Below are 288,358 nucleotides of genomic sequence, written 5' to 3'. Positions count from 1 at the left end.
TGTTGCTTTAGAATTACATTTTTTAAATAATGTGTGCGCTGCCACTCACTGAGCCAAACAACCCTCAAACATCTCGGGTGATTTGTTTCTGCAGTATGTTGAGATGAAGGAGCCGTGGCTGCGGGCTTTCATACCAGATGATTTTAAGGCGATGTCATAGCCGATCAGCGCTGCAGTGAGTGAAGACACGCTAATAATATCCAAGTCATTTCCATCATCTCGTGTGTTCAGCAGCCTCTACAGTATGTGTGATTGTACACACGGGGCTGGCGGAAAGGTCAGCTTGTAGGAAATTCTGATCTTTGACCTCATTACACAAAGAGAGGAAAAAATAAAGCCATCCGCTAAATAAACAGCATGCTTTAACAATGCAAAACAAGTACTCATGCAGAGTATTTTCTTGTATTATAATTAGTGAGTCATGTGTTCATCTCTCGTAATGTTGCAGCTGGTAAAGCGGGAGCTAATTTTTTTGTATTACTTTATAAACTTTATCTGCTGGGCAGTTTATTGTTACCCCCAGGGATCAATAAAGTTTTATCTTATAAATAATAATACATCCTAATTTATTTGTTGATTATGTTTTGTATAAATCTGAATTTGCAAAATACCTAAAGTCATCAAATAAATGCAGTGCAGTTCAAAAGTACAATACTTTCATCTGAGATGTAGTGGAGTAGAAGTATAAAGTAACAGAAAATGGAAATTCTCAAGTAAAGTACAAGTACCTCAAAATCGTACCTAAGTGCAGTATTTGAATAAATGTACTTAGTTACTATCTACCACTGTCTGTCGCTAAAAAAAACCTTGCCTTTGTGAGTAACAAAATTAAACGTATTCTTAGAGCTAAAAACAAAGGGAATGTTGGGCTCAGTGGCAGAAACGCGACTCCAAATGAAAGCTGATGTTGCTCCATTTTTAAATAAGCAACTCTTTGCTTACATGTTCACCATATCAACTTCATAAGGATAATATGTCAGTGTTGTGTTCACCGCTTGTTTCTGCTGCACCCCAAGTGGCCAAAAAGAGCAGTTAAAAAGGATTCAGATAAAACATGGAGGGGTGAAAAACTGTCTTTGGTTAAACTGGTCAGACTTTGTAGACATCGCTTAATTTTAAAGGGAACCACTCGTATCGAAGACTGACAGAGATGAAGAAATCAATTTAAACCGTTAATTCCTTTTAAACAAAGGCAAACTATAAAGCTACAGACTCAATGTTGCATTAGTTCATATTTACAGAGGCAATAAATGTTTGATAGGAAAAATATTAATGCCAGCAGGTGTGTGTGACCAGAAGGTTACTGGTATATATATCTGGTCACGCTGCGAGAGAAAATCATGACCATAAACTGTCAGTTAGATGATGCTGAGCATGAAAACCTCATCTGCCCTCTAAAGTGGGCAAAAGACAATAAAAGGGCTTCATATGTAACATTTTTTAACTGATAGGGCTCAATAAGTCGTAGTTTTTGGACAAAATGATGATTGATGATTTAAGAAGTAATTTGTCAACGTTAATTACATACAGCTCTGGGTTATTCCTACGGGACATTTTGAAACTGGTATTAATGTACAGTATGAAGCAGCTGAGCCACAATCATGCTTAAATATTTATATCAATCACATTAGTCCAGATTTTCTCCGTATGGCTAAGACGCTACTAAAGCATAAATGTGATGAATATTTTTGCTGGCAGCAGCGGACCAGCTGGTCGACCGTCCGAACATTTGTTTTTGTGTTGAATCTGTTCAGTGACAACATTATTTCTAGAACAATAGTTTAAACAGATTGTGCAACATTTTCTCCACTCACAACCACTAAAACAGAAACAGCTGCTTCACTCACCTCAATCTTTTGACTTAAGTAAAAGTACTGTATTACCAACATGTACTAAAAGTATCAAAAATAAAGGTAATCATAATGCAGAGTGGCTCTTGTCAGTGTTATACTTTTAGATCATTCTTATTGCTGTATTAATATGTAAGCGGTACTTTAATGTTGGTTTAATGTTGAAGGTGGAGCTAATTTAAACTACTCCATATGCTTTTGGTAGTTCAATCTGTAACAACGGATCATATTCTATAAACTTGTCTGTAAAACTTCATCAGACAGCTAACGTTTACATGGGGGAAACTGTCATCTTTGCTAGAGTACGAGATTAAAAGTAATAATTTTCATAAGCAGAATCAAAAATGGCTGCTTTAAACGGGCAGACACCACTTCAGTCTTATTGGGAACTGAAGGTGGTGTGAGTGTTGGTAAAATGAAAGCCCAGCGGTAATTACACACCAGAAATAGGTCCTCGATTAAAGTTAGCTCCATTAGCTCCGCTAATTAATTAATCATTTAATAGTTAATTAAAAAGAACAGTTGCTCACTGGTTAGCACAGTTACCTCACAGCCAGCAGGCCTTATAACGCTCCTTTCGGAGTGAAAGTTACGTTTTCTCCCTCAGTCCAAAAATTAAAGGTGATTTATAGATTTTAAAATTGCCTGCAGGTGTAAATCACTTTTTGTGCGCTATTGTACATCTAATTATAAGTCAGAAGATGTCATTTTATACTCACTGCTTAGGAAACTACAATAAAATTGCACCTTCCAAATAGAGCTGGGCAATATATTGATATTATATCGATATCGTGATATGAGACTAGATATCGTCTTAGATTTTGGATAGCGTAATATGGCATAAGTTTTTGTCTTTTCCTGGTTTTAAAGGCTGCATTACAGTAAAGTGATGTCATTTTCTGAACTTCCCAGACTGTTGTAACTGTTCTATTATTTGCCTTTACCCACTTAGTCATTATATCCACATTACTGATGATTATTTATCAAAGATCTGATTGTGTAAATATTTTTATGAAAGCACCAATAGTCAACACTACAATATCGTTGCGGTATCGATATCGAGGTCTTTGGTCAAAAATATCGTGATATTTTATTTCCACCATATTGCCCAGCCCTACTTCCAAATCAGGAGCCTGGCATTTTAGTTAAGAATATGACTCCCATGAACATGCATTTCCACAAAGGAAAAACACAAATAACTTTTACAACATGCCTGCGTTTGGTCGTCAGGATGAGGTGCTTTTGAATGAATTAACAACACTGTAGTAACAGTAACAGTCATTCTTTGAACTTTACATAAAAACACACACAGGGTAAATAATAAAATATAAAAAAAACTGGGTTTGCAACTAATTATTTTTTTCTAGAGCTGTAACTGTCGTCTTCAAATAGTTTGTCGTCTGATCAACAGTCTAAAAGAACAAATGAATATATTCGATGTACAATGATATAAAACCAAGGAAAGCAGCAAACCCTCCCGTTTGAGAAGCTGGAACCAGACGATGTTTGGATGGCAGTCTTGCACTGTTGCTTGATAAATGACTCAACTATCAAAATAGTTAGTGATTCATTGTTTCATTCAGTGTTTCATTTCAGCATTAAAAACAACATTTTATAACTATAGATATTTAGTCTGTAATGGTCCGTTAATGGTCTGTAAGCAGCATGAATACCAAATCAGCTGGTATCATACTTTAGGACATAAACACTGTAATCTACAAGGCCTCTGGTGTGTTTAATATGATCGATCTAAAGGATGTCATGGAAAATGTACGTTTTACTGTAAAAATATACTCTAATGAATTAAATGAATAATTTAACAATCATTTTGGTGTATAAATGAAGGCTGCTGGGAAAGTTATTCTGCATGCTCAGCTTTACATAAGCAATCTATACGATCATGTTGACATATTATTGAAGACTTAAGTGGGATAACATCTCTTCATGCTACAGTGTGTGTGTCTGTGTGTGTCCTGCCAACACTCAAAGCATTCAAGTGACCTTAAACAACATGTTTACATGTGAAATGATTTCCATTTTGCTTCCCATGTGGATCCAGGAGTTGTCAATAAAATAAATTTGCCATTCTGATTTGAATTCTTTCCTCCTGTTTGTCATGAGCTTAAGTCAAGTAGTTGATCCCCAGTATTTTTCTTCGCAAAAGACTAGTGTTTGGACTGAAATGTCCGGTACTCATAATCACGACTTTAACATTAAAACATAATAAAAATATTTTGACTTTATTATCAAAATCAGTCAAACCGTGGCCCTATAACTGTCGTACAGAACAACATAAGAGCAAATAAAAAAATAAAAAAAACGATTCTGTAAATTTGACTGTTAGCTAAACCTCACCCCCGAACAGCGATTTTCCAATCATAACCGTCATATATATATATATATATATATATATATATATATACATACACAAGCATATACAAGCAACCGTAATGGTATATACAGTTCTTTTGTTAGAACGATAACCTTTCTATTAAGAGTTTGGATGGTGGTTTATTTGTTCATTTATTTATTCCTTAGAATCAAAAATACAAGAGCTAAAGTATAAGGACTGGAGTTAAGATTGTGCTTGTCTGCTTTGACGTTAGCATATCCGGCTAACTAGCTAGCTCACTACCTACTTGCCTACAATGGGCAAGCAGAAAAAATGGTGGTTTTAGTAGTACTGAGTTATTTAGAAATTAGTCTCGCATTGTCAGACCTTCCTCCACAGCACTGCGGAGGAAGGTCTGGCTAGTCCACACAACATTCTACGATGGGAGAAAAACGTGCTCTGGTTTATTGGCATTTCTTTAAACCAATCACAATCGTCATGGGCGCCGGATGGAGCACCGGTGCCTCTGCCAAATAGCCTCGGGAAGGAACTTGTTTTGATGGAACGTGTACGTTCTAAGGTTGTTTTAGTCATGCAACAGAAAACTCCGATTGGACAGATAGTCTAGCTGGAGTTTAAAATTCCAACACAAAGAAAGCGGAAGGTGACGGACCTCCGGCCAAAATGAGGGACCTCTGGTTGAATTTCAGGCGGCACCTGAACAATACCGGAAATTAAACATCGTGCATATAATTATAATTAATATAATTTTGGATTAATACGTGACTTAAAAAACCCTCGGTTGCTGCTGTTATTTAATAATTAGCATATTCTACATTTAAGATCAGTGGTTGATTTAATAGATGTGAGGACTTCTTACTTTCTCATCACATGGGGTACGAAATGTGACTGCTATCAGTGGCTCTATCAGATTAAAATACACTGCTGTGTCTTTTCGCTCAGCCCTCTCATCTCCGTCTGGCTTTTTTCCTCTTTTCCTTCTTCTTCTTCTCAGCTGCTTCAGACTCACTGTGCCAATCCAGTTTTATTTTCATTGTTATGCAGATGAAGCCCAGTTAACTCGCCTCTGTAAATCCGAGCAGGATGAAAGCTATTTGAGAAGAATCTGCCTCGCTGACAGAAAATGTCGGAGCCACTCTTAAATGAAACTCCACTGCTGGATCACCTGCAGAGACACGCTGCTGCCATAACAAGGTCCATCACTCCAACATGAAGCAGTAGGTGACTGTATCAGTGATGCAAACAACTGCAGGGCGTTGGGGAAAAGTGTGAGCATCAAATGTTTGTGTCAAACATCACTGAGCATATGAAAGAGAGTCTGCTGGCAGAACTGGGACAGTTTGAAAATAAAAATATACTGTATATATTTTTATCGCAGCATTAATTGTTTATAATACTTTTTTTATGCTAATCAGGCTAGATCATAGCAGCTCTCTGATGCTCTCTAGTGGGCAGGCTGGCTGTCAGTTCCTGCTAGATTTTTTTTTTATGTATAGTACACAATAGTGGAGAAAGACGGATTATTGATAAAGAGATGTGACAAAAGCAGGGATGTTGTGTTTACATTATACACGTCTTATAGTGCAAAGTCGTCAGGATGAGTCCTCACTGCCTTGTATACTTTAATCCCCTTTAATACTGAAAATAATAACCAGTAGTGGTGGTAGAAGTATTCAGATCTACTGTATATACAAACTAATAGAAGATGGATAATGGTAAATATGGAGCTAATTTCAGCCACTTTATATAGGCTACTGCTGGGTATCTTAATCATAACAATACATCATACTTAAGGAGTTTATTTATATTTTGGATTCATAATCTGAACCTGCAAAGCCAAACAAACGTAGTGGAGTAAAAAGTACAATATTTGCCTCCAAAATGTTGTGAAATAGAAGAAGTATAAAATTAAAAGTACAAGTACCCGGAAGTTGTACTTCACTACAGTACTGGATACTGACTCCTTTACAAGTAAAAGTCCTGCATTCAAACTCCTACTCAAGTAAAAAAACAAAAGTATTATCAGCGAAATGTACAAAGTACTTAAAGTATTGAAAGTAAAAGTACTTGTTATGCAGCGGTTAGATTAGATTACAAAGAATAGTTTTGTTGTTGGTCAAGGTTGATCTTATTTTAACTACTGTACTTTATATTAAAACTGCAACAGACGATCATTTTCATAATCGATTATTCTGTACATTGCTTTCTCGGTTAATTCATTATTTGTTTGGTATATAAAATGTCCGAAATCAGGATCTTTTCAAGCCCAAAGTGACCCAAAAATATTCAGTTTACAATATAAATAAAACTTTAAAGGAAACCAGAAAACATTCTAATTTTCATTTTAATGTAGTGAAGTGGCAATGTTGAATAGCATAAAATGGAAATACCGTACTGAAGTAAAGTAGGAGTACCTCAAATTTGCACGTAAGTACAGAACTTGAGCAAATATACTTTCATATTCCACCACTGTCAATCATAATTCTGGTGTTGTTGCAAATGTTGACATATACAATGTAAAGAATACCAAAAAATCAATGAATTGTAGAAAGAAAGGTTTATTCCTACTAAGGATGTTATTTCCCCTGAGAAGAAGTTTCAGTGTTACACAGTATTATTTTTTAAATTGTAGACTGCTCACAAATAAAATCAACTCATTTAGCTGCTATGTCCACAGTTTCCTAATTATCAACACATTGTCAACATGACAAAAAATAGCATGCAATTAGTGTTTTAGTAGAAATAATGAGAAAACTCAAAAGGCCTGCCCTACTTTTTATTTCTTTTCACAGCCTGATATAGCACACAGCTTTTCATTATAACAGGCTCAGGCCCTAATCTCCTCTAGAAGTACCCACTGTGCCATCCAGTATTTTACCCCTTTCATTTTCTATGCGTCAAAACTTCAATCCCACTTTTTTCCCCTCTTCCACACATTACCTAGACAAAGTCACAAGTCCCAAAGGTGCTTTGATTGTAATGAGCTGCTGAGCAAAGTGCTTAACTCAGGCTCATGTCTGAGTGTTAATCCACACGTTTAATGTTTCAGCCTAGAGCAGGGCTGGACTGGGACAAAAAATCGGCCCTGGCATTTTTGGGCCAGGCGGCCCACACCCACCATGATTGGTCAGACAAATTCCCTGCAGACAGTCCTCTTAAAATATGCGTGCGTTCTATTAAATGAGTTGCCTAGTGTTCAGCGTTCATGTGATCATTTTGGATCCTTCAAGAGGGGACTCAAGACTTATCTGTTGATCTTACACTTAAATCATTCATTCTTAGAGTTATGATTTGTATATTTATGGTATTTTTATAATTTTTTATTATTGATATTTGATATTGTATTGTCATTATTTTTATTATTACTATTTTGCTTAATATTGGCTTAGCAACTTTAAAAACAGTTTACTGTTAATTTTAACTATTGTAAGATTCATATTTTGTCAATTTGGACACAAGTGTCTGCTAAATACAATAACCATAACTATAACCCTTCCTAAAAGCTACAATAAAGCTGAGGAGTATGTACCGGGAAAAGAGCACCAATTCAAGAGAAGCTAATTAAGCTATTCAAGGAACACTGATGCTTGTATCATCACTGATTTTATAGATCCACAGACTTTTCAGCTACCCAACAGGCTAACCGCTAGCATTTTCAATGTAAGCCACTAACTTTAATGTTACAGCCAAACTGCTTGTTGTCGTTATGACGTGACACACTTTCAGCGTGTGGCGTGGCAGCGCCACGACCACACACACACACACACACACACACACACACACACACACACACACACACACACACACACACACACACACACACACAAACAAAAAACACAACACACAGCCTCCCCCCCTCCCTGAGAGTCTGTGTTAATTTGCCTACTCCTTACCACATCGTCATCTACTCTCTCTTCCATCTTTTCCTCACTTCGCCTCCTCCCATAGACAGTATATGCCTCCTCCTGCCCATCTTCCCTGACATCGTTGTTTCTGCTTCTATAGCCAGCCACCTCTCCTCCTCTACTTCAGGTAATGCTGATGTTGAAGAAGCTACTACAGACCCAAACGTCCGAAATTTTTGAGGAATCCGCCTGTAGATTCTTAATCTTTTTCTCCTCTAATTTCTCTGCACCTCCCTTGCACTTGGTGGTCGTTTGTCCATTTTAACGTGAATGCTAAACTTCCAGCATAACTATTACAGCTCACGTCTCAGGGCCGGGAGGCGTGGCCATAGTGGGATTCGTAAATTTGCGGCCCGGAGTGGGGAAGGGGGTTCCTGGATTTCATTGGGTCAGGCCAGTGCCAATAAAGAAAATTAACCAATGGGCCGCTGTGACTTCTTTATGGGCCGGACCGGCCAAAAAAATAAAAAAAGGCCTATTTATATCTAGGCGGCTGCATATATGAAAAAAAAACACCTAACCCTAAAAAAATTCTAACAAAAGGTTTCTCAGCTGTTTTTTGTAGTATTAAGTGTCCTTAATAACATACTAAAAGTTTACCAAAGTTTGACCACTATAAAAGTGTAATTTTCAAGATGGCGTCCAAGATGGGCAGGAAGCCCTCAAAATATCCTAACTCCTTCATTATTTGAAGTAATCTTGGTGTCTAACCCCATGTTTTCTGGGTCTATGAATCCATTGGACTTGTCTAAATTGCACTGACATGATGACATACTTATGGAATACATTTTGTGAGATAACTGTAAGGTTTTATCTTTTTTGGGGTGAATCAGAGATGTAAACGATTTTACCTATGTCATGTAACTCCTATTCAGTATGCGTTTTTGGACACATACCCTTTTTTTTGCTAAAACACAGACTTGACATTCAATGTAAAAGTTATTCCACCCAAAAGTAACTTAAATTACTTTTACCCCCACCACCACACCCCTCCGCCGGGTGGGTAAAAAAAAAATGTACACTACGGTCAAAAGTTTTAGAACACCCCAGTTTTTCCAGGTTTTAATTGAAATTCATGCAGTTCAATGTCTCATTGTACTCTCAAATGAAAGAATAGAACAAATTTAAGTTAAAAAAGAAATCATGGAATCAATTTATAAACCAAAATGTATTCTAAATTTTTGACTCATCAAAGTAGCCCCCTTTGGCAGATATAACAGCTGAACACACTTGTGGCATTCTTTCTACAATGGAAATCAAATATTCTTCGGAAAGTTCTTCCCAACTCTGTTGCAGAAGTTCCCATAAATATGTGGCACTTGTAGGTTGCTTTGCTTTCACTTTTCTGTCCAGTTCATCCCAAACCAGCTCAATGGGGTTTAAGTTTGGTGACTATGCTGGCCACTCCATGTTTTTAAGCTTACCATCTTGTTCTTTTTTGCTAAGGTAGTTCTGGCATAGCTTGGACTTATGTTTTGGGTCATTATCTTGCTGCTGAACCCCTGACCAACTAGGCGCATACCAGAGGGTACTGCATGGCGCTGCAAAATGCTGTGGTAGCCATTTTGGTTCAGGGTGCCTTTCACTCTGTACAAATCACCGACCCTGGATCCAGCAAAAGGGCCCCAGACCATCACGCTCCCTCCTCCATGTTTGACAGTTGATGTCACACACTGAGGAACCATCCTTTCACCTACTCGACAGCTTACAAAAATCCTGCGTGATGAACCGAAAATTTCAAATTTTGATTCATCAGTCCATAGCACCTTCTTCCAGTCTTCAGTAGTCCATTGACGATGTTTCTTGGCCCAGTCAAGCCTCTTTTTCTTATTCTGACGTCTTAGCAATGGCTTTCTTGCTGCAACTCGACCTATCAAACCTGCAGCTCCAAGTCTTCTCTTTACAGATGAAACTGAGACTTGCTTATTACGACCACTATTAAGCTGTGCTTGAAGCTGTTGTCCTGTGAGCTGCCTATCACTCAAGCTGTTGACTCTCAGAAACTTGTCTTCAGATTCTGTTGTGGCTTTGGGTCTGCCAGACCTCTTCCTGTCAGAGTTTCCCCAGTTTCTAAGTGCCTTTTGATGGTGAAGAATACTGTACTCACTGACACCTTGACTTTCTTCGCAATTTCTCTGTAGGAAAGACCAACATTCTTAAGTGTTATGATGGTCGTCCATTGTTAATTTTCTTTTTCCCAACATTTTTATAGCAACATACTACTTTCTGCAGTACAATACTGTTCATACAATGCTCACGAGGGTACGGTACCACAGTGTGTTCCAACAATACTTTTATACAAACAGAGGGGGTTGTAAGTAATCCAGACAAGTTGGAACACCTGTGGGAATCAGTTTTGAGTAACCTTACTTATTTTTTTAACCTCAAGCAGTTAACTACTTACCGTTGGACCATTTCAAGCTATTCATTGGACTTGAACTGCTCAAATTTCAATAAAAAAACTAAAAAGATTGGGTGTTCTAAAACCTTTGACCGGTAGTGTATATTACAGCACAAATGTCTTATTCTCAGACACATGCTCAGTGTCATTTTATGGGGGTGTCAAAAGAACATTAGAAAGATTTCTAACACATGACAAAGGCCAACAATGTGAGTGTATTAAGAGAGGATGACATTGTTGGATTAGCTTGAGGAAAAAGTACACTCCAACTTTGGACATGAGTCATATTGTTGTAAACCAAGAAACTTGCCACATTTGCTGTAAAAACTTAAGAGATGGCTCTGATGTGGTAGAGGTTCATCAGAAGGGAGCTGATGGGCAGAAACCACCAACACTAGGCAAAATGATATGAGAAATATGCAATTACTTAAGGGAAATTTTATAATTACAATTTTATATATATATATATATATATATATATTAAAAATAGTGCTTATTTATCATACAAATATGCTAATTAGAATATTAAATGGCCAAAACATGTATAAGGTACCAGTGTTCATGGTGTAGTAGGAATACAAAGGAGTAATGGTCTTTTTAAGGACCCGCGGCCGCCTTTTTGAAAATGGGGCCTTTCTTGAAGTCAAACTTTGGTAAACTTTTAGTATGTTTTTAGGTACATCTGATACTACTGTAAACCACTGAAAAATCTTTTGTTAGAATTTTTTTGGGGTCAAGCCATATTTGCAGCTGACTAATCGGCGATTCGGCCCAAAAGTCCGTCGGCCCACCGGGAAAATGCCCGGTATGCCAGATGGCCAGTCCAGCCCTGGCCTAGAGGCCAAAAAAGATTCGACAATTAATTCAACTCTTCACTGGAGGAAGCACATATTTCTTTACCAGTTTACTCCTCGTCAAGGAAGTCTGAGTTAAAGTGAAAGTTTGCGTCAAAGGAAGTGACTTTTTACACTTTACAACCCACATCCTGAAACTCCTCTCCGAACCGCTCACATTTTGGTGATGTACACAGAGTCGTGAATGTCGATCACTTGATACCCCAAGTTGTCGATCCCCGACTTCTGCTGGTTGTCGTGATTTTCTCGGTTGTGGTTTTTATGGTCTGCGTCTGTCTCGAAGCATTGGACGCAGTGTGGCGTGGTGACCCGGACGCTTTTGGAAAAGTTTGAGAAGTCCACGCAGTACTTTCCCGTCGTGGTGCGGGAGATGATGGGCAGGAAACTGTATCCCCACTGGATCTCCTGAGGGATGTAGGAGGTTCGGACGTGACAGGAGGAGCTGGTGGACTCGGCTGTCCCGTCTAAAAAGACCACCAACTCAAAGTCCTGGTGGGGAAGAGAGTCGGCCGACAGCTCGTAGAATGGGCTTGATCTGTTGATCACGTGGTAAAGGGTCATAGGGCAAACAAAAAACAAGTTGTCCTTGCCAGAATCGACCATAAAGTCAATGTCCACCTGGTCCAAAATGATGGTGTCTCCATCTGATGTGGTTGTTGTTTTAAGCAGCTTTCCATAGATCTGGCTGCTGATTAATAAGGTCTTTCGAAGGTTTGCCACTCTGATCAGGAGACAAAGACTTCCTTTCTTCAAGCAGATAACAGCTGTGTCGCTGAAGGTGACAGTCTTTGCCCTTTTTTTGGGTAAGGAGATTTTTGCCAAGATGATGCCACAAATGAAACAATTGATGAAGACGCCAACTAGAGATTGGATGATAATTAGAGCCACAGTGCCGGCGCAGTGCCCAGTTAGCGCCCTGCCTCCGTACCCAATGGTCGTCTGGGTCTCCAGGGAGTAGAGGAACGCTGCTGTCAGGTCATTGACATTGTCTATACATTGGATGTGTCCATCTGTGCGGTTCTGCCCCATCAGATCCCCGTTGCTGCTTGCGATCCAGTACCACAACAGGCTGAAAATGAACCAGCTGCCTGTGAACGAGGCCACAAACAGAAGGAGAACGAAACGCCAGCGGATCTCAATAAACGTGGTCCAGAAGTCCACCAGGAAAGCAAAGTGGTTACTGTATTCAATGTTGCCGAACTCAATGTTGCAGTGCCCGTCTTTGGTAACCAGGCGAGATTTGCGGCTTCTGTGTCCAGCTGGCTGGATGTGACCCTGGAGCACCTGGAGCATCCTTGAGCTGGAGAGGGAAGGATTAATACACATATTTCAGAGCAGGAACGCACCAAATAAAGTCAGGTCAATGTTGAAGGGCTTCATCTGTACATCTTACGACACCCATTATCCTGAAACTAAGACTTAGGTAAATGTAGGTTTCAATAAGGAAAAACTAGGGATGCATCGATCCGACTTTTTCAGTCCTGATACCAAAACCTGTGCTTTTGGTATCGTCCAATAACAAGTACCGATCCGGTACCAATGTTTAATTAATAAGCTGTGTGCCTCACTGTGTGGAAGTGACTGGGATCACTTTTTTTAACATCAGGCCTGACTAAAACTTTCCTAACTTTGTAAAACAAAATGTAACAAATAAATACATGATATAAATTTACTGATTTGTTATTTACTATTAAAATAATAAATTGTGCACCAGCAATCTTCAAAATTAACAGGAATTGCAATTCAGGTGTAAACCTTTTTTAAAGGCAGCAACAAATTGGTCAAAACTTCAACAGGAATTAAAATTCAAGTATAACATGTATATAATCTAATAGAATCGAATAGATCGGCCTGATTGTCCACGATACCCATTCCAGCTATTAGAGTCAGTAATGGCCGGATATCCGATATCAGTATTGGATCGGTGCATCCCTAGGAAAAATCCTTTGACTGGGAAAAAAGGAAGAAACCAACAGCACAGCTGGTTGAGCCTTAAACAGGCTATGTCAAAAAACATGTTGAATATTTCCACATATTCTATTATTCAATACACTTTAACAACCACAGAGTGAAGCGGTACAAATTTGTTTGTTTGGACGATTTGTGTTTCCGCTTACTGTGAAGCATAAATCTGTGATATTCTATATTTTTCTTACTGTCAACACAATGAGAATAACAAAACCAACAATTAAATGATCCTACTATTTTTATATATATTTGTTAGCAGCTGTCTAACAGTTTGTGATTACACAAAAGTATTATAATTAACTTAAGCTCATTAACTTCTCATTACATACATATTTCATTATTGTTACATCATGTTGGTGTTGCACAAACTAGGAAAACAGCTTGAGCTATTGTTGTTGTCATTAAGTCTTAAACCTTAAACCCTAAGTAAAGTACCGTTAGCATCGGATTCCTTTAGTTCTTTGTTTTACAAAATTGGCAAAGCCACTATTGTATATTCTGCTACAGAACACAGTGGGAAAAGTTTACACTCGTATACAATCTCTATTTTATAAAAATGTTAAAGTATCTCTCCTCTTAATCCTTAAGTAAAAACAACACTGCATGTTTTGGCTATACACTCATTCGGCTTGTTAGAGAAATGAAAAGCAATTGAAAGATGTCTTAAAACTCCTGACACTAGTCTAATACGTAAATAATTCATTCAACCTCAATTGTGTAAAAAGAGTTTCAAAAGTTTAGTTTCAACGTACCTGCTAAGTGAGACCATGAGCCCAGAGTGCTCACTGGATCTCCGCTGGAACTTCAGACTCCTTTCTTTTAGCGAGTGGCCATGGAGGCGTTAGAAAGATTTTAATCCACAGTGAAATTTCCTAATCCCAGCCACATGCCACCGTATACACTGGCTTCATACGGACAGAGGAGCCAGCCAGAGAGCTCTCACGGGGCGTCACTTCAGGGTGACTCCCTTCATCACTCAAATAGTCACCAAAAAGTCTAATAATACAACCAGTGGCTTCATCAGCACTGAAATTATGATGGCTGAAGTTGTTGTCAGTGTAACTTCTCAGCAACATGAGGAGAGAAATATTCAGCCCTCAGTGCTGTGGCAGAAGGTGCTTCTATTGAAGGGGCCTATGTGTCCAGTGCAGTGCCCATGCTGTTTTTGTTTTTAGCCCTGAGAACAGTTGGGATTTGCGTAGGGCCTCACAAAGAAATCCCTCAATTGCATTTCCAGTGGTCCCCCTTCCCCCCTTATTCGAACCTGCAAGGCTGCATCACATTTGCATAAAAATAAAGAGCCGCAGGGACAAAATGTCTTTTGCCTGGCTGCAGAAGGACCATTTTCATATTTGTGGAGCACATTTCCATGATGTTATGATATAAGGGAGGGCTTGAATTAATAATATGCCCCTCAGCGATGGATACAGATGCCATTAACTGCATGTAAATGAAGGGAGCAGGAGATGAATGAAGATGCAGACAGTGTTACCCCTGTATTGATTCAACTGCAGAGACCCTGCAAGACTTTTACAGCCTACTGTACTAACTTTCTGCCACCACACAGTTTAGTGAGTAAGTGTTTTAAGCACTAGCTGTACATTTTCAATACAACAGCCAGTATAGAGCTGTGCATAAACATATTGCGGGCTCATTAAAGGAGAAGTTAAATATGATGGGATATAAGCTCATTTGCTTTCCCACAGAGAGTTAAATAGGCATGTCTGTACACTCAATATGGAGCTACTGCCAGCACCCAGCTAACTTAAGGGATAGTTTGGATCTTTTCTAGTGGGATTGTATAAGGTACATACAGTAGATCGTGGTCGGCACACCCCTAGTTTGGAGAAGCAGACAGGAGTAAAACGTATAGCCACCGAAAAAGTTTAAATGTATGCTATATTTAGAATATTTCCACTGCTTTACCTTGCTTTCAAACAGCCCTTTACAACGGGGAACCGGCAGCACAGAATTCTGGGCCCTGTAGAAAGGCATTCTCTATAGGTCCCTCCCCGCATCCACAGCTATTCATTCTAGCATCTTTCTGGGCCCTCCTTACATGAGGGCCCTGGGTACTCAGTCCTGCTGGTGGCTTTGAAGAGAGCATAGATGGATAGAACAGCTTCAGTTGCCCGTTTAAAAGAGCTGTTTGACGGCAAGTTGAACTGGTGAAAATATTCTAAATATAGTGTTTACTTAAACTGATATTCTCAGCCGGTCTGGCGCCATATACTGTAGCTAATGCACTTACTATGGATAAGTACCTCGTACAACCTCACTTCAAAAGATCCAAACTATCCCTTTAACTTCACACAAAATTGGAAATGAGGGAAAACGGCTAGCTTAGCCTTGTCCAAAGGTCACAAAACCTGCCTACAGCGCCTCTAAAGCACACTGATTACCTTGTTATATTTTGTTTGTTTAATCCTTACAAAACTGTAGTGTAAAAAGCTGTTGTTGTTGTTGTTGTTGATGTGGGGGTTTTTGTGGTGAATTTCTTGGTTTGGACCAGTTGACGGCAGCGACAACACGAAGGTTCTGGTCAAAATCAACTTTACATGTGTTGATTTCCCCATAAGCTCTCAGTGGATTCCCTTTGTTTTATCACCCTCCACGTGCACAATGGCGTTGCTTGCTTGTAATTTGTGACTTGTAACCCTCTTGTGCCGATGCTCAGTAGTTCTATGGTTGGATATTTTAATTTCACGTTGCAATACTTTACCCACTGCTGTTAAATTTAAAGTGACAGTTTATAATAGAAGCTTTGATAGCAATGATCAGAAATCTAAAGGATCCGTTCAGGAAATTATTTGTTGTTGCAGCGTATGAGTGGATTTTGAATTTCTTATTGTGTCTGTAATAGTCTCGCTTTGCCAGACCTTCCTCCACATCAAAAACATCATCCACTTTAGACCCACACTCTGTAGTTTAAAGTCTTGCTTTCAATGTATGATTTGAATATTTTGTGGTATGTTTTTTTTTTGCAGTTCTACTTTCACATTTACCTCAAACATAAAGAAGGGATCTCTACTCTTCAAGTAAAAGTCTTGGTGTGGTTTTAACAATGACTGTATGTTTTTACTCTTACATCTTTCTTTTTTGCAGGTGTGTTTTGCATTTTGCAGCAGGAAGTTAACATGTGGAGGATGTGGCCGTCGCCTAATGTTAGGAGGGAAGGAAGTGGGTGCTCAGAAACCAACTCTTGTTGCAAGATACAAAAGGGTCTCAAATAAGCAGTATTTCATTCCCTGCTTGAAAGTAACTCATTACATTTACTCAGGTAAAGTAGTATTTATGTTGATCGCGAGGGCTGTAGTAAGCTTAGTCTGCTACATGAGACATAAGTAACATGTGAGGCATAAAAGTATTAAACAATACAGCTTGTCAAAGGTAATATTGGGTAAAAAACCTTATAGCTAAGACCAACAGACACCACAATTTAATATGCGTGCCTCTCATTGATCCAGTGTACATCCTGCACAGAGCATTCATATTTTATAGTATATTGTATTAGGGTCTTGAATTAGGTGCTTTTATTGCTCATGTTCTACAAGAACGTCATATTTCCCCTTGGCTTAGAGTATTACTAATGACCTTGTAGTTATAACATGATCATCTTGGCTATTTTCATTCTTATGTGACATGTTCATAGTACAATTTTTATAGCAAAGGTATTAAATAGATTTAGAATAAACTAATTCTTGGCATTTTCTTTAATTTAGGTGCTGATCTGTTCTCTTTCTTCTTGTTACTGACTTAAAAAAAATAATCACTCTGCCTTTGACTTCCAAGATAAAATGTTGCTAACAGTTTGCCTTAAATGTGATCTAAAAGTGGGAGGATGCTCCGCTGGTTACTTGATATCAAAATCACATAGAGAATTGGCTCCATCTGCTGCACAATGTCTATACAACACCTTAACACCCGAAATACCTCTTATGTTGTGTATTGCTCCATTTGCAGTAGCCGGGTGTAGAAAAGACTGTAAAAATGTACGTGTATATATATATATATAAGCAACTGAATACCTAATTGCAAAACTTTATGTTGAAATTTAAATACCACTGAATTTCCAGCAGTGAAATATTTTTACTTTAAAAAATATTTATCTTCTCTTTGTTTCCTCCTTGGTCAATGTTTCCGGGTCTTCTACATCTGCCTCTCAGTCTCTGCACCGTCATTGCAGTCGGGGTTATGACCATAGCTGTACTTTCTGCCTATATATAGGATAGTTGTGACATCACAAGAATACGAAAGTCCCGACGGCTTGTTTAAAGAACAGTTTCTGAATACTGACTGTATGCATTTCTCTGATTGAGCGTTTTGATACTGTCACAGTATTTATATAGCACCTTGGCCTGCCTTTTAATAAAAAAAAGACATTGAAATCTCCCTTTACAAATATGGGATCTTTAAGAAAACAAAAAACATTGTTTCTACTGCCGTCAGTGGAAAACCGTATTTAATCCCAGCATGTACAAAAATCCAGTTTGACTTGGTTGTGTAAATATATAAACCAAAGTTGTTTTCTTGCACAGACCCTAATTTCAAGCTGTGCAGTTAAGAAGACAAGATGTTCATTCAAGTTTTTCTGTTTTCACAAATGTACAAAGTCAGATATTCAGAAAACTATATTCAAGTAGCTCGAACACAATTATTAATTTTTGGATCTATAATATGCACTGTGGAGACGTGCAATGACACAACTCGAGCCCTTTTTCAATAAACATGTTTATTGTAAAATGACATTGCATTGATCAATATCAAACTTTGATATTAACCTATATTGAGAGGGTAACAGTAAATCAGAAAAAGGCTGTTTCATGATACAATAATAAACACATAATTAAGAAATAGAACAAACTGGGCGCCCAGATCGCTCAGTTGGTAGAGCGTGCGCCCACATATAGAGGTTAACTCCTCGACGCAGAGGGCTGGGGTTCGACTCCGACCTGCGGTCCTTTTGCTGCATGTTGTTCCCCCCTCTCTCTTCCCTTTCATCTCTACAGCTGTCCTGTCAATAAAGGCCTAAAAATGCCCAAAAAATAATCTTAAAAGAAATGAACAAATTAAAATGTAAAGGGATTTAATGTGACTCAACATTATATTGTACACACTAGTAGTATCGCAATATTTTCCATGGCAATACTGTATCGATACACAGACGCCAAGTATCGATCTTTTATGATATATGTGTTGGTCAGTCCGTCTGCTTGACAATCCCATTTTGCAGCAATAAAAGTGAAGTGAGATGAACAAACAGAGAAATATATCTTTTTAGATAAAACAGATGTCAACAAAGTTTTCTTTTGGGGACATCATTTGAAATTGGGAAAAATTTGAAGTTGGAAAAAAGGTAATAAATTGCAATATATCACAGAATATTGCAATATCTTTAAAATCGCAATAATATTGTATCGTGATGATATCGTATCGTGAGGCCTCTGGTGATTCCCACCCCTACTAACAGTGTACATTATGTACAACAAGTACATACATAAACTGATCAGTCAAGAGTCCATTCCTATGACTTTGGAGATGGTAAATAATAAGTAAAGGCTGAAATCTGGGAACATTACTAAAAATAAGTCAGAGCCTGCTGCTGGTTGAGCCCTCAGTGTGAAAGGGGTATTAGAAAGTGAACATTTGTATTATTTAGCTACTTTCTGAAATAGCTTTCCCATATCGACGTAATTAATCTGGTGAGATCAATGTCAATGATAAGAATAATGTTCAAAACTACAAAAATACCAAACTTTGATGAGCAAAGTTGTAATAATTTAGCATTTGCAGGAGAGTGAAGGTTACAAGTCCAGGTGCCAGCTCCTCTATACGATGTTCCTCTCCAGCATGGGTTCCTTGGCCAGAATGCGCCTGAAGCCCAGGCCGCTCAAGTCCAGCGTTGTAAAGTTTCCATCCAGAATCAGTTCGGCCACAGATCGCCCCAGCGGGGGAGTGCTGCAGGCCGTGGCCGCTGAAACCCGTGGCAAAGTACATGTTGTTGATGAGAGGGTGCATACCGATGATGCCGTTCTGGTCGAAGGTGTTGTAGTCGTAGAAACCTGCCCACGCACTCTTCACCTGAGGGAGGGAAAAAAAGAGAAGAAGGTTTTACCTTTTTTTCTTGTTTCGGTTGATAAAATGTGCACAGACCCTAATTTTAAGCCGTGCAATTAATAAGAATGTGAAGAAGAATGTTCTTTTCAAGTTTTTTTCTGTTTTCACAAATATACAAAGTCAGATATTCAGAAAACTATATTCAAGTAGCTCAAAAACAATTATTCATTTTTTTGATCTAAATATACACGATGGAGACGTGCAATGACAGAACTCGAGCCCTTTTTTTCCTCAACAAACGTGTTGATTATTATAAAATGACATTGCATTGATCAATATAAATCTTGTATATTGTCCTTTATTGAGTGAGTAAGAGTAAATCACAAAAAGACTGTCATGAGACCGTAATTAACACATAATTAAGAAATAGAACAACCGAAAATGTCAAGGGATCCAATGCGATTCAACAACATCATATTGTACACACTTATAGAGAGGGAAAAAAAAGCCAACTTAGTGAGGACGGAGTGCTGAAACTGACAGAATTTTTATTTTTTTATTTAACTGCTTAATGTAAACATATGCATAATTTGATCTGCAAGGGCAAGCTTCAACAAAAAAAAATATCAGTATTGGCTTTAAAAGAACCCATAAAATAACTAAAAGACACAAATAAATGATGATATATGATATATCAACATATCCCAACCCTACCTTCAGCTTCTCGAAGACTGGAACACGAGAGGCCAAGCTGGGCCAAACCCTGTCCTCAAAAAACTGGTGGTCCACCTCCAGGTTACTGGTATCTGGCTCCTCTGCCTGAGGAAGGAAAAGCACTTTCATTTAAACCTTTTTCATACTTTCATTTAAACCTTTTTCAAAACAGCGTAGAACTATAAACAGACCTCCTCTGGTGATCTCCCAACGATGTAGTTTCCTCCTAACCCCTCTCTTCTGAAGTAAACTCCAGAGTAATCAATCAGGAAGGGGCTGTCTAGACCTGGACCATCAGGACAGTGGACCACATACACATACCTGAAAAAGAGTTCAGGTAGTACAATATTACCTTCAGCATATTCTTACGGTCCTGTGGAAACTGTTCATTCTTTTCCTTAAAGCATGATGTGATATTTCATGCCGACATTCAGTTAGTTGAATTTTTGACAGGGAGTTTTTTGCCATGAAAAGGGTCAAAATGTTAGCCTAGATATCTAGACCCACCCTAGCACTTTCCCAGACCCAACATCTTGATGTGGGTCTGGCTTGTCAGGCTATCAAAATGGAAGTGCTTTGAGTAAAAAAGCATTTGGATCGAGAGGCAGCTCCTTGAGGCAGCTTGAAGAAGGATTTAGTGAAGATTTTACAGAGAACCTGAAGCTGGTTTAGTGCAAAAACAAAAACTTAACTAGAGGGGATCGATCATTCCAAGCAGTGGCTCCTAGGCTGTGGAATGTCTTGCCTCCCTCTCTACGTTTTGTGAATTCTGTCGAATCTTTTAAAAAGCAATTGAAGACTCTGCTATTCAAGCAGGCTTTTAGTTAGTCAAGTTTTTTTTAAATGGCTGTTTGTTATGTTTTCTATTTGTATTTAAAATGTTCTTGTATTTTAATTTGTTGTATAGTATTACATTTTATTGTGAAGCACTTTGTGATTTTTATCTGTGAAAGGTGCTATACAAATAAACTTGACTTACTAACTCCACCGCGTGTTAATTTTTGCAAAGTATTTCTGTCACTTTGTTGGTAGTTATGCCCATATTTAAACAATATCACTTCTTCCCCCTCTCTGTGACGGCTGCCTTTTCACTCTGCCTTCGAGTGTGGTCGTTCAGAAAAGCTATAAGCACTTTTGATTGCCGACATAAAGCTTTTCTTTTCTAGTATAACCCGGGCTGAAGTGTGTGTTCTGCTCTGGGTGAGCAGTAAAAGACTCACAGCCCTATTTCACCGCTCCGTTTAGAAAGGGCTACAATCGTTACACAGTTCCTCGGATTTGGAAGTGAGCACCCTCAAATTAAAGCTGAGAGTCGGCACTATAAAGTTAGCTGGAGTCCAAATCAAACTGTCAGAATACTAAAGAACTGCACTGTTTGAGGCACTGCCAATCCCTTTCAGAGTAAACTAGAGATTTTGACAGTGATTAGGCTGCTTTAAAAAATAAAATAAAAAGAAGGAAAATATGCCACTTAAGTCAATGACCGACCTTTTGCGAGGCTCAACAGGCAGTGGGATTCCAGCGATGGAGTCTTTGGGGCCAAAGCCGATTCCCAGCATCGCTGTCAGTTTGGCAGAAAAGGCTCCTGCTGCATTCACCACAATGGCACATTCCACCGGCTGGTACTCCAGGCTGTTGGGCATCTGCACCTGATCAACACGCGCCATTATCCCAACATGTACAACACTAGGATGTTCCTGTGGTGCTGGGTCAGTAAACAAAGGACTATCCAAATAACGCATTATCCCAACCAATACTACCTAGAATTTGACAAGATGCTACATTTTCAAGATGAGGCAGCACTTTTTTCAGCTTACGATATTAATCTGCAAAATTCAGAAAGCCATTTCTTGGGTTTCTAAAGACCGTTTTTAATGTTTTCTGGATTTTTTTTTTTTTTAACCAAAACACAGAAATACGGCTGAACAAATGTGCCTTTTCCCCCAAACATTTTTTTTCTTAAAAGACCCAATCTGTATTTTATTTGACCCTATAAATTGCCAGTTCATTTCATGTTGGAACCTTGGCACTCAGAATTAAACTTTAAGTGTGTCCCAGGGAGCCCATCTCTCATAAATGCATAATTACCAACCATAATGTCGACAGTAACCTACAATCAATAAACGTTAAAACAATAAAGCAAATAAATCAAATTTATAGAAGTTCAATAAATCGTCTCACATGGCACTAAGCAGGTACCAGTGAGTGTAAGATCCACTAAGGTCACTGTCCCACTTACTTTGACAGATCTGATCCTCCTGAGATCCACGTCATCGCCATCAGCGGTACTCATCACGTTGGTTGTGTATTTAAAATCTGTGAAAGAAATAGAAACATTAATACCAGCCAGCAGTTGGCCAGCTGTTCAAAGTAAATCAATACGCGCATTCTGCATTAACACAGGCATAAAGGAAACCCTGCGTAATTAATCAATCAATCTTCAATGTAAAACTATAAGACTTATAACTTTATTAGATTACATTACATTTCATTTAGCTGACACTTTTATCCAAAGTGACTTAATAATAATAATAATAATAATAATAATAATAATAATAATAAGTGCGTTCAACCATGAAGGTACAAACTCCAAACAGCAAGAATCAAGCAAAAGTACATTAGCTACAAACAGAAATGCAACATGTAAGTGCAAATGGTTATTTTTGTAGCATCATCTTCTTAATTCTTATTAAATAATCTATACTGGGATCTCATTATGAAACAACCTGCCGCTGTATATTAAACAAAGGGCAATTTTTACATTTGTGTGTTGATGGCTCACTTTTAAAGGGAGGGAGTTTGAACAATGGCTGCTGATTGCAAGGGGGACTCGTAGGTATTTATGGTAATTTGTTCCCATCAATTTGTATGTTTCCATGTATTGTGTTTGTATGTTTCCGAGGACCACTTTGGAAATAAGTGTTTTACTAATGCTACCCTTTGGGATTTTGTGTCATGATATTTATTCGAAGTGCGTCATATCATAGAAAAGTGTCGCTAACAGGATATCAGATTGGAACATAAACTAAGGGGTCAGGTTGACCTGAACTAGCTAAAACCATTGGATCATTTCCAAGAACTGTCCTCCAAAGAAGACATGCGATTTCTACTATTGAGAGGGGACAACTTCAGCAGGGAGGGGTGTTTATAGTAACATGTATTGGCATATTTTTGGGGCAGTTGCTCTGCAGAACTAACTCAGGTCTTTGTTATGGAAATAAAGATATTCATATCTTAAGATACTCTTTGGTGTTGTTGTGCTTTCAAATTCCTAATACAAATCATAAATTCAAATAAATGAATCATTCAAATGCTTCCAGTGCTGCATACAGTCCTGGATCAAACTGCTAAAAGTAGAATTTTAAGTGAAAGAAAATTGAAAAATTATACACTTTGAAATTGTGTTGAAATATCTTGGAGAGTGTTTGGGATTTGACCTTCCATTTTCATCAAGGATTTGCCTTTTAGGAGATAAATCTGAGATTCCCCAGATAAAAAATAATGAGTTTTCACTTGTTACTGTGGGAGTAATTACGGCAGTTCGATTGATATTCCGATTTTGGAAAATATTCAATGTCCTTCTTTTAAAATGTGGATTGAATTTATGGTTGAGAATGTATCATATGAAAGAATGTTAGCTAAAATGAACAGAAAACAGAGATGTTGACATGTGTGACAATTTTATTCAGTTGGGTACTTTGAAGGATGACTACATGCTTGAATTGTAAACTGCCTAAACTGTTGTGCATAAAGTAGAATTTCTGTAATTAGTATTATTATTCATTTATTATTACCGGTATTATCAAGATTGATGTTTTTTATGTTGGTTTTGGTATGTTTTGTTATGTATAAAGAAAACCAATAAAAACTTAATTTATAAAAAAAAAAACATTCTACACTTTTAGTAGTTTATCCAATTATTAGGACTTAAAAATGCTCTTAAATCTAAGAGAGTCACAGAGAAGTAGATCCCAGATGGTTAGAGTGATTGTTCAAACTAGTATTTCTCATGATGAAAAATACATTAGCTGAAACACTACGTATAATCCAGAATAGGGTAGTTTAAGCCTGTTATTTGCATTTTTAATTTGAACATTTATCAGGATGTAACACACATTTTTCTCTTCTTTATCCATTTTTTGCATGTATGAGGACTGTAAACAAAGAATAAAGCTGGCATTTATTCTTTGCAATAACTTTACATGAATTTTGACAACATTCTCCTTATGATGTGATTTCTCAGATTCTTCTGCTCCAGCTTAGTTTTTCTTTTTGTTTCCATTTCAGTTCCTATTATTTCACCGCTATGTTTATATTTTAAATATATACGCACGTTGTTCATTTGACATGTTAATGCTGCTGGAGAATAATAAGGATTTCACACAAATGAACATTTTTGAAAATATAAATGATGCGTTTATAATGTTTTTGCAGAATAACATCAGAGATTTAAAAGAATGAACTATGGAACATGTGTAGGTACAGACTTTGTTCTGATTGGCTGTATGAATGGGAGATTAACATTACATTTTACTCGTCAGCTATCTGCTTTTACACAAAACTCAATCGGAGTACTTGAAAAGTCTGTGAGCAACAGCTGTACAATAGTTAAAATACAACAAGTTGTAACACGACGGCCCCGTGTGTCTAGAAGATAATAATAATAATAATAATAATAATAGATGATTATTTAACACGATACAGTTACAGCAGGAGGTTTTGGTTTTAAGAGGCCACGATAACAAACCTGTGACTTCTCCGCAGCACTGGATGACTCCCATGGAGATGGCCTTCCTCCTGAAGGCGTTCAGCAGAGTCCAGGGGTCGAACCAGCCCTCGTTCTCCAAACCTGGAAGTCAGGATGAATGGTAATAGTTCATGTCGTTTATATAAAATGATGCCCTCACATACATATCAGACTTACTGGTGTCAAATGAATTCACAAAAAAAAAGAAAATATTGAATTTAAGATTAATGCTGAACAGAAAGATTTGAATTTCACACAGGAAAACATCTGATATAGTAATTAGAAAAAGATACTCTAACGAGCTGTGATTAAGGGCAAACCTCTATCTTATCAGAGGTGGACTACACTTAGGACCAGATTTACCAAAGCTTTTGAGCCCGTTTTTTTCACATTCGACCATTTTAACGCCAAACTTTTAATTCCTTATCATTTGTTTATTTAGTACTATTTACTGTTTGCAAGGTGCAACACTCTCATTGTTGTACATGCATTTTAAAAAGGGATAGTTCAACAAGCTCCCAGTTTGGAGAAGCAGGCAGAAGTAACGACACAGAAGCTAAGCAATGTACGGTTGTGGACGGAGGCAGCAGCTAAACGTAACTTAGCCACCTAAAAGAAGGCCCACCTAAGGGCCCCCCGATCGATTCAGGGGCTGGTGTGGCTTCTCCCCGGCTTTAACGAAGGCAATGTTCTGTCTTGCTGGTTGCTGGTGTCTACTGGAAGCGATCCCAGTGCTGACAACCTCTGCGATGACCCTCAGCACTTGGTCGTGGCGCCAACGGTAGCGCGGTAGTCCCTGATTATTGCTTAAACTCTTATATCAGCCCAATATATCATCTTGACCCTATTTGACCATATTATATAAAATGATATTCCCCTTGTACGGTACTCTTACAACCATATGGAGTGATGAAATATTAACCGGTGTATTATCTGCACTCACCATATGAAGCGAGCACGACACCGTCTGTGTTTATCCACGGAAATTTCTCCTTTACTTGTGTCGGGGAAAGAAGTGAAACTTTGGCTCCAGCGTACCTACAATTACAAAGTAAGATTGTTTATTGATACATAATTGTAATAATCCCCTTAGAGCTACTAGAATCTCTGAATGGAGAGAGTCTCTGTGTTAGAGTTTAGATTCTCTGCCCAAGCCCAAGCTTGACCTGGCCCGACCCACGGGCCGGGTCGGGCTGATATTTACCGCCACTATCCTCGGGCCGGGCCCTTGATCAAGCATTTGTGTTTTTTTTTAATCATTACTTTACTAGCCTAATTAGGTGGGGAGAAAGCTATGCCTCTCCAGCTTCTCCCGTAGCTCTGGGTAGATGTCCTACACTGACTTGAGTGGGAGGTAAACTGTGCTAAATCGTGTCCCCCCCATCTGCAGCACTGTCTTCCATAATTGCGCAACCAGGCCAGATTGTTTCAGATATCTCACGAGTCCTTTAGCAGCAGATATGGTCTCTCTGATATCTGCCACATTGTCGGCCAGTGCGTCGGCATGCAGACCGTGGCGAAGGACAGTATTAATTAGGTGATCGAGACAAGAAAGTCTCCTATATGGTTGCAGGGCTTTGATTATGTTGCTGCCTTGATCTGTTACCCACACCATTCGGCTGAGGGAGCTATAGGTCGAAGTTTTTTTTTTGTTTTTTTTAACGTTTCTTCATTCGGATCCATACCATTCTGAATAAACAAACAACACAGTTTACATGCTTCGTCCTTGTTGTGTTATTCAAAAGATAATTCTATACAGATTTCTGCAGTTCAAACAACTTTGAATTGCAGCTGAGAACGTCACTTATAATGGCCCGCGTATTAAAAAATTGTCGGGTTTAAATCGGGCTCGGGCTCATAATTCCAGTTAATGTGTCGGGCCTGGCCGGGCTCGGACACAACGTGCACGGGCTCGGGTAGGGTCGGGCTTGATTTCTTTTGGGCCCGATCTAAGCTTTACTCTGTGTACACTTTAACAAGGGGGAAAGTGATTTCTAGCTTTCTGCTATCCCACAGTTGTACTGCATGAAAGACAAGCGACACCTCTGAGTGCTGTAGTTCTCCTCCATGATGTGAGCCACCTCCTCACTGGCCAGGAAGAGGTATCCTGATTGGTTGAACTGGAGGTCTATTGGGTCTTCGTTTATCACACCGAGGTGTTCCTGAGAGACAGACCCAGATAAATCATTTCCACACTAACAAAGTGTAACGAAAGAAATAATTCAGCATTTGATGAGAAGATCAATGTTTAACTTAACTAGCTAGCCTAACTATTTCTTGGCTGGGACCAGTTGCAAGGCAACCAACAGATACTACAAGAAATCAAGACCGCTCTTGATTACATATTAACATAACACACGTCACTGTAACATGAAATGATTTAAAAGCCTGTCATTCATTGCCAGTGTGCTGTGAAGCTGAGCGAGGCTGCACACAAACGGCAACGCCACCTTCAAACGTGACCTACATTGATGTTCCTCATGAAGTCTGCGGAGGCCAGGGAGAGGTGGATGTTCTCAGGCAGAGAGAACTGCTGTCGGATCCCCCCAGCAGAGAGCACGGTGGAGGCCTGGGAGTACTAGGGGAGAACCACATGCAGGAGGAAGCAGTTAATAAGGAATTGTGTCGAAGCAGTGGCCTGCAGTATAACACTATCACACTTTTAAAACACTATGGGAGAACAACTTACATCTTGAAATAGCGTATGGGTTTTGGGGTGAATGTTGGCCTGTTAGACTTTCTGTAATACATGGGCATTGATCCTGTCTGTGATCGATATAATCAATCGTCTGCTACTTATATTTGGACTTGCCCCTCTTTGCACAGTTTTGGTTGGAGGGATTTTAATTTTTTTGCAAAACCTTCTGCAGTCACCCTCACACCCGTGAAACCAAATCATATGAGAGACTTAAAGGTCCCATGTAGGGCTGGATGATTAATCGAAAAATAATCGAAACCGAAATTCAGAGCCTATAACCGACGTAATTTTACCAAGTCGATTATTTCGGTCTTTTAATCCTATTAATATTTCCGTGCCGCCCACTGTGTGTTAATGTACTTTCCCCTTAAAACATATTATGGCCGCCGCGTGTGTAGTCACGTGACTCCGCCTGTTTACATTAAAACTTAATTTACTTTTTTATTTTTATTTCATTGTAAAATCTACAGTTGTAGATTTAAGTTCAGTTGTTACAGTACTCAGTAATTTCAGTTAAAGTTCAGTTGTAAATATTTAATAAATAAGCATTAATTGCTATCTGTGTGTGGTTTCCTTATTTTAGAATCACAAAGATAGGATTATGCACTCTTTCATTAGAAAAAATAACCGTGAACATATTTACAGTAGCCTATAAGAATTTTTTTTTATTAATGTTTGGTCAATGCATTGGCATTTTTTTTTCAGCCTCCCTGGTGCCCATGTGCCTCATCACAATATCTGAGAGAGAAAGTTGTGGAAAAAAGGGGAACAAAAAGAGGGGGGGGGGTGGCAACAAAAGCAGTAGCATAACAACACAGGTGACACAGATGAAGTTCAGGATGCAAGTTACCCTATATGATGTTTGAAAATAAAGTGTACATAAAGTGTTTTTAACCAATTATTCCTGTTTGGCCCCTGATGAAGGTGTAAACCGAAACTATGGGATTCGATTCAGCAAAATGCATGAACAATTTTCCATACTGGGGCCTCACCTTTGGGTCCTTCTCCACCACAACAACTTTCACCCCTCCTCGCACCCTCTCCTTCTGCTTGAGCCAGTAGGCAATGGACCAGCCCATCACACCGCCTCCTACGATCACAATGTCGGCCCTCTCCGGCGGAAGGTTGGGTGTTATCTCCAGGGGACTCCAGCTGCTCCCTGGCAGGGCGTCCGACGCCTTCTTCCTCATTGCCGCCAGCTGGGCTTCCAAGTCTGAGGCCCAAAAGCAGAAACTTTATCTTAATTCATAATCATTGGCAGATGTTGACTTGCACCATTACAACTTATGATATTTCGGAAACTTTAGCTACCACTCTACAGTTCGGCATATATAGTAATTCACATATTAGAAAATAAGAGGAGTAACATTAAAATTACTGTAACGTTAAGTGTAAGGAGCAGTGGGGAAACACTGTAAAAGTTTACATTTTGAAAAAAACAAGTGTTGCTTGGAAGATTATATGCATGCCGAAATGTAAAGAGATCGCTAACAGTTCAACAGAGTGTCAGATGTGTGACCTACAAGATGCATACATTTGTGGATTAACAAATAATTAAATTAATTTGAGGATTTTTGAATGCGAAGTGGGCTCGCGTTGGCGTTTACTTCCTTCCATGTCCCCCACCTTTAAAGAAGTCATTCCGGAGAGGTCTGCCTGTACTCAGGTTTTGACATAACGCTAAATGTCCATACTGCCACGTGTGTCTTTGTGTCTCCCATCTGGAGGTAAGTAATCCATGAGCCGTCCGCACCTTCACATGCAGCCGGCGCCACGTTGACATTGCTGCGAGCTAACTAGCTAGTTAGCCAGTCGGCTAACTGAACTGTGGTTACACCGTGCAGACCAAAACAACAGCAGTGTGAACAAACGTGCATGTCTTTTCTTGAAAAACATGCACTCAAACCTGTAACCTGATCGCAAGGTCGGCTAAACATAAAATAATCAAAAATGAGGATGAAGAGTAATACCGGTTGGACGGTGTTTCCCTTCAAAATAAAAGCCCATGCCCAATGCCATCAGTTCTGGGAACAAGCTAGTCCCAGACCCATCTACAAAGCGCTGTGTAGGAAACCCTACAATTACCTAACTTATAATCAAAATAGTTGCAGATTACGTTCTGTCAGTCAACTAACTGATTAACTGCTGATATGTTGTATTTTTGATAAATTTGAATGTCAACAATAAACCAAACCAGAAACACACCTGTTCAAAATTTGAAAAGAATTGCCAAGCTTACTTTTTTATAATCTTTTGCATATTCAAGTTACTATTGCAAAAGCATTTTTACAGCCACTCTATACTAACAGTATGTTGCAACTTTACGGAAGAGGATTAGGGCCACTGTTGAAAAATGTATTTGAGTTCTGACTTTATTCTCAGAATTCTGACTTTAAACTCAGAATTCTGACTTCTGACTTTAAACTCAGAATTCTGACTTTATTCTCAGAATTCTGACTTTAAACTCAGAATTCTGACTTTAAACCTCAATTTGACTTTATTCCGCAATTCTGACTTTAAACTTAGAATTCTGACTTTAATCTCAGAATTTTGACTTTATTCTCACAATTCTGACTTTATCTCTCAGAATTCTGACTTTAAACTCAGAAATTCTTAAACATTAGAATTCTGACTTTAATCTCAAAATTCTGACTTATTCTCAGAATTCTGACTTTAGAATTCTGACTTTCAATCTCAGAATTCTGACTTTAAACTCAGAATTCTGACTCTATTCTCAGAATTCTGACTTTAAACTTAGAATTCTGACTTTAAACTTCAGAATTCTGACTTTAATCTCAGAATTCTGTTTTTCAGAATTCTGACTTTAGAATTCTGACTTTAATCTCAGAATTTCGACTTGTGAATTTTGACTTTATTCTCAGAATTCTGACTTTATTCTCAGAATTCTGAGTTTAAAGTCAGAATTCTGAGTTTAAAGTCAGAATTCTGAGAATAAAGTCAGAATTCTGAACTCAAATACATTTTTCACCAGTGGCCCTAATCCTCTTTCGTACAACTTACGCTGATATCTGACTGCAAATAAGAGTGATGGGAGTAAGCTGAACCTAAACAGGATATGAGTCAAATTAAGTAAATGGTGCCATGTCTTTGTGCAAATTAGTTTTATTTTGAAAACTGCTCATGGAACCTTAATTATATTTCTCCACACTTGATGCTGGTTCATGATTGAGGCAGGCCGAAGCATAGGGCCGAAGGAGTGACAGCAGAGAGCCAATCAGATGTGGGACAACCTATTAGGGGGTGCATTTTTTTCCACTCAATATCTCCAGTTAACTGCTCCATATCATTAACCGCAAACTAAGAGAGGAACAGTTTTATTACAAAAAGTCAAGTATGAACATTTTTATATTTTGCTTTAACTACAGTTTGTCAGGTATTAAAATGTGATTGGGTAATAACATTGATACCTGTAATATACCCTGTAATAAATGGCTTTCAGTAAAACTAAATAGATGAAGAATTAGAGCTGGGCAATACATCGATATTACAGTATATCGATATCGTTATATGAGACTAGTCTTAGAGTTTTGGATATCGTAATATCGTAATATGGCATAAGTGTTGTCTATTCCTGGTTTTAAATGCTGCATTACAGTAAAGTTATGTCATTTTCTTACTTAACTGTTGTAACCAGACTGTTGTAACTGTTCTATTATTTGCACTTAGTCATTATATCCACATTACTAATGATTATTTATCAAAAATCTCATTGTGTAAATATTTTGTGAAAGAACCAGTAGTCAACACTACAATATCGTTGCGATATCGATATCGAGATATTTGGTAAAAAATATCGTGATATTTGATTTTCTCCATATCGCCCAGCCCTATGAAGAATCGATATATATAAAGTTATATGCTGTTAAAAATTTAGTCAGTCACATACTGACAACATACAATCTTTCTCCTGCATTCCCACTTTCTACAGTTTGTTCAGATGATCAAATGTCCTTGTCTAGTAATTGTATTTCAAGCAGCACTTACAGCCAACATTGTCTTTCTTCTTTGATTTGCCTTTTTGATTTGCGGGGTTGCATTCAAATGTGTTATCCTCCACCACAGTTGCACATGCCCTCTTGCAGAAATACATCCACTCTTAAAAGATAGTATAATAATATTTATTTATTTTCAAGGATAACTCCTTGAGATCTCATTTCCAAGGGGGTCCTTTAAGATACAAAAGAAACCAACATCAAGATGGAGAATCATAATTAAAGTAAATACAGCACAATAACAACATTTAAATACAACAACATTCACATTCATATACACGCACTCACTAACAATGCTCCCACAAACCTAATCCCTTCCCTTTAGCCCATACCCTAATCAAAGTCAATCAGTGAGCCATCTGCGAAAATGCAAATACAGACTCAAGGTATAAATATGTTTATGCACTTCACTATCGCATGCAGGTACAACTGCAAACATGTACAGTATATGAGAAAGAAGAAGAAAAAAAAAAAGGATCAGAAACAGGAACAAGATGTTTGAGAATAAGTAAAAAGAGATGATTTGAAAACATAAAAGGAAGTTATAGATCTGAGCGAGCGAGAGAGATTGTTCCAGTCTGATGGTGCTTTAAATTTAAATGCATGACGACCTATTTCTTTGTTAATTCTAGGTACATAAAAGAAGAGCTGATCCGTATGCCTTAAATTGTACTGTGTATTAAAAGAAATTAGAAGACATTTCAAATATGGAAGGAAATGAAAATAAATACACTTAAAAATAAGTAATAACCAGTGGAATTGCCTTCTTGACTTGGGAGCCAGCCAGTTCAAAGACTCATACATTTGGCAATGGTGAGTTCTATAACGACATATAAGCACAAATCTGCAAAGACTATTATAAAGTACAGAAATAGGACGAAGATTTGAATCTGTAGTATTCCCGTATATAGTATCGGCATAATCAATTATTGGAAGTATCAAATGAGTTATAATTCTTTTTCGAACCTGTTGTGAAAAGCAATCTACAGAGCGATAAAGTGACTTCAATTGACCATATATTTTCTTGCAGATTGAAGTAATATGAGGTTTGAAGGAAAGCTGGGTATCAAGCCAAAGACCAAGATATTTATACTCTTCAACTATTGTTAAAGCAGTTTTATCAAGAAAACTAATTGACCAGCATTTAGATATAGGCAAAGAATTAGGTATAGTGCAAAACAACATAGTATGATTTTTCTCTGTTCAATAGGAGTTTGTTAGAATAAAACCATTTTTGAACTAGGTTAAAGTCCGATTGAAGAGATAATTTTAAAAGTAAAATACTTAAAGCTGAAAAATCAACCAGAGGTAATTTCTGTTGTAGTACATAATTGAATAATATGCCTTGCTTTAAACAACTTCTACAACTTGGAATTTAGATTATCTGCATGCAGCTACCTGTCCTGTATTGGACCCTTGTTCATTTCTGATCTTTCTTTGAGAAAAAAACAGTCCAGGATGCCAACACAGTGACAGGCAGGGTGGCAGGAAGTTGGGCATAATTAAAGGAAGATATACAATGAAATGAAATGGTAGATTACTAGATTTATAAACTGAAATTTAAAACAAGTTTTACATATTGTTTTAAAAGGGCAACAGAGGGAAATCAGATCCTTTTGTGATTTGGTTGAAACGGTTTGAGACACATTAGTTTAAGATGGCCGACAAATGACACTGACAAGCTGACAGCTGTGTGCTGTGCAAAATGGAATATATAAACCTCTGTAAATGACCACAGTGTATCAAATAATCAGTTGGAAAGTGTCACTGCTGTGATGAGAACATTGAGCTATCAGTTTGTGCACAGTAGATCTGGCCTCTGGTACTAACAGTTGAGCATGTTATGTTCAGTGATGGGCCTATCATATCAGCCTTTTGACTAAACACATCATTTCAGAACATACTGTATTAGCACATAGAGAAAATCATAAATGTCTTGATGCTAGATTTTCATACCAGGATGTTTTTCAAGACAAGACCTCAGACAAAGCATAACGCATGACCCTACTGTAAAAATAAGAACATGGCCTACCTTAAAGTAGTAATTTGACATTTTTAAAAACTGATTTACACGTTGTGTTTTGTTGTTTAATCTCAAAATATGTGCTGGGATCAATATAGCATCTTATTACCATTGATCCAAGTTTGTAGAGCGGACATGGCCACTAGAGGGGTCACTGACAAAGATGATTTATGGTGAAAAAAATACATAAAATTGTAGGCTGGGGAGTTATTGTTTAAAAAACTATTAAATAAATAAAAAGTTATTAAATGTCATACTTTTCGAGATTTGTGAATGGTCCGCTTTTATTTTGAAGATTTTATACGGAAGTAGCATTTTATATTCAGGCGGGTTTGGGGGATTGTATTTTGAAAATATGGCAGGAAGTGTCTTGCTTTATTGTGGCTAGCTTGACCACGAGCTTGACGCTTGTGTTTTCTGTTCCCTGGGGCCACAGTGTTTTCAACGGGACTCAACTTACCGGACTCGCCATGGCCGCTTGACCCAGGCTAAAATACCCTTCTTCCGTTATTATTTGTTCGAAACATTTGTACAAACTTTTCCCAGAAAAAACTTTCGTCTTTTGTATAGTTTTTTATGTCAACGAATAAGGATGCAACCCCCACCGAGAAAGGTGAGTTTTCCTGTTTTAGCCGCTGAAGCTAACGTTAGTTGTCTGGAAACGTTCTCGACGAAGTGGTGCATATTTAATGGTTGAAAATGTACGCTTTGTTGCTGGTCGGCTGGCTTAAACGATAAACGCACCTTTTTATTCTGCAAATGTTCACTAGTTTGTTTTCTTGCAAGTTCAATTTGCGTATGCTGTTTCTTTAAATAGCAACGAAGGAAGAAAAACTTGTTAAAAAGGTCCCATGTGCCTCAATTTAGGGAGAATAACGTTAGCCCCGTTAACGTGCCCCGTTCCCTCTCAAATCGAGAGAGACGGTCAAAATACATTCAAAATGTGACAGTATACAAGGTTTTCCAATATTGACTTAGAAAACAACTTTACATATTTTAAGTAATAACGCTACTGAGGGGTTGTCTTACATCGGCGCACAAGTGATTCGCCAAGCACCTCTAAAGTTCAAGTAAATATCAAGTTTGGCTCACACTGTTGAGCAAGATTATGGCAATAGCATGCGAACCAAAAGGTAAGAATGTATTCAAATGAAATGTAGTTTGCGTTTTTGGTCTATGCCGATTTTAATAGTGGATCCGGATTTATGAAAAAATTCATCAAGATAAGTCATGCTTTGTCATTTAAGTGCGTTTGGAGCTATGGAACTGTAAATTGACAGATATTTGTAAGTAGTTTGGTGCATTTTTTCTTGTCCAAGAGAAGGTTGGTAGAAAAGAAGAACAATGTTGCCGTCACGTATGTATTGCTTAACTTAAAATAGCCTACCTAGCATAAGAGTGAACTAGTGTTTTGCGTTTTAATTCGAGAAATAAACGTAAAAACACAAATCTCAGCAAAGTCTGGTTCTCTGCGAAAAACATTTCATGTAGGATCAAATTTCAATAACATGGCTCAGCAGCACAGAACGTTGACCATTACCCCAGGACGTTTTGCAACTAGAATGCTATTAATTGGAGTAAAATAAATGCAGGTTTATTTGTGTTTGTTTAACGGCAAAAATATGTAGACTGACTTATGATTTTTATGAATCATAATTTTTTTTTTGTCTTTGTAAATTTGGATTGCCCACCATGAAGTGTGAGGTTATACTCACTGTTCTGAATTATTTAAAACAAATATATGTATAGTTTCTTGAGAATATCATGAAGTTAAAGCTCTCTGACTTGGCTGACATATTGATAGATGATGATTGATTATAACAGCCACAATTTTTTATATTCGCATTTTCATTTGTGATTTTAGTCGGTCCTGTAATTGAAATAAGGAAGAAGAAACCTGTTTTCTTGTTGACAACCCTCTCAGTTATCAGGAATGCGATCTGGTCACTGCACTTCTTAATTCATCTCATGGCCAATCACAAGCCCAGAGAGAGACTCCCACTTTGATAATGAATGGAGCTCACTTTCACTACCTAGATTTGAAATGTAGAGCCTCGGTCACACATCCTACTGTATAGCCACTGAAGAAGTAAAATATTCCACACAAAAAAAAAGTTGAAAAAAAGGAACTGAACTTTTAACTTGTGAGAATGTGTGAAGTCCCAGTTTCATTAAGCTGTTTAATATTGTGTTAAGAAGAAAAACATTAAGGTAGGAGCTCGTTTTACATTCTGCTAGATCATAATGTTTAAGTTATAGTTAAGCACTTGCACTAGGCTATATTTTAGGGCTGCAACTAACAATTATTTTCCATGAATCCATTATTCTGCTATTATTTTTTTCAATTAATTAAAGATAAAAGATGACGTTTTTAGATTGCTTGTTTTGTTCAAAACTCGAAGATGTCCACCAAAAAATGCACCAAATCCTGAGCCGAAACAAGGGAATATTTGCCTTTTTGGCTTTAATAAATGGCTTGATGACTTGATTCACTGATCAGCAAAATAGTTGTCAGTTATTTTCCTTTCAACCAACTAATTCATTAATTAACAACTTCAGCGCTTTCATATTTTACACTGAGGGGTGTTCAATTTCAGTTGTCATTGGGTCTCTGGGGAGAGTAATACTGTACTGCTGCACTGGTTGTCCAGTAATAACATACTCAGCTGTCTGGTTCTGCCTTGTGTTATTGGCTATTGTTATTCACTGAAAAGTGTAGTCAGTCACTTAATTATGTCTGCAACTAACGATTATTTATTAAACTGATGATTGTTTTCTTAATGAATCGATTAGTTAGTTAGTTTGGTCTATTATTCATCAAAAAGCAGATTTCATCAAATTGCTTGTTTGATCCAACCAACAGTCCAAAACCTAAAAATGTTAGATTTACTATCACACAAGACAAAACAGCAGCAGCTCAACACTACTAATTAATGTAATAGTTCTGATTAATAACCAATTTAATAGTTTAATTCTCAATGTAATGAACATGTTTCCCTTTGACTGAAAAATAAAAAAAGACTCTTAGACCACACCGTTGCACTGAATGACACATTCCTTCATTGCCTTGAACAAACACACTGTAGTCTATTTTGACTCAATCCCTCATACACCGGCCTGCTGCCCCAAATACTCACTAGAGCACCAAGTGTGTATCAATTTGTGGCTGAAAATAGTTCCCAAAAATGCACTATTTCCTCCAGTTTTAGTAATGTTTGATAAAAACTGCTGTGCCTAGCTGGTTGAGCAAATTAAATTAGGGCTGCACAATTAATCGAATTTTAATCACGATCACGATTTTGGCTTCCCACGATCAAATTTGCGTGATCGAGCGATATTTAAAATGCGTCATTCCCTTCATAGAACAGTTTTTGCAAAGCCAATCTAGCGCTCCATAAACCACTGTCTGATCACATGTCTCCATGAGCCAATCAGAGCTGTTCCCTGCCTGCACCGCGCAGCTTAGTTTCTAGATGTAGACAGTCACAGAGGACAGAGTAACGTGAGGAAAATTCCACAACGGGTATCAGTCGGTCATCATAAGCCGGTCACAATGTTTACCAGTTTACCAGTACACGCAACGTTTTGTCCCAACAGCAGTGACCAGTGCTAGTTTGTGTCTTTTAGCTCATAGCTTTAGCAGCAGACTGTTGGACGTCCCGCTGTTGGAATCCTACAGTGAAATACAGACACACTACACTGTTTAGCAGTCAGCATTTTAGCCGTGTTTAATCCAGTTACTACTGTGGCTAACGGTAGGCTAACGTTACCTGCAGTGTAACGTGTTATTAGTGTTTACTAGCGTGACATTCAGCGATGTTTATGTTGCCTCTAACGTGGGTTTCGGAGCATCAGATCGCAACGCAGACATGTAAGAGGCCGTGTAATGAGCCACAGAAATCCGTGTAGCTATTTCGTCTGGTAGATACCAGGCACCACATGCGCCGTTAACGTGAACAGAAAATTGCGTTGCCTGTATCTTTCACGGCAAACATGCATGTGTGGAAAGCGGTCGCACAACAGCTGAAATGGCATACTCCTTCACAGTATCCTTCAATAAAGGAGGAATGTAGCACAATATGGATGTATTAGTAGGAATGTAGCACAATATGGACGTAAAAGCAGTTATAATTATATAATTATGTGACAATAAAATTTGTTTTGGCTAAAATCAACAAATAATCGTGATAATTAATCGTGATCTCAATATTGATCAAAATAATCGTGATTATCATTTTGGCCATAATCGTGCAGCCCTAAATTAAACTATGTTTTTCACCATTTTTTTAAAGATTTGTGTCTTCAGTAGGAGCAAATGGGCTTGCGGCTGAGTTCCACTGACAGAGTCGGGAAGTATCGAGGCATGGAGTAGCACATTTGTTGAATGAGAATAAAATAGCATAACACCAGCCTTTAGGCTAGATGAGCAATTATAACAAAGCCATTATCAATTAATTTGCCCGTTATTCTCTCAATAATGAACCCATTGTTTTGGTTATAAAAAATCCAAGAGTCAAAGGTGACATATTTAAATTGCTTGTTTTATATAACCAAAAGTCCAAAACTCAGAGATATTGAGTTTACTATCATATGTGACAAAGAAATTCATTAAATCCTCAAATTGGTTGATTGATAAATGTTTATATCTTCATTTTAATTGCAATTATTGAACTTTAACCTGGCTCATAATTGAAAATAAGGACAGAAAAACTCTCAGTTATCAGTAATGAGACCTGGCCACTGCACTTCATAATTTATCTAACGGACAATTAGAAACCCAGAGAGACCAACTCTCACCTGTCCAGAGCTACTGCGTGGTAATGAGCTCATTTTCACTAACACCAGTTAAGCTGAATCAACACCGGCTTCTTGAGTCGTTGATATACATATGGGAAATATTTTGTCAAGCACAAAGTGGAGAAATCCTCTTTGTTTGTTTTTGTCCGAGCTGAAGAAAAGAGTTATAACTCACGAGATTCTCCCTCACAAACCATTGCTCGTGTAGTATTCAATTATTATTTAATGTATATTGTTTCCTTTTATTTAATCCCCTGCAGGTCCGGGTCACCCAGGAGCTGAAACACACTCACGCAGAGCAGATGAGCCGATTACACATCAAACACCAGACAGAGTGTGACCTCCTAGAAGACCTGAGGTGAGCAGTCTGAGGTCTTACAGTAGACACCATGGACTGCAGAGTACCTTTTTATATTTACATGATTATAAGATGACCCTGACTATAAGGCCCTGTCTACACGCATACAGATATTTTTGAGAGCAGATAATTTTACCCGCTGTTAAAAAAAAAAAAAAAAAAATAGCAGGCACACGATCTTCGTTTTCCACGCGAGAACGCAAAACGTTTTTCAAACGCTCAAACAAACATGTCAGGCCAGTAGGTGACGATAGAGTCAACGTCAACGAGACATCAAATACAAGAGAAGAACTTTGGCATTTTGGCTGTTGTAACCTAAAAACACAAATAGTAGCTATTTATTTATCTATAGTTATTTGACACCTATTTCTTCACCTTTTCTTTTTTTAACACCTTTTTGGCACACGGCCCAAGGTGATGTGGCGAAAACGACAGCAAAATGTGATTGAGGTTGTTGTTAAAGCAGAACAGAAAGTACGAGAAATGCTTTTTCACTCATTGTAACTTAATTTCCTTCAGTGTCAGCAAAACCCATTACACGGGCCATCAGGAGCTCCAGTGGGTCAATGTGAGCGAACTAAACACTTTCAGCGCCGACTAACGTGACTTGGAGAAACTCACTAGCCTAGCAGCATCAAGGCTGCAAACATCCCGTAATGCATCACTCTCTGCCAGAGCCAGTGTTACACTGGTACTCGCTCCATTCAAAAAACATCTGCCGTTGTGGATATGTATATGTAGTCCTTGAATATAATCCTTTTTCATACGTTATTTCCAGAAAAAAGTATTCTTACTTATATTTAAGCCGATGGTAATTTCGGCCTGTATGTTGAAACATCCTATTACAGTTAATTAAAGGGTTAGACCTGTTTATCCATATGTTCAATTAAAAGCCACACAGTTAGTATTACCCTCCTACAATATGATGCAGTGCAACACGTTTTATTAAAGTGTAAGTAAATATGTAGTCTTGGTCTATTTTCTAGTTTCCTGAGATTGTTTGACAGGGTTTTTTATTAGAAACAGCAACTTGCATTCCAAAGATTAAAGTGTAATAGTGTTAAAGATTCGTGGATCGGGCCAAGTAAACACTGCTCTTAGAGACACAAAGACATCTTTAGCACTGCGCTCAGATGCGTAGGCATTTTAAAGGTTGAAAAGCCAAAGGTTGTGGTTGTGTTTTCCGCCTTAGTGTTGGGTTGAGTTGACAGCCCACTGGCTCCCCACTTCCTGTCTGTGGTCGGTGGCAGAGCTCTGAACCTCCAAACAGCTGGAACTTAAGGTCATAGAGAGCTGCCAGATGTTCTGACTGCCCTGGATTGTTCGCTGTGGGAGGCTCAGTAACATTAGTCTGTACAGAAACAATGTGAAACTGGACTGGTAAAGAATTCACAGGGGTCACTCCCTGATCTCTGACGAGAAATGATTCAGCAAACTGGAAATTGCATCTGCTTGTCAACAAAAGCTCTGTTTGGGGAAAATGACAGGAAGTGAGCGTGGGGAGGGTGGGGAGTGGAAGAGAGGGAGCCTTGGAAATGCAGGGAAAAGAGGAAGGGAGCAGGCTGAAGGAATAAGGGGAAGCTCCCAGAAAGTAAGTCAGATTGTTTAGAGTCTAGGACGAGCGTCGCAGTCGAGTCTCGACACGCTTAATGACTTAATGATGATTCTGCAGCAGTCGCGTTTTTTTCCCAGGGCACTGACCTCTCCTCTTTTCTTAGACTTTTAACTTAAGTTATTGTCAACTTTGTTCCTGTTATTGAAAAGCAAGCCTGAAACAGTCAAACACCAGTATAAAAACAATATTTACTTTGCCCATTCTATTTTTTTGTATACTACCTAGCCAAACATTTTCAGCTATTTCAAACATGAGCAGCAGTTTTTGTTGGCCTGTAAGAATTGATAAAGTGCTATTGCATGAACTTCATATGACCATGCAGAGGGAAATCATTGAAAAGGCAATGAAAGCAAGTGCCTCAGCTGCAGTATCCTCAGTAAATCTGACTGAAAACTACAAAATTGCTCCACAAATGACCTCTTTAAATCCTTTTAACAACAGCGTGCGTGCTGAAATGTCCATGTTAAGCATCACAGGAAGAGGGAGGCAGCAGAGGAGAAGATGGAGGGGGCGGGGGGGGGGGCAGGAAAAATCAAAACAATCCGTGTAGACAGACAGTTGGACTTTCTTTGCTGACAGATAGAAATGTGGAAGTTTGGTTTTAGGCACTGGCTTGAGGTGAAAGAGAGTGAACTGTAATAAATACCCATGGTAATATGATTGTTCCATTGTTATCATGCAAACTCTTAACACATTAACACGAAAGGTGCTTTCACCACCTAACTTGTGTGGTTCTTTTAAAACTAATTCTGGTGCGTTTTCCTGTTTAGTTTGGGCTGGCGTGAAAGCTGTTAATGGAACTCTGGTGCCGCTTCAAATGGAGGCTCTTTGTTTGTGGTCTGAAGACAAATGGACCAGCCACAGCTAGTTAGAAGCTTAACTACTGTTAATTCAATCTGCTGATTGTGAGCTGTTCACTTATCTTATCTTGACCGTGTATGTGTATATATATATATATGCTGTCAAAACATTTTGTTATCAGATTTTTTGGCTACATGGCAAGATTGGGAATTAATTCACTTTGATATACTAGCCCAGTCTATACTGTATCATTACCTACTGTATGCAATAGTTATTACATAGATGAAACAAACCAATACAATTTAAGTAGCTATTATAATATAATATGGTTGACCTGCAAAAGGTTTATAGGTGGCTAAAATGGGCGGTCTATGTTGCAGAGTTTAAAGCCTCTGTATTTTATAAGCATTTCATGGATTTGGTACAGAGAAGTGGAAATCCAACACACAGAAATGGCTGCAGGAAAAACCCACCTCAGTCAAGGACGATTTGACTGAAATGATCAATTAAATAAGTTTTATGGAGAAACTAACCTTTACCTTAAGTCCTTGATTGATGACAGTATGTGAACTACTGGAAAAATATTTGACCTGTACTATATACAGTATGTGACTGTATTTAACGGTTTGACATTTTTTTCATTAGAAATATTGGTTATTGTCTTATGCATCATTGCAATTCAGTACTCACCTTCACTCGTTTTCTTCTCTTTAGGACTTTTAGCCAAAAGAGGGCAGCTGTAGAGAGGGACTACGCCCAGGTGAGTAAATCTTAACTTTTTGTCGTCTCTCACGGTGCTATTGGTGCTCGTTAACATCACCGCTACCCTGCCTTGTCATTTGTGTTGCTAAAATTACAGTTAGTTTTTACGAGACTGTCCTCCAGAAAGCTCTCTGTTCTCTTGTGGCTAGATAGCTCATGAATGGTAACCAGCCACAGAAAAAAAACACCACAACAGAAAGAGATAAACAACCTCCAGTAGTGATCCACTGGCTCGGTTCCTCTTCACTGTGTTGTTTTTGCCCGCAGCTTCCTGTAGACACAATCTGAAAAATCCCTTATTGCCTCTTTGGCTCTGTTCAGGGTTTTGCAGCCCTGTGAGGAATCTCCACCACCACTGTGAAGAGAAGGGGGCATGTCTGTAGTTAGTAGTAGTACCAACCAGCCACCTTACAACTTACATGTCTGTTTACCCATGTGCATCTGGTAAAGATGGGGGAACCCCCCTCGGTTCATAAAGGTGGCTTTGAAAAGCAGGGCTTGTTGTGAAAGTCCTGTCTTAAATGAGCCAAACGGACTGATCCAGGTTTCATAAAGCTAACACGGAGCTAATGTGATCAGACGGATTCAAGTCTAGTTTATTTCATGACTTTGAAAAAGGCCAGAGACATCAAGCACTTGGGCTGGGTTTAGAAAATCGATTTTCATTTGAATTATCTGACACCCGAGCATGTGAGCAGGGTGGAGCGGTGAGAATTTACACTCCTTGCTTACGGAGCTGTTCCTTCCCTCCGCTCAAAGCCGCTCCAGGCCGCTTTGCTTAATGTCGCTCCGCCCTCAACTCAGATTTGTGTGGGCAGTGGTGGCCTAAGTGGGGAAAGTGAAAGAACAGCGCTTGTCCCTCCACACCACTGAGGTGCCCTTGAGCAAGGCCCTAACCCAAACGGCTCCAGCGGAGCTGCTCAGTGGCCAGCAGATCAGACTGTGGTTGTACTGGGCAGATTCCAGGTATGAATGTGCAACTATGTGAATGTGATCAGGACGTTCCTGCAAAAGAGAGCCTTCCCTGAATAAATATTTCCCCCTGCTTCACTCAAATCGCTCATCGCTTGCTCCACAAAAACAGAAAAAAGCAGTGTTGTATTTATCAAATCAGCTGCTCCCTTTACACTATACAGATTAAGCCCAATTTTAGCCCTGAATTGGTCTAATTTTTGAATTTGCCAAATTTCTGCGAGATCGGTTGCTGTTTGACGATCAGTTTGAGGTCACGCGGCTGATTAACTGCCTTAACAGTCAACAATAAGGCTTTCAGATGATCGGTTCCATTTCTGGCATGTCAGAGATTTTGTCTTGCAGTTTCGCGGTCCGATTTCCTTCATGTCTTCTGTCCAAAGATCTGTCATGAACTGCAGCGAGCTTGTTTTTACATTATTATTATTATTATTATTATTATTATTATTATTATTATTAGTAGTAGTAGTAGTAGTAGTAGTAGTAGTAGTAGTATTTTACATGTTTTTGCTAAAAATTGTAGTCTTGGCTGAAACTGAACGTTACTGCAGAACAGAACATATTTTCTGCATTTTCCAGCCATCTGCAGCTTCAAATTTGTCTTTTTTTCTTCTTAATGTCTGTTTATAATAGAGCAATAGCAATAATAGAACTGCACAAGGTAATGTTGCATTTCTCTCTTTTTGTCAACATTGTTGGGGACACAGTCATCTTGTTTGAATAAACTTTATCGGAACTATCGACTAGCGCCTCTGTGCTAACGTTCAGTGTGAGCTCCATGTCGTCGCCGCTCAATTGATCCGTACAGTGTGAGCATAAAAGACGCTGGTTCTGGAAGTGCAGAAAGGCTCAATAAAATGTTATGTGTGAGTTAACGCCGTGGTGAAGATACACCTTAAGTTGATTACGATAGTCAAACTTTAAAATGTACGTAGATTGCAAAGCACTTGTTCTCCATTCAAGAAAAGCTAAAAGGGGAAAAAATGTGTCTTACTCCTGCGGTTAAAAATCGCTGATACCTTGTTTAATTGTACATTATTTATATTGCTTGACTAGGATGAGGCCATGTTATCATGTCCCCTTACGTAAAAGATTGATATTGTTTCTATAGGAGAGAGAACTCGAAGACTAGAAGAGAACCTCAAAAATGTACTGTAAAAACGATTATTCCATAGATCCAGCAGAATAATATATGTGTAACTATTACCATCAGTTGAACCGGAGCAGCAACAAGAGCTTCGGGCAAATTTTTTTTTGTGGCACACTTCCTCCTGGACTAATTCCTGATTGGCTAAATAGTCCATTGGAAACTGTGAGCATGTGTCTGGCAGACAATACATCAATGTAGTTATCAGCTGCAGGCCCATGCTGTGCTGTAACATTTTTAGGGGCAGGAAAACGTGCATTACACAATGGGTATTTAACTATGTTGAGATTATTTTATTTACTTGTATTCAAATGTTATATAAATGCAGTAAGAATGTCAAAAAGAATAGTCAAACTGAGACATGTTTGTATCCAGCCGGTCAAGATCAGCCTGCAGGCGAGTTTTTGTAACCCTTTACATGTGTGTTTTATTGGATATGCATGCCCAAGTTATACCATTGCTTTGAAAGATTTCGTCAGAACTGAGCAATGCAACACAGTTCTGCCTTCCCATGCTAGTGATTATCAAAGCTGGATGTATTTGTATTATTTATTTTAGTGTATTTAACTATAGTTTCATCAGACTAATTTCATCAAATCTAAAACCCCTTAGACTGTGGTAAATGCCGGTCAAAGGTAGTTCAACAGAAAATGTTTTTATATCATTGTAAATTGAATATGTTTGGTTTTAACGCTGTTTATCGAACAAAACAAGTAATCTGAAGATGTCACCTTGAGCTCTGGGACCCTTTTATGGGCATTTTCTTACATTTTAGACAAAACAATGATTTGGATAATTGGATTAAGTGGTTACTTCCAGCACTAAAATGAAGAAAATGTCTTTATTGTGTGTCTCAGTTTGAAAGATGTTCTGTGTGTCTGGGTTGTGCTGCCTGCTAGTTATGTGATCAATTGGACACCCGCTGCCAATGGTTGAATCAAAGTGGGTCAGAGGGTCTCAGAAACACTTCGTCCCCTTTGGTTTTTTTTATTTTTTTTAAATCTCTTCTCTTTACGCGCCTATTCTGGGTCTCTTACACCTGCAAGCTGCTTAAGCCATTAGCCAATTGCTATTCAAACCACACAGTTGTGATAAAATGTCCTCCTCTGTGTGGCTCTTCCTCTGCCTCGTCCTCACATCCCCTCCTCCTTCTCCTCCTCCTCTTCCCTTGTTCCCATCACACTATTCAGGCGTGTCTGCTAGGCTAGCTCAGTGTCTATCTGGATCCCACAATGGCCGGGTTTGTAGCGGCTTTTGAAGCTTTGGCACCAAGATCACCAAGACCAACGAGTTCAGAGCCGAGTCTAGCCTGTCTCAGGACTGCATGACAGGGCTGGTCCTTTCACAGTGGACAGTGGAGGGAAAGATAAAGCAGAAATCACTTGAGTGAGCAAAAGCAAAGCCACAAGTGTGTGTGTGTGTGTGTGTGTGTGTGTGTGTGTGTGTGTGTGTGTGTGTGTGTGTGTGTGTGTGTGTGTGTGTGTGTGTGTGTGTGTGTGTGTGTGTGTGTGTGTGTGTGTTGTGTGTTTGTGTGTTTGTGTGTGTTTGTGTGTGTTTACTCTGTCCTACTATTTTGGTTCTTCAAAGGTTAACCTCACTGTTGGCCGAGGTGGAGGAACCTAATATATCTCCAGGGGTGAATGTGGTGGTAATAAATTAAAATTATCTTCCAAAAATTGAGCCCACATCAGCCTAGAAATCAGCAAGTGAGGCCAACCTCAAAACTCCTGGCTAACAGTTGAAGGAGTCCATGCAGTGTTGAATCACATTGAAATCTGAAAGTACTTTTTAATGAGCATGGATTTTAAAATAGCATAGCGTATCTCAGAAAAGTTGTTATATTTTACTGACTTTTTATGTTTGGAGGGAATAGGTCTCTTCATACTTCTTCTGCATTCTCTGGCTGCTTGGTGGTATATAGGACAAGATCAGGGGTGGACACGACACACAGTCTTCAGACCATGTCCTATGTGAAGATGAGATGCAGGAAATGTGTATTGGTGTCAAATGTGAAAGGTCATCCCTGCTTTTGTTTCTTCTCTTCCAGGCCCTCCAGAAGTTGGCAAATCAGTATCTAAAGAGGGAATGGCCGGACAGTCTGACAGAAGAACAAACCGACCACAGGTAACGACTTTTTCCACTGTAGGTACATGATTTTGATCAGGCGTGTCCTCTTTGAAATGTAATCTTTTCTTGTACATACAGTACAGAGCATCTCTGTCAAATCAAATGCTTATTGTGCTCTATAGCTCTAATTAAATTGTGGTTTAAAAAAAAAAAAAAATCCATCCAGAATTGAGATCACGATTTTCTTCCACAATTCTTAGGGATTGAAAATGTTGTATTGCAGTCCACATTGTCTTCATGCAGACAGTATAAACAGCATTATGGTAAATAACACACCGCTCACATGTAGCCAGATGTTGCCTCTTCTGAAAACATTGAGGCCAGTTATTAACAGAGACTGTGTTCACAATGTTTGATCCATTTATATATTTATATGCAAACCATTTTTCCACCTTCAAACTCCAGAATGTAAGAGCCTGCTTCAGACCTGCGTGAACCTTAAGGATCCTCAGTCTGTGAGCTCAGACTGTTCATGATGAAGTAATTAATGTTCAAAACGATTAATGATCACGTTTGATTCCAGAGTTCAGCTCGACCACACATCATCTTCACCATCACTGGGTTTTTTTGCGTCTCTGACACTTTTTTATTTTTCCTAAGAAGCTTCTTCTTTCACCGCATTTTACTCCGCTGTCTCTCACACACATTGGTAGAGCTGCAACAATGTGTTGCTTTATCGATAAGTTGCATCTATTCTCTCTAGCAACTATTTTTAAAATTGCATAATTGTTTTATTCATTTTTTTTAACAAAATATTTGCTGTTTCTTAAATGAAAGTGTGAAGATTTTATGTTTTTTCTTTGATATACATTATATTAAACTGAAAATCATTGGTTTGAACAAAACAAGACATCTGAAGACGTCACCTTGGGCTGTAGGAAATTAAAACATGATTCACTATTTTTAGACACAATGAATAATGGATTAATCGAGAAAATAATTGGCAGATGTAAATAATGTTTAGTAGCATTCCTACATGTAAGATTTATTTACAGTGATGTGCTGCCCCCCACTTCATGTGCATGGTTTGTCACAAGTAATGCAAACTTGAAAGAAATTAGAAGTATTTGTTTTGATGCAGTGGACCTCCCTGCTAATATAAACACAGCCTGAATGGAGATTGTGATCTTATTTCGATTAATTGTGCAGCCCAACTCCAAAAATATTATCATTTGGTTACAATAAATTACAGCAAAAAAAAAAAAAAAAGATTATTGAGGTTGTGAAGTAACCCATCTGTATTTTTGTTTATGTTTGGTTTTAGGAACATGTATTGTGTATGGAGGGCCTATTTGGAGGGTACGGTCCAGGTCACCCAGTCCAGAATCAGCGCCTGTGATAACTACAAAGTCCAAGTTGCTGATCCAGCCAAGATGGGCAGACTGCAGAAGGAACAGCAGCTGAGGAAGGTTATACATGTTCTTTGTCCTTTTCAGAATAATCAAACTTCATGTAAACAACCAGTGTAATACTGATTAACAGTGTAATAAATAATCTGACAAATGAGGGCAGAAGTCACAGCAGTTCTTATCATTAATGACTAAAACTGATCATCATGTCTGAGTCCGCCTCGACTCGTGCTGAAAAGTAACCCTTTCTACTGTTGCTCTGCCTGCAGCATACAATGCTGCTCTTGTTCAGATTTACCTTTACCTAAGAAATGCCATTATAGTTTCTGTATACATTTCGTTATGACATTACTCACACAGTAATTTGCATATTATTCAGGCAATATATTGCAGAAATAATAATTTGCATAAATGTAAAGATTTTTCTTTGTGTGTCTCCCAACCGTTCGTCCTCAGTGTATTGAACAGCTGACGGTGGTTCAAGCTGAGCTGCAGGGGTCGGTGAAGGAGCTGACCAAGAGCAGGAAGAAGTACCAGGAGGCTGAGACGATGGCACAGGCTGTCCGAGAGAAGGCAGAGCTGGACGCCAAGTATGAACCAAATTACTCTACTGTCTTTGGTAGATTATAGTGATGTTATTTACTGGTTTACAAGCAAAGGAATTAAGTGGGAAATGTCACTGCTGCCTGTTAAACACCACATTTAAATTAAAAGTTATTTTACAAAAATACTGTATGTAGAAATAATACCAAAAATAGCACCAATCAATTGACGCTGATTCTTTCTGCCTGGTATTTGTCACTGAAAGTACCTAAGAGCAAATACATTATACAAACAACTAGAGCTAATTGATAATGAAAATAGTTTTAGTTTGTTTCAGCTCAACAAACAACTAATATTGAGGGAGAAGTCTCTTCTCAACACTTTGTCTTGGCACAACGTGAACAGCTGGCACTTTGACTCACCACATTGCAGACATTTTTCTGCCCATCAGGAGAGTTTATTATAGAGCTGAGGCACAGCTCGGTGAATTTTTGCTGTCTGAAAGGCTTAGCAGTTTGGTTGGCACTCCTTCTAATACTACAAACACTACTTTCTTCTGGCCTGATGTGTGTGTATACACACACACGCACACTCACACACACGCACCCGCACACACACACATTCTTCTAAATGTCTGTAGAGTGACTAGAGAAGTAGAGTTGGATATTTTAATCTCTGCGGTGACGTACACAAATGTTTTTTTTACATGCATGCAACTATTTTTTATTTTTTTTGCTAAATAACTGCACAATCTTCACATCCTACATGTGTGTTACAAGCTGTAGTTTTTACAGTAAGAAACCAGGTTACCCCGGAGAAACTACATCACGCAGTTAACACGTTGACATGCACTGTAGTAACCTGGTTACTGTAAATCTGCGTATGCATGCAGCAGGTCAGTAATCAGAATTTTACCTTATTTTGGAAGCATAGATTGCTTATTTTAACTGTAGTGATAGAAACTTCCTCTCTTTTATAATTTGTCTTTATTTTGTTTGTATATGTGAGCAGAAGGACTGAGCTTTTCCACACAGCGTGAACGTTTCTGAATTTTACAAATATTCAGTGTTAGAAACAAACTCACTTAGAATTCTAGAGGCTACTTTATTGGTTCTGTCTCAGTCAGACTTTAGATGGAGATATTTTAAATATGAGAACGCATTGCTCCATGTATTTATATCTCTCCCTGTTTTTTGAAGTCTTATTCACGCACATGCATACATGCAAAAAGATGATTGGAAACATGGTAACCCGAATACACTGCCAAGACATGTGTTCTCCAGGAGAAATCTAGCAGGGGACATCAGATTTCTGCAATCCAGATTTCTCGTTTAAATGACATTTAAGAACTTGCTACTTTAGTGTCTTTTCAACATACCATAATGTTGTTTTAAGCATGTGAACTTCTAGCCTGCTGGCCCTCTGGTTGTTCCCACCTCAGTATGAGGGAGTAAATGACAACCAGTAGGATTACAGTACATGTTAACTTGACAATATCAGCTATTCGGTGGCAAATTGACTCGAAACAGTCATATTTAACTTAATTTAAAAACCTGAGAGGCCTCTTGTTCTAGAATGTGTCCATACTTTGCTGACGTGATTACATAAAAGAATAAACATGTGAAAATGAGCCATATGCTGCTCATATGCAAAACCACCACTATAAAAAAACATTACAATACTTATATAGTTATGAAGTCAAACAATGTCTTTTCTTCTGTTCAGGTCCAAGCTAAGTCTCTTCCAGTCCAGATCCAGTCTTCAAAGGGCGAGTGTAAAGGTAAAAGATCTTTACATCCCCCCCCCAAAAAAAACCTGCTCTACATTTTGTGACATTTTGGTGTCAGCGGTAATGAACTTTTTTACCTTCCAGCTGAAAGCCAAGAGGAGTGAGTGCAACTCCAAAGCCACGCATGCCAGAAATGACTACCTTCTAATGCTAGCAGCCGCTAACGCTCACCAGCAGCGCTACTATGACACAGACCTCATGGACTGCATCAAGGTAAGGATGTGCACTCTGAATGGGTGGGTGGGTCAGTGGTGGGAGATAGACATTTACTGTTAACTTGAAAGTGTGTATTTGTCTGCAGGTCTTAGATGGAAAAATCTATGAGCAGGTAAAAGATTACCTGGTCTCGCTGTGTCAGACTGAGCTGGAAACTTACCAGGCTGTCCACAACACCTTCAACCAGCTTTTAAACAGCTCCAGTGGGGTAAGTCTTCAAACCGAGTGGACAACCGGCACTTTATTTTAGTATCCAAGTCCTTTTTAATATTGGGTATCTGCCGTTACCTTAATGACACAGCTGCATAGTGCAGAAAGTTTAACTGGGAGACTCCTAAAATTGACGTGAGGCTATAAGCTAGAGATAAAATGTATCACTCTGTTATAGTTGTTGAAACTAATGAAATACTCATGATTGCTCAGAGACGTTACAGTGGGGAGTTTTTATTTCTGAGCAAAGACAACAGCCAAGTTTAATTTTGCCCTATCATCAAGTTACATGCAGAATTAACGTTAATTATTGACAGCTGATTTTAACCAGCAAAAGTGACGTTCAGTGCTGGCTTAAAATGGTAAGCTGCTAACTGAAAGTTTTTTTTTATACACTTCTCTTTGCTAACAATAAACAGATAGGTAAGATAGAACATTCAGTAACAGATTTGTTTGTTGGAGTTTAGCAAATGTGTGTTTGTAGTCAGTGAAATGCTCACACTGTAGATCTGAAGTCATAAAGAAGAGAAACTGCAACACTAGTAGGCAGAGGTGGAAAAAACAACAGTAGAGTTCAGTAAAGAAAGGATCTGCTTTTGATCTGGTCTATTTTAGCTAATGCCAGTCTAAAAGATTATACCAAGATCATCCCTGAAACCGACCCTTATAGTGGGTTTAGGACATCTCTTAAGGCCCTGACACACCAACCCGACTGCCGACCGTCGTCAGAAAAGGCAGTCAGACTGATCAGTCGGCTCCCCGAGGTCCAAAAAGTGCCTCGGAACACACCCAAGCGACGCCGACTTGAGCGTACGTTTTGCGCGTGCGCGAGACGTAATACGTTTCCATAACAGCAGGCGGCGCTAATCTGTATTGTCGCCCAAAAGATGAAAACCGTAAATTGCGAACGCGTCACGTGGGTCTGGCTTCTCCATCCGAACATAATGGCGGCTTGTTCGAAATACGATCTTGTATTTTACGAAAATAGTTCACCGAAATGTGTTTCTGAAAACATTTTAAGCGAGAAATAGGCCATGCAGTCGCTGAATCTGTCTTCATTTCAGATCGACATAGGTCAGTTCAAAGGTCCCATGACATGGTGCTCTTTGGATGCTTTTATATTGACCTTAGTGGTCCCCTAATACTGTATCTGAAGTCTCTTTCCCGAAATTCAGCCTTGGTGCAGAATTACAGCCACTAGAGCCAGTCCTACAATGAGCTTTCATTAGGATGTGCCATTTCTGTGTCTGTAGCTATTGAGGAGGAGAGAGGGGGGGGCAAGGTGGAGGGTGGGGGGTGGCCTTGACCAACTGCCACTTTTCTCGTTTGAAAGCCATGATGTCTCTCTCTCATGGGTTGGCCAAATTCTCTGGGTGGGCAAAGCAGAGAAAGGGGAGGTAACCTTGCTCCTTATGACCTCATAAGGAGAAGATTCCAGATCGGCCCATCTGAGCTTTCATTTTCTCAAAGGCAGAGCAGGATACCCAGGGCTCGGTTTACACCTATCACCATTTCTAGCCACTGGGGGACCATAGACAGGCTGGGGGAACGCATATTAATGTTAAAAAACCTCATAAAGTGAAATTTTCATGCCATGGGACCTCTAAAAGATTTTCGTCAGTTTTTGAGAGGTGTCCGTCACTCATCCCGCTCGTCATTTGCGGGTTAGCACTCCACCAATCGGATTGGTCATTGAGTCCGACTGCCCGCCCTCCGACCCAGCAAGTCAGGTGGGCCAAAATGAAGGCCGACGGCCCCTCTGACAGACGACGGCACGGAACAGACTCAAGTCACTGACGGATTTATTGGGTTGGTGTGTCAGGGCCTTTACACGTCCGTATCCTTCAGTGTCTTTGGAAGAGCTGAACTCCACTGCTTCACCACCTGCTAAATAATTGGAAGGTTTGAGTTACCTTGGCGCTCCTCGGTTACATGCTCTTGAGCCATCGTTGGCCTCTTTTAGTTTGGTTTGTTCAGGTTCATCTTGCCTCTCTGGAGCAAGAGTGGCATTTTGTTTCTGCTCAGGCCAGAATATGAACAAATCATTAGAGAGGGAAGCAGTGGGTACTGTGGTTTTAAACGGAGCTCACATTTCAGCGTATATACTTCCTGTGTCAACACCACTTCCCTGAAACAACTTATGTGTGCTTTGTGTAATGTGACATTTAGATTTGACTAGATGAAGTGCTAAAGAATACGTTTGATGCTTTATTATGTTGTGTTTTGGGGTCTAAACATGGTGTCAAGATCTGTTTCACTGTGCTGCGTATGCAAATCTCGGAAAACTAAATACATGCTCTACTTCTGGAGGCTGATGAATCTAGTGAACTGAAATTTTTCCGGATAAAGTTACATTAAACATAACATTTCTGGAAAAACCTAAACATGTATTTGATCTTATCCCTTACAACACACACATATATGTAGGTTCTGCAGGAGTTTCACCAGCAGCAGTTTGTACAGAAGAACCTCATGTTCCAGCAAGCCCCGGACTTCTTGTACCAGCCCAGCGACTCAGATACGGTAAATCCTGATTATTTATTTTTTATTACTACTGTAGTGGCAGATGTGCTCCTTTTCTTTGGTCCCCAGACTTCATTATAACATGGAAGTAGATTTATTTGAAGTCAATAACTTTTTAGTTTGCTCAGTGTGTGAAAGTGTTTTTTCATACATTTTCTGTGCTGTATATGTTGTATAAGACACTAAAGGCAACAAAGACAACACACTTATTAAAGATAGACTGTTTATATGTCAGAGATATAACCTCTAACACCTCTTGACTGCACAAATGCAGTAAAATGTCAAAACCAAATGGGGGTAATCTTTTTTTGTAAAATATAGCACAAATTCATTCTGTTGTTTACTCTGTCATGGAGGACAGCAGCTGTGTTTTACTATGATACTGAATCACACTGAACAAAGTAACGAAACATCCATTTCACCGAAATATTCGTACATGTTACAAGCCAGCTGCCATCGTTATCTTACACTATGGCAGCCTGGGGTAAATAAATGCAACCAGCAGGATTAGAGTACATGTTAACTCGATAATATCAGCTAGGGCTGCACGGTATGAGGAAAATATCTAATTGCGATTATTTTGACTGATATGATTCACGATATTGGAGGGAATGATCATTTTTGTATTATTCTCATTTTCATTGAAAAATATTAAAATGAAAAAGATTTAAATTATGATAGTATGTTTTTTTTTTTGCGTGGATCTGTACTAAACAAAGATCTGTAGTCTGTAGAATACAATTTGTAGGCCGGGACGTTTCTGCAGCACCACAATACTTCATTCAGAATGGTTTGACACATATTTTGCCTTTTAACAAATATTGTGCCCCCCTGTGATTTGGATATTGCACTAGTCCATATTGCGATTTTGATAAAATTTCAATTAATTGTGCAGCCCTAATATCAGCTATTCATCTCAAATCAGTTTTACATTTGAGTTGTGGTCAAATGAACACCACCACCACCTTTACTGCTGAGCCTCTAGTCCATTATAATGTCTAACAGGGGTCCTAATTGTTCTCAGAAGCAGATTGACTCCGCTTGACTGGATTTGTGAAGAAGGTTCAGGAAATTTTGATGACTTGCACAGAAGCATTTAATGAATCTCGTTTGACAAAAAATGTGTCAGCCTGGCCAAACTGCAGTAGAGCCTATGCTAGGTGTGTGCGTTTATTCACCTGTGTCTTTCCTGTGTGTGTGTGTGGGGCGTTCTCCAATTCCGGCGATCCTGGGAGATACACAGGCCCAAACCTTTTGTTATCATACAGCTGCTCAGTCTCCCTCAACTCAGAAGACCCAAAATTGATGAATGGCCTGGCCTATGCAGGTTGTGATGAAGGGTTTCTGAATTGAACATATTTGGATTAAGCCTGTGACTTTAATGTGACCTAGGGTACTACTAGTCTCAATTTAGCAGCATGTTGTGTTTAAGCTGGACATTCTACCACACAAACCCTCTGGCTTTTGTCCCCTTAAAAAGAAGCAACTGTCTATGTGTGACTACTCATCATCAGTTTAATATTTCTCTATGTATATACTTATATTTCTATAAGTCATGAGCAGCTCAGTCAATGTGATTTTCCCTTAGATAGTTTGGTTTTCATACATTTTAGAGGATTTAAGTGCTGAAACTGTCTAGTATGTTACAAGCAATTATTAATCGGTAGAGAAAAGTCAGATAGAAAATGATTACATTTTGTGTAGAAGAAATAGGTTTTTAATTCTCTCCATTCATATTGATCACATCACAGTCAGTTTATTGTGCAACCATTTTGGAGGGTCCCAACCCCCACTATAGTTAAAACAGTGTGGATGAGTTGGGTCAGTGGTGCAATCGGTCAGAAGCACAATGGATGACAGTTTAATTTGTTTAAGCTACATTCCAAAACCACTTCAAGTGGAACAAGTAGTTCATGGAACATCCTGATGGTCTGAGTGGGTCAAGTCGTTTTAGCAGATGGCTTCAATACCTGGTTTGGATTCAGCTCAGGACCGTTGTCACATGTCGGTTCTTCCGCAACTTCGGTCCAGAGTCATAAATATCTCAACAATTATCAGATGGATCGCCATGAAACTTAAAGCAGACATTCCTGGTGGATGAAGCCTACTATTTTTGGTGATCCCCTGACTTTTCCTCAAGTGCCACCAGTAGGTCAACATTTTTACTGAAATATGACAATATCTTGACATTTACTGCATGGATTGGCACAACATTTGGTGCAGATATTCATCATCCCTGGAGGATGAATCCGGCTGACTCTATAGAGACAGAGCATGTGAAGATGCCTCCTTGTCAATTCTGTCTGCTAGCAAACAACAGAAAAATGCCAAAAAGCTGCTGTATTGTTTGTTTATTAAGGATCCCCATTAGTCATCACCGTAGTGAAGACTGTTCTTCCTGTGGTCCAACACAAGACAAACACAAACAAATATTATAAAGCAAAATACATGTTATATTAGAACAATGAAATCCTCCTGGATTTTGTAAAACAAAAGGCACAGTAGCATGGAAGCAAGAAACTGGAAGTTATTCATCATTTAAGATCTCTTCCTGTGTAGAGGAACTTGCCCAACAGATATCTTCTACTTTTCATTTGGGACTGAGCCTTTAACTGACTTGCAGTACATACAAAAACTTTGTTTATTGTCAAATATGGAAGGATATAGACGAACTCATATAGTCTCACCAGTCTTTCCCAGCACAGTGACTCATTAACAAGCAGCGTCACAGGATTCTGAGTAATGACCTCAGGCATAACAGGAAATTAACTTTGATCCATTGTAAACATACGGTATTTTCTCGTGTTTGAATCATTAACAAAACTTTATTACAGTCATATTAAATAATTGGGGGTGGCTTATATACTGTTAAGCTACGTGCAGATCAACATTAGCTGCTTTGGCATCAACACAGAGAGCTGCTGGAAAAATACAACAGGTCGTCTGGCATTAAGGTTAAACTTGGCTCAACTTCATTCAACAAAATGCTGCAATGGCTAATGTAACACATGCAAGTGCATATCAACATGAAAGACATACTGTGATAACTTTCCAGATTTGTAAAATACTTCCTCATGATATGATACTGTAAACACCTGTTGAGTGTTTTGGCGTCTGATAGGCCTTCAATGAATTGATCTATTACTTAAGATCCTGGACATCCTGGTTTGTATTTCATTATTTCCTACCAGTATCAACATAGCCCTGCCAATGCACCCCATTGCTGCAGTGGCCTTATCAAAATCTGTTCTCCCACTTACCTTAACCAAACATTTGGGACTATAAACGTTTTGTGTGTAAAATCTGCATCCTACCAACAGCAAATCTCACCCGAGTCACGGGCACTAATTCAAATGCAATCTGTTCTACACTGTGCCTTTGCACACTTGTTTATGAAGTCCAAAGCGTCTCCATTTTCCACCCATACTGGTCATTTATAGCATTTTTTCCCTCTATAAAACTAAATTAAATATCAGCATAAATGTCAACTCCAGTCCAAAAATCTGTTTTTAGGACAACCCTGGTGTGCAAAGCTGCTAGCGGTTTATTGGAGGCTGCTGCAGATGAATGTAATGAATTGCAGTCCATGTCGCACTCTCACTTCTTTCCTAGTCATACTAGTCCAGTCCTCCTTTGCACTGGTCTTCTGCTCCACTGGACAACAGTGGGCAATTTGTTCAAACTGCAAATGCTGGCGTTGTTTTCATTGGAAGTCAAACAAGCAGCAGCCTGTTCCTAAAGAAAACATTAGTGGTGGAGAGCCTTCCCTCGCTCCCTCCCTCTCCCTATACCACTTGCACCAGACAGAGGGATCCGGTAAGGAATAGAGCTGAACTGGAGGGAGGGGCAGGAGGCAGGCCGGGCCCTGTGAACGGCCCATCTGTGAAAAGGAGGCATTGTGAGTGGGCCTCATCAGAGTGCACTGACCCTCCCCACCCAGGCCTTTTCCCTCCATACACACACTGCTGTTGTCATGTGTAAGGTTGTCATGTGTAAACCTCTGAACTCGCATTTTAGGGATTTAGGGATTTGTTTCGTTCTTTAAGAAATAAAAGTCCAATCAGAAACACTAAAACGAAATGCTGTCTCTGTCCACCTTCATAGGAGACTATGCCACCTTAAGCATCGATGTGTAGCATCAACACGTCTGTGGACAAGTGTTGCTGTTTTTGCCAGCAGAATTTGAAAGTAGTATTTCAACAGAAAGTTCCGCATCAGCTGCAGCCATCTTGGTTGTTTTTGAAAATTGCCACAACAGCGCTTCTCTTTACTAAGCTAAGTTTATGCTTGCCATAGTGTCCCTGGCGTGAGGGTGCACCATCCAAAAATAATGTCATCGTGTATTTAGTGTAAAGCGCGAATGTTCCACAAGTTGTCAGTCATCGTATCACACCCATCCTATATGAGATAAGCAGTTGCTTCCGGAACAAATTAAACTTGAGCTTGCTGATTTCGTCTGGTTCCCAGGCTAGCAGATTTATGCTTGATGCAAGATACTTGTTGAATTTCACCTGTTGATAACACCACCTCAGCGCTATAAGAATATCATAGGTTAATGAGCCGTATCATGCTTATCGTACAATGTAACCCCTTAACGCTGAAATAGAAATCCATCTTTAGGTTATCCCCCTTAAAAGAGCTTTTGGCGATATGCCTTGTGATGTTGTTGTGTGAGGAAGATGGTGGTGAGTGACATTTAAAATAGCAGCTGGAAATGTATAGATATACAGATTGCAGCCACAGTAAAGTGTTATTACAGAACATTTACAGATAAGCATCAACAGTAAACATCTGTTTGGGGGGGGGGGGGTTATTTAACCTACCAAATGCACTCGTTGACTGAGTGAAGCTGTTGGCTCTTCAGTGTTTCTCAGTATAAACAGATTTTTCTGACCTAGTTGGGTTTGGATTTTGGGTTCATACATAAATGTAAGATGAACAAGTTTCCTTGATGATGATGTACTTCCTAAATGCAGCCTGAAGAATTGACTTGAATGAACAGTGGTGACCCTAGGACAAATGCTCTATTCCACCTCCACTCCTATGTATGTCTTTCCTACAGAGCCCTTTTTTTTTAAACTAGGCCCATGTAATATGAAAGAGGAAGTTGCCACATCGACATAACAGGAGTGGTAAACATAACTTACACTGGTAGTTCTCTTACTGAAATTTGGGAAACCACAAGGTCCTCTTCAAGGTGTTCTGGTGGGTCATTGCATTAAGCAAGATTATTTTTAGGAAACATTCATTTTTATAAAGAATTAATTGTGTTTCACATATCAGCATTTTGATATACTGTACAGTATCTCTGTTAGCTTGGTTAAATTCTCTCTCTCTCTCTCTCTCTCTCTCTCTCTCTGTGTGTGTGTGTATTTGTAGGTGATGCAGCTGCAGAAGGAGAGTGGAACGTCAGAGGAGCACAGTCTGGATAAAGAGGCGAGGAAATGGGCAAGCCGCGTGGCCCGAGAATACAAGAGCATCATCCACACTCAGAGGGTGAGAACAAGATCAAACTGATGAAGAGATGGTGTTTAAGGCAGGAAGGAGATACTGTCACCTTATTCTCTACACGCTCTGGTCACTTAATCAAACGTGCACCTTTATTCACAAAGGCTCCCCTTTCTACGCTGTTAATCACATTTAGTTAAATTTGGACCCTAGGACTTCGGGGACATTTGCTGTTACTCCATTTTACAGGGAGGATTGTACTGTTAAGACAACCACATCCAAATGACGAGGATGGTTGCAATTTTGACCATTGTAATATAAGCCAGTGTTTTACATGCTCGAAAAAGCTCTGCAACGCAAGAGCAGAGAAAATTATTTTCAGATTTATTCCTCTGAGAACAGGAAAACATGAGCTTTCACAGAACAGTGGTCAGGTAATTCATGTTATAGTAACATGAAGAAGCCAACTTCTGTATCAAATATCTGAAAACATCGGCAGCCCTCAGTTTTTGTTACACTTTCAAAATCATTTGGATGGGGAGGAGCGGTAGTGGCATTGTATGCAACTGAATGCTTCTATTCACATGATTGGTATCGAAATGATGAATGAAAAAGATGTATCAAATGAAGTACTCTATTGGTATCATTATCCCTTTTAAGGGTACTGGTATTGGTACTGGTATCGTTACCTTTTTAAACGTTACTCTGCTCTAATTAAAGGAAGCCGAATAAGCTGCATTGTACCCATATGTTTACCGACAACTATCACTGGATTGCTTTGATACTGAAGGAAACTAAAACATGATGATTTTTAGGCAAATTCTGGAGTTATAGCCGGTGTCTTTTTTTCTTCTATGATTTTGAATCAGCTTTATAGGATGTTTATTTGCAATGAGGGAAGTTAGAGAGGACCAGTCAATCTAAATATACAAAGTACAGTGACGTGTGACAGCCTTACTGTTGATGTGATGTGTCACAAGATTACATCAGTTATGTTAATGCCCAATAGATATCTTATTCCACTTATCTGGAATTTGGCCTTTACTGTAAAGCTTAATTGTGGGTCAGTATCATAATCCATCCACCATGTGTAAAGGAAAATATGATGCAGCAAGCAATACAACGCAAGATAGACTGCATCATCATCACCTCACGTTATACCCGTTTCCTGATGTCATTTGGAAAGTCAATCCGTGAAGATAAATGATTGCCAACCTCATCAGTGATGTTATTTCCAAGAAACCAGGATCAAACGCTTCCCATTAAACAGGAAATAAATCTCTCTTTACGATGAAGCTCAGTCCAATGTCTTCAATTAATGACTTTATAGTTTTGATAGTTTCATTCCTATGTTTCTTATATATTTTGGATGATTGTTGTAATTATGTTAGTTGTTGAAATGTCTCTCTTTGATTTGTTTTTAGGCCCTGGAGGATTATGGGACGCAGGAATCATCAGAGCAAAACAGTGAGCTGGAGACCAAGATGGAGGTGGCCAGGCGGAGTCTTCGGAGAGCAGAGGTAATGTGTGTGTGTGTGTGTGTGTGTGTGTGTGTGTGTGTGTGTGTGTGTGTGTGTGTGTGTGTGTGTGTGTGTGTGTGTGTGTGTGTCTGTGTGTCTGTGTGTCTGTGTGTCTGTGTGTGTGTGTGTGTGTGTGTGTGTGTGTGTGTGTGTGTGTGTGTTACTGAAAGTGGCCCCACTACTCCCCCTGCTGGTTAAAATTATTCAGCAACTATTTTGTTAATTGATTAATCTTTTAAGTCTGTTTTCAAAGTGTGAGAATTTGCTGTCTTGAATTATATAAGGCAATGCCCTACTTAAGTATTTTAGACCACTGATCTTCTGATCGGTTTCCCAATCATTTTCCCAGTTTGTTCATTTATTTATTTTTATTTTGTCAGACAGTGAAAGTGAAAGCAGAGGCCCGTCTGGACTTGTTGAGGCAGGCAGGTGTTGCTGTTGAAACGTGGCTGAAGAGTGCCATGAACCAGGTGATGGAGGAGCTGGAGAACGAGCGCTGGAACAATCTCAATACCCATGATCCTTCACTCTCTGTAAGACCCACATCGTTTTAACATAGTATTTTTCATACTCAATTGTCTCCGTAGTCGTCAAGTTTACTGACATTTGTTGTAGCCATAAGAGTGCAGATTATTTAGTGTGATTAAGTGTAATGTCTGTCATATTCATGCAGGGGACAGCAGATTTGGAACGAGAGGATGAGGAGGAGATGGAGGACAGTGGTGAAGTGTTAGACGACAGCAGCTCCAGCCCCTCCAGCACCTTGAAAAACTATCCCCTCACCTGCAAAGTACTCTACTCCTACAAGGTACCAGCAGAATACAAACTGCTGCTTTTTGTGTGCATCTTTTGCCTTCTGTGGACCTGCTGTTGTCATCACAGCACATACTTGTGAATAATGTTTGTATAAACTGTCAATTTACATAGTTGTTCCTTCATTTTATGTGTTCGGTAGCATATAATTCAGGAGACGAATGTCACCTTCGTGCCAAAGAAATGCATTCTGAACTATTTCCATGTTTCCAGGCGTCGCAGCCAGATGAACTGACGATTGAGGAGCAGGAAATCTTGGAGGTCATTGATGATGGAGACATGGAGGACTGGGTCAAGGTACTCTACATGTATATTCACACATTTGAGCTACATTGTTCAATTTGTAGCTACAGATTTCAGCGTAACATATTTGTTTTGTGTTTTATGTTTGTTATGGATTTCCCACCAAGACTTCATATTTTCTGTATTTCCAGGCCAGAAATCGGAGCGGACAGGTTGGCTACGTCCCAGAGAAATACCTGCAGCTTCCTTCCTCCAACAGTCTGCTGAGCATGCTGCAGGCTCTTGCGGCACTGGATGCCCGATCCCATTCCTCCAGTAACTCCACTGAGCCTGAAACCGAACTACCAACTGGCTCAATCAACGGAGACTCCAGTGGTGAGGGATACCTTTTGCTGAATCGATGCTCATTCAGCCAATATTTTTGTCTGTGTCCTGCTACATTTCAGTCAGGGATTTCTCAACCTGTCCTCCTCTGTTGCAGTGTCATTTGCGAAGGCCCTGTACGACTACGCAGGACAAACGGATGACGAGCTGTCGTTTCCAGAAGGTGCCATCATCCGCATCCTGAGCAGAGAGACCCACGAGGATGACGGTTTCTGGGAGGGAGAGTTTAACGGCGTCGTCGGCGTCTTCCCTGCAGTTCTGGTGGAGGATCTCGCCGGCGCCAGCGAGAATGGAGATGGACAAAGAGATGTCAGTGCACAGGTATGTTGATGCTCAAATACTTAGAAATGACAAAAAAACTGAGGTATGTGACTGACGAATATGGCGAATATCTCTTGGCTAAATTTAAAGATTAGAGATGTAGCTCTTTGCATTTGGTTTAATACACGATTACTATACTTATACTATACTTATTACTATAACTTCAATGTATTTGAAGTATTGACACCCTCCTCTTGTGAGCTGATCAATCAACTGCATCAGATCAAAAAAAGACAAATCAGTGAGAAGCTAAGAAAGTGATGGTGTGGAAACACCACTGTTTTGACACTATAATAGTAATAAAAAACAGTTGCAATTAGAAATATTAATGGAAACTATAATAGCTTAGATCTCAATTGTATTTACCAATGAGCCATTGAAAAGCTACTTGGTTGGCCTAAACATTAAATGTACATACAGTTGAAAATAGTAGGTAGCTTGACTAACTTATGTGTCCTTGTTTCTGTAAGGGCCAGTATTGAGAAACCTTAACAAACCTTAACAATATGAGCCTATCTCTCAAATATCGTAACAAAAAAAAATGTAATTGACCTATTTGCATGAATGAAATTAATTAATCTGCATATTATCTAAGGTTCTGTAAATGATATCAAGGTTTGATTTATTACTGCTGACAACAGTAACACTGTTGCAAAGCTGTGTTTTCCTTGTTGCTGTTGAGTTTAGTAAGACCTACATTTTTGTGAAGAGAGTTTGTGCTCTTTTGCATCCTGCACAAGCTCAGTCACAAAAATTGTAATTTCTTTCTTTTCTTTTAATAAGCTCATTATCATTGATGGAAGGTGCGTGTGTTGTGCCTCTGGAGCTCTCCTACATATCCAAAGAGATGGAAGATAAGAAAGTTGATAAAATACTCTTTAGGAGATTTTTTGTCCAGTTTGGGCTGATTTTCTGCTCTGTGAGGCTTAATAAATCCCAGCCCTGGTTAGCCATGCAAGGCCAGTGTTCGCTAACATTTTTTTTACTGTCGCGCATCGTCCCTGTTTAAATTAATATTTTTGCTTGCTGTTTTCAAGGCGTCCCCCTCCCCTTTGGCCCAGTGCGACCAATCCCCTCGTAGTCCCTTCCAGCAGGGGCCTCTCCACAGCAGCCCCCTTCAGACGCCCACCATGTCCTCACCTTTGTCAAGTCCCTGCAGCGCAACAGCTTCTCCCATTGGCCGACCACCGTCCTATCACAACGGACATCACAGGCCACCACCAGCCCCCCACAAAAGCCCCTTTCAGAGTAAGATTTACCAGTTTTTCTGTATTATTAAATTAGTGAGTTTGATGTCTAAGTGGTAGTGAAATGAAAGGTAACTAACCTGTGTCCACTGCTGTCTTCAGGTCCAACCCAAGGCTCCCCTCAACCTCCCAAATACCCAGAGAGCAGCTCCAGCACCATTCGACCTGTGAGTCAACACACAATTAATCGTTTGGTCCGACCAACAGTCCAAACCCCAAAGTTTACAGTCATGTAAAACAGAGAGAACCTGGAAATTATCATATTTGAGAATCTGGAACCATCAAATTTAGCATTTTTGGTTTATAAAAAATAAATGATTATTTGATTTTAGCCAGCATAAAACTTAAACTTGGTATTGGTTTTACATCTGCAATGTGTTGTATGTTCTTGACTGTTAGTGATATCCCCACACGATATACAAGCACCACTTAGAGGGTCATGGCAACTATTATATGTCCAATCCTTGTAATCAGAACGTCCCCCTTTATCCGTCGTTTTACTCACATGTGTCTTGTGCATATGTATTTTTTTTTGTATATGGTTGCACAGATGCACACACAGACATGTGTTTTTTTTTTTTTTTTTATATGCATACGTGTGGTCATGCACGAGCTTACGTGTGTGTGTGTGTGTAAATGCATAAGCATGCATTGACATGCATGACACACAGACACATCATGACACACAGACACGTGACATAGACAGACACACAGAGACAGAGAGAGAGAGAGAGAGACAGAATGAGAGAGAGAGAGAGAGAGAGACAGAGAGAGAGAGAGAGAGAGAGAGAGAGAGAGAGAGAGAGAGAGAGAGAGAGAGACAGGCATGTGTGCAGCATAGGTATGCAAGACATGGTAGTGTGAGATATGAATAACCCCACTGACACCACATAAATGCACACACACAGATTCAAGAATAAAAAGTGAAAAATACAGCATGGGCCCAAGGTGTGACAGAAAGATACCGGAAAGGATCCCGACAACTGGGCTGAACCCCACAAAGGAGCTTAACCTGACCACAGAGCACGAGACAGGGAGGAATGAGATGGACACGCAAACCCAAGCAACTATGGAGACACACGTGAATGGATGGTGATAGGAAACAGAGAAAGAAAGGAACACACTTGAGGAACGGAACTTATGGAAGATAAAAGATAGGGAGTGGAAGAAATAAAAGTGGAATATAGTGGATGAAGGAGAGAGAAAGGAAAGGAAATGGAATAGGGGTAGACATGGAGGAGGAGTAGGGAAGGACTAGAGAGAAACGAATGGATATGGAGAAATGGATAAATAATGGATAACGAGGAGCACACGGAAATTAAACTTATGGATGGAATGAAAGGAAGGAAATAATGGAATAGTGAAAGGTAGGACAGGAAGGTAGTGGAGACATGGAAAGGAGAATGGATAGAAAGCAGGAAGGAAGGAATGGAAAGGAAGGGTGGAAGGAATAATGACAGAATAAGAATGACCCACAGGCGGACTGGATACGGAATATGGATAGACTGATTGAATGGAATGATGGGATGAGTGAGTGGAAGGATATAGAGGTATAGAGGAGATAGAATGAGACACAGAAATAGGAAAGACATGGATAGGGAAGGAGAAAATGGAAAGACAATGGAGAAAATAACGTGAACTTATAGAAATCCAGTATGAAACTAAACAGGAAATGAGGTATAAAATAAAATAAAATATAGTGGGTGGTCTTGGAATATACATAACGCAAAGTATGAAATAGTGGAGGTGGAGAAATGGATGGGGAAGGAATGGAAGGGAATGGAAGTGGTGAAGGAGAATATAGTAAATAAAATGGAGTAGAAGGACATAGTGGTAGGAGAAGGAGATAAGTAATGTAGTGGAAGATAAAGGAGGGAATGGAAACGGAAACGTGCAATGGTATAAATGGAGGTATAAATAGCCATTGTAGTGTCTTTGATTGAGATTGAGATATGACCTTTTGATCGTATTGTTTTTATAATACCGATAGTTTACAGAGAGCTTGGAGATGGATATCTGGTAAAATAATAGCACAGCTTTTTTTTTTTTTTTTTAGAATTAGAACAAAAAACCTATTAAACCTTAATTTCAATTTGATCAGATGAAAAAGCGATATCTGTCAGCCATGTTGCTGTGTTCTCGTTGATCTCCTTGAGATCTGAATGACATCAAACTTATTTTTGAAGTTTGCATTTACCCTGTTGTATTGAGAGAGAAAAAAAAGTATAGTCGTCAGACTGATGTCTCTTTTTCCCCATAGAGAAGTTGTTAACTTGCTACTGGTCCATGTTAAGTCTGAATCTGAAATTCAGTGACACACTGCCCACATTTTACAATGGAAGCTCTGCAGAGGCTGCTGAGCGTCATATTTACACACCAGTGGATGTTAAACTGTATTTATTGTGTACAAATAAATGTGAAATAAAGATGGCTTAAATGAAACAAACAAGTGTGTGTGTGTGTGTGTGTGTGTGTGTGTGTGTGTGTGTGTGTGTGTGTGTGTGTGTGTGTGTGTGTGTGTGTGTGTGTGTGTGTGTGTGTGTGTGTGTGTGTGTGTGTGTGTGTGTAAAATTGGTCCAGCATTAAGCGATTTCGAAAACACTAAATAAACGAAAAGGATTTTACATAAACGAAAAGGATTTTACTCAAACAAAAAGATCTATCTCTGTACGGATCCTTTCCATAATGTGAGACACTATATAACTATATAATAACAATTTGAGCCTGTCTGTGACAAAAACAGCATTTAAAGTGGACGAAATTGACGATGCACATTTGCCTCAGAGGATTACGTTGCAGCCCAGGTAGCTGTCGGTCACAGCGTTCTTGCTCAATATTGGACCAATTTCAAAGATTGTTGTCCACTTTAGTCACTTAGACACTAATGCATGGAAAAATAGGGTCCAAGTTGGGGAAAAAACAAAACGAAATTACCCTTTAATATTGCATGCAGATGCCCATCCCACAACTGTCCCCTGTGACAAATGTGGAGTATTTGTCTTAAAGCTGTTTGCAGCAGGTCGTCCATGCATTCTTTGGCCTTATCTCACAACAAACCTAACGCAGATGCTTTGAGCAGTGGTGGAATGTAACTAAGTGCATTTACTCATGTCCTGTACAATACATGGAGACAGTTCGCTGATTTCAACCCAGCCCTGTGTCACCTTTGTGTAGGCAGTGTGTTTAGATGAACGGTGTTCGGCTTCCCTCCGTGGTGCCAGTGCACTGAGCCTCCCCGCAGAGGTTGGTCGAGATGGTCGAGATCATAGACAGTATATAAGATGGTCGAGATCCGCCGGATGACGTCAAACAACGCGTTTCGCGCCATCCGGCAGATCTCCGCTCCTCCGCACTGGCGCCATGGAGGGAAGCCAACACGCTTCTAGACAACTACACCGCTACTTTGGCAACATACTTTGTATAATAGTGCACTGATAAACAATTGATAGTAATATACCTCTACTTAAGTAAAAGTAGAAATATTGCAGCGTAAAAAATATTCCTTCATAATTAAGTCTTATTAAACATTTAAAGTGTCACAGGCATAAACAAAATTTACTCAATTACTCAAACTGCAGAAATCTGTCCCAATGAGTGTTATAAAATGATCGGATTATTATTACTGATGCATAAACTGGTAGACATCATTTTAATCCTTAAGTTGGTCAAAGTGGAGTTAATTTGACTTGTATAAATGTATGTTGTATGTCGAGCATATGTTTGCTTTTTCATTTGTATTCAACCGTGTACTAAAGTATAAGTGTCAAATAAATGTAGTGGACTTAAAAGTACTAATATTAGTAATATTTCTCACTGGAATGTAGTAGAAGTACCTTTTGTATTTGTACCACCATAGACTAGCATACCAATATAGCCTACGGTATATTATAAGAAATATAATTGCTATATATTGATATTATAGTATGCAATATACAAAAGGCATATTGTCATACAAATATGAACAATATAAATATATATGTAAATATAATTGTCAAATATAAATCTAAGCATGTACTGACATATCCACCTATCTCATCTATATAAAGGAATATGTGACATTAATCATCCCATATTTCTTTTAGCACCCTTTGCACTATTGTCTACAATACAAGTTTAATATCTATTAATTTGTATGTGTATATATATATATATTTATTTTTGTATGTGTATGTAGCCTACATTGAGAGCAACGTCAAATTCCGTTAATGCGTTCACAATGGGCCAAGTACCTATACTTATAGAATATATGTCAGTAACATGCATCTTTATATTCATTTTTTTTATTGTACAATTTACTTATTCAGAGAAAGTTTTTCTGTCTGACACAAACGGCCCACAGCTGAAATTTACAGTAGATTTGACACATGATTTCAAGTTCTACGACGCTTTATTTTGTTAACACCGGAAGTACTATATTTTATTCCGGCTGGCTTGATACTGGTGTGGAAAAGATGGCTGCTTCGGCGGCAACGGCGAGTTCTTCCCCGGGTTTGTGTCCAAATTACGCCGTGATTTGCTCCTTCCTGGAGCGGTACGGAGCGTTGTTGGACTTACCGGAGCTCACCTTTCCTCAGCTGGAGAGATATCTGCAGGACACATCCTCAGGTAGGGCAGAAAAACACCCAGCTTCTAACGGAGGAGGAGAGACTTCAACCATTGCATCAATGATGATGGTACCGTGCTAGCAGGCTAGCAGCTACGTTAGCTAGTTGTGTGTTATTGTGTGGTTTTCTAACCTTCTTGTTTACTTAAATATAAGTTAACTGCGTCTCAGAGCTGTTATTCGAAGTGGAAAACGTGTCTGTGCATATTTAAATGAGTATTCAGGTGTGAGCCCACCGAATCAGTCGAGGTTTTCTCTCACTTTTTGGCTTTTGAATAGGGCTTAATTTTTCTCCAGGCAGCCTTTATCTGCTGCTGTAACGTCAACACTCGTAACACAACACAGACAGAAATGTGTGGCGATAATAGTGTTTGTGAGGCAGTAAAGCTGGCGATAATTCGTGCAACACATCGTGGATTTTGATCATTATTCGGTGAAGATGTCATCGTCTGTGACGGGCACGCGATTGTGCACTTTATTAACAGTTAAAATATTTTGCCATGTAGTGGTTCGCCCAGCTTCTGTCAAGCAACCCGTAACGGCGAGGAACTCCGGTGGAAACTTTCAAAATAAAGTTGTTTTTTTTGGCGCTTAGAATCATTTAGTACCAAAATAAGTTTTTACTTGCAGGGAATTTGCCTTGGTGTATACAATAAACACATTAAACAATAAGCACTGCTACAGTCAATAACATAAATACACAAAAGATATATTACAATTAAAAGTATGTAAAAAGACATACATACCAAATAAAAATAACAACAAAAATAACATGTAAAATATAATTGTTAAAGAAAGGGAAAGAAGGGAGGCTGAACGGTTTAGTACAGGGTGTGCAAAAAATATTGGTCAGGGGATGTGCCAAGGTTTACAGTTTTGTATAATATGTGCAAAGGTCAGGGGTAATAATCCGGGTATGTGTCAATGTTACGTGTATTGACTAAGGGTTTGGGGGGGGGGGTTAAAACACGATTCTGCCAGTGAATTATATACAATGACGTTATCGCTTACATTTAGTACACGTAGTTGTATTATCTATAAATTTACTGGTATGCATACCCGTGTGATTAATTGTGTACGTATATAAAAGCAAAGTCGTTCTACTTCCGTTTGGGTTGCTTATTATAGATAACTTGACTATTTTTTGGGGGTTGCTTGGCGCAGGCGCATCGCAGTCTGACGTCTTCCTGATTGAATGTCTGTCTAATAAAACGAGTTTCTCACAAACATTCAACATCAACGCATCTGGAGATACATGGTTTTTACTGGGCAGGACGGGGATGAAAAACTGTCATATGAAAAGTAACATAAGCTGTCAGACAAATGTAATGGCGTAAAAAGTACAATGTTTACCACTGAGATGTAGTGGTGTCCAAGTATAAAGTTGCAAATACCTTGTATTTCTACTTAAGTACAGTACTTGAGTGCGTAAATGTTCAGCTTTTATCATATTTATTTTAGTATGAAGCCTCCCTGTTTTCTAAAGTGTATAGATACAAACATTTTAAAGAGCTGGCTACCCGTAAATCAGCTCTAAAAGTGTACTCTTAAAAAAACTTGTCATCAATGGCATGTCAATCTACACATATGATCAATTTAATTTGTGCAAAGTATGATCAGTCATATACCGAAGGGTAAATAGACCCAGGTGTCACAAAACAAATTTCGGGATATAAACCTTAATGGCCATTCCAATTCACAGCACCAGAACTGTGGTGTGAGTAAGCATTCCATTAGCAATCACAGCTACCGATTATGATATCTGTCACTATTATTTACTGTGTGCCTCTAATAAAGTGTGTGTGTGGCTGGTGCTAAATCATGTTTAAAATGGGGTTCAGACTCTTTATGAGTGACCACCGTGTCTTTCTAATGTTTCCTCAGTTCCAAAGCTGCTGGTTGATCTTCACGTCAAGTTGCTGAGGAAGATCGGCAAGTCGGTCACAGCAGACAGATGGGAGAAGTATCTAGTGAAGGTAATTTTTTTTTTTTTTTTTAATCGATTCTTTTTCCTAGAATCAATATTTTCTATTTATACGGTACCGCCAACGGCGACTACATCATATCCGTTTCCAGAAAAACAGAGCGACAGCAGAAAATGCTGATAATACATGTTACAGTATACTTCTTTACAAATGAAATAAATGGCTGACTGACTGACATGTGATGTGCATTCTTTTTAGAAAACAATTTGGTTTGGTTTATTTATGGATATAGAAAGACAACAAGGGGATCCAAGGGATAACATGTAAAAACGAGAAACACTTTTTCCAACATGGTCCCTGATGTAAGAGAACAGGACATACAACACATGCAAACACATACAGTCCTACGATTAAAACAATAAAAAATAAAACTACACATCAAAAAACCAGCTGAAACACCATGACCTACCAAACATTAAATTTCCCTGTCCCCAATCTAGATTTTATTTCCCCCTAATTATCTATAACAAGGAAATACGTCAAGGATTTCAAATTTAAATACATTCATTTGCTGATTTAAATGTCTCAATTCTTCTTACAGGTATGTCAAGAGTTCAACACAACCTGGGCATGGGAACTCGAACAAAAAGGATACAAGGAGCTGCCGACGGAGTGCAAGACGGGGATACTTAAAGTAGGCACACTGTTTTTTTTTTTTTTATGATACTTTTTTATTTATTTTTCCATTTTAAACAAACAACAACAACAACAGAACAGACAAACACACTTGAACAAGAACAACCCCCCCTCTCCCACCCCCCACCCTCCGCGGTATCAAAAAAACAAAAACAGAAATCCCACCTTGCCTAGTCACTCTCCTCTACTTCCTGTGATGCTGAGGTCATTAGGACCGATACCTGCGCTGCTGCACCTTTCCACAGGTCTATAGTCGATGACTTGGCTTTGTTAATCCTTGCTGTAGAGAGCTCAAGCATAACTCTGTCCAGAAAATACACCAACCACTGTTTTATACAAAGCAAGGGGGTGGGGGGGCAGCACTGAGATATAATTTTCTTGGTTGCGGTTGAGCCAGCTAACCAAATTTTCTTCTGTCTCTCAAGCAGGTGTAATTTAGAGTCGTCATTAAGTAACAAGACAGTCGGGTCAGTAGGAATTCGACATCCTATCACATCACACATTATCGATGTTGTTTTATTCCAGAACTCCTGCACCTGTTCACGCTCCCAGACCTCGTGCAGGAAAGTTCCAGTTTTTTCAGGTTGACAGAACGTGCAATAGGGAGTAGGAATGACTTTAGAGACTTATCTCTTCTGAGGAGTCCAATATGTCCTATGACATATGTTGAAGTGGATCTGCTGGTGATTTGGGTTCTTGGAGCAATGGTGTTGTCCCTAACTGTATCTCACACATTTTAATTGTTGTTTTTTATTTCAGCAGTAAAGAAAATGGTTGGGACAGAGTTTAGTGAAAGAGGCACAGGTGTAGCATAAGAAAGTAATAAATTAACCCGAGCCATTGTTTTTATATATATATATATATATATGTATATATTTGTGTGTATGTATATATGTATGTATGTATGTATGTATGTGTATATATATGTATGTATGTATGTATGTATGTATGTGTGTGTGTGTGTGTGTATGTATTTGTATTTATTTATTTATCTATGCTGCTAAGCTGAGTGGATTGCTGCCAAACTAAATTTAGTTGTATTTAACACATTAAAGCATCTGTCTATAATAGATAATAATACACTATCTTTTATAAATACCCTTGTGTCACAATGAACTTCTCCTTATTAATTATTTGTACAAAATTTGACAGAATTATGACCATGTAATATTAAACATATTCAGTAGTTAAGAACACTTTTAGGTCAATCAAAGAGCCTCTGTTTCACATCTTTTGATTTAAATTACAGCCTAACTGAACAGATTTCTCTGATGCTGGTATGTGTCAATATTTGGGTGTTTAAAAAATCTGATCATTGTGGCCAGGTTAGCTCAGTTGGTAGAGCAGGCGCACATATGTGGAGGTGTATGCCTCAACGCAGAAGGTCCAGGGTTCGAGTCCGACCTGAGAAGATTTTCCTGCATGTCATCCCTCTCTCTCTCCCCCTTTTCTTATCTAGCTGTTATTTCAGTTAAAGGCTGAAATGCCCCCCAAAAAAAATGAAAATCATACATTATTTTTGTTTTTGACATATACAAATAATATTTATTTTCTGACAAACTGCTGTGTGTGTGTGTGTGTGTGTGTGTGTGTGTGTGTGTGTGTGTGTGTGAGAGAATGTGAATACTACTAATAAAATAATGATCTTTTTCCTCTGAACTGTTAATTGTTATTCTTGACAGTAACGTTAAAGCCACACTTCAAATCCAATTTTTGATTTGCCTTGCAGCTAAGTAACTATGAATCCTCAGATTCATTTTCAGCAACATTATTTATTTCTACCTTTTTTTTTTTTTTTTTTTTTTTTTTTCACTCACAGAACTCAAGAAAGTTACATTTGACTTAAAATTAGATATAATTGTAAGTCTTAGTAATATGTGTTTTTGTATTTTGAAACATTCTGTGCATTTCTTCTACTTTTCTCCAGTATTTGTGTGAGTGTCAGTTTGATGACAATGTGAAGTTCAAAACTGCCATCAATGAGGAGGACCCAGATAAGATGCGGCTGCAGCCGATCGGCCGGGACAAAGATGGTCAGATGTATTGGTTTCAACTGGACCAGGACGACAATGTGCGCGTTTATTTGGAGGAACAGGACGACTTAGACGGGTCGTCGTGGAAGTGCATCGTCAAGTAAGCAGACAAAAGTGTTTATTATTGTTTTTTTTTTAGAACAAATATGCTTTAAAGGTCCAACGTTTTTAGTTGTTCATTATCAAGATCTGTGTTGCCCGTTCACAAACTTGTCCTTTTTCATGAATATTTACCTCCACCATCAATTCCAAGTATTGGCTATTGGCTTGAAATTTTACGTTTGCATTTGCATGAACTGGGGTAGACGCTCCATATTCACGCGCCAACTTGAAATACGTTAGCCAGTAAGGGACATACAGGACATACTGCTCCACCTTTCACGTTTTCGCTGTCACATCATGAACTCCCAGGTGCTGCTAATGCTGCTAATGGGTATCGTAGCTTCCCGGCCCCGGCAAGTTTGAAGAAGGAAACATGGAGGACCACACTTACTCAAAATCCAAATCTCAGGAACAGGAGTCTTCTTCTTCACCCAGAAAAAGAATTCCTACACATTGGACCTTTTAAGCATTATGAAATGAAATTTAAATGCTAAGGGCGGTTACAGAGTCAACGCGAACAAGCAACGCGCTCCCTTTCATAGTCTAAACAGCGGACGCAAGTAGACCCAAGCGTCACAGGCGATGTGTGAAATGCAATACACCGCCCACGCAACAGGGGGTAGCAGAGTGCTCCACGGTGTTCGGTCTGCAGAGCCAGACCCTCCCGGAGAGAGTGGCTCTTGTCAGGGAGCAGCTGGCTGGCTGACTTCTTTTTATCAGATGCTGGCGTGTTTCCCCACCAGTACAGTGTACTATGATTGGGTAGCACTGACCAATACATTGATAAAAGGTTGCTTAAACATGGTTTAGCAGGTTTTAAAAATATATAAATACATTTGGGTCTGTCTCTCGCCTCTTGAGGAGGGCACACAGCATAGACTACACACAACGTTGATACATACCGAAAAATGTGACTCAGTAGTCCTATGTTTGATGAATTTGCTCAGCTAAGTTGATTCAATATTTTTGAGTAATGTACAATACATACGGTGTCGCCCCCACCGACAACGCATAGTATTGTGCACATCGTCGCGTATCAAAAACTGGGACGACACATTTGGCTACGCATCGACGCATAATGGCGGCCGTAGCGATGCGTAGCCTTGCGGACGCGTATGCGTACCGATGCGTTGACTCTGTAACGGCCCTAATGCTCTCTATAAAACTGGGCACTGTGTGTGTTATTTACTCTGGAAAATAAGTGATTATACTGATCCTCTCTTTTCTACCTGTAGAGATAGAAATGACCTGGCTGAGGTTGTGGCTCTGCTGAAGACACAAATCGACCCTGCACTGTTAAAAAAAGATCAAGAAACCAAACCTGACGGTGAAGAGGGTAAAGAGAAAACGGAAGATGGTAAAGTTTAGAGTTTTAAATTACTAGTTTATTGTCATTGTCAGTTTCTGTTGTTACAAGTAACTGTTTTTTTATATGTAATATGGAAATATAACATTTTTCCAACCGTAATCATCATGTTAATAGCATGTTCTAGACAAAGAAACCTACTTCAACAATAAGTCTTTTCTAGGTGTGGGGGAAAAAAAACAATACACAGAGGAAATAAGGTTATTTTCTATGATTCTGAAGTGATTCACAAATTCCAGATATAGATTTTAGGGTAATACCATTATGGTAGCGCAAAGGAAAAGGTGGAACGGTTAAGCGAGCCTCATACTTTCGTGTCAGAGAGGGTCCACTTTGATCCATGTGACGTAAAGATTGTCATCAAACAAACTCACCATCACACACTTTACCACTGTACAAAACTTAACTGCCAGTTATACTGCAAGAATAGCGCATGCCAGTGCACTGTGTGCTATACCATTCACTCCTGTCGTTTGTCCATTGAAGTACCATTTGAGACATAACTGGCAACTAGGCTACCCATCTGATTTTACAGTTATGAGGCACCAAACATTGAAACGAGAAGTAATTTGATCTTTTGTTCCATATTTACATTACAGGTGAAGTTAAAAAGATTGAGGACTCATCGGATGAAGACAACAAAGACTCCAACAAGGATGTTGGTCCACTCTCACCAAAGAGCGAGAATAAGGAAAAAGTAACGCAGAAAGACAACATGAAATCAGAAACTTCGGAGGCCAAATCATCACTAAATGGCACTATTGAAGGCAAAACTGAAGCAGAGCTCAACTCAGAAAAGCCTACGGATCTCGGTATCGGTTCAAAAGCCCACAACATAAAAGAAGAGCCAATGGAGGTGTCGAACACTAAAACAAGCACAGCAACAAGTGAACCCTCCTCTGAGACGCCATGTATATCAGTAAAGGCAGAAAAAGGAGAGGAGGCTAGGAAGAACAGTGCAGAGGAGATTCAGCAGGCTCTGAAGAATGACCAACAGGCGAAAATCCCTTTGAAAAAAAGAGGAATGAAGTTTAGTGAAGACTTTGAAAAACATAGTGGCATCATAGTGCCAAACCCATCTGTTTCACAGGTGAAAGAAGCTCCTAAAGCTGACTCGGCTCCTGAACAGACCAAGAAAGCGCAGAATGTAAATGATCACGTTAATGGTGAAGTTCAGCCTTCATCAGAGAAAGGCTTCCAGAGTAATTTGTGCAAGTCACCAAAAGAGCAGACGGTTGAACCAGATGCAGATAAATCTGTAGAAAAGAGAGAAAATGACTCTCCATCCACAGACAAGGATGATATGAAAGATAAAAAGGATGAAGCTTGCAGTGCAGAGAAGGTCACAGAGGGAGTTGCATCAAACCAAGCAAACTCTTGCAAGAAAAACCTAGATGTGCAGGTAGAAAAGGAAAGCACTACATCAAAAGAAAAGAAAGAAACACATGAGTCTCCGCCGCCTTTACCTAAAGACGTGAATAATGAACCCGAGAAGTCGTCTAATAATGAAGAGCATGAACAAATAAAAGAATCCAAACCAGCAGCTTCAAAAGAGTCTTGTACAGTAGACAAAACATTAAAGGAAACCGATAAAACATCAACGGCTGGTGAGTCAGAGAAAGTCACATCCAAAGAAGTTGAATCAAAAGACTCGGAGGAAAAACCAGCCAGTGTAGACCCATCGGAGTCAAATCAAACTGAAGAAACCAAGAAGTCAGAAAATGTAACAGACATGAAGCAAGCAGAAATGGGTGATGCTAAAGAAACGGCAACATCTGAGACTAAATTGGATAAATCAGTGGCAAAAGAAAAGCCCGAAGTCATCAAAACAGCAAACAAATATCATGCAAAGAAATCTGCTGACGCTGTATCACCATCCGTCATTAAAAAAACAGAAATACTAAAAGACAGTGATAATACAGAGACTCAAGAAGCCACAGAAACTCCTAAGGTCATTGAAAACGCAGACAAACCAGTAATCGGTGAGAAATCACAAGGAACATCCAACGCTGAAGAGAGTGCCGAGTCGTCTGTTATTAAAAAGCTAGACAAATCATGTAAACCTGTAGAGAAGCACGATAACGTCAAAGATGCAGAGATGAAGCCAGAGCAAGCCAGTGCAGCCTCCGAGACCAACACAGAAAAGACGAAGAAGACAGAGAAGCCTGAAGATGTAAAGAAAACTGTCAACTGTGAAGACAATACGATACATTCCGTTTCCAAGATAAGCGACTCTACGCCCAGGGCTATGGGGGTAGAAGCCGTGGCCGTTAAACCCGATCTGACAAAGCCACAAGAGGATGACAAAACTGAGATTAACTCAGTTGCATGTAAGATGACAGAGGAAGCATCTGAAGGGAAAGATAAACCATCCAGCGCTGTTGAGAAGACAAACGTCTCCAAAGAAACTGATAAAAAACCTGAAAGGCCAGACGCAGAACAGGAAAAGTGGTCTGAAGAACGGCCTAAAAAATTTGAGACAGAGTGTCCGTCATCAGAAAATAAAAAGGATGCCCAGAAGGAAAACAAAAAGGACACAGTCAAGGAAAATAAAAAGGAAACCATCAAGGAAAATAAAAAGGACACAGTCAAGGAAAATAAAAAGGACACGGACAGTGCAAATAAAAAGGACACTGTCAAGGAAAAACTTAAAAATGACAGTGAGAAACCCCAGTGTCAAGACAAAGAAAATAAAGAGGAGTCGGACAATGCAAATAAGAAGGACACAGTCAATGAAAATAAAAAGGACACTGTCAAGGAAAATAAAAAGGACACGGTCAAGGAAAATAAAAAGGACACTGTCAAGGAAAAACTTAAAAATGACAGTGAGAAACCCCAGTGTCAAGACAAAGAAAATAAAGAGGAGTCGGACAATGCAAATAAAAAGGACACAGTCGATGAAAATAAAAAGGACACAGTCGATGAAAATAAAAAGGACACGGTCGATGAAAATAAAAAGGACACGGTCAAGGAAAATAAAAAGGACACTGTCAAGGAAAATAAAAAGGACACGGACAGTGCAAATAAAAAGGACACTGTCAAGGAAAAACTTAAAAATGACAGTGAAAAACCCCAGTGTCAAGACAAAGAAAAGAAAGAGGATTCCACAACTGATACACAAACAAAAACCGACGAATCAAAGGAGGAGAAACATGCTAATAAAGAGAGTAAAACCTCGACCAAAATCAAGGAATCTGGTCACCAAAAGGTGAGCGAAGAACCCGACAGCAAATCCTCAACTGAAACGGAGAAAGCCCGCCCCCCGAGCAAAGAACTGGATACCAAAAAGCCCGCTGACGAGGAAAGCAAAAGCAAAAGTGAAGAGGAGGATTCTGCGGCAAACAAAGGGGTGGCGAATGGTGGGGAAGCGCCGTCCGAGCTTTACCGTCGGAAAATCAAGCCCCGAGCCCACCGAAGGAAAGCTGAACTTCAGAGAGAGGAGAGACAAGCGGATTCTGAGTCCGATACCAACACAGGGAGATCCCTTCGGAGATCGCCCAGAATCTCCAGACCAACACCGAAGGTGGTAGAGATCCACGACAGGAAGCTGGAGAAATCTCAGGCTACTCCACCGGCTGAGAAGTGTGAGGACAACGAGGGTGAGAAAGAAAAAGATGAGGAGGAGGAGGAGGAGAAGGAGGAGGTGGTGAAGGCCGTTCAAAAGAAACCAAGAGAGAAAAAGGCTGATCAGGAGGGTCAGCCCAAACCTAAGGTAAGACTGCTCACTAGTGTGCACTATTTCCATCTTTTTCAAAGGATCTTTTATGAAAAGGTTATCCGATACAAGGACCATACCAGTGGTGCTTGCATGTTTTAAGCAACAACGAAAAAAATGACATTTGCTTACACCTTCCGTTATGGATGTCACTTTTTCAAAAAACCAACATGTAATTCGTTTTAACATTATAATTAATACAAACATAACATAATGCATATGGCATTAGTGTCTTTCGACATTTTTATTTATTAGCTTTGTTTACCTGTAGGTTAATAGGTCGAACGGTCTGTTGCACTTAGACATAGACTGTCAATTTTGAGTCACTACAGTTTGAATATTAAATTATTTTTTTTTCACGGTCGAATTAAAGTTTAAATAAAAAGTTTTGAAAATGTGCAGCCATATTTTAGCATTTTGAACTGAAACCAATGGGCCACTGCAAGGTAAAAAAAATAAATAAATAAATAGTACAAGGCCAGTTAGCATGAATTTGGGAAATGGTTGTGAGTAATTTAAGTTGTAAGCAACGTATCTGCTCTGTTGAAAGTCAACATGTTGTGCTGGTTTAAGGGGAGAAAGAGACGGAAGGTTCGGTGGTCCAACACACGAACACGCCGTAAAAAGAAAGGCTCCGAAGACGACGACGACAGCGAGGAGGAGTCCAGCGAGGAGGAGGAGGAGAGCGAGGAGGAGGACGACAGCGACGAAGACTACAAGGTTGAGCGAGGCAGAAAAAGGCGGAATCGTAACCGAGAAAGACGAAGCTCGGACTCCTCGACATCCTCAGACGACGACCTACCTCCTAATGACGACCCCTGCAAACATTGCGGTCTTCCAAATCACCCTGAGCTGGTGGGTACTCACATCTCCTAATATTGCCAACAATTTGAGTTTTTTTAAAAATCAATTACTATTCCCCCCCCAAAAAAACAAAATTGCAATAAATTGTATCATTTTACTATTTGAAACCAGGAAATATTTTGGCATTATATTTTTGCAAAAAAATAAATATTTTAAGGATTAACTATTCCATTATTTGCAGATCTTTACTCTTACAAAGTTGAATCATGTAAACCTCAATATTAGTGCTCTGAATTCTAGTTAAGGACGTTTCGATATTAGTTTAGCATTTGCAGAATGTACTTTAAAGAACCAAAATGTAGTAGAATATTTATTTATTTTTTGGTGGAAAAATGAACACTGAACCCGTGAATTTACACGGAGCTTAAATTTAGATAAGTAATTTCTAAAATGTTGGTTTTTAAGATTTTTGGCCAGTTAAACTACGATGCATTAAGATCCCTGTAATTATAAGTGAGGAACCATATACGTGTTGCTGCTAATGTCTTGTTTTGTTCGACCAACGGCCCAAATCCTAAAGATATTCAGTTTACGATTTCAAATACATCAAATCCACGTATTGGTGAAAATGTAGTCTCGCATTGCCAGACCTTCCTCCACAGCGTTGCGAATGAGGGTCTGGCTAGTCCACACAGCATTCCGGGATGGAAGAAAAAACGTGCTCTGGTTTATTGGCGTTTCTTTAAAGCAATCACAATCGTCTTGGGTGGCGCTATAAGCTCCGCACGGTGCCGCTGCAAAATAGCCTCGGTAAGGAACTTGTTTTGGTGGAACGTGGACGTTCATTGTTTTAGTCGTGCGAGAGAAAACTCAGATTAGACAGATAGTCTAGCTAGCTGTCTGGATTTACCCTGCAGAGATCTGAGGAGCAGTTAACCATAGTCCTCACAAATCCACCAGAGTTTAAAATTCCAACACAAAGAAAGCGGAAGGAAACAGACATCGGCGAAAAGACGTGCATCCGGCAGAATTTCCTGCGGCACCGGAAGAAATCTCGAGGTGGAACGTCGTGGATATAGACTAGTAAAAATGGGGCCAAGGAAGAAGTTCGGTATCTTGGCTTGAAAATGATGCAAACGATTAATTTGTCAGCATCTCTTTTTCAGATCTTGCTGTGTGATTCGTGTGACAGCGGGTACCACACAGCCTGTCTGAGGCCTCCCCTCATGATCATCCCCGACGGAGAATGGTTCTGTCCACCCTGTCAACATGTACGTACCAGTCCGAGCACCAAATATTAAAGAAAAAAAAAAATTAAGTATGTTTTAATGTTTTTCCTCGTTAATCCCCTCTGCAGAAGCTACTCTGTGACAAATTAGATGAGCAGCTCCAAAACCTCGACGCTGCTTTGAAAAAGAAGGAACGGGCCGAGAGAAGGTGAGACATTTTGTGCCTCATCTGTTCATTAACATTTGGAAACCTAGTAAGTGGGTGGACCGTGTTTGGTCATTGTGCCTTATCGTGGCCAGACGAGGATAGTCAGCGGTGGTGTCTATAATGTGAATTCCTGGATATCAAATGTTCATCTGTAGTGGTATCAGGAATATTTGTTTGTTGTGTACTATGTCATATGACGTGGTAAACATACATTTTAAAGGCAAATAATTTTTATTAATTATTTCATGAATCCTACAATGTAATCATGCGATTTTCAATTTGTTATGGCGTTTTTCGATTACATGGTACCTGCTCGACTCTACTCTACTCAGCTCAACTCGACTCAGCCACGGTGCCCCGTCCTCCATTTTACATTGCTTTAGTAGCATGGCTGGTCGTCACAGCAACGCCGCAGGAAACTGCCGTGACCTAACGCGACACACACAGAATTTCAAAGGTGTGTTGTTGCCACAGCCAGACGACACATTTAGTTTCAAAAGAAGCTGGAGGCAGCAAAAACAAAAAACACCCTGGCTAAACTATTTAAAAATGGCGGGTTTATCTCCCCCCCCCACCCACCCCCCCGTCTGTCGCTAGCAATGATGACACAGTGATTAGTGACGATTCTCTCCGACCAATCAGTAGTCTGCAGGTTTTCACGTCACCTTTTGGTATCGCCTCAGCTCGCTTGGAACCTCGACGTCTTGACACCCGAGCAATCCCAGCATGGGGTGTCAAGTTAAAATAGCCAGGAACCAGTGTTTAAGGATTTAATTTAGGTGGGGGGTCATTCTGGATTTTAATCACAGCTTTTACTGTGAAATTTCAGCTCCTTCACAGTAAAAGCTTTGCAGTGCTGCCAACATTTGAACACGACTGAAAAGTTTAGAGTATATTGGTTTGGTATTACTATTATTTATATTGTACTTTACCACTTATTTGACATTGAAAGGCTTTCTTAATGTGTAATATCTCTTCCAGGAAAGAGCGTCTCATTTATGTTGGAATCAGTCTTGAAAACATCATCACGCCCTCAGTAAGTACATAATGTGAGATTGTACATTTTTTGCCAGATAAATACATAATTACCCGTTGATGTTTCTGACATAAATGACCAACTCTCACTCCTTACAGGTGGAGGAGGAGCAAGAAAAGCCTGAGATCATCATCAAAGAGAAGAAAGAAACAAAGCGCAGTAAGAGCTGGGGCCGAAGGTCTACGAGGACAAAGAAATCCATCAGCTACAGGTCTGTGCACTAAGATTTTATAAGTACATTACTCTTTCTAGGGGGTTTTATATGCTGACTTATATTTTATTTAAAATAAAGTTGCAACAAACAATGCGAATAATAATAATAATAATAATAATAATAATAATAATAATAATTATTATTATTATTATTATTATTATTATTATTATTACATTAAATGTTTTTTGGTGATTATTTGTGCACTGATAATAGCTACCTAAATAATGCTTATAGATGCTTTACTATACTATTATATCCGTCAGTTTCTAAACGCTATAATAGCCATCTAAATAATGTTTATTGATGGATTACAGACAATTTCTTATAGGTTTACAAATCACTTGATAATCATTAACAAATACTTAATATAATCTATAAAATGTTATGATGTGTGCAACAATAAACTGTTAATATGACAAATTATAGAATTACTAATAAGTAAACATTATAAATTATCATTTCATTGTTAACTGTAAAATAACTACTAAAGTTTAATTAACTATAAATTTACCGTTTATTCCTGATGGTTATTATAAAGTGTTTATATTATGTAGTAATAATACAATACTAAAATACTATATACTAGAAATGGAAAAGAATACCATGTTATAGTATATAATATAAATATAAAAATAATAACAGTATAGTAGTAGTAGTACAGTATTGTTATATAGTGATGCAAGTAGTACATTTTTATTGCATCTTGTGTCCAATGCTAATTTAATATTCAAAGTTTTCTTTTTTCCACCACCCTGGAGTGATTCAGCTGTTGTAGTTACTGATCATATAGTCTCTCTTTGCTGTATAACCCCACCATGTACTGATGAAATACAATGTTTTCTACCCCACATACAATTTAATTCTTGTCTATGTCGATGTTAATTTTACAGATTTGATGAATTTGACGAGGCGATCGAGGAGGCAATTGAGGAAGACATCAAAGAAGCAGAGGGCGGAGGTACGAGGACATGAGTTCTTTCTCTTTAGAAAATCATTTTGAAGTAGCAGTACTCATAACGTGCACAAGGCCGGGCTAAGAGTACCCAAGCATTAGCCAATTTGCCCTCTTTGGAGGAAAGATTATTTATTTTTATTTTTGCTGTTGCGCAGTGGCAGATCTACCCGGGTGGAATAGGGTGGCAGCCCAGTTTTGGACAATCTAATTAAAGAAAAATATATATGAAAAGTTAAAACTCGCGAGAGGACACAGGGTTTAGTAACACAGTGGTTTCCAAAGTGGGGTCTGGGGACCCCCAGGTGTCCTTGAGGAAGTTTCAGGGGGTCCACAGCCAAAGGGTAGCTCATTTATTTTCACTATAATTCCATCCATAAGTAACACAATGACAGAATGTATGACTAGTTTGGTCATACATATTTGGGGTTTCATACACTTTCTGTTATAAACATCTAAAAGCAAGAATCCTATCAGATCCCGGGCCGTTGGACAAAACTTTAACAAATGGGGGTCTGGGGTTTAATTTGTGTCAGTTTAGGGTCCTTGATGTGAAAATGTTAGAAAGCCGAGAAAATGTTAGAAACAGACCAGTTTCACCCAGCTGCTGCTAGCCGTCCCTGCAGCGAGTTTCAGCAACGTTTTCTCCGGGGGAAGGTGTGCCAACTTCCACTAGTTGGCATTATGTGCTGGACTATTTCTTTTTTTTTTTTTTTTTTTTTTCACTCATAAAACCATAATACGAGATATAACCTGTAAATTGGTGAGCTTTAGAAGTTACTTTAGACAGAGCCAGGCTAGCTGTTTACCCCCAATGTCCAGTCTTTATGCTAAGCTATGCTGCTGGCTTCATATTTAGAGTACAGACATGGGGAGTCAATTTTATTATATAGCCCAGCATGAAGGGGCTTTACAATCTGTACAGCCTACAACACCCTCTGTTCTTAGACACTCAATTAGTTTAAGGAAAAACTCCCCAAAAACCTTTTTTAACATGGAAAAAAAAGGAAGCCAACAGAAGAGACATGAATGTGGTTTTGATTATCTCATGTTACTCTACAAGCGTATTTCTCAAAATATCACTATTCCTTCCAAGATCTTAGGAAATGATTAGGGGGAGTCTTTTATTTATTTATTTATTTTTTTACAGGAGCTGGTCGGGGCAAAGACATGGCCAACATCACAGGGCACAGAGGGAAGGATATGTCCGTCATCCTTCAAGCGGATGAGGGGAAAGAGAACGGCCGCCCGCCACGACCCTCCGCTGGTCAGCGCAGGAAAAAACGCAGGCGACTGAATGACCTGGACAGCGACAGCACCGTGGACGAGGAGGAAAGTGAGGACGAGTTTCGCATCAGTGAAAGGTACCAAACCACACGGACTTTTTGGCCCATTTGACTGATCTCGTACCATTACCATTTTTTTTTTTGCACTCGAATAAAGAGAGTTTGGTTTGCTCATAGCTGAATACTGTCAATTCAAGTATTTCCTAATTTTTTTGATGCAGCTCAGAAGAAGAGTTTGTCGTGTCAGAAAATGACACGGACGGTGAGTTTGAGGTGGACTACAATGACAGCGACTTTGGCAGCAACAGCAGCAGGCATCGTACTTCTTCGCGGCCCAGAAAGGCACCGAAACAACGACGAAGCTCCAGAAAACGGCGGAGACCGCGGGGTTACTCGGATGATGAAGAAGAGGAGACAGATGAGGAAGATGAAGACGAAATAGGTATATAAATTGTTAGTTAGTGTTCTAGTATAGTTAGTACACATTTAGCAAAAACATGCACTTACACTCTCTCTTTAAAGGTGCAATAGGTAAGCCTTAAAAAACTAACTTTCTGTCATAGTTGCTGAAACTGCCCCTATGTTCCAGTAGAACTACATGAAGCAGGTCATTTAAAAACAATCTGGCTCCTCTGGCACCACCTACAGCCTGTAGTGCGATTTTTGCAATTTGCAATTGGGGGGTGTCTAACTGCGTGTCAATCACTGCTCATGCACACGCATTCATTCTCCCTTGTGGGGGGAGGGGCTTAGGAGACCATTTTAGGCTTTAGCAGAAAGGGGGGAGGGACTGAGAAGTTGTTAATGTTCAATTTTTTTGGCCAAGTACTAGATCTTCCCAATCCTACCTAAAGCACCTTCAACTCTTTCCTCTGTTGCTGATCATTTGTATCAGTGTGCAGCTTATTTTAAGTCCATTCCTCCTGAAGACGGAGGTTTCTAGATTCGCTAGATATTTTGATTAGATATATCTAGAACCAGCCAGTTACAACAGTCCTGTAAACTGTTGCATATAGTGGAGCAGTTCACGAGACTGTCGCGACTCAAGACCGCTAATGTAGCCAGCGATCGTCTACATTATTTTTGACTGAAAATAAGTTTTTGTGCTTGTTGTCGCCAATACTTTAAACCTGTAAAAAAAAAAAAAAATGCTTGATATACCATTGCAGTGTTATTAATATCAACTTTCAGTAGTGGCATGGTACAGTATGGTAATATAGATAGAAATTATGTTTTTAAGGAAAACTAAGTTGTTTGTTTGAAGGTGGAAATGGAACAAAGAGATATGTATTTGTATCTATTTGCCATATTGTAATACGCACCAATATGAATATTTTGCTGTTTATAATTTGTGTCAGTATATATACAAAAAATCCCACGTCAAATTGATGATTTAAATTGGTTGAATTTTTGTTTTTGCACAAAGTGTAAAATGTCCACGATCTTGTAGATTGAATATATTTTTATTTTTGGACTGTCAGTCTGACAAAACTAACAATTTGAAGACACCACCTTGGCTCAGGGAATTTCTAATGTGCCATTTTAAAACTTAGTACACTTAGTATCTCATATACATTTTCTTCTAATGCCTTGTATTCATGGGAGGAGATTTTATTCACATACATTTGTAACTTATTATTTTGTGTGTGTTCAGCGACTGAAGGCTCCAGCGAGTACAGCGACAGTGATCTGGACATGAGTCGACGGCGGTCTCGGCGGAGTTTGAAGAAGCAGGTGAACTACTGCGAGACGTCCGAGTCCGAAGGCTCTCAGGCAGAAACCAACCGGGCCAAAATGAAACCCAGACACCGCCAGGATAGCTCCGACAGTGAGGGTCAGTCAGAAACACACAGTTGGTTTTGACCTTTGACCAATGCTAGTAGTAATAATAATAATGCCTTTTCTAATGCTTTTTCTAATCTGTCGTCTAATTATTTTACAAAACGACACTGTATTTGTGCGAATAGAAGATGTCCCGTCCAAACTAATATAGCTGCCCGCTTAAAACCTGGTCAGCACCATGGACAGTGACATTCAGATACTGAAGACACTTGATATGAAACATCTGAACAGAATCAACGGCAGAGTCGCTACCGTTTTAGCTGGGCATACCGTATCTTGTTTTTCTGTATTTTTAAGACAAGTTAGGCTACACAAAAATGTCATAATTTGGCATGCAACTACAGTTTTTATTATTATTTATTTATTTTTACCTATTCATCACATATCAAATAGCTGTATACGGGCGGATAAATTAGTTTTATTTGTGTTCCATGGATATACAGTAATAAGTTAAGGCCATTGCAACAAACAAATTAACTGTATTTTTACTCAGAAGGCATTTCACCGAGATGAGAGAACGTGGTCAGCAATGTTGAATTCAGCCTTAACAGTTTTTTTCAAATGTATTTGTTTCAGCCGAAGTCCGATCACCAAACTGCAAGAAAGTTAGCTCATGTGTAAAACTGGAATATAGCTTACCCTGAAACTGAAATAACCATGTTTATATGACATTTTATGCCATTTGCAAAAGTACTGCTGTCTGCTGCTATTTCACTTTAAAATAAAGCTTAGATTCAGATAGCGTTACACATTAAAGTTGTATAAGTCACGTACGGCTAAAAATAACAATGATTTGATGCAAACTATACTATATATCATTTCAGTTTTATCATAATAAATGAAGTGTGTGGGGAGGAGGTGAGTCACACAGTCATGTCTGCAAATCCTATTAAAGATAAAGGGAAGGGAGGCCTCCTGCAGGGTGTTTATGCTGTGTTTAGTTTTAGTACATTTAGTGGTGCCACTCAGCTTTACCCAGCTGTTTAATTGCTTAATAAACAACCGTCGATGTAAGCATAATATGGATAGGATAGAGGCCATATTTCTATTGCTAATAGCAGTTATGTTTACGGAAATATTTTTTAACGATCTTATTTGCATAACCAGTTGTTTAGTATATCGATGTGATCCTGGCAGAATTACAGGCAGCTAAAGGCATCTCTCGTTTTCTTTCTCCAGCGAGTTTCTCCAGAGACTCTGAGGAGGAGTCGAGGGATCGGAGGGTGAAGAGGAAAGCCGACTCCTCAGAGGAAGATTCCCGGCAGCGGCGCAGACGTCTTGCACTAAAACGCAGGAGAGCTTCTGAAGACGACGACTCGGACGATGACTCTGACGAATCGTCGGAGGAGGATCGCCCCGTCCGTAAACGCGTGAACCGCATAGACTCGGACGACGACGACGAGGAACAGGAGGAGAAACCGAAGGAGAACAAAGCAGCTGAAAAAGAGGACGAGGAGTCAAAGGGAACAAATCCAGTGGTCTGCAATCCGGTGGCGCTGCCACCCACCAACGGACAGAGCCCGATTAAGAGCCTCGAGGGCCTCGTTAGCAAGCCCGCTGCCGCCACTCCAGGCCTCACCCCACATCTGGAGCCACCCAAAAACATCAGCGCCACACCAGCCGCTGCCATAGCACCAAACGGTCTGGTTGGCCAGGAGATGGCGGCGCAGGAAGAAGACGAAGACGACCTGTTAGGAGTCACAGACCTAGTGGACTACGTCTGCAATAACGAAGATTTGTAAAAAAAAAAAAAAAAAAGTGTATTGTTTCATTTTTTGTGGTATTGTATTTTTATATTGCTTAACTTTATTATTCCCTCCCCCACGAACATTTCCTCGTCGTCCTTTTTATTTGTGTCATCTGGACCTTGAGTCTCCGCAATCTCTGCTACAGTAAGAACTGGATCCCTGTCACCAGTCTGATGCTGTCCCTGTGGGTTTGTACTACAAATAAGGGCACCAAACGATCACCTCTCACTTGTTTGGTAATAATCGGTTTACCCACATCCTCCAGCTCCACTGCCAAACCACCTCCTTCCTCTAAAAACAAGTCACTCATTTCTCCCCTCACATCATCCCGTTTTTTTTTTTATTTTGTTACATCCAGGATTTCTACAAATTTTATCTCCTGTACTTGTCTACATTGATGGAAAATTGGCACTGAAATTGTTTGTGTAGGAAATAGTTTAAGACTGCCTGATTAAATGGTTAACGACTGGCGCTTTTAAAATTTTTCAGGATTAAACTAAGTCATTCCATAATTAATTCGAAGTTCTGTTCCTCTGTTCACACAAATAGCTGGATCAGGTATCCGTTACAATGGAGTCAATCTATTCAATTCAACTCTGTTTATATACTATATACATTATATACTGATCACTAAATTAGAAAAATAAAAACAAAATCATCCAAAAAAAAACAAAAAAAAAACAGCGATGTACTCAGCCAATCGCCGATAGATGCTATATTCGTCCAGTCGCCCCAACCCTAGTGTCTACTGTAACTCTCCTCCTAAATTAGCCCAAATATCAAACTTTTGCTTCAAACTATTCTGGCTTATAATTTGTAGAAGCGTTAGATGAGACTATTTATTCTTGTCAAATAACCTTCAAGACTAGTAGACCAACCTTCATTTGTCAGCCCTCCCCTTTTAACTTTTTGTTGAATGATAAAGTTGCTTTTGTATATTAAATACATATATAATTATTTTAACTATGTGCGCTGCCATCAGTATCAGTGGTGAATCCCCTGTTCCTTTTAATACTACGTTCGTTTGTGGAAACATTTTTCGTCCCTCCTAATCTTGAGCTGTAGTCTAGTTTCCTGTTATTACATTTATGTTCCCTTTGATGATTTTTGTTTTTTAATGTATTTTTTTGTATATCTAAACTTTTATTTGCTGTTGTCTCTTTGAACGAAATGTAAAGTGTCTTATTTTCTTTGTACATTGTCCTTCATAGAAAGTTCAAAAACCTGCAGACCCGTGGCTTTTTAACTAAATAACACTAAGCTTCAAAACGCCCCCTTTTCTTTTTGTTTTAATTTTTTTGTTCTCCTATTCTACTCCCCTTGATCTTCCTGTGTTTTATTCACATTCTCTATTCATAATCTTGAGTTGACGTTCGAGTCCGGGTGCAGTAAACCGCTGACTTTTAAGAACTCAAGACCATTTCAAGATTGTTAAAAATAAACAACTTAGTGGAATAATTAGTTTTTGAAGCTATAGTCAGGATGCAGTTTTTGAATGGGGCAAATGGACAGAACCCCCACAAACCAATGACTTCACTGACCTCTGCTGGAACCAGTCTGTGTGTATATCTGTAGTTTATTGTTGTAATATATTTAGAGGCATTTTTTTAATCATGGAAAAATATATTGGGCAATTTTTGGGGAATGCATGAGTTTCTAATAGTTTTTTTTGTAGGAAAGTAATATTGGCACAACAGTTTTTGTAACAAAACCAGAAACCTTTGGCATGTTTTAAGAATCTCCTGACCTGTTGTGAAGTAGATGCTGCAGGATGTCTCATTATTTTGCAGTGGATCTGCATAGGTAAGCATGCGCTGACCTACTAAAGTCATGTTACAGAAGCTAGGGGGGAGAGAAAGGATAACCATAGAAAATATTCTAGGACAGCTGAATCTGATTTGAGAGAGGACATGAAGCCTGTTTGTAAAATATTTTGTAAATTAGTCTCAGCATGGTCTTCACAGAGGAAAAACCACTCTATTTATCATACCGTTTTGATACTGGTGATGGCCAAATCATGACTTCCAGGACAAAACATATGTGCTGCTTGCAGTGCACACAACTTGGGCCTCTATACACACATATTTAGCTTTTAGATTGGCTGGACAGAATATCGAAAACCCAATTCCACAAATGTAATAGAAGTGTGTGTTTGGTGAGTTGTGTCAAGAGAGAGTAAAGGAATATGGATGTCTGTGTGTTGTATGTAACCCTGTTTTAAATTCTCCATAGAGATAAGGAGAATGTATTAATATGTATCTCACGGTTATGAAATAACCTGTAGCAAGACCTGCATAGAAGAGAAAGGAGCGAAATAAGTAAAGGCTGCGATGTGATTAAAGGAGGAAGTTGGTGCCAATGACTGAAGTGTTAACAGAGTTTTCCTATTTACCTCATGATGAATCTGGGAGGAAAGACACCTTGTCCACTGTGTATAGATGCTAGTAGACTGGTTGTTGGTGTTTTGTCTGCTCCTTACATTTTTGTTAACTTTACTGTTATTTCATATGAATCTGATCTTGTACATTTGTCATAATAAAATGGGTTTCAAGCCTCATGTCGCCCGTCTTCCGTGACTTTTGATGTGGAAATAAAATGATATGCGCACAGAGTTGCTTTGAGGTAAATGCTAATGCAATCATGCTAACATGATTTCAATGGCAATGCTATGTATCACAATCTTAATATATTTATGTATCCTTTTACTAAGTCAAATGAATGTTTAAACCTGCCCCTTCGCACCATCGTAGTTTAATGCATTAGCATGCTAACATTTTCTTAATACTAGCATACTAACATGCTCACCATGACATTGCTATGTATTACTATCTTAAGGGTTCAATTTAAAACAAGTTTAGGAAGCACGGTATAATTTACTTTATTTCTTATTTATTTAATATTTATATTTAAAATTAATTTTCACCATCTAAGTTTAGCTTGTTAGCATGCCAACATTTGCTAACACCACCATGCTAATAGCTCACAATGACGTTGCTATGTATTGCTATCTTAATATTTACGTATATTAGTACTGATAGTGATATGAGTAAAAGTATTTTTAAATCTAAAAGTAGTTAAGCATGTTAGCATGCTAAAAATCGCTAAAGGATGATGGAATGTCTGCTTTGAGCTAAGTGCTAATGTCAGCATGCTAACATGCGCACAATGCCAATGTTATGTATTAGTATCACATTTATACTATGGATCCTAGTACTAACGGTAATATATGTAAAAGCAGAGACGGTTTAGTATAAAGGATCTTTGGTAAAAGTAATGTTAGAAAATGTTTAGCAGGTACGTATATTATGTTCACCATTTAGTTTTGCTAAAAGATGGTGGAAATGTCTGCTTTAAATTAAGTGCTTACGTCAAAATGTTCACAATGACTGATACTTACAGTATAAGTCTCTTAATATATTTATGTTTATGTATCCTAGCACTGACAGTGAAATAAGTAAAAATAATGTTAAAAAATATTTACTATGAGCACCATCTTAGAGTGTTAGCATGCTAACGTTTGCTAATGGAATGTCATTTGTTAAGCAAGTATTTGGTTAATCTAGCTAACTATATTGTTCTACTAGAGTTTCTAATATTGTTTGAGAGTAATTTTTGTTGTCAAAAATTTTATGAACTGATCTGGAGCAACCATAATCAACAGAAGAAAGCTATAGACTTGAACACATCAGTACTTCCAAATTGTTTGTTGTTTGTTTTTAACCACAGACAGTGAATGCAGCAATAATCCTGGTGTTTGTGAGATGAGCTTGGATTGACCTGCACGGAGGCAGACAGCTCAAAGCCAAGGCAAGCCACAGTCACCACTAGCCACAGTAACAAAACGCAGTCAAGTGCTTTACTTAAGTGCAAATTCGAGGTATTGTACATCTCACAGGTATTGTACTTTTTACTCCACTCCACTACTTCTCATAATTTTTAAGCTAAATAAAGTCTTTATAAAGCCTCTTGGATCAGCTAGAAAATGCCTCGTCACAAAGCTGAAAACAGGGCTGTTTTTCTGACACCACGAAAAGTTGACTTTTTACAGATACATGGTTATCACAGGACAGCGACACTACAAGCGTATGATGATAACAAGATGCATTGCTGTAGATTAAACTAACCAACGGTATATAAATGAGTTAAAATAAGCAAGGGTCTGGCAAAACGAGACTAAAATAAGCCCAACCTTAAACATCTACAGCAGTAAAATGCAACGTACACATTAATGCAGCCATAATATTAATCCAGAAACATCATAAAACACTGACAGGGAACATTTTACTGCACATCGAGTAGAAACTTTTACTTTTCATACTATAACTATATTTTGCTGATACATACTTTGATTTAAGAAAGGTTTTGAATGCAGGACTTTTACTTGTAGTGGAGTATTTTCACTTGTGGTGTATTAGTGCATTTACTTAAGTGAAGGATTTGAATACTTCTTCCACCACTGCTGCCAGTAGAGGCTGTCAGCATGCATTAGCAGCCCAGTGAAGCATTGATGCAGCATGGTGCAGTTCTCTTTGATGTATTCCTGTTAACCAGCCATGTGGAGTCCGTGTCATGTTTGTCATATGTTGTTTACGTGTTAAATGTTATCTATGCTGCAGTATGAACAGACAGAGAAACTCTTTTAGTTTGGCATTTGGCTGAGTCAGACATGAGTGTAAAAAAGGAAAGGGGAGGAGAGGGCACAAAGGTCAGGTTGTGTAACGGATAGCATGCAGGCCAAAGTACCAGGCGAACGCTCTGAAGGTGGACAGGATTTCATGGGCTTTTTCTTCATGGGATTATCCAAACCGCCCTGAGGACCAGAAATGAGATTAACTTGGTCCATGTTTTGTGGTTTTGTAGATAGAATTACATTACTTGGTTTAAGTGTTTTATACAAAGTAAAACTATGGGTTATTAAAAGTAATAATTAACCAATCCTAGTCATAGTAACAAATAGACCACCATTGTTGTCCAAAAAGTATAAACAAGACTAAAGCTGTGCCCTAATAGCTGTACAACAAAGCGATTCCAAGCTGGTCAGGTACTATGTTACTTGTATTTCCATTTTCTGCTACTTTATACTACATCTGAGACAAATTTTGTACTTTTTACTCCACTACATTTATTTAACAACTTTAGTCACTACTTACAGATTAAAAATACAAAATATAAATCAACAAATACATTATTATATCAATAGGACTTCATTGATCCCCAGAGGGAAAGCCACAAACTATCCAGAATAGCCCGTACATATAGCCAGTATATAAAGGAACAGCCTATATAAAATATACATAAATTGAAATTGATAATTGTCAAGACAATAAAAAATGTTTTTAAGCATACAAACTTTGTAAACACAAGAAATGACAATCAGAAAATATGAAGCTTTTAAAAATATATTTTAATCAAAAATATTTTACCCAAGATATTACAAATGCATTTAAATTGCTATAACACTATACAAAACCTGTTATTTAAATTAAAAAAAACTGTACATTTTGTTGACCGACATTGAGTCAGAAATGTCAGAGAATGTATGTTTATTTACATACTTCAATTAATCATAATACAAGAAACAAGATGCATTATTAGATGAATTATTATCATCCAGACTCTAGAGGTATTAAAGTTGTAAATTATTTTGTCCTTGGTTCACAGAGAAATGGAAGTTGCTGCAGTTTTAAGAGATAAAAAATAAAGTGATTTCCCAAAAACTAGATAAAATTTCAACAGTATCCAACGCAAATATTACACTAGTATACTTTTAACTTTATCAATATTGGAGACAGACAGTAAAATGATCAGCTTAACATAGTCAAACATGATTATGCAGGAAAAAGTTAAGATTGAACAGTTTAAAGCTTTGGTCATCCGAACATAGGAGGTGAAATCCAGTTTTTCTTTTTTTTTTTTACACGTTTTAAATTGCTCTTTAATGTTTGATGTAAAGCAATTTCAATTGCCTTGTTGCTAAAATGTGTTCCTAAATGTTTATTTAGGAATGTCACTTGGACTGTGGGAATTGAGATGTCTTCTGTCCCACTGGGTGCACTTATAAAAGTTAAATGCAGTGACAATAAAGGAGTTCATGAATCTGTGCATAGAGAAACTGACAAACTGAAGTGGCTGTAATGTCATACCTATCTGCATAATAACCACTTATATTAATCTTTTTCTCTTTATGCACGTTCGTTAATTTATGTGCATTCAAAGTATCAATATTTTCATATTTTGCAACCAAAGTACTTCCAACTGTCTTTAGGTTGTTTTTCATTTGATCCTGCAGCTGCAGTTTAATGTAAAGTAGCGATAGTAGCAGTGAATTACAGTTTCAGAACAAATAAATATTAATTTCAATAGTAAAACTTGGTTAGATACTCTTCTTCTATAGTGTTGTGTTTTTTGACAGTCTTCATATGAAAAACATTTGGCAAAAATTAAGTTATGAGAATGATAGAAATGTCATTTTTAAGTCAAACTGAAATTAAAAGTATATCTTTGGTATGACTTTTGCATCTGACGGATACTGGGTGGTACTATAATGTTTTAGATTATTTTTTGGGCATTTTAGGCCTTTATTTGATAGAACGGCTGATGACAGGAAAGGGGAGAGAGCAGGATGACAAGCAGCAAAGGGCCATGGGTTGGAATCTAACCTGTGGCTGCTGCGGTAAGGACTGAGTCTTTTTTACGTGGAGTGCACGCTCAAACAGGTGTGCATGCTGGGCGCCCCAGTACTGTAAATTGCTATTGGTACAATATCTGTGTGGGTGGGCACTAAAAGGTTTGTAACAAACAGCCAAATTCATTAGCGGCCCCATAGCACCATTAAAAGTATGCCCAATTTGCTATTAGCAGTTCCTGTTCGCAATGTACCCATGGATGTACAGACAGCTATCACTGGATTAGTTTGAGACTGAAGAACCAGACTGATGATCTCATGAAGTGGCAGATGTATGACACGCCAATTCGTATGCCATTTTTGGCGTGTTATCAAGACGCATGCTCTCTTTTTAGCGTGTTTATCAGCGCCGTTTGGCCTCCATTGACTTACATTACCTTGCGATTGCATGTCAATTTACGCCGTAGCGAGTAGTATGAAAGGGCGAAAATCTGCGTAGGGAGGTTGGTCGGGTGGAGGATGGGTCAAACACAGGACTTTGACCCAGGAGACCGGGGATCGTGTCCCGTGTGTCACGTTTCCTTTGTGTCCCGCGTGTCACGTTTCCTTTGTGTCCCGCGTGTCACATTTCCTTCGTGTCCTGCTTGTCACGTTTCCTTAACTCAACCGTCGCTTTCTTCTTTTCCTAAACCCAACCGGTTGTTCTTTTCCTAAACGTGTTATCGCGTAAACAACCCGTCCACTGTATATGGCGCTCAAAATGCGTACATATAACACGCCACTTGGCTTTAGAAAGTGGCGTGCATGTTTACGTGAAGTCATGATGTCATGTTGGAAGAACTTAAAAAGTTCTGTAATTATACAGATCTTTTTTTTTTTATATGACTTGTAAGTAGGGTTGGGTACCGAAACGGTTCCAACGTAAATGATAGTAACAACAGTCACGAAAATTTCGTGACTGTATTTCCCTGTAGAGGATTCAAACACTGAGACGTAACAGTCTGACTGCAGTTGCCGTTGTCGGAAAAACAACACACAGACACACAGTTATTGTTAAATACCCTTTTCCCATCTGGTGCTTGTTTTTGTCGTTTACCAGCAATTTACTGGTGAAATAAGTTATTGTTATAAGTTGTTGTCATTACATGATTAGCAATAAACAAGCAGTTCTTTTACTGCGTCGTTTTGTGCTCTTTTTTATATTTTATATTATATACATTATAAATATATTATATATATAGTTCAGTTCAGGCACTGGTTCAGGCACTGGTTCAGGCACCAGCACCGTTTTAAAAGTATTGATTTAGCACCTGTATCGAAAAAAAACAAAAAACGATACCCAACCCTACTTTTAAGCACTTTTATGTGTAAATTTGCACATGAAGAGCTGAACCCACTGATGAGTTTGCCTGCTGTCTGTTCAATTACAGCTTTGTTGTAACCTCCCAGAAGTCATAGGCCTGATTGTGCTATGATAATAATAATAATAATAATAATAATAATAATAATAATAATAATAATAATAATATGTGTAGTAAAACTTTTTGTGTTAAAATGTATACTGGTATTATCCACCCAGACTTAATAAGAATAAGAATAAAAAGCTTAAGACACAAAACTTGGCCAGTCCTCACGTAACGTCACTGCTGCTACTGTGTCTTCTTCTGCTTCTGGACAGCTGGGATGTCCAGCCCAATGTTACTCTTTCCAGAGAGGAAAGGAATGATCTTCTCGAATAGCAGGATGCAGCTCACCACGCCTGGGGACACATAGAAGACACAGGAGGTTACACTATGGTGTATATATTGGAGCCAATCAGGCTTTTGCAAAGATATTTAAGGTATGAATCACTAAAGAAAACTAACAAATGTAGAGGACACAGCCATCATCATAAATAACATAACACTGCTAGCCTGTGTGTTAAATATGAAGCAGCCAGTTAGCTTAGCTTAGCACAAAGACTCGAAACAGAGGGGAAACAACTAGCCTGGCTTTGTCAAAAATTAACAAAAAAACTCCACTTCTTCTGCTCCTTACCTAAGACTGGTCCCAGCCAGTAGACAAAGCAGTACTCCAGGTAGGTGTGGCCGCTGCAGGGGAACTGGACGGAGAAGGCCAGGACAGGGTTAAAAACAGCTCCTGAAATACTTCCACCTGCACAGGAGGGAGAGAAACGACAGAGGGTCAAAAATAAGCTGTGGTCCCATTCTCTATATCCTGTCACCTTCAAGTACCCAGCACAGTAACGCTGTATTTAACTTGTCTGTAATCTCTTGATGTCTTTATTTATGTAGGCCTATTCATGAACATTGTTCAACATCATTGTAAATTTGCCAGTGTTATTAGTTTTACCGTCTTCTATTTTATTGTTATTGTATTAGGCTAATATTATTATTATTATTATTATTATTATTATTATTATTATTATTATTATTAAATGTGGGTTTTCTTCTTGTAAAGTTTTATAAACATTTAGGGCTGCAACTAACAATTATTTTCATAGTCGATTAATCTGTTGATTTTTTTCTCGATTAATCAATTAGTTGTTTGGTCTCTAAAATGTCAGAAAATGGTGAAAAATGTGGATTAGTGTTTCCCCAAAAGCCCAAGATGACGTCCTCAAATGTCTTGTTTTGTCCACAACTCATAGATATTCAGTTTACTGTCACATAGGAGAGAAGAAACTAGAATCAAAGAATTTTTACTTTTGTCTTAAAAAATATTCAAACTGACTATTGATTATCAAAAATAGTTGCCGATTAATTTAAGAGTTGACAACTAATCGATTAATCTTTGCAGCTCTATAAACATTTAAATGATACCACATTGGTTAGTTTCAGCCTTGGTTGCAGGTAAATCAACACACCTGTGTAAATCACAGCCGTGATGACAGCAGCGACGAAGTGAGCTCGAAGTTTTTGGTCCAGTTTGTGGACGTGCATGGCGGCCGCTTGGACCATGAAGGCGCAGCCCAGCTCAACGGCCGCGGCCTCCAGCAGAGTCCCACCGAGGGGGTCGAAGCATCGGAACCCGAACCTCTGGTGCGCGATGTGGATGTCGGAAAGACCCAGCGACCAAACGGAGGATGCGAAAAACTGCGCGGCGACCGCAGCTCCGAACTGGCAGGCTATAACGACGGTGGCCGCCCTGGTGCTGCTAGTCCCGCGGAAAAAGCCCTCCAGAGCCCCGCTGGGGTTGCACGTCGCTTCCCGGAAAGTTAATAAGTGGATAACCGTCATTGTGTATGTGAGGGTCAGGCCGACCGGCAGCCCCAGCCGGGCCCTTTCACCCAGCAATTTGAGTTCATGAGTGCAGCAACAGAGCTGGAAGGTGGACGCCGCTTCGAGGAGGTAGACCCGATGGACTCCGGGGGAAAGACGCGCTGCTGTCCGCCGGACAGCCTCGCTGAGAAGCACCGCAGCTGCCAACACCGCCAATGAAACGTACAGGTCAGTCATGTCCCCCGGCTGTTCACACACCAACCTTCGGTACAAACAGGTCCTAGCGATGGGTAACTTTAAAGTATCGACTTAACCGTTCCATATCTTTTGACGTCAAAGTTGCTAGACGCTGCCGCAGCTGCGTCAAACTGCGCGCAATGAAACCGGAAGCAAAGCAGTGATGCTTTCGAAATAAAAGGGCAATCATGAATCGCTCGAGGCAGCAGCTCTTGCTGAGGAGTCGATTCACCCAACTATGAACAGTGGTGGTAGTACTTATTACAGTGTAGAAATTAATATACACATTTCTTTAATATCTTTTTTTTTTTTTTTTGCTTTAGGTAAATATATCTAAATCTGCTATAAGTAAATAATGCAGTAGCAAAAAAGGAAATACTCAAGTAAAATACCGGTACAAGTGCCTCAAATTTGGGGTAAATGTACCTAAACTTGTAAACAAGTTAGGCTTGCTATTTATTGTTTGTGAAGAATTGTTAACATTTACAAGCAGTGTCCCTCCTGCAGCTGCATACAAAGTTTCATGAAAATCCATTTAATAGTTGTTGAGATACTTTAGTCTGGACCAATATGGCTGGTCGGAGGAGGCATTTTTCTTTTAGCTTTTTGTGTGTGGCATTTTTAGGCCTTTTATTTCTGCCAGGACAGCTTTAGAAATGAAAGTGGAGAGAGAGCGGGCAGCAAAGCACCGAAAACTGCGGCTGCTGCGTCGAGGACTGAGCTTCTGAATGTATACCAGGTGAGCTACACAGGTGGCATAATTTAAACTTGAAATAGCTCAGTACAGTTTACATGTACACTGGACACATTTTGCTCTTCCATGTAAATATTTAAGCTTTCTTTGGAATTATTAGTGATGTTTTGGTAAATATGTTCTGTCTTCTACCTATACTTGCTGCAGTTTGTGTTGGGGAAACTAAAATGTTACAGCCTTTAATAGAAAAACCCTACTGGAATGCGTAACTATCCTTTTTCCTCCAAAGACGGAGCCTGTGTATCCAATGTTATGATATCAAGTAGCTGCACGATGTCTGACTCAAGGATTTCTGATTCAAGATCAAGGAAAATAGAAAGATTTTCTGATTATGGAATAAGGCATGGTCTCCCGTTCAGGGAGGCGTTTTGATATAGCCTACAAAAACCGCTTGTATGAAAAGGTTCTATGCACACTCAGCCTGAGCCTTGGTTGGCTGTTGCCCGCTTGCAAGTTTGGCATTAAAACTTAAAGGTGCTCTAAAGTGTTTTTGAACATTTTTTGTCACATACAGCAAACATCTCCTCACTATCCGCTAGCTGCCTGTCCCCTGAACACACTGTAAAAAAAACCCCGCGGTCTCTGTAGACAGCCCAGGCTCCACAAACGGCAACAAAAACAAACTGGCCAACCTGCACCACCAAACATAACAAACAGTGTCCGGGATGAGGAGGAGGAGGGAGGAGCGAGCTAGCCTCCGTTTTGTTTGGCAATACTTCGAATGTCAACAAGAAGTAACGTCACCCAACATCGCTGAGAGCACCTTTTTTAAAAGAAATTCTCTTGTTTCTAATCCTTTATTTAACAGACTTGTCGGACTCCGCAGTGGCTGGCCCGCAGACCTTCTTTATTTAAGAGGCCAGTTAAGACTGATCATAATAAACGCATCCGGTCGTCTGCCCGCAGACCCCGGCTTCCTTTTCTTAAAGGTGCTCTAAGCGATGGCACCCATTTTTTAGGCTACAACCTTTTTTGTCACATACAGCAAACATCTCCTCACTATCCGCTAGCTGCCTGTCCCCTGAATACACTGTAAAAAACGCGGTCTCTGTAGACAGCCCAGGCTCCACAAACGGCAACAAAAACAAACTGCACCACCAAACGTAACATAACATAACAAACAAACAGTGTTCGGGATGAGGAGGAGGGAGGGGCGAGCTAGAGCACCTTTTTAAGAAGTAAGCGACGCAAGAAGGGTGGGGAGAGGGGCAGAGGTGAGTCAAGCCTGCTCCTAATTTGACATCTACTGGTCTTTTTGTCGCTGGGGGTTAAGCCTCTCAGGACCAGGGACATGAAAGAAAGGCTATGCTAAACTTTCCATGGAAAAATCTTCTTATTCTATGGTATATGGCCACATACGAGATAATGCTCCAAGATTTGACCTGGGCCCCATAAATAGGGAAGCTAACTCTCACCCTTTTCCGAACTTCCTCCTCTAAGTCTTGGCTAAGCCCAAGAGACAGGAAGTTGGCTCTCGCCTTTTCGTGAACCCCTCCTGGACTACAAGAAGAGGCCACGTAAACACCATGGAGAAAGGTGTGTGTGTGTGTGTGTGTGTGTGTGTGTGTGTGTGTGTGTGTGTGTGTGTGTGTGTGTGCGTGTGTGTGTGTGTGTGTGTGTGTGTGTGCGCGCGCGCGTGTGTGTGTGTGTAAGGAGGCAGCTTAGAGCTCACTGGGAGAGAAAATTAAGAAGCCGCTGAAGGCTCTGCCATTTTTTTCACTGGGAAAACATCAGGGCTACACTTCTCAGCTAGGCGATGCAAAGCTAAATAAGGTAATTGTGGTTTAATTATCCATGAGTTGTAAGAGTGTAATTTCACTTTGCAACGATTTGGTCAAGATTGATTGTGAACTAAGACTTGGTCCCTGTTGATCTGATAGGCAACGTCTTCTCCAATTGCCGAACACGCGGCAGGATGACAACAGATAGGACCCACTGCCATCCCTTAAACTCCCACACTTGAGTTGTAAGTGGACTGGTAGCTGGAAGAGGTCAACAGACACAGAGTTTTACTAACAGTCAATGTAAGCCAAATCCTAAATTTAATATTAAGAAATTTAGACAACGGTAGGCAAATTCTGAGTAACTGAGACCTTATAAAGTCAAACAACCAAATGTAAACACCTTTTCGTCAAGGTAAGGGTATGTATACAACTTAGGATAATGTCTTCTCCCTGGACTCTTGATTTTATATTTCTGATTGTTTGGCTGTTATAATCAATTATCCACTGGTTGTTGAATAAAAATCACGTAAGAACCCAAGGAAAAGCTCTGGTGTGCAATTAATTTCTTGGAACAAGGGACCAGGAGTTTCTTCAAACCGGACCTCATTCAGCCCCCGAAATGATTATCAGCCATTTCCCACACTACAGCTGTTAAATCACTGACTATAGAAACACACTCCATATTCAGGTAGAGAAGTCTTACATGCCTGTGTACGTTGATATGTGTGTAATGCATAAGTTATGTGAAATCCAACATTTTAAAAAGACACCCAGTAAGAGCGTTCACCCCATGTTGGCTGAGTCCTGCAGATTACTTAAGGTTTCAGACAATGTAATGTGTGTAATATGACCATGTATACTATTGTCAGTTACCCACACTGCACTGTCTGCTTATGGTTTCTTTTTCTTTTCTCTCTTTTGTTTTCAGTAAGCTCTATTATTTTTCAATAGGCTTGGTTGGGGACATTGTCCTCTAGAGCTTCTTTCTTGTGAAGGTTCTGTCCCAACTCTGAATTTTCACAATTTTCATCTCCTTCAACAACAAATTTATAAAAATCCATCTTCACCTGGACTCACCTGATGTTACAGTGTGTTTGCATCACTGTGGCAACAGGTGGTCGGTGAAACAGGTGTTAGGCATCAACAGGAACTTGTGTGAAGCAGCACAGAATTGACAATATATTAATTTCCGCGACAATTTTCAAAATAAATGTTTGTTGCATTTAGTTTGAATCTTACATTTTACTGTGAAATGATGTATTGAGTTGGCAAATAGTCATCATTTTAGTTAAGATACTTTGAAATGTCCAGTAACGTTACATCATTATATTTTGCCATATAAAGTTCAAGTCAAATCTTGGGGCTGTACTTCTTGAAGACGAATCCTGTAGCTTCATGGAACCCGTGTAGGTAACTGTGGTGAGCTTGACATCCTCATCATCCGAGGCTACTTTCTCTGCACCGGGAAACCGAGGAAGAACAGCGCATTGCGTCTTCTCTGGAGGATTACTGGAGGTAGAATACCTGGACGCAACATGTTGATATGAAAATAATATCTAGTGACACCGGAGATAAACTGTGTTTTAGCATCGATGTGTATTTGGTGATGATGATCAGCTTCATGCTTTAGCTCTAGCAAGGTCCCGTTCTTTCTTTTATGCTGAGCGGACTACCAGACTTGATTATAAAAATAGGTCAATTGTTATCATCATGCTTTCTGTCCCAGGCGGATATACTGGTTATACATCAACTGTTTTATAAATGATACGGATTCAGACTTTAATTCGGCTCACATAGGTACAACACATTACATTTTATTGTCACGGGTGAATGAAGGTGCAAACCGGATATTCAAATTAGGATTACAATGAAACGTTTGACGATCATGCATTCGTGCGGAAGTTATCAACAGAACGACAGGGTGTTAGTCTTACATTCTGTTCTGTTGGTGCCGATAAGCAAGGCAACATTGTGTGTTAAATTATTGAATAGAGTTTGGCTATTGAACGCCTTGTTTTTCAGACTCCAAACTCCTGTTATGCATTAATGATGGTCATCTTCTTATAATTTCTTTTATTACAGAAGATATTTTAATAGAGTTTGTGTGAAACAGGACTTTATAATCTCTCTCAACAGGTCAAAACATGGCAGGAGGCAGCTATAGCACGAAGACGGGAATACAGAATTTAGGACAACAGCAGTACAAACTACAGTAGTTGTTTACATATGCTAGAAGCCATAATGTCTCATACTGATTTGTGTTTTAAACTCTAACGTCGCTGCATATACTTTATGACACTAATACAGTATGACACTGTGTATGCACAATCATCTTAAGGGAAATTGCAATAAAAGTATCATTTTAATCCATCAGTAAAGGAGGATTACAACTAGTTTAGCTGTCCTTTGTTCTCCAGCAAAGATAATGGTTGCACAAGAGCAGCCATACAGTATGTGAAGAACAAAACAGACCGAGGAGGTCAGGGTTAAATCTCAGACTTGGATATTTCTGCTAATTTCCTGCTCAAAAGAACAAAAACAAACTAACAATAGTCCTACAATAACTGAGTTTTGGCTTAGCCATGTTTCAACAGTCCTGCTGAGACTTGATAACCGAGGTTGGTTATTGTAAGCAATCTGAGATTTAAAGGTAATTAAAGATTTTATACTTCTTATTTTGTGTATATATTTGTTATTTGTTTGTCATGTTTCAAGTCTGCACAGAAATATAATATAAAGATGACATAAAGAAAAATACTTATTAATAAACTTTGTTCTGTATGAAAGTATCATAATGCCACTGGGTAGGAGTATTTAGTGGTGGAGGAAGTATTCAGATGCATTGAAAGTACAAAATATATAAGTATAATCAGGAAAATGTAAAAATGCAAAAAAATGGTTATTATATATTCTATGGTTTTAGCATCTTTAAACTACTAATTACTGTAGTTTGTACTTCTGTTGTGGTAATTTCTGTATTACCCGCCTGCCATGTTTGTACCTGTTAAGCAAGATTATAAGCTCATGTTTCTCACACACTCAAAAACAAAAGAAAAATAACCTGTTTGAATTTAAAGATATTCTGTAATAATGCAACTATAAAAGATAAGACAAATAAATGAACATTGATATTGCACAACAGGACTGTCTGCAGTCTGAGAAAAACAAAGCGTTCAATAGCCAAACTCTATTCAATAATCTAACACACAATGTTGCCTTGATTAGATTATTATTACTCATGCATTAATGTAAAATCAGGATTTTACTAGTTGGTTGATGTGGAGCTCATTTTAAAGTAATTATTTGTGTTATCTGTCAATTCTGTCATTCAATTTTACAAATTAGAATCTAATTTTACAAATTAGAATCTAATTAATCAACTACTCGTTTCAGATGTACTATATTTTATAAGATCTTCGTATGTTTTGTGTAAAAAAAAGAAAAAGAAAAAAAAAAGAAAATATATATCTATCTTAATTTGTGAAGTAACTAAAGCTGTCAGACAAATGTAGTGAAGTAGAAAGTTTCCCTCTGAGGTTTAGTGAAGTAGAAAGTAGTATGAAGAAAAAAAAAAAAAAAAAAAAGACAGGTGCTTCAAATTTTTTCTCAAGTACAGTAAATGTACTTTGTACTTAGTTACATTCTAACACTGGGAGTGTTGTAGTGGTATTTTATTAGAGATCCAGTATGACTGTATTGTGTTTTTGTGTGAGCAGGATTGACGCTGTGTGTGTGAGCCATGGCGTCCACGTTATCCCAGAAGCAGTTCGGCCATCTGCGTGGTCTTCGAGCTAAAGTGCTGCGGCGCTACGAGCACCAGCCTTTAGTGTTATGTCTGTCTGGTCTGTACGGCTGCCAGTGGAGACGCTATGAAAAGGGCTCCACTCAGCCGGGAGACTGCTGCTGCAACAAGGTGAGAGAACGAGCGGTTCACCGGCCACATCTGGTCCAGTCGGTGTCTTAAAGGTCCCATGACATGGTGCTCTTTGGATGCTTTTATATAGGCCTCAGTGGTCCCCTAATACTGTATCTGAAGTCTCTTTTATATAGGCCTTAGTGGTCCCCTAATACTGTATCTGAAGTCTCTTTTATATAGGCCTCAGTGGTCCCCTAATACTGTATCTGAAGTCTCTTTTATATAGACCTTAGTGGTCCCCTAATACTGTATCTGAAGTCTCTTTTATATAGACCTTAGTGGTTCCCTAATACTGTATCTGAAGTCTCTTTTATATAGGCCTCAGTGGTCCCCTAATACTGTATCTGAAGTCTCTTTTATATAGACCTTAGTGGTCCCCTAATACTGTATCTGAAGTCTCTTTTATATAGACCTTAGTGGTCCCCTAATACTGTATCTGAAGTCTCTTTCCCGAAATTCAGCCTTGGTACAGAAATACAGCCACTAAAGCCAGTCCCACAATGAGCTTTCCTTAGGATGTGCCATTTCTGTGTCTGTAGCTTTAAATGCTATTGAGCAGGAGAGAGGGGGGGGCAAGGTGGAGGGTGGGGGTGTGGCCTTGACCAACTACCACTTTGCTCGTTTGAAAGCCATGATGTCTCTCTCTCATGGGTGGGCCAAATTCTCTGGGCGGGCAAAGCAGAGAAAGGGGAGGTAACCTTTCCCCTTATGACCTCATAAGGAGAAGATTCCAGATCGGTCCATCTGAGCTTTCATTTTCTCAAAGGCAGAGCAGGATACCCAGGGCTCGGTTTACACCTATCACCATTTCTAGTCACTGGGGGACCATAGGCAGGCTGGGGGAACGCATATTAATGTTAAAAAACCTCATAAAGTGTAATTTTCATGCCATGGGACATTTAATGATCTCTCAATATGGTGCTGTTCGGTTACATTTTGGTGCAGAGTTAATGAACCTACACTGTTTGGTTTAAGAAAGAGAGATTAAACGAGAGTTTTATTTTCCCATGATGGTCTAAATCAGGGGTGACCAACCTTTTCTAAACTGAGAGCTACTTCATGGGTATTGAGTCATACGAAGGGCTACCAGTTTGATACACTCTTCTGAAATAACAAATGTGCTCAGTTTGCCTTTAGTTATATATGATTATTAATAGTTATATATGATTATTAATGATTAATGACGCTCCTCTATGTGAAGACACTGATCACGTTAATGATTTCTCACAATAATTATCAACAATGACTTAACAAGGTGGGAAACAGATAATATCAATATTCAATTTTCATTTTTAGAACAGGCCTGAGGGCTACTCATGTGGTCCTTGGGGGCTACCTGGTGCCCGCGGGCACCGCGTTGGTGACCCCTGGTCTAAATGTTCAAAAGTGTTTTACAGTCTTACCAAAACAAACGTTTGAAGAAAGATTGAAAACTATACATTAAACCTGGTTTTCAAAATATTTGATTTAAGAAATCATGTGTGGCTTCAGCACAGAATGTGTTAGTTCACACTGAGTGAACCTCACCAAAAAAACAGTAGTGGAGGAAATATTCAGCGCTTTTACTTAAGTAGTAGTCAACAGTACAAATCCTGCCTTCAACACTTAAGAAAAACTACAGAAGTATTATCAGTAAACGTACTTGTATCAGATGTAAAGGTACTGTACCTATTGTGCGCAATTGTGACTTTTACTATATTTTATACACTATTAAATGAATGATGCATAACAATCCCATACTGTCTATTATATTTATCATTTATGTTACCATGAGATGTATTACTCTGCACTTTGCTGCTTTTTTTGCACTTCTGGTTAGATGCTAAACTGCATTTCGTTGTCTCAGTACCTGCACTCTGTGCAATGACAATAAAGTTGAATCTGATCTAATACATCTAAACACATAAAGCAGCATTTTAAGGTTGTAAATGGTCAAGATAGATTTAATTTTTTACTATTGGATAGTTTAATATATTACAATATATCTAAATTGTTAGCATCTTTGCATCAGGTTAACTATCAATGTCAAGTCACCAAGTAGAAATAGTTTTCAAACTATGCAGAACAACGATTAAATACAACTTTAAAAGCTTGTGTCTCTTCATTATTGAACTGATGCTGAATGGAGCACAGGGAGAGCAGAGTACACAGCTTTTTTTAATCAAACAGTAAAGCCACTAAAGAGCTTTCCTGTTTGAATCCGTTCTCTCCGTAGAGGTCAAAGCTCAGTCGTCCATCTCCATGGAAACAAGGCAATAAATAAATAAAAACACGCCAGCTGTTTATTTACGGGGGGGGCATGTGTTTTAATGTTTTTGTCTCTGCTGTCGACAGGTGGAAGCTGTGAGCTTTGCTCTGCTTGTGGCGGCTTTCTGCGTAACGCTGGTGTTTCTCTACTTCTGGGGACAAGCAAAGAACGACTACAATGACTTTGACTGGTGGGCTGAGTCATACTTGCAGTTATTACAGTGCGGTCATAAGTGAACGACGTGGATTGGATGTGTAACCTCTGCACACGCATACATTGGCAGTCATGGGCGAAATAACCCTGTGTTTATCCCACTCTCTGTGCAGTGGGTCCAGTTTTTCTATGCTTTATACTAACTGGCTCTGGATTTGCGGTTTGGCCATTTTAATGGAACACAATTTAAGAATATGCAACATGCATGTGGTAGCACAAAATTGAGACAATTAAAGACTTAAAAGTACATTTTGACACAGGGACTCTGTTCAAGAATCAAGAAGAACACATTTTCAATTATATTAGCCCAGAACACACAGTAAATCTGGAGCTCTCATTTTCATTTGCCTCATTGGTAATCCGACCTCAGGTATAAAGAAGGCCTTCCTTTTACTCCAAAAAAAATCTGATTTTAGTAGTATTTGTTGAATGAAATCCACACCAGATGAGCCTTTGAATCATCACCACTTGCTGTCGATTATGGTGCATTTAGGGCTTTAAACAGAGCATAGAAATAGTGTATAGCTCACCACCTTTGCACAATGCAGTAGTTGAGGCCATGGAGCCAGCTGTCGTTCAAACACCAGTGTATGGTAAATTGTGTTTTTATTGAGGTGACAACTGGATCATTTTGTTGTCCTTAAACCGTTGAGACAATCTCCGTAAGTTAGCATCTCAAAACTGTCATCTAGATTATCTGCACGTACTTGATTTCAGACTGTGCATCTACTTTGTTTATTGTTTCACCCTGGTTGAAATCACTAACAGTCTGTTTTTTTTAATGTGTGGTTCTGAATCGGCTGCAGGTTTAACTTTGGGAAGCTGGGCTTCTGGTTTCCTTGGTCTGTGGTGCTGCTGGTCATCGCTGCAGGCTTCTTCACCTACATCACGATTCTCATGGTGAGGCCAAACAACACTGAGGGTCTGACTTGTATTTTTGGAACTTGTTTTGTCCGTGCCATTTGTTTGAATTAATATTTACTACGCTGCTCTGGTGTATACAGTGTCGTTTCTAGTGTGAATCCTCACATCTATCTATAAATTGCAGGAACGTCTGTCTGTGAATGTGTGTGTTACGCGCATATCTCTCGAACCGTTAGTCCGATGGATTTCAAACTTGACAGGTGTCTCGCTACGGGCACGAGTAAGTGCAGTGCCAAGTGTGACGTTGTTTGGATTAGAAATGCAAAAGATATTGTTAAATATATATGGGTGAAAGAAGCACACGTTGGCTTTTGCCGCTCTAGCTGCTGGCCACTCCCCCCTCTCACACTCTTCTCTCTCTCTCTCTCTCTCTCTCTCTCTCTCTCTCTGCACACACACACACACACACACACACACACACACACACACACACACACACACACACACACACACACACACACACACACACACACACACAGAGTCCGGTTCTGGTGGTGATTACTGCATATGTGCTGTATAGTGCACTGCCAGGAGTCCATGACGCTAATGTCGGATTATTCCACATTTTCATTGTGATTTTGTGCATTCTGAGTCTGCAACGTTCTTTGTCAGGTAAATCAGTAAGTCAATAGTAGGGTATACAGGGGAGTTGCATATTAAGTGTTTTGGGGTCCTTCTGTAAGTAATTTTGGCGTACAATTGGAATTTTGATGAATTCTACAAGCAGCAATACCACAGGCCAAGCAATCGGCCCGTTCCAAACAAGCACATTTTCAACGGGCAGCGGGAAAGTTGATATCATTTTTATTTGTTTCCCAAAAGTAGTTGTTTCAGTTTTTCACAGTTAGTCATTTGGTGTGATTGGGTAGTGTATTATCCAAGTGGTGGCTATTTTGTTTTAAAAGGAATAGTTTGACATTTTGGGATAAAAGCTCATAAGTACGTACTGTATACAGTAGAGCCAGAAGGCGATTAGGGGGAAACAGCCTGGCTCTGTCCAAAGTTAAAGAATGTGCCTACCAACACATCTGTAGATAACTAACACATTGCATCTAATTAGTTTTATCCGTACACAAAACAGAAATAATAAAAAAAGGAATTACATGCTTCAACTACACTCAGCGGCCACTTTATTAAGCGTAACTGTACAATCTTATGCAATTCAATACAACAGCTCAGCAATGATCTCTACCTTTACAAAGTTTATAATGTTCAGTTTTTGGTGATATTTTGGAAATGTGTAAATTAAATGATATGTTTATTATTTAGGGCCATAGTTAAAGGTGGTATTGTACTGGACTACATTACATTGAGAGCTGTTTAATTTGTTAATTAGTGAGCTATAAAGGTGTTGGGAGGTATCATTTTGAGCTCAAGCTGGTTCCCCCTGCTTCCCGTCTTTATGCGAAGCTAAGCTAATAGGCTTAATACTTGGCGTACAGACATGATTTTCTCAGTTTAACTCTCTCGCAAGAAGGCAAAACAAAGTCAAACTACTCCTCTTAACAAGATAACAGGAATGTTTATAAGAGACCATCCCATATCTTGTATCTCTGTACATACTGCAGTTAAAGGTCGGTCTGTGCTGTGAATACTGCTGATGTTATATTATGACTCTGTACAGTTTATCACAGGATCAGATTTTGTCTATCTGTCTGTCTGTCTGTCTGTCTTTCCTCTGTGCAGCTGCTGGCTGTGTGTTTGTTGTCAGAAGGCCAGAAGCTTTATTTACACTGGAGTCACAAGGTAACTGCTCTCTATCTCTCCACACACTTTTTTTATTCGACTGCTGAATCAATGTATTTATTTAAAGTTCAGAGTTTCACCGACAGTTTAAGTATTGTGTTTTAAGTAACGGCAGCTTTTTGAAGGATCATCTATGTTCAGTGGCGACACCACAAATGCCTACTATCTACTCAACTACATCTCTGAGGAAAATATTCATCTTTTCACTTAGCTACATTTATCTAGTTACTCTACAAATTAAGATTTTTGCACACAGAACAAATGAAGAGCTTATCAAATCTGAAAACTACCCAACAGTTTATTCACGTACAGCTTAAATGATTAGTCGATCGACAGAAAATTAATTGGCAGTTTTTTGATAGTTTGTCATTTTTCATGCAAAAACATCATTCATAGTTCCAGCTTCACAAATGTGAAGATTTGCTGCTTTTCCTTTTTTAATAAAGTTAATAATTGTAATGTCTCAGTAATAATGTTGAGGTTTGGACTCTTGGACAAAACAAACATTGTGAAGGTGTCACTTTGGGCTTCTGCCTAATTTTGATGCCATTTCTCACGATTTTTACTAACCAAACAATTAATCAATTAATGAAGAATCCATAATGAACATAATCATTAGTTAATAGTTCTAATAGTATAACAGTAACAGGGGACATTTTTATACTTTAAATACTTTAAGTAAATGTTCCAGATTATACTTAAGTGACATTTTCATTGCAGGACTTTTACTTACTTTTACTTGTATTTTACAGTGTGAACTTTTACTCTGAATACTTTCTCCACCACTGCTGCTTAATTAACCACTAAATGACAGCAGCCAAAAAGAAAAGTCTGGCAGTCAATGCAAATTAATTATAAAATGTATTAATAATATTATACAACAGACGTGAAACAGTGACATTTGTCATATTTGTTGAACTTGAGTAATTAACCCAAACCATGACTGCAAACGTTTTTGGATGGATGACATGTTTCCTGTTTGTCAGATTGGAATCCTGGTGAGTCTGACGTTCTCCATCGTAGCCACGGCCGTCTTATTTGACCTGTGGAGGGAAGAGTTGAGGACTTTACTACTTTCCTTCCAGGTGACCCTCCTCCTCCTTCCCATCAGCATTCACATATTCTGTGTGTGGTTTCCACTTGTTATACCAGATCTTGTTTTGGGTCCCGGTTACAGATAACTGCACCTTATTTACATGTTGGTGGAGTCTTACTGGTGACAGCGCTGGCTTGGCCGATAGCTTTGCATTTCTTTCGCATGAACAGCAGAGGTGAGGTGCACAGTTTGTGTCATTTGATTAGCTGAGAGTTGTGTTGATGTTAATTCAATAAACTCTGTCTAGACTGCAAAAATGTTGGATCTTAAAGGAATAGTTCGACATTTTGGGAACTATGATTATTTGCTTACTTGCTGAGAGTTAGATGCTAAATATAAAGTTGGAGCCAGCAGGTGGTTAACTTAGCTTAGTACAAATACAGGAAATGGCTAGCCTGGCCCTGATCAAAGGTAACAAAATCCGGAAAACTGTGTAAAAATCACAATTTACCATTTTTTGGGGGGAGTTATGCTCTGGACTATTTCTCAAAGACAAATTGACATTTTTACACTCAATTGTCTCATCTAACTCTCTGCAAGAAAACAAGTAAACCTATTTTCCAAAATGCGGAACTGTTCCCTATAAGAATAAAAAAATAAATAATGAAGCAGTTTTACTTCTAACTTTTAATTGTTTTGAGAATAATCCTGAAGCAAATAACAATATCTTGAAAAACGGATCATCCCACCATTTCAACATAATGTCACTTGATTTTTAAAAAGCGATTATCAAGTAAAGTCACATTGGAACCAAGAGTCAGGGTTTGTGTTTCAGTAAGGCGGGGCCTGATCATGGGGGTGTACCTGTCCATCCTGTCTGCCCTCTACCTGGTGCCCCTCGGTTTGTATTCTCCTTGTATCAAAGAGGACGGGACCCTTGGCCCCGCACCGGCCCTCATTGGCCACAGAGGAGCACCCATGGTGAGCAAGAACGGTTACTATCAAGCTTTTTGACCGGATGTTTTAGGTCCGATTGTTTTACGCTGCACGGGTCTCCTGATCCAGTCCAACGTAAGACTCCAGTCCCCTGAACTGGATCATAAATGCAAAGAAAATGGAAAATGTTGTCATTTGTTTTTTTCTTCTTCTAGATATTGACTAAACAATATATGAACAATTTGAATCCAGTTTAGGGCTGCAACTAACAATCATTTTCTTTATGTGATGCCTTTTTAAATTGGTTGTTTTATCCGACCAGCAGTCTAAAAGCTGGAGTTTTTTTTTTATTATTTACTGTGGAGCTGAATATTTGAGCATTTTTGCTTAGTTGAGGATTCATTTTTTGCTACAATTAATATTTCTCAAATGATTCTGCAAAATCTGCATCTTTTCACACAAGAAAAATGACCAAAACTCTCCTATCAAAGAGGAAATTGTAAATCTGTATAAGAGACAAAATCCTATGCAAAGCAGTGTGATACTAAATATTTTTGGGAATACTTGGTGGCTCTGTGTTTTGCTCACATCCTTCCTGTCGCAGTTGTTTGGAGCAATGCTTTCCCCTTTTTAGCTCTGCAAAATGTTAACACTTTAACTGAAAGAGTAACTACATGTACTGACTACAGCTTCAAGTTGCTGCACCTACTGCATGTGAATGTACTGATGGTGTATTGGTTATCATGTATTGTGTTTTAACTCCATTTGCAGCTCGCTCCAGAAAACACACTGATGTCATTTGAGAAAGCCGTTGAAGCAGGAAGTGAAGGTCTGGAGACGGATGTCACGATCAGGTCAGTAAGCAGCTGAATGTATATATGGGGCATTATTGGCCTTTTATTAAATATGTAATATGTTTATTGTCATTGATTGATACAGTACTGGTTGACTGTGAATCAGATTGAACTTTTTAATTGGATTGTATATATATAAAAAAAAATTGCAAATTCTGTCACAATGACAGTGATGTCATGCTGATGTTTAGCAGGTGTAATATTTGTTATCCCTCTTAGTTTAGCGTGTTAGCATGCTTGTATTTGCTAATTAGCACTAAACACAGTGCATCTGAAGCTGATGGAAATGTTTTAATTTTGACCTGATGATTGCACATGGTGGCAGTCCATCCAATAAATTCTTGCTAATCTCAAGTATACATCGGGGCATTAAGTCGCGTACACAAAATCCACATACTATGCAGACATAATGCACAACATACTCAATTTTACCTCATACATAGCCATGTATGAAAAACTGATACTTAGTATGAGATTTCAAACAAAGCCTGAGACTTGGTTTATTATTATAGATATTAAATATAATGTTCAGATTTCTCTTGGCTACACTGTTGAAATAATTTGTTGTCATGTCGTGGTTGTAGCGTTGATGGGGTGCCTTTCCTGATGCATGACCACACCCTGCAACGGACCACCAACGTCCACCAGGTTTTCCCCAACCGGACTGACACCCCGGCTGCCATGTTCACCTGGGCCGAGCTGGAGAGCCTGAACGCAGGGGCCTGGTTCCTCTCTGTGAGTCGCATAACAATAGTAAATGTACTGCACTACTTTATTGTACAGAGTTTATTCTTATCCCTGGCTATTTTCTCAGACCTGACACCGCTTCTCCAGAGCCACAAAAGACATTACACAACTATTTTCACAGGCTGAGCAGTATCCAACCTGTACTACAACACCAGCCGGCAGATGAAGAACATAGTGGCCTGCATGTTATATCACAGTCATAATTAGATATTGATGGTTGTCCCTTCCAGCACAATCCGTTTGGTACAGCTGGCTTTCTGGGAGCAGAGGAGCTACTGCAGGCAGGAAAGCAGTGTGTTTGCAGCCTGCAAGCCTTCCTCCAGCTGGCAGCTCAGAGAGACAAACTGGTGATCTTTGACCTCTACCGTCCACCCAGTGGTCACCCATACAGAGACTCCTGGATCCAACGCACGCTGGATGTTATCGAGAACGAGTCCTCCATTCACTCCTCACAGGTCAGTATGTCCTCCTTTAGACCAGTTTATGATGCTCCACCAAATGGACATCAAAGTCAGCTAAATAATGACAAAGTGAGACACATTGTTGGCTCCAGGGGCCTGTGCCACGAAGGTTAGCGTGTCAGCCTGCAGTCTTCGGGCCCCAGTTTTTGACCCTCATGTGTTACTGTCACATTAAATGTACATAGCTAAACATCTGTTCCCCAAGACTCTTCTAACCATCTGGGTGACTAAATATTCAGTCCACTCCCGGTCGTGTCTAGATGGTAACCAAAGATTTGCAAATGTCTCGCGAGCTGGTTGAGGTTAGGATAGGTCGTCGGGCAAATCTAAGATGGATAAACCATCTAGATGTGACCACTTCTTTCATGTGCCAAGCGTGTAGGAGAACAGAACTACGCTGACTGACGTGAAAACATGAATGGCCCTCTCTAGAGCCGGTGTTTGGTTCGTCTGTTCTGGGCTCCTGTAGGGATTCTAAGCTAACGGAAACACGGTTCTTAATTTTAGGTGGTTATACACTAATTAAAATGTAGTTATTAATATTATATTCCATTTCTGCCAATAAATCACTTAAATCCTACACACTAGACCTTTTAACTAGAACCAAGGAGTAGTGAAGTAAATGTCGGCCGCATTAGGTTCTGTTCTTTCTTGTTTAAAGATGTTCTCACACCAGACTCCATTATTACATCTTGTAATTTAATTTGTTTTATTTGACAGAAAGCAGTTAATGATTTAAAGGATGAGCTTACCCCGATGGTGTGTGTGTGTGTGTGTGTGTGTGTGTGTGTCTGTCTGTCTGTCTCTCTCTCTGTCTCTCTCTCTGTCTCTCTGTCTCTCTGTCTCTCTCTCTCTAGGTGCTGTGGCTGCCGTCAGATCAGCGGGCCTTTGTCCAAAGTAATCATCCCGAGCTCCAGCAGACGTCAGGCAGTCGGCTCCCTCTAGAGGAGCTCCAGAACAACCACATCGTCAAACTCAACCTGCACTACAGCTCCATGTCCACTGAGCTCACCAGGTGTGTGTGTGTGTGTGTGTGTGTGTGTGTGTCTTCGTATGAAAGATGGCCCCTGGTATTTTGTGACCCATCAGGACTTTTCTCCTCACTTGTGTGCAGGGAGTCCGCTGCAGTGAACATCACCACCAACCTGTACGTGATCAGCCGGCCGTGGCTCTTCTCTCTGGCCTGGTGTACTGGAGTCCATTCGGTCACCACCGATGCTCCCCAGCTCCTCAGCACCATGCGCTCCCCTCTCTTCCTCATGGTAACTCATCAACTACAAGCCACACTGTGTACATTTATTTAAGTACAAGTACCTTGAATGTCTGCTTGAGTTTTTCTGCTTCTTTATACTTCTACTCACTACATCCCAGAGGTAAATACTATACTTTTTACTCCACTACATTTGTCTGACAGCTTTCTTTACTTCTTAGATGACAGTTATTCATCCTCTTCCTGTCTAGTGAAAACCATGTATGACCAGATGTGTTCATTTTAAATGTTTGTGATGAACTGAAGGATGAAGTGTTCCTTTGTGTTGAAAGAATTAAGCTAAATAAAGTATTTAGAAAGCCTCTTGGATCAGCTGGAAAATGCATCGCCGCAAAGCTGAAAGCGAGGCTGTTTTTCTAACACAATGAAAAGTTGACTTTTTATAGATACGTGGTTATCACAGGACAGCGACGCTACAAACGCATGATGATCTTTATAGAATATGATGCGTTGCTGTAGATTAAACTACCCAATGGTAGATAAAGGAGTTGAAATAGTAACTTGTTTGTTTAAACTTTATTATTTTGTATTGTAAGCTATAAGTACAAGAATGGGGTCTTTTTAAGGGACACTAGTTTTATTTACCTGTACATGTCAACAAGGTCTACATATGAAACACTGACTTCCCTTTTTATCTCGGTTTGTCTCTCAGAGTCCAGACGAGTATAACCTGATGTGGATTCTCACTGATCTGATGTCGCTCGTGCTGATCACCATCATCTTCATCTTCCACTGGTGAATTACAGACACACAGTTCAAAAACAAGGCAGTTAGCAGGACATCCTTACCTGTCTGCAATCTGAATAATATGTTGATGTAGCAATGATATCGGTCACATCATGTTATGTTTTCTGGCAGGTGGCGAGAGCGAGGACTGGCTTTCTGCTCGGGCAGCAAAATCACACTGGATAATGGCACTTATAGCAAGTTCAAAACAGGTAAGCTACTGTAAAGAAATGTGATAAAAGGTCAAATCAAAGAGGGGAGACTTTTCTTATTTTATTTCATGACATACTATGATTTATTTATTTTTTTAAACTTTTTTATACTATGATTTGTTTGACTTTTTATGAGATACTATACTATGACTTTTTAATGAATTTTTATGACTTACTATAATATGATTTTTTGACTTTTTATGACATACTATTCTATTACTTTTTAATTAAATTTTTATGACATACTATACTATGACTTTTTATGACATAATATACTATGACTTTTTTTGGGACTTTTTTGATATATTATACTATGACTTTTTATTTTCATGACGTACTATACAATTACTTTTTTATGACGGTTTATGACATACTATAATATGACTTTTTTAAAACCTTTTATGACATACTATGACTTTTTATGACGTACTATACTATGAGTTTTTAGACATATACTATACTATGACTTTTTATGAATTTTTAATGACATGCTATACTATGACTTTTTATGAATTTTTAATGACATGCTATACTATGACTTTTTTTTTTTTTTATGACTTACTATACTATGACTTTTTTTTACTTTTTATGACATACTATACTATGACTTTTTTGAATTTTGTTATTACATACTATACCATGACTTTTTATGACATACTATATACTATGACATTATTTATTTTGACATACTATACTATGACTTTGAATTTTTATGACGTACTATGACGTTTTTATGACATACTATACTTTTATTTTTGTACATACTTTACTACTAGTACCTTTTATGCATCATATAAACCTTACCTTTCTGTTTCTGTACTCCCATTACAGAAATGAGTGATATATGGTCAGTCTCCAGCAGCAACTCCCAAGCAGAGAAGATGCCCAACCTAGCAACCGTCACTGAGCACTAACATCTGCCTCTGAGAGGCATACTTGGCATCAATAATTAACACATACAGTATGTTTAATTTGTACAAAAACTGTGTAAAAATGACAAATGGTGGTTTTACAGACCTGATACTTTATAATAAATGTTGTATTTCCATATTTACGACAAAGAACACTGTCCTTTTTTGCCTTATGTATACTATATACATTAATGAATATAAAACTGTGAATAAAAATATTCAGTAGATACTTATTTACGCAAAACATGCGGTGGTGTCAGGACTTTCTTTTTTTTAACCATTTAAAAGGACTTACCTTGAATAGGTAAGAATAATGTACAATATAAACCATACTAAGTTCCAATAAAAAGATGTATCTCAGACTGTAGGTATATAATGTGGCATATTAGAATTAAAGAACATTTTCAGATTTCACTTATATCTTTGAATGTTAGTGTGGTCCTCTGGCTCCTAAAATCACTCATGTTGTTTCAGTGCAACCCATATTTAAGAAAAATAAACCTCTGTGCTCTTTGCAAAATATCATTTATTAACATCTACATCAGGATATGTGGTCACAGGTCCAAGAATACAGTGTTATGATTATGACTTCATGCTTAAAAATCAACGCTAATGGTTCGTACATTTAGAAGAAGGGAAAAAAAAAAAAAAGACACCGGTCACCATCTACAGTCTGTGTATACATGTTCTACAAATAGTCTAACACACAAAGAAGGAAGTGGCGTTTGAACTTTGTGGCACACATATGGTTTGTTTCCTTGCACATGTATGACTTGTTTAAATCCAGATTGCCTCTTTCTTCTTAATGTTTCCAAGTTTGACTGCATAAATTGTCAAATTGTCAATTTATCAAATAAAAGAAAGAACACTAACCAAGATCTGGAGGGTCGTGTGTTAAATAATAGGTTTTACAAAAGTGACTATATTTGATGCGGGTTTGGTAAAGTTATAACAATTCTGAGCATAAATAAGGATGAGATGAAAAAATTAAGCTACTTCACAACACAAACACAAATTAACAAGTAGACTTGTTTTTTGGGAATTTCCAACGGTTTCAGATTTTCACATTTTGTTTCTGTAAATAAAGCCAGTAGCTAGAAGGTTTTGTTGTCTTGACCTGAAGCCGGCTCAAAAAGTCTAAAAATAGTTCACTCATTAAAAGCCTGTTACATAAAACAGCACAGAGATAATAAACGGAGACACCTGACTGATGATTCAATGACATGCACTACCGTTCAAAAGTTTGTAATCAGCTGTTATATTGACGTTTTTCTTCTTCATTATATTTGAAATAGTTTTGGCCCCAAAAGAAGAATGAAATGATTCAAACTTCCATTCAGTCCCCACAGTGCTGCATAGCAGGGGAGAATACAGTTGGAACTTGAATTTTAAATTAGTTTTCCAGTCCACAAAAGTCCAGTTCTTTGGGTCCTCTGCAGTCTACTCACTGGTTAGATTAAAGAGGTTTAAACTGTGATTTGTCAGTCCATTGTATGTTATGACATTCTGTTTCGATTGTGAAGTTTGAAGAAGAGCTTGCCAGTTAATTCCAGCTTGTTACAGGCTGCGTTATTGTGCACTTGACACTGAAACAGGAACCTGTTCCTATATAAATCTGCACACATTATGATGGTAAGCTTCCAGTTTCTTTTACCAATGACTGATGATTTCTTCTCTTGATATTCAACTGTTGCTCAGAAGGATCTTTGTGCCTTTCTGCAATTCTGGTTGAACCATTGTACAACATTTTGTTCTCCATGTACAAAACAAACCCTTCATACAAAATAACATCTATCTGTAAAAAAGACTTTCTACAAACTAAAAGCATCAAAGACCATTCAGACATATAGAGTAATGCTCTCAGACATCTGACTAAACCCAATCAAGCTTTTGCGGCAGGAGATTACTAACTTTTGAATGGTAAATAAGACGGCATATAAAATGACCAGCAGTTTACAGTGATTATAATGCTGATAGAAAGCCATCCAAATTGCAGCGTTACGTGTGTTACGGTGGGAAAAGGTCATTTAAAGGCAATAGGTGAGTTTTTAAGACAGGGCCGATACATAATTACATAAATGAAAATGTTGGCATTATAGTGTCAAAGCTAACCACCAATGAACCAATGAACTACCTTAATAACCACTTTGTGGAACAATTCACACAGTTTTGTATGAAATAAGTGCTTTTTGTTTACATGTGTTCACACTGTGCATGTGTGAGTGAATGCAGGATTGATTGATTGGTTGCAATCGATGAGCTTCCAGCCGCTCTGCTCACTTGCTGTTGCCCCGGGTTGTTCGCTGTTTGGTCATGGTCGTCAGCATCTGGCTGATGTAAGAGGTCAAGAGGTCGTCCATTTTGTAGCCCTGAAAGGGTTGAAGGTCAAAGGTCAGACATAGTCAAAGGTCAGACATACTGTAGTATTAAACTGAAATGTATTAATTGTGATTATGGCTCTATTTTAATATATATATATATTTTTTTTTTTTTGTGATGTGCTTTTCACTGGAAATGTATAGTTATGAGAAAAACCCTATAGTTTTGATGTGATCAAAAGTATTTACTGTGATTCATCCCCTCACTCTTTACACAAAATTCAGGCTAATTCTCACTATAAATGAAGTGTGAATAAAAAAAAATAAAAAGAAAGAACCAGTGATGGAAAGTAATTTATTTAAGTACTGTACTTAAGTATGATTTGGACATACTTGTACTTTACTTTATGTATTTCCATTTTATGCTACTTCATACTTTTGACTCCACTACATTTGTTTCACACTTGAAGTACATTTTTACATAAATAACATTTTTATATCATATGATGCAGTACTGTACTACTAATCTACCCAGTAGGTAGCTGCCTGTCCCCTGAACACACTGTAAAAAAACGCGGTCTCTGTAGACAGCCCAGGCTCCACAAACGGCAAAAAAAAGAAAAGCCAACCTGCATCACGAAACATGTTCCAGCCAATAACCGACAAGAAGGATTTGGGGGTGGGGGTTGGGGGGTTAGTGCGCAGAAGGGAGGGGGAGGGGACAGGATGAGGAGGAGGGAGGGGCGAGCTAGCCTCCCTTTTGTTTGACAATACTTTGAACGTCAACAAGAAGTGACGTCACCCAACATCGCTTAGAGCACCTTTGTGGCAGGAAAGGAAAATAACTATTGTGTAACGTGTTGTCCGACTAGGCTGGATATTAAAAGATAGATTTTAAGGTGGAGTGAAAAGCTGACCGTCATAGATAGAGAGGGAGGGGTGGGAGATGCGATAATCATTTAAAGGTCCAATATGTAATTTATTTACTGTAATAAATCCAAAAATGACCCCAATGCGTCATCAGATATTAAGGAAACATGCTACAGAGATAGATTCTACCCGACCTAAAAAAATGCTTGATGGTGTTTTTTGCCCCCAACTGCTCCTTCCAGGCAGCGCTGCGACCGCTGCCTTCAAGGCACCTAACCCTAACCTTAATCTTAACCCTAACCCTAACCACAACCAGTGCCTACCAACGGTGCCTTGCAGGCAGCGCTGCCTGGAAGGCATCGTTGGGGGCAAAAAACACTGATAAACTAAAAAAACCTGCATGTTTCTAACAGTTGTGTGACCTGAGACGTAACAAACCCCTGGGTAAATATTGGAGATGTATTTGAAAGATGGAGACAGCTTAGAGCCCAAAAGGACGCAGAATTGGTTTATTTCCTCCTGAACAGGTAAGCACTAGCTTCAGGCTAATTTATCACAGCCACTAGGGACGGGCATTTCATTTGTGTACTCACATTGAATTATATAGCTAGAGTACCCGAGTTGGTTACTCGTAAAAACAACTGAGACACAGCCAGTAAATCCAGACTGGTCCTGGCTAACGCCGTCATGCTAACCCTGCTAACTGCTAACGTTTTCGGAGGACCAGGCAAGCGGGCCACGGCGGTTTACAACGTGTAGCCTGTTCAGCAGCCGTAGCCGACAACAGTGAGTTATTTTAAGCCAAGAGAGGGAGGCTGTAAATCGGGAAGAGAGGACCGTGAGTTTGCAGTGTGTTTAGCGATTGTTGCCGTAAATCTAAGCCAATAAAGAGAGTTCAGTTGGGTGGAGAGGAGGCAAGGTAGTGTTATTTTTAGCGGTTCCTACTGTAATTCTAAGCCGAGGAAGTGTGCCTGTCAGTCTGGTGGAGAGGACAGCGAGGTTGTTGTGTTTTTAGCGGTTCCTACTGTAATTCTAAGCTGAAAAAGTGTGTCTGTCAGTTGGGTACAGAGCTCTGCGTGAGCACAGGCTTTTAGCTACTCCGCTGTTCTATGAATTAATGTCTGGCTATGTGAGACAAGCGTCTAGCAACATTGTTGTGGATGCTGCGGTCTCAGCCTGGCAACCTCGGTGAACTTCGACTCTGGGGAGGAGGGGGCGGGGGAGATGACTCTCTCCAGTATTTTTAATTTGTACTTCAGTAACTATTTTAAACACTCTATCAGTATTACACATTGCACATTTAAATTAGGAGATAACGGCGCACGTTTTCAGACAGTCTCTCCTGGAGGACATTCATAGTGTTGCACTCGGTTGTTCGCATGAAAAGTGACAGATATGGTTTTGTAACGAATGAAGAAAAGAGAGCTCGAGAGAGAAGTTCAAACCCTCTCTCACTCTCCTCTCATCTGAAAGTTGTGAAGGGAGGGGGTATACAAAACTTTTCAAGCATTCTATTGAAGTATAATGGCGCATTAAATGCCGAGAGCCTTCCTCTCTCAATATATGATGCTTTTGGCACTTTGGCATTGCGTCATGAATGTGGCAAAATCCTCTGTTTTGTCACAAATATCATAAAAAATGTGCCCATTCTGTTCTATTGTTAAAATAATTTTTTGGCGAAAAGCTGCTGAACTCAAACAAAGTACAAATAAACTGCTCCAAATGTATATATTGACATATTTAAAGTCTCACACTTCCACTTTGATAGCTAAAATCCCATAAACCCTTATTATATGGTTATTGTGACCACTGTAGTGCATGTACTGTACATCCTACTAAACTCAGTTTCTCACCAGTGAGGTCTCACACAGCAGCTTGCTGCCTCGGACCAGGTTTCCGATGGTGATGTGGAAGTACGTGTTGCCGCTGCTCCAGTTGGAGATTTTAGTGAAGGGGTGAGTGGTGAGGATGTCCTGCAGGAAATGAGCACATACACCATGTTGTTGGCAGATACAGTACACACACTCACACATACTGTACAAGGACATTAAAAGTACACACGCTCTCCCACAGTTAAAAGAATGAAATGAAGTTGTGGCGCTTTAGATACAGTCGTATGTACTTGAAGCCACGCTGACCAAGATCTAAATCCCCAGTTCCAGTTTTTAAAGTTTCTACTGTAGGTGGATTGTGGGTAATGAAGTTCTTTAATCACACAAAAGAACTGAACAGGAAAACACAGAAAAGTGCAGACTATGAGACTTTCTGTGTTGCTCAAAGCACAAGACATCTTTTGTCCCAGGCTGTTGTCATGTTGACATGATGATGCACAAACTACACAACTGATCTCAGACCAGGTGTACTGATTAGATTAACCCACATGGAGAAATCCAAAACCGGAGCAAATGATCACGATATTCAACGAAAACACGAGGAGTCACTGTCCCACAGTGACTTGTCAACAAACACAGAGTGAATGTTTATCACATAACAGAGCAGTAGCGTAAAGAATAGCACAGACTGTTTTTTACAAACCACAAGGTTGTGGTGGAGAAAAGAAACGTGAATTAATCTTTTAATCTACAGAAATTCAACATCAAACAGAGTGAGGGCACCACACAGAAATATCTAGTTAAAGTAATACTATTGAAGATTTTCATTTAAATAAATGTCTGTTAAGTTAAATCTATTGCAGAATGAGGTAACACAATGGTGATTGAGCCTGTGGCCCACTGATAAAAAAAAAGCCCCGAACTGGGTCTGTGGTGACAGTCTCTGGAAAAATCACAAGCGGCGCACAGTTAGGGAGGGTAGGCGGAGCTAACGCAACAACACACAAGCGACACTGCTTGAATCTCTGGAAGGCAATTACTGCTTTTTGCCAAAGAGAATGAAACGGAGATCTTTGAGATTTAACAAAAATGTGCAGACACATTTCTTTCTGAATGACTTGAACTAAAGGTCCCATCATGACCACTTGAGTGTAATTTTGAGTGTAGACTTGTGTATTCGTCACTGGACTTAACTCCAACTACATTTTGGCTGCCAAATGTCAAAGTTTTCTTTTATAGCTCTAAGCTTTTAGATAACAGGAAACTGATATTTTAGATTACAGTATCTGTATTTTTAAATTCTGAAACCTGTATAATAGATAATGACTTTCTTCTCAAAATGATCATTCTCGTGCATGAATATGATAAGTGCGGACCCACCTTAGACTTGGGATCAATGAGACTGACTCCGTGTTTGTTGATTGCTATCAGGAGGGTTTCTGGGTAATTTGGATCAGTTGTTTGCTGCAGAAAGAACAGAAAAGAATAATTATAAACAAAACTTTTCACACAGTGCTGAAAAAAAAAAACAGTGGTGGAAAGTAACCAAGTACAAAAGTACATTTACAGGGAGTGAGGTACAATTTGATGTACTTGTACTGCAAATATTGTACTTTTTACTCCACTACATTGATTTTTAAAGATTTAGTTACTTTGCATATTCAGATTATTAATGCAAAATATAATAAACTAATGAATGATAATGTATTATTAGAGAGGAAACTACCCAGCAGTATATACAGTATAAAGCAGCGTTTCTCAAATGGGGGTATTGTACCCTTAGGGGTACTTTGGAGTACTGCAGGAGGTACGTGAAATTGTTATAAAAATGCTCACTTAAAAATATGTCATTCACAATTCCTAAAATAATTATGCTATAATAATGAATGAATTAAGTGAAGGATTCTAAACATTTGAAATGTAGCATTGAAATGTTTTCAGTTACAAGTCAGTTGTTTAGTAAATCTATTACTGCCAGCGCTGTATTCTTCCTCTTTATATAGACTTTTTTTTTTCTACCAAAAATGTTTTGCGCTGTTCAGGGGGTACTTGGCTTAAAAAAGCAGTTCAAAGAGGGTACAATATTAAAAACACTTTGAGAAAAACTGGTATAAAGGATAATAAAAGTATATCTTTTGTACTTTTAAGTAACATGTTGAGTGCAGGACTCCAAAACGTACACTTATATTCAGCTTTTAACAACAAAATAGGAACGTCTAACGTCTTTACCTTGACTTCAAAAAAGGCAGAACCAAACGTGGTCCACTTGTAGATGATTTTGAGGAAGGAGAGTTTGGCTTCTTCTTGAGTCTTTCCTGAGTGTTTGTTGAACAGCGACATGATGGACTGAGAGGGAAACATACATTTATGAACACTTATCCATCCATGAGTGTGAGTATTCATCCATTCATTATGTTTACACACTGTGGCCTCTGTCTTACATTTAGTAAAAATAAATTAAGATATCACTGCATCTGAATGACAATATTAGAATTAATAACATGATTTCTTCTCTTGAATATTGGTATCATTTGGTATTGAGTCTCTAATGTCTATTGATTTACCGTTGACAACTGTGGGGGGTTTTGTATTGTACGAAGCATAAATAGCTGCAGTTTTTTAGCCTAAATGTTTTCAATTTCAATATTAGTATACGAGCGTACACTCATGTAACGTCTTCTCTTATTGTGTAACTTGTGGGCCAACATGAATTTACGTGAAAAGCCAAATACTGATTATTCAGATAACAGTACTTGACTAGAGATTAAAATAATAGTTCACAATTTGGGATTTCAACGACAATTAGATGGAACTTCGGTGATTCTCTGACCTTTCCTTTTTCCTCTAGCATCATTTTAGTCAAAGTTTGAATTAGTCCAAAACTTTTGTTTATGAACATCCAATCAGACTCAGCTGCTCTTTTCTTAAACTGGGATGGTGAACATTATAATTAAAATAACCGATACGTCAGCTCACCCTCTTCCAGTCGTCGGGGGACAGATGTCTGATCTGGTCCTGAGGGACAAGCTCCTTCAGGATCTTGGACATATTTTGGAAGTGGGATTTATCCTCCCCAAACTTCACCCTGTAGATCAGCGCTGCCAACTGGTACACCTCCTCCCTCGGACACCTGTGGTAGCCCCGCAGATACTTAGGCAGCTCCTGTAGAGGGAAGACGGTCGCTGTTAAGATACTGCGTGACTGTATATGTCTGTAGTTTGAAGCCATCTGTTGGCAATAAATGTATTTATTTAACTTGACAGACCTTTCAAGCTCCGTTAAATAAGGCAGTTATTAGCAGTGCTCAGTGCCCAAATACTTTAATGTACTGTATTTCCATTTAAATACAACTTTATACTTCTGCTCACCACATCCCAGAGGTAAATACTATACTTTTTACTCCACTACATTTGTCTGACAGCTTGAGTTACTTTACAGATGTTTTTCATCCCCTTCCTGTCCAGTGAAAACCATGTATCTCCAGACATGTTGATGTTGAATGTTTGTGATGAACTGAAGGATGAAGTGTTCCTTTATGTGTTGAAAAAAATCTCCTACTTCTTAAGCTAAATTAAGTCTTTAAAAAGCCACTTGGATCAGGTGGAAAATGCATCATCACAAAGCTGAAAACAGGACTGCTTTTCTAACATCATGAACAGTTGACTTTTTAGAGATACATGGTTCTCACAGGACAGAAATATGATGATCTTAGAAAATATGACGCATTGCTGTATTTTTTATGCTAAAAATTTCCCGTTTTCTTTTTAAAGGTTACATTGTTCTGTTGTTTATAAAGTTTAAATTAAAGTTGTCTTATTGATATTTCTTTCTCTTTTCTGTATTTGCACATTTGGTATTGAGGTAATCCAAAAGTAATCAAATTACTTAAATATTGTGGTACTTGGATTAGGTTACTACATTATTTAATTGGTAATTAGTTCTTGTAATGGACTACATTTTTAAAATAACCTTCTCACCCCTGGGTATCAGCATCTCAAAGAATCATGAAAAAAACACAATGGAATACCCTAAAATAGCTGTAAACAATGATTTCACAAATTTCTTAAGTGGTTTTAAATAGAGTAACATTTTAGGTCTCTGGTGTGAACACTTCTGAGTGCAGTTACTCACTTGGTAGTAGTGGAAGATGGAGTCAGCCATGGAGTCTTTTCCTGGCACGGTATTGGTCCACAGCTTCTTCATGAAGAACACCTGATATGTCAGTGAAGGCACTACACCTGCACACCCAACACCGAGGTGATAAAGAGAAACAGTTACAGGAAGAATCAATGAGAAGATTCAAAACGTGAGCTTTACAAACATTTTTTACCGTCTTTCACATGTCTGGCTTTCTTGATCCAGTCAGTCAGGTGCCTTACAAAGTCGAAGAAGAAGTCGCCGTCGGGCACACTGATAACCTGGAAAACCAGAAACATTTGAAGATGTTAATGTGTAAGATGTGTCTCCAAAACAAGTGCTGAATGGTAATCAGTGTTTTAACATCAGCACGAGATATTTAAATTCCTTCATGGGAGGGTAATCCAAATTTTTATAACCCCTTTTGCGGTCTTTTGTTGGGTGTTGAAAGACTCTCCTTAACGCCATTCGATAGACTTTTTTTTGGGACCATACAGAGCCTAGGGAGGTGAGAACTACAGTATATAGAACAGAGATCTTCAACAGGGGGTCCTTAGAGTTACTGAAGGGGGGGCCACCAAATTATTGTTAAAGTTTGTCTTGACAATATACATCCTGGTATGCTGGTTATGGGTACCAGAAAATAACCCCACCTGTGTAGCTGTATTGGTTGAGATTACCTAAGAAAGACGCTGAAGAAGGGCATCTTGTCCGAAACTCCTGAAAAAATATTAATTGCAGGGCTTTCCTAATTGCCTTTACATGTTGTATATATATATTCATCTACATTAAGGATTTACACAACATTGATGATATGCTTAGAAAGGTAGCCATCCACAGATAAGACAGTTAAGCTATAGGATTCAATGCGCCACATGTGTGTTTAACATTAAAACATGATGTATAAATATATGAACATGTCAACAATTATTATTTGAATAGATTATTATGATATTATTGTATAATAGGCTTTAGGCTGTCCTACATGTTATTGTAGCCCCAGTTTAATATGCAACTCAATTTCCAGTACATGTGGTAGGGGTCGCTGCTCCGTCTCTCTTTTAGCTAAATGTTGAAGACCCCTGATATAGAGTTTTTATTGTTTTTGGGTAAACTGTCTCTAAACTCAGGTTTTCGACCACACCACAGCACTGAGATGGCTCTCATTAAAGTCTTTAATGACATCCACTTAAACACAGATAGTGGCAAAATTTCAGTCTTAGTATTACTTGATCTCAGTGCTGCATTTGAGACAGTCGACCACGACATATTACTTGACTGATTGGAAAACTGGGTTGGTCTTTCTGGCTCAGTACTAAAGTGGTTTGAATCCTATTTAAAGAATAGGGACTACTTTGTGTCTATAGAGAATTATACATCTGAGCATACAAATATGACGTGCGGAGTTCCCCAAGGCTCAGTTCTGGGGCCTCTTCTGTTCAACATCTACATGCTTCCACTGGCTCAGATTATGGAAAACAACAAAATAAATTACCATAGTTATGCGGATGACACACAAATTTACATAACCTTATCGCCAGGGAATTATAGCCCAATACAACAACTGAATATGTGCATTGAACAAATTAATGACTGGATGTGCCAGAACTTTCTTAAATTAAATGAAGAAAAAACTGAGGTGGTTGTTTTTGGATTAAAAGAGGAACGATTAAAGGTCAGCACTCAGCTTCAAACGACAATGTTAAAAACAACAGACAAAGCCAGAAATCTTGGTGTAGTCATGGACTCAGACCTGAATTTTTAAAAGCCATATTAAGACAATTACAAAATCCGCCTATTATCACCTTAAAAATATATCAAGGGTTTATCTTCAGTAGACTTGACTACTGTAACAGTGGCTTTACAGGTCTCCCTAAAAAATCCATCAGACAGCTGCAGCTGATTCAGAACGCTGCTGTCCGAGTCCTCACTAAAACCAAGAAAGTGGATCAAGTGCCTCAAAGAATTGATTTCAAAATACTTTTGCTGGTTTATAAATCATTAAACGGTTTAGGGCCAAAATACATTTCTGATCTGATACTACGCTATGACCCACCCAGACCTCTCAGGTCGTCTGGGACAGGTCTACTTGTTGTCCCCAGAGTCAGAACTAAACAGGGGGAAGCAGCGTTCAGTTTTTATGCTCCACATATCTGGAACAAACTCCCAGAAAACTGCAAGTCCGCTGCAACAATCAGTTATTTTAAATCCAGGCTGAAGACCTATCTTTTTAATGTTGCCTTTCTTTAAATAACCTATTTTTAACTCTTTCTTTAAAATTCTTATACTGCACTGTACATTTTATTCATGTCTTTTAATGATTTTAAATTGTTTTTGTTTTCTAATTGCTCTTTACATTTTTTGTCTTTTAATGCTTTGAAATTGTTTTTAATTGTTTTCTAACTGTTTTTTAATGTTTCATGTAAAGCACTTTGAATTGCCTTGTTGCTGAAATGTGCTATACAAATAAAGCTGCCTTGCCTTGCCTTGCCTAAACTAAAGTGTGAAATTTGAACAGCTTCAAACTAAACCTGCTGAGGATTCAGTTAAAAGCTCAGAATAAAAATGACCTTTCAAACTTAAACGGAAAATGAAACGGTGGTAAAAAAATAGGTTATATGTGTAAGAATCGATGCTCGAAACAACAATTTCCTTTAACATCTTTACATGATCACAAAATAAAAACTCTTTAATCACTGACAAAGATAAAACTGTGTGGTAATGTATTACTGCTTGCTTTCTACTGAAGAAAATATGTGCAGTTACTAAATTTACTAGAATCCAGATAATTAGGCTACAGATCGTCGTCACCTTGTCAGTGATCTTAACAAAAAGACTGAAGCCTTCGGAGGATTTGAGCAGAAGACGTCCAGAGATGTTGTGGCAGAAGTCTTTGGCTTTGGTGCTCGATTCCACTTCAAAAACCTGAGAACACAAGAAGGCTGCTATTATATGAAAATACTCTATGTATACAAAAAGAACCAAATGAGTAAGAGTATAAAATGTTACGGCAAATACTTTCACAATAGCATTTCAGTGTCCTGATTGTCTTGGAGTCTCTGCACTTTCATTGCAGCCGGGGAATAACTGTAACGGCGCTGTAGCGTCACTTTCTACCTTTATATTGTAAAGTTGTGGGCATCACAACAGTATGGATGTCCGGATGAGTAGTTTAAAGGCACAGTTTCTGAATATGAGCAAATGTTTTGATACATTCACAGTATTTAGACAGCACCTTGACCTGCTTTATATTTAAAAAAAGACAGAAATCTAACTTTATACAATATGGGACCTTTAACACAACATTAACAGTAAGCTACTGGTCGTAACAGAACAAGTAAGGCTGTAGCTGCTAAACACTGTACATGTAATGGAGCAAAGGTGCAATTTATGATAATTGCATTATTATATATTATGTAGTAATATATATTTTCGATTTAAGTCGTCACTGACCTCGTCTGCGTCATCAGGGAAGTAAACTTTGTGGAAGATTTGAGTGGTCTTGTGCTGGATGGCCTCCACCTCCACCAGGTGAGGAGGGTACTTTCTTGATCCATTTCTACAACATACAGTATAATAGACGAGAGATGAAAAATGGACGCATACTGAACATAAAAGAAATACTGTTTAAGCAGACCAGAAGAATGTGTGTGTGTTACCGTAAGGCTTTCTGAAGCCGCTGCATGCAGTCTGCAGCCAGCGGGTAGTGTTTCTTGGCCTGGAGGAACTTCTGGAGATGAGGCAGGAGGATGTTACTGGGAGGAAACAAACCAGTGCAGAGCCACAGCAGCTCCCAGCCCTTCTCCTCACTGTACCTACACACACACACACACACACACACACACACACACACACACACACACACACACACACACACACACACACACACACACACACACACACACACACACACATTCTTATGAGCTTTTATGGCATAAAATAAAAAGAAGCACTGCTATAGTGTGAGTTGGAGAGTTTATAAAACATACAGTATAGTCCTCTAGTGAGTTAAATACTACATGGCGTAAAAGTATGTGGACACTCATGTTCTCCCCCAATGAAGGGAAACGTTAGTAATAATAATGTGCCTCAGATTTGGGGAATGCACATTCTTGTTTCAACTTAGCACCCTATATATACAGTAACTTTTTTTGGCTCCTTGGGAACATATCATCAGATTTTAAGTAAATACTTGTCAGCAAACAGTTGCTTATTTACACATTCAGCAGTTTGGAGTTGTGTTTCTGAATGCAGGACTTTAACTTGTTTACGTGTAAGAGTTAGGCGTCGGTTCTATTTCTAGCAAGCATGCGTCTCAGGCGCGGCTCGAGCCGCGCCTGAGATGCATGTCTCACGCCGGCATTGTGTAAGCTCTAACCTGTTAACATGGGAGCCGAAATATAAACGGACACGCCACGCGGCTGACACGCTCGTGCGACGCGTGCAGTGTGTAACCGGCCTTACACTGTGGCATTGTTACTTTTACTTAAGTAAAAGATTTTAGTAAAACACTTAAAATCAGTTATACACTAAATCATCTACATACTTCCATTAGATATTATATTTTTCCGGTTAAAATGCACACCGTTTTTCACATGATGTACATATCATCATGCACACGTCTTTAATATAACACAATATAAATCCTACATGCTGTACATACTGTGAATGGACACACACATACTGTTGACACAGAATTTTTATTTATGTTGTTGGTCATTAGTGTTTTTGATGTATATATACATATACATATTTTCTCCACATACTCCACATCTTGTCTATTCTTTACCATTATTTGCTGTTCTTGTTCTAAGATGTTTGTATATTTTGGTTTAAAAAATTCAATTCCCCTTTTTTAATGTGCACACATACATGGCCATTGTGTGTGTGTGTGTGTGTCTGTGTGTCAAACTTACTTGATGTGATTATCAGTGAGCTGTTTGATAATCTGACAGAAGATCTCGTTTTTGAGCGGCTCGGCCTTCAGCGCTCCTTCAAAGATCTGATCGGTGAGCTCGTTGACAGAACGCACACGTTTGGACGGGTAGTCGCCCATATACTTCATTATAGGTAGAGCCAAGGTCAAGGACATCAAACATTAACACAACAGGAAGGTGTTTTTAGAATTTGTAACAGATAATAAAAATAAACCTGGTGAGGTGGTATTAAAGGGGTACTCAGGAAAAAAAAGATTGATTGATGCAAACATTTAACACATTTAAGCATACAGAACCCACACACCCTCCACTAAAGGATATCTATAAAGGCCAGGCAGGCCTCCTGGGAGAGCTCCTCGTGAGCCAGGACTTTCTTCAGCAGAGGTTGTTTGAGAGGCTCCCTGGTGCAGCTCCACAGACGATCCTTCACTCGGCTCTTAGAGATCATCACCCTGCTCAGAGTGCTCTTAGGAGGAGGCCTGGACAACAAGCAGGAATGGTTAGAAATAATGAATCGCACATTTGAACATACACACTTTTTATATGTAAAGGATTAGCAAACACACCTAAAGTAATCGTAAGAGAACTCCTCCAGTGTGTAGGCTTTAGTTTTGTCGTAGATGCTCATCTGGGACAAATTGATGGATTCTCGCCTCTGATCAGGAGTCATAGTCACAAGAGCCTGAGATGGAGAAAGAGAGAAAAAATGGCTTAAAGACTATAATCATTTCATTTGCAAAGACAAACATTTCCTCCTGAAATATCATTAAACAGATTTTATAAATGTATCAAGGGGACAACCTCAAAAATTTATATCAGTAAAGTGTATGCTATATTTAGAATATTTCACTGCTTTACTTTGCCATCAGACAGCTCTTTACGACACAGAAGTGAAACCATTAGCTATCTATGCACTCTTCAAAGCCATCAGACTCTTTTGACAAAAACAGTAATTTTACCACGCAGAACACAGGAGTTGCTGGTCTACCGCTGCCTCAATCGGTTTGTGTTATTGTGTGACTTTGGCGTTTTAAAGGGTTAGTTCGTATTCCCCAAAGTTCCCAAGCTATTGAGCCGACAATGTGGGCTGTGTGCAAATGTAGGGTTTACAGTAAACAACTAATTTATAAAAAGAAATAAAGAATTTACAATAACGAATGGAAATAGATTAATTAAAATCCTAATTTAGCAATTAGCATGCTCAATCAAGCTACATCCCACATGGTAACTAGTATGGTACATGGTAGCTAGCTAGCAAAAACCCTTTGCAGCCCTGGGCCGAACTCACCACTATGTCATACTGCGGCCTGGTGATAGTGGGCAGTACGTAGACACAGTCAGCAGGGAAGTCTCCTCTCTGTTTGGTCCTGTCGTTGATGCCGTGAGCCCAGCCAGAGTTCATCACATGCTCTCCATCGTGTTCATCCAGGATGATCAGATCCCCCTTGGAGAAACTCAGGAATGTGGAGTCTACCCCCACTGCAAGATAGAGATTACATATAAAGACAATTAAATATATACATGAAGTCCAGCAGCAGTTTTAGCAATTATACACCATAATCTTTAACACAAAAAAACAATCAAAGCATGCTTTCTTTTCAGTGAATCTTACCGGGGTTGGGACAGTCCAGAAGTCCCACCACATACTTGGACTTCTTCCTCAGACCCTCGAGGAAGGTGACCACCAGATCGCGGATGTCCTCTGCGTTGTTGGAGGTGAACGTGTACTCGTCTCCTTTAATGGTGGCCAAAGTAAAACTCTGACCCTGGAGTTTACCCCCTCTGGAAAATTAAATTTTACTTTAGGCTTCTTTACAATGTATGAAAACAATTCCCAAATTCTTCACTTTAATTAAGGAGAAAAATAAATTTACACCAATAAACACACTAATATGCTGATGTTTTGACCTGTTGATGGTGCTAGATTAAAAGTTGAGGGATCACCAAAGTTATAACAATTCATCCAGAAAGACATTAATGTATACACCAAATTCAATGGCAATACATACGAATAGTTGTTGAGACATTTCACTAAAAAACTAAAACAAATATGAACCTTGAATGCTTGCAGTGAAATTCTATACATTAACAGGTTAATCATACGAAAGAGCCTTGTATTAGACTCCAAATTATGTTATGGAATATCATTTTGATTCTTTTTTAATCAGTGTTGTTTCGAGGACATGGCATTATCATACCTGCTACTGGACACAGCAGTGATCTCTGGGAACGAGAGTTCAAGAAGGACCTGCTCCTGCTCATCCACAAAGTAAACCCCAGTCCAGTTCACTGCCACGATCACGTCATTCTTGGGCAGACTGGGTCCTGTGTGGACAAACACCGTCATATCCATTAAAAAAAACCTACAGATATCTACAGTAGAAAGACATATTTACAGTAACATATAGCCTACCAACCTGAGAATTTGAAGGCCTCGTAGAAGCGCGAGAAGAGTAAAGGCCACTTTAAACGAGCAAAATCCACCACGTCCTCCTTCACCTTCTGTGTGTTCAGCCTCCTTTTAGTGTAAACTCCCTGCACAGACAGTTACAGTAAGTCACTGTTGTACCAGTTGTTAAAAAAAGAAGAAGTCAGTTTTGGTGACAGATACCTTTTTGTGAGCGTTGATGATGAGCTGAGCCCACTTCTCTGCGGTCTTAGTGGAGGTGATTTCTCTGTCGGGGATGTAAGAGGGGATGAGACTGAGCAGGCGATCTTGGAGGATCTCAGAGCCGTAATCCACATAGTACTGTTGTGAGGCCAGCTCTGCGAGGTCCTCTTCCTTTTAGACGGACACAGGGTGAAAAGAGGATCATGAAAACAAAATCAAATATCTGATGTGTTAAAGATACATATGTTATAATACACCCTGCTATGCTCTGCAGTGCCCTGCAGTGCCCTGCTACGCCCTGCAGTGCCCTGCTACGCCCTGCTACGTCCTGCTATGTCCTGCAGTGCCCTGCTACGCCCTGCTACACCCTGTAACGCCCTGCAGTGCCCTGCTATGCCATGAACTACTACAACTACTATTTCTAGTCATAGTTCCATTATCTTTATTGTGACTATTATTGCCACTGTTCCTCACACCCCCCACCGACACCGTCAGACACCGCCTACCAAGAGCCTGGGTCTGTCCGAGGTTTCTCCCTTAAAAGGAAGTTTTTCCTCACCACTGTCACACTGAATGCTTGCTCTTGGGGGAAGTACTGGAATTGTTGGGTCTTTGTATATTATAGAGTGTGGTCTAGACCTACTGTATCTGTAAAGTGTCTCGAGAGAACTCTTGTTATGATTTGATACAATAAATAAAATTGAATTGAAAATTGAATTGAATATAAACTCTTCATATGTTTTGTGTGCAAATAAATATGTAAAGTAACTAAAGCTGTCAAATAATTGTAGTGAAGTGAAAAGTACAATATTTGCCTCTGATATGTAGTGCAGTAAAGTACACATACCTCAAATTTAAGTTTAGTACTTGAGTAAATGCAACTTTGTGTCATTCTACTACTGGTGTGAACAGGATCTCCTCTTAAAATAAGTCAGTAATCCACCAATCAAGCACATCAACTGCATGTTAAACAAAACAAAGCTGCTCACCTTCTCACAGCGGTACTCTCCGAATTTCACCCCTCGGACGATCTGCTGGTAAATGAGGTTTGTGGCGACGTAGTCCTCCACAGGGTTGTGCCATGGGTTGAAGATCTCCTTCCTGAAGAAGAGCCTCCAGGGGGCGTTCCTCTCCTGTGCGCCCTGCTCCTTGGCATACTGCTCACACTGGGATACGGCGTCCATGACGTGGTCGCTGCTGCTGCCCAGTGACGACACCTGACCCAAAACAGATTTAAAGGAACAGTGAAGTCAGCATCTTTCTGATTTGAATCTTTAACCTCCAGCGTATCGGACATCACCGGGTTTTAATGAGAGGTCAACATGGTGTCATATTACTGTACACCAGTGGCGGAAGAAGTATTCAGTAAGTAAAAGTAAAACTATACTAATATGCACTGTAAAAATACTCCACTACAAGTAAAAGTCTCTAACCTTAATCTACAGCAATACACCATATTCTATTAAGATCATCATATGTTTGTAGCGTCGCTGTCCTGTGATAACTACGTATCTTTATAAAAGTCCAGTTTTCATGGTGTCAGAAAAGCAGCCCTGTTTTTAGCTTTGTGACGATGCATTTTCCAGCTGATCCAAGAGGCTTTTTAAAGATTTTGTTAAGCTTAAGAAGTAGGAGAATTATAACACATATAGGAACACTTCATCCTTCAGTTTATCACAAACATTCAACATCAACACATCTGGAGATACATGGTTTTCACTGTACAAGAAGGGCATGACAAACTGTAAAAAAAGTACAATATTTGCCTCTGAGATGTAGTTGAGTCGAAGTATACAGTGCATCAAATGATAATACTCAAGTAAAGTACAAGTACCTCAAATTTGTACTTAAGTTCCACCTCTGCATAAAAACGCTAAATATATACTGGCTATATACTGGTCTAATGTCTTAGTTTCACCTTGTCAAACAGGGCGATGTACAGCGAGAAGCCAAAGCGATCTCTCAGGTTGATCTTGTCCGCCAGAGCGTTGCAGAGCTCACTGGCGGTGGTGGCGGAGTCTGCCAGGAGAGTCTTGGTGGTGCCATCCATAAAAGTCACTGGTAGCATGATGGGCTTCTTAGATTTGGTGGCCTGAGGGGTGAAAAAAGGTCGTCGAAGTATTTAATAACAAACCGGTTATTTTTATGCCCTACAAATATCATTCTTTTAAAAGAAAAGGCATGTGGCTGAGATAAAGAATATTTTGTTTTCTTGATGTAAAACTGATCTTACTGAACTTTAAGATTTGGTCACTTGTTTTATTTTTTAAAGAAAATTTTTTGGGCTTTTCTGCCTTTAATTTGACAGGACAGCTAGGTGAGAAAGGGGAGAGAGAGAGGGGGAAGACATGCAGGAAATCGTCACAGGGCAGATTTGAACCCTGGACCTCTGCGTCGAGGTATAAACCTCCAAGTATCTGCGCCTCTCTACCCACTGAGCCAACCCAGCCACATGATTTTAAATTAACTGATTTAAGATATAAAAATAGTTAAGTCATGCATAGTTTTGGATACGTTTTAGTTCCATGGCCTGCTTGCAATAGTTCTATACTCTGATTTGAGTTGGAAAGACTGCAAACATATTGAAACATTTGAAATTAAAACTATATCACTGCCTTTTGTGCAGGGTTGACCAAGTTAAATGTAAGGCTTTTTTAACACCACATAGAATTCAGTTTAATATGAGTTTCATGAAAATCAGTAGGGACGATATGGCCTTGAATTGTTTATTGTTTGTTATTGTTTCCATTAATTTCCAACAATCATTTCTGATATAATTAATGCAACTAATGTGACATGGACCTGAATAAACAGCAGAAGGTGGATAACTAATAAAAAATTATTTGAAAAGTAAAAATGTTTTAGCAGAAATCAACATTTGCCCCTTATGTGTTGCGACTGAACAGCCCTTCTGCAGCACAATCCACTGTTGAAACAATCCCACTTTTAGTTTTAGGTGTAAAACGTCTCCTGACAGGCCGCAATCGTACACAATTTATTTAAATCATATTTGAGGAAACTGAATTCAGTGCTTTTTAAAGGTGACATTCTGCTTTTTGGATGCTTTTATATAGGCCTTAGTGGTCCCCTAATACTGTATCTGAAGTCTCTTTCCCAAAATTCAGCCTTGGTGCAGAATTACAGCCACTGGAGCCGGTCCCTCAATGAGCTTTCCTTAGGATGTGCCATTTCTGTGTCTGTAGCTATTGAGGAGGAGAGAGGGGGGGCAAGGTGGAGGGTGGGGGTGTGGCCTTGACCAACTGCCACTTTGCTCGTTTGAAAGCCATGATGTCTCTCTCTCATGGGTGGGCCAAATTCTCTGGGCGGGCAAAGCAGAGAAAGGGGAGGTAACCTTGCTCCTTATGACCTCATAAGGAGAAGATTCCAGATCAGCCCATCTGAGCTTTCATTTTCTCAAAGGCAGAGCAGGATACCCAGGGCTCGGTTTACACCTATCACCATTTCTAGCCACTGGGGGACCATATGCAGGCTGGGGGAATGCATATTAATGTTAAAAAACCTCATAAAGTGAAATTTTCATGCCATGGGACCTTTAAGGACTTTTCAGAACCTGAACCGACAACTCAAACACAGATCAGCGAGCATGTTCCGTACCTGTAACTCCAACCAAGATGGCGGCTGGGTCCTTGTGCGGTTGACAAACGTCCTCCTCAACCGTTCCTCACAATATGGAGCATAACCAGGGGGACCGTTGATTAAAAATGTCCGTAAAGACTGACAACAGAGGGAAAGAAAAAAACAACAGATAGAGAGTCACACCTTCATTAAATCAATGAAGCAGAGTGAAATTAGTGCTTGAAGCATAGAAATACAAACAGATTCAATTGGAGATCCCCAGAAAGGCGTAAAGGTGGCACATATGTTGCATAACACCAAGAAGAGCAGCACATCCTCACAATAGCTAGGAAATGTTATTTTAAATGATTCATTTTCTTTCTATAATTATGGTTGCTTTCTTGGTACAACCTCAGACTCCCCGGTGTTTATGATGGGGACAGAAAGAGGCTGTGCACAGTGCGCTGCTGTCTATCTAGTGACTTTGAGTGTTTTAAGTAATCGATCTGTGCTGTCTTTACCCTTGATTGGATTGTTAATAAATCCTTTGTGCTTATTTCTTTGGCTCAGATCAGTCTGGATTTCTCATAGTTTTTTTGTTTTTTTTAACTATGTATGTTTTTTTATGTTCACAGTAAAAACTGCTTTTGATTATGGGATCAATGAAGATTAGACAATGGAAAAGGAAGTATAGTCATGACCAGAATCCTGCCTTAGTAAAACATTTTTATAGTTAGAGTGAGATTGATGACTTTTTAACATCGTTCCTGTCCCTTCAAGTTTAACACTCATATTCAGTCTGCATTTCCTGAATATTTTCATCAATTACAAATGAATTTGGAAAAAGTGACTGCAGAGAATAAAGCAGAGACAGTGAATCCCACAAATGACAATGCTCGGTCAAAATGAACTAATCAGGAAGCCATGGGTTAACTGCAGTATTTTAAAGCTGTAGTATCACCATACATTGGGTGGTATTCAGATGTGAAGTAAGTTAGAGTTTTCTTACTTTGACAAACTTCTCGGAGGGGGCGAAGCAGCCCACGCACAGAGACAGCAGGATCCATCCGCGGGCGTGGCTGCTCTTGGATGGATTTTGAGTGAGCTGTTTGCAGATCTGACAGTAGATCTCATCCCTGAGACAGAAAAACAACAGCTGAGCAAAACCAGATGCAAAACACAGTGCTGTAATACATTATTGATTCAGAGCATTACATTTCGCTGGTAAAATTGCAATGAACATTTGTATAAATATTCATGAGATGATATTCCTAAAATAATTCTACATTATTTTGGTGTCTCCATGTCTAACACCACCATCACATTAAGATTACACCTTAAAGGAGTACTCCGCCAATTTAACATTGCACGTCTGTAACACTTTGGACTCAGGATGGAAAGTAAAAAAAAAATAGGTATCAAAATCGATGCAGCAGAACCAGAGATATTGTCTTTTTTATTCAGTCAGAGATTTGGGTGTGTTATGTTGAGTCTCTAGCCTGCAGCAGAGATGAGCAGCGGGCTACAGAGGTCTGGTAAGCTCGCTTTTTTTCTAACTCCACACCTCCAGATTTGTTCTTTACTTTTTTAAACTTGTAGTCTTCAGACCTAAGCGACACTGACTCATGTGAAATTGTTTGAGGACACCAGACTTCACACGGCTTCCTCTGAAGCCACAAAAGGCTTTAAAGAAAAAAATTTCACATGTGCAGTAGAACTCCCCAATACCTGAAAACACACTGATGTGTTAAATCGCTGGAAAAACCACAAATTGTTCCATGACAAGTTTTGAAAACCTTTTTGGAAAACAGGTTTTAGCACCGTGCTGAAACTGAGGGCCATGTTACAAGGATCTTTGGGGGGAATTGAATGAATCCTTGTGTTTACTTTGACCACTTGACATTTCCTCCGGCTCTACAAAATGTTTACTTAAAAATCCAAAGGGCAAATTGATATTTACTCCACACATTCATGCTCCACAGTATGAACCCTTCTCATTTTGGATACTCTTTTGTTTGGCTTTTATTGCCTTCATTAATAGGAGCAAAGGGCTGCAGGTCGGAACTGAACCCATGGCTTCTGTGACGGGGACTGAGCCTCTGTACGTGGGGTGCATGTTCAACCAGGTGAGCTAACCAGGCGCCCCCTCTGTGAACTTTCTTCTTGTGCCACCCTTAATTCGAAATGTCAACTTTTTAAATAAAGTTGATAGAAATGAGATATATTAAACAAACTACTGTACCCAAGGATAAAACCTTTTGATTTTAACCCATATTAACCTTTCCTTTAGCACCATCCTCTGGACAAAGTCTACACAGTCTATACTGCAGGGTGTAACAAACACTGCAGTCTCAAGTCACACTGAAAGTGCCCATGATCCCATGCACTTGCCTGGATTTAGTGATGACATTAAAAGGAAGTTAAGTGGCTAAAAATACAGTTGCCTGCAGGTCACCTGAGGGCGGGCCGCAAGATGCCGTTGCCGATGATGAAGTGAAGTTTCTCCAGGTTGGAGGTGGGTCGCTCCTCCAGCATGCTGTTCCCCTGGAGGCCGTAGTCCCCCTCTGTCAACCGCCTGGTCACCTGCCGCCGACATTCCAAGAGAAAAAAAGACCTCTTTGACAAACAAACTAACTGGACTCCTACGCTCCAAAAGTACTTTGTAATTATCCTGTCGTAGTGGTATTTTACCATGAAATGTATTGCACTATTGCCCCCTCACAAAAATAGACCACGTGAGAACAAATGAGGAAAATTAATTATCAAAATATTTGGCATTTTCAGCTTTAATCCATAAGTAGTGATATCAGTATGTTGGTGAACTGTAAGTGCCCATTAAATGCTAAAAAATGTCAAAGTATATACAACAAACTCTGGTGAATACTTCAAAAGAAGTTGCTGGTTTGAGTCTCACCTCCTCAGCGATTTTAGATTTCCTCTTCAGGGTGAGCGACACAAGTTTATGTCTGACAGAGTTCCTCTTCTGGATGTCTATGGAGCTGTTCTGTAGACACAAACATGGAGTGACAAAGCCATTTTGTATGTTTACCTGACCATCAGTAATGCTAACACAACAATTTGACCCCTCAGCATCATCTCACCTCTCCTTCCACCTGCAGTTCCTGCAGCTCCCTCTTGTAGGTCCTCTTGCCGAGTGTTTCATAGATCTTCGTCATGACGGGAATCTTTTCGCTGCCGTCATTAATGACCATCTGGCATTTTGGCTCCGGTAAATCTCCCATGAACCTCAACACGGTGATCCACACTGCTAATGCAGCCTGGAGGACAGAACAGGATGTTTAAATCAGCAGTAAGGTGAGTGAGTCACTTTGTAACAGGTCAGTTACAATATGTTTTCTTCTTAGCATGCACACTAAAGGTGCTTTGCTAATTGTATTAATATGAATTGAGTTTTTTTTAAGCATTAGCATTATTAACATAGCATCCATAAACAAATGACAACCACTGAGAGGACTGGAAGCCTCTGTGAAAAAAAACAACCTCAGTGAATAGTTGAGAGGTTTATGGTCTCACCAGCTGGTCTCCTTCGTCCTCATGAAAAAGCAGAGGTTGTTTTAGTGGTCGCCTGATGTACGTGTGAGTGGAAACACCCTGGAAGTATGTGGCTGCAAACTTGGAGAACTTGTACTCGGACAAATCCTCATCTTCCTCATCAGGTAACGGCATAGCTTCATTCAGCAGCTCTTCTTCAGCTTCCTCGCCGCGAGGAGTGTTCTCCAAGTCCTCAGTGGAAGGAAAACACACACAAGGATAGAAGAAATACGTCAATATGTGTAACACATTTTATTTTACGTGGAACTATTCTTTCACACTTGGCTTCTTTTGCACATTACCTGTGATTACCAGGTTATAGTGCAATACAGTTTTAAGGTATACCTGCATGTTACATATTACACTGATAATACATATTGTACATATTGTTGGTATGTGTGTGTGTGTGTGTGTGTATATACGTAACCATTAGTTTCATTACTATAAAAATATTATATGTGCTTTCCTACTGTGACATGTCAATATGTCCTCTACATACATTGCCATACCTAGGCTCATGCTGCCAACATGGCTTAAATGTTTTGATTCAAATCTTAAAACATAATTTAAATCAGTACAAAAATTGGACGCTGGAACGTTCAGTCAGACATCTACTATATACAAAAACCATAAACACGTACTTCGAAACCAGACGGTGCCTGTCCGTCCTGGTTGGGCAGTGGCCCGGTGTTCCCCAGGAAGCCAAACATGCGGTCGACCATGTCTGAGTGATCCACGGGCTGCTCCTTCTCCCTCTCCATCTGCTCCAGCAGCTCCTTCTTCCTCCTGGACTCCTCCTTCTCCTCCCTGTCCCTCTCCTCTTGCTGCTGGGCCAGTTGGATGAGCCTCTCCTGGTGTTTCCTCTCCGCCTCCGCCTTGGCCCGCCGAGTCGTCATCTGGTTTCGCAGCTGCTCCTCCTCGGCCAGGCGCTGCCGCTCGGCTGCCAGGCGATGCTGCAGCTGTGAGGGAGGAAACAAGAGGGGAAAAGGGTTCACATAGGCAGGTAGGTTTGTTATACTGATTAGCATTTTGTTCTGTGAGCTTATTATAACTACTTGTCCGTTTAAAACTAGAGCAGACGAACTGAAGGGAAACATTACAGGTGTAAACAGATGACTGACTAGACAACAATGAGCAAAGAATATAAACTATTCTTAAAAGCTGAACGCAATAGACAGCAGTTGTATCTCTATTTAGTATTTGGCTAACGTAGGTTATTTAAAGGGGCTTCCAGTCACTTAACTTCTTCCTTGTCGGGTCACTGGAACTGCAGACTTGCTCAGGAATATTATTTGATAGTTCTCCGCAAGCTATTTATTACAACGGTTTATTAGGGCCATTGTAGGTCAGAAAAGAATTACGGAGCTGGGGGGTACAGCTAATTTATAAGAAAAAACTCAGAAATTCTTTGAGATTAAAGTCACAAATTTACGAGAAAAACACCATCACACCACAGACACCGCCGCTTGCCGTGTGTTATGCCTGCAGTCGATGACCGAATTAAATTATACTTTGCAAACTGATTCAGCAATAAGGAAATACTTGTGATTTTGGCCCAGAATCAGCATATTGTCATAAGCATCATGCCTATTCAAAAGAAAACAACATAGTGATTTGGATGAGGTCATAGCTTTTGGGTACAGTAGGACACAATACGACAGATCATCTAATTAATCGATCCTGAAGGTGTGAAGCTTCGAAGAGCGCAGCAACTTAGGCAGCAGCAGTACAAGTTACAGGTTTTTTTTAACCCACAATGGCCCTCATACACCGTCATAATTTATATTTTATCAAGCTGAGGACAAACTGAAATTAAACAAACATTTACAAAACAAATAATTTATTTAACAATGTCTTTCAGAACAGGAAAAGAGAAAGAAATGGGCAACAATGGCAGATAAAATGGCATTTTCTTTACTAAAAACATGTTTAAAAAGCTCACAAACATGTTCATATAACACAGACAGACAACATGCAACCAGGTTTAAACAAACCAATTAAAGAAAAAAGAACGTTTAAAATGTTTTAGTGATAGTTAGGCCAGGATCATCATGATGAGAGATTTTTTTTTTTTCAAAATTGCCACATCCTATTTTGGATGCAGTGTGTTTAAAGGCCTCAGTATGCGTCAAACAAAATGCTTTTCTGATCGTCTGACAGTGTTTGAAACCTTCTTTCAGATAGTGGAATCAAAGAGCGGGCTGCATCCTGCTACAACCTGACAAACAGAGAGTCAACCTTCTCATCTAACTCTCAGCAAGAAAACAATTCTTCTTTTAATGTCCTTTAGGGTCTAATCAGTATGTAATATCACAGGAACAAATATAAATAAAGCTTTACAGTTTCTTTTAGCCAAATGAAACATAACAATTAATTTTGCCTACATCATTCTTCACACCTACCCTCAACACCAATGGTCCTTTCTTTCTGGCACGTTAACAAAATGATACAAGTAGCAGTAGTAAATATAATAACTTTTTACCTCTGCCCTGAGCCTCTGGCAGAGGCGTCTGGCTATCATGCCCCTGGTGTAGGCCTGAAGAGTCAACACGGCACGAAGACGCCTCCAAAATGTCTGCCGGATGAGGAAGCCGCGGCAACGGGCTTGGATGAGAGCAATGCGACGGCGAGTCGTCCGGTAGCTTTTGTAGCACTTCCTTGACCTGTAGACGGCCTGGAGGCGCAAGAAGCCAGACTGCATCTGAAGGAGAGGAAAATGTTTTAAAAGGTTTTAACTTTTTTGCTGTTGCAGCAACATAAGAACAAAAACATCACACTACATCTGAGAAGAAAATATTTACAAATTGAAAACTAGAAAACTACACATCGAAGGTGTAAAGGACTCACTATTTGGTAATTTTTCCTGCATCGATAACCCCGCCACACCTTCTGGATAAAAGTCACAGCACTCCTCAGTCGGAGAAAGTGAGTCCTACGACAGAAGAGGAGACAGAAAGTAGATTTCTTTAACATACATCATACAGGATCCATTTACTCAAGTACCGAACTTCAAGGTACTTGTACTTTACTTGAGTATTCCCAGTTTATACTGTATACAGTACCTCTACATCTCAGAGGTAAATATTGTACTTTTTACTCCACTACATGTTTGACAGCTTTTGTTGACTTTCAGATGACATTTTTTTTTTGATATCCCGTCCTGTCCAGTGAAAACCATGTATCTCCAGATGTGTTGATGTTGAATGTTATATAATAATATAATAAAATAATAAGCAAATTCTTAAGCTAAATAAACTCTTTAAAAGATCTCTTGGATCAGCTGGAAAATGCATCGTCACAAAGCTGTTTTTCTGACACCATGAAAAGTTGACTTTTAAGAGATACCTGGTTCTTAGAGGACGGCGAAGCCACAAAAATATGATGATATTATATATATATGATGTATTGGTGTAGATTAAACTACCCAACCGTATATAAAGGACTTAAACTTAGCACAACATTAAACATCAGCAGCAGTCATATTAATCCACAAAAGCTCTTCACCTCTCTTTAAGTCCACGCACAGCCTTCTGGATGAGGATGACCTTGTCAGTAATGCCCTGGTCCCTCTCGATCTCCAGCTGCATGTCGTGGTGGTCCTGACAAGAAACAAGCAGAGAGAAATAAAGACGAGGGAAAACAGCTTGAGGGCCCCACAGTCCAATTTGATTACCAAATTTGTTTGGTGATATGAACCACGAAAGCACAATATGAACTGAAAGGTAAAGATCTTAAAGGAAAAGTTTAGATCTTTTGAAGAGTGGTTGTATGAGGTACTTATCCATAGTCAGTGCATTACCTAGAGTATATGGCGGCCCCAGTTTGGAGAAGCAGACATGAGTACTGACACGGAAACTAAGCAGTGTACTGCTGTATTTTAGACATCTAAAGTGTAAGACACATTCAGAGTATTTTCACCGTTTTATCTTGCCTTCAGCGACGGGGAACTTAAGCTGTTAAAATCACTCTCTTTAAAGCCACCAGACTCCTTTGACAAAAACGGTAATTTTACCTTACAGAACACTGGAGTTTCTGGGGTACCGCTGCCTCGATTGGTTCGTTTGTGTGTTAGTTTAACACCAAAGTCGCACAAAAGCACAAACTAACTAACCGATGGAGGCAGCGGTAAACCAGCAACTCCCATGTTCCTCAAGGTAAAATCACAGTTTTTTTCAAAGGAGTCTGGTAGGGAAAATATTCTAAATATAGCATACACTAAAACTGATATTTAGGTTTTCCTTTTTTTTAGGTAGCTTTTTCACACACACACACACACACACACACACACACATTTTGCTGTGTGGCCATTGCTTACTGTACATAGCTTCCTTGCCGATGCTACAGTAACACCTAAGACAACTCACACCTCCAGAACTTTCACGCACGCACGCACGCACGCACGCACGCACGCACGCACGCACGCACACAAATAACCTTCAGGAAAATCTTTGTCTTTCCAATCTGCCAGTCATCATGTTTCTTTCTACATATTGTTATATTCAAACACACACACACACACACACACACACACACACACACACACACACACACACACACACACACACACACACACACACACACACACACACACACACACACACAAATAACCTTCAGGAAAATCTTTGTCTTTCCAATCTGCCAGTCATCATGTTTCCCGAGACGGGCCAGGACGATCTGCTGACACGTCCCTCGTAAGTCTTCCTGTAAGGAGAGAGAATCACGTAAAGTTGACGACTCCTCCTTTTAAAGACTTTGACGTAGGGCTCATCAGATACTGTATGATTTCAAAAAAAGTAATATTGATATTTCCTGCATTAAAGAAATGTTGCATTACAATCAGTAGAAGTGCGGTATCAGTTCTACAATAGATATTTATTACACAGATGCATTGTATCCAACACAGCAGTGAATAATACTGCCTGGCTGCTATCCAAATTGGTAAACATGATATAACAGTTCAGCTGTGAGTGTGTTGAGTTTGTAATATGTTATTTTGTGAAATAAAACAAGGAATGTCTTAATTTAAGACCAATGTTTGTGCATAGACCAACAGGGTTTTAATTAGTAAGCTTTATCGGTGCTGGCTGGGGTATCTTCATATTTTGAGCTTTTTCCCCCTACTTGCAGTCTTCATTTCACAAAGATAAAATAAGGTTACTGGTAACCCATTTAAACATATTTAATCAGGATGAAAGAGACAATAGAAACAGAATTGTAACAGGTGGCAGTAGTTGTGTTGTTTACCTGCATGTGAGCAGGTTTGATGCCAGGCATGAGGACTCGGTAACGGTCCACAAACTCGCCAAAGGTGTATCGGATTGGATAGCCGGCCCGCCGTATCCTGATGGTCTCCATCATGCCAGAGTATCGCAGCTGACGAATACACAGCTCTCTGTCAAATAACTTAAAACAAAACAAAACAGACAAAATTAAGAGCAGAACTAAAAAAAAAATAAAAAAAAATTAATGTACCAAGTTAATGGGAAATCCGCTTATTTTCTTTCTTGCCAAGAGGTAGATGAGAGGATGTTACCACTCTCATGTTTGTACAGTACAGTAGCACGTAGACTGGAAACAGGGAGAAACAGCTAGCCTGGCTCTGTCCCCTAATATAACAAGCTTCCTAATTTAAAACATATCTCTTGTATATAAATCGAAGTGTAAAAACTGGGATTTCTTGGCCGCAGCAGAAACAACACATCCAGGAAAATAAACTTGTGATTTTCACTACTTTTGTACAGTGTGTTAATTTGTGAGCTTTAAAAGATGCTGGTAGGCAGTGTGTCCAGGCCAGAGCAAGGCAAACCTGAATGTGCTGAAGCATGGTATTTTGTGAAGAATATGTAGGAATTGTTCTCACCATAGGTTTTTTGAACTCGTTGGGTTTTATACAGCGAACGAAGAACGGCTGACACACGCTGAGCGTCCTCATCAGCATCTCCAGGGAACGTTTGAACTGACTGCTCAGAGTGGGTGAGCGCTTCCTCGTCTCAGCACCCTGCAAACACACAGACACACACGCGATCAGGATTTCATATATGTCACATTTTGTTAATGGTTTGCAGCATGTGAAGAAACACTAGACACATTTCAAACACAGCGGTACACAATGGAAGTACGGGGTGCACACACTGAACACAACACACGAGTGAGACAGGGAACAAGACAAAATCTCAGACAGCTGTCTTCACTGTAATTCCTCTCCCCGAAGCGGAAAACATGACAAGACTTTTTGATTCAAAAGCTCCTCAGTTCTCTGGATGTTTTTCTAATTGTCCTGTCAAAAGCAATGATTGCTTTGAGAGACTGAGAAGCGTGTGTCAGAGAGTTTGCTGGTTAATTTCTCATTAACGTGATGCTACATCTATTCAAATAAACACTTTCCCCTTTGGTTTCAGCTACAACAAAGTGCACACCTGTAGGATAAAATGAAGAGCTTGAGGAAGAAGGGATGGGGTGCTCTGGATTCATTGGGCTTTTATCCAGTTAACGTGAACACACAGGGTTTCTGAGTGACCATATGTTGCTAAAGGCTGTTGATTACCTTGGGAGTGGGGGTGCTGGGCTGCTGATAGCCACACAGAAACTGATGAGGAAACAGAGAAGATTAGTTGATTAGTTAAAAGCTATTAGTCAAAAGCCAACACCATGAGGAGAAAAGCTAAAGGGAGGCAAAAGTCACCAGTGACATTATCACTTGAAGACAGCAACACCTTAAAAGTCAAAACAAAAGTCAAAAAGGAGGTTAGTCCACCATTATAGGTATTGATGCAAGAAAATTCTAGTGGTGTTAGAGGATTTGTTGGTCTCACCATGGCCACGTCAGCCTGGAAGATCTGCTTGATGAACTTGTTCTTGGACGAGTGGACGAGCTGGATGATGTCGGTGTGGAGGCTGTCTCGGTTTTTCTCCAGGAAGCCTGGAGGAAGAACGGAGAGAGAGAGAGAGAGAGAGAGAGAGAGAGAGAGAGAGAGAGAGAGAGAGAGAGAGAGAATGTAATCCTTTACTTAAGTAAAAGTACTATATAAGTATAAGTATATATAAGTATAATCTTAATCAGGTGTAAAATGTACTTCATAAATTAAAAGTATAAAAATGTCCTCTGTGATTGTTATACTATTATTATTACTCAAGCAAGGATGTAAAAGCATTTTACTCTCGTAGTTGGTTGAGGTGGAGCTCATTTTGAACTATTAACCATTAACCAATTGATTGTTTGGTTTATGAAAATACTGTTAAATGTTCAGAAATGTTCATCCCAATTACCTGGAGCTCAAAGTGACACCTTTCATAATGTTTTGTTTTGTCCAACCAACAGTCCACACCTAACATTACTATTAATATATTACAATTATTAACATTATTAAAAGCAAAAGCGGCTAATTTTTCACATCTTTTTTCACATTTGTGAAAAATTACTTAATTTTCTGTCAATCGACTAAAACACATTTTTATAAATGTTAATAAATGTTTTGTGTGTGTGTGTATACAGTATTTGAGTTGATGTACTGAGTTACTTTCCACCACTGCCAGGACCTGAATCAAGGTCCAAAATATACTCAACCTAATCATGTCAGGTAGGGTTTTGTTTAACTGCCACGGGTCTCTTAGTTTCTATAACTTTACTTTATTATATCACAGCTGCTTGTTAATACACAGAGCATTAAGGGGTTGGTGTTCTCTCTATTAAGGTCGACAGAATCCTCTCTTGAACAAAACAGCAGCATAACCCATTCCAAACAGGAGACGAGCGAGAGAAGGAGGAGCATAAAAACAAAGCATGAAAATGTGACAAAATGATGAAACAGAACGCACCTCTTGTCTCGTAATTCACCACACCAGCAAAGTGTTGAATACCAAACTGGGTTGCGTAGCTGTTTTTAGGAGGGATGTAGTTGTAGTTGAGCTTGTGCTGTGAGTTTAGCTTGTACAGCATCGTAGCATCAGTTCCCTGACAAGACAAAGAACCATCGGCTATAAAGAAAAGCAAAATAAATCTGTTGACTTCTTTAATATTGAATTGTGGCTACAAATGTGGTTGACACTTCAAATGATCTTGTAAAAGGCCCAGCTAATCAGTAAATCAATGTACTTAAACAACTGACTGTCGTAAATCTCCCTTGAATTGCACCTTCGGGAACTTGCTCTCTTCATCAATGAGTGAGATGATGTTCATGGGTTTGTTGGCAATCATGTCCAGTGCGTCCTGGTTGTCTGTGAACTCGATGTGCTGCCAGCTGATGTCCTCCAGGTTGTACTCCTCTTGCTCCAGTTTGAAGACGTGGCGAACAAAGAACTGCTGCAGGTTCTCGTTGGCAAAGTTGATGCACAGCTGTTCGAAGCTACAGTGAACACAAATCAGAGGAGAGAAAGCAGGAGAGTGGGAGGTGTGAAAGTACAGTATTAAATTGGCGGAAACAACATGGTTTGATGATACAAACTCAGGTTCAAACAAGAATTGACCAATAATGATGTTTTCTAATCAAATGACCAAGTATAAATCACCTGTTGACGATAAAGTTCTCAAAACCAAAGATGTCCAGCAACCCGATTGACCTGCGTATGATGTTACTCTCGCAGGATGGCGGTCTGAATATGGCAGCATTGATCTTATCCACAATCCAGACAAACAGCCGACCGTATATCCCCTGGAAGATGAAACAGTTAGTGTGAGGTCACGTTTAGCCATGCTAGCGGGATGGCTATAGGGATAGTATATGCTTATTTTCATGATGATGTGCCCATTTACACATCTACATCACTGCAGCAAGGTGAGAAGATTAACCACTGGAGGTGAGCACAAGATGTTCAGCTGATGCTAAGTTGTTCTTAAAAGGTCTCATATAATGCCAATTTTTTTAATTCATATTTTATTTTGGGCTTCTACTAGAACCTGTTTAAATGCTTCCTAAATCTTCAAAAAACTATTTTTTTTCCTCATACTGTCGGTAAGAAAATACCTGTATTCACCCTTCCGTATCTGCACTCTCAGAGTCTCTGCACCATTGTCATTGTAGCCATGGAATGACTGTAACAGCACTGTAGCTGCACTTTCTACCAATATATAGTACAGTTGTGACATCATAGCCGTACAGAAGTCCTGACGGCTTGTTTAAAGGCACAGTTTCTGAATACAGGCTGCGTGCATTTCTCTGTGGATTGATCATTTTGATACTTACTTACAGTATTTATATCGCACCTCAACCTGCTTTATAATCAATAAAAACATGGAAATCTCAGTTTTTACAACATGGGACCTTTGAAGGCCATTAAAAAGCTATTTTCTCAATCAGCTTCTCACTATGAGTGATGGGGTCCTACATGAAGTTTTCAGCTAAAGTTGGAATGATTTTCAGATCAGAGATTTTGGGTATTTTTGGTAAAAGACCGGTACCTTGACAAAGGCGTCCCTGACATCTAGGCCTTGTTCCATGCTGAGATGTGTGGCGACACTTTCTCCACGTGTGATCAGGGTTCGTGTGGTCAAACACACCATCACATCCTTAGGATCCACCTGCAGCAGTGCACAACAAGCAACGTTAGAAAAATGGCAATGTGTTTCTCAATTGAAGCATTGATACATACTAGTTTGGTATTTAACTTACAAAACCAATGTGTAGACTTGTAGTACACACACACACACACACACACACACACACACACACACACACACACACACACACACACACACACACACACACACACACACACACACACACACACACACATATATATACACACCTCCATGAGGGAAGCAGCAGTTACCAGGTCAGGAGATCTTACGACCACACAGGCGTCCAGGTTGTCGTACGTACGAGCTGATGGTAACCAAAAAAAGATCATTGTTTTCCTCACAACTCTTTTCTAATTATGTATTTTATATTATGTATTTACTATGTGGTTCTATTTATTCCATTGTCAACAAAAGCAGAACCTTATGAGCTAAGTGTAGGTGTGCAGTTCATTGTACCCTCGAAGCGCAGGTTGCCCATGTGCAGGATGGCAGCCAGCAGCTTGGAAATCTCCCAGTTCTCCGTCTCAGTGAACATCAGGACCTTCATGGCCGACAAGATGCTGGAGTAATCACTTAGGTCGTCACGACCGTCACACGCTGTACATTTACCCTGGAGGGTAAAAGACACAAAGAATGTTAGGTTATATTTATAAGCCAAACTAGTGGAGTGGCTCTAGGAACAGCAAGTTGGTCTGTTAGTTGTCGCTGTTTGGATGTGTCCTATTGAAATGCTCAGGGAAGCTGCTGTGTGCTGATCTTCATTAATGTTAACCCAATGTACATTTGCCAGCTTCTTATTCCTCATCCCTGAAGCATTTTCTCTTATTGTATAAAACCAAAATATACAATTATAATACAGCATAAATCTCACCCCTTTAGAGCCGAAACGATTAGTCGTTTAATCAAGATAACAGACAGAAAATCAATCTGCAATACATTTTTTACAATTGATTAATTGTTTGTTATTCTTGTTATTTTCAAGCTAATTTTTTCAAGCATTTTTGTTGTTGCTGCTTTTATTTTCTCAGGCGGAGGGTTAGGGTTGTTTACCAGAATATTTATTTACCAATTATATTATAAAAAAGAGAGTAGAAAAAAAGGTTTATTGCATACATCATGTTACAATGCAAACAAGACAACATGTTAGCTAACTGTGACCTCAACATGCTAATGTCAAGTGCGGATAATGTGAAGTATTGGTCAGTTTCGTGTATATTCGTCAATATATCATACCACACTGGAGATGGATGTTAACAGATCCAGATCTAGGTTTTAAGAAAAGCTCAATAATTACCTCATATATCAGTCAATACATACAGATATACAGTAAACATGATGTAATGGTATGTATTGTGTGTCTAGTGTGGACCCCAGTAACAGTAGCTGACTGCTGTGGCATCGGGTAATGGGGATCCTTTTAATAAACAATAATAATAGCCTCTCACACAACCACAGACTCACCATGGTGAGGTAGGAGTAGTCTGTGGCGAGGCCTAGGCCCAGCTTGGCCTTCATCTCAGGAGCCATTCCCTTCAGCATGCAGTAGAAAACATGGTAGTTCCTCTCATCTGGAGCCTGGAGGAGAACAGGGGTGAGAGTCAGTCAAAAAAAAAAAAAAAAGAACTGAAAAGGCCTGAAGTCACAACTGTTTCCTTTACTGACACTGAGGATGTGTATGATATTATGATCCAGTGTCTCACCTGTCGACACACACGAGACTTCTCCAGCAGGTACTGCTCTATCTTGGCTCCTTCAATGGCCCCTCGCTTGTTGAAGTGGATATCTATATACTTCCCAAAGCGACTGGAGTTGTCGTTACGAATGGTCTTGGCATTGCCAAAGGCTGAATGAATTGACAAATCATACGGTGAGTGAGGTGATGGGGTAAAGAGCTGGGTAACAGTGGAGTCTGACAGTGCACAGCTCAACTGATGTAGCTTGATGTAGTATAAAATGATTGACACAACTACTATTACTATGGTGATGTGATGTTTGACAGTATACAACTACTGAATAGGGGACTGGTAGAGGTTCAAAATTCATTCGTAACCGGGAAAAAATTTAAAAACATTTGAAAGTTGAACATTTACATATCCATGCAAAATGGGAAAACTCCACCTGCTGCTGAAGATCATTTGATACGATCGAAAGCTCCAGAACAGCTAGATTTGACATGTATTTTCTGAGATTTGCATGTAGATTTGAGTGTCAAAACACTCCTTATGTCTGACCTTCGAGGATGGGCGTGGCCTCTAGGACTTGCTGCTCTATCCAGGAGTGTTGCCCGCTGATGGCTGCGAGGAACTGCAGAATCAGCTTTGTGCTCTCTGTCTTTCCAGCTCCAGACTCTCCGCTGTCACACAGAGAGGACCATTACACACTCGTACAACACACACACGCTCTCTTTCCCAACATTTTGGGGAATACACTTATCTGCTTTCTTGCAGAGAGTTAGATTAGTAGATAGATAGATAGAGCCTCTCTCATGTCTGTATGCTAAATATGAAGCTACCGTCACACTGCAGCTGAATATTTCATGATATATGTATCATTCCTCTCATCTAACTCTCAGCAAGAAAGCAAATAAGGTTATTATTTACAAATAATATCCTAAAAAGATGCTAGAATTGAACATCAATGACAGTAAAAGGACAAGACTCTTTGTAGTAAACATGTTTTTAATTTTCTAAGGAAACTAAAATGTGCATTTTAAGATTTTAAGTTGTGTTAGTGCATTAATATTGAGGCAATTTACACAGTATTTCAAATTGTTTAACTGTCAATACTCTACATGAGCGCTAGAAGGTTGTGTGTGTGCTGTTGTTTAATTTGTTTATGAATGTTGTATGTACTTCACTTTGAGCCCACCTTAATATGTTCACACACACCTGATGATGCAGCACTGGTCCTTGTTGTTCCGCTGCATGTTGAAGTAACAGTTGTCCGCTATGGCGAATATATGTGGCGGCAGCTCGCCTATCTTCTTATTGGTGTAGAGGCGGATCTGGTCTGGAGTGTAGATGGGGAGCAGCTGGTAGGGATTGACTGCTACCAGGATTGAGCCGGTATACGTCTGCAGGAACCCCGAAACAAAAGAGTGGATGTTTCAAAAGACATTACTCTCATGCATTTTAGAGACAGAATATCTCCTACTTTTACAACCTACTGTTGTTATACTTTCCAAATCATTGAAGATAGTTGTAAATATGATCTTACTGTATTGTCCCTATATATTGGAATTTCTAGTGTTAAACAATTAAAGTTTATTTTACTTTAATTTGACTGATTAAAAATGTAACGCCTTTACAGATTGAACTCAAGGTTCAAGATTCCATTGCCATAATCACAAGAAATTGTAATTCTCGCAGCAAATTTCTAAAATCATTACAGTGATTTATGATCATGGATCTAATCATCCAAATGTGTTTCATTATGTTTTAATTAAAGAGCTACAGAAAAGGCCGGAGCTAAAATAAGTTACTGAGTGAGTAGCCTACATAAGCAGGAAGAATTAAAATCAGTCATTAATAAAGCAAGAAAAGGGAAAGAAAGTATGTTAGGAGGATGTGGCAGTGCAGAATCATGTTAGAATATATTTTTCTGTCACACCAATTTTTCTATTTTAACTTCATACTCACCCGTCCACCACAATTTGTCTACATGGAGAGAAAGAAAAACACAACCAAAAACTATTACAGAACTAACTAGGACACTCTCAAAAAGGAATATGCACCAAATGTTTTTAGGAGGTTAATCATTTTGGTCAACTGAGCCGTTAAGGGATAGTTTGGATCTTTTGAAGCGGGGTTGTATGAGGTATTATCCATAGTCAGCGTATTATATACAGTAAATAGCGGTCGGCACGCGTCCAGTTTGGAGAAGCAAACAGGATTGAAGATAGGAAAGCCCTTTCCGATGGGGAACTGAAGTAGTTATGTAGGCTCTTTACAAAGCCACCAGACTCTTTTGACAAACAGTAATTTTACCTCGCTATACACAGGAGTTGCTGGTCTACCGCTGCCTCGATCGGTTAGTTAGTTTGTGGTATTGTGTGACCACACTAATTCTTTTAAAAAACAGAAGTCGCACAATAACACAATCAAACTAACCGATCAAGGCAGCGGTATTTCCCATGTTCTGCAAGGTAAAAAATGTTTTTGTCAAAAGGGGTCTGGTGGCTTTGAAGAGAGCGACATAATGGCATAAGTTAGAGAAAATATTCTAAATATAGTGTACACTTCCGTGTTTACGCTAGCATAGGAATCCCCGTTTCTATTCCCTTTATAAGTAAACCTGTAGTACTCAGTCAAAGAACAACGTGAGGGACATTCTGTTTAGTGCTTTATTTATAGTAACAAGTTAACTCAATTGCGGGATATTGAAGGTACATGTAAACAGCTTGACCTCAATAAGGACTTAACTAGGCTGTGGCCAATTTCCATGTTACTCCCTCCACGTAAAGTGGGGAAACCGCTATCTAAACATTTGTGTCCTCTTTAAGAGTTGCAGTGGGTATTACAAAGAGGTACGAACATAGATGACGCGCTCATTGTAGCGGATGAGGAGGTTGCGGAGGATGCCAGCTTCGTTGAGGTCGCCCAGACGGATCATGTCCTCCACCCCGTGGATGGAGGTCGGGTGCATGGGCTTGATGTTGGTGGCATTCTGAGGGGAAATCCAGTGTTCCTGCATGAGGGATAGAAGTAAGAGTAGATTAGAGTGGAAAGTGGTCTGGCAGGTTCTGGTTTAGTACCATTTATGGTTATACTTTACTTGAAGGTATCGACATAAGAGTGACATGACACTGTCATGAACGTGTCATAAAACATAAACAAGTCATAAACATTTATGACATAACGCTTCTTTTAGTAAGTGTCATTCTGTTTTGTCATGACAAGTTATGGTTATGGTTATGGTTATGGTTATGGTTATGGTTAGGGTTCATGTGTCATGACAGTGTCATGTGTTCAATGACAGTGTCATGTCACTCTTATGTAAAAAACTTCAAGTAAAGTGTTACCCAATTTATTAATAGTTTGGCAGTTTTCGCCATCACATTTCTTTTGGTTATGATAACATCATACTCACCGAATTACTTGCTGAGATGTGGGAACATACCGATACAAAAAAGTCACACAAACAGGACAAAAAAACGCAAGCAATTAGACGATCTGACAGGTTGTAAACAAGCCAACAGCTGATCCAGATTATTACCTAAACCACTTTATTTGAAGATAAATCTGAAAGTGAGCACACCTGAAATGTTGATAATAATCCCTTGTTAACATGAACCTTGGTTAAAGAACGTTATGTTCAGCTAATACAATATCAGAACTGACTTCCATGTTCAGCACCAGTTCACTCATGTTTGAATTTCATGTCAATCATTCCCACACTCATTCTCATCTCAGTACAGTGCTACTATGTCACCTTTATTCTATTTTTTACCTTTACAATAGTTAAATTTGCAGAGAATAATTCAAAAAGTTATTTCAGAACAACATAATTTCAACGTTTTTAGCATGAGGCTTTTAAATTTCACTTGTTTGCACACTTCCATTTTTAAAATAATTTCTATAGAACAATCTTTGCAATGAAGCATTTCACTACACATTGTATACATATGACAAATACTGATTTGATTTGATTTTAACTCAGCAGGAAGTCAGTCTGTAACCTGTGATGGATGTTTACAACAGACAATTTGGGGAACAATTTTACCATTGGCTTTTGTTTTCTCTTCCAAAACAACTGGCAAACTTGTTGGTTTGTTTACAACCTGTCTGATAGTGTTTTTCTCCCAGTTTGACTTCTTTTCAGCCAGGACGATGACATTAGTGGGTACAACGTTGTTATTATTAAGGACACAACAGTCAATGTGTTCTGCTGTTGACTTACACTCCCTTCGTCATCCAGAACCTGGATCTGTCCAGAGTCGCACAGTTTGACCACGGCTCCCACAGGGACGTCAAACTCTCGGCCCGTTTTAAGGTCCAACCACACATAGTCCCCCTGGATTATTATAAAAACACAGCTCTGGTTAAATATGGACAATTTCACCTAGAGTTAACACAGACAATTAAAAGACAAAACGGCAAATAAATTAGAATGAGAATCAGGTTTATTGCCAAGTAGGTTTTCACAAACAAGGAATGGTATCTTGGGGCATAACAATAAGTATAGTAAGAGAAAAGTAACCACCAGAATCATAAATAAAAAAAATCCATTAAAAAGATGTTAAATATTTCAGTTTTTATATGAAAAGAGCCTCCAGTGTTTGAAACCAAGACGATGGAAGGTGCAAAAGTTCAAAGTATAAAGAATATGTGCAATGTGCAGAGATAATAATCTCAACATGTGTGTTAGGATAGATAGATTGATAGATAGATAGATAGATAGATAGAAAGATAGATATGCAATGTGATGCATTGAGCCAGATGTGATGTGGAGGCCCAAATTGCCAAAAAACAACTACCAACATGTTTTAACAGCAGACAGAGGTGAGTGTGAGCTGTTATGTGATTACTGTTTTTGTGCCTGTTGAATAATAGGAAATATCAGAGTTGCATCACACACCCAGTTGCCTACTTTTTCAGCTTCCAACTCTCTGAATGGGAGGATTAAGTCTGAAAAAAGTCTTAAATCTGACCACCTTCATCCCAGTATGGACGTGATGTAACGTCCTGACTGTTACGATCTGCAGAACTTTGTCTATTTCCCCTCATTCCTCATTCATCCTGTGTTTTCCCTTTCTGCCTTCCTGTTGTATACTTGTTTTTCCCCTGTCTGTCTGTGTGTGTCTTAGGCTGGGTGTGGCTGACCTACATCCTGCTCATCAGCTCCAACTCCATACACCTGCTGCTCCATACACCTGTGGTCCATCTCCCTGATTATCTGCTACTTGATTTTAGCCAGTCCATTCTCTCCAGTCTTTGCCAGTTCGTTGTGAAACGCCTTGGTAATACCTTGGTCTAATCTGAGAGTATTTTCTTTTTGTTCAGTCTTGTTTATTTTTGGAAACCTGCCTCAAACCTGCTTTTTCCTCTGTGCCACTGACCAGCCATGCTCACCTGACCTCTTCAGCCTCACCTGTCATCTCTGTGGATCACCTGCCTTGGAAATCATCTTCTGTTTTATCACCTGCACTATCTTTGACATAAAACAGTTTTTTTTTTCAACCACCTTCTGTTTCCTGTGTCTGCATTGTGGGTCCAGTTAAAACTATTGCTAAACATAACACTGACCTTAGGGCTTCATGTTGTCAGTGTTACTTCCATTAAGTGGTAAGCTCATCAGTTACCTTGATAGGCACCAGGATCTAGTTACTGATGTGGTAACTGTGTCTGACTGACTGATACCCCTTTTCCACCAACAAGAACCAGGTGCTGGTTCAGAGCTAGAGCTAGTGCCGGTTCGGAGTTGGTTCGACTGACGAGCCTCCAAAGAACCAGTTTGCTTTTCCACAGAGCTAAAGAGCCAGCACAGAGCCAGGTCTTAAGTCACTGTATACGTCTCATCTTTCCCAGCAACGTTAGCGCGGCGGCGCCAAACACAAACACACCATCAACAATGGCGGACGTTGCTTTGCTATTGATGTTCATGGCTTTGCGGACCTACATCGGCATCCAAACTCGGCGGATCCAACGTGTTCGCGCGGCTCGCCTTTATAGTACAAGAAAGCAGCTTGTTTCCTCCTCTGACCACTGCTGTTGTTGTTTAAATCACGTCCATTGTGTTTATCTGCTAATTCAAAAATGGCGGTAACAAGTTTCTGTTCGTCTTGTTGGTCACGGTAACCCCGCCCCCAGCTGCCGACGTAAGCGGTTCTTACTTCTGGTCCAGCAATGATTTGGTGCTACTTAAGAACCACTTTTACTGGTTCGGAGCTGGTGCTTTGGTGGTCGAAAAACAAAGAACCGATTTGAAACTAGGCTCTGGCTCCGAACCAGCACCAGCTCTGCCTTGGTGGAAAAGGGTTATTAGTGCTACTGAAGAAGTGCATAAACCTTTTGTTTTCATTTGTTATTCTTGCACACCTCAAACCCACTGGGTTGGTAAATCCTAGTGTGTGGGCTGCAGTTTTTATCAAAGATAACATAATATATGTTGCATTAATGATTAAACAATACTGGGAACTTTAAAGAGATAATTCTGTGGGCTCTTAAAGAGTAAGTTCACCTCAATAAAAATTATTGTTAAAATAAAAGCCAAAACATATTGACAGGTATTGAAGAACAGTAACTTTTACAATCCAGTATCTTCCTCTGTTACACTGACAGTCTCATGAAATGCAGTCTGTTATTCATCTCTTGAACACCTCTCATCATGGGCCACTTTGCTTTTGTAAGATGTTTTTTGGCATCTTATTTCATTTCAATCCATTGCTTTCTTTATTTCTGTCACAGTAATGACAGCAATGACAGCGTGGACAGCCTTAGTAATATTTTAATAAATATTAATATTAGTAATATTAATACATTTTTCCCACATATTTTCAACACCTCTTCATATTACCAAATGTGTTATGTTTCCATCTCATGTTTGGCGTCTATTCAAGCTCTGCAGTGTGAAAGTCTTCCCGTTATTCTTGCCGATATTTTTGTGAATGAAACTTGCCCCCCCAATTGGAGGCAGCCCTATATAGCAATTTGGGGAATATCTATGAAGCTACTGATCACACCTAACAAACACGTGATTAATGACACCTTTGTACAGTTGAGAGGATTTGAAACAGGATTTTGAACTCAACTTGAAACACTTATATCAACGAACCTCACAGGAAAAAGTAAGAGAGATTTAGGATAAGAAGACAAAAATGTTCTTGCATGAGGCCCAGACAGGCTGTCAGGGTTTCATTACAGGGTTCTCTGTTTGTTGCTGTGTGCTCGTGATTAAAAATGAATGAAAACAAAAGGTGTGCCAGGAATGCAATGACGTAGTTTCCCCTTCTAGGGTAATGTTGGAAATTCCTCTTGTGACAGAACTTAGAATAACACGTTGATAGCGGCATTGGCAATGCATAAGCCTGAGAAGTGCAGTAAATATTAATAATTGGCTTATTTTAAGCATTAAATATTCTAATATTATGTGTATATTAACAAATAATGAATGAATTAAATGTGTATGGTATTATAAAGTAAGATTGACAGCTGTAGTCTGTGAGGATACATACAGACATACAGCTTTAGCCTCATCTCTATAATGATATGTTTATAGCCATCAAGTGCATATTTACAGGCTTTTTTAGTTTAACACAGAATCAGCAGTACAGAAGAAAGTATTCAGCTTTCTAAAAATTATATAATCTGATAGCAACCGTTGTCATTTCAGCCCACAAACTCCATGGTAGTCGGAGTACCACTTGTGAATTTTAAAGTGGTACATCTGCCCCTGGTATCACTGTAAACTGTATTATTATGTAATGTGTGACAACAGAAAGCTTGAAAGTAAAAAAAAACAGAGATGAAGAAAAAATAAAGATGATGAAAGCAGACATTCAGTCATTTCTGCCCAATATCACTGACCTGCTGCAGAATGACCATGGTTCAGCCTCGCGTTGATACCAGGACATCAGAAGTCACCATGTGTGGGCTCTCTGCAAAGGAGACACAGACATCATTAGACTGAAAAAACAAACTACTTCTACAGAATGAATTATACATGAACTGAAAAAAACCAAACATTGTTTTAATGATTAAACCTTTTTATTGCTTTTTTTTTTAGCATTTTAATATACATTACAAATTAACAAACAATATACAATATATAAGATATTTCTGAAAACCTTAAAACTATTATTAACTCTGGATAAGCTTATTTTCTTATATTTGATTATTTAATGTAAAGACACCAAAAACAATGCTTTGTACTGAACTGTTTGTGTAATCTTTTCGAAATCTGACTTCTGGATGTCAGACTATGTTCCCCGTTGCTGCTGGGTGGTGATGGCGCAGTGGATATGACCCATGCATTTGGTGTGGGAGACTGGGGTTCAATTCCCACTGCGATATATCAACCAATGTGTCAAGCAAGACACTTAACCCATAGTTGCTCCAGAGGCGTGTGGCCTCTGACGTATGTAGCAATTGGAAGTCGCTTTGGATCAAAGTGTCAGCTAAATGACATGTAATGTAATGTAATCCAAAGCCACCCAAGATGATTGTGATTGGTTTAAAGAAATACAAATAAGCCAGAGAGGTTTTTAGTCTATATTGACGACGTTCCACTTCTGGGATTGTTCAGGTGCCGCCGGAAATTCCACCGGGTGTCCCTCATTTTCGGCCGGATGTCCCTCACCTTCCGCTTTCTTTGTGCATTCTAAACTCCAGTTGATTTATGAGAACTATGGTTAACTGCTCCATACACAACACCTTGTACCATGTATTATTACCAACCAGGTGCTGCTATGAACTTGTTTTCCAATTTAACTCTAAGTTGCATTTTTATCTTCCACTATGTTCACCAACTAGTTGCTAACTGTGTGTATGTGCTGTTTGGTGGCTGGCAGATGGTTTGTTGGAGCTGTTTTTTTTTTTTTTTACTTTGTTGTTGCTGAAAACAAGGGTGATTACAGTGAAATTTGCGGGACAGAAAATCAATAACAATTAACTGAAAGAAGGGAGATGATGAACTTTCTAAAACAATAAACTCTCTTGGGTTTGTCACTACGAGTGACACCTTTAACATTATACCATATATACATAGTGATTAGACAAGATACTTACTAGACAGTTGGCTAACAGGCCGCCCAAAAAATGTGTTAAGTTCATACCACCCAGTAATATTAGAACATTAGACAGCAGGGTTAGAGCAGAGATAATCAGCCATGTGGTTCAGGAATAGGGGGGTTAAAGGGTCTGGTGGGGGCTGTTAAAGGCTTACTTGGCTAATCCCATTGCTTAAGTACGAGCCATAGTTATTACAGTCGTGACTCATTTTCGTCCCCACTGAGCCGTTTTTATTTTGTTACCCTCATTCACTATGACGAAGGTGCAGTACTTTGAATACAGTATACGATGGCCTTTTGGTTTCCAGTTGACTATGCAAAAGTAGAATACTTTTGAATCTTTACACGGTCACATATTGCAGTTATAAACACAGTATACTTACAAGTAACATTTTATAGTGAAAACAGAAAAATAGCTTCAGTTTACTGAACCGTTACTGCTGCAGTCCATGTTTGTGTGCCGACACCTCATTTTAAATGCAGGGACACGGTCCAGTTTGGAGCTTAGATGAAATAAACTAGATCGATTTGAATCAATTACTGAATGATTTGGATAAAAGGTGAAAAGGGAAATGAACCTCTTTCCTGTTAATTCCTTTTTGGAAATACCAACAAGTTATAACATAAATAGCTTGTTTGGATAAAAAAAAGTATGAGTGATGAAGATAACTCATGCCACAGGGGGAAGGGATAAGTAAAAAACACAATCCATAGATTCTTCTGGAATAGGTGCAGTAGACCTACTGGAGAGCAGCAGTGCAGATACACTATATACTATTCATAATATATATATATATATATACACTACCATATATCTAAATCCATACACCATCCAGTTTTAGCCAAGTTCATCCATATGCAGAAAGTCACAATGTGCTCAGCTAATGCCAAGACATAGACTGAGCTGTGGTTCTTCTTATCCAGAACAACAGGGGGCCAATCTGGCAACTGTTCCTTAACACAGACCTAACACAGACCGATAGATCTCTACTATACAAAGTGGCCTTCCTTGTATCCACAACCCCTAACAAACCCAAATGCACACGCACACACACACAGTTTCACAGATAAAATATAAAATAAAGGAATGTATCTGACTAACATCCTGCACTCTAAGAGTCAACCTGCTGAGAGATTTTCATGTAATGGCCAAAAGCAATCTTGCTAATGCCTCGGCTGCTAATCTGTGTGTGTGTGGTCTATAATGCTAACAAGCATGTGTACTGTATGTGTGTATTACTTGTGACTCACATGGCAGGGATTCAGAGGTGCAGGCACAGAGAGGCGTGACGCATTCATTGTTGACCAAAAAAGTTTAATGTTTCCATGTCTTCCATGAGTTCTGGTGGGTCAGTCTCTGCAAAACATAACACAGAAGTATCTTGACTTTATGATATCAACACTGTTAATGCATAGTACAAGTTTTTAGGAACTTGTACAGTGTTTTTATACAGAGAATTTCAAAGAAATTACAGACCTATCCTAGTTAGGCTTGTGCCAAATCCAATTGGCTTTCGGATCGTTTATCGACGATTGATGATTGTTTTTTCCCACGCAGATGTTAAGGCGATTCTAACTAACTTATTATAAGAACTAAGTAGGAAGATTTTAACAGCTTAATAAGAACTAAAAAATAATCTCTAGTTTGCGCCCTATTGTGCATTTACAGATGTTTCTGGTAAAGCGGCATGTCCCCGTTAATTCTGTTGGAGTGCTGATGACAATGATTGCATTGGACCAGTATGAAGAACTATCAGTGATGGAAACAGCTCAGGAGAGATATGTAGTTGTACTGAACTGGTGCTTTGTTTAAAACTAATTCACATTTTTTCTGAGCTCAACTGCAGTACAGTACTAGGAAGTGTGTCACAATACTAGCTTCATTATATGGTCAGCCTTTCTTATGTATCACTGATTTGATTGTGCAACTTTAAGACGTTTTAAGCACACATATTGATCGCATCAGTTCACTTTTTCATATTCTCAGCTGTTATATTGTGTCTACAAAGTCCATTCTAGACCTTGGAAACAGCAGATAGACCCACTCCCCAAAAACCTTACTTGAGGTCCATTGACTAACTTTTTCTGGAGGTGCATTTCATTTTCACAAAGATGTAGTTAAAATCTTTATTTAGGCTAATTTTATTGGACCTCGAGTTAAGGGCTGAAACAATAGAAAATACTAAAACTGAAAAATGATCTGCAACTATTCTGACAATTGGTCATTTTAGTAATTTTTCAAGCAAAAATAGTAGAAATGTTCACCTTCTCAAAAGAGAGGATTCACTGCTTTTGATTTTTGAAGACGTCACCTTGGGCTTTAGGAAGTTGTGACAGGTATTTTTTAAACTATTTTTCAACATTTCATCGGTTGTACGATTAATTAATAAAAATAATAGTACAGTAAGTTGCAGCCTTACTTGACTTAAGATCCTTTTTGGGTCAAGCTATCTTAATATTATCTTGTTCTGATTAAAAAAATTACAGTTTTGCTGCATGTGACTATTGTTATTCACTTAGTTATAGTTCCTAAAAACATTTTTTAATGCAACAATTACTACTGATACTCTTATTCTTTTCTGTATGGCATTTCTATCTGCTTCTTGCATTGCAATTAATTCTCTAACTAAAACTGTTGTCTTATATGGTAAGAAGTAATCTCTACTGGAATATAAATTGGAAGTAAAGAAACTAAACTAAATGCAACACACACACACACACACACACACACACACACACACACACACACACACACACACACACACACACACACACACACACACACACACACACACACTACAGCCACTGAAGGGTACATAATGGCTCCTCTAAGTGCTTGCCCAGGCTGAAGAGCAGTAAGAGGCTTTGGCCTAAAGCTACAGTAGAGCAGCAGTGGCAGCACTGTGGCCTGGCTGCAGGCTAAGCCCTCAGCCTCGACCCATGTTCACCTGCCCCTCTTACCTCTTAACAAACTTTGTAACGTCCCCCGGTCTTTCTCCTGGTCTTTTCTGTCCTGTGTTTTCTCCGAAGCTGTGAGGAGGCCCAGAGTTGACAGGATGGTTGATCAAGATGGTACAGGACTGGAGAAGAATCTCAGATATGAAGTTTTTGTATTTGTTCCTGCTTTGTCTATCAGTCCCCTTCTTTGTTTAAAAGTCTTTCCCACAGGCTTCACCTTATTTTCGTTCTCCTCGTACTTTCGTCCCAGCCGTTGTCTTTGTTTTTTTTTTTGTCGCGTTCCATTTTTTTGTCTTGAGATCAGTGACGGGGCTCTCCAGACTCTCACGCTGTGTGTCATTCATGGCTGCTGATCCTGATTAGCTGGGAGGTGGAGCCTGTTGGCAGCAGACACAGAAACCAGCTGGGAGGTGGGGAGGGTGCTGACCCATGGCATGATGTCCAAGTTGTTGCTTTGTTACCACATGCCAAATACATTTAGAAGGAACAGTTCACAGAAATTACAAGAAACAAACAAATTTTGGATACACTTTACTTGAAGGTATCGACATATGTTCATATCGTGAACGTGTCATAAACATAAACAAGTCATAAACGTTTATGACATAACGCTTCTTTTAGTAATTGTCATTCTGTTTTTGTCATGACAAGTTATGGTTAGGGTCAGAGTTAGGTTTAGGGTTCATGTGTCATGATTGTGTCATGACAGTGTCATGTGTTCATGACAGTGTCATGTCACTCTTATGTAGATACGTTCAAGTAAAGTGTTACCCATATTTTTCTTACTAACATCTAGTGGTATCTTACCATGCAGATATTTTTGGTTTTATGTACCCAGATTCTGAGATACACTACCACTCAAAAGTTTGGCATGGCTGGTATATTGATGTTTCTCTTCTTTTCTTCAATAATGAACAGAGATAAAAACTCATTTGAAATAGTTTTGGCCCCAAAAGAAGAAGAATTCAATGATTCAAACGTCCATGTTGTTGATTGTTGGAACATAAATTAAAAACACAACCCAAGTGACCTACGATCATTATAGAATCATGGTGCAGTTGGGCTCTAAATATTTTTTCTTTGGGTGATTTGTCAGTCTATGTAGTTTAAGGTAGATGGCCAGACGGTATGCACCAACTTTCGTGAGTTTTTCAAGTATATCAAGGGTGTCAAAAATGCGTTCAAAGGCTAAAAGTAATTGGGTGCGCTATAGAGCCAATGTGCCATGCCCAAGTTGAATTGCGATATCAATCGAAGTTTAAGAGTTTTTGTGCATCTTAAAGTCCTCAAACGTGTGTTGGTAAAATGAAAATTAACACACAAAAGAAGGCTGACTTCCTGTTTGTTTCTAAAGATGAGAGCAATGCTCCCACCAAATTTTGTGAACATAAAAGAAACTTTATTCCAACCATGGCGTTAGTTTTAGGACGCTATGGAGCCCACTTTCGTGTTCGGGTCCTAATAATAAACATTTGAATTTCAACAGAGCCTTTGCCCCTGATGTTGTCGGTGCTTGGGTCCTAATAATAATAATAATAATCCTATCGATTTCAATAGGGCTTTCGCCGACTGACGTCGGTGCGCAGGCCCTAATATAATAAAATGATGACAAACCCCAAATAGGTTTTACTGTTTTATTTCAAAGTCATGCCACAAGTTGACATTAAATACAAAAGAAAAAAATTATAATTTAAGATTTCTGAGATTTGTCTGTAAACAGCCAAACAGTTCTCTGAAACCTAGCTATAAAATAACCACAGTGTAACCGAGAACCAAATTCAACAAACACGCATCGAAAAAGAAAAAGGAAAGATCAGGCTGAAAAGAACACACAAACAAGCACACAGTACAGAACATACAGCACAGTCCTCTGAAACCTAGCTATCAGTAAACATACCAGTTTGGAACGCAAGGTAAAGTGTGTATATATAAAATTAACAAGGTTATATAAAATACTGTTAAAAGATACTTGTTATAAAGACCGTAGCATCTTCTAGAAGTGTCACCATGCAGTAGGTATTCCAGTCTCCAGTTAATAAACATCAGCAGAAAAATACAAGAAGAATCACAAGCTCAATCCTTGTGTGGACTTGACCTCAGATAAAAAAGGTATTCCGGCGACCTGGTACTACAAGAGTCAAATTGAATACAGTACCTGGCGTACTCTTTTTGGAACCAATGTCATGTAACGTTAGACACATGCTGCAGTATCCAAGTTGACAAGACTATAAGATTAGCAGGCAAGCAAAACTCAACTGCCATAATGTCATTGTTGAAAAACAGGGGGAAAAACCTTTTGAATAATCACAATAACACATAATTTAATTTGGCCAACCTTAGTCCTAGTACAATGGTACCTTGTAAGCGCTACGGATGTCTTCCCTTTGCTTTTTAGGTAGTAAATCAATGTAGGAACACAGGCTGTCACACCTTAAACAAAATAATGTTATGCCTCTATGGCATATATGGGTGGGAGGACGACCTGAAGAACAGGCCTCGGACACACATTACGACTGCTGAACTGATTGTGAATATGATTTGGGCGTGACGACTGATCAGACCAAGTTGGACCGGGTCTGTTCCAGTCTGGGTCGGATGGCGTTAACAGATAAAATCAAATTGTGTGCGACATGTAAAGAGTCTACTTTTAAGTCTTCAGATTCAGTCGCTGATTTTTTTTTTTATGTTTGATATTTGCGACTGACATCGACGACCAATGGCGTCATTTGTGTGTCGCCCGAGGGAGACATACCCGTAAATGAACAGCTTTACCTGAAATTAGCTTTGTTTTAGTTGACCTTCAATTCCTTCCTTTTTGGGGCTTTATAGCGCAAATTGCAGTGCATATAAACTGTGGAAGTTTCTTGTCGCCATGTTTGTTTTGGTACAAGAACCCATGATGAATTGGCGTCGCAGGATTTGTGTTTTCGTATGCCGCCATAACTCCAGTCCAGTCGTTCAGTGTGTTGTCTAGTGTATTCACTCAGTCGTAAGGTTCATGCTCCTTCCTGACTGTCAAAGACTACAAATTAGTGGAAACAATCGTTATGTGTCTTCAGGTTTGTTCCAAGCTTTAGATAAAGCAAAGTTAACTCCGTTTGGTTCTGCTATTTGAGGCCACTTCTTCAGCTCATCTCTCATCCCTCATTAGTAGAAGGCAGAGAGGTATAATCACATTTCCCTGTTTAAAAAAAAAGTTTGGGAAATGGGCTTATTCGCTCTCTTGACGATTAGTAAGTAGAAAAGATTGATACAACTTATATCTGTATACTTGCTTAGTACAAAGACTGGAAACTGTTAGCAACAGCCAGCCTGCCTCTGTCCAAAGGTAATAAAATCAACCTTATAGCACCTTTAAAGATCTGATTACACATTATTTCTCATTTGTTAAATCCATACAAAAGCAAAGTGTAAAAACAAGAAATTGTTATATATATATATATATATAGATAGATAGATATATATATATATAGGGATCGGTCTTCTCATATAGCTCTTAGCAAGAACACAAATTAGCATGTTTAACAAAAAGGCTAACCTTTTGCTTTAAGGTGTGACAGACTATGTTCCCACATCATTTATTTCTCCCAAATCTCTTAGGAAAGGGAAGTCATCTTTAGCATAACGCTAACTCTCGCAGATGCCGGTGCAGTGAAAGGAATAACCCAAAGTTGTGCTCCGAAAATCATGGGGCTTGGAATTAGGTGATGATTTACGTGATTCCTCTTTAATTCTTGCTGATCACTAGAGGTTGTGAGCAAGAACATCATCCTCTCGAAATAAATTTCTTGGATATTCTGTATAACATCCATCAAAAACATGGATCCGATAATAATAACTGATAAGTCAAGTTGCTGCTACTTTTATATACATACTGTATACTGCAGGTTACTGAATACAAAATATTAGAAAACTGGATACTGTTTTAATGCATGCAAGTGTGCAACATAGGCCTTCTACTTCACACAGTATGTTTATCAAAGTAGCAATGGCGGATTATGTTTTACAACACTCCGAGAAAAACCAAAATATATATATATTCTGTGATCCGTAACGGTGCGAGCAGATCTGAAGCAGTTTTGCTACATGCACTGGCATTGTTTTTTGGATTTGTACAAAAGTCACCGACGCTGAGAGCACTTCATTCGGATGGTTTCGTTTTCTTAAAACCTGCTTTGGCATGGCCGTGCAGAAAATATGTACAGAAAACTGATAAGCTGGATAGCAACTGTCAAAAAACCAGTCAAGGTCCGTACACTCCAACCTATAGCTAAACCTGGAATGTTTAGTTGTATATGTATGCTGTGTTGTATGTGTGTGTGTGTGTTGTGTTTTTTTTTTTTTTTTTTTGTGTGTGTGTGTGTGTGTGTGTGTGTGTGTGTGTTTGTGTTGTGTGTGTGTGTGTATGTATATATATATATATATATATATATATATATATATATGTCTGTGTTTGTCTGTGTGTGTGTGTGGTTAACAGTGAAAGCCATAACACTTTTGGCAAAGAATCACAAAGTGCAACAATTACGAGTAACTGTAGCAACGCAATGACAATCACTTCATGACAAAGACGAAAAACAAAAGAAGACACATAGTGGAGAACAAAAAAAAAAAGGTTAAAAAAAATAATCAAAAGGATAACTTATTTTGTTTTACATTTGTCCAACAGTCACATAGTCTTTACAAAAGCATCCCTTTTCAATAGGCCGTTCATCTTTTTGGCACTGCTGTGGCACAAGATTTTGATAAAATTTCACATTGAGCTTGACACACTGTTATTTTGGCTCCATTACTCTTACTATTACTGTAGGATTGCGAGTGACACAGTGACTCTGAAGCCCCAAATACTCCCATAATTCAAATCTGTCAGGTTGTGTGCTAGCTGTTATATTTCTGTGCCACCTCCTTACAAATAAATAAAAAAAATAGGGAGCCACAAAATAAAACTGGTCTCAGCCAAAAAACCTGTAAATGTAAAATACTGGCATCAGTCCAAGAGAAACTCTGTAATATTAATCAGCAAACCAGACTGCACATTTTGATTAAAATGTCCATGTTAACCCAACATGGTTTGGTTAAAGTTGTGTGTAATTTTAGCGAGCCAAATCAGGGTTCAAATGTGTGTCTGTTGTTCATTACTTGATGCCAGTGTCACCGAGCCCTAATTTTTGCCCCTATTGTATGACCTTTACTTGTGAATCACAGAGCTTAGCATCATCTGCTTTGGCTCAGATGTGGTGATATTTCCATTTCATTTCAATGATATTGTTGGATGGAAATCTCAGATTAATTGATTGATTAGTTACTTAAAATTTTGTGCAATGATCATTATGCAATATTCTCAGTATCTGATGTTAATTTCTTGCTAAGCTAAATTGTGATTTAGCCAATAAAAACACAGCATTACAGTTACACTTTATGAAGGACTTTCATAATGCTATTGCAACATTTGAAACCACATCTTGTCAGCACCGTATGTCAGCCAACCAAGATGACAAAATTAAAACGGCTTAGTTAACTACACTGACAGCACAGAGTCGTCACTTACAGGATGATAATACCACATTTGTTAAGTGCTGCTGTGGTTGAAAACTACATTTAAACTTTGTTTTGTAAATGCTGAGAGGCAAAATACAAAGTTTGTTTTATCCAGATGTTGCAGAGTTGGAAATTCCATTAGATCACCAGTAAGTTTTGTTAAACGACCTTCTAGATTTTCAAAGATTGACTGATATTTCTTTTGTTGTTTGAAAATCGGACGCTTAGCTATGTGACTTGATTGTAACAGTAAAAAATGAGGGGCACAAACTTGGGCTCATGTCACCGCCTGGTCTGTGTACTGTAAATTTCACCAAAACCAGGTAGCAAACCTACTCCTTTTGGCACACAGATACGTAAAGTCACACCTTGAAGCTGTACAATAGCTAGCCATTCTGAGGCCCCACTGGTGCAGTGAGGAGTTCAGTGCCTTGCAAAGACAATTCAACGGTACTCAGTGAGGGAGGGAGAAGGGTTCCTTTCTTTTCCCACCTGGTCTGTAAATAAGAACCAGCAGCTATCCAGGCACATGCTCACATGTCCAATCTTACACTGCTTGGCACTACAGTTTCTAAATTCTGTCTTGTTATGTTATTAACACTCATTTTCTGTCCCAAACAATATATAAGAGCACAGAGAAGATAAATAGCACCTAAATAGAAGTCAACAACTGCTGCTAAAGTTCACTGATGCTAGAGGCATTATGAATGCATCACTGTATTATAGTACAAGACATAACTGTTTCAAACCTGTTGATATGATCAGACTGCCATGAGATGCATTAGTGTTAGACATGCTGACTGCTCTAAAAAACTAGCATTTCCAAGACTTTTGAGATTAAAGAAAGAATAAATATATATAGTAACAATTGAACAGTACAATACAAGGCCATGAACATATTGGAAAATAACCCATGCAAGACACATTTATAAAGATGCTGTACACAAAGGAGTGTGATCAATTATATGCCATGTGTGACAGTTCAAGTAATGGAAAAAGGCGCTGAAAAATCTGGAAAACGGACTTGATAGTTTGACTGAGATTAGTCCACTTACTTTTTTGTTTACATTCAAAGGAAATGTCTTGATAATGATTGTGACTTACACTTTTAATTGTTATTATGAAGAAAAAAAAAGAACTAAGACATACCCAAAAGTCAATAAAACTTGGAATGAAAAGTCTCTGCAATAATATTGCACTTTTGAAAAGAAAAAAAAAAAAGTTGTGATTTTCTGTCTGGGCTTTCTGTCACAAAAAGGTTAACTTGGATGGCCACATGATCAAGAAATGCCATAGTTCATCAGCGATAGATTACATTGTACCATTGTTGCCGTCTGAAATCCTTCTGAAACCACTAAACAGTTCATCTAATGTCCCATGTTGTTTTCCTGCTGTGGAGGCAAAGCCAGGACCAAGGCGATGGCACAGGTTGTTTGGCAGGACGCCTTCTCTGCTCGCCCTAATTTTTCCTTTCATCCATAAAGGGTCCTTTTCGCCCCTTTAAAATTAAATAAAGTGCAAGGTGTGTGTTCCGCTAAAGGGCTCTTTTCCTTTCAGTTCACACCTTTCCTCAAATTGTTTTCTTCCAGGTAAAACGTGGATTAACAGATACATTCATTCACCCTTGAGCACTCCCAGATACTCACACACACACCCACACTCCCACACACACACACATACGTCTGTTCTGTGCCAACAGCAGAAGCACAGCTGCTATCTCTCAGGGTCACACGGCATGAGTCTTTGGCCTGGGCCAAAAGACTCAAGTCAGAGGAAGCGTCAGGCAGTGGTGTTGCCGTAAAGAGATGATGTGGCACAGGGGGTGGTGGTTTGTAGCTAGGCTTGGGCCAGGCCAGGCCAGGCTGGGCCAGGGCAGTCCGAAATGGACTTAGAGAGCGGAGGCTCATCTTTGGTCCCATAAAGCACTTGATTATGTCAGGGTGAATCTTTGCACTCCGCTGGACTGGGAAGGTGTACACATGACAGGGGATCAAAGAGGAAGGGTAGCACTATCAAAAGCACCGGCTGCTAAGCTACGACTGGAGAAATGTGCAGCACAGGCGAAAAGTTGTTTCAAGCCATGCAGTTTTGAGATCATCCATAGCAACCGGCAGAAAGCGTCTCGGGGAGTTTGAAATGGTTCTAGTGATGGAAGACGGGAGGCAAGATTTTACACATGAGCGCGCTCACAGAACAACACAGAAAAGCTCTCAGTTAAGAGGGAGAGAATAGCTGCTGTTGGCTTTAGTTTGTAAAGTCCACAATAAAAAGTGACAGACAGTGCTGCATGCTCACCAAAGCACTGGCAAACTGGTGAAGACTTGAGGTGTCTGGGTGAGCCGACTGGGTGGGGAGATTATCCACAGATATAAAAGAGTATACATTATGTTAATATATAGGATATAGAAAACCAAAACTATGAGAAAAAAGCAGGAACAGAAATGGAGGCTGTGCTAACACTGAGACAGCAGATGGAGAAGAGTATTTGACATTATCCCCCGCCTCCTCAAGGTGGAGAGACAGACTCAAGCTTAAGGCAATGCATAGCCCTTGGAAACATTGGCACATGCATGGAGAGTGCAGACATGTCTGCATGTGTTTGTGTGTGCATGTATGTGTGTGCATGTATGTGTGTGTGTGTGTGTGTGTGTGTGTGTGTGTGTGTGTGTGTGTGTTTTGAATATAACAATATGTAGAAAGAAAGTTTGTAGATTTGGGTCAGAGGGTAACTGATTTTTAAGAACATTAGCCTAAATCAGTTCAACTGTACCTTAGTCATTGATAGAGATTCTTGCTACAAAACCTGCAATGAAAACTACTTCGAGAACACATTTCTGAAGCAAACATTAAATAATGGGACAATTTTGGCGGGAATGCGTTCAAAGTTATTAAATGCAAACCCCAAACATTGTCGATGGACACTTTTCATCCAGGAATATACGTAGGTATAGGCCTTCAAAAACCCTGGTAACAAAGCTGAATTTAAATGGTGAAGCAAAAGGAAATAGGGAAACAATAAGAGACACAACGAGCGCGCCGCAAGCGGCAGAAGAAAAACGAAAAAAGACACAGTGAGCTCCCGCCATGGTTGGGAGGATCAATGGCAGACAACGGCGGGCATGACTGAACACCACCTTGAGTGTTACTCTTCATAATTATATAAAGGATCGCATCAGATGTTAGTGAGCGTGGTCGAGGTGATGAGGCGCACAGTGAGCGTGCCCGGGAGGTCGCTGTCCTGGCGGTTGCCCTTGTCGCGGAGGTGAAGCGTGTGCTGCTCCTGGCGCTCGTTGGGATCACTGAACAGAATCACCTGACCCAGGAAGGTGTCCACAATTATGTTCTTGTTGTAGATCTGTTGACCGCTCGTGGGAGGAAGGCAGAGATCCGAAAGCGAAAAGGGGAGGGGGGGGAGGAGGGGGCAGAAAAAAAGAAGAGAGAAAAGACAAAAGGCAATATGCAGTCACAAAAGAGGGACAGAAATTAAAACTTGACAGAAGGTAGAAGAAGCTCAAAGAGAAAGAATGAAGAATAAGAATTGCTGATGTATAGGAGTTCTGAAGTAAAGCAAAAAGTAAAACATAATAACGTCTACTTCAAAGAAAATAAACTTGCATAACACTTTACATTTGATTTATAGAATATAAAAGTCTAAAAATAGAGAAGTGCAGAACGATAAAATAAAAGTAAACAAAATGGAAGAGTTAAGTCTGAACTTCGAAGTGATTACGATCATAGGGTTGCACTGACCCAATTCGTCAGATCGATGTTGGTGATGATATTTTTTAGCAGATCATGTATCAGCCATACGCCACCCATCCACATCAAATACAGTTTTCTCACTGTTCATTTATAGCATTAATATAACATGTGTAAAGCTACTGCTGATAGTTCACCACTTTCTGATTGAGTACACTGGCTTACACGTTCGTATTGCCTGATATTGAGCCTGTAATTGATTGGTAATGGATGTTCAGCAAATGACCTTAACAGCTCCACTCTCTCTCACACACACAGACACACACACACACACACACACACACACACACACACACACACACACACACACACACACACACACACACACACACACACACACACACACACACACACACACACACACACACAGATAATGATGGCAGGTGAGAAATATTGTTTTAAAGTTCTACCAAAGATTAAAATTAGAAAAGTGTACAGCTGTGAATGAAAATGAATGTTGCTAGCCTAGAAATCTAGATGCACCCTAGTGGCAGCAAATTTTATTTGCAGCCAGGGGGGTCTAGGCACTTTCCGTTGGCCTTCCGAGCTGGAAAAACCAAACTCTGGTCAGGCCAATCACATCGTGTATAGCTGCTGCTGCTGGGAACAGCGGTCTTCTGGAAGACTTGGAGTTAAGCTTTTCTTTGAGAAAAGAACAAAGAACGGCACAGAAATCATTCTTAAAAAAGGAAGATGCGTTCAGAGTTTTGCCGACCGGATACAGCAAAAGTTTAATCTATCAACTAGCGTTGCTCGGCAGAGGGAATTTAAAAGAAAACCGTTTATCCCGCCCCTCTGATTGAGCCCTGCCAATGGTGAGTTCCCAGACCCAACATCTTGATGTGGGTCTGGCTTGTCAGGCTAGAATGTTGCTACAATGCTGGGACAAAGACAGCCTATAGTTCTATAAAGGCACTTCCACCATAGGAACTTTCCCCTGGGAAGAACTCAGGAACTCAACCTGTATTTTGACCAGAGGAACTAAGGTTAGTTGCAGGTGTAATAGTTTCCCTGCTCCGGGGTAGTGCTTTTCAGGAACTTTGGAAGTGTAGTTTGCAGGGCTCGACATTTGCGATTGGTCAAACACAGATGCCACAGCAACTAAAACTTGTGTACCGGTTCATTTACAAAATAAGGAAGTACTGGGAAGTACTTTTACTAACAATAAACATTAAAAACAAAGTTGAGGGGCTTTCCAATTGGATTAAACAGCGGAGTTAGAAAGCCAGATGTCCGCTGGTTGCTGTGCTTTCATGCTGCATTGGTTACAGAAAAAACAGCGGGCTTGGTCGGTCTGCTGACCTGTGCCGCTGGCTCTGACTGTCCCTCCTCCTCACCCCCCGCCGCTCCGGAGATGGAGACCATGACATATAACACTAATCACCATTTTGTTTTGTACTAGTCCTATGACCACGGCAAACAGCTAAATGTCATTTCTATCCATTTTGTTTCTATGGTTTTAACCTTTTGCAACATCTGTTGCACAATAAAGTATGCTTGCGGAAATTGTAATCGTTACTACTAAAGTGCAGGCGTCTCAGACAGCCACCATTCACCCACCAGGATCCGAGCTGCTACACTTTGGTTGGAGCCGTCATAAACGTGTGGGATGGCTGCAGACAGAGTGACAGCTCACCTCTATGTGGATGCCCTCCTTGGGTTTCTTGCGGTAGAACAGGCCTTTGATGTCAAAGTTTGGGCACCGTGTGTCCTTATAAACTGGTGAACGGACCTTCTCTCCTTCACAGGTGATGATCACGTACGGATCTACAGCTGAAGGAGAAAAAAAAGGATTTTTTTAATCAGTACATTATGCTGATAACAGACCCTGTGATTACTAGGCATGCATCTGGCTTGTTCACGCATGTCTAAATCAGATTATATGCGTTGATTAGGTGAAGAGTTTATTTCCAAAACATTGCACTGTATCATTATTTTCATTATCGATTCATCTCTAGGTCGTGATTTCAAAAATGTTCTTGCACACCATAAACTTTTAGTAACAGGTCAAGAGTCAATTTTATGTCATGGCATCAGAATAATTCCAAAGATAATACAATCACATAAAAAAATCTACACATAGTGGCTTTAAAGGTGTTTTATAAGTTAGGTGAATTGTATAGGTTAACATATAAGCGCTTTGAAGGGGTAGAGACTGTATACTGCAGACTGGAACTAAATAAGTAACCAGAGTTTCAGCCTTCAGCAGATGGTGCTGTGGTACCTCATGCTTTCCTCAGAAGTCTTCTCTTAGTGGGATTGAGGCAGTAAAGTTCTCTGGGTCTTCACAGGAGTTTACAACACTTTACAATACAGGAACTTGATCAACATGCAAATACAATGCAATGTGAGTAGAGGTCCTACCTCCATTGGATTCCTGTCCCTGCAGACCATCAGCATTTAGTACATGGACCTGAGTGACCAGCTGAGGGTAGCCACACATCCCCGTCCAACATGTCTGAGGAGGCTCGTCCAGAGTCAGCTCTCTGGGAAAGAAAGAGTGTACGTGATTGTTATAAAACTGTTAAAGCCAAAAGATATTACATTTCTTCTCAGGCATCTGTTTTACATTAGTACTTTCAACCTGTTTCTTGTACAAGAGAACCAAATTAGTATGCAGTAACACAACGTTAACAACATCATTCTATAATTCTTTATCCTGAGAGCTGAAAGGAGAGCAAAACTTTGTGAAACACACTTCTGGGAAATTAATTAAAGTACTTTCAACCTGTACTTAATTAAAGTAATTTCAACATGCATTTCAACCATACAGCTAGAAAAAAGTGGGAATTGTGCAGTGGCTACGGATTTAATAGCATAATATGTAATTTTCTGCCGCTAGGGGTCTCTTAATCAAAACAGTAACAAAGACGGAGTAATGCTGTCATTGCAGTCAGTTTCTCCCAGTTAGGATTCCTTCAGTGCTTATCGTTCAGGATGTTTTTACCGATAGCCGGATTATCTGCAGAGGTCTCATCTCTCCTGTTGATTTAAACCAGTAAAAACACGGAACAAAGCAGTTTCACGTATAAAATCTGTGTTTCTCTGACGCTGTTCAGCTCATTTGTGGAGGTGCAAACGTTTGCTCAGCTTGTTTCTCTGATAACTTCAGATCTAGACGTCCGATGACTAAAATCCTTCGTCCGGTTAAAATATATAGTTAAAAATGATCAAAATCGATCAAGTGTTTTGTAAAAAAAAGTTGCTTAAAACTGGAAAAAAAATGTATCACAGCTTCTGGCAAACAACCACAACATTGACACAAAGGGAATATGACAGGCGACCAAATGATATAATAGTCAAATAAAAAATAAAAAATTGTGGAATTCTCTGGGTTTGAACATCGTTGGAAACATTTAGGATAATGTAAGTGTACAACTCAACAAAATATATAACATAGACCTAGTTGTGTTTTGACATTTTATTGCAGAAAAGTTACATTTTATATCTATAAGGATGGGTTCACAACTTTTCAAGTCCGGTGCACATATGAACATTGAAACAGTTTTGGTTTGTTGTAATGGTTCCTCCTGTTTATGCTGAACATCAAGAGACCCTTTATTTATTTATTTTTTGGGCATTTTAGGCCTTTATTTTTATAGGACAGCTGAAGACAACAAAGAGGGGACAGAGAGGGGGAATGACATGCAGCAAAGAGCCGCAGGTCAGTCGAACCCGCGGCCGCTGCGTCGAGGAGTAAAGCTCTACATATGGGTGAGCGCTCTACCAGGTGAGCTACCCTACCATACCACTACTAAGTCTGCTAAAGTAACACTTATGTCGACTGTGGCAAGCCAGCTTTTATGACTGACCAGTACATACATCTATGTTATGGTATGGTATGGTTCCTATCCAGACAATCAATAACAGACTGAATCACTGTGATGTCGCACAAAAATCACTTCTGGTGAGACAAATGACTTGGTTTCAATTGCGGAGATATGTAATATGGTCAAACTTGTTTATTTCTATTGTCATTTTCAGCCGTAACTGTAACGTTTAAAGATATGTAGTTAAACACGGTGGTGTGACCTATCTGTCGTTTCTGCTGTGCTTATTTCCTGTACTGGGTTGCTTTGCTAGCATCTTTGATTAAACCAAATCTAGTGTTACGAACAGCAACATGTCACCGCCGGTCAGACTGACTGTTAGTTTGGGTGGTGTCATTTTCTTTAGTCTGCGGCCCAACAGGTAAATTAGGTTTCCATCCTAATGTTAGTGAAAGAGTTGACATTTAAAAGCATCAAACATACATTTTAGATGAATGAGATGAGAGTATATTCAGTTGTTTCTTGTCCCTGTTTGCTCAGCGCCAATAAATTGTATGTATTGTATTGTATGTACAGGAGTTTTCTAGCTGGACGGTCTGTATAGGAATAAAAGAAAGTATGTACTCTAAGGTTCAAAGTAACCCGGCTAAATAACAAAAGTCTCTCATTACAGCTGCTTTGGTTGTAGATTCAGGAAAGTTAAAAAGTTACACTATGTGTTCAGTGGTAAGATATCAGATTTACTTGCAGTCTGAAGGCACATCGGTGAAGACACGAAGCAGGAAGTCCCCCTGCTGCCCGGGGTCAAAGGTTGTGGGAATGATGACGTAACGGCCCTCCTGCAACTCCTTCCTGAGGAAGACGCAGCGCGAGTTGATGTAGATGGATCCCGCTACTTTCTGCTGGGCTGAGTGCATACGGTACTTACGATTTAGCTCCACCTGCAGGATGAGAAGAAGTTATAGCAGGAATATGTCCACCTGAGGTATTGATTAGGTTATTAACGGTTTCAGTTTTGTGGAGGCTTCTGGGCATTTGTGTGTGCTTCTACCCGGTGAATATCAAAGCCTATGGCGAGGTTTTCCCCTTTTCCGTCTTTGGGTGTGGCTCTCTTTTCTTTTTGCTGTAAGCAGATCAGCACCTCGTCCTCCACCTTCTTCACATCAAACACGTACTGGGAAGAGGGGGAGACACACATATCACACTCCAACACTGGTCACACATCTCTCTATAGCACACACATGCAGTGGTGGAATGTAACTAAGTACATTTACTCAAGCACTTTACTTAACTATAGATTCAAGGTACTTGTAATTTATTTCCATTTAATGCAACTTTATACTTGTACTCCACTACATCTCAGAGGTAAATATTGCACTTTACTTGTCAAGTAAAAACCAAATATCTCCAGATGTGTTGTTGCTGATAAACTGAAGCATGAAGTGTTTCTTTACAAAAACAGGGCTGTTTTTCTGACACCTTGAAAAGTTGACTTTTTAGAAATACGTGGTTCCCACAGGACGGCGACACTACAAACATGTGATGATCTTACAGAATATGATGCATTGCTGTAGAATAAACTACCCAGCAGTATATAAAGGAGTTAAAATGAGCACCTTAAACATCTACAGCAGTATAATGCAACATACACATTAATGCATCCGTAATATTAATCCAGAAACATCAGATATGATAGTAAAACACTGACAGGGAACCTATTACTGCACAAATAATACGTACCTTATGCACTTTAAGTACAATTAGCTGATAATACTTAGATACTTTTACTTAAGTAATGTTCTGAATGCAGGACTTTTACTTGTAGTGGAGTAAAGGATCTGAATACTTCTTCCACCGCTGCACGTATGTACACAAAGACTGCCTCCACTAACCTGAGGGTTCTGCAGGAAGGTAGCCTTGTGGTTGATGCAGCCTCCGGACCGGTTGCGAAGGGGGTCATTGCGGTGGACCCAGGAGCCCCTCATCACCTCCTCCTCCCAGGTTTTGTGGATGCTCAGGTAGGAGGTGTTGATGAGGCGGCACAGGATCAGGTCAGTGAAGTACTGGCAGAAGTCGTCAAACGTCATCCTGCAGGAGGGCAGGAAAAGGAGAGGAGAGAAGAGACCGGAGAGAGTGGATACCAACTAGAGGGAAAAGCTTGAAAAAAGAAGACCTTTAATAGGTACAAAAAATAGAAATGAAATGAAATCAGGGACAAAGAAAAGGGTTACATGTTAAAGGGACACCATGATTTCCGGTGCTGACATGAAATGAGATTAAATGTTTGCTGCATATCTTCCACTCTCTCTCCCATCTCCTCACTGTCCATCTCTATCTCTATGCTGAATTAAGCATAAAAATGCCTAAAGAATATCTTTAAAGAAGAAAACATATGTTGACTGATATGGGTTTTTAAAAAACAGCGGCATTACTTTTATTGATACTGTCAATATCATCATTTGACCATATTAATTACAATAATCCCCAAAATCTACAAACATTCTGTGTTTCCCCATGGACGGTATTTATGATAGTGTGAAAAAGCCTCTTTAAAGGAATAGTTAGAATTTTTGGGACAGACCACTCTCATGTTTGTCCATTAAACATGATGCTACCACCACCAGCCAATTAGCATCAATCAAAGACTGGAAACAGGGGGAAGCAGCTAGCCTGGCTCTGTCCAAAGGTAACAAAATTCACCTCTAAAGCTTACTAATGAATTACCAATTATTTAAAATTTTTAGTATTTATTTTTATTGTGATCCTAATTTTTAAAGATTATTTTTTGGGCATTTTAGGCCTTTATTTGACAGGACAGCTGGAGACATGAAAGGGGAGAGAGAGGGGGGATGACATGCAGCAAAGGGCCACAGGTCAAGGTCAAACCCGGGCCTGCTGCGTCGAGGAGTAGACCTCTATATATGGGCGCCCGCTCTACCAACTGAGCTATCTGGGCGCCAGTAAGCCTAATTTTTAAACCCTTGTTGTTTTGTTTTGATACTTATACCAATATATATACCGACACCGTGGTATGAGAGAAATGGCATTTCGATGCTCCACATTTTCCTGTACACATGGCAGAATTGACAATAAAGTTGACTTTGACTTAACACGTTAAGAAAGTCACTGCCAAGGCACATAACTGCTAAATCAGTCCCTCCAGAAAAACGCGATTATGCGATCGCATAATTCAATGCATAATCAGCCAAAATCCGCATATTTATGCGGGGGCCGCATTTTTTCAAATACGCCGCACTTTCGCCACATAAATTGCCGATTTCTGCGCAAAATATGCGGGGCTTGCATGATTTCATAATCCCCGCATTTTCATTGCAAAAAAGTCACAAAATATCTTATCAGAAAGTTGAAAAATGTTGCGTTTACTTCACACAAGAGCAGCCATTTTCCCCTGTTGCCATGGGAACGCTATGAAGTGACGTAATTACGCCACGTGAACATCATCGAAAAGCAGGGTGTTGGGGGGGAATCACTTTTTTTCTCTTTTTCATCAAACCGCAGTTTTTGCAAGTTCCCGCAATTTCATCGCATAAAATTGCATAAATATCCTGCATATTCCATCTCATTTTTTAAGAAAACGTGTCGCATAATCAAGGATTTTTGCCCACAACAATCACAAAAAAACTGGCTAAATGTTTTTACACTCTAATTTTTGATCGGATAAAACAAACAAGATATAACACGTTAATCAGTGAGCTTTAGATGTGCTGCTTGGTGGATTTTTGTTACGCTTTGGACACAGCAAGCTTTTTTTTTTTACAACTTTATTAGCATAATCAGCCCAAAATGTTGCAGTAGCATCAGTTCAGGTGAGGAGTTCCCATAAATAATAAGTCTTAATAAATTAGACATTAAACATGTAATCATTCAAATATGTTTTAACATTGCCAGCACCAGCTTAATGAATGGGTCCAAGATAAGGGAACAACAAAATAAATTGTGAGTACATTTATAGATCTCACCAGAACTCGCCGTCGTCCTGCACGGTGACACCCAGCTTTTCTCTCTCGCTCTTGCTCACCTTGTTCCACTCCTCCGAACTGCAGGGCGCAAAGACGTGAGAGTAAACAAACATCAGCATCAATCTGACAAGCTACAAGTGAAGAATGAATTTTTCAAAACGTTTTTCATGATTAGTAGGATATTAATATATATATATATATATATATATATATCAGTTGGACATTTAGCTGTGAATCTTTTAATAATCATAGTTTTGACTTTAAATGCTCAGCAACTATTGAGTTCAGATGTATAAATGATGCATGTGTCTACCCCTGATGGGCACTATTATGTTAAAGAGTCAGTTGAATGTTGTTACTGTGAATAATACCTAAGCATCAAGGTCCCCTCTGTATTCACTGCTCAGGGAAACGGGTGTTTTACTGGATGCATTAGCTCTGTGTTTATGTTTCTGTTTATGATTCACTGATAAGCGTCCACGTCTCAACAGTCAGACTCCATTTACAGTAACAGTTTTTTTTAATCAAAACATGAATAAATTATTCAGCGAGAGCGAGCGAATGATTGAGAAAGAGGAGAGATGACTCACGTCTCTTTAATAACATCTCTCTTTTCTGCCTTATCAATAATTCAGACTCCATTATAACCATGCTTTACCACCTCCCTGTTTGTTTCACAGAGTCTGGAAGCTAACAATTCACAAAAAAACAAAAGACAGAGAGATGTCGAGGGAGAAACTTCTCTATTTTAGCATTACCTAGTGCCTTAAGAAGTAAAACAGGAATAAAACAGCTTTGTCCACATGATTGAATGGCCACTTAACTTCCTTTTGACCCCATTTACACCTGGCTTCAAAATGCGTCTCATTTCCAGATTGTATCTAGACGTGATTTAACCTGTTTAGATTAACATCTGGTATGAATATGTGTCACCTATTTCCACATTGAGATCGACCGAACGTCGCTTTCTTCTTGACCTGCTGCGCGAGGAGCCGCACTGCCACACGCCGGCCACAGCCCACCGAAGGACGGATAGGCACGTTGCTGAGGTCCGCCATTTCAAACGCAGTTGCGGGATGTTTTTGAGGTACACCGCCCACTAGCAACGGCTGCTCTCGTCTCAGCTTCCAGCACAGACAGAGCACCGGGCTGCACTGTGATTATTTTTTTTATTGTTATTTCTCTAAAAGGAGTTTTCTCTTGTTGCTGCAATGAGATGTTCTTTGTGTCTGGGCTGAAAGTTGTGCGCTCCCCGGCATCCAGACCTGTTAGATGCTGGTTGCTGGTACAGTAGTTGAAAAGACATTTGCATTTACACTTGTGTTCAATGTGGTCACAATTCGTCCCTGACCACCTCCGGAGGTGGATTTGGCTGATCGGATCACAATCCACCCTCAATGCATTTTGGGTGCATTTGCATCTTTAACCTCATCTTTAAAATCAGCTCTATTTATGCTTTGGGATGGTGCCGGGAAAATTATATCTGAGCTGCACTGCATTGTTTGATATTGTTCTCTACAAACAGCGCTCCAACAGGGCTGACTTCAGTCATTCGTCTTTGCTCTGTGGCCCATTAGCTTGATTGCATCTCCATTTTTCATTGTCTACATGACATTTTGCGCAGGCTTCTTGCCATTTTATACTGGTTTGTCTTTGTTGAGTCATTTGTTGTTTGCTCATTCATCACACGCAATCTCTTTGAGACCACTGTGTCAAATTTTGAGAGACCAAGGGGACCAGTGCACTTCAACATTTTAAAAATCTAATTAGTAAATTTGGTTAAATTGGTCACAACAAGGTCACATATCAATGTATATTATGTATATCATATATGTTGGTCTGGATGCATCTGACTAGATCACTGTGCAAAAATGGGACAGATGGATGAAGAATGCTCAATGAGACAAGATATGATTTAATGAGCTGCAGTACTTCATCCATCCCTGTAGATGGCAGTGTTGTGATTTACCTGTCGCTCCAGGGGCCGCTCCACTCCTTCTCTCCCCAGGGGTTCCTCATGCGGATCATCTGCAGCTTCTCTGATTTGAAGAAGGCCAGCAGTCCGTGACCTAGCCGCACTTTCCGTACATCTGTCACGGCGTAGGCGTGGCCTTTGACCAGGCCACAGTCCAGCCGTGCCTCCATGTCCTCTATTGTGGTTGCCTGGGAAACAGCCAAACAGGGAGGTTTAATGATCGGAAACGGATTCTTTAGTGGATTTCTACAAATATGTAAAAGAGGGAGGCTGGCACAGTTTTTCTGGGAAATTACATACAGGTAGGTGTTTGGTAAAAGGGCACACAGGAACGCTGTTAAAATCTCTGCTTTCGGGTTAGTCTGGGAACCGAAAACAAAGATTAAGGTTTCTTTTTTACAAACAGTAGAGACATGACAGGAAACCAAAGAGAGAGAGAGAGAGATCCAACAAAGGTCCCTGGCTGGACTAAAAACCGGGGACATTGCGGTGCACCATGATTGCTTATATTGTACAGATGTTGCTTGAAACTTTAACAAATATTTTCATTTTATTACAATGTGGGTCTTACTTTTGTAGTTTTATACATTATTTCTATTGATCATGATAACATCGTATTCACCTAAATAATTGCTCAGATCTGGGGACACTCCAACATCCCTATAACAGAGAAACTCAAGCAATCAGATGAGATTACATGTAAAAATAACTTTGCCAAATTATCTAAACCAGTTGGATGAAACCACCTAATAATGTCAATACTGTAATAATCATTTAATGCAGGAACATTGTTTGTGTACACAACAACAGCAAGTATGGGTGCGATGGATGTTTTAGGGACAGTTTGGGTAATCATTTTACCATTTGTTGGAATGATCTTTCAAAGCACACTTTGTGACAAAAAAACATTTAAATCATACATCAATTAATTTAAATGGAATATCCGCAATTATTTACTACACTCCTTTACTTTCAAATGCACAGTTGACTAGTAGCAAGCCATATTGACTGTGCTGACCTTTGAGGGAACGGAGAGCCAGAGCTATCTAGCTTATTAGCTGTGTCGTACCATCCAGTTTTATTTAAGCCTAAGTCTAAACTGCTGTACAAAAGAGATGGATTTTAGATGTTTGAGACGGAAACCGATGCTACGAATAGTGTTTCTTTAGTACCAAATGTATCATAAATCTTTTCGAGGAGAAAGGCTACTATGCGGCTCTCTCACAGATCCAAATTGTGCATCCATTTTGCACCTTGTAATGCCATCCAAAAGTCTTGTTACAGGCAAGTTTTCCGATTTTTTTGTTGTTGACTGGGAGACCACAGACACTGGAAGATTTTCAATAAAAGTGATGTGACACTTTCAAATTTGAGCAATGTGCCCTTTGTGTATCAAAAGCTTTGGATGGTAAAAGTAAAGGAGGGTAGAGAGTCATTAGACAGCGTTATCAGAAAATGGGTTCTTTGAACCAATAATTATGTGTTCACCGCATTTGGCGTTTTTCTGAGATATTACACTGCAAATTGCATACACTATTATCCTTGCAACAACTGAGAGAGCCTGATTAATATGTCACACAGAGAGTTGCACAGACAGACAGGACAAATAGATGTACTACTTAATGGAGTCCTGAAACAAAGAGGAGCTGAGAGAAGGAATACTGATCCCCAGAGTGAGTCCACTGCTCAGCTAATGGGAGTCATGGTGGCCCCACGATCTCTGGGCCACCAAGGCTGGGCTTATACTCTGATAACATTATAGTATCCACTTTATCTCTAGCCACATGATGCCTTGCATGAATTTCAGGAAACAGCGTCTGCATGACTTACTCTAGCAGTATGTGTTTTCTTTTCTTAGAGATTTTTGGGGAAATAAATGATGAGCTTAATGCAAAACTCATCCAGAATCTAAACGTAAAATCATTTAATCTGCAGATTGTTTTGATTGTTTTCTCCACTGCGAAATCTTTAGCGTTGACCCCAGGTTAATGGCGCATGTTGCATAACTTTAAGCTCTGTGATTGGATGTTTCTTGCCAAAATGCACCTTGTGAGTCGTAGTTAACGTCTACCTTGATGTTTTTATGTACATAAGCTTGTATCTTCAACTTTTTATGAAGAGAAGAATCAGATATTTGCTAAAGCATTCAATCATCTTTTGTGCCGAGATTCAACCAAGAGAGTTTCATGCCGATCCAATTCATAACGTGCTCCAACTGTGAGTCATGAACATTGTCTATGGGAAAAATATAAAAACTAAATAAAATAAATGGGATTTTTACATATATGGGAACCAGGTGTTCCTCCAATAGTTCCTCCTTCTTTGTATCAACTAAATATCTTTGGGTCCCCTTTAGCACAGCTCTCTTCTTTAGTTTATGCATGTCAGGCCGGCCACACACTGCCTGCGTGGCGTGAGCGTGGTGTTTCTGTTGCGTGTCAGTTGCGTGGCAGCTGCGTGGATTTTTCTCTGTCTTTACACACCAGAAACATGTCTGACGCGGCGCTGCTGCTGCTAGCCTTGTCTGTACACATGTATGTTTCCCATTGATTTACTGCACTCAAGCAGTATACTTCATGTTAAACATAAATATATACTGATTTGATTACAGCAAAGACAACGTCGGCAGTATTGACGGCAAAATAGGCTACAGAATATTTCGTTCTGTATTGACAGGTGCAATATTTGAAAATCAATAATTATTTATTATTATTTTTTTAAATTACATTTATGTCTGCATTTATGTCAAAACCTAGAGACTTTCAAACATCAAAATGTGATTTATTAATATGTATTCGTGTCAAAATGACATATAAACATCTTTTCCTATTCTATTTTGCCTGGAAATGCTTCCAACACGCTTGCGTGTTGCGTGAAAAATAGGCGTCGGTTCTATTTCTAGCATACACGCGTTTTCGGCGCGGCTCGAACTGCGCCTGACACGTGCATGTCACGCAGGCAGTGTGCAAGCTCTAACCTGTTAACATGGGAGCCGAAATAAAAATGGTCGCTGGCAGCTGACGCGCTCACACCACGCATCCAGTGTGAGGCCGGCCTTAAGATCGAGTAGGTTTTTACTGGGGTTAGTTTCGGATAAGGCCCAAAGTGAGGACTTGTACTGGACACTAAGATCACAGTGCCACCATGGCTATTTTCTCCTGTTAATTCTGACCTGTTTTTTCCCTTAGTATGTCCAAGAAAGATGAAAATGAAATAAGAGTAATAGTGGAACAGCAGAACTTAGATTCCTTGATTAATGAATCAGCAATCCACAGTAATAACAGGGTCTCCCAGACGATCTGCATATAATTCATGCATCCCCAGAATAACAATTTATGATTGAGAAATACAAGTTAAAGCAATAAAAATGGATAAAGGTGGAAAATGCATTTTTGTATGGTACTGGTTATATTCTTAGAGCTCTCATTACTCTACGCAGTTGAACAATAGACCATCCAGTGTACAAACTCATGCATATAAAAAAAGCCATTTAATTTAAAAATTGATCTATGCCTGATTCTGAATTACAATAAGGCATTGTGAATTAGTCATTGCTGGAGCAGGACGCCAGGGAATAAGATTGGCATGAGACAGAGGACCAAGGGCCAAACAGTGAAATTCACCATGAAAAGACAGCACTTTTTCTTAACAAGCAGACATGAGTTCACAAGAAACACTCAGCAGGCAAGTCCAGGATTTCTTTGGTAAACTGCTGTGCTTTGGTTTCTAGAAAATATTATCCGTCACACACACACACACACACACACACACACACACACACACACACACACACACACACACACACACACACACACACACACACACACACACACACACAAAATAAATGACTTCCTCTTGTATCGTTTTCCACTAAGATCTACCATCATCCTGGCATCCCTGTAAAAAGTGCCTATAACAACTAGGCCTTGTGCAAATATTTTGGAAAGGAAAAGGTATGCACAAATTCATAGAAATGGACCAGAAGTACTATTCATTTGTGTGTACCTCGTGTAATCTCAACAAAAAAAAGGTTGCAGAAATAATTTATGCAGAGATTTGTCACTAAAGAAGGCTGCTATCTCGAGACATAGGCTGTGAGTGTCTGCACAAAGTCAACAGACATAATTTTTCATCCCTGGATTTTAAAATCATAGCAGAAAATGTTCTAATGTTTAAGGGCTCTGGGGCACAAAAGGTAAACTTTGATGAATTATAAAATTTTCAGAGAACAGGCTCTGAAATTCTGCTTAAAACACTGAGTCAGAGCATTCTTATGGTTTGTTGTTAAAATGCTACGTAGATGGATTGGCACAAAATTTGGGACCAAACACCTGCAAAACTAATGATCGTCTCGTGCGGCGCTAAGCACCGTACGGAGCAACTGTGCCTCTGCAAAAAATGAGCCTCGTGAAGGAACTGAAAGCCCCTGGAAAAAATCATCTGAACACTGCCAAAGTCTTACTACAGAATTAATAAATAAAGCTCATGTGTACAAACAGTGAATAAAACTCATAGTTAAAGGAACACGCCGACTTATTGGGAATTTAGCTTATTCACCGTAACCCCCAGAGTAAGACAAGTCGATACATACCCTTCTCATCTCCGTGCGTGCTGTAACGCTGTCTGCGGCTCCAGCATTAGCTTAGCCCAGCACAGATCCTGCAGGTAACTGGTTCCAACTAGCCTACTGCTCTGAATTAAATGACAGTACAATACGCCAACATGTTCCTGTTTACATGTTGTGATTTAGAGTCACAGCATGTACAAAAAACGTAACATGAGACACAGCCATCTTCTATCCGTAAACAAACCGGGAACTATATTCTCAGACAGGCTTGCTGCGAGCATATCACTCCGCCCAAGTACTATATTCTTCCGCTTAGAATATAGTTCCCGGTTTGTTTACGGTTAGAAGACGGCTGTGTCTCATGTTACGTTGTTTTTTGTACACGCTGTGACTCTACAAATCACAACATGTAAATAGGAACATGTTGGCGTTATTTTGTCACTTATTCGGAGCAGTAGGATTACTGGAACCATTCACCTGCCTGTTCTGTGATGGGCCTTACAGCACGCACTGAGATGAGAAGGTATGTATCGACTTGTCTAACTCTGGGGGTTACGGTGAATAAGCTAAATTCCCAATAAGTCGGTGTGTTCCTTTAAGGCTGCCATGCAGCTCTAAGCTCACCCTGATGGAGCAGCTGATAAGACCGTCTCTGTTGTGGACTTTGAGAACTCTTTCAAACAGCTGGTTTCGGGCCACTTCGTCCGTTGCCATCTGACCCTCCAGCAGGTCCACAGGCTCTGACACACCACCCGTGAAATCAACCAATGCATCAGCCGTGTTTCCCCCATCCAAAGCCTCGTAGCAGCCATAAACCCTGACAGGAAGAGGAGGAGAGTCGGGTTGTGTGTATTAGAGCTGCAACCATTAGTTGATTGTCAAAAAATATATATACTATAATTATGTTGATAATCTATTAGTCTTTTTAGTCATTTTGCTGGTTGCAGCTTCTTCAATGTGAGGATCTTCTGCTTTTCTCAGTGTGATGTCACAGTAAATTTAATATGTTTGGGTTTTGGGCAGTTGGCCAGACACAACAAGACATTTCAAGACATCACCTTGGATTAAGGGAAAGCTGGATGGACATTTTTCGGAAACTTTGTAAACAAAATGATTAATCGAACAATCATGAAAAGAATCACTAGTTGCGGCCCTTCAGTTAAAGCAACACCAAAGCACTTTTCCTCTTCGGTCCCCCTACAGGTTGGAAGCGGAATTGTGTCCATTATGTCTCATTCAAACTACAGATCCGGTGCCCGGTCTGGCAAACTTGCATAGTGTGGTTATAGAAGATAGGAGGGCCGCAAAGCGAATGCAGAAGTGCCGTTCACCCTGTTACGAGTTGATGAATCACTGAAACGATTTTGGAAACAGTATTTTAAGGTACAAAAGAATCTTTGGTGTTGCTTTAATGCACATCACATTCAAGACATCCATTGCTTAAAAAGACGAGTCTATTATGCCTTTGTATGTTGTCTTTGTTTAAGCATGAGACCGTTTGTGTTATTTTAAAGTTTATTCTTACGTATGCAGAAGTTTAAAATAATAAAATCGATCCGTTTTTTAAAAGTATTTCTTCTCTAAAACTGGGTCTGCATATTTGTCGGCACTGATACTTACTTGGCATAGGCCTTCTCCACCAGGGCACTCCAGAACTCGTTGCTGTCGTTGGAGTGGCAGTAGACCAGCTGGTTGTCCACCGTTGGTAGCCGGTCATCGATCACCACATCCACCCACTCACCAAAGCGCCAGAAGCGGAAGTGGAAAATCCCAGCATACGATTCTGGCTTCTCTGTATCCCACTCCTGCTCCTTCCAGTCGGGAATAACCTGGAGAGAGAGGAGGGTGGCAGGGGAGGAAGAAGAGCATGGAGCATAAATAATGTCAAGGTGGAGTGGACTGCCAGGCTGAGACAGCGTACCCTCATGTCTGCTGATGCATTTAGGATTAGGGGACAAATTTATCCCCTTGGCTCTCTCAGTCATAAATCCAGCTGTAACAGGACATGGGTGAGAGGTAATAACTGTAGTGTGTGTTTGTGTGTGTGTGTGTGTGTGTGTGGTGTGTGCGTTTCAGCTGCCTGCATTTTCTGTGGTCCAGTGAAACCCCTATAACCCAGCCTCCATTTTGTTAGCTGTGGTTGTTACTTTCACAAAAGAGGTAAACAACAAACAACATATTCACATAAAATCTCAAAACATACACAAGTATCAGAAATGTACTCATGGCTGAAAGCTAAAAAATAAGAAAAATACAGAGCAGCAAAAAAAATATTGTGCAGTCAAATATGGACATATAATAGATGGCTGAACAAATAATAACACTCCTTTACCATTAAAAGAAACCTCAGAAAGACTACTTTCAAATCTCTGACTCAAAAGAATTTACTTTGTATTCCAGTCATGTCCTTTCTTCGTGGGATAGAAAATTTATATAAAATCTCTGTTATCTAAAAAAGCATCAATGTCTGATAACTAGATTAACAGGATAGCACAAATCAAGGTTAAATGACAACAGGGGATCCTGACCTGCTTCAGCTCTCCCTGTTACCTTTCTGTTAAGCATGATTTATGTTTCTGCCCAGCCCCTCCCATCATCATGCGAGCCCGCCACAGGGGCAATGCACCGGCTTCAGTGACTTGTGTGAGTACTAACATGGAAATATATTATGGAATATTTATAAATTTTATCCAGATGCCATAATATAGCAGCAATTATATGAGAATGACTGCACTGTTTTCTTTGTAAAGCCCCTTTGAGGTGACATACTGTGATTCGAGGCCCTACGGAGCCCCCCTGGGGTCAGCCGAGAAAAAAAAACTAAACCGTGCGCACAGAATAAAAATCCGTTGCCTCAGTTTCATAAACTGTTCGCACGGATTCATAATCCGTGCCCTCGGTTTTATATACCTGAGCAAAGTTTGAAAGATATTCACAGATTCAAACTTCCAGGATCAATTACTCTATAGCGAAATGTTATTAAATCACAAACGACGCATCTTTCCTAACGTAATAAGGTTAACAACCATATCTTAAAGTTATAGAGGGGATACACAAAATATCAGGTAAAAAAATGGCCTGATATTTTATGTATCCCCTATGTAACTTTTCCCATTATCTCAGGCTGTTTATTGTGACCTGAAAAACACAGAAAATAACACACATGGTTGCAGGATAGACCCTTTGCATGTTAGGGGAGGGGATACACAAAATATCAGGTGAAAAAACAGCCTGATATTTTGCGTATCCCCTCTGTAACTCATATGGTAGACAGGTGAACAAAGCGGTTAATTGAAAAGCCATATTAAACTAAATTAAATTAAAACAGAAATCACGTTAGAGTGGACAGATGGAGGTAGCCTAGATTAAAGGAAAAAATATTCTTCATAAACCTGCATGTGATGTCGAGTAGGGTTGGGTACCGTTTGGATTTTTACGATTCCGATGCCGAACCGGTTCTTTTAAAACGATTCCGATTCCTAATCGATTCCTAAAAAACTGAAAAATGACATAAAAGAAAGGCTTTTTTTATGGAGTTTTTTTAAAATTGAAAATTATTTAAATTGAACAATATATTAATGTATATATATATATATATATATATATATATATATTTTAAAGTGCTTAAATATATAATAAGTAAACCTAAGTCACCTAACACATAACTACAAAAATTTAACAAATAACAGTTATACTATTAACAAGTAACAACAAAAAAATGTTGAGTTGGTATGCCAACCAGCTTCAAACTTTAGCAGTTCTTTAGCAGAAAGATTACCATATTTGCCTTCTCTGGCAAGTTACTACACCTCTCCTGACTTATGGCACGTCCTGCACAGAGTGTCCAAGAGGCCTGTACACACACAGGTATGAGTTTGAAAGGGCAGACAATTTGGGGAGGCTGTCCTGCCACCAGGCTACAGGCTCTTGTCCTGAACGATAGACTAGCAGAGTAAGTGTAATATGTTTACTAGCGATCACGTGCAGTCAGTGAATGGTGAATATGCTTTTACATCCGTTTTGGTGAGCCCAGAGGGAAAATATGCCATTTTAAAAGTAGCCTACATTTACGGTAGCTAGCTAACGGTAGACTACAGAGAAAGTGTGATATTTTTACGTCCATTTTGGAGTGTGTACAAAAAGCCGTCTATCAGCAGTGATCATAGACTGTATTAATATTAACAGTCTATGGTAGGAACCGGTTCCATAGAGAGACGAAGTTACGCCCTTCTACTTCCGGTCCATGGGACATATCTTTCCAAAAGATATGAATGAGGGTCAATGGAGAGATAATAATTACTTTTTGATTGCGTTTGAATTGAGCCATGGATTACAAATATGATGTTCGTCAATTTAAAACATTATTTTTCAACCTAAGAAAGTCTCAGTTTATTGTTAAACTGGTGAAATATAAGACTGTGAAAATACGTAATTAGAAAGACTACAAACTTCATGGATGACGTCTCTCTGAAGCTACGATGTCTGTGTGTATCGTACCGGGGATGTAACGTTACTCTAATGAGCAGAGGATCTCACTTGTTCTTTTGCTTATCTGCTGAAAACACTTCACTGAATAAAACACATCAGTTAAGATACGTTACATGTGTTGTGGAACAGAGCTAAGCTAGCTAGCTAGCGAGCAAGCCAAGCATCAAGCTAGGTGAGGTAGATTGTGTGAAACGGGAGATGTAGTCCACTGAGCGGTTTCACACAAAACTAAGTGGTACTACGACAAACCTATGGGTAACTGAGACTTTTTTTGGTTGAAAAATTATCTTTTAAATTGACGAACATCATATTTGTAATCCATGGCTGAATTCAAACTGGATCAAAAAATAATTTGCTTCTTGCCGTTCACTATTTTTCCCAAGTTTAGGTCCCATGAGGTCCACCGGAAGGGGCGGGAACCAGGTTTCGGTACCCAACACTAATGTTGAGTCACATAGATAGGCCTATCAGTCGGCCTATATGTAGATAAGGTGCATGTCAATATGGAACTTTGGAAAACACTGTCAATTAATCCACAATATTAAACGACGCATTAAACAATTCACACGTCGCCTTAATGTTACAGACAAATAAACATAGTCTATTTATGTAGATAAATGAGTCGCTTATAGCTATGGGAAACCCTGTTGAGTCTTCCACGTAGCTATTTGTTCCTTGGCACAACACCGGTGTTCATGGTAGGCTAAAACCCCAGCTGTTACTTTATCAGAACCTTCTCCGAAGGAACGTGCACGCGTATCTGAATTAGCAGAACTGCCAATAGGAACGCTCTCTCTTTCTGAAGTGAGCTGTGATTGGCCAAAGTCTACCGTGATGGGTAGATTTACTAAAACCTGAATACAGAGCCAAGGAGGAGGTGCAGAAGTCTAGTTTTCTCTCTGACCACTTGAATTAAAATATGCTGAAAGATTATTATGGAACCTTTGCCCAACAACACAAAAAATAACCTGCCTCCCCCAGCTTTTAAAAGAAGCAGTGTCTACTGTATTTGTTGTCCCTCATCACAGGTTACAGACTTTCTGATACTGTTATATTTCTGTATTTTCCTAACCGCTGTCACTCCAGTCCTGCTATGCAAATGGTGCTGTGCCAGCCCTGGTCACTGAGATGTGGTTGTAGTTAACGTAGTAAGCTTAGCTTATCATTGTTACAGTTAACTATTATGATGATGTTCGCTGAGGCACACTCGTTTGGACAACACTAGGACTGTTGTTGTGCTGTTTTTTCTGTACCACTGTGCACCTCACATAGAATTAAAAGCACCTAGTGCAAACTAGGTGTAGGTGCGGCTGCTGCATGCGTTATTGTTCTTGTCAGTTGAGTGCAGAATACTCAGATCCTTAGTGTTTTTAGACCGTGAGACAATGGGAAACATTTAAGTTGTAGTTATTTATTTGGTATGGCCCTTTTCTTTGTTGCTCTCCTTATAGTTGTTTCTGCATCTAACAGTAAGGTTTGCAAACTTTTTTGCACCATTCAACTAAACAATAAATGGATTGATTTAGCCAGAATACATTATGATGCTTTTGTAGCCAACAGGGTAGTGCATAGTGGGTTTATCAGAGCTTTTTTTCTTTACAAACAGCTGCCTGCTGGTGCTTGAAACACACACACGAGTATTTTCTGCTTGACATCTTGTTGTGATTGCTTTTTAAAATGTATGAAGTGTTGTTTTCCCAAGACCCCACTGTGACTCAGAGTCGTAACAGAGCAACCAACCTAAAGGCGACCTGCGAAAGGGCACCTGTAAAACCTCTACCAGTAGGGTTATTGGGTGCTATAAAAACCGCAAATGACGCAGTGAGCGACACCACACGTGACTTAAGTGACAGCGGGTGTCCTTGGAGATGTCAAAGTGCGCTAACTGAACAGCAGTTCCTGTCAAACCTCTCTACAGGAGGTGACACCCTGCTGATGGAGAGAATCTGGCCTCCCCAGAGGACCGGCTCTGTGAAGCAGCAACAGCTCCTTTAAAAAAAAAAAAAAACAAAGCCCCGCACCACAGAAACCTCACAGTCATTTTGTAATCCTTCGGGAGGCAATCTCTCTTGCACTCCACCCCACCACTCTCTGACTCTGCACTGTGGAGAGCAAGACAGCGAAGGCTCTATCTATCTCAGCATTCATCTGGGCCAAGTGTCGCTATGCAGCAGCTGAACTCTGGTAGGTAAGTGACCTGACAACTGACCAGAAACACAAGCAGAAGGCAACTCGGCTTCCCGTGCTGTCTGTCAAAATGCACACCAAGGGGAATAAAGAGGCTTTCCCCTCACTCCCTCCTCCCCCTCACCGCATAGAGTCCAGCGCCAAGATCAAAGGAGCTACCTTGCTCTTACAAAATAGTTTTTGCTAATGCAAGCCTCCAGGAGTTTGGTAATACAGCACTTCATGTCTGGTATCAGAGTCAAAGATTTGTAGCCAAGCAAAAACCAGAGACAAACAAATGTGTGACAAACAGTACTAAACTCCCCTAAGGGCAAACCCTGTGCCGTGGTTGCAAATGTCATTAGATCTTGTTGCCTAGCACCTCAACTAATCTGTATTTCTGTGTAAGACCCACCCTCCCATGCATGCAAACTGCACAGGAGCACAGAGAGAGTTACTGGACCGAAGGAAGAGGACAGAGACAAAGTGAAGACGCTTAGTTTCGACACAGTTGCCAATCTAATCCAGCCTTGCAGTTGGTATCGACCTCTCAGCCTGCTGCTGTGTGCCGTTCAAGCATGTCTACAGAGTTGGAGCTGCCCTTCCGGCTGGACACGCAACTAACAGAGGTGATGCGCCTGCGGGTTCAGTCTCTGCAGCAGCGAGGCCAGAAGAGGCAGGACGGTGAACGCCTGCTGCTGCCCAACGAGGCCGTGTACCGACTGGACTTCTCCAAACAGTCCCTCCGATTCTCACGGTGGATGGTGCAGCTGGCCCAGACGGGACGCCTCACCGTCACGGCCACCTCACAGCTCTGGACGCCCGACCTCACCAACCTGATGACACGTCAGCTGCTGGAGCCCGTCGGGGTTTTCTGGAGGGCGCCGGGCGACGCCAGCGACGCGCCCATCCAGTGCTACGAGGCTGACGCACACGAGTTTGGTGAGAGGATCGCAGAGTTGGCCAAGGTAAGGAAGGTGATGTACTTCCTATTTGCATTTGCAGACGGCTGCAGCCCTGAGACTGTCGACTGCTCCATCGCCTTCACAGCGGACAGCTGAGACCTCAAGAAATTGGACATAGGTTACTTGCTACAAACTCTCCTTCTGTGCTTGTGTGCTTTTAGTTGAGGAAGCAAAGTTAATTTTGGGTTAAACCTGCTTTTTTTGCATGGATGGATCTGTCTTACGTGTTAGCACAAGAGAAAGCCTACAATATTACATCATCTGACAACCTGTACAAAAGATATAACTTGCTTCTTTGTATTCTATGATGTTAGTTATAGCTAAATACAAATAAATCGAATAAATCAAAAAGGTGTATCTCCTTTTTTTTTTTTTTTTTTAAACAATGTCTGAACATGAATCATTTTCTGGGCTTGTGTTGAGCAAAAGTGTTTTTCACCCTCTCCTCCTCTTTGACAAACAGCCAGCCCTGACGGGTTTGGTAGAAATGAGTCCCCTGTGAGATAATGGATAGAGACAGCGTGCACTTTTGTGTGTGTGCTTGAGTATATTCCCCAGTGGACGAGGGAACAGGTTCCTTCCTGCTGCCTCATCCATCTCCGTCTTGCATGGTGACCCTGACAAACAAGAGAGAGGGGGGGCATGTGGATTTCATCTCTCAGCCGCCTGCTCTACTCTCCTCCTGAGGACTCCCTGCTTTACCCTGCAACAGGGAGATAAAACAGTAACTGTGACTGTGAATGAGAAGACACTTGTCAGATGAGGTGTGAGAGAAAGGAAAATAACCGAGATGTCAGGAGGTATTAGACTTGTTTCTTGTTGGTTGAAAGCATGTAACTAACTTGACACCTGAATCATCACACCATTCTCTGATTTCCAGAGTCCAATGCTGCACATTTTCAAGAGTCTCAATTAAATGGATGCATAAATATTAGGGGTGTGACGAGACACCCAGCTCACGAGACGAGACACGAGATTGGGTTCACGAGATTGAGACGAGACAAGATTTTAACACTTGTTTTTTTAAACATGTCTTGTTTGTTTAATCCGGATAAATACGAAGGAATGAAAACGACAATTTGCTGTTTTTCGCAGGATAATGGGATAGACTATTTCTTGGCTCTGAGCAGTTGCCAGGCAATGAGTCGAGACTCCGGAAAGTTACCGTGCCTGACCAAGAAGTAGTTCCCAGTCTTTGTGCTAAGCTAAGCTTACGGCTGCTGGCTGTAACCTTAACCTGTAAGTTAACGGCAAATATGAGAGTGTTAACTATTTTCTCATCCAACTCTCCGTCAGAAAGTGAATAAGTGTCATCCTGATTGTGTATACTGCAATTTTATTAGCAAATTACATGAAGTGCCCCCCCCCCTCCCTATAAAGGTAAGTCCTATAATAAAATCCTTAACTAAAAACTGCAGATGTTTAAAAAAGGAGGAATTAAGCAGTAAACATGCTGCTCATTGGATATGGATTTGGACGACGATTGTGTGTTTTGTACGATGAAACAGAGTTAGACAAACAGAGGGTAAAGATACTGTGTAAGCATGCCAATATGTTAACATTCTCTCGGAGCAGACTGTCACAATCCAGCGTCTCGCTACAACAGGCCGTGGCATCTTGTTTCAAATCCCATTACACCTCGGTAATCACTTTGTTTCCTCTGTCAAGATGGATGCCAAAGAACATTTCAGAACAATCCTGACACCCGAAACTGCAAAGCTCACTACAGTTAAAATAATATAGTTTTGTTTGTTAATATGACACCACTAGTTTTGGACTGAAGCTTGCAATAGGGGATGTATTGTGACAATACCCATGCAAAGGTTTACACATCCGTGTGTAAAAGGCTTCACACTGCTTTTACATCACAAGACAGTAAATCTCTGAAACAGAAGACAGAAAAGTTAAGTTATTTAGGGTATAGATTCAAGGATCTCTAATGCTCCTTTCTCTATAGTTTGCAGAGATAGTGAGCATTAATAAAGAAGGAAGAACATGTAAGGAGATGCAACGATGCTTCATTGAGACCTTTCCTTATTTGGTTACAACAAAACAAAGCAGTTAGACTTGTTCTGATGTGCAATTCTAGGTCCAATGTTGTTAAAATGCATGAACATCTTAAATGGCTGAGTGTTGAAAAAAGACTATTGGCCAATGTGCTTAGTTTGTTGCACTCTGTTATTCAAACTTTAACACCATCATTTATTTTTGATAACATAACTTACAGTTCAGATATCCACACTTATTTAACAAGAGGAGCCAGTAGGGGGCAGATGATTGTGCCTTTACCAAAATCCAATAACCTGAAAAAAACTTTAATTTACAGAGCAAGTTGTTTGTGGAATAATATCCCAAGTAACAGTCGTTTTATCACAGGAAAGATACATTTTAAAAAGAAAATTAAATCTTACCTTCACTTAAATTATTTATCATGAGGTTTTTTTTGTTTGTTTGTTTTTTGTTAATCTTATATTTGTGGTTAAAAATATTTGATTTTCTTTTTTGTATATGTGAGCTACCTTAATGTTGTATACAGCCATGTAATATACTGTAATATATAATTTTGTTTGATATTTCTCTATTTTGCTTGGTTTGTTATTGTTTTTATTTAATTTTAAGTCTTTTTTGTTATTTAGTTCTGTAAGCAGATATTGTTGTATTTATTTTATTTTTTAAATTTCTTTTCTTTATTGTGTATGTCATGAAATGTTTTAATATTGTCTGATTAAATGTTGTTTTGGACCCCAGGAAGACTAGCTGGTCGTCTAGGCGTCAGCTAATGGGGATCCTTATAATAAATACAAATCAATAGACCCTCCTTAAAAGCGCGCTGGAGGAGAGTCTGTCTACTCCATATAGCATTCGGGGATGGGAAGAAAACATGCTCTGGGTTATTGCCATTTCTTTAAACCAATCACAATCGTCATGTGCGGCGTTAAACTCCGCACAGAGCCGCTGCAAAATAGTTGTGCGACAGAAAACTCAGATTGGACAGATAGTCTAGCTTGCTGTCTCAATTTACCCTGCAGAGATCTGAGGAGCAGTCAATACTAGTCCTCGTTAATCCACCGAATGTAAAATCCCAACACAAAGAAAGCGGAAGGAAATGGAAAATACATGCATCCAGCGGAATTTCCTGCTGCACGGGGGCAATCCCAGAAGATGAACGTCAAGGATATAGACTACAACAACAATAATGAGACTTACTTGGGCTGTCGATAGTTATTACAAAGTGTAACTACTGGAGGTGTTGGTAAGCATAATTTGAATCTAATTTGAATCTCTGGGCAGAACCAAGCTAACGGTCTCCCCCTGTTTCCAGTCTTTATGCTACATTAAGTTAACTGGCTGTAGCTTCACAGTTAAGACATGACACTGGTATCAATCTTCTTAGTTCAAACTTGAGCCTTGATAAAAATAATGCGTAAATAAACTATTTAAAGTAAAAATGCCAGTATGTATGTAACGAAGTGCATGCTTGAAAGGGTTTTATCTATCCATGTATTTGTCTGTACGTTTTACGTTTATTTTTTTCACGTCTTTTTTTTTCACACGTAATCAATGTATCATTTAACACAATTTCATAAAGTACAATAATTATATACAAGGCGCGTGAAATGTGGAACCCCAAATAAGCTACTAAAAGCTTTTCGGAGGGGGCCCAATAACAATAAACAACAACAAAAAATATACAAACCAAAAACTCAATTTACCAAAATACAAAATAAAAAATACAACAAAATACAGACATACTTAAACTAACAAACAAATACTACAAACAATCAACGAACAATCCCAGCACAAACTAAAACAGTTAAAGACTAATTAGCAATCATATATTATGAGCAATTTTTCCTTTAGGCTTTTCTTGAAGATGGAGATAGAATACGACACTTTCAAGTTTTCCTCAAGCTCGTTCCAAATCTGCGGTCCCCTACAAACTACACTCAGGCTCGTACACTTGAACCGTCGTTTTTTGACAGTAATTAGATATTTTTTCCTTGTGTCATAAGTGTGCAGTGGACGATTTATTGGAATAAGCTCACATAAACGGTAATTTAACCTATGGATAACCTGGAATATCATGCAGGCATTCTGATAGACATTATATTCAGTAAGCCTTAATATGCCAAGACGACGAAATAGAGGATGAGTGGAGATATTGGGCTCAGACCACGTTAATGCCCGTATGATTTTTTTCTGTAAAATCTGTAGGTTTTTCAAGTGGCTGGGAAAAGTATTACACCATATGACATTACAATAGTTTAAATGAGGCTCAAACAATGTTTTATATAAGGTGAGAAGTGCTAAGCGCGGGAGAAAATGTTTTAACTTATTTTTTTGTTAAATGATCAATATGACATTTGAAATTTAAACATTCATCAATATAAACACCAAGGAATTTAGTGTTTTTTACTCTATCAATAATTTGGTCATTTATTTTAAGACAAACATGCCTATTTTTCATTTCATTTTTGTTGGAATGAAACACAATGTAGTTTGTCTTTTTGATGTTAAGAGATAGTTTATTACACCGAAACCAAATTTCTACATTTCTTAACTCTCTATTTACTATTTCTTGTAATTCATCTGGACTCTTATGTGACATAAATAAATTTGTAAATAAATAAATAATCTCCAATATCTCCATTTAATCATTTATCCATCTACACTGGCCTCTCTCCTCTGAGCCTGCCCCTTGCTAGCCCCTTGCTAGCATTACAAACATTGGAGACACTTCCCTCCTGGTTAGCCATGTGAAATGACAAAAAATAAAATAAAACACGTTATAAAATGTAATAAAAACACATTCACTGCAGACAGAAGCCTTAGTGCTTCCAGCCGGTCCAGGGAGACTCTACTTTAACCAATCAGGCTTCTACTGACTGATGGAGTCTGCTGAGATGCGGTGCTGTAATGAGTCCTCTGGCGCTAACTTCTAATCATAATGGTTCCTAATGGACACTTAAACACTAAATATGGAATAATTACAATTGAATACATAGAAAGGTCCTTTTTTAAAATAACTTTTATGCACTTTTGTGCAGGAAAAAAAACTCTTTTCAAAGGTGTTGACTCTTTTCAAACAGTTTCTTTAAAAAGTAGCTTAATTACTTTGATTTTAGCTTTTCAAACAATAGATTATTGGTTGTAGGGGTGGCATTGAGTCATTGAGCATATGTGGCCAACCCTCGTCTAAAGTTTTTGTGGTATGCCTGACTGGAAATTGTCCTCCTTAGCAGCCGTTCAGCCGACTTAGCATGTTGAATCAGCAGCAGAGGTCGTCAGTGAGAGAGAGAGAGCTATCTGACTGAATGGGAGAATCAGGGATTTCGCCCATATAGTGTGTTTTTTTTTTTTACCACAAGCAAACAACAAAAGGCTGACACCACAAGTAAAAAAGCAAAGCACAACACAGTGCAACTTTAAACTTTCTCATTTGTATTATGAGCATTAGATACATGATATGAGGATGTCAGCCATAAACTAAGCTACAGTGTTGATTTCTGTTCTTTTAACCCTTTGAAACCCAGCGATCTCAGCCAACATTACTGTTAAGAGGGTGTAACGATCTCCGTGAGGGTACTGGTATGATATATAACTAGACGATCTAAGGCATTAATTGGTACCAACCATTCCATGCTAGCTTGTTGGGAAGAGGGCTAAATAACGCTCTAAAGTTAGGCTGAAAACTGGCAATGGCATTTAAAAGGGGTCCCTTGACCTCTCACGTCAAGATATCTGTGTGAAAATGGGATCTTATTTGGTCGGTGAGCACAGGTTTTGGTCTCTGTAGAGGCACCATGGTACCAATCCTGGCAACATCTGTGTCACTCTAGGAATCTGCACACGGTCACTCCGCCCGGCTGTTGTTCACTAAGAAATAGTTAACTCCCATAACGCCACCAGTTGTTTTTACATTTCTCTTTGTGTACAGATTAAACACACAGGTTAACTAGTTAACTTTTGAGGTGGTGGTAGGCAGGCCTTTTCATTTTGGAGAGAGCCAGGCAAGCAGTTTCCCCGTTGCCAGTTTTGATGCAAAGCTAGGCTAACCACCTCCTGACTCCAGCTCAGTTACTTAACACACAGACCTGAGATTGATATTGTTTTACTCGTCTCGTCGACTTTTGATAAGAAAACAAAACAGAGCATTTCCCAAAGTGTTTCAATATTTCTTTAACAGTGTGGCTTTGCGTTGGGAAACTTTTACTGTATCAGATGATGTTAGGCAACTCAAAGATACACCTGTATGAGATTTACTAAACATTTTGGTCTAGTGCTCTAAAGAAAGGAGGAAGAAGAAGAGGAAGAAGAAGAAGAAGAAGAAGAAGAAGAAGAAGAAGAAGAAGAAGAAGAAGAAGAAGAAGAAGAAATGGACAACAGACAAACACACATATACACAAACAAAGAAACACACACTTACTTTTTGCCACAGAGACTCTCTGGAGGCCAGGCTGGAGCATGCTGCAACAAACCAGCAGTTACCCAGCTGTCCCTGATGTAAATCGTGTGCGCTGATGCCATCTACAAACAGGTGAGGGTCCTCACACAGCTCCTACACTCCCAAAGACAGACACAGAATAGTTTAGTGTGTGGTAGCTTTGAGGTTCAACACTGGTAAATTATGCATTTTATAGTCAAGCTGAGGCATTACGTTTTCTATTATACCCAAGAATAGAATTGAGGGTGCTTACTTTGAGCTAAGATGTGATATTATTTGCAGGGTAAGGAAAAGCCTCTGAAATAGGGTATATGATTAATAAACTCTGTGTACGGTCCACGGTACAAGACACAGAGGAGCTGAAATGGGTTATCGAGGCAAATTCATGAATCCGAAAAAGACCATCTGTCCTGATGCACCCACGTATCATATACATGATTTTCTGCCCAAGTGTGGGAGGGCTGGAGACATTTATGAAATTTGTACGGACCTCTATTACAGCTAACAACATGGTGCTCTCTCTGTGCTGACACACACACGCGCGCGCGCACACACACACACACACACACACACACACACACACACACACACACACACACACACACACACACACACACACACAGACACCCTGTGGTTCCTGTGGTAATGTGGGGAATGAGTATTACAGGCTGTGCGCCGACACTAGCCATTTACAGAGAGACATGCTGTCCTCTACTCTTTTGTTTACACACAATGGCTGCACTTCAGCATAAATGTCACAAACGAGGGGAGGTTTGCCAAAAAGTAAAAAATTATTTGCGCTAGGACTGGGCGATACGGAGAAAATCAGATATCACAATATTCTTGACCAAATACCTCGATATCGATATTGCGGCGATATTCTAGGACTGACAATTGGTGCTTTAACAAAATATCTTCACACTTAGATTTAAGATAAATAATCATCAGTGTTGTAGATATAATGTCTAAGTGGGGAAAAGGCAAATAATAGAACAGCTAGAACAGTCTGGTAAGTTCAGAAAATGACATCACTTTACTGCAATGCAGCCTTTAAAACCAGGAAAAGACAACAATTATGTCATATCAAGATATTACGATATCCAAAATCTTAGACGATATCTAGTCTCATATCACGATATCCATATAATATCGATATATTGCCCAGCCCTAATTTGCGCTGCCTCAAAATGAACTAAATATCTAAAAAATATACAATATAAAACAATATAAAGTACATTAAAGTTGTAATGAAATTAAGTTTTTCTTCTTCTATGAAATCAGTTTATACAGTATATGTACAGTTTATCCTTGGTGTTTGTTTTGTTTTATTTAGTAAAAATGTGAGAATAATTGAACATTTTAGTTTGTATAAAATAATAATTAGTGAGGAAATATTATTTAGATAGTCACTTAATAGCATTGGTAAAACATGTGCATCCATACTTACATTCGATCTGAGGTTAATGTCACATCAAATCCTATTGATTTTACAATACATGTTGAATACAAACCAAACAAAGCGCATCACATACATCATTTAAGTGACAAGGCCAATATCTCATTTTTAATATAAAGGTTAACATCAGCCCAATATAAAATATAGAACAACTTAATTTGTAATACAGCCTGCAGAGCTCTGCAGGCAGTGAGTCTGGGTGTGAACAGTCTGTTTTCGGTTCTCTCTGCTTTATGGGACTGGCGGGTCGATGGGCACCTCGGCCATTACTCAACAGACAGCGGAAAGCACAGCACCACTTAACAGCTCTTTATTTCTACACACTTGCAGCACTCAACTAGGGTTAGAAAAGTAAAAGAGGGGGAAAGAGCGAGAGAGATGGATGCATGTGAGCGTTTACTCATGTAATGCACACAGCAGACATCCGCACTGGGACTATGTGAACAACTGCTGTTTTATTACAGTAACAACTGGACAGTCAGTATTGATTTGATAACCACAGCTTGTGAATGTTTTGACCATCTTTACACTTTTCCTATCAACTTTCAAGTATAAACATACAATCCAGATCACAAACCTGATAGCAATCCGTCATTATTTTAATGATCCTTACTATTAACTGTTTACCTTTTGACATTGTATATATTTTGGATTAGCACCTTAACCAGTTTATACCAGGTGGTTATATTTATGACACTTTCCGTTAACCTGTGATAATCTTTATTGTTTACATTTTGTTTCATTTGCACTCTTTCCTACTTTGTTCTACAACTGCACTGTAACTATTATTTTTGTATTTCATACCTGTCTTATTCTATTTGAGCTGTTTTTATGCTCTCTTTAACAGATGTTTTCTCTACTCCCACAGTCTACAGACATGCAGGTGAAGTGAAGACATTTCCCAAAGGTGTGAATGTCAGTGTGAATGTGTTAGCCCCCCTATCCTGCTTTAACCATATACATCAGTAACGTTATCAGCCTTCCAAAGTCATGTGTATAAATGCTGATCACAGCATATACACACACTATGTTGAATGTTCAAGTGTGGGAATGAAAGACCACACACACACACACACACACACACACACACACACACACACACACACACACACACACACACACACACACACACACACACACACACACACACACACACACACACACACAGAGGACACAAGCAAGCTCAGTAATTTGCTGACTCTGCAAAGCTGATTGCTGCAAAAGCAATCTTTTAATCAGAAGCAGAGGCCACTGCAGTGCTTCCTGGAGGCCTCCAGTACAAAAACCAGCACTGAAGCCCTTCCTGTCTGAAGCGTGCGTCTGTGGTCTGTACGTGCAAGTCGGCACAACTATGTGAGGCAATGTTTAGATCTCTGTCTGACCGGTGCCAGAGTTAAGATCTCTAATCACGTTTCTTTTCTTTCTTTTTTTACCCCTGTTTGCAACAGCATTGATTGGTGGAGTCTGAGCAGTGGCGAGGGCTCCCTGTGGCGGCCTGCCATCCAGGGAATGGCTTAGGTGCAAGAGTAATAAAGTATCGATTCCTGCCCAGCCCTGCAGACACTGAAGTAATGTGAATATTGTGGCTGAGCACAGCCTAATCATTTACCCTGCTACTGAGAACTTTTCAACCAGCTTCACAGCACTCCGCAGCACCATCCATCAGGCTGTGAGAGGAACCATAAGGCACACTTACAAACACACAACCAAGCACACAGCCAGCCACAAGCACAAAAAGACAGAATACAAAAAGTGGAATCTAGTAGTATGAATTCAAAGATCCTGTTTTTCTCACCAAAACTCACATGCATATCCTTGAGGCCTAAGAAATACAACATTTGCAAAGCCAAGTTTTTAAAGCCAGCATTATTTACATCCATGTTGCTAATTAGCAGTCTCCTATCATGGATGTATAAAGAACATGGATACAGCGTTTGAGGCGGAGAACCGTTCATTCCTATGAGAGTTGCTCAATGGCGCATGAAGCCAAAAAAGTTCAATTTCCTTGTGTACATTTCCCCGGATGATCTGCGCTGCTTCTGCACAATGTTAATCGTGCAAATCTTCTAGACTTGTTATTGGACCAAATGTATCACAGTCTGATAGTGAAACGAGTTATTTTGCGAGGGTTGGGATGGTCGAAAAAATGTATCGACGTATTTACAAACGTCTCATTCGCCATGTAAGTTTATGGGAAAAAGTCTTTTTGGGCCCCATGGCATCATGTGATGGACACGTAAGTTGTAATTCCACTGTTTAGCCGCTATGTCAAATCAGTCATATAATACATCCATGTGTCAAATTGGCTTCAAAGCACGTCTCACTTCCTGGGGGCCTGGTCTCCTTCTCTGCCTGAGTGTCTTGGCGCCACCAAGTGTCGATCGGGGGAATATCAGGAATGTATATCGTGTCACCGCCGTGCTCAGGTGCACTTCATGCAAAAAATGGGGAATAGCTCACCAAAAGCATTGCTCCATAATCATACATTTCATCAGTTAAGACGAGGGGTGGGAGATTTGAATACAATATTCTATGGCATATTGGGTAATTCTATATATTGTGATATTGATAAATATGGTGATATAGTAAATTTTGTGAAGATTCTGGTTCATTATAGCTTTATCTTTTTTTTTTTTTTTTACCAGCATTTCAAATCGGTTATGATAACATTGTTATTGACAAAAAGTAATTGCTGGGATGGGAACATGGTGGCATCGCAACAACTAAGTCACTAACAGGGCAAGGAACATGTGCAATCAAATGATCAAACAGTTTAGCCAAATCATCTAGACCACTTTATTTAGTAGTAAACTTAAAGATGAGCACATCTGATTGTTGGTGCGAGTCCCTCACTGCCATATACTGTTAATATTAATGGACAAACATCCGGTTCAGCAAAGTGCTGCAAATGCGGAAGTGCCTTAAACCTGCATTCTATCTGAATCCCAGCAGGGGGCGACACATGCGGTTGCAAAAGGAGGTCGGTTTCTGTAGAAGTCTATGAGAAAGTGACCCACTTCTCACTTGATTTATTACCTCAGTAAACATTTTCATAATGAGTTTATGGTCTCAATCGCTAGTTTTAAGTCTTATGCAATACAGAATGATGTTCATTTTTTGAAATATAGTCTCGTTGATTTTAAAATCGACGATAAAGCAGGGGGTGTTTTAGGGCGTGGCTATGATGTGATTGACAATTTGCGCCTGTCTTGTAATATAACTATTGGACAATGATATATTTAAAACCTAGCGAAGCTAAATTTAACCTCGAATTATGTAGGCTAGCTTTCAGCAGCAGTTGCATCCAGATTGCCGGTGTGTAACGTAACGTAGAGTGTAAGCAGCGTTGCCAACTCTCAGCTTACTGACACAGTCACAGTCAGATTCCGCCCAAGAGTCTATGGCTCCTCCCTCACATCTAAAATCGTCACATCCGCAACCAAGATGGCTGCGCCCATAATGGCAAACGACGACTCATTGCAGATCTCCACAAACCAATGAGTGACGTCACTGCACAAGAAAACTACACTACACACAAGTACAGTAGCTCAAAGGTGAACCAGGAATTTGGTCTGTAAGTGATGGATGTTTACAACAGAAATTTCAAGTTCAACCTTGTTTTTTCTCTCCAAATAAAGCTGACCAACCCGTTTAAAAAAAATAAAAACCTGTCTGATTGTCTAACAGCTCATGTTTTTTGGCTCTGTCTGACTTGTTTTTAGCGATGTTGCAGGGTTCCTAGATCTTAGCAGCTGAGTATAAAGTCACAACAGAGAGAAACGATGGCCAAAAATTCGAAAAAAAATATCCAAGTTGTAATGATCTTTTAAATACGTCAGAACTCAAGGTACTTCATCACATATGCAAAAAATCTAGTTAATCTAACACTGCCATAGAGCAATCAGATTCACTGATCCAACTTTTTCTCCCTGTTGCCAAAACAAATACCGAAAGACAGAGTGATTACCGATACAGAGTGATGATCTGATACCAGTGCTATCATTTCCCAAGTTTAAAATCTGAATACCTAATTGCATGAAACTCACTGGAGCGTTTTAACACAAGGTAACACGAGGCCAGGGATGGCTGTGGCAACACACTGTGACTAACTGAATTTAACCCTGAAGTTTAAAAACGACAAAAATGTCTGCCCAAAATAACCGGATACATTCAGATTCAATAAAGGGGATAGCTCCCATGGTATAAATGGTAGAGAAAACTCTCTGTCAGCTGAAAAATGTCCATTGTCTCATAGCATATACTGTCATATGGCCCCACCCTAGCCTGGTCAAGACATAAATAAACACAAATCAGTGGAAGAGATGCAGGGGAGAGGAGGAGTAGAAGGAGGAGGAGGATAAGGGCAGCAGGAGGAAGACAGACATGCTGAGAGACAATGTGAGACAGAGAGAGAGGGGGGAGCATTTCATTAGAGCCTGCTCTTTATGCTTGCATGCTCTGCCACTGCAGCTTCATTGCAGCCATAAATATCGGCTAGTTGCATCTGAGCAAGGATAACACCATCAACCTCTGGGTGGGGGCAATGATGACACAACCTCTCTGATTGTCACATTCACATTGTGAGAAAAATGTATTCATTGTTAGTGTAAAATATTATAAATACAGAAAGAAAAAGAAAAATAATAAAAAAAAATGTTGCACTTTATCTGCAAACATGAGAGCACAGCAATCCAACCGAAGTCTTGTTGAGATGGAGGTTTCTTGCTTTCAAACCAAAAACTGAGCTTTTCCCGTAGTAAACATTATTACCAGAGCCACCACTGGGGAAGAGTGAGGATCCTCAAACAGGACCTAAATAAAAAAATCTAATTGTACAAAGTATTCATTTGTCATTGTATATTTGTTTTTTATTCTCAAATTAATTTGCCCTAAAATCCATTCCATAAAAAGTTAAAAGTTAAAATCAACAACAACACAGCAATTTGTCTGTGTTGGAGAAGCACAGAAAAAAAATGTGGCCAGGCCTATCAGGGTAGATGCTAAACAGCTTAACAAAGCTACATGTTAAAGAGATATTAAAGCTAACCTATCACATTTTGCCTTTATTTTACCTCTTTATCAATATATTAGACAATTTCCGACAGATTGAACCACAACCAAGGAAAGTGATATTGTGGCTCGCTTGTTGTTACCACAGCTTTCACAACTAAACTTTAAAGAGGACCTATTATGCTCATTTTCAGGTTCATACTTATATTTGTATTTTTTGTTTCTACTAGAACATATTTACATGCTTTAACACTAGAACAGCCATAGCCTACTCCATTAAACTTGTAATAAAAAAAATGATTCTGTAATTGTGTGTGTGATGTTTCCCTCCTGCCCTGCCCTTCCCTAAATACCTACAGTATGCTGCATATGCCTATATTGTCATAATGATAGAATAACAGTTATAAAAACTAAAGAAAGGCGTTTTTGGTGTTGTTTTTCCACAAAAAAACACCCTCCTTTAGTCGCCAGGAGAAGAGCCGATTAACATTGGTATTCTCCTCCGCAGGCAAATTAACGACTGATTTAAATAATGGCCGTACAGCGCATTGAGACACTTGGAAACTCATTTGCATGCCAGTATTCACTCACATGCACCTATAATCACACTAAGGTATCTGGCCCACAATATTCATCCTTTCATACGTGAAAAATATCAGAAATGAAAGCGAAACTAATCACACTTTCTGTCGGACTCTAAAAGTTGCGTCACGAGGCAGGACTACTGTGTGTGCAGTGTACGCTATAATAATATCAGGTTAATGTTATTTATCTGTTAAGTATTTTGCTGCCCCTCACCCCCTCATCACCGGTCTGAGACGTTCTGTTGTAGCGCCTGTCTCTTTAAGCCACCTCCCAAAAAAGCCCAGTCTGCTCTGATTAGTCAGCGTTTTACGGGTCTTCCGCACCTGTGCATCAGCGTTTCTGTACCATCATTGCAGCCGGGGACTGACTATAACGGAGTATAGCGGTACTTTCTTCCCTGAAAAATCACCAATAAAGGCTTCTAAACCAAAAACCACACAACTGACGTGAGCATGTAGCTACATGTAGCAGATGTAAACGCTGCAGTACGTGCCTGGAGCAGATTCAGAACGTTTTGAAATCTGAGGTTTTTGCACACAGGGATTACTTTTGTAATGTTTACCTCATTATTTAAAGTTTTGGCCACGTTTAATATGAGAATCTGACATTGTAACACTGTATACAGTATATGACAGAAAAGAATAGGTCTCCCCTTACTAAATATAAGACTTGCGTGGCTGGTGAAGTTCTGTAGCGTTTTTGTGAACAGTTTGTTATCTGTTCCTCTCACATCAACTCAGAAAAGTGAGCATGTTTTAAATCATTAAGCAGCTGCTTAATAAATTGGTATAGGGGACGTTGGTCCAATGGTTAGGGTTCTCCATTAATAAATGATCAAGTGTTCCAGATATGTTTCATCGAATTCAGACCAAAGCAAACAGACTTTAGGTTTCAAAACGCCCTGAGATTTACCTTTAGATGTTCAAATCTTAAAGTAAATTGTAATTTATTTCAGGTTTAATCGTGTGAGATTAAATAGGGTGAAAAGAAGTGTCAGAAAAAAGCACTGCCAGGTTTTTGTTGGTGGAGACTAAAGACTCAGAAGTTGTATGAGCTAAAAATGTTAAGTCTCTCAGGGAGCTGAGATCCATGGAGAAGATTTACCAGTTTGGATGATTCCATTTTTTAAGCGTCCACTCGCTGATATCAGACTGCTGCTGACAGGCTTTTAATGAGGAGAACATTTTCCACAGTCTTTTGAAAGTGACACTGAAATGTACGTCTACATCTGGATATTTATAGAAATCCACACAGTGCTTCGATAAAAATGCTGAGTTGAAGTGTTCCTGTTTAGGGTTCCTAACCTCCTGACATAAACCACTGTCTGACATAAATCGTGTCCTGACAAAAATTAAAAGGATGCTCCTCCTGCTTTTTCTCCTCTTGACTTCTTCCAGTTTTCAGTCTGCATGACTGACATCAGCACAGACCAAAACACATAATCTGTGTGACCCAGTTTCCATGGCAATGCACGCTGCTGTTGCTGCTGCAGCGGCACACAGGCAGAAGGAGGTTACTCCATCCAGAGCCACAGCCTGCTGTGTGAGGGGGATAACAGTGGCAGGGGAGTCAGCTCACTAAACCCTGAGGCCCTGCATCTGATATCATCTGCCACTGAAACATACACACAGTACCGCCTTATACAAGAAGACTAAAGAGTGGAGTGGAACAACAACTGATGATTACTGACATACTGTTATTTTGTGAATTATTTAGTCATAGGTCATCAAACTCGCTTCATAAAGGGACCTTTGGCTCTGAGAGCTCCCTGATGTGAATGTTTTAAAAGTGCAGTAACTGCTCCCCATTTACTGTATGCCAAGTTGCATAAAATTATCATATTTCTTAAGGCAATTTTGATTAACTGACAACAGTGCCTCACTGATTAGTCTGGCTGGCAGGATGTACAGTGCTGGGCCTGACATCCGGTGCGTCTCTCATGTCCCTCTTGCTGTCTCCACTATCTATTTTGCAAGGGCACCGTCGCTGCATCATCTTAGCGCCACCCAGGACAGTTAGGATTGGTTAAAAGCAGGGGTCCCCATCCACCGGGCCACAAAGCATTTGCCAGCGAGCCCCGAGTAAACAATATGATTTGACAATAAAAAAATTAAAATAAATTAGGGCTGTCAAAATAAGGAGTTAATGCAAATTCCTTTGACCTGCACAAATTATTTTGACGCGTGATTAACGCGCTCGTGTTCTGTGATTTTGGCCTCGGTCCACTCCGTAGTTTGGGAAATCAAGAAGCGATGCAGCAGTAACGTTGTGGATGGCTAGCAGAAACCGCAAAGTGCTCCGTGACAACATCCAGGGGATCCCCAAACCCGCCAAGCATGAAGCGTATCTCCGGTCTGATCTACAGTACGAGGAGACTCGAGGTGTGCTGAAGGCGTTCCTGGAGAATCCAGGATAATCAAAGAATGGTCGAATAGTTCCCAGTGAATAGTATTTTTTGCTTGAAACGCTCATCCCTATTATAATCTATAAATTAAATATATTATATTTGAAATATAAAAATACATTAGCTTCTAACTCCATGTTGTCCCAGGCACTTGGGAACCCATCAGCTGTGCTGGTGCAGATAAACATTATAGTCTGCTATGGTTTAGTTGTGTCATGAACTTACCTCCATACTGAACTATTTTGGAGATTTTGGGGCCTTATGATGGTTAAAAAGATATAATAAATCAGAAATATCTATCAGATTAAAATCAGCTGAAACTCTTTTACTGCACAAACCAACTTACCCGAGGCCTCTTCCAGACCACACGTCCGATCCTGTTGCCCTGGTAAAAGAGCGAGTTGTCAAAGGTAGGGAAGCGGGGGTCCTCAAAGAGCAGGCCACTCTGCAAGCACTGCCTCTTCAGGGTGGAGTACTGCTGCCCCTCGAAGGCCTTCACTGTAGTGAACATACTGCAGCCCTGAAGGACACGACAAGGAGGACCAGTCAGAATAAACTTGTATATCACATATCACACGCACAGAGACGCATCACATCATCGCACTTTCACTCACACATTTTTTTTAAACACAATTCCATCACAAAAACTACTTTTTCTCCAACAACTAACATCCCCTGGCATTTTTTAAACCAACTTCTATCCCTACATTTCAGCTATTCCACTCACACACACACACACACACACACACACACACACACACACACACACACACACACACACACACACAGAGCTGACTGACAGCAGAATCCAGCAGACTTTAATACCTTAACAGTGAAAGCTGTCAGTGGAAACAGGAAGTCGATGTGTGCTGCTGCCTTGAGCACAGCCTGGATTCACTGGGTCAAAATGATTATTCTGTCAATTCACTTATATCCCCCCGGGGCCTAATTATCAATGCTATGCATTAAAGGAGCCATGTACACATTGATCAGCTCAGTACTGGCACGGCATACAGAGGGACTGGTTAGTCAGCGTGGAGGCAAACAAACTAACTAACTAATTAACTAACTAACTAACTAACTAACTGGAATTATTGACTTTTGACTAACTGTTGAAGGGATAATCACAAACCTTTCTTTTCGACTACATTAACTGTATTACTATAGTGCCTCTCCAGCAAACATGATTGCTCATTGTTATGATATATCCCTAACATCTTTGGTAACATTTTAAGCACACAAAGGTAGTCATTTAGTATCAGCTGTAGCTTTCCTCATCAACATCAGCTCAGAGCAGCACTTGCGTTGCTTGAACACATAAAAATGTTTGGTGCCACAGTAAACAGTTTAAAGAGCTTTAACAGGAGTCCTCTTAATCACAGTAAGAACTTAGAACCTAACAGTGCACAGATCTGCCTCCGAAATTAACATGAACTGACTGTAACACAGGTTGGGAAGGTATTAGGTTATTAGGGTATTAGGTTAGGTAGATTTGCCTAATTTGAATGTGTAAGTTGTGGAGATGAGGACACTGGAGGCCACCTTTGTAAATCTTAAGCAGTGGTAGAGGTCAGGGGCTTGACAAATCCACAGCTACATGCAGATCGATACAGGCCTGCTGTCCTCAAGGTTAATTAGCTCATTGTTCATATGTCAGCAGATAAATGACAAGAAATTGATATGTTCACAGAGTTTATTTTTCAACTGTAAAAGGTAGAATATGTACTGAGCATCAGCTGTTTGTTTACACATGGTGTTCCTCCCCGGCTCAGAGCGGGGGAGAGAGAGAGAGAGAGAGAGAGAGAGAGAGAGAGAGAATGCAGGGGTGATCTAGAGAGTGAATAAAGATTGGGAGCGCCTAACAAAGCAGTAAATCAGAGGTATAAAATGATCTTTTCAGATTGTTGTACGGTGGTTAGTTCTGAAGCACAAATACACACACACACCTCGGCGGGAATGTGCCGTATTGTCGGATTATGAGTGAATGCAGATCTTCATCCTGTCTGTTTCGTGTCAGTTTAGTCTATATCAACGATGATTCATTTACGGGATTGCTCCGGTGCCGGACATCCGTCACCTTCCGTTTCCTTTGTGTTGGCATTCTAAACTCCGGTCGATTTATGAGGACTATGGTTAACTGCTCCTCATATCTCTGCAGGGTAAATCCAGAAACAGTTCCACCAAAACAAGTTCCTTCACCAGGCTGTTTTGCAGCGGCCCCATTGCTCCGTCCGGTACTTAGCACTGCCCATGACGATTGTGATTGGTTTAAAGGAATGCCAATAAACCAGTGAACGCTTTTCTCCCATCCCGGAATGCTGTGTGGACTAGCCAGACCCTCCTCGGCAGCGCTGTGGAGGAAGGACTGGCAACTAGCTTCTAACTGACGCTGTGCTACGGCAGGAAGGCAGGAGAGAGACAATGTAGGACGGATCGTTCCTCTAGAACTCTTGCTAAGCTCTCAGATGAGATGTTCCTGATGCTGTTTGTCAGTCATTAAGTCGTTAAGAAGAATGGCCTACAGATGAACCAGTGCATATGCATCCAATCTCACCTGGTAATAAAGCATGGTAAGAGAGCAAGAAAAAAATGCATGTTGATCCCACTGTAGACTACATACACCCAGAATGCATTGAATGCATGCAATTAGATATCAGCCAGGTGTAAAGGGCATGATATGTACAGTGTGATCTCATTCTTAAAAGAGTACTCCACCAATTTAGCATTGCACTTTGACATTGTTGGACTCACGATGGACAGTTTAGAAGAAAGTATTAAAATCGATGCAGCAGAACCAGAGATATGGTCTTATAACTGTATATTCCACACATTCTACTTCCTTGTCAAAGTGTGGTGCTTACATCCCCCACAAAACATCTCAACTGCCAACAGTTTGGTCAGAGATTGAGGTGTGTTAGACTAGTAGCAGCTAATGTAGCCTCGAGCTGCTGAGGCCTGGTAAACTCACTTCTTTCTAACTCCACACTTCCAGAGTTTTTCAATTTTAAACTTGTAGTCTTCAGCCCCAACTGATGCTGACTCATGAGACAGATTTTGAACCAAAATTGCAAAAATATTTTTCTGGATCCAGCCACTCAAAAGAGAATATTAGCTGGTTTTCATATAGTCTTCTGTGATAGTAAGCTGAATATCTTTGGGGTTTGAACTGTTCAGACAAAAAAAGCAATAAGAACATGTCTACCTGGTTTCTGCGAGCTGATTTCATAGTCAGCACCAGTCCACAGAACCCGGGTTGCAGCCCTAGTAAGATTACAGCAATCTAAGTTCAACTATCTTACAGAGATCATATTAATAAGCAATTAGTCACAGAACCAAATGAACAATACAGCATGCAACAATATAAAAACGAGAGAAGAAACATTAACAACATGTACTTTCAGTGAATGTTACCCATAATATTACTGTATAATCTAAAATTCATTGTCTATTCCAACCGGCACACTGCAGCACAGCAAAGTAATAAAACCAAATCCAGATGAAGTCTCTTAATGCAAATTTACTACCAAGCAGCACTATCAAATATAGTAATTTTTAATTGGGCTGAATTGACCTGTTCACCTCCCAGCAGTACTCAATGACATCTAATATGTGGGGAAAGGAAGTGAGCAGAAAAATGAAGGGACGACAAATCAAGAAAAGGACAACAGGAGCAACTTGAAATCTGACGACTGTACCTTTCAAATATCATTAGCCCGAAGGCATTAGAAAATAACTTTTCCTGACATTCAGGGAGATCCAATTCTTACAGTAGACTCATGTGACAAGCTGTGAAACTGGCTATGGAGCAGCATTATAAAACTCAAACCTGCACAGCTAAATTTCGATATCAGCTTTAATGTGGTAATCATACACATTTAACCAGTTAAAGTGCTCATATTATGCTTTTTCCTTTTTTCCCTTTCCTTCATTGTGTTTTATATCTTTTTGTGCACGTTATAGGTTTACAAAGTGAAAAACCCAAAAGTCCACCCCACAGGGACTCCAACAACAGAAAACACTGTTCACAAACTGCTCCAAACAGCTCTGTTGTAGTCCAGCCTTTACGTGACAAACGTGCGTCACTTTGTAACACACGTTATAATGCTCGCCTAGCTGCTAGCGTGGCACGCCCTCATACTCTGCAACTGACTGGCTAGCAGTGCTTACTGCGCATGTGCGACTTCAAACAAAGATGGCACAGAAGTGTGATGACTCACTCTGTAGCTAAAACAGAGAGCTCAACACACAGGGTGAATATACTTTTTTGAAAATTAAACCACATAAACCTATTTTGGTACAACCTCTAAATACAATTATGAACCTGAAAATGAGCATAATATGAGCACGTAGCAAGTATTCATTTATCTCTATGATCAAATATGTCCATGGATAAAGGCGTCTTCCCTGTTAGAAAGCTGGTCTGAAATAACATCTGGTCTATGTTGTTACAAATAACCACAGCCTTGAGTCTGCAGTCTTTGACCTTAATTAAAGAAAATATCCAGTAACTTGAATACACAGGCATTAACAAGCTAGCCGACTCTTGAGTGAGTGATAAAGTAAATTCCTGGGGGAATGATGAGGTCGCAGTTGGAAGCTAAATCTGACAGATGGCCTGGTGTCTTGGCTCGTGACAGCAATGGGGAAAACCATGCTGTCATCTGGCCTCTGTGCACGGCCAACAGAATTACCTGCAGAGAGCGAATCCTGAGAAGCTGCTGCACTGGATGCCTTTACTACTGTGGCAAACACAACAAGCACTGCTCTGAATTAAAGCTGAATAAACACAGTATATACTGTAATATACTCACATTTTCCAAGGAATTCTAATGCACCCAATCATCCAATGTTTCCGTTTTAACCGGCACTGTCATAAGCACAACATCTAACATATAATAAGGACAACAGTTGCCATTTTACACATCCAGCAGACATGTAGCAACATCAGCATTCATTTGGAGTTGTGATACGGTCATATATTTTTACCTCCATTTTGGTCTCCACCACCTCTTGAGAAAAATGTCTGTCTCTTAAACTGCTAAATGCTCCACTTCTTTTACCAGCTAGATGCCAACTCTGCTGAATAACTGACAGACGTTACTCTGTTTCAGATCGGGGCTCCTGTTCTGCACTGTTCTTCCTGTTACGATTAATTTATTTTGGATCAATTATTTTTAAACTGTGTCTTACAAATTGTTCACCACCTTGGGATGCCACGCTCTAAAGGAAAGTTATCCATGCTTAATGTTTCTGCCCTATGTGATGTACAGAAGTCTTTTTTAAGATATCTTTTTAGTTTTTTTCCCCTTTATTATAACAGCTGAAGAGAGACAGGAAATGGGGGAGAGACAGAGGGGGTGACATGCAGCAAAGGCCTCGGGTCAGGTTCGAACCCAGGCCACTGCGAAGGACTATGCCTACACGGGGTGCACACTCTACCGTGGGAGCTAGAGGTCGCCCTGATGTACCGAAGTCTTGAAATGTATTTTAGACGTTGCCTGTTGTACTGTATCATTGAAGAAATCTTACCAATAACTCTTTCAATTTTCATTCATACCAGACATATGAATAGTCCTATGTGACCCTAAAATGTGTTGCTCATTGTTCACACAATTTAATGCACAGGATTGTAAACTACATCAACATCTCTGAGCTGTGTGACATTTGATGATGTCACTTGACATCAGACTGAAGATGTAAGCATAGCAAAAAGTGAAAGCACAAAACTTTCACCAGTAATATGAGTGGGCACAGATGCTTAAATGTGGAAAAGATACCGTTGGACTGCAGACAGATGTTTGGGAAGACTTGATCTGTAATGATGTAAGATTTTAGCTCTCCTACAAGTGGGGAAGCAAAACAGATGGAAAAGGGATAAGGTGAAAATACATTCAAAACTGCCCACGCTGCAGGAACAATGGGACCGCAGCAAACCAAAGGAGCCTGGAAGGAATCTATTAGTCATAAAGTGGCTGAAAGTGGGCAGTTTGTTTAAGACATTTCCGAGATAATGGGCGATAAAGACAGAAGAGAGGCATTATGGATGAGAAAGTGTGGATGTTGGCAAGACGGCATTCCAATTATTCATCATGCTATACATTATTTGGTAACCACATTTAAGTAAACTGGAAAAGAGTGAGAGCAGTACATTAATGATGGACATTTCATTGCACATCATAACGATCAATGGCAGACGAAGTGTAAAACATGCTAAAACAGGAGAAACAATGTGTTGCAGAGGAGAAAAACTTCTACCGACGATGAAATGACACTTAAAGAAGTTATGACTGACAGATGATACCCCCCCCCCTTCCCACGCCCCCGAAACAATTGAGTCATGATTCAGAAATGACAGCTCCTGCAGTGGAGAGAGGTGAAAAGCTGGAGGGAAAAGACACTCAATGAATAATCAATACTCCGAGGAGCAAGTAGAAGGAAACAAAGTGCCCCTTCCACCAGATGGAAGCACTGTGGACATAATAATCCAGTGTGTAATGCAGTGTTTCTAGCCGTGTATATTAATAATAAGCTACACTTCAGTTCCAATGTGTTGATCCAGGATAACAAATAATTCATAATGCTTACACTCTCCTAATACCTGACTGTGTGCAAAGCTTGTGTTTCACTGACTGTTTACCGAGCAGTATTAAAAGCCTGTCGTGAAGGAAGAGGCCAAAGCAGTCCTAATAAACCACTCACGGTCCAAGACCGGTCTATGATCTTTGCTGCAACACACAAGAACAAAGAGTTCAGAGTGCAGACTGCCCTGACTTCATTCTGCTATGCTAGCCTTAGTGAGCAGGGGTAACTGCTATTCAGCAGATGTCAACATTCAAGACTCATTCTACTGCCGAAGCATGGTGCTGTACAGCAGACTGGCAAATGTACCCCAGTAGCACAGAGTTTTGATAACGGTAGAATAGCAAAATTCCGTATCAGCACTGTGAACAGCATTTATCTACAGTAAGAACCACACAGAGCAAACTAAAACAGTACCATGGACAGCTCCATGGTGTGTTACAACACTGAATGGGACCAGAGTGTTTAGCCCTGGGCAGCCCTTTAGACCAATCAATTGGGCAGAAAAAAAGTAAGATCTACTTATCCAGGGATGCCGTATTACCAGAGGATAATGGTGTGCCAGCCTACACTTAAACAATTTCCTCCACACTCTCACTGGCATCCCAGGGAGAGCCTGCTACTTCAACTGTTTTATTCTGGGTATGATGTGGCCATGTTGTTGCTAGTGACTCTAGGCTACTGAGTTTCTGTGTGGAGGGATTATTTCAATACCGATGTACAGTGTGCATGCACAAGTCAACTCACACTAGGACATGCAAAAGAACAAGGATAAACAAATCCAGTGGTTACATGTGCACATTAAGCAGCTAAACCGCACATTGGGTCCAGGATGATAAAATTAAAGAATGATGCAAATATTAGAGACAATGTACATGAATATAAGAGGCTGTATAAATGATGCAATGAAAGATAAGAAACAAAAGAAACCACAGCTGCTCTGTGACTGTCCCTGTTGGTATCTTTTTCTTGTTTCACTGTTTTACGATTATTTTCTCGATTAATCGATGAGTTGTATGGTCTAAGAAATGTCAACAAATTGTAAAAATGTTGATCAGTCTCTCCCAAGGATCAAGATGACGTCCTCAAATGTCTTGTTTTGTCCACAACTCAAAGATAATCAGTTTACTGTCATACAGGAGTGAAGAAACTACAACATATTCACATTTAACAAACTTAAACTGATTAATCGATTATCAAAAATAGTTGGCGATTAATTTAATAGTTGACAACTAATCTATTAATCAATTAATATTTGCACCTCTAGTATGAATATTGTTTTTATGCATTGCAAGGCGACCTTAACGTTTATTATTATCATATTATATAATATTATTACTCTTTGTGTCCCCAAAAAGATTATTACAGTGATTTGTTGTCAAGGAAAATGTGTTTCCCTATTAGATATCATGATGATAACTGTTCGCAAAACTGTGTATGACCTAATTAATGTGCACAGCAGGCAGCAGCAGATTCTGGCAGTGTTCTGGTCAGAGATCAGGGAGGAGTGTGTGTTTGGGTGTTGGTGGTGGAGGAGTGACTGATTGAGTCTGCTACTGCTGACAGACTGATTACATTCAGAGAGGTGAACAGTGAGCACTAATGTACCAGCATACCAGGGAGAGAGAGGGAGAGACGGGGTGCGCCAGACCATCCCTCATCCACCCCCTCCTGCATCAAGGAGGAGGGCTATCCCAGCTTCCCATCCTCCCAGCATCGTGATCACCTCTCTGCAGTATCTCCTCCTGCTGCCAGCCACTATAAGCTCGGCCATGACATACGACACTTGCACTGAAAGTCACTTTTCTCTGCTTACAAGTCAGCTGGGCTTCATTTTTTTCACTTAAATTCCTGTTACCACATGATCTCCTATACATTTGAATATCATTATTGCACAGTTACCTGCTATGAGCTCACTCCGATTTGTTTGTGTGAGGGAGAACAGCTCTTATTAACAAATAACAAGTTATAAACTATTTTATTTTGCTTTAGGTTTACCATAAAACATAAGGCTGCTGTCACATTCAAATAACAAGAGTGCATTGATTTTTCTTTTGGTTCAATCAAGTGGGAAATTGTTTTTTTGCTAATGAACAATAATGACAGATAGGCACATTTTAGGATGAGACTATTAGGTTTCGACAATCTATCTTTAGGAATCTTACTTGAAGTGTACTAAGGTTGAGGGACCCCCAGATCGAGAAACAGTTGGGCCCTGTTGTAATAAGAATCAAGTTATCTATATTGGATAATTACTGATGTTATTTTAGTAAAGGTAGTAAACTGTCAAACTTCAAATCAGTTATTAAAGTTCCCTGACTATTTATAGTGATTTTAGATGCTGTTGAACCCCTATAAGACCTGCTGGGAGTCTAAAGACTCAACTTTCTGGCAAGTAGCCTAAATTAAAGCTTACACATAAACTAGTAATGTGCATTCAGTTCCCTCTTAGTGCCCGGCAGAGCAATACACTTCTTGAAATTATTAATTTATTACTCCTCATGCAGTGGTAAACTCTACAGCATCAGACAGAGGCAGAAAAGGCATCCAAAACATGACCCAAAACACAAACTAAGTCAATGTTGGATTTCACCAAAACAACAAACCTTACAAAGCCTGGAGCCTTTATTGACCGATATTATGCCTACTATTTAGTCAGCGTAATACTTTGTTTTATGTTACCAAACTATGAGTCTGAAGATATAACTGCTCCTGAATGCCCCACTAATGTTATCAGATATGGCTACCATAAATATTTATAGGAATTGTGTTTTTTTTCTTCTTTGCTGTGCAATGTAATAATGAGAATAAGATCAAAATGTGATATTAAGCGAGTGAAAGCCCCACATGTAGCCTATTCTACTGAATATGAAAACAAAGCTCAGCAGCATACGAGCAGAAACAGCACAGCGGGAACAGCAGCTCTAATATCCGATACATGCCGCAATTTTTGCGCAAAGTAAAAACGTATAGTCCATTTCACACCGGTAATATGCGGTGGTTTGATAAATATTTCCTCTCACCCCCACCCTCCCTCTCACCACACGTTATCGACTCAGCAACCCCAGTCAGTGTGGTCATATAAGGCCGTTTCAGACGGCTACGGTAAGTAAGTAATAGGATCTCGGATCTCCTGAGATTTCACAAGCCGCTTTGTGCGGCTCTCAGACCGCCGCCTCTCCATCTCCAGCAGGCTTCCAAAGCACCTGCCTGCCCGGGAAACAGTACGGACCAGTTTCACGGCACGGTTACCTGAAGTGAGGCCTCTCCCGTGGCAACGTGGTTCACTTTCGGGTCCTCCTCCGGGGGTCCAGCCGGTCCGGCTTCCTCACTCTGGTGCTTTGGGGTGGCTGGGTTCCTCACCACGCTCTCTCTCTCTCTCTCTCTCTTTTTTTTTTTTTTTTTTTTTTTCTCTCTCCCTGGTCCGTTGGTAGAGCAGAGCTCCTCTCTCTCCTCTCCTCTCTCTCCTCTCCTCACCCGAGCAGCTTCAAGCCGCCGCGGAGGAGACGGCACAAAAACAGGAAGTTCTGTTCTCCTGATATAAAAATAAAACAACGTAAAGAAAATAAATAAAAATTAAACAACGTATCATTAGAACTGAACAGGCCAATTGAGATAGCTTATGTAGCCTTCTCAGTTTGAGTTTTCCATCCCCGACTTTACACCTTTGGTTCACTTTTTGCAGTTTTTTTTCTTTGTGCAGGTGTAGTTTTTTTGCGAAAAGCTCCAAAACCCGCTATGCTAGGCTAGGCTAGGCTATATAGGCTACATGTCATTCTGGCAGACTGACACCAAACTGCAAACAAAGATAGACCAAAAACAGGGATATAAAGAAAGTGAAAACGTGACGTACATTTGCAGAATTTGCCAGCAACACAACTCCAAACGAATGATAATGTTATTCTGCTGGATGTGTAAATGAATAGGACATTTTGCTAACAAGTTCGTCTTATCAACTTAAAAAGCTGACTGTGAGTGTTGTTTAAATTAAATAAGAAAGGTGTACAATGGACATAATTCAGCCAAGTATGCTATGGCCTATGATTTGGTGGATTTGGGTTTTGTCCCACTTTTTGGCGAACAAACGCCTCACTAAGTGTTATTTTGAAGGTGTGAACAGGAAGTGTAATATTTCCTATGCAAGTAAATCATATTGGTCCTCAGTCTCAGTCAGGGGGGATGCTGCAGATTGAGCATGCGCCCAGCGAACAGGCCTGCTGTAATCCCCTTTGTCACAAATAAGAGGATGCAATATGCTGTAATCAAGAAAAAAAAACTATTCATACACCTGAAAAACAGAGTTTTAATTTATATTTCTGTTTGACAAATAAACAATAAAGGCAGATGCTTTTGGAAATGGGACAAGAAACACTGTGGTTAAATATTACATTAAATAATTTGATGTTATATTACCTTATAAATCGTTAACCTGTATCCTACTATAAGGTAGGCTATACATGTTTTTTTCAAAAGGCAAACGTGGTAGTAGAGTAGAAGTATAAATTATAAAATGAAAAGCAAATTTTACTTGAGTACCCCCATCAGCCACATAGGCTACAGATGGTTACCTGATGGTGTAAAGATCTGTGTATATGTGACATTTAGGCTATAAGAACTTAATTTAATGAATATTTAAATGAATTACCAGTCAACGGACTGTAAATCAGTTTTGACTAGTATTCAATATGATAAGACCCCAATAATATCAGCAGTTCTGGAATCATTTGAATTAACTCAACTGACTCAATGCAGACGGTTAGACACATTATATATAGCTGTGTTTCTGGTTAGGCTTGAAGCTACTGATAAAGCGGTTATTTAGTGCCAATATTCACAAGGCTTATCTTCATATATAACCTTTGTTAATTTTCAGCAATAAAAATATACCAATATATTTACATTGTGACATTGTTACATTTGTGAGATCCAAACAAAATGTTGCTCTTGATTTGTTTCAGGCTTCCCATTAACAGTCAATTCAACATTGAAAAATACTTTAATAAAAATGCAATATATCAAACTGCATCACATCAATCATGTAAGAGGTGTACAAAACTGAATGGTGTTATCGCAGGTCAATACAAAATGGGCAAATGGGAATCTGTGTAATGATATTGATACTACAAATGAATCCTTTAAAAAAGAATCCTGACAGAAAATCTATATCCCTAGCTTTCTTAGTACCTCAACGCTACACTAAGTAAAGTCAATTGGGGAGCATCAGTCTCGAACATACAGCTAAAACACCAGTTAAGAAACACGCAAGGCAAATTTCTTCTCTGTGCAAACTTACCTCCCCAGTGGCATTAATCAATACACTAATACAAAATGAGCAGCTTTAAAAGAACATGGACAGACAGTAGGAGAAATCAGATTGAACTTTCACTTTAAGGTGATGCGTGCATGCACACTTGCTATCCATTAATTCTTCAAAGCAAAGGTGTGCTGCAGCATTGCTCTGGCGCCATCTACTGGTCAACCTCCGTTAAAAGCTCCTCGTCTCCTTGAAGGGAAGTAGAGCAGCAAAGATTCCTCGATTAGCTGTCTGTCAACTATTAAATTAATTGCAAACTATTTTGAAGATTGGATAATTGGTTTACATCTTCTTTTTATATCTTTAAAAAAGTAAAAAAAAATCTCTGGTTTCAGCTTCTCAAATAGGAATACTCCTCTACAGTATGATAGTAAACGGAATATCTTTTGAGACATTTGAGGACGTCATCTTGGGCTTTGGAAAACACTGATCGACATTTTATAGACCAAATAACTAATCGATTAATCAACAAAATAATCGACAATGAAAATAATCGTTGCACTAAAGCGAAGTATCGTTTATCTTGTACTGTATATAAACTTGTATATCGTTTATCTTGTACATAAACGTATATACATAACTTATATAAATATAAGTTTATATAATAAACTTATTTTTAATAAAGATGTACTGCTTGTCTATGGAACATGGCAACGTAACTTTAAGTGAATTATTCCTTTTAAGGCCATCTCAACTGGCAGTCATGCGACATGGCTGTAGTCTATAGACAGCAATGTTGGTTGGTCCAGACTGAAATACTGTACATGCACATATGCAGATACAGTGAGTATGTGTATGTATAGCACAATGCTGTAGATTGTGTTATTAGTGCCAAAGAAGTCAAGATGGTCAGATATCTTCCTGAAAACTGCACTGAGGGAGTATGTTAGTCTCTGAGGGTAACCACCGATGTGGTTACTGTTCAACTCCGATAAGGAGTGTTCCTTCAATTAATGGGTAAGAAACAGCAGCAGAGTTGACTGTTTAAATGTAAAATGTAGAAGTGGTTAATTATTGGTAAAAAAAAAAAATATATATATATATATATATCTCATCAATGTGGACAATGATGATTCCTGAAAAATGTGTTTTCTATTGTTGAAAAAGTTACACTGCATCCTTTCAAAGTATGCAGCTCTTTAAGAGTCTATAAGACGACAACATGAAAAGTTGCATTTTAAGAGAAAGGACAGAGGTCGATGGCAGAAAAACAAGAGAAGGTAGCTTCAGCTCAAAGCCAAAGTTCAAAGTCCAAGTCAGACTTCGGCATTCTTGTTCTGAAGCCCTTTATCCTGAATACAATCCCTGATAACAAAGCTCTCGATATACAGATGGATCTTTTTGTTTTCGCCCTTGCAAGTTTTGGTAATTGACCAAAACAACAAAATTAGGCCGTAGGGTTTCTCTGCAAGATGGCTGCGATCTGGACTGATGAAAAAAAAAAAAATTGTCTTTGCCTGAAGCTGAAGGAAAATTGACCTCTTCAGATGTCAATTTTCCTTCAGCTTCAGGCAAAGACAATTTTTAACTCATTCTTTCAGTCATCAAAACTGCCTTTTATAAAATCCATGCTGTTGGATGTTTATTTAACTGCTACACACCTCCGATTTGTTTGACTGTTGTCTCCTCAGAATGGTTGTCCACCTTGGCTAGTTTTTGTACTTTTTGTTTCCCCAATAGCAGAGTCATCTCTGGATCTGTATTTGTCAAACTGCTGCAAAAGTAAAGTTTTGGACTATTTCTATGCTTTGAAAAAAAGAGAATAAGTGAAATGCTAAACTATTCCTTAAAAAGTGTAACATTGGTGGAGGTGCTCTTTAAAAACATTTCTTTAAAAGATAAAAACCTAAATTGTAATTATATGCAAACATAAATCAACAGATTATTGGGAATTGTTTGCCCAAGCTAGGATGAATGACAAGCCTGCATGTTTTATAATAAGGTGCTGTTTATTTAATCATTTCATTGTTCACATCTCATGGTACACTCTCCTAAAGCTTTCACTTGTAGTATTTACCATGTGTAATACTGACCTCAGCCTCTTCTCCCAGGCTTCCTGCAGAAAAGAGAGCTGATGCAAACATGAGCTGAGCTCAGAGTTCAACTCCCCAGTCCACCTCTGTCTCTGGGTACGTTTCGGTAGAGGGAAATGAATTTCTGGATTATAGCAATATGCTAATTCTTTACCCAGGGACTGAGGGTTGACAGGTTTTGGAGTTGGCTCTCAACGTTGCCGTCTGGTACAGTCCTGCAAACTGTGAAGTGCTTATCTGGCTCTTTATACACACTGAATGTCCGGATTAAGTGTTTGATCACTTTAACTACTGCAGAGGGTCATGACAGCATCAGGGCCCTCGTGACAAACCAACCGGCTCGGTTAAAGCAGCGCGAAGAGGGCAGCGTTTTGTTCAAGGTTCAGGTGATCTGGTATTTGACGTGGATTAAAACTGCACTGCAGATATTTTGATATCCAAAGTTCCTCAGCTTTTCCGGTCAGCATGCCTTTTAGACTTGCACAGGAGTGTCGTAGTAGCTGCCCAGATGACAGGGCACGGGATCAAAAAAAGACCATTAACAATTAACAGCCTCATCTGGACAGCAAGGAAACTCCCTCAAACAAAAACAGTTATAGCCACTTGGTGCAGACTCCCACTTCAACTTTGTTTTCTTTGTACAATTCTCTTCTTTTAAATAGGTCTCAGTCTTAAATTCATGCCTCCCTGCACAAGAATGGATTTTGTTTTGTGTTTAAATAGAGGACGGGGAGCCTGGAAGTATCCTAGTGTCCATCAGGCCTGATCCACTGAAACCAAAGTCAACACGAGTCATTCCGATGTGCTGTGCTATGCCATGTAGATGAAGGTGTTTAAATCGGTCTCATCCCGCTTTATGTACTTGTGATCTATCAGCCACTCGATCTGCTCCTTGATCATCTTCTTCTGTGGTAAAAACATGTTCTTTAGGATCTCCACCAGCTCGGTCTGCAGCTGGGCGTTGTTGATGCGCTTCCTCATCTTCATGATCTGGATTATGGCCTCCTGGAGATTGGAAACACACAAAACGGTGTGAAAAATAAGAAAGTGCACCGTAAAACAGATGGATTATATTGTAGTTTATACAAACACAGCCACGGGTGTCTCTTGAAACTCCATGATGGGAAATGGAAGGTAAAAACATTTTTTTCTCAGTAGGTGGTGTTATATAACAGAGGCGAAACCAGCAGTATCTTCACCTGCATGCTGCGAGTTCATATCCATACCTGCGTTCTTAGTATCCTTAGCTGGACGATGCCCTCGTTCTCCTCCTCTCGCATTCGCTCTGTGGTGAGCTGCAGCCGACCTATCAGGTTAATCTTCCCCCTTTTCTGAACCTTTGAGTTTTTTCTGTAAAGTCGAAATGAAAAAACAAATGCCCAGGGTCAATGAACAATACAGTACTACGGTTGTTTTTTTTTAATTAAGGTAGAGGTAACTTGATTTACAGTATGTGTAGGTAACTTGTGTATGCGAAAATGCAGAAAAATACATTCAAATAACAGCTAAAAATAACAGTTTATTCTGACTTGTCTCACAGAAGAGCAGATACCAGGATGGTATGGCTATTTCTATTAAATGCAAATGAAATGTGTAAACAACAAAGCCAGGTGGCACACAGTTTGAAGGTCAGAGAGGAATCCCACAGGCATAAATACTATCTTTTAGCAAGGTCCGACAATGTTGCATGCTCATGCATGGGGTGCAAATATGGCATAGGATTTGTTAAACCTGTAAAAATGAATGTGAGAGGACATTATCTCATGTTGCCAATCACAGCTGGCATGCTGTACATTTGGTGAAAGGGGTCCTAGAACCGAAACTACATTAAACCAAAACAGATAACTTTTCCTTACATGAGAGAAAACTCCTGGTTGACATAGAATAATGTTCCTTCTGCAAAGTCTTTGGGTGAAGACACCACCGGGTCGTACGACAACACCTGCCGCTTGAGTTTGGGAAAAGCCACCAGAGACTGGGAGAGTAAGAAAAGCATGATGGTTCAGAGGGAAGCAGTAAAAAAAAAAAGAAAAATCAGAGTAATAAAAAAGAAAAAAAGCTACTTATAAAATGCAATGCTTACAGCACTAAATCTGTCATTCAGAGATGTGAACTTGCTGATTAATTTGGGACAACTATGATGGAGCCAAATGACTAGTTTTATCTTCATCATTTGTCTAACAACATCTATCCATTTACCCAGAGAGTGCGTCGCAGCTCGGCGTCCGGCAGCTCCGTGGCTAGCTTGAGGTTTTCAAAGCTGATCCTCTCCCTGGGCCTCTGGTTCCAGGCAAACAGCACAGCCAGCTGGAAGGTGGTCACCTCCAGGTCATACTGGCCCACCTCATTCTTAAAGGTTATCTGGAGGAATGACACATTGTTTAGTGGCTTTCCCAGCTTCTTTCACAGAGAGAGCAAAACATAACCGTTCCCAAAAGTTTTATTAAAAAAAAAAAAGATTGATTGAAGATCTTGATTTCAGACCAAAATACAAAACAATCAGCTAAAAGAGACCAGAAAGTTCTGTCGAGCTGAAGGAAACTGTAGAGTTGGGTGACTACGAGCGACTCCTTTCACATTACAGTAATTTGATCCATTGTTTAAATAAAAAATATTGATTTGTTGCTTAAAATGTACTGTAATTTAAGTTTATATCTGCTGCTTGACAGGCACAAATCAAATAATTGTGTCAAATTATTTTATCATTTCTGCGTGTCATTTTTATTCATCATTTAATTAGGAGGAAGATACAAATAAACTGTTCTTGGATATAAAGCAACCTGAGACAAGGCCTAAAACAGGTTGCATGAAATGAAGAGCTGTTCATCTGTCCCAGGAAATGCATGTATCTGCATGGCTGTGTTGCCATGTTAGTGCAAGTCAACAACCAACAATTAACTTATGTGCGGTGTGTTTGGTTTCACATCTGAATTCACTCACAATGCCGTTGGACATGAGGTGATGCCAGTGAAGCTTCCTGCCACTGTGGTTCTTCTTGTAAAAGTCTTCTACCTCTGGTATCAAATCTTCCAGCTCTGTAGGTAGAGAGACGAAAACCTTCTCGCTGCTCCTCGACCACGCTCCAGCATTCAGGATCTTTATGTTGACCGAGTCAGCTGCAAGGGGAACATACAAAGACATCTTAGTTACTGAATGACAACTGCTTACAGTTAATGTGTCTTAAACTTGGGCAGAAGGACAGTTTTAAACTAAAGAGGTGGACAAACGTTGTCTCTGTCGAGATTTGTCATTAATTTGGTTGTGTGAAACTATTTTGTACTACTACTATTTTGGGACTACGCATGTGTGTGTTTTCCTGGCAAGAGTTAGATGTTAGGAACCATACCAGCCAGGATATGGTCAGCCTAATGTTGCATAAAGACAGGACACAGGAGGAAACAGCTAGCTTGGTAATTAACATATCATATGTTGTTTGTTTAATCTGTACAAAATCCAAAGAAGTGTAAAAAAAAGTCACATTTTGGTTGTAAGGAGGGTTATGTGCTGCATTATTTCTTGGCAGGGCACAGGGACTCCATTGCACTCGGTCGCCAAAAAATAGTAAAACCACAACTTTTACAAATGAGATATAACAAGATTGTGAGCTTGAGAGGTGTCAGCAGGAGTTTGGTTTAAGTTGGGCTTTTAATTTTTTTGTTCCACATTGCTTCCAGTCTTTATTAAGCTAGGCTAAGCGCCTCCTGGCTCTAGCTTCATAATAGCACACAGACATGAGAGTGGAATCTCACCTCGCTCGCACATTTCCCAAAATGTTGAACTATGCCTTTAAGCAATAACACTAGCTTTAAAATTCTGTCAAGTTTTGTCAATGACTCAATGACAGTTTTGATTTAAGTAATGTATTAAGTAAAGATACTACCTATTTACTGATTAAATAGCTGCTCAAAGACTTCATCTCCTGCATCATGTACAGTATATTAAGTGTGTGAGTGAGACCTCTTACCTGGTAAAGCAAGCTTGTTATGTTTATGCATTTCTTTGAAAGATTGGTTGAGGTCCTCTGACACCTTGATGTCTTGAAACATCCTGGCCAGCTTGTTGACATAGTCAGCTGGCATTCCTACTTCCTGTTAATATACATGACACCACAGGTAGACAGTTTTTAGAGGTGACAAAAGGAAATCTCCTCAAGGAATTACATGTTCTCTTTTGGCTTCACTTAATGTTTCTTCTTTCTTAATATCTTACCCTGAGCCACTCCACCATGTTCTCCTCTATCTCGCTGTCGGCCGAGATGTCTAGGATGAGTCGACGGGTGAGGTGAGCTTTGTGGTAGCGCATGAACACGTCTTTGTTCTGGACATACTTGAGCACCAACAGCTGCAAAGAAAGAGCACACAGATGGTTACTGAAGCCAACATTAAAAGTCAAGTAAGCCCTTTTGCACGTTGTGCCGCTGCAACTACATGAACCAAAATAGTATATAATACTTTACGCTGGTTGTTGGTGTTAAGTGACAATTACATATTTTTTTTTTTTTGATCATCCTGAAAAACATTCAAAACTTGACAGTGAATGGGAAAGAATTATAAAACCTGCTCTTACTACATTCTAGTTAGTAATAAAGTCTACAAAACATTCCAGATGACTTATGTTTGGAACGATGCCCAACCAACTTGGCACCTTGTTCCAATGCTAACCACAGGGCTAAAAAATAATCCAATAACAATATGAAGGTTCCCTGAAACATACCACTTCCTTGAGCTTGGCCTCTATCTCCTCAGAGGTGAGCTTCTTGCTCAGCGGGGTCTTCCTCAAGAGCATGTCACAGTAGTTGGCCAGCAGCTCTGGACACTTGGACTCTGGTTGAGTTTTCAGACCTACCCTGTAAACATAGGAGGGGAAAACTACTGTAGTCATACATTATCGCCTTCAGCAAATACTGAATTTCACACAGGGAGCATCTCTTACCCTTTCTGTTTCATAGGAAGTTCTAATTTAAATATAGTGGCGTCATTCACAACAGCTTTATATGCCTGCAAAGAGGTTTGAAAAACAGGGCTGCGATCAGTTAAGAGCATCTTCTGACAGCTGTATCCTACAATGACACCGTATTGTTAACAGACAAGTTAGTAAGAGCTCACTTTGTCTCGAGCTGTCAAGAAGCGTGGGTCATCCTGAAAGGCCTGTTTCACCAGTCGGCTGAAGCGGTTAAATAAGGTGAGCAGCTGCTCCACATATTTCTCCGAGTCCTGCAACAAAGAACATAACGAGAAACCAGTCAACGTGATGAGCACCGAAGTTAATTCCTGACCTTGGAAATAGTAGTTTGACAAATCAAGGTGAAATTAAAAGCTTTTTGCGGAGCTTTTAACCGCATGTCACAATCTTCATTAGCTGATCCGTGAGGTGCGGTTGAAAGCTCCACAAAAAGCTAGTGAGGGGACCTTGAGTTAAGTAGCCTGGGAAAACCCTGGCGAACTTCCGGCAAATTTGAGATTTGCTCTGCAAGTCCATCTGGCCAAGAGCCCATTCAAGCCCATTTCCAATTTCTCCAAATCGAGGCACCAATCACAACCGTTGAGGCGGGCTTTACACGATGACGATAGCACAGCGACGGTGATCAGCTTCTTGTTTACATTCAACATGACGGCTGTCGCTGCTACGTCACCCGGATCGTTGCTCTGATTGGTTGAAGGACTATCCAATGCGCCCAGAGGCGTTTGAGCGGCGGAGTCCCTTTGGAAATGAGCTGCGAATGAACCTTGCCCAGACCCACTCTCAGTTACAACTGAGAAGGGTCTGGTGTCAACCAGGCTATGAGTTAACATATTTTTTTGTAAAATCATTGCAATGTCTTACATATTCTACATCTTTAGGTCTGAAAATATCAGTTAATTCAATTTGATGAATCAGTACGAGGAAAAGGCTAGTAATGTTTTTATTTCCAGGCCACTGAGGATTTAAAAATCCAAACATTAAAATTACAATTTTACAGCTGTAATACCCATAAAACCCGTAAAAAAGAAAAAGAAAATGATTTTGGTATAATAATTCTGGGGGTAAAAAAAAGACGTCTGATTGGGCAACTGATTGTAGTGATGACGTGTTCCCAGATCTCAGCAATAACGTTGGTGAGAACAATGTTATCAGAAAGTATGACCAAAACCCAAGTTGTAATAAACTGGAATCATCCTTTAACATCAAGACTCAACTTGCATTTCGCAGGTGTTAATGTCCCACCCAAATCCGCATGTGTGTGTGCGTAACACTCACAGAGGTGATCGTCTCTGCTGTGGCCACCATATCAGCCAGGCCGGCGCTCATGATGTGCTCCTCCAGGTCCTTCAGCATGGGCTCGATGCCGCTGGGTACTTTGTCCATAAGAGAGAACATCAGATGCAGCTCTGTGATGGAAGGAAAAGGAACGTTATCACTTAAGGAAGTGTAAGCAGCACCTGATCTGACATATTGAATACTAAGCTTTTATTTGGCAGCTGCATTATAAAACTAGCAGAAGATGAGCAACTTTAAAATCCATTACTGTGCACGCCCTTTGTCCAACTGTTCAATCAAACTGCATGAGCACAGACCTGAATACAAACACATACAAATGTATTAAAACATAATGATGGGTGGTTTATGCAGCCCAGAAAGCGAGCCCAAGACTCAACAATAAAAATGTTCTCTCCTAAAATCATTTATTATAGTACTTTACATTTGAATCAGGACAAATGTATGGAACAAAAATGCTGCATACGCTCATTTTAGGGACCTGTCACCTGCAAATTTTAGTATGTGTGTATTTTATTTAAGTTTTTAGACACCATTTCATAACTTTGGCTGGTTTTGTCAAATTAAAACAGTTTTGTAGAAAAACACGGTTATATTTCTCAATGTATCAAAAAAAGTTTTCGTATCTGTACTGAAATGTATTGGCACTAGTATCAAAATCTTTTTTTTTAGTAGAGTTTACCCCCTGACAATTTGACTGATAATATACAAGATGGCAAAAGATGCACATATATACTGGAAATGTGCTCACATTATGCTTTTTAGCTTTTTCCCTTTCCTTTATTGTGTTATATATCGGTTTTGTGCACATTACAGGTTTACAAAGTGAAAAAGCCCAAAGTCCACCTCAAAGGGACTGTTCACAGCTCTATTGTAGTCCAGCCTTTACTTCCGTGACAAACCTGCGTCACTTTGTAACACACGTTATAATGCTCGCCTAGCTGCTAGCGTGGCACTCCCTCATGCTCTCTTCCTAATGGCTAGTAGTCCTTACCTAGCTACTGTGCATGTACGACTCCCAACAAAGATGGAACAGAAGTGAGATGCCTCACTCTGTAGCTAAAACAGAGAGCTCAACACACAGGGTGAAAAGAGGAGCTGCAGCAATTTGCAGTACAACAAAAATATGTTGTTTTTGAAAATGAAACCATGTAAACCTATTCTGGTACAACCTCTAAATACAATTATGAACCTGAAAATGAGCATAATATGAGCACTTTAATGTCCTGACCTAGCCTAGGTCCATTTTGGAGGGAAATATCTGAATTACTTTTATATGTATTAAGTTTCCAGCTATATAATCATTAAGTTGCAAAATTAAACAACATTCAATGACTTAAAAGCCAATCAGCAGCAAAACCAAATTCTGGTTTGCTTACTCTAAATGCATCGTTGATAACATCTTCAGGACTACAACAACTTTAGCCTGTATTTGTTCCCTTTTTGGCAAATTGGCAAAATTAAAAGTGTGCCGAATTAGATACTAGCAGTTCCTACAATCACTGGATTACTAGGATACTAAATAAAAGATAAAAACGTAATGTTTAAAGGTGATTTTTTTAGGACTGCTTTTGGAGTTGCACTCACGTTAGTCCCATAGTGAGATTGGACCCAGGTCGGTTCCCCCAATACTATAGAGCACGTCAAACACAATATTATAAGAGTTTGGTGGCAACTAACGCTGTTTACAGATGCTGGACAAGAAGTTTGTTAGAGTTTTCCTTGGTGCAAAACTTGAGCTGGCTGAGCCTTTGGTGGGAGCAGTCCGGCCGTACTCACTCTCTGTCTCATTTCGTTTGATCATGCCTGGACACTCGGCTAAGATGGTCTCCTTGATGGGGCAGGACAGGCATTAGTGCATTTAACACCCATTAACTAGGAAGATAAACAGAAGAAGCAGAACAATTCAGAAAAATTTTAATTAGAAAACAATCGTCTAATCGTTTTATTTCAGAGAGTGAGATGAGAAGATCAATACCAATCTCATCTAATTTGTTTCATCTGTATACAATTTGTAGTTTTAGGGGGAGTTACGTCCTGTAACTATTTCTTGAAGAACAACAGTTAATCCTTTGACCCAGCACTTACGTGCAGCAGCTTCTGCTTAAGATGCGCAGGTTATATAGCGGTTGCCAGATACAGTCTGTAAGTATTAGACAAATGTTCTTAATGCACTGACCTAGGACTGCAACTAACCATTATTTTCATTGTCAATTATTTTTTTTTATTATTTTGCTCGATTATTTTTTTATTTTTAGAAAGTGGGATGCCGATGTATTCTGAGGCGAAACAGATGTTTAAAATAAATGTTATTTCCCTGTTGTTTATTGGTGTTCACATTTATCCGAAAATTTTTCTTTCTTTTCCTTTATATTATACCCCAAAAATAACTGCTTCAAAAGCCATCTTAACCTTTAAACACAACATTTAGCTAACATTTCCCGAAACATTAAACTATTCTTTTAATAAAAAGTTGTTATTAGAGTATGAACAAATGTGTAAATCTAAAAAGCTTAAAAAAAAATGCTCAAAAAATTGGTATGTTACATTTATAAAAGGGCAAACCCAAAGAATGGAGTTGCGCTTTGGAAAAAACAGTGGAAAACATTGTGATTTTCTAACTTAACTGTAGAATTGTCAGCAAAATAAGATACACCATTCTCATGTGTTATACTCACTGCTTGTACAGAGTTACAGTCACGTCTGGTCTCCAGGTATCGCAGTGCACGTTTCTCCTCTTCCCTCAGCTTCGAATCAGCCTGGTGAAAATACACACCAGTGCATGCACATTTATTTATTAAAGATAAGATAGATTTGGTAAGAGACTTAAGGGGAATTGACATATGGTCTCAATTATGCTTCGTTCACCATTGCCTGTCTCTGCTGTATGTCATTTTTTGTGAAATTCAAATAAAAAAAGATAAGCTAGCTATTATTGTCTTGGACACACACACACACAAACAGTATCTGCTGTTTAGAAAATTCAACACAACATAGTGCATACAACACACACACACACACACACACACACACACACACACACACACACACACACACACACACACACACACACACACACACACACACACACACACACACACACACACACCAAAAAAAATTGCACACTGCCTGTTGTATAACACATCATAACAGTTGTCATAGTATTGTACATAATATGTGCAGTAAGGGTAAGCAGCCTCATCAATATAAAGTCATGACATAAACAAAAAAAATTATCATGTGTATAGTTATTACATGTTTACACATTTCATTTACATAAAATACTCAACAGCATCTCTCAGAAAAACCGCATAATAGACATTTACATCATATGTCAAACAGACAATATACAGTATCTATTTCTGTTGTGAAGCATTACATTCGGTGTGCATGAAACCCCAGAGGAGAGCAAAGTACTCAGAGTACATCTCTACCACAAAAATACAAATAAAAAACTAATTATTAAACACTAATTAACAATTATTTTAATTCCCTGTAAATCCAACTATTAGCACATTAGCAATCAACAAAGGAATATGACAGGCAATTTGAGAGTTAATAGTATGCAAGATTTTAAACTCAACGTCTGTCTTACCAGTGTACTTTATTTTCTTTTGCCCAAGTAGTTCAGGGGATAGAAAACCATTAATGACTTGCAGTGAAATATTTAAAGCAGAAATAGAATCTTAAAAAGGATGTAAAAACACAACAACATTGTGATTCCAACACCTACAGTGCTTGGACACATAAATGTGCATGAAACCGATCCAGAATCCCTCCTCAAGGAAGAACATTTTACAAATTCATACAAAAATATTCTTTTTAACAGGGTCAAATGTGTTAGCAAAAGATCCTGCAGAAGAACAGGCCCTTGAAGTAACAGTGCCAAATCTGTGACTAAACATTTTTGACCCATGCTGTTCTTTATAGACACAATGCTTCAGTTTTGTGTGAGTAAGAGAGATAATGTGAATAAGACAAGCATGAGATCAGCCACAGCAGCGGATCACTGACTGTTTTCTCTTTTGATTCCTCCAACATGTCTTTTTGCCAAGATCCACAACACGGGGAATAGGAGTCTCTGCTTTGTGAAATGCAATTGTAGGACAGCGGCTATTATCTTTGTTACGAAGAGAACTGGAGGTTGTTTTCATTTTTCAGTGTGAGCAGAGAGCATGCTGGGAGTGGCAAATAGAAACTCCAATCTGGTTGGGAGCGGAGTGATTACAAAACGGTTTGAACAGGGAGCAGGACTTGCTGCCATTTCAGCATTTCAAACTTTTCACATTATCACCTGACTGGCAGTAGTCAATTCAATTTTATTTATACTGTCAAATCATAACAGAAGTTATCTCAGGACACTTTCCAGATAAAAGTGCTGTAGGTCTAGACCAAACGCTATGAGTTACAGAGACCCAACAATTCTCCACAGAGCAACTGCACTAGCCCAGCGGCGGCGAGGAAAAACTAGATAATTATCATAAAAATGTCTTTAAGTCTTTCTTCTTTTTTCGGTATAGATTGGCAAGAGAAGACCATTAAATCAATAAAAAACATGGGAGAAACAGAAACAAAACAAAATCTGCAAATACATTCATGTCTTGTACTTACATATTTCATGTAGTTTTGGACCCCATTTTGCTGGAGGTAGGCAGGCGCCTGTGTTCTGTAGAACCTCTCAGTAGAATCCATATATGCCTTCTCAAAGTTGTCCCTGTAGATCTGCAGCTTGTCGTCCGGGTTGGAACAAAGGTTCACTGCTCAAATAAAACCCAGTGCCATCATACAAGAGACATGGAGAAGGTCAGGCAGGTGGGTCTAATCTTATGGCCCTGACACACCGACCCGATAATCGGCCGTCGGACAGTCTGGCGAGGTCAGTGACTCGAGTCTGTTTGGTGTGTTCCGTGCCGTCGGCCTTCATTTTGGCCGACCTGACTTGCTGGGTCGGAGGGCGGGCAGTCGGACTCAATGACCAATCTGATTGGTGGAGTGCCGCAAAATGACGAGCGGGATGAGTGTGACTAAGCCTCTCAGAATCTGACGAAAATCTTTTAAACTGACCTTTGCCGATCTGAAATGAAGACAGATTCAGCGACTGTATGGCCTATTTCTCTCAATGTTTTCAGAAACAATTTTCGGTGAGCTATCGTCGTAAAATATGAGATCGTATTTCGAACGAAGCCGCCATTATGTCCTGTTGAAAAATCCGGGAGCAGCCAGACCCACGTGATGCGTTCGTCGTTTCTGCCGATGGTCGGCCGTTGGGTTGGTGTATCAGGGGCTTTAGAGTTAAACGTACAATGTTTAAGAGACTTAATCTATAAGTAGAAAACGATACATCACAACCACACATCTGACGGAGGTGCTACAACTTGACAATAGTTACTTAAAAATGTACTCTGAGGAGTTTTTGACCACTACTAGCGCTACTGACCAACGTTTTTATGAGTGGGCCTGTTTTCCTTGTGTATGCTTATTAAAAGAAAAACACTTATTGCTGGAAATTCATACCCATGTTCTCATCCTTACATAAGAATATACAGTAGAGCAGTTTTGATGGTGTCTCATCTTATAATCCGCATTGACATGTTTTACTCTATCGGTCACACAGTGAATATTGCACTTTAGCTAAACTGAAAAAATAATAATGGCAAATCGAATCGTAATCGCAATATCTAGCAGAAAAATCGCAATTACATTTTTTCCCCAAATCGTTCAGCCCTAGTGGCAACAGTAGGAAACAGTAAAACACCAACAAAGGTAAAGGAGAAGAAGCTAGCTCAAAAACAAAGTATTTAAAATAGGGCTGATTGATTAATCTCATTGAAACAGACATTGCAATGATAAAGAACTAAATTTTCAAATCGCTAAAGCCGATGGAAGCGATTAAAAAATGCTTTTGCTACACAATCTAACCAACTCCAGATATTGGAACAAAAAGTTGACCTGTATTACGGTTTTTCTCACCGTAGGACTCTCTTACTCCGATGACCAGCTGGGAGTCAAAGGCCTCTCCCAGCCTCTCAGCGTGGACGAGCTTCATGGCACTATCTTGTAGCCGGTTTTTAATGTTGGAGAAGATGGACTCGTTCCATGTGTCCAGCATCAGCTAAAGGGACAGAGACACAGGATATGATGACAGTGTACATGCACAACATTCTTATTTTGGTTACACTGCAAAAAAACAAAAAAACAAAACAAAATAAAAAATCAGGTTTACTCGTAGTTTGCCCACTCCTGCTCCTCCTCACCTTGCGGACGATGCTGTCCTCCATGTTGGACTTCTTGTTGCTTCCTTGCTTGCCCATCAGAGTGATCTCCAGCTGACAGAAAGGCTTGGGCAGGATGTCACACTGTGTGAAGAACTTCCTCCACTCCACGATGTAGGCCTTCAGCAACGCTGTGTCGTCCTGGTGACTCAACACCCGCTTTGAAAGAGTGAGAAACACAAGTATATAATTTACATATTGACCGATATTAAGCAAGAAGACTAGTTTATTATGGTGACAATTTGAAAGCCACACTGTTGAACCAGCAACAGCATCAGTTAACTTGTTTGCTTTGTAAAAACAGGGCCAGAAATCCCATTATGCTCGTAGTCTTACTGCTTGTGCTTGTTTGATAAAATCTAGGATGTCCTCTTTGAGGGCCTGGTGGATCTTAGCTGGACCTTTGTCATCCCACAGGCACACAGCATGGACGTCTCTGTAGAAACAAAGAGCGGAAACAATGTTGGAGGAATTATCTTTCCTGACTAATTTTGCCTTCAAGATCAATGCCTAAGATGAAAGGAGATGCATTACGGTAAACTTACGAGAACAGGTCAAACCACTGCTGTTTGGTGACGGACTCCTGCCGTAGGAGTTTCAGAACTATGGGACGCATCAGGTCCCATTTGTCTTCAAATTGAAGGGAGCCTTTGTTCTGGAAACAGACAGGAGGGAAGTTGAGCTACATGATTCAAACTGTTCATGAGCACTGAAATTAAATATAGGGTAAGTTACAATTTAACTTCACAAACTTCTTTTAAAGATCTGGACATTTTTTGTTTGTTAAACAGTGCACAAACCAAAGTGTCACTTAAAAAAAACATTATCAAAAAGTAATAAAAACACTTTTCTGTAGTCTATATCTACGACGTTCCACTTCCGGGATTGCTCCGTTGCCGACGGAAATTCCGCTGGATTTCACTCATTCTCATTCCTTGGGCTTTCTTTGTGTTGACATTTTAAACTCTGGTGGATTTATGAGGACTAAGGATAACCTTTTCTCAGATCACTGCTGGGTGAATTGAAACGGCTAGCTAGACTAGTTTCCTGTTGCACAACTAAAACAACCTTTCAACGTACACATGTTCCACTAAAACATGTTCCTTCCTGAGGCTATTTTGCAGCGGCGCTGTTGCTCCGTAAGGCGCTTAAAGCAGCGAGTGCGATTGGTTTAAAGAAATGCCAATAAACCAAAGCACGTTTTCCTCCCATCCCGGAATGCTGTGTGGACTAGCCAGACCCTCCTCCACAGCGCTGTGGAGGAAGGTCTGGCAATGCGAGACTACTTTTCTGTAGAATATTTTTTGTCCTGTCATTGTAGGGGACAAATAATTACACGTAATCCGTGTCTCTGTTCCTGCTGTCTTTGTCCCATAGATTTTGAAATAGCTTTAATTTAAATATTTTTCTTTTTTTCTATTGAGAATGCCAAAATAAAAAGAATTATTTACACGTGGCTCTCATGAAGTAGTCGAGTAATTACCTCTAAAAATGTTTTAGTAACTCTTTGACTTTGGTTCAAGGCTTGATTACCTTCTCATTAAACGACTAATCATTTGGTCTATAAGACATTGAGAAAACACTAAAAGATGCTCATCACAATGTATTAGAGCTCAAGGTGGAAGTCATCTCATGTCTTGTTTTGTCCGACCAAAAGATATTAAATTTACTATAATGGAAGACAAGGAAAAACAGTTAATTCTCCAATTTGAGAAGCTGGAACTATCAAATGACTTGACTGAAAAATAGGTCAAAACTAGTGTAGCAGTGGCCGAGATATAACCCTGACTTTTAGTGCTTAGTAAGGATTATGCTCCAAAAACTTTGGATCCTACAGTACATTTCCCATAATTAGCCTGGCCACATCATAAGCGGTTGTCCTCACTGGCTGAGTGGTACCCCCCTCTTGTCACAAGTAAACTGACATTTATGTGCAAAGTTGTTGGAGTTTTTAGGGTATCAGCTGTGGAGTAATAGATAATTGGTCTACTCTAAGGCTAGGTTTAGACGGCAACAATCTGAAGAGAAACACACACACACACACACACACACACACACACACACACACACACACACACACACACACACACACACACACACACACACACACACACACACACACACACACACACACACACACACACACACACACACACACACACACACACACAGTTTTTACCCTTTAGACAGGAACATGACGATAGAGCGTTTTTAAGATTTCCACTCTGGTGGGTGGTTTCACTTTTTTTGCGTTTTTAAGCCCCAAAAATGCCGTCGCCGTCTAAACAAAAGTCACATCTGATAAATTATTTTGTCGTTTTCACCCACGGGCGTATTCGTGTAAACTAAAAAAATGTTTTACCATATCTGAACATTAACCAGAGGAATATGAAAGTTAAAGTGATAACATTTTTGAAGGGTGTGTCACCACAGAACACCACAGGAAATCCTTTATTCATGTGGCACTGGCAATCAAACTTCACAACTCATCTTGAGAGATGGAAAGCAGAGACATGGGGTGCAGAGATGGCTTCAGCCTCCTTTTAGCTCTGTTTGGATTGCAACTTATCATCAACCACTTTGATTTTCTATGACCCTCACTGTGAACGGTTTACTTTTTGACATGTTTATATTTTGAAAAGCACCTTACTGTTAACCGGATTACGGCATTTCCGGCATTGTGTACATTTAGTTTTTGCAACTGTTAATTTTTATTGTTTATATTTAGTTTTATTTGCACTCTTTCCCACTTATACTCCTCCAGAGTCAGGAAATGAGCAGGAGACATCACTACAGACCCATCACACCCTGGACACAACCTGTTTCAGCTTCTTCCCTCAGGTAGGCGCCACAGAACACTGTTCGCCAAAACAACCAGACACAACAACCGTTTCTTTACAAAGCCATTACTATAATGTACACTTAACACCAGCACATAGTTTCAGGATCAGTCCCTGTGAAATAACCTTGTAACAACAAGCATCCAATTTCATTAAATTATATTTGTATAGTGTTGAACACATAATGTAAACATGTAAATATCTGTCAATGTACTCTGTATATAATCCTATCAACCTACCTCATGAATAAGCAACCTATTATATTAATAATTCTTCATTTATTCTAGCACCATTTGCACTGGCCTATTGTCTTACTTTTTACAATCCTCATAAAGTTTGCAAAATGCAAATGTTTACATGTGTGTATGTATGTACAAGTGTGTAAGCATGTGTGTATGTATATATAATCTGTTTTATATACAAACTTCTATCTCTAGTCTACATAGTAGTCTAATGTTTACCTTGTTCAGCTTTGTTGTCCTTGGTTTAAACTGTATGCCTATTTCTATTTCTGTATGCCTATTTCTGTTCCAGAGTCAAATACATGTGTTCACACTTACTTGGCCATTAAAACTGATTCTGATTCTTGTATTGCAACGATAAATGCAGTTTCATCTTATCATGTTGGTACAGATGTGAGATAGTAATTAATACACTGGGGCAAGCTAATAAAGCAGACAGCATGCATATTTTGGCATTGTCTGTCTGCTGTAAGCTGTCAGTTACTATTTTCCATGCAAAAGGCTTGTGTTTCGACTGCAATGCCATTTTTCTCTACCGATACACAGCTGGCTCTATAGCTATGTCATCTCTCCTGTCCCTCTTGCTTGACAATTGAATTAAGTCACAGTGCCATAGGTTCCTATCAAGCTAAACTTAGTTAGTAAGATGGCAGTTAAGGATTAACAGTTCACTCAATGCACAGAAACTGCTGCGACATTTGCTTTTGGCAGCCTTTAGCATGCATGTTAAAGGGATGGTCAGCTGCAGTTTACTGTGCCACTGAATTGACAGCTCATATGAGATTTGTAGCTAGCGTATACACAGATGTTTATATTTTATTTTAGGTTTAGGTTAAGCTAACGATAGGTCTCCCATCCGTTATCAGTCTCTCTGTTTCTCCGTGTCTGCCTATTGGCTTCATATTTAGTTAGCTGTGTTGTAGCTATTCTATTTAGCTTACTAAATCAGTCACAAGTAGCTAATGTTAGCCAGATGTAACTTAACTGCTCCCAGCTAAAGTCAACACTGACAGCACAATCGCGCACAGGTGGTGTGTAATGTTCGTTGAGTTTGGAGCTAAACGCCAACATTACACCACGCAAGTGACACGCACTTTACTGGGCGTTAAATAAAAATAATTGAATTGAAGTGATTCCTACCTTTAGCAAATTAGACGTCGCCATGTTCCCCTCAACTTATCGTCTCGTAAAGTCTCGCGTGATCTACACGCAGCGTGAACATCACCGACTCTTAAACAGTAGTATTCATCATTAATAAATAGCCTAAATAAATAATAGATTCATTTCATTTAACAGTTTAAAATATTGAGTTAATTTGTCCCTTAATTTAGTTATGATTTCATGATTTATTATATTATTATCATGACCTATATTAACAATGGTGGACGAAGTAGGCCTATATTAAAATTATTTTCTAAGTAGGCCTAGGTAAAAGTACCAATATCACACTGTAAAAAAACTCCACGACAATTTATTTAATAAATTAACTGTAAGTACAGTATATGTTTTATCAGCAAAATATACTTAAAGTACTAAAAGTAAAAGTACTGCAGAATGTCCTGTTTCAGAATAATAATAGAGGTCTATTACTGGATTATAATTATTGTTGCATTAATATAAGCATCATCACTAATGCTGTCGCTGGAAAAGGCGGAACTATTTCTTATTCTTATTATTAATGTTATAGAACTAATTTGGACCAAGTATATATTTCTAATAATACTTAGGCTAAGTAAAGGATCGGAATACTTCTACTACTACTACTTCAACTACTACTACTGAGCAATTAGCACATCCAGTACTACTGTTGCTTTACTGCATAGTCTTTTTTCCATCGACCACAACCTGTAGACCGCATGCATAGGGAGTAAAACTGGAGGAAAGAAAACAGTATTTCAAGGACAGTTATTGTTTTTCGTAAAATCAGCATGAAGTTTGTTATCATTCTTTCTTTGTCTGGTCATCTTGGTCAAATACTTTCTCACACAAACAAGAAGGATTTCCACCTTCACACAGTTTTGGTAAATAGTGGTAGTTTCATGCCACACATGAACATTCTAAAGGTTGAACTATGGAAGTGAAAAATGTTTGGAGAAATTAAAAAGATACTTGAAGGTTCAGTAGAAGTTTCAAGTCATATTTGTTTACGTCAAGACAAAATATTTCTGAATTGATTTATTCAATTTAAATTTGCTATTAAGCATTATTTGGTTGGTGGAAGAAGTACTTAGATCCTTTACGTAAGTGGTATCAGTATCACAATTTAAACATACTCTATGACAAATAAAAGTACTGCATTAACAATCTTAAAACATGAAACTAGATTTTAGAAAATTAAACTAATTTGCATTGAAAACAGGCTGGAATATTCTTAAGACATGGTGGATTTGTTGCAAAAATAGACCAAAATAAGGCTTGGAACTCAAAGACTAAAATACAGTGGTGGGATGTAACTAAGTACATTTACCCAAGTAGCCTGCACTTAAGTACCAATTTGAGGTACTTGTACTTTAGTTTAGTATACCTATTTTATGCTACTTTATACTTCTACTCCACTACATCTCAGAGGTAAATATTGCACTTTTTACTCCACAACATTTGTCTGACAGCTTTAGTGACTTTAAAGATATGAGTTTCATTCCCTTCTTGTCCATTGAAAAACATTTGTCTCCAGACATGTTGATGTTAAATGTTTGTGATTAACTGAAGGATGAAGTGTTCCTTTATGTGTTGAGAAAATTCTCCTACTACTTTTGCTAAATAAAGCATTAAAAAGCCACTAAGATAACCTGGAAAATGTATCGTCCCAAAGCTGAAAACAGTTTTTTTTTTTACCTTTTAGAGATACGTGGTTCTCACAGGACGGCGACGCTACAAACACATGATGATCTTAATAGAATATGATGCATTGCTGTAGATTAAACTACCCAAACAGTATATAAAGGTGTTAAAATTAGCACAACCTTGCAATGCAACACACATTAATGCAGCAGTAATATTAATCCAAAAACATCTATATAATATAAAACACTGACAGGGAACATTTCACTGCACACTGAGTACTTTTAGACTCTTTTTCATACTTTAAGTACATTTTGCTACTTTTACTTAAGTAATAATAATATTTTTCACAATGTGGTATTAGTACTTTTACTGAAGTAAAGGATCTGAATACGTATTACACCACTGCTAAAATGACTCGATATCATGAAGTTTTTACAGGGAACAAATGCATCATAACTTAAAATATGTGATATGTTGTACAATTAGAAAAGTAACATCAGCTGTTAAGTGGAGTAAAACGTACGACGTTCCCCTCTGAAATGTAGTGGAGTAGAAGTGCAAAGTCGCATAAAATGAAAATATGTAGGTTGTATTTAAGTAGGCTACAGAACTTGAACAGTTTCATTCCTGTTGTTTATAGAATAGAATAGAATACACTTTATTGTCCCCGAGGGGAAATTTGTCTTGGACACAGTGCCACATCCGTTTCTTCACAACACAAACAATATGTAACATAAAAACATTCTCAAAAAAATAAAAAAATAAAATTAATAATAAAATCAACATAAAGTGAGATCAGAAGAGCGTCACAAGGGCACAAAAGGACACACATGACAGCTCAACATCCTGAGAATTAACGGTTGGCTAATAATTAAAGTGCAAAGTGCAAAAAGGGCTGGTATATTTACTGCACCCTACTCTGCTGGGCTAAGATTTACTACTGGAGTTCAGCAGCTTGACGGAAGTTGGAATAAACGATAATTTAGTCTGTTTGTTTTACATCTTGGCACACGGAATCTTCTTCCTGATGGCAGAAGTTCATATTCAGGGAGAGGGTGTAGAGAGTCTGCAGTGATTCTTTCGGCTTGTTTTCTGACTGCTTGCTCATACAGACTCTGTATGGGCTTATATTCTTTCCTCCCTATTATCCTCATAGCTGCCTTATGGGTGCTAGCCAGCCTGCTTTTTAGCTGCACTGTTAAGTTGCCAAACCATGCTGTGATTCCATATCTAATAATGCTCTCCAGAATCGCCCGGTAGAACATGAGCATGATCTGTCTGCTTACTCCACAGTCTCAGTCGCCTTAAAAAGTATAATTTCTGCTGCAGTCTATTACACAGATGGTCAAAGTGTGTTTTCCAGCAGAGAAGATTGTCTATGTAGACACCTAAGTATTTGTAAGACACGACTTGGATGATTTTCTGATTTTTTATGACGACCGGCTCATGGTCAATCACTTGCCTTGGGTTAAGGATCATCTCCTGTGTTTTTGTGACATTTAAGATAAGATGGTTGGTGTCACACCACTTAATAAATGTGTATATCTCATCATGGTACACAGACGGATTTATATCCTTCTGAAGAAGGCTCAAGATTGCAGTATCATCTGCAAATTTTACAAGTTTGATTCTCATCAGCACCAGACCAAGTTTGAGTGCACGGTGCAGACGTCATTTCACTCTTTTTTTTTTGACGAATCAGAGTAAAGAAGGCGGTGCTAGGTAGCACGAGGCTAGCTTGATTCACTATGTCGAGCGTGGATGATAAATCAGCAAAAATGTATCGAACGTTTCCCCCTTTGGAAAAAAAAAAAAAAAAGAGAAATAACATTAGTTTAATTTTTATCAGAATAAACGTTGTTTTTGGTTTTGGTTTTTTAAAGGTCGGGTCGGTTTTTTTTTGTTTTGGGAAGCCCGATGGATGACGCTGTCACTCGCGCGTAGAACATGGTATACCAAACTGCATTGAAAAACATGACTGTTTAATATTGCTGTGGTTATTTCAAGTCGTTCATACTTATTTTGAACGTAATTAACTCCATATTACGAATTTTGAATCGCTACATTCAAATTCGGCATACATCAAATGTTCGTTCATGTACGTGTGGCGTATCGTAGTTAGTTTTAATGCGCCAAAGCCTGTAAGTTAACGTCAAAGTACAGGGGCTGTAGCTTATGACGAATTGAGCTATCTAGAAACAAGGCAAAATACTAATGATGGTTCGATTTATGTGATTTTGTAGTATTTATCGTGGACCATAATTTTAGTGAGAATCATTTTTAGCCTCATCAGTCACATGAGGCAAATCACATTCCTTAGGAGATTTGGTAGGCTACCGTGTTCTGCTTGGGTAGTCTAATGAAGACAGTAAGCCTTAAAGATAAAGCCCCCCACACCCCCGTTCATCTATTTCATTTTTTTCTTAATTCATAGATTTAGCTCTCAAAGATATGGAGGGGCATGAAGAGGAGAGAGTGTGTGGGAAATGGAGGGTTGCCTGCGGTTTGAACAGTTATAACTTGAGGGATGTCTTCACATGGTGAGTATTGATCCAGCTATCTAGCATTTTCACAGAAAACATTTTTGACAAGTAGGAAAAGCACAGGTGTAAATAATTAAGTTTCGGGATCCTAGATGGCATAATAATGTCTAGGAGTTGCTTCTTCGATGTAGAATGTGATTTGAGCCTTCCTGACCCTCCAGGCGTCTGCTGAAGACCATTATCATGGGGCAGGTCTTGTCCCTGCTGATCTGTGGAACAGCAGTGAGCTGTCAGTACCTGGCCGATGCCAAGGTGGAGACTCCCATGCTGCAGAGCTTCCTCAACTACGTCCTGCTGCTGCTTGTCTATACAACCATCCTCTGCACCCGCAAAGGTCAGCATATCTGCACTTGCATTTGTTCTCAAAGCTGGTGATAAATAAAGGGTTTGAGAGGTTCCTTAACTCCACATTTTAAGCTGTCTCCATTTTTATTTATTTTTTACAGCTCAGTTGCAACTTTTGAACCTGCATTAATTGATATCCTGATCACTTGGGGGCAGCAGCAACAACCTGTAAACTTACACAGCAGATACAGAGAAACATTAACATTCATTTGGAGGTTTATCTTAAAACCAACCCCTGAGAAAAATGCTTCAGAGTTCAAGAGTGCCAGAAGTAGTACATTATTGGAAATATTCTGCTCTTCAATGTGCTATTGTTATAGTTTTCTCACCAAAAACAGCATGAATGTGTGAAAAAATATTGTTCAAAAGTAGCTTTTGGAAAAATACATTTCCATTCCTACTCTGAAGTAAACCTTCTCGGTTTCTACAGGTGACAGGAACCTCCTACAAATTCTAAAAACCAAGTGGTGGAAGTATTTGGTGATGGGTCTGGCAGATGTGGAGGCAAACTATGCGGTTGTGAAGGCCTACCAGTTCACCACCCTGACAAGTATACAGGTAAGAGAAAACCGTCATGATTCATAACTTCAGTTGGCTGGACAATAGGGCTTTGACTCCGAACTTCGTTATTTGAATATAATTCGAATATAAAAAAAATAAATAAAAAAAATATATTGTAAATATGTTTGCTTGTAAACGTTTTCAATTCAGCTTCTGAGGCTTTTTCACGCATTTCAAAATGTAACTCTCGCTTGGCCGTGGCGTGGTAGCGTTGCATTTCCCCGACTCATTTCCTGGTTCTCCTTCTCCATAAACAACGTGAAATCCATGGTGAAATCAAGGAGAGGGTTAACTTTACCTGCTCTACATTTCCCACCTTGGTCAGAAAGAACAGGGGAGACACTTTGTTTCTCTCACTATGACTGTAGAGTCGCTACTCACTCTGAAGCTACCGGTAATCACAGTCACTATCGCACTCTAACACACACACACACACACACACACACACACACACACACACACACACGCACGCCGGCTCGACACACACACCAGCGCACAAATATAAACATCAGACCACTTACGTAGGCTAAGGTGAAAGCTCCAAACTTCCTGTCGAAAGCATACTGTTTGCGTTTAATCCAGGGTCTGACTTTTAATTATAAAAAAAAAGTCGTGGCAGTGTGTTTTTCTTCTGGAAACCTCATTGCCTGCCTATAGACATTGACTGATACACTGCCCTCTGGTGGACAGAACATTTACAACTTAAGTTTGATACCAATATAAGTCTTACTGAAGGCATTTAATTGTCTAAATATTCAAATATTAATAAACAAACAAACTTTCAATATTATTTTTGGGCAAAAGTCAAAGCCCTACTGGACAGGACAGTGACCTGCTGAACTGTTCTAAACTGTACATATGTGGTTGAAATCTATATCGTTATATTGACAAAAATACAACTTTTTCAGTAGTCAAAATTGAGTTAAGACTAGAATCTGACTTTTTGACATCTGTCTTACCATTCAAAAATTATTAGCTGAAACAATTATTCAATTTAAAGCTATAGTGCGTAGTTTCTGCCGGCCCCATGAGGAAATCTAATGACAACAACACTGTTGGGGCGTCCACATGATGCAAGCCTTCTGTGATCGGGCACCGCCCCGACCCCTCCTCTATGCAGTTGCTAGTAGCCTAGGAGGACACGGAGGATTGAAAAAAATATGACTCTTCAGAAGAAGTAATTATCTTCACTCAAGTTTCTGCGTGCGAAAGTCACGACACAATCTTCTGAACATAGTCATACTGAGAAATCCAGAGAGAGTTGTGTGGAGCTGATAGTCTTAATTAATGATTAGCTTAATGATTAGTTATTTTTTAGAGAATTAACCTGTATCTAATTAGATAATAAATTATTAATTTTAAGTTGTTTTTTTAAGCAAAAATGCCAAAAATCACTGGTTTTACTTCCTCAAATGTGTTTATTTGCTGTTTTTTAAGTCTTCTATCATAGTGAAGTGAATATGTTTGAGTTTTGGACTGTTGGTCGAACAAAAACAGCAATACAGTATGTCACCTTTGGCTCTGGGAAACAATATTCACAATATTTGACGATTTAATCAAGAAAATAATCAGCAGATTAATATATTATAGAAAGCAATTGTAAGTGGCAGCCCTAGTCTAAAGAATCAGTAAAGGGCGCCTGGGTAGCTCACCTGGTAGAGCGCACGCCCATATATATAGAGATTTACTCCTCGGCGGCCGCGGGTTCGACTCCGACCTGCGGCCCTTTACTGCCCCTCTCTCTCCCCTTTCATGTCTTCAGCTATCCTATAAAAAAAAGGCTAAAATGGCCAAAAAAGAATCCGTAAACATGAAATCTGGCCAGATATTTGATGCAAACTAGTAGCACGTGACAGTTTTGGGTATTCAGTGCTACAGACACATTTAGGTTCAAAAACCTGGCCACAGGAACTGGCCTGTTTGCTTAAACAATTACAGTAAGTAAAATAGTTGCTGATGAATTACACGATTTAAGGGCGGAGGATGTTTTTTTTGAAGATTACCTAATGTTAGAATTAGTGGCAATATATCAAATTTCTCAGTAGTTGAGTAGCCCTGAAAGTACATGAAGTATTTTAATCTGAATTGTGACCTCCAAAGCTTATCCTCTCCCCCCGGACCTCTGTCAACAAGTCCACAGACGTAATGCCAGTTTGTCATTGTGTATCATTTGTTACTAACTGTTTGTTTCAGCTGCTGGACTGCTTTGTGATCCCTGTGCTGATGGTGCTTTCCTGGTTCTTCCTGAAGACTCGCTACAGGCTGCTCCACTTTGTAGCCGTGACGGTGTGCTTGTTTGGGGTGGGAGCCATGGTGGGAGCTGACATCCTGGCTGAAAGAGACCAGGGATCCAGTAAGAACACTTTCAAAAAAAAAAATTATAATAATTTCTATCTGTAAAGTACTTAACAGTGTCTAATAAATGAAAATATAAAAAGATGAGTTAACTTTATAGCCCAAAATGACCATGATATCTGTGGAGGATGATGGGAATGTTATTAATACCCGCCTGAACACCTGATTACTTATTAGATGTCAAGACTTTTGTCTTTCAAAACTAAATGTCAGGATTTTCCCACTCCCCGGTCACTGCTCAAATATGATTTATAATTATTGGGTATTTATTAGGGGTGTGCAAAAAAATTGATTAATATTCGAATCGCGATTCAAGCTCTACCGATTCAAAATCGATTCATAGAATTCCAAAAATCGATTTGATATTTATTTTTTTTAATTGCATGTCTACTGCAAACACATGGGAAAGGTAACTACATTTACATACTGTGAATCGTTTTTTTTTTTTATCGAGAATCGATTTTGAATCGAAAATTGATTTGCTTTTCCGGCTTTTCTAGCAGCCAGAAAAAATCTTGTTATTGGCTGAGAGGCCCTTTGCCCCTGAGACTATTAGATGAACACAGGGAAGTCCTTTTTTTATTTATTTTTTTTTTTACATCACAGCATCTTCATGCTGTAAAAGGACTATTTCAGTTATCACAGAAGTGTCCTCTGTGTACTATGTTTTATTGTTGACCCTGTCAAAACAAATTTTTAAAGCATTATTTCAAAATGGAGCATATTTGTATAGGTTTGTGCCATCATTTCTGTCCGTTATGATAACCGGTATAAAAGGTATTATCTGCTATTTGGGAACACCGGGCAAGAGACACGAATAGTCAGACGATCAAAAAAGTTTAAAACAAACCTCCAAAGTAGAAAAGCAAACTTACTTGGAGGAGAAAATGACAGTAGAATGATTGGCCAAATGGTCTGTTTACAGACCAACATACTTGTTCAACTTTGACCTACTGTACCATACTGGCCGTAGTTTTACACATTCATGTTAAGCAACACTTTGGGTTTTACCTCCAAATAAAGTGTTTGTTGTTTACAACCTGTCTGTGTGTCTGGCCCCATTAGACTTTGTCATAGCAATATTCCAAGATATCTAATCTTATTTATAACTGATCAAAATGATGTCTAAAGCAACACTATGTAACTTGTAGCCCTACAGGTTGTCTCATTGGAACTACAGCTGCAGCTAAAAGTTACATAGTGTTGCTTTAAAAAATTGTGCCTCTTGCTCAAAAGTTTCTATATAGATTATTAATATTATTAACTCATAATATGCTATAACCACCCCTTCTCTTTCTCTGTGCAGCCAGTCATGTGGTGCTGGGAGATGGTTTGGTCCTGCTCAGTGCTGCCCTCTATGCTGTATCCAATGTGTGCCAAGAGCACACAGTGAAGAACTTGACCCGGGTCGAATTCCTGGGCATGATGGGCCTCTTTGGGACCCTCATCAGTGGCATACAGCTGTGGGTTATTGTTTAAATCCCTCATATTTTCTCATGCATGACAAAAATAGACGACTGCAGCCACATGTCTGCCTGGTAGTGCAAAATGCTGCATCAGCTACATTTATGGATGTGATTTTGAACTTCTCTAGATTTATCTTGGCACCTCCAGGTAATACACCTTCCTTTATAAATTAAGTATAGCGTATTTGTCTGGCATGATGCATCCTGTTTGCCCTTTTTCAATCCCTTTCATAATTCCCTTATGCTTCAGGGGAGAAGTACTTTTGATTCTTTTATAACTAAAATAAAACAAACTTATGAAGTTAATCTTTATGTAATCTATATATAATCTAATCTATAATAATAATAATAATAATACATTTTATAAAGGCAAACGTATATTATGTTATCCAACAATATAAATCGTAATAAAAAAAACAACCTTTTTCATAGATACCCTCTGCTCACAAAGTTGGCTACACTATAATTTTTTGTTCTTGTTTTAAAAGAAATGATTGCTTAACTGAAATAATCTTATAAGGTTGAATCTATGTGCATGCAACATTCTTACAAGTTCACATATAGTTTGTTCAACAAATATAAACTTAAACTGGCTTTGGTGCAGAGCCTGGCAATAAAACCTGATATGTAATACTTTAGACAGAAAAAAAAACCATGTAATTGAACTCAACTGTAGCCGCTGTTTACTGATTATCACATCATCCAACTAGAAGGGCATTAGGAGAGCACAGACCTCCGCCAAGGCAATACGCTATCTCACAATAAAACTCTAGGTAAAAATAATTTGCGTATCCACCCTGTGATTCGGATCTGCTCCAAAATGTAATGGCTTCTTCATTGGCCCATGCTACATCCTTCCACCAAGTGTCATGGAAATTGGGCCAGTAGTTTTTCCATAATCCTGCTGACAGACAGACAAACCAAACCAAAAACATAACCTCCTTGGCGGAGGTATTAAGACAAATACACTGCCATACTACAAAATGCACATGCCTTAAAAATCCAGTACATTTCGTCCCTTTTGTTTGTGTTTTAATGTTGTTTTTTCCTTTAACTCAATGTGTTTAAAACCGTGTTTTCCTCACTGTGCTAACTTTGCGTTGTCCGGCATTACAGAGCTGTACTGGAAACCCGTGCAGTAGCGGCAATAACGTGGAACTGTCACATTTGTAAGTTACTTTCCTCTTTTATTAAATTAGTTTATTTGAGTGAGAGTGATGACCGTCTCTCACTGAAGTCCATTCGTTGTGTTCTGCAGCCATGCTGTTTGCAGTCTACGCCCTGTGTATGTTCGCGCTCTACAGCTTCATGCCTGTAGTGGTGGAGATGACCAGCGCCACCGCAGTCAACCTCTCTCTGCTCACCGCCGACCTCTTCAGCCTCTTCTGTGGCATCTTCCTCTTCCACTACACAGTGAGTGTGATTTAAAAAAAAATAAAAAATAAATAAAAATAAAACAGCTGCCTGGTGCTAGGGCTTTTCACACGGGGAAGTGACTTTACCTGCGTAGTCGTGTAGATCTGCAGGGTCTACCACGCTCCTCATGTGAAGGACAACGCTCGGCGATTAAACGCCAGGCGATCAATGTGTGGTAACCATGGGGATTCTGTGCACTACTGTATCCCTGCCGTACAACTGAATGACATTAGCGGCCCGCGCCCCCCTACCTGCCCGATTCCCTCATCGAAAATGAATTTCGAGACAAGGCGCGACAATCGCGCCTCGTGTGAAAAACCCTTAATGTTACTGTCAGGTACTCATTCATGTTTAATGGGATTGATAGCCATACATTTACATACTCACCTCCCCAACCATACACTCTCCATGCTTCCACTCATCCACATATACCATTTATCCACATTCCACTCCTCCACATATACCATTCATTCCCACTCATCCACATATATCTTTCTTATTTTTGACGCACAAACCCAAACACACACGCATTGTTACACACTGTTGGCAAGTTTAAAGTGGTGGCATGCAGTAAACAGAATTTATCATTCTGAAAATGTTATGTAACATCTCTCTCTCTCTCTCTCTCGTCATCCTCAGTTTTCACCCCTGTACATCATCTCGTTTGTCGTCATCACTGTGGGTTTTGTCATGTTCAACGCCCTTCCCTCGTACTCGGCGTTACCGGAGTCCATCTCCAGTGAGGACGACCCCGCCGAGGCGTTTGCTGACCTCACAGCTGAGAGCCCCTCAGACCGTTTACTGTCCGCAGGCAAAGACAGTCAGGGAGCGGAGACACTCACTGCTGTGGCTGCACTGTGACTGAAGCTGACTGAAGACAGAGGGAGTTGGCTAAAAGCTGATAGACTGCACCGCTCAGGTGTGTTTATCCTCCAACATAGGTAACTTTGAAGAGGACTCTCCGTTTTAACTTTGACATTGTTACAGAAGTACATTTTTTCTTGTACTGGGCTGGAAAGTTTACTTGTTTTTGGTATTTTGCATTTTCATTATCAAGGAAAATGCAGTGGGTACCGTGTGACCTCTCCATTGCTTGTGGTAGTTAACAGTTTACATTGACACATTTTTCATTCCTATTTTTATGTTAACGTCATTTAAAAAGAAGAACACATTTGTTAACAGTGATCGAATATCCGATGACAAACACAAAGAATGCGCTGCTGTTTATTGTGCCAAAACTGATGTTACTTCTTTTCTCCTATTTTCTTTAAAAAAATTAATATATTTGATATTTTACAAAATACCGGAGTCACCACTGCATGATGTAATGTTTTGAATTCGAACACAATCACAAAGTTGTATTTGACATTTGTTGCCTTTGGTGCTGAATTCTCATTTGGTAATCAAATCTACTGTAAATCACTGGGCTTTCTTTGCCTTATGTAAAGCTTGGGAGCGTGCAGCAGGAGTTTTACTTTTTTACTATTAAATACATTTTTATTTTCTCTTAGGTCTGCATCATTTTTTACAAACGGACAGGACGTTACATGGGGGCGTGGCAGTATCGACGATTCCATTTTTGTATTCGATATTCAACATTGTGGCTTAATTTCGATAAATTTTGATTTAAAATCAAAATCCTGACACCCTTAGTAAGTATGTAACAAGTAATGATTGTATTATTCTACCTGTTAAAGGAACTACACAGTACTACCAGGGTGTACTGTATGTACAACAGGACATTATAACGTTACACAGATATGATTTTGCATGAGATACAACAAAGTATATTTGGCTATTTATTAAACATAGGCAGAGCGAGGATCCTCAAATGACATTTGGACAAAATTATCTTGAGACAAGTTCCACTTACTATTTTCTTCCACAGCTTTAAACAGCATGTTGGTCTTCATCAGTGGATGGAGTAAATTCTATCCACTCATTAAGGCTGGGTTTGGCGCTGCCGGTCCAGCATCCTTTGCATCGGGCCTGTTTTGTGTGCTTTTGTTGCAGGCCCTTACCTCCCCAGATGTGCTCTCTGTACCTTTCACAACACATTAAAAAGATTATACTCACCCAGCCATGTAATTGTCCCCAAATCAATATCAATACTTTCACAAACAAATGATCCGCCATGTTGAAGTTGAACAGCAAACGGGATGAGAGATGATCGCTGTGAAACAAGGTGGATTCAGAGGGGCTGCAGTGTACCTTACTTCTTGCAGCTTGTGTGTTAGTGCTATACTGTGGTCTTCAGAGGACAAGGCACTGAAGGACTGCACTTAGGGTTGGAAATAACCTATTCAGATTTATTTTTTTCTTTTAATGTAGCACATTCATTTAGAAAGGTAAACCGTTTCACTGGAACTCTGTAGTAGGTGTCCTATATCACTTTTTATTCCATGGTATAAAGACATTTATTGCTATTTTCTGCCATTTTATGGACCGAAACGATCAATAATGTAGATAATAGTTAGCTGTGGCCCTATTCCAAATGTGCCAAAATGATTTTTATGATCTGAAGGAAACTCAGATGGAGAAAAGTTGTTTTCTTTAATTTTTTTTTATTGTACACTCACATATCTACTCTTATCTCTTGCCTCTGCAACATGTCCAAAGCTACTGTATACAGTGCCTTGCGAAAGTATTCGGCCCCCTTGAACTTTTCGACCTTTTGCCACATTTCAGGCTTCAAACATAAAGATATAAAACTGTAATTTTTTGTGAAGAATCAACAAGTGGGACACAATCATGAAGTGGAACGAAATTTATTGGATATTTCAAACTTTTTTAACAAATAAAAAACTGAAAAATTGGGCGTGCAAAATTATTCAGCCCCCTTAAGTTAATACGTTGGCCGCCACCTTTTGCTGCGATTACAGCTGTAAGTCGCTTGGGGTATGTCTCTATCAGTTTTGCACATCGAGAGACTGACATTTTTGCCCATTCCTCCTTGCCAAAACAGCTCAAGCTCAGTGAGGTTGGATGGAGAGCGTTGTAAACCGCAGTTTTCAGTTCTTTCCACAGATTCTCGATTGGATTCAGGTCTGGATTTTGACTTGGCCATTCTAACACCTGGATATGTTTATTTGTGAACCATTTAATTGTAGATTTTGCTTTATGTTCTGGATCATTGTCTTGTTGGAAGACAAATCTCCATCCCAGTCTCAGGTCTTTTGCAGACTCCATCAGGTTTTCTTCCAGAATGGTCCTGTATTTGGCTCCATCCATCTTCCCATCAATTTTAACCATCTTCCCTGTCCCTGCTGAAGAAAAGCAGGCCCAAACCATGATGCTGCCACCACCATGTTTGACAGTGGGGATGGTGTGTTCAGGGTGATGAGCTGTGTTGCTTTTCGCCAAACATAACGTTTTGCATTGTTGCCCAAAAGTTCGATTTTGGTTTCATCTGACCAGAGCACCTTCTTCCACATGTTTGGTGTGTCTCCCAGCTGGTCGCGTGGCAAACTTTAAACGACACTTTTATGGATATCTTTAAGAAATGGCTTTCTTCTTGCCACTCTTCCATAAAGGCCAGATTTGTGCAGTATACGACTGATTGTTGTCCTATGGACAGAGTCTCCCACCTCAGCTGTAGATCTCTGCAGTTCATCCAGAGTGATCATGGGCCTCTTGGCTGCATCTCTGATCAGTCTACTCCTTGTACGAGCTGAAAGTTTAGAGGGACGGCCGGGTCTTCGTAGATTTGCAGTGGTCTGATACTCCTTCCATTTCAATATTATCGCTTGCACAGTGCTACTTGGGATGTTTAAAGCTTGGGAAATATTTTTGTATCAAAATCCGGCTTTAAACTTCTCCACAACAGTATCTCGGACCAGCCTGGTGTGTTCCTTGTTCTTCATGATGCTTTCTGCGCTTTAAACGGACCTCTGAGACTATCACAGAGCAGGTGCATTTATACGGAGACTTGATTACACACAGGTGGATTCTATTTATCATCATTAGTCATGTAGGTCAACATTGGATCATTCAGAGATCCTCACTGAACTTCTGGAGAGAGTTTGCTGCACTGAAAGTAAAGGGGCTGAATAATTTTGCACGTCCAATTTTTCAGTTTTGTATTTGTTAAAAAAGTTTGAAATATCCAATAAATTTCGTTCCACTTCATGATTGTGTCCCACTTGTTGTTGATTCTTCACAAAAAATTACAGTTTTATATCTTTATGTTTGAAGCCTGAAATGTGGCAAAAGGTCGAAAAGTTCAAGGGGGCCGAATACTTTCGCAAGGCACTGTATATTTACAAATAAGTATTTTGATGAAATAAAATTTAAAAAAGGACTCTGACGCTATGAGCAGGGGTGGTATTTACTCCAACTCGCATTTTGGACATTTCTCATCTTAGTCTCACCTAGATATTTCTCCCATTCAAAAAGTTCAATATTCAGTAAAAAGAAATTTAGCTTGCATGTAAATGTTATCTAAGTGGCCAAAAGGTTATTGCAGGTTAAGCAAAAAAGCTGGAGGGACACAGTAATATTATTACATACATTTTAGAGGCCCAGGAACTCCTGGTGGCGCCCCTGCAGACTGCACAAACAGGTCCCATTCCCACTAACAGCCAGCAGTGTTGAGCGAGACACTATTCCTCTGTTTAGTTTGTCATTTGAAGTCACTGCAGATAACAGGAGTGTCAACAAAGTGCCCTTAAATGCATGCAATTATGCATAAATATATTATTATTTAGGGTCCCTAATGCAAAATCTAAACATTATACCAGCATCTGAATAAGGTGGGAAACAAATGATGTATTCATTGATTAGTGATTGATAGTGTTGACCCTTTGTGTTCTGCACTGCATTGCTGTGCTGTAGCTTTTAGAGTCCAACCTCCTCCAGTCAGTGACTGTCATCATGGAGGAAAAGCAGACGACTGTAGCCGAGTGAAGAGGAACAAACACCGCATCCCCAGCTTTGTTTCGCTTGTTATTTTTATTATTAGAAATCGGTAAGAGGAAAATGTTGTCTATTATTGCATGGATTTTGCTGCTTGTACTGCCTGCACAGCCGACGTTACAAGCGTCGTCTGTTGCTACGGATTATGCACAGTGTTTGTGCTCTGGGTTGCTAATCAGACCGGAGACGATCGAGCATTAATAGGGACGTTTTTACTGGATTAGGATTCTCAGATTCTCTAAAGGATGAAATAGCCAAAATAGCTTCCAGAGTTTCTTTGTTTTTCATTGCACCGATTGTAGCCTAACATAAATGCTGCATACCGGGGGCACCATGGGTAAAAGCTGCAGATTACATGCGCGTTCATTCTTCAGCACCGCGGACAGCTCCGGAGCCGCGGACCTGAGCTGACCACTTCTGTCGGCCTCATCCAGAGAAGACTACCGTCATCTCGTCTGTTTTCTGTTTTCAGGTTATCAATCAACACAAACAGAACCGAAGACACCTGAGCGGCCAATATGAAGCATTTTCTGAGGTAAGAGACTCCATTATTGCAAATGATGCAGGGCAAATTTACATTTTATTTGTCAGAACATGAAGGAATTCATTCTGAGCCTGTCCTTTTTTATCTTCGATCTACTGTAATGACTTGTTTATACCGAATACTGTAGACTATGTATTCCCAGTTCTCCCATTTTAAGACCAATCGATTATGATATTGTGTGGCCAGTAAGCGACTGCTAAACTGGTTTGAGTGGGTCGTTTATAAAGGAGGCCTCTTAATTATGGAGCACATGTAACCAAGTGGTGTCTCTATTAATAGATCTGTTGCGTTCGGTGTATTTCCTTACGTATTTATATATTTTATGATAAAGTCATTATATTGATAAATCACAAACTATATTATCAATCCAAAATAGTGCAGTTAAAGGTTTAACATATAGGCAATATCGTTTTTAATTAACCTTGTTATGGGTTATACAAAATTGTAATGACAGTAGTCATGGTATATTTGTAAGAATTTTAATCTTTAGTAAATCCACATTAGTACATAGATATGTATACATTACATTACTGATATTCTCAAGTGTGTTTTGCTCCTAGGCAAATTAGCACATTTCAACAACAAGAAAGTTCAAAATGCTGTACATAGGACAAAAAAAGGCACTAAGATATATAGATTTAAAAGAAACATACTAATAGGATTTAAAAAAGGAAAATAGAAAATTAAAATGGAATAAACAGAGAATAAAAGTTACAGCACTGCGTTCATGCAGTGCAATGAATTAATAGTTAAACCTATTTGATTGAATTAAAGGCTTTGGTAAACAGAAGAAGTTTTACACTTTGATTTTAACAACCTGAGACTTTTTCTGGGAGTTTGTTCCAGATAGTTGGTGCAAAAAAACCGAACACTGCTTCTCCATGTTTAGTTTTGACCCTTTTGACAGAAGTCAACACACATACACTTACAATTACTATCGATTTTCACACATCAACATATTGAAAAATCATTTATTTTATTGTAAAATCATCCCTGACAAATGACGACAGTACTAATAAATGAATAGGTTTCTCACACAATGCTTCCAATTCAGACCGCATTTCCCATAAATCCTGTTGTTTCCTGCCCTCTACTTAGGATAATAAAACGTTTTACTCCTTTTGTTTTGGTCTCAAAGATATTTAGCTTTAATTACTTCCAATCAACAGTGGAGCCCAGCAGAGGCTGCCAAATATGTTTTACTGATGGCGTCCACAGTTTGTTTACAGTAATTATACTAATGTGCTAAAATGAACGTGATAATAGTTTACTGATGTAGATTCACATTCCACCTTTTATTGGTTTTGGCTGATCAGAGTATTAAGAAGGATTAAAGGAGTAGTACTCCAGTGATTTAGTGTCGCACTTCCATTCAGTGAAAAGACAAAAAACTCTAAGCAGCAGAAGTGTAGATATACCGACTTTTAGTTCCTAGTTTTGGGTCAAACTAGGATGCAACCAACAGCATATTTGTGTTGCAGACTTCCTTTTTGGTAGACATCCACGTCTTTGGAACTACACATTTCCTGTTTGTAACGCAGACTGTTTTTAATTTGTCTTCAGGTCCAAACTGACATTTTCTGAGCTCCTCCAGACCCACAGAACAATTTGGGGCTCCATCCCAGTACCCACACGATTGTTTTTACAGTATTTATTGCTTGTACTTGTGTATTTCTGGTAATTGCCACAATCCCCAAGTGCCAGTTAAGACCTCAAGCATGTGAAGGTCTGCAGAGCTCACTGGGACACGCTTAAAATAATGAGGCCATCCAGTCATTCACACAAATACTGCCAAAATAGATGCAACAAAAAGAAACCCCTGCTATCACAACAATGCCAACATTGGTCAGAATATTTGTCCTCAAGACTTGTTGGAGTGATATAAGCTCTGCACCAAAATGTCTTATACATTTAAAGGACTTAATTGCAGATTTCCAAACATTTTCCTAGTCTGTTCTAGTTACGGAGGAAATCAAATCCCGTTCTCATGCAAACTGGGTGGAGCAGTCGGCGTTAGGTGCTGCACAGGCACCTGATCTATACAATGATCAATGATTCAATCAATGATCTATACATCATTGTTGCCTTTATAAGGTGTTGGCCATGTTCTGAACAAGAGGCAGGGGCAATACCATTCTTAAGTTTCTTCTTAATCAGTAATGATCATTTTACATAGGTAATTAAAGTAGAGTTAGTCAGATGCAGATAGTTAGCATATTATTATTCGAAATACGTCTACTTGTCTGCTTGACTACACGCAAATATTGCAGTGTGTGTATTTGGACGCACTTATTATCAGTGTTTTCACGGGCTAGTAAACTGACTTTTACTGTATGTGTAGAATTGATGGAGTGCCCCTTTTAAAATGAGGTTCAGTGTCACATTTCCTTTGTATCAATCGACCCACCATCACCTGTTCTCGGTGCGCAATTCCTTGAAGGTGAAGAAAATGACAGCGTTTAACATGCCAGTCTCATCCACAGGACTAGCAGGAGGAATTACTCTGTCAGGATTGTATTTGCCTTCGTTTTATGTTGACATGGCAGATCATGTTATGCTGTGATCTGTCAGCATCAGGAGGATTTATTTCGGCCTAAAAACGTTTTAAACTCTTTTCCACAAAAACAAACAAAGAGGGAAGTAAGGCCTTGCATGTGTTTTAGGTTATGCTGATGTATTTTCTCAGCTTCGTTGCCAGTGTTAGCCCTGTTAAAATAACTCAACATGTGGGTTCTAAATGTGTGTTTCAGGATCATGAAATCAGATAATAGAAGGTTTTAAATTACAATAACACGACATGAGTTTCTTCCTTCTTCCTTTCCTGTTCAGTGCAGAGTGAAGCAGTTGGAGGCTGGAAATGATTTAGTCTCCACAGTTTCTTAATTGGTCGCTATGCATTTCCCAAGACACACATCTCCATTTTCATTCTCAGTGTCAGCTGTAAAAATAGCACACTTTGATCTGCTGCAAGTCTAACCTGGTTGACAAGAAGTACACCACCGTTTTCTGACTGTTTGCTTTATATCTTCCTCCCTGCTCCTCTTTTTTTCTCTTATTTAGCCCATTTGCCCAATTATTTTGTAAAACTATGGGATTTTGACTATATATCCTCCAATATACTAAGCTGCAAAGCTCTGAAGAATAAAACATACCTTTTATTTTGCAATAAAGGGTCACAATCTTGATCGATACTAAAGTACATATCCCTCCTGTCTTCTCCTCTCCAGAGTGGTGACCCAGTTCTTTGTGTTCCTCTACTGTAAATGTCTGTGGCGGGGCCTGAAGTTTGTAGCCAGAAAGTTTACGGGGAACTGCGAGCTACAGCGAATCTGCTACAACAACAAGCATGGAGCCCGCAGGACCCTGAAGATAGGTAGGCCCACACACTGCCTGATTTAGGAAAATAAATATAAACTGATATATCTGTTTTTGCAAAAAATAACCCTTTTATTTGTATGTGTAGCCTATTTAATTATATATTGTTCATATTTATTTTTCTGGCTTTAAATGGAACATTGGAAATTAAAATAAAGATACATGATAGGGAGATACTTCAGACCAATAGTAGTTTTCACAATTTAAACTCAATATGTAAATGTTCATTTCTGCCTTGAACCATATTCAAAATATATATTTTTGAAGCTACTAAAAGTAATAATAATTTAATGTCACTGTTGTCTTACACTTTGCAACCATTTCCTTCCAGAATCGTCTCTGAGGTTCTCCAAAAATGAGGTACGGGGCTATGGTGTGTCGCTGAGTTTTCTAGCTTTAATCTGTTTATATCTATTCCCACGTTCTCCTCCTCCTGCTGTCCCTTTTTGTTTCTGCCATCTCTCTGTGTTTTCTGCTCTCGCCCTCTCCAGCTGCTGCAGTCTGCCCTCAGCATCCATCCTGATAAAGTGGAGAAAACCATTGAAGACATCATGGCGTTGAAGAAGATTAACCCTGACACCAACCCACAGTGAGACACTGCATTACATTATCACCTCACGGTGACTTTATCACTTACGTTAGGGTGTTGTGGTAAAGTAGATCAACACTTTGAATCCTCAGACTAACTGAACGTCAGTGCAGCTGTGGACAGTGAACAAATAACACGTTCGTCTTTATTCGGCTATCATTACTGACCTGCTCTTGAGCAAGGCACTGAACCCCAACCTGCTCAAACTGAGCTTTTGAGTGGCTCCGAACATAATACTGTGCTTGTACAATAATTTATCTGAAATTCCTCATACAAACAGCCCTTCCTCTTCTCTGTGTGTCTCCCAGGTTGGGCATCTCTCTCCAGGCCAGCCTGCTGCAGATTGTGGGCTACAGGAGCCTGGTGGCGGAGGTGGAGAAGCTGCGCAAGGAGCCGTACGACTGTGAAAACCCAGAGCACGAGGACATGCTGATGAAGGTATAAATAATCCTAACCGGAATATATATTTAATATTTGTACAGTATAATGGTAAGATTGACATTGTATTTCGATCATTGTAACATAAAGCCTCATTCATAGCTTACAATTGTAATCACTTGTTATTTAACTTTACTAAGCTGTCGTGTGTGTGTGTGTGTGTGTGTGTTTGTGTTGCAGCTGTGGAAGGAGCTGCGTCCTGACACACCTCTCACTGGACGCATCTCTAAACAGTGGTGTGAGATTGGTTTCCAAGGCAGCGATCCCAAGACTGATTTCAGAGGCATGGGCCTGCTGGGCCTGCACAACCTGCTGTGAGCTCTGTTTCTGTAAAACACTGATCATAATCCAAGAACATGTTACACTTTAATGGGATAAGGCTATAATACATCTTAGTGGTTGCATTTGGACTTTTACATACACAAGACCTGACAAAAAAAGTGCTGTGAGACAATAGCTACTCATGAACTTCAGAAATGTAATACTAGAAAATGAATCATCCACATATTCTTAAATTCCCTTTTTGTGAATCATCTCTCGTTTCTCTGCAGGTATTTCGCAGAACATGACAAGGCCACTGCTCTGCAGATGCTCCACGACTCCCTGCAACCAAAGCACAAGTTAGCAGCTCCCTTTTTCTCAACTTTTACCCAAAGCAGGATCAAATTGAAGGAATACACCGAGTGATTTGGTAGAAAGTCTGTCTGGTTGACCGGTCTATTCTCAGGAGAACAGCAACAACACGGTAGTAGGGATCCAAAACTGAGGAAATGTGAGCTTTTAGCAGATGTAAAGCTACTTGGTAAGAAACCGAGACTGTCAAACATGTACATGTACATGTGTGTATGGCAGGAGGTTCATAGAAACTGTACAGCAAAAAATAACTTAACATCAGAAGAGCTCAATAGCTCAGCCATAAAATCATGGAAATGTTAGCGATCCTGATCAAATTAGTGATGATCACCAGAATCTATAATGTCCAATAATAAAGCAGATTGGAAGCCACTCAATGTTCAACATCAATTAATGCAGCTTTAAAATCTTTCTACCTGACATGTGGTGTGTCTCTTTAACTTTAAACTGCACTCAGTCATTCATTCCTACAGCTTGATGTCATTCACTGTGTCTTCTTTTATTGACTGCTGCTGCTGCTTGTATTGTTTGTCATCGACATCTAAATGGGCTGTCTCATTTCACAAATGAAGATTTGCTTTCTTTTTCTTCTCCACTTCCACCTTTCCACCCATGCCTCCTTCTCTGACTCTCACATGCACTGTTGTAGGAGCACACACAGAAATCCAAGGTACTTGATTTCACTTTCATTCTTTTCACTGAATTCATAGCTTCTTTTTTGGGCTGATATTTCATGCATTTAAAGCTGCACTAAGCACCATTTATGTATACCTTATTTGTACTTTGTCATCTCATCATCAACGCAGGCCCCCACGCAGACAGATTATGTAAAAATGTTTTTAATTAATTCAACTCAATTTTATTTATAGTATCAAATCATAACAAGAGTTATCTCAAGACACTTTACAGATAGAGTAGGTCTAGACCACACTATCATTTACAAAGACCCAACAATTTCAGTAATTCCCCCAAGAGCAAGCATTCAGTGAAACATTGGCGAAGAAAAAAATCCCTCTCAGGAAGAAACCTTGGTGGTGAGAAAAACTCCCTTTAAGGGAGAAACCTCAGACAGACCCAGGCTCTTGGTAGGCGGTGTCTGACGGTGCCGGTTGGGGGTGTGATGAACAGTGGCAATAATAGTCACAATAGAGACCCCTATTTGAGGACTTGACTTCAACACTACTTAACTGTAAATCTATAATGTTGACCATATGCAGACAAAAAAAAATCAAAAGGCCATTGCAGAATATTCCAAAACCATGTAAAGAAACTAAGTGACATGTATGAGTTTACATTTGTATACCTATACCTTTGTATATTGTGGCAACCCAGCGGACGTGAACGCCAGATTCACAATGAACATAGGAAACAGAGACAGTCGGCTTAAACAGAAAGTGTTCTTTAATGAAGCAGCTCGAAAAAAAAAAAAAGGTAATGGTACAAACTGCAGATTTGGTTTCTTCCCATCTGGGGTCGGTCAGCCTTTAAAAGGTGTAGTCCTGGGAGGATTTAAGCAGAGGGAGAGGTTAGTCTTTTCCTGGCCAATTTCCTCATTGACCATCAGCTCCCAACATGTTGCTCCTCTGGGCCTTTGTTGCTCACTGTCTCCTCTCCCCCTGCAGCCTTAGGCTGGCTCTCTTAACACCTCCCTCTGATTACCTGATGGGCTGCAGGTGTGACCAGTGCCAGGTGCCAAGTAGCTGCAGCACCTGCACAGGCAGATAGACTCCTTCAATCACTTCCCCCAGTCTGAACCTATGTACCCATGCCCTGTGCTGGACTGGCTGACCCATTTCCCCTGGTTTGCCACAATATGAACAATCTGTTCCAGTGTTACAGCCTTGCCGTGATATGCTGTTTCCACAAGAAATGCAACAGTTTAGGAACCAAGCTCATAAAATGTTTATCTCAGAAGGTTTTGTGGTGCACTCCGTATTGTTTCATATGTAGACAGCACATGACTCAAGTGTTGTGTCCTTCACAGTGAGATAAACAAGCCTGAATGGGAACAGAAGAACCTAGACAAAGCTATTGGGTAAGTGTCTGCACATGTGCTGTATGATGGCATGCATGAGTGTGTGTGGAGGAGGCAGAAGTGGGCTACTGCTGCTGGAGCTGTGCAACTTTTGGCCTCAATACAGAGCAGTTTTAGTAGTGGACGGGGTCTGTGATGTGGCCATGGAGTGTGTATATGCAGGAAGTGTTTTAGCTGTGTGTGTCCTCCTGCCTCCAGTCTGCATCAGCTCCGATAAGCACCAAGGACTGACTCTAAAAACACACACAGTCACACAAAATCCTCCTACAAATCCTACACAGTATTGTGAGGGAACTCCAGCAGAGCAGTAAGCTGTTTACCACAGGCCCCGGGGCGGCAGTAGCTCGGTCTGTGGGGACTTGGCTTAGAAACCGGAGGATTGCAGGTTCAAATCCCAGCACGGACCGAGTGCAGAGCGTGGACTGGTAACTGGAGAGGTGCCAGTTCACCTCCTGGGCAATGCCGAGGTGCCCTTGAACAAGGCACCAAAGCGCAGAGGTGCCCTCCTTTGAGGCAGTCCCCTCGCTCTGTATGATAAAAAGTCCTGTCTGTACGTGTGTGTGTGTGTGTGTGTGAATATACAGTATATAACAACAGAGTGAAAATATTTAAATTAGATTTCCCCTTGTGGGATTCATAAAGTATATCTCATTCTTCTTCAGTCATTTACTGTGACAGTGTCTGTACTAAAGGGATAGTTCATGATTGGTATACTGCGTCCTCCTCTCACATCCACCCTATCACTCACCTCATGTGGACCCTGGGTATTTTGTGAAAGCTGGGCGGTAAAGGGTGTTGAGTATTTTTCCTTTTGATGCTAAATGTCAATAGAAATATTTATAATTCTTATATATTTTGTTTAGATGTGAGATGTTTTTAGTAGTAGTTTTTTTCACGTTTTACAGGAAACTTTGACACTTCTCTGTTCCACTAGCTCAGGGGTCAGCAACCTTAGGCACCATTGATAGTGTTTTTTGGAAATGTTCCAATCTAAATGCCAAATAACCTCTTTCACAGCCATTGACTTTTTCCCATCCGCATTCCGCAAAAACCCGCCTTACTCTGCCTCTGATTGGCTAGTACTCCTACTTGCCTTCTGCGCAGAATGCGGCACAAAGGAAAAAAAAAAAAACACTGCCTGAGCGGGCTCGCTATATGATGGCAGGCTTAATGCTGATATGGCACACTTATTAACAAAAACATTTTAAAATGGCACTTCATATTAAAAAGGTTGCCGACCCCCACTAACTCAAGTCACAAATTTGCCTCAGGGTTTTTTACAAGCATACCCTCTATCCTTAGACCATCGATTTGGATAAAGATAAACTCCCCCCCCCCACCAAAAAAACACCTTTAACAGGGAAAAGAATGGTGACTCCCTCATTGAGCATTTCTTTTATTGTTCTTTCTGAAATAAATAAACATGTTCCTGGGATTTACTTGAGACAAAATTGGCATCCACTACAGGTATTGCTATTTTAACACCGATTCATTTGTCAACATACAAAGAAACTACAGCTCCCATGTAAATCTGAGGTTTGGTTTCGTCCATATCAATAATGTCCACCAAACACCCGCTTCTTAAGTCATATTTCCAACTTTTTAGCTCTAATGATGGTCTCCAGTGAATGTCAAGGGCTTATGGGAAATGAAGTCCGTTAAACTCTGTTCAAAAACCACATCACCCACACTTCCCTAGTTGAACCATCAAACATACAAAAACTTCCTACAAACTAACATCATTTTGTATGACCTCCTTCCAGATATTCCTTTGCCATTGTGGGCATCAACATCACAGACCTGGCCTACTCTCTGCTGGTGACTGGAGCTCTGAAGACCCATCTGTACAACGTGGCCCCAGAGATGCCAAGCCTGCTGCACTTCCAGCAGACCTTCTGTGAGTTCAGTTGCTTGGTCCTGCAAAATCAGATATTAATCTAGATGTTGTTTTTGTGCTTATACTTTATATGTTGGCCTGTTTTGGTTCACCATTATTTTTTCACCTTTAAAGTAATAACGGTGCTTTATGTAAGATTTTGACATAAAGCATATATTTTTTTTTGGGGGGGGGGGTGGCATTTCTGCCTTTATTAGATAGGAAAGCTGAGAGAGAGGAGGGAAGACATGCAGGAAAACTGTCACAGGTTGGATTCAAACCCTGGACCTGCGTCGAGGAATAAACCTCTACCAACAGAGCTAACCGGCCACCATATAGCACATTTTAACACTAAAACACTGCCTGCTGACTTACAAAAGATTAAAAGCTGAAATTGACTTGACACTAAATCCAAATTGTCAATAGCTATTATCTTTCAATAAGAAATATCAGTTAAAACCAAGCAGAGATGGAAGAAGTACTCAGATCCTTTACTTAAGTAAAAGTCGCAATACCACAGTGTAGAAATACTCTGTTACAAGTGAAAGTCCTGCAATCAAATTTTGAGTTAAAGCTATAGTTCGTAGTTTCTGTCTCCCCTATGAGGAATTCTAAGTAATGACAACAACACTATCGGCGCCCCCACCCCCCTCCTCCACGCAGTTGCTAGTAGCCAAGAAGGACACATTGAGGATTAAAAACATGATGGACTCTTCAGAAGAGGTATTTATTTTCACTCGAGTTTCTGCGCAGGAAAGTCACCGGACGCCACAGTCTTCTGAACATAGCCATACTGTGAAATCCAGAGAGAGTTGTGTGGAGCTGATAGTCTTAATTAGCTTTGTAGTAACTCATTTGGCAATGGCTTGAATACAACGGACGTTCATTAATATCAAAAACATACGCACTAAAGCTTTAAGTAAAAGTACAACAGTATTATTAACATCAAAATATACCTAAAGTACCAAAAATACTCATTAGAGTATATTATTGGATTACAATCCTTGATGAATTAATGTGTCCATCACTTTATTTGTTGAAACTGGTAGGTGGAGCTCATTTTAACTACTTTATCTGTTGGGTGAATTGCCACCAACACAGAAGTTTTATCTTAACCTATAATAATAAGTAATCATTCATTTGTTGATAATATCTTTTATTATGAATATAAAGTGAATTAATAAAGTAATTAAATGCAGTGGAGTAAAAAAATACTACATTTCCTCAAAATTTGTACTTAAGTCTAGCAGTTGAGTAAATGTCCTTAGTTACATTTCACCACTGAAACCCAGTGTGACAGCTGGTGAGTTTTTGATTTAAGTGAAGTTTGTTTTTCCTCTGTTTTGTTGAGAGAAGTTAGCTAGTTGCTATCTTTGTCAGAAGAAACCAAAACCGGTAAAACTATGGTCCTGAAAACCAAACCAATGAAGGACGCTATGAAGCTCCATAGAGCTGAGGCTAAAAATATTGATTATATACTCACACATGAAGAATCATTTTTTTTCCCCTCTTCTTCACGGCAGGTTACCTGATGCAGGAGTTCCACCGTTTCTGGATCGAGGAGGATCCCAGCGACATAATGGAGTTCAACCGGGTCCGCTCCAAGTTCCACCGGAGGATCCTGCGCCAGCTGAAGAACCCGGACATGGCTCTGTGCCCCCACTTCTCCGCCTCCCACCTCCACCTGGTCAACCTGTAAACACACAATCCCCTGACCTGTGACCCTCCCCACTGAACCCTTCATACCCCCACAGAGGTCTCCCCTGGATATCCGGTAGGCCAACAAAAAAAACATCAGAGCACCCTTTACACTTAACATACATGGTCCCTCAAACAGCTGGACACATCTGGGGGGAGGCTCTGTTCCTTCTCTGCTCAGTCCATCTCGTCTCAGCTAACATCATGTCGCGTCACTGCCAAAAGCTCACTCAACCACTACACACACACACACACACACACACACACACACACACACACACACACACACACACACACACACACACACACACACACACACACACACACACTGCCTCTACGCCCTCTGCACTGCAGCGGTACACCACCAGCATCAGAGATGACCATAGCGATTGTAGATGTGCTTGAGGAGGGTGCACCACACAACTCATCATTATCTGTTGCTTTAATTATTTATGACGATTGTATCACAGCTGATACAGCTCAGTCATGGACCCTGTGCTTATTCTCATAACAAACCAAAATGTTCAGCCAAAAAAATAATAATAAAAATCCCTTTTTTTAGATTGCAACGTAGTGCTCATCAGTTCATTATATATTTTGGCAATTAGCTAGTCTGGCTTTCAGACCTGAGGTCAAATGTGTCAAAACTAATATTTTGTATTAAATATGAAGAGCTATAAGATATATAATGTAAGTTTAAATGAAGCATAAAAGAAATGTTGCTGGTGCTGATTCAATCAATTAAACAATATGGCCAGTTCATCTCTTAGCTTTGTCTGTATTAGCTAATCGATAGACATTGTACTGTACTCTTTATGTCAACGTGACATTAAGACTTGTCCTTGCCAAAATATCGAATGTGGAGAACTTACAATCACAGCCGTAGTTTGTTTCTTGTGAGCTCAAATGTACGTTTTGTAAACCTGCTAAATGATGTTCATAAATATTTTAAAAGCTACACATATTCAATGTGCAGCATTAGGCAGCACAGTTCCCAGTTTGGATACTAAAAGAGCTTCACCTCTTGCAATTAATAACCTTTTTTTATTTCCTCGCACATATTTACGCTTTCAAAGATGATTTTTTTGGGAGCATTTTAGGCCTTTATTTGTGATAGGACACCTTAGGGGGAATGACGAGCAGCAAAGGTCTGCAGGTCAGAGTCGAACCCGTGACCGCTGCGTCGGGGACTGAGTCTCTGTATATGGGCACACGCTCTAACAGGTGAGCTACTCAGGCGCCCTAGGAAACGCATTTTAAAAATATTTCATGAACTTTGTTTTTACAGGTTTGCAAACATTTTTTGCCTTTGCTTTGACCCCATGCAGATATTCTGTTATGAATGTTCCTCACATGCTCACGTTCACGATTGTTTGACTATTTTAATTGATTGAATGTGACACTGTGTCCACTGTTGTATCAGCCAAAGCAATAATTTACATTCATTTCACTGCACATTTACTTTAACTGTATTGATTTGCACCGTGCGTGCCTAAGTATTCGTTTTATTTTCTAACTCAGAGCTGGAATTCTAATCAAGTCATAGCTGCAGCTATAGCTATGCTGCATGTAGCATTCATGTCAAATGGAAAGTTGCTGTGCTGCATTTTACAATGTCCACATTTTTGGGGGGAAACCTGCTGAATTACTTTAAGGAAGTGAAAACTTGTTTGTCCCTTTCAGTAAAGCCAAAGACACCAGGGATGTTACAGGAAGCAGTTTATAAAGAATGTAGTCTTACTCCGATTTTCCACTGGGCACGTCTTTGCTGCGTTCCGGTTTTGTTCCGTCCTCCGCCACGTGCCATACCACGCCGGGAGCGTCTCTGAAGCGGAGCGTCTTGCTTCCCGACTCACAGATCTCATTGTCTCTACAAGTACTTTACAGAACAATCAGGTGTTTATTAAGCTAGTATCTACCTTCCACTCCAGGCACTCCTACAGTTACACTCTGTGCCTTCTTGCAGCATGGTGGCCCAATGGTTAGCACTGTGGCCTCACAGCAGGAAGGTTTTGGGTTCGAATCCAGGTCGTTCCGGGCCTTTCTGTGTGGAGTCTATATGTTCTCCCCATGTTTGTGTGAGATTCCTCCGGGTGCTCCGCTTTCCCCCACCATCAAAAACCATGTACTAGGTTCTCCAGTCAGTGCCCTTGATCAAGGCACTGGCCCAGATCTGGAGTTGGGCGCTGTAAATGGCTGCCCACTGATCCTTTGAGGGATGGGTTAAATGCAGAGAATGATTTTTGCTATGTGTATGTGACAATAAAGTACCTTTACCTTCTCTTTTCTGGTGTTGTCCTTATAGAAAGGATCTGTGATGTCTATTATGTTTTTCAACCTCCAAGTTGAATCTGTTGTCGTCCGTGGTGTTGTAGAGGAGACATAAACGATATTGTCTTTTAGTAAACCGACTGGATGCTCTCGCTGTTTCACTTCCTGCCCGGTTGTCCGAACGGCCCGCGGCTCGCGTGAAAATAGACCTGGCTCGTATCTTTAGCAGAGCGGAGAGCCTCTTCACACACGCTTCTGGGACGCACCGTGGCGCAGCTGGTGGAATATCAAGTATTGGGTTAAATGGCAGCGATTGCTCGCGGGGGTCGACGAGCCTGGTGGAAAATAGGGTTTAATGTTTAGTGGTCTTACCTCTTCTCCATGATGATCTCTTTTGTGTTCAGTAACGTAGTAAAGTGTAACTTAGCAACAATTTCAGAGATCAGTGTTCTTAAAAAATGCTATACAGCTTTAACAAGCATCTGCAACAACCAGCTAAATAAGACTATACATGTAGAGCTGCTCCACAGGGAATGAATTAGGTGATTCATACTAACAGTGGAGAGCTGGCAGTGAAAATGTAAAAATGCTAAAGATGGAGGCGTTGACCGGCCAGTCAACGCAGGAAGACTTTTTATTAACGTGGTATTCCCAGATGTCACTGTCAGCTCCCGGACTGCACGCATCTTTAAATTGTATTTCTTTATTTTACCCAGAAAGCCCCACTAAGATTAGAGATCTTTTTTCAGGAGTGTCCTTAGATTTGACTTGGCACTTCTTTTAGGTGTCCAGACCCCCAGTTTGGAACCGCTGCAGTGCACTCAACAAAAAAAACAATCACCATCCAATTGATTGTCTGTGGAGCATCAGTTTCATTGTTTCTCAGCTCTGAGTCATATTTTTGACTTTTCATTGAAAGTATAAAAGAATAAATAATCTGACACATGTGTACTTCTTCACAGCTGTGTTTTCTTGACCACTGTATTTAACCTTCATGAGCATTCACATCATGTGGGATGCTGACAGCTCTTACAAATGTAGGATATTATTTGACTGCCATGCTTGCACTACTGATTGTGTTTTAATAGTATTGAATATCTCTGTCCCAATGAAGTGAACGTCGATGCTTTTTTTGTCAGTATTATGCAGCTGTTTACTTCAGTGAGTGTCGGTGCTGGTTTCATCTCCTGCTTGCATTTTGTGTTTTGCTTTGCGTTGCTATGGTCAGCTTTGCACTACTGTAAACATAAACATGCAGTTTCCTTTATGATAATAAACCAGTCATTTGTGGTATTAGGAGTATACAATACTGTAGATGAAGTTAGGTACACGCTGCTGTATATTCTGCTTTAAAACTGCCTAAAAGACCACAATCTGCATGATGGTATTTTCATTGTCACTGATACAGCATTCTGCATTCTTCAGTAAAGCCTGGAGTACTAATATATATTGTAATTGTGTGCTTCATTTGTCTGTGCTGTACTTTTTGAGACCACAATAAAGACTAAATGTCAGTAAAAACTACAATTGACTATTCATTTTTAAATAGTTTGGCTACACCTGAAATATTCAGATAATTTAAATATAAACACACAATGCGTAATTTCCTACTGCTAGGGGTCTTTCGATCAAAAGAATAACAAATCCACGACGTTCCACTTCCGGGATTGTTCAGGTGCCGCCGGAAATTCCGCCGGATGTCTTTCATTTTGGCCAGATGGGTAAGGTGTTGGAATTTTAAACTCCGGTGGATCTCTGAAGACTAAGGTTAACTGCTCCTCAGATCTCTGCAGGGTAAATCCAGACAGCTAGCTAGACTATCTGTCCAATCTGAGTTTTCTGTTGCATGACTAAAACAACCTTTGAACGTACACGTTGCACCAAAACAAGTTCCTTCCCGAGGCTATTTTGCAGCGGCGCCGTTGCTCCGTGCGGCGCGTAGCGCACAATTGTGATTGGTTTAAAGAAATGCCAATAAACAAGAGCACGTTTGTCTCCCATCCTGGAATGCTGTGTGGACTTGCCAGACCTTCCTCCAAACCCCCGTGGAGGAAGGTCTGGCAATGTGGAACTATAGATATGAAGACAGAAATTGTCATGTGGGTCATATTTCCTGCCACCGTTAGGGACGCTAATTTATGTAACGCTCCTATGGTTGGTATTACAGGGTAGGAATAAACAATCTGTACTGTCATATGGTTTGGAGGACTTGTTGTCTTCACCACCGTTGCCGCCAACTTCTCCCAGTTACAATTCCTTAAAGCAACACCAAAGATTCTTTTGTACCTTAAAATACTGTTTCCAAAATCGTTTCAGTGGTTCATCAACTCGTAACAGGGTGAACGGCACTTCTGCAATCGCTTTGCGGCCCTCTATCGGCTATAACCACACAGGTAATGGACCATTCCGCTTCCAATCTGTAGGGGGACTGAAGAGGAAAAGTGCTTTGGTGTTGCTTTAAGTGTTTATAGTTCAGGAGGTTTTTACCAGGAGCTGAATTATCCGCAGAGGTCTACGCCTCTCCAAAACGCATCTCGGTTGATTTAAACCGGTAAAAACACTGAATTGACACTGAAAAAGCAGACAAATGCAAATTACAGATACGCAAAGGGGATATGATACCATTGACTGGCAACCAGATGTAATTCCTGTCTTTGAACGTTGTTGGAAACATTTGGGATAATGTAAGTAGGCCTACACAATTTATCAAAATATATTAGAGGTCTAGTGGTTTTTAGACACAATGCAGAAATGTTGCATTTCTTTCTTTTTTTTTAAGATTATTTTATGGGCATTTTAGGCCTTTATTTTTATGGGACAGCTGAAGACATGAAAGGGGAGAGAGAGGGAACGATATACAGCAAAGGGCCGCAGGTTGGAGTCGAATCCCCGGCCACTGCAACGAGTTGTACATTACTATTATAGTAGGCCTATGTTATTATAGTATACATTATTATAAAATAATAACAATAACAATAAATTTAATATGACTTATTATATATAAGTGTATCAAATGTTTTGTATTTCAAATCTTAACCTGAAAATGAACTAGCCTATACTTGTGAAATAAATGTAGTGGAGTAAAAAGAATAATATTTTAATGCAGAGAAGTAAAAGTATAAAGTACACATAAAATGGAAATACTCAAGTAGAGTATGAGTACCTTAAATGTGTACTTAAGTAAGTAAGCAAATGAACATAGTTATACAGTATTTCACCCTTGCTGTGACATCTTTTACCTTCAGTCAATAAGCAGCCAGCCAAAAAGACAAAAAAACCAATTTGACATTTCTTTATTAACTACGAATCACACTACTTTGTGTAGCACTACAGTAAATCAACCCAATTCTGCAGTTCCCCTCAGCGTCTTTGTCTGTTCTTTTCCTAAATGTCACATCTCCCACACACAAAAAGAACTTTCCTATTTATTTATTTATTATTTACCACACACAGTATTTTGGTTTCTAATGTGCTCTAAAGTCAAAATGATGAAGTTATGGACGAGCAGCAGAGGGCAGTAAGCTCACACATCATACAGCATGAGATATAAATTGAAAGTGGTGAGTGAACAAAAATACCGTATATTGGGTTTGAAATGTTGAATCAAAAGTATAAACAAATAAAATAAAAAAATGTTAAAAGATTAAAAAAAATCAAATATTAAAAGCCTCCATGAACACATACGCTGACTCCTCCCCATCTCCAATCATTCTGTAATTGATGACATATACAAAACAAACGTTATCATGTACAGCGTGAGTTACATTATCTCCTGAAACATACAAACAACCAAACAAACATGGCGCGGGGAGGATTGTTGAGGTGTTCCTGTGTTGGTATTTGATGATGATGTTGTTGTAGTTAAGCAAGATTTAATTTACTGACATTAAATGGAGGAGGACAACTTTCTAATAAATCAGGTTTATTTTTTTTATTTATTTTTTTATTCAATAAGACACTGTTACAAAGTAATTTATACACAGTGGCTTTATTCGTGGTTAATAAATCTTTAATACTTTAAGTTAGTTAGTTAGCAATACATAAGAACAAGTTCGGCCAGGTTGTAGAAATTCACTTTTTTTTACTTTTCAACTTTAGTTCATCTTTAAAGGAACATGCCAACTTATTAACCGTATCCCCCAGAGTTAGATAAGTCCATACATACCCTTCTCATCTCCTCTGTCTGATGCACCCACCGCTAGCCTAGCTTAGCACAGATCCTGGAGGTAACCGGCTCCATCTAGCCTACTGCTCCCAATAAGTGACAAAACAGCGCCAACATTTTCCTATTTACATGTTTTGATTTGTATAGTCACAGCCATCTTCTAACCGTATACTGTACATACTGGGAACTATATTCTCAGAAGGCGAAGCACTGCTACTTCTGCTACCTGGGCGGAGGGATTTGCTCGCAGCACCTGAGAAGCCCCTTGCTGAGGAGCAGAGAGTTTGCCTGAAGTTCGCTCAGAGTTGGAGTAATACTCACTCCGCCCTAGTAGCATCTGAGAATAGTTCCCCCTATGTATACGGTTAGAAGATGGCTGTGTCTCATGTTTGTCAGACAGAGTTACGACACGCACGGAGATGAGAAGGGTATGTATGGACTTATCTAACTCTGGGGGATACGGTGAATAAGCTAAAGTCCCAATAAGTCGGCATGTTCCTCTAAGATAGCTCTAATGGAAAAGTGACACCCCTACCCCTGCTGCTTACCTCGTACAAACTATGTGTTTGATCTGAAACCACTGAGCTTGCTGCATTTATATAAGTTTGCCAACAGCCTTACGCTGATCAACATTTCTTTCCATCTGTGGGAATGAATCCCAAATGTTTCCACACATTATTTCTCATATGATGGTGTGGAGTCATGATTATTTTTGGTTCAACATTGTCTGCATCCTCAGGACAAACTTGGTAAAGCGCTAAGAAAAGCTAAATCAGCAGTATGTCGTTATATTTTTCTGCTGTGGGGTATAATGAACATTTTCAGCCCTGTCAATGAAAGTATTTTAAAACTCACAAGCATAGAAATTCACATACACAGACACTCTTGTCAGAGGGATGTTTTGCCAAATTCACGAGTTTCTTTCCAAACATCAGAGAGCGAGTGGAGGCTGCAGTGTGTAATGATAATGCAAGTGGAGATACATGCACATCACATCACATCAAAGCGGTGGATTAGTGCAGATCAGCTGCACACAAACACTTTGGTAATGAGAGCTAAGTCAAAACTGCAGGGCAACTGTTAGAGCTTGACACATTAATGTCAGTGTTGGCAATCCTCACTTTAGTCAGCACTTCTTAAGCTTTCTGCCTGCAGAAACTACATTTTATTGATTCAGACAACAGAAATGTGTTTGCAGGGGAAACATCTAGTAACATTATAAAGCAATAACTTTATTTATATAGCCCCTTCTCAAAGCATGGCGTTGCAAAGTACTGCTCTTAAAGGATCATGTCAGGGCCCCGCAGGTGTGTGGTTCGAGCTTTTTTGCACCTGTTTGGACAAATTACACCTTTATCATTCCCATGAATACACACTGTGTGATTCCAGTGTTCCAGATGGACACTTTTTTTATGGTAGCCTTGTTAGAAGTGGTGTAATACACTCTAACAAATAAATCTGTAAAATAACAGAAAAAGTTCTGGCAGCTCATTACCCGGACTTTGCCCTGTAATTTAAAAATGGAAATGATGTGTGTACCTTAAAATAAAATAAAACTAAATGTTGAAAAAGAAGAAGAAAGAAGAGAAAAAAAACTTCATGGGGGTTGACACAGAGATGAGTTAACACACACTAAGATGATTCCTGCAATCATTTGTAACATTTCTGTGTGAGCTATAGAATAATTTAAACACCTGTGAAACGTGTGGGCAAAGGGGATCCATCGCGTGATGACATTTCAGTTCAGAGAGCTTCTCCACATCTCCCCTGTGACCTTTCACTCAGGAAGCAATATATCAGATGAAATGACATACAGGGAGGGCAGAGGTATGTGCTTTTGATATCTAGCAGCTATCACTGATACAAAGCCAACTGCTGCAACTGACAAAGGACAAATGCAAACTGCAACACGAAGCGTGCCCTGTGTTACTGTTCTTCTGTTTGTTAAGGATGAAGTTGCTGCTCAGTTGGATGAACACGTGAGAGTGTCCATGGTGGATCATTGTGTTCCAAATCCATGGGTTGATGTTCCATAAACCTGTTTTGCGGGCCAGAAAACGACAACAATGAGCTGAAAGACGCTAATTCTCTGTAAATCTGAGAGGAACTGAGTCGCTGCAGCATCTTTTTGCTCATTATCTTGGTTTTTAGGACCCGCAACTGTTATTGTTCATCTATGTCATTTCCAGCAGCAGCAGCTGTTTTCAGCAAACAACCTCAGATAAACCCACAGTACATCAGCATAGCATCAGTACATTAACAGTGAGCGACTGGCTGGTGAAGATTGTGAAGCATTTAGCATCTAAAGAGGCAGATATGTTTACAGCAGCTGGTGGAGACCAAAACAGAGCAAAATGAATAGTGGATATTGGACTTTTAGAATCACAACTCCAAATAAATGCTAATGTTGCTCTGTCTGCTAGGTGTGTAAATAAACAACTGTTTGCTAACAAAATAGAAGTATTTGGAAGTAGCCAAAGATCACATTGCTGCAGGTTTAAATTGTAGTATGTGTGTAGGGGAGACAGACTGATGACATCTCATCACTGTCTTTGTTAGTTTGACTCTTTTTTGTCCTGCACAACTGACGAAAAACTTGGGACAAAAGATGCCTTTTACCCTCAAAAATACATTAACAAAGTCACTGCTTGGATAGATGTTCAATATGGAATTTCACCATGGGGAGATTATCAGACTGTCATTGCACAACAATAACTTAAAACGTCCATGTGAAGGTGCTAGTGGGCAACATAATTTCATTCCTTCACCTTCAGATGACTGCAGCAGCCGGCTGTACCTGCAGTACATCCACATAATACCGAGTGTCAGAAATATGAGTCTGCAGTCTTATAGTTTTACACACTTTTTGTCTTGACACTGCTATTTCCTATCAATATTTAACACATATGCGCACATACGCATCTGCTTGTTTTATAACAATCTCTTTAGAATGCAGAGAAGTGCCTTGTTTTCCATTAAGTGTTTTGTTTTCCCAAGAAAATCGATTCTGTTGTTTTCTAAGACAATCAACTTAATGCCAAGAAGCAGGGAAATGCCGCCACAGATTTCATATTTGCAGCTCTAATTATGTTAAATTCATCATCGCTGCCTTATTGATTAGGCACAGGCGGCAACAGCGCTTCCAAGCACTCCAGGGCTCTCATGCAGATATAATGTTATACAGCAGCGCGAGGCAGCAAATTCATGAATCAAGCTGTGTGTATATCAAAGAGTCCCCCAGCACAGCAGCTGATTTATACAATAATATACGAGTGCAAATGGGTTGATCTGAGAGTCAGGGGCCGTGCCATGATTTTATAAATACAGCAGGTTCATTCTCTGTCCCATGTCCATGTTCTCTAATTCGTTCCCAGCAAAATGAGGCAGTAGAGTTTAAGAATGGACAATAAACAGAATTCATCATTCAATAACAGACATTCTGACATTTACTTCTAATTAAATAAGTATTTTTAATAAATGAATGGAATGAATCCTGTGCATTTAAAGCAACATTATGCAATGATTTTACCTTAAAATAACAGCTTCAAAATAGTTTTAGTTTTGCTACTCTGATTTGTAATAGGCAGAATCCCTCAGTCATTTTGACTGCACACCCTGAACGCCTGTTCTCACACTATGGCTGCTTCTCACATCCCTTATTTGATAGCTCTTTGCTCCTCGTTCCTTGGCTGAACCGGAAGTTGTTCTGGCTCACCTTTGTAAAGGCCGCCTCAAAGCTCTTATTCCTACCCCGAGGAACGAGGATCGAGCATTGAGGAGGAATCTTTGAGGAGCTATGAGTGAGAATACACGATAGCAGCCTTCCTTGAAGCTGTGCAGCTGAAAGAGTTGCTAATTCCGCCGTGATGCTTCAGAGAAAAGGACGTGTTATCCCTCAAAAAACACATTTCCTCATGTCCTCTCTCCTCCCATGATTTCCTCTGTCTCTCCCATGCTTCCTCGGTGGGACGGACTAAGATGCGATAAGGGGAGGAAAGTGGAGGAGCCGGGGATGCAATTTAAGGGAAGTGAGAAGGACTCTATGTAACTTTGGCGAGCGTGGACAATCTCCCGGGAGAAGTGCTGTAACGCTGTACATCACTGCCACCGATTTGGGTGAAACTGGATCATTTTATGGGGAAAATGTTTTCTGGTTTTCCCTCTGACGTCCTCTGGCTGCTCTGCCTCAACTCTCTGTGACTTTACGGAGTTTCCTGATGGACAGAAAGCTTTACTTGTTGCTTAAGTGGTTAGTGCTAACTGCAAACCGCTAACTGCTGCTAACTGTAGCTAGTTAGCTCAGTTAGTCGAACTCCCAGGACTGGAGCGACGAGCACGGGAGTTGTACTGATGTTTACAACACAAGCACAGGAAATTTGGACCTTGCGAAAGAAAAGGATGGAAATTGCACTCTGAAGCTGTAGGGGCGACAAATCGCAAAAATGAAAAAATCTGTTTCTTCAAACTAAGGATCCAACAATCAATGACATCTACACAGAAATTTAGTCAGCTAGTGCTGAAACAATTCATTGATTAATCAATTGGTGGATGTAATAAAATGTAATAATTTATAAAGGAAAATACACTATTTGTTGGTTCAACCTTTGCAGATGTGAGGTTGTCCTGCTCTTCTCTTTTTTATATCATTGCAAATAAAACATCTGTGTTTTGGACTGTTGGGCGGACAAATCATGCAATTTGACCATATCACGGGCTTGTGCAATTTTTCACATTTAGTCGATGAAATGTCAGAAAATAGTCACAATTTATTGTGATATTGATTTTAGCCCTATATAACATCACTATACATTATGAAGAAGGCATACTATATTTTGGATATTTGGAAGACAAATGGAGTATTATTGAGAAAAAAAACTCACACCTGCTCACCTCTTCCTCATTCCCCAATTACGCCTTATACCCCCTCTAGCAGTGCAGAAATCAGTAGCAATAATTTACTGTTCATCTTTGGTCTGTAACGGTCACATGGAGTTCAGACATCCCAATTCAACAAGGACTAATAACGCCCTAAAGTTACTGGACATAATCCCCAATGATCCTGTTAATAATAAAAGTCTTGCTGTATGATTCAATGTGGAGCTGGTTAAAAGGATCAGCACTATTTTGCTTTGTGTTGCTGTGAGAACTACTTTTTAACATCAGGGCAAACATACATACAGCACAATAATCTGCAGTGTTTGTATCGATCTGCCCTAAAGGCTCTGTTGTCGTCTGCGATGTGCTCTCACTCCTGCTGTCACAGTGAATATCAGATGTGATGGTTTGGCAGGAAAAAGGATCTGTGTTCACACCGTTCCAGGTCTGCCATAAAAAAATTATTTGATCCCTGTTGTGTTTCATTTCTTCTCCCCCTCCCCCTCCCCATTCACAAACACACCACACACTGCTATTCTCCACTCTGCATCTCTCCCACTCTTCCTCACCTCCTTCACTTCCCCTCTTTTCTCATTCTGTCACCAATTTATACAATTTTTTTAACCCACTTCTACTTCCTCTCCCTCTCTGTCTCTAAATTAAACTTGCTGGTGCATTAATAAAGTGCAGCTCCACCCCCCTCCCCACCCTCCTCCAGTGGGATTAGGCAGAGCACTAATTCCATCTCCAGTCCTGGAAGCTTTGAAGTCGACTGCCAGGGAGACCGCCAGCTTCTTCAATTTTTTTTCCATTTGCATAATCCCACCACTGCACTCATACATGCTCATCAGAGTGGAGGATGAGCTAATATGCTGGATAGAGCTGCATATTGGCATTATAAAAATCCAGTCGTTTCTAGTCGCATTGCTTTCTTCATCAGTGTAGCCATCAGGGATCAATGGATTGCTGTCGTTATCGCAGTCAGGATGTCATCATTGTTACGACCCACTTCCTCAACACTCTTGGTTAATTTTGCCACCCTTATCATAATTAGTAATTAGCATGTGCAAATGCAAATTTTTGCTCATTGGCAGCGCCTGATTGTATTTGTGTGAAAAAAAGCAGTACCGTTTGCATAATTTCCCCGTCTGTGGCGAGGCGCTGCATTGATCACAGAGGAGTGTCTGTGTACTCTCAAACAACACAGCAGAACTAATGTGTGAAAACAGAGCAGCTGTAAATGTATGAATAATCATTTTAGGAACCTTCGCTGTGAGGAGAAAAAAAAAAGAAAAGAAACATTTAAGGTTCCATAAAAAGGGATTGGCTCTGTGTTTTCCTAATCCATGAGTCAGCCACCTATGGTCAGCAACCATGACAGTAATTTAGGGACAGCAAGCATATCCTATTAGTTTTTCAAACTGCATCTAACTTTCTGCCCCCAGGGGTCTCTTAATCAAAACAATGGATGGTAAACACAGACCTTTGATGATGTTGGGAAGTTGCGTGGAATTATAGGAGTTGCAGTTTTTATTAATAAACACCGTCGCTGATTAGAATGTATCTGTTCACGGACAAATTTACCCATTCAAGTTTATTCACGTTACGTTTAGTAACGTTTATTCATGTCATTCTAATAAAATAGCTGCAGTTTCTCCAACATAATTATGTTTTTCTTGATTTGATTTGTATTGGTAACTGACCAGTTAGCTAGCTAGTGAGCAAGCAAGCTAACATTAGCCAGCAACTAAAACCACACTATCACAATATATTTCACATGAAAATGTCCCCTTTTGGATGTTTTCAACACTGGGGCGAAAGGGGTTTGTAACTATGGTTGTAATGTTACTTAATGAGGCTGAGAGATGGATGTGGGTGGGGATTGACACCCCCCCCCCCCCGAAATATGACTGCATTGGCATTGGATGTCGATAAATGCAATCACAAGCTGCAAAATTTTCCAATACGAACGCAACTCCTGGGGATACTGGGCTGGTAATTTGGGGGGTGGGGATAGTTGTATCTTTCCATTGGCTTTTACATGCTTTGTCCACTTTCTACTGTATTTGTAGGTGACAAGTTTAGCTGAAAAATACTTAGGTTTCGGCATTAACGTCGCTACGCCAGCGCTGACATGCACCTCTTTAAAACAAGTTTCCGAGATCAATGGCGATCGTTGAAAGAGAAGACAACATAGAGAGTTCTCAATTATCTTCTTTTCTTTAGTAGCCTGAGACATATTTTGAAAAAACAACACATCCATCTTGTGTGTCCGGTTCTGAAACATTGGGTGAAATCCACAGCTCAACTATAAATCAATTCCTACGGTTGAGGTATATGTACACTAGCACAAGCATAAATCCACCTTAATCAAACGGGAGGAAATTGTTAATGAGAGCTCAGATCGCATTTTGGATGCATATATTCAGGAGGCTCATGTAGCTACTCAGCATGGAGGGGCATTCTGTCTCAATCGTACCCACAGATAATCCTTGGGCTTTGGTCACTACATTTGAGCGAAAAAGCCTTGTCTTTGGGAACATGGTGGAGTAGCCTTCATGCCCTAAAGAAAAGAAGACGTTGCCTGAAAGCTGCAAGAGAAGGGTGCTATCAGTAGAGCCACAACCAGGTGCAGGAGGCTTTAGAGCTGAGGCATCACATAAAAAATACTGTAATCCCACCATCCAGCAAGCACTGCTCTCATCAAAGCATGAGAGAAGCAGCAGCTGAGTCAGCTGAGTCAACAATGCCTGCCAGGTGAGTGTTTGCAGAAACCACAGCAGTAAACGCAGTCAGTTCAGACATTATGTTGATGTCTAAACCGTCGACACAGGTGGCCGGGCAGCATCTGACCCCAAGCGGAAAACATTGTGGTGGAGGGCAAAGGTTAAAGATGTGGTGGATGAGGGTTGTAGGAAGGGTTGGAAAGCATGGCTTTGGAATTGACAGTGTCGGTCTGTTGGTCGGTCCACCACTTTGGTCGAAACGTCTCAATATTGGATTGTCATGAATTGTTGTACAAATATGCAGGGTCCTCCAACGGTGTAGCCTACTGGCTTTGGTGATCAAAATTTCCGTTTGTCCAGTACTTTGGTTCAAGGGTGTAATTTTGGTTTGACACAAACAGGGGGTATGGGGGGGGTATAGGGGTGGGGGTCCTCCGCATAACAAATAGGATTTTAAAAAGTGGGGGTAACGTGTCCCCCCTGTCCCCAGTGGAAATTACGCCCTATCTTTGGTTTATGACCAAATACCTGTAAAACTATTCACATTCCCATCCACCTCGGCTGTACTTTGTGTGAACTAACAAATTTTAGCATGCCAACACACATCTACACATCTAAGGTGGTGAACGTGGTAAACATTATACCTGCCTTACATCATGAGCATGTTAGCGTGCTGGTGTTAGCATTTAGCTTAAAGCTTTGCTTAAGCAAAGCCTCACAGACCTGCTAGCATGGCTGTGGACTCTTAGGCTAGTTTAGTTTTAAGACACCTATTTCATTCAATGCAATGTTGAAAGTTAAACTTGAAATAAGAACATATTTGTTGTTGTTTAAAAATGATAAATTCATCAAATCCTTTGCAAGGATGGTAGAATAAGAAGACTGTCGGTCAGAGAGATCAAAAAGTATAAGGCCTGGCACTGAGGGACATCACAATAATGGGATATGGGGCTGAGAGACGATGAGGTATAACTATACAAATTAAAAAAAAAATTTAAAAAATCCACCCCTCCTGAGGCCACCTCAGCAGACACTTTTCCACATTGGAAAATGTAATTGATGCACTAGATTTTAATTTGGACCTTGGGCTTTAAATAAAGCAGGGAGCAGCTGGCTGCTCGGGACACATTAGCATTCAGGAGAAAGAGAATGAGCTTTAATGAAGCACAGAACCACAGTTAATGGTAGAGCTTCAATAAGTGAAATAACACCATTTGAAGATGGTGTTTGTGTGTATCTGAAAGAGATTCAATAAGAAACTAGTGTTGCGTTCTTTAATAGTCACCTCGAGCACCAGAGTAAACCCTGGCACAAACTGGGCCGTTCGTAAATTCAGAGCGCTGTTGGAATATACAGTTTGGCTATCCTCTGTCAGAGGAGACGGAGCAGCAGAGCACCAAGCGCAGTGAATGTGTGATGACCAGCTGAAATGGCAGGAACCGTCCAAGCGAAATGCAACAACTGTGGACTGATGGGTAAATTAAATGAAATAATCCAACACTCATGCAATGTGGATATAAATCAAAGTTTTTCCTTAATCCATTCCAATGAATCCTATCCATTTCCTACTTAACCGTTTGTTAATTCATATAGAAATAGAACGCTCTATTTCTTTGAACAACAGCACTCTTGTTTTAGTGTTGAGTGTTAGATGGGATTTACCAATGCATGATGTCGTCAGAGGGCTAATTAGCATACTGGTGTTTGTTTACACAATAAATGGTCTGTATTAACAACCATGTCATCAAATAGAAACATGCTGGTGTGATTGGACTTTAAAACCACAGATTGATGGTTGTATTCCTCTTTGTGTACATATTAAACAAATAAGATATAACTTGTTATTTAGTCAACTTTAGAGGTGCTTGTAGATGAATATTTTGGACAGAGCTGGGTTAGCTGTTTCCCCCTGGCCTTGAGTATTTATGCTAAAATGGCTAACCTAATCCTGACTCTAGCGCTGTACAAAACTCTCAGAATGAAAGTGAATAAGTGGGTTACCCAAAATTGTCAAACAGATCCTTGAAGACATGCAGAAATTGTTATCTGTTGCTGAATTTGAATATAGATTGAACAGACAACACTTTGGGCACTTAAATGCTGCATTTTTCCTGCTAGAAGGATAAACATATGTGGGAAAATATCAGAAATAGACTCAACAAAAAGAGCAATAATTGAATTAAAGAATCCCCCCTGAAGGCCTACTTAAAATGTATAATTGGCTGCTTCAGTCATTATGCACAGGAGTTGACCTGCTGTGAGTTATTAAAACAAGAAAAATACAAACTAAAATTAAAATAACATTTTGCTTTATATGTATTTTTTTATTTGCTTCAATATTATTTGGTTTTTACTGAAGTGTCTTTATTCTCTCAGCTGTTAAAGAACATGGGTTTAAAGGTCCTGTGTGTAACGTGTTTAGTTGTTCATTATCAAGATCTGTGTTGCCCGTTCACCGACTTGTCCTTTTTCATGAATATTTACCTCCACCATCAATTCCAAGTATTCCTATTGGCTTGACATTTTACATTTGCATTCGCCTGAACTGGGGTAGACGCTCCATATTCATGCGCCATCTTGAAATATGCTAACTGGTAAGGGACATACAGGACATACTGCTCCGCCTTTCACGTTTTTGCTGTCACATGATAAACTCACAGGTTCTGCTAATACTGCTAATGGGTATCGTAGCTTCCCGGCTCCGGCAAGTTTGAAGAAGGAAACATGGAGGACCACACTTATTCAAAATCCAAATTTCAGGAACAGGAGTCTTCTTTTTTGCCCAGAAAAAGAAAAATTCCCACACATTGGACCTTTAAGATGTCTAATCACTCGCAAAAAGGTTTTGCACACAAGATATGAAAATTGCAAGTCTATCACCTACTCACAACGTCTGACAGGGTATAGTGACCAAATACATCAATGAAATTGACAATATGCTTCTGCATGGTATTTTTATCATGCTCATTTCTGCAGCTCAGTGTTGTGGTAGCGTAGTCCAGAAATGCTGTACTGCTGCACTAAAGCGCTCAAAGCAATGACTCATCTACACAGAGGAGCTGTCAGCCTCCTGACATCATGTCCAGGACTCCCAAAGCTCCACCACCCCTCTGACTGATGAAACTGCAAAAACAACCTTGTCTTCTTAATCAGGCAACAAACTTCAATTTACTGCTAACACAGGGAAATAAGTAAGTGTTCAGTGTGTAGAGTTCAAAGGGAGTTAAGTCAGAAGAAATTAGCTTTTGATTGTCTCCAGACTGCACTTTAACTGAAGGGAGGCCACTCAGAACAAATGTGATTCCTGTTCCTGGAGCTAAGCATTATGAAGTTGCCTGTGCTTCCTGCTGTTCAGAACCTATTTGGTGTTAAAGGTCCCATGGCATGAAAATTTCACTTTATGAAGTTTTTTTAACATTAATATGAGTTCCCCCAGCCTGCCTATGGTCCCCCAGCGGCTCAAAATGGTGATAGGTGTAAACCGAGCCCTGAGTATCCTGCTCTGCCTTTGAGAAAATGAAAGGTCAGATGGGCCGATCTGGAATCTTCTCCTTATGAGGTCATAAGGAGCAAGGTTACCTCCCCTTTCTCTGCTTTGCCCGCCCAGAGAATTTGGCCTGCCCATTAGAAAGAGACATCATGGCTTTCAAACGAGCAAAGTGGCAGTTGGTCACACCCAACCCTCCACCTTGCCCCCCCCTCTCTCCTCCTCAATACCTACACACACAGAAATGGCACATACTAAGGAAAGCTCATTGTGGGACTGGCTCTAGTGGCTGTAATTCTGCACCAAGGCTGAATTTCGGGAAAGAGACTTCAGATACAGTATTAGGGCACCACTGAGGCCTATATAAAAGCATCCAAAGAGCACCATGTCATGAGACCTTTAAAGGGGACCAATTATGCTATATCTTATTTTCTGTTATTCTGTTCTTACAATGTCAGATGTTCATATTAAACATCCTCTAATAATGAGGTAAACATGTAAAAGTAATACCGTGTTTATATCTTAATCTGCTTCGGGCACAATAAAGCTCAACGGTGTGGTTCTGGGCGTGAAAATCCCATTAATTTTTTCTACATGGATTTTGATTATTTGCCATAATGTCTAACCCATCCAAAGTAGACTTACCACAAGCTACGAGATTGTGAAATGAAGGTTCATGCCCCTGTAGAAGCCACAAGTTCGTATTAAATCAAATTTTTAAGAAAAAAATATTTTATTCACGATGTTATGGAGAAGTACTAGACTACCCACAATCCTAATCGTAACAGCTACGTGATTGGTGGAACCAGCAAACTCGCGAATGGCTGGTGAGCTGCTACCACTGAAGTCTATGATCTTATATGGAGACAATCTTGTACCTTTGCCTTTTCTTCTGTTTTCAAAATGTTTTTTTGCGCTGAATCAAATGTTTAATGGTCATGATTCATCTTGGTTGCCTTGGTTCCAGGCTTAAAACTCTTTTTATAAGCATTTTCTGAAACGTCAATGGAGCAATTGAATAAAGAAATCACTAAAGATGAACTGCAGCTTAAAAAAAAATATCTGACTCATTGTTTAAAAAGTCAAAGGTACAAGCCTGTGTGAATAAATACTAATGTGAGACGTTAACTATGGCTGCCAAAGGTGAAATTGATGGCCATAATACAAACACTGACCATATTTGACAACCCATGCTATAGCCGGAGATGCTTCACAGGAGTTCTGGGCAGACAGACGTAATCGAGACAACGACCACCCATTTATTAAGCAGAATGGCTGTATTATGTACTGAATTTCGGGTAACTTGTCATTAGAAAAGGGCAGAGACAAACATTTTTCAGTTTATTTACTTGGGCATTTTTCTCCAAAATGGAAGACATTCCAGTGTGAACAGAAACATAATTTAAGTGCTGCCATGTGCTGCCCTTTTCTCCCAAATGCCTCTTGCTGTCAGGAGCTACCTGTCTCCTATGGCATAACAGCAGGAGAGAATAAAAGTGCCAGCTGGTCTGAAAGTTAGAGGTAAATTCTTGTATACGCGTTGTTTTCATTTTCTTTTAACCTTTCTACACAGGTTTCTTTGGGTTGATGTTTTTTTATGCAGTCAGGGTCACACAAGTGAGCTTTTACTTTTCCTTACAGGACAGCCACATTTTTATGGCAAAGAAACACCTATACATTCATCAGTTACCTCCTTGAGTTTCCTTTATGAGGAAACTGCAGCTTTTTTTTATCTGCAGCCTCTGTTGATGATGTTTTCTCTGTGCCCAAGGCCCTATTGAATGTTTCTTAAGAGAAATTATAAAGTGCATTCTGTATTGTGCAAATAGTTGAACGCTTTATAATGTTTCAGAAATGCAACCTCTGCTCCACAGGGAAAGATTCTTGCATCTTCGTAGAAACAAAACATCTTTTGTGATGCGTGACTGTGCATAACTTCATCCGAATTTTAAATTAGCCCTAAGCACAACATTTCTGTTTCCATGACAGCAATTCTTTGAGGGTTTTTTTTTTTTTTCTATTGCCGCCTCCAGTCTTTCCCTCCTGGTACTGGCTGTCTTGTTGACAAGCTCTGCTGGAAGGCACAACACAGAGAAACACCAGCAGTGCTGATATTTCTGGAATGGAGATGCCAGTAGCTAATATACAATGCTTGTATCCAATGCCCTTCAATTTGACTAAAGAATACAAGCAAAGTTCTGAGTTTTAATTTTCTTCTCGACAGGGTGAAAATGTTCGCACAGTCTAAAGAAACAGTCTAAAGAAAATGCTTCTAGGAAGCTGGAAACCTGCTTTCAAAATGCCTCAATAACTATAATAATACACCTATTCTTGTACATTGTTAAACATCAGATCGTAGAGCTATTTTGTTTTATCCCAATCTGTCCCATTGTTGCAATCCCATTATACATGGCTTATGCCAGGATCAGGGTACACATTGTTTGTATCTTTCCAAATGGCCACAGCATCTGTCATTACAGGAAATTCCTCCAAACAACCTATGTTGGTGTCCTTTTGGGAGCCAACTACTTGGCAGACTACTTGGCTGTTTGGGGCGAATAAACCAATATTGTCCAGTTGATAAAATTCATGCGAATAATGCGAGGCGAAAATAAGTTTTGGGCCATTTTTCATGAATGGAGCTAGGGAGCTAGCTAGCTATGTAGAAAGACGACATCCCTATTCCTAATCCTCCATACAAAGCTCTGATTGGTCGATTGCTATTTCCAACTGGCGGAAACAGTTGTCAATGAGCACAAAACCAAACCAATTTGAATTGATGAAAAAAACAGATAAATGGGTTGTAATTCAGGCTACATGTAAAGAGCGTAACATGGAAAACCACGTAGTACTGATCAGTACACTAATTAAACTGTATCCAATCACACACAGAACACCAATTTATAAAAGGCCAATATCTTCCTGATGTATCACTGAATCACTGTCTCTGTTTAAGCCCAATTCAGTTTCCTTTCTGAAAGTAATTCCCCATGGGGGATCATTAGGACGAAGATTCAAAGGGAAAAGGAGAGCGCACATTTTAATAGACTAATAGAGTGAAAGAATGATTGGGTGGGAGCAGAAAAGGAGCAGAGAGGCTGCTCATAAATGGTATATGCCCCAGTAAGCAGTGAAGCCCTGACAGCTTTCACATCTCCGAGAAAACATTATCCAGGAGGGCAGCAGGAAGCGATGTGCCAGGGCCTGCAGCCTGTCCACACACTGCACTGCTGTCAGCAGAGGGCCAGGCAGACACACTGGCATACACACAACACACAGGACCACAGGCACAAGAAAACAAAGAGGTAGGCAGGGCTCCAGGTGCCATGCATGCTTAGACAGTGTTTTATGCAATACATCATGTTACGTTCAATCAGTGACACTTTCATTGTTGTTTTATGAGTGTAAGCACTGAGCTGTGTCCTAATTCCATTCTTCATACTGCTTGTATACGGTTAGTACTACCTACGATACACTGCATATTGTCACACTGTTGGTACATTTAGTATACAAGACATCAACCTACTTTTCCCATTTTGTACTAACAGGAAAATATGCTAAATGTGCCATCAAACATCAATCAAATGTAATAATTATTTGGGTTGTAGACAACGCTGAGACAAGGCACATATATTATTTACACAAGGCCAAAACACAAACAGAAATTCCGTCACGGAACGGAAATTTCAAAAGGAGAAAATACTGGCATTAGCATTGTTGTCAGAAAAGATAGTGTTTCAACTCAGCATGTTTCCTTAATATCTGATGACGCATTGGGGTCATTTTGGGATTTATTACAGTAAATATATTACATATTGGACCTTTAAGTTCAGTATTTGATTTAATCTGATCACTAGCTTGTCATGTTCATAGTAGCATTTTAATTAACTTATGTCAAAACCTGTTTGAACTTTTGTATTCAACAAAGTGTTTTAAAAAAAAAGGTTTGAGAGAAAGAAATGTAAGAACTTTTGTCTGTCTATCCCTGCTTATGCTAACTACTGCTGCACATTCGCAAATCCAAATCCTTTCGTCTCTGTGCATTCACGACAACTAGGAAAAAGTGCAAAGTTGTCTCAATAAAGTTGAAACGTTTTCAATTCCTTTAGCTACTGTAGCTGGCTAGCCCTCAGACGTCTAAGCCCTTTTCCCCCCATCTTTTGTTTGCCTGGTCTCCTTGTGCAATGCTTGTATAACCTCAACCCTGTTATGCACAATCAAGTTATAGACATCATTTCTTTCAGGAGAACCTGGGCTATCAGGATATGCATGCTGCAGGGATGTCACATGAATGTATACA

General features: G+C 39.5%; 12 protein-coding genes across 22 annotated transcripts; 6 read left to right on the top strand and 6 right to left on the bottom strand.

The window, feature by feature from the left end:
• Nucleotides 1–10,458: 10,458 nt before the first annotated feature.
• On the bottom strand, nucleotides 10,459–14,229 carry kcnj1b (potassium inwardly rectifying channel subfamily J member 1b). Its single transcript, XM_039777402.1, has 2 exons — nucleotides 14,084–14,229; nucleotides 10,459–12,663 (listed from the first exon to the last, which is right to left on the bottom strand). The coding sequence occupies exons 1-2, from the start codon at nucleotides 14,098–14,100 to the stop codon at nucleotides 11,517–11,519; spliced, it is 1,164 nt and encodes a 387-aa protein (XP_039633336.1). The 5' UTR covers nucleotides 14,101–14,229; the 3' UTR covers nucleotides 10,459–11,516.
• Nucleotides 14,230–18,704: 4,475 nt separating this feature from the next.
• Nucleotides 18,705–29,492, bottom strand: foxred1 (FAD-dependent oxidoreductase domain containing 1). Its single transcript, XM_039777401.1, is given in 12 exon segments — nucleotides 18,705–19,280; nucleotides 19,282–19,412; nucleotides 20,103–20,207; nucleotides 20,294–20,423; nucleotides 21,591–21,751; nucleotides 22,342–22,418; nucleotides 24,850–24,951; nucleotides 25,793–25,887; nucleotides 26,893–27,011; nucleotides 27,317–27,427; nucleotides 28,540–28,760; nucleotides 29,174–29,492. Coding segments are annotated over 12 exon segments (1,530 nt in total). The 5' UTR covers nucleotides 29,331–29,492; the 3' UTR covers nucleotides 18,705–19,159.
• A 4,504-nt stretch (nucleotides 29,493–33,996) lies between these two features.
• On the top strand, nucleotides 33,997–63,095 carry LOC120543827 (F-BAR and double SH3 domains protein 2-like). 2 transcript variants are annotated; one of them, XM_039777104.1, is made up of 19 exons: nucleotides 33,997–34,196; nucleotides 38,641–38,738; nucleotides 41,869–41,914; nucleotides 46,083–46,159; nucleotides 47,427–47,571; nucleotides 47,968–48,101; nucleotides 49,780–49,834; nucleotides 49,928–50,056; nucleotides 50,145–50,267; nucleotides 52,697–52,792; nucleotides 58,172–58,288; nucleotides 59,665–59,760; nucleotides 60,141–60,293; nucleotides 60,434–60,568; nucleotides 60,787–60,870; nucleotides 61,008–61,191; nucleotides 61,298–61,521; nucleotides 62,559–62,769; nucleotides 62,871–63,095. In XM_039777104.1, the coding sequence occupies exons 1-19, from the start codon at nucleotides 34,176–34,178 to the stop codon at nucleotides 63,002–63,004; spliced, it is 2,262 nt and encodes a 753-aa protein (XP_039633038.1). In that variant the 5' UTR covers nucleotides 33,997–34,175; the 3' UTR covers nucleotides 63,005–63,095. The 2 variants fall into 2 exon arrangements, with proteins under 2 accessions (XP_039633038.1, XP_039633039.1); XM_039777105.1 differs by lacking the exons at nucleotides 33,997–34,196; nucleotides 38,641–38,738; nucleotides 41,869–41,914 and adding an exon at nucleotides 45,231–45,421 and having other exon boundaries at nucleotides 62,871–63,093.
• A 4,111-nt stretch (nucleotides 63,096–67,206) lies between these two features.
• On the top strand, nucleotides 67,207–87,208 carry rsf1b.1 (remodeling and spacing factor 1b, tandem duplicate 1). Its single transcript, XM_039777103.1, has 16 exons — nucleotides 67,207–67,373; nucleotides 69,256–69,347; nucleotides 69,898–69,990; nucleotides 71,920–72,125; nucleotides 73,363–73,484; nucleotides 74,093–77,205; nucleotides 77,782–78,063; nucleotides 79,179–79,283; nucleotides 79,370–79,449; nucleotides 80,431–80,485; nucleotides 80,584–80,696; nucleotides 81,590–81,657; nucleotides 82,802–83,015; nucleotides 83,159–83,379; nucleotides 84,592–84,771; nucleotides 85,959–87,208. Exons 1-16 carry the CDS (start codon nucleotides 67,220–67,222, stop codon nucleotides 86,519–86,521), a joined length of 5,661 nt encoding a protein of 1,886 aa, XP_039633037.1. The 5' UTR covers nucleotides 67,207–67,219; the 3' UTR covers nucleotides 86,522–87,208.
• Nucleotides 87,209–93,980: 6,772 nt separating this feature from the next.
• On the bottom strand, nucleotides 93,981–96,736 carry LOC120543736 (aquaporin-11-like). The gene is made up of 3 exons (XM_039776950.1): nucleotides 96,019–96,736; nucleotides 95,190–95,306; nucleotides 93,981–94,911 (listed from the first exon to the last, which is right to left on the bottom strand). The coding sequence occupies exons 1-3, from the start codon at nucleotides 96,608–96,610 to the stop codon at nucleotides 94,802–94,804; spliced, it is 819 nt and encodes a 272-aa protein (XP_039632884.1). The 5' UTR covers nucleotides 96,611–96,736; the 3' UTR covers nucleotides 93,981–94,801.
• On the top strand, nucleotides 96,468–115,521 carry LOC120543735 (glycerophosphodiester phosphodiesterase domain-containing protein 5-like). 2 transcript variants are annotated; one of them, XM_039776948.1, is made up of 16 exons: nucleotides 96,468–96,601; nucleotides 102,805–103,001; nucleotides 105,339–105,442; nucleotides 106,272–106,365; nucleotides 108,076–108,135; nucleotides 109,122–109,220; nucleotides 109,313–109,406; nucleotides 110,007–110,152; nucleotides 110,879–110,961; nucleotides 111,546–111,696; nucleotides 111,939–112,163; nucleotides 113,027–113,184; nucleotides 113,284–113,431; nucleotides 114,092–114,174; nucleotides 114,298–114,377; nucleotides 115,209–115,521. In XM_039776948.1, the coding sequence occupies exons 2-16, from the start codon at nucleotides 102,828–102,830 to the stop codon at nucleotides 115,289–115,291; spliced, it is 1,782 nt and encodes a 593-aa protein (XP_039632882.1). In that variant the 5' UTR covers nucleotides 96,468–96,601; nucleotides 102,805–102,827; the 3' UTR covers nucleotides 115,292–115,521. The 2 variants fall into 2 exon arrangements, with proteins under 2 accessions (XP_039632882.1, XP_039632881.1); XM_039776947.1 differs by lacking the exon at nucleotides 96,468–96,601 and adding an exon at nucleotides 100,454–100,603.
• Nucleotides 115,522–115,796: 275 nt separating this feature from the next.
• On the bottom strand, nucleotides 115,797–162,550 carry LOC120543733 (unconventional myosin-VIIa-like). Of its 8 annotated transcripts, none has more exons than XM_039776939.1 (52): nucleotides 162,323–162,550; nucleotides 160,613–160,718; nucleotides 158,160–158,230; nucleotides 154,534–154,647; nucleotides 153,169–153,321; nucleotides 152,274–152,291; nucleotides 151,524–151,708; nucleotides 150,867–150,988; nucleotides 150,336–150,478; nucleotides 150,097–150,210; nucleotides 149,092–149,245; nucleotides 148,863–148,939; nucleotides 148,516–148,635; nucleotides 147,627–147,769; nucleotides 147,253–147,463; nucleotides 146,937–147,072; nucleotides 145,934–146,040; nucleotides 145,666–145,707; nucleotides 144,982–145,119; nucleotides 144,366–144,524; nucleotides 143,771–143,822; nucleotides 143,556–143,596; nucleotides 142,626–142,720; nucleotides 141,969–142,053; nucleotides 141,604–141,822; nucleotides 139,763–140,080; nucleotides 139,104–139,313; nucleotides 138,671–138,847; nucleotides 138,484–138,573; nucleotides 138,025–138,152; nucleotides 136,579–136,705; nucleotides 135,609–135,728; nucleotides 133,912–134,085; nucleotides 132,983–133,210; nucleotides 131,994–132,164; nucleotides 131,800–131,917; nucleotides 131,581–131,707; nucleotides 130,995–131,164; nucleotides 130,671–130,861; nucleotides 129,949–130,064; nucleotides 129,704–129,861; nucleotides 129,362–129,515; nucleotides 128,105–128,260; nucleotides 127,899–128,004; nucleotides 127,257–127,370; nucleotides 124,639–124,726; nucleotides 124,440–124,546; nucleotides 123,285–123,470; nucleotides 122,538–122,654; nucleotides 121,689–121,772; nucleotides 120,330–120,449; nucleotides 115,797–117,657 (listed from the first exon to the last, which is right to left on the bottom strand). In XM_039776939.1, exons 3-52 carry the CDS (start codon nucleotides 158,175–158,177, stop codon nucleotides 117,565–117,567), a joined length of 6,594 nt encoding a protein of 2,197 aa, XP_039632873.1. In that variant the 5' UTR covers nucleotides 158,178–158,230; nucleotides 160,613–160,718; nucleotides 162,323–162,550; the 3' UTR covers nucleotides 115,797–117,564. The 8 variants fall into 8 exon arrangements, with proteins under 8 accessions (XP_039632873.1, XP_039632875.1, XP_039632874.1 ...); XM_039776941.1 differs by having other exon boundaries at nucleotides 128,105–128,254; XM_039776940.1 differs by lacking the exon at nucleotides 143,556–143,596 and having other exon boundaries at nucleotides 143,730–143,822.
• A 4,201-nt stretch (nucleotides 162,551–166,751) lies between these two features.
• Nucleotides 166,752–219,341, bottom strand: capn5b (calpain 5b). Its single transcript, XM_039778475.1, has 13 exons — nucleotides 219,259–219,341; nucleotides 209,774–209,947; nucleotides 199,955–200,086; nucleotides 187,529–187,737; nucleotides 186,533–186,725; nucleotides 181,336–181,529; nucleotides 179,367–179,444; nucleotides 177,279–177,474; nucleotides 176,438–176,560; nucleotides 176,131–176,327; nucleotides 173,981–174,102; nucleotides 173,253–173,389; nucleotides 166,752–171,212 (listed from the first exon to the last, which is right to left on the bottom strand). Exons 2-13 carry the CDS (start codon nucleotides 209,936–209,938, stop codon nucleotides 171,030–171,032), a joined length of 1,929 nt encoding a protein of 642 aa, XP_039634409.1. The 5' UTR covers nucleotides 209,939–209,947; nucleotides 219,259–219,341; the 3' UTR covers nucleotides 166,752–171,029.
• Nucleotides 193,043–193,790, top strand: ompb (olfactory marker protein b). The gene has a single exon (XM_039778476.1). It carries the CDS (start codon nucleotides 193,141–193,143, stop codon nucleotides 193,621–193,623), a length of 483 nt encoding a protein of 160 aa, XP_039634410.1. The 5' UTR covers nucleotides 193,043–193,140; the 3' UTR covers nucleotides 193,624–193,790.
• Nucleotides 219,342–223,250: 3,909 nt separating the features above from the next.
• Nucleotides 223,251–240,182, bottom strand: LOC120544459 (cullin-5-like). Its single transcript, XM_039778214.1, is given in 19 exon segments — nucleotides 223,251–224,358; nucleotides 224,580–224,703; nucleotides 225,210–225,328; nucleotides 225,553–225,714; nucleotides 226,294–226,469; nucleotides 227,318–227,441; nucleotides 227,563–227,694; nucleotides 228,067–228,199; nucleotides 228,286–228,350; nucleotides 228,459–228,566; nucleotides 229,591–229,721; nucleotides 231,388–231,483; nucleotides 232,283–232,367; nucleotides 234,220–234,365; nucleotides 235,579–235,720; nucleotides 235,863–236,039; nucleotides 236,217–236,316; nucleotides 236,426–236,535; nucleotides 240,103–240,182. Coding segments are annotated over 19 exon segments (2,349 nt in total). The 5' UTR covers nucleotides 240,127–240,182; the 3' UTR covers nucleotides 223,251–224,163.
• Nucleotides 240,183–244,197: 4,015 nt separating this feature from the next.
• On the top strand, nucleotides 244,198–252,507 carry LOC120544706 (solute carrier family 35 member F2-like). Its single transcript, XM_039778650.1, has 8 exons — nucleotides 244,198–244,286; nucleotides 244,451–244,623; nucleotides 245,065–245,192; nucleotides 247,389–247,548; nucleotides 248,857–249,013; nucleotides 250,133–250,185; nucleotides 250,275–250,429; nucleotides 251,072–252,507. The coding sequence occupies exons 1-8, from the start codon at nucleotides 244,198–244,200 to the stop codon at nucleotides 251,291–251,293; spliced, it is 1,137 nt and encodes a 378-aa protein (XP_039634584.1). The 3' UTR covers nucleotides 251,294–252,507.
• A 2,763-nt stretch (nucleotides 252,508–255,270) lies between these two features.
• elmod1 (ELMO/CED-12 domain containing 1) lies at nucleotides 255,271–268,620 on the top strand. Of its 2 annotated transcripts, XM_039778002.1 has the most exons (12): nucleotides 255,271–255,398; nucleotides 255,819–255,881; nucleotides 259,118–259,263; nucleotides 259,597–259,625; nucleotides 259,757–259,854; nucleotides 260,163–260,292; nucleotides 260,473–260,606; nucleotides 260,844–260,912; nucleotides 261,575–261,595; nucleotides 262,910–262,960; nucleotides 264,724–264,857; nucleotides 266,360–268,620. In XM_039778002.1, exons 2-12 carry the CDS (start codon nucleotides 255,865–255,867, stop codon nucleotides 266,533–266,535), a joined length of 1,005 nt encoding a protein of 334 aa, XP_039633936.1. In that variant the 5' UTR covers nucleotides 255,271–255,398; nucleotides 255,819–255,864; the 3' UTR covers nucleotides 266,536–268,620. The 2 variants fall into 2 exon arrangements, with proteins under 2 accessions (XP_039633936.1, XP_039633937.1); XM_039778003.1 differs by lacking the exon at nucleotides 261,575–261,595.
• Nucleotides 268,621–288,358: the final 19,738 nt, after the last annotated feature.

The sequence above is a fragment of the Perca fluviatilis genome, chromosome 16 (assembly GCF_010015445.1).
Source record: "Perca fluviatilis chromosome 16, GENO_Pfluv_1.0, whole genome shotgun sequence".
In the NCBI taxonomy this organism is placed as follows: domain Eukaryota; kingdom Metazoa; phylum Chordata; class Actinopteri; order Perciformes; family Percidae; genus Perca; species Perca fluviatilis.
The sequence above is the reverse complement of the archived record's forward strand: the minus strand, read 5'-3'. Positions and strand labels throughout refer to the sequence as shown.

Excerpts from the sequence above, each read along its gene's own strand:
- LOC120543827 (XM_039777104.1), top strand. The coding sequence starts at position 34,176 with ATGCAACCCCCACCGAGAAAG. Across the intron at positions 41,915-46,082 it reads TAGAGAGGGACTACGCCCAG|GCCCTCCAGAAGTTGGCAAA; the intron begins GTGAGTAAATCT and ends CTTCTCTTCCAG. Across the intron at positions 49,835-49,927 it reads TTCAAAGGGCGAGTGTAAAG|CTGAAAGCCAAGAGGAGTGA; the intron begins GTAAAAGATCTT and ends TTTACCTTCCAG.
- rsf1b.1 (XM_039777103.1), top strand. The coding sequence starts at position 67,220 with ATGGCTGCTTCGGCGGCAACGGCGAGTTCTTCCCCGGGTTTGTGTCCA. Across the intron at positions 79,284-79,369 it reads TCTGTCCACCCTGTCAACAT|AAGCTACTCTGTGACAAATT; the intron begins GTACGTACCAGT and ends TCCCCTCTGCAG. Across the intron at positions 80,697-81,589 it reads AAGAAATCCATCAGCTACAG|ATTTGATGAATTTGACGAGG; the intron begins GTCTGTGCACTA and ends TTAATTTTACAG.
- LOC120543736 (XM_039776950.1), bottom strand. The coding sequence starts at position 96,610 with ATGACTGACCTGTACGTTTCATTGGCGGTGTTGGCAGCTGCGGTGCTT. Across the intron at positions 95,307-96,018 it reads CACGGCTGTGATTTACACAG|GTGGAAGTATTTCAGGAGCT; the intron begins GTGTGTTGATTT and ends CCTCCTGTGCAG. Across the intron at positions 94,912-95,189 it reads CTGGCTGGGACCAGTCTTAG|GCGTGGTGAGCTGCATCCTG; the intron begins GTAAGGAGCAGA and ends ATGTGTCCCCAG.
- LOC120543735 (XM_039776948.1), top strand. The coding sequence starts at position 102,828 with ATGGCGTCCACGTTATCCCAGAAGCAGTTCGGCCATCTGCGTGGTCTT. Across the intron at positions 111,697-111,938 it reads CAGGGGCCTGGTTCCTCTCT|CACAATCCGTTTGGTACAGC; the intron begins GTGAGTCGCATA and ends TGTCCCTTCCAG. Across the intron at positions 114,378-115,208 it reads TTATAGCAAGTTCAAAACAG|AAATGAGTGATATATGGTCA; the intron begins GTAAGCTACTGT and ends CTCCCATTACAG.
- LOC120543733 (XM_039776940.1), bottom strand. Across the intron at positions 145,708-145,933 it reads TCCAGGCTGACGTGGCCATG|TTTCTGTGTGGCTATCAGCA; the intron begins GTGAGACCAACA and ends TTTCCTCATCAG. Across the intron at positions 142,054-142,625 it reads GTGCGTGGACTTAAAGAGAG|GACTCACTTTCTCCGACTGA; the intron begins GTGAAGAGCTTT and ends CTTCTGTCGTAG.
- ompb (XM_039778476.1), top strand. The coding sequence starts at position 193,141 with ATGTCTACAGAGTTGGAGCTGCCCTTCCGGCTGGACACGCAACTAACA.
- capn5b (XM_039778475.1), bottom strand. The coding sequence starts at position 209,938 with ATGTTCACTACAGTGAAGGCCTTCGAGGGGCAGCAGTACTCCACCCTG. Across the intron at positions 186,726-187,528 it reads GTGGAGAAGGCCTATGCCAA|GGTTTATGGCTGCTACGAGG; the intron begins GTAAGTATCAGT and ends TCTTCCTGTCAG. Across the intron at positions 176,328-176,437 it reads TAGGCTTTGATATTCACCGG|GTGGAGCTAAATCGTAAGTA; the intron begins GTAGAAGCACAC and ends CTCATCCTGCAG.
- LOC120544706 (XM_039778650.1), top strand. The coding sequence starts at position 244,198 with ATGGAGGGGCATGAAGAGGAGAGAGTGTGTGGGAAATGGAGGGTTGCC. Across the intron at positions 247,549-248,856 it reads TGAAAGAGACCAGGGATCCA|CCAGTCATGTGGTGCTGGGA; the intron begins GTAAGAACACTT and ends TTCTCTGTGCAG. Across the intron at positions 250,430-251,071 it reads TCTTCCTCTTCCACTACACA|TTTTCACCCCTGTACATCAT; the intron begins GTGAGTGTGATT and ends CGTCATCCTCAG.
- elmod1 (XM_039778002.1), top strand. Across the intron at positions 259,264-259,596 it reads CCGCAGGACCCTGAAGATAG|AATCGTCTCTGAGGTTCTCC; the intron begins GTAGGCCCACAC and ends ATTTCCTTCCAG. Across the intron at positions 262,961-264,723 it reads AACCTAGACAAAGCTATTGG|ATATTCCTTTGCCATTGTGG; the intron begins GTAAGTGTCTGC and ends ACCTCCTTCCAG.